Source organism: Lampetra planeri, chromosome 14 (genome assembly GCF_965212315.1).
Source record: "Lampetra planeri chromosome 14, kcLamPlan1.2.h2, whole genome shotgun sequence".
NCBI classification, from domain to species: domain Eukaryota; kingdom Metazoa; phylum Chordata; class Hyperoartia; order Petromyzontiformes; family Petromyzontidae; genus Lampetra; species Lampetra planeri.
Genome location: NC_136120.1, coordinates 5160042 through 5387672, shown reverse-complemented (window position 1 = coordinate 5387672; position 227631 = coordinate 5160042). Strand labels below are relative to the sequence as shown.

At 45.3% G+C, this 227631-nt stretch overlaps 2 protein-coding genes across 2 annotated transcripts; one reads left to right on the top strand and one right to left on the bottom strand.

Moving 5' to 3' along the window:
• The first annotated feature begins 52905 nt into the window (after positions 1–52905).
• On the top strand, positions 52906–202959 carry LOC144722329 (stromal membrane-associated protein 1-like). The gene is made up of 10 exons (XM_078600498.1): positions 52906–53225; positions 95553–95686; positions 101058–101143; positions 112732–112810; positions 115447–115533; positions 140288–140366; positions 174272–174381; positions 194446–194575; positions 195594–195781; positions 199363–202959. The coding sequence occupies exons 1-10, from the start codon at positions 53108–53110 to the stop codon at positions 199510–199512; spliced, it is 1161 nt and encodes a 386-aa protein (XP_078456624.1). The 5' UTR covers positions 52906–53107; the 3' UTR covers positions 199513–202959.
• Positions 202960–204401: 1442 nt separating this feature from the next.
• Positions 204402–221132, bottom strand: LOC144722328 (galactosylgalactosylxylosylprotein 3-beta-glucuronosyltransferase 2-like). Its single transcript, XM_078600497.1, has 4 exons — positions 220403–221132; positions 216067–216211; positions 214093–214241; positions 204402–205514 (listed from the first exon to the last, which is right to left on the bottom strand). Exons 1-4 carry the CDS (start codon positions 220931–220933, stop codon positions 205428–205430), a joined length of 912 nt encoding a protein of 303 aa, XP_078456623.1. The 5' UTR covers positions 220934–221132; the 3' UTR covers positions 204402–205427.
• Positions 221133–227631: the final 6499 nt, after the last annotated feature.

Genomic DNA, 227631 nt, shown 5'->3' with positions numbered 1-227631 from the left:
ACCCGTTAGAATCACGCATGCAATGACAGTCACCCGTTAGCACCCCCCCGCCTTTCCGACGTGGCGTCACAACTAGTAGCACGCGTCGGCCATATCGGGGGGGGAATTTCCATGTTACCACCCCACCGCCTTTCCGACGCGGCGTCACAACCAGTAGCACGCATCGGCCATATCGGGGGGGGAATTTCCATGTTACCACCCCACCGCCTTTCCGACGCGGCGTCACAACCAGTAGCACACGTCGGCCATATCGGTGGGATTTTAACCCAGTCTCTCTCCAAGACTCGCATCGCAGCATATAGCTGTACCGACCGAGCTGAGACGACCCAGTCTCTCTCCAAGACTCGCATCGCAGCATATAGCTGTACCGACCAAGCTGAGACGAGCCAGTCTCTCTCGAAGACTCGCATCGCAGCATATAACTGTACCGACCGAGCTGAGACGACCCATCGTTCACTCATTGCACAACATGCACCCTAACAACTGAGGGATACAGTCCCAACGTAACAGGACAACTCCACCTGAACCTTACGAATCTCCAGCCCACTGTTTCAACGCACCTCCGAGTGTCTCACTCTCCGGGCCGTCAGGTCAAGCCATCAGACACAGCATGATGGGACCACACTCTCTGAGCCATGTGAGCGCACAGCCCACTTGGCTAGACAAGCCACGGAGTGTCTCGATCTCCGGGCTGTCAGGTCAAGCTGTCAGACAGCATGACGGGACCACACTCTCTGAGCCATGTGAGCGCAAAGCCCACTAGGCTAGACAAGCCACGGAGTGTCTCGATCTCCGGGCTGTCAGGTCAAGCCGTCAGACACAGCATGACGGGACCACACTCTGAGCCATGTGAGCGCACAGCCCACTAGGCTAGACATACCACGGAGTGTTTCAATCTCCGGGCTGTCAGGTCAAGCCGTCAGCCATAGCATGACGGGACCACAATGTTCGTGTTAGACACACAACTCTCACTGGGCCATCCTGACCAGGATCTGCGCCCCAAGATAAGTGACAGCCAGCACCACAATTCCAAATCCCTGGCAGCATGTCACCATCGCAATTTAACACCATCACAACACATACGATTTGAATTATGATCCCCCACAGAACTGATCCAATGCCGAACAGGTACGCCCAATTTGTGACGATCCCGAATATTCAATGGTCACAACAATACACCTCACATCCCGTATCCGTACACATCATCTCCAAGACTCGCATTGCAGCCTGCAGCTGTACCAACCGAGTGGAGAGAGCAACGCAATTTGACGGCAATTAACGGAAACGCACCCCCGATCCATGTAGAACACAAGGAGCATTCCCGCACAAAACACATCATCTGTGCAACAACGGACAGGAACCAACCAGTGAGTTTGAAACAAACCGAACCTGTCATTTCAAAATCCCCTTCAACATTAACCATGGGACTCAGGGCATTCGAATTTTGAGAGCAAAAAAACTATACACAAACCCCAAGAATCGCCGAATTGATTAATACAGTATATGCAGTATACGAAATTCGTACAGTAAATCGTTTGGCGCAATGCTCCATCCAGTCCCCACATGGCAACACACACAATCACTACTCCAGACAATCCGTACATAGTAAACAATCACAAGCAAGTACCCAACATTCCATACACTGTTAACAATTCCAAGCAAAGCTCCATACGGTCTGTACCTTGGCAACAATGACGATCAAAGTTTCTTACAGTTACACGTGGCAATCACGAGCGAAACTCCATACAGTATACACAATAACAACGGCGATTTCGCAACAAAACGATGTAACAACACGAGTCATTAACACGGCAACATACAGGATATCAACGGAGCTCGGGACACCAACACGAATTAATCATTAACTACACCCAGAAGATACCGATCTCGACGCCGTATTTAACAACAACACTTGTTACAAGCAGAAACCCGCATGGTCGCCGCGTCACTTTATCACGCACACAACCGGACGAACACGCTCCGCAAACCAGCGAGTTAAAAAAAAACACCCGCGATCGCAACCCGGCACACGCAAGATGGGTGAAGTTATTATTATTTTTCTTGAGGCCGGGTGCTTGTCATGTCACGACTCGCCTGGCAAACTGTGAATAGTGGAGGGCGGCAAGGTGGAGCAACTGGGACGCCCCGAAGAATCTTGCATGGTGAACACAGCCTGCTCTTGCGAACCCATCCACCTCTCGCGCTCGAGCAGAAGGCTGGAACTCCCCCTCTGCAGGCGTTGATGTCGGCGGGAGCGGCATTTCGGCAGCAGGAGCGGCGTTTTGGCGGGAACCGCGCCCCGACCAGCCCTCGAGTTGGCGGGAACCGCGCCCCGACCAGCCCTCGAGTTGGCGGGAACCGCGCCCCGACCAGCCCTCGAGTTGGCGGGAACCGCGCCCCGACCAGCCCTCGAGTTGGCGGGAACCGCGCCCCGACCAGCCCTCGAGTTGGCGGGAGCAGCGTTTTGGCGGGAACCGCGCCCCGACCAGCCGCCGAAATGGCGGGAGCGGCGCTTTGGCGGGAACCGCGCCCCGACCAGCCGCCGAAATGGCGGGAACCCCGTGGCCCGCATGGCCGGGCCTCCCCTGCCAGCCCCCGCAGCGACGATGGTGTCCTCTCCCCGCGGCTCCGTCGCTCCATTTTACTTCCCTAGGATAACACCTAGCAATATTTATTTTTCCAACTTCTGACGCCAAATGTAGTAGGTTCAAATTAGGTGCACACACACGCAACTTGGAGGCAACACTATTTATTAAACGGTAAATAATATAACACTCTACATGAGGTGGTGACCACCTTCCTCAACTCACTAACACTCTGGAACACGACACAGACTGGACCAGGCAGGCAACGGCCTGCCTGGCCCAGGACGACGACTCGGGACTTGACGACCGAAGATGTCTTCACCTTGGAGTACAGTACAACAGCAGCCTCGCTCTGTGTTCACACCACGCTTATATTTGGTTTGGCGTGGCTGGCTCCGCCCCGGCGTGGCTGGCTCTCTTCAGGCCACGCCTCCCTTCCCAGGACACGCCTCACTTCCCCCACCTCTGGGAGGGTCCGGATCCCTCCACCACGTGACCCCCCAGGCACCCCCTTGGGGCCCCCAGCCTTCGTACGGGCCGACACAGTAGTGACCTTTCTCTGTCACTACACTATGATAATGTGTGTGCCACACATAAAGAACATTGCTGTGGCATCCTCCCGAGAAAAGATTGTGGGACATCACACAACCAAACCGTTTTAACGTGAATGGTATTTAAAATCACTTCCACACGCAATTAAAGCAAAGCTTAAGATGGAGCCAAACCTCATTATGCCTTAAACGTTTAAGAAGCCATTGCCTCATTAGAGCATTAGCGTTTCATTGCAGCACGAAAAAAATGCAAAGAAATGTAAATGACCAATAATTGAAGACAAGGGGCTTTAATGAAGCTCGCTTTTTAATTCACGTTCTACCTATCTTCTCTTTTTTTTACCATAGCTTAGTTTATATATATATATTTTTATAAACCTAGCCCTGAATTGGCCATGTCCATATCACTGTTAGAGCGATCACTGTACATGTATTCTAATATAGAATGCTTCTTGCACAAAGGCACAATATTTGAATCCCACACCGTACACCAAGTGAGTCTCAGCACCCCATTTGAACGCTCTTACCCTTTGGCGATTGCTTGTTGTGACTGCTGGTTAATTAGGCCCTGATGGACAAGGCCAGATAACCAGGTCTTTGTCTGGCCCTGATCATCATCGCAAGAAGTAAAGTGAATGCTCCCGTGCAGAGTCAGCGTGCTCTCCTTACCCTTCCCAGAAATATGGGTAAATCGTTACGATGAAGCGTTCACCATCATGTAAAACAAAACAACTAAGACTTCCTCATGAGACCTCCTTTGCCAGTACCAAAATATACTAATAGGGTTTTTCCCCTTTTTTCTGGCAACAAAAGGGGAAAAACCCTATTAGTATATTTTGGTACTGGCAAAGGAGGTCCCATGATGTAGCTGCTCACCCGAGCTCTCATTACTCTGATAGTGCGTTGTCTTTGAACTGTGCGCCTTTTGGCGTCATCTGGTCGAACACCATATGAGACTAGGCTCTAAAGAAAGCTGTCTCTGGTGTGGACCAATCAGTTTCAAGGACAAAGCATAAATTATCAGAGTATTGTTTTTTGTTTGCATTTGACTGCAAGTATTGTGGTTAATGTAAACATGATTCCTTGCAAAAAGGTGTCAGTTTTGTTGCCAGAAAAAAGGGGAAAAACACTATTAGCAACTAAGACTTCCGTTAACGTAAAATTAATTTAAGACTGAAAGATAGAGTGTAAGACGACACCTGCTTAATGTCACAATAAGTCATTCCCACATTCTCGTTGGAGGTAATACCTGATCACGTCGTCACCACAGCTGAGCTGGTTCATGCTTTCTTCGTCAATATTCATGCCTTTGTTCTCCAATTTCTTTTCCGGAGAGAAAACATCTTCCATTGTCGCTGTGAAAAACTTTGCCCCAAGCGTGTCACCGCATCTGACTCCTGTTTTAAGTCTCTCGGGGCCTTTTTAATGCTATCAGTGTGGCTGTCACATTTGTGTAAATGATTTTTTTTTATTATTTAACCATATAATTATTCAGGCCTTGGTTTGTGAGAGTTGAGATAACTGCATCATTTTTTTCTGGATGGTTTTTCAAAATCTACAAGGGCTAGGTACAATGGTGCATTTGGAATTCATGGTCTTTTACAGAATCGGACAATTCCTATGAATGTGGTCAGTGGAAGATAATCATTTTTGGTCTAGTTATTGGTTGTCTGATTATTTCATTATTCAGTTCCTAATGATCTTCATGAACAAATTATATAGTTTAACACGTAGGATTTATACATAAGACGTTTTGGAGTTAGATCGCGTAAACATAAATGTGTCGTTAAATCCACCACCACCCGACACAGCCAAATAATAAGGTTTGTCACGTAAACAAAACATGCCAACTAGTTACGAGTTCAGCACACCGGTATTATGGATAACAAATAATATGCATGCGATACGAGACTAATTGGTTAGCAGTTCAAGTGAGTTATATCTCCCACGGAATACAGAAACAATTGATTTATCCCAGTATTGTGGTATTGCATTTCTTTGCAATTTTTTTGTGAAGAAACCTGTTAATATTGTTTCAATGATTGGTCCCGCCTCTTTGATGATGCCCACATTTATAATGAAACGTCTTGAAAAGGCCTTCATCCAGCAGTGGTTTGAATATGGCTGCTGATGATGATGAGTCATGTTTTCGAGATACTGCTTGAGTATGTCCTGTAATTAAATAATTATGCTGTGTGTGTATATATAGCTAAGGCGATACAAATTGTGCTTACCTGGCAGTGTTCCATGTTCACTCGTGTCTTTAATTAAGTACCCGTTACTCAGGTGAGGAGTTAAATAATGCGGGTATATGCATTACCAATTTCTCTACACCGACTTAAGCTGGCACAGGCAAAGGATTTTCTCTCTGAGATTCCGTTGCTAGAGCGAAGCTATTGTTGACAGACATATCCCTGTGATAAATATTTAATCGAAGTATACCGTAATACGATTTTCGCTCATGCCCATGGTTTCTGCTTATGCTCGTGTCTGTTCCCATTACCTCTGGGCATGAAAAGCAAATGACCTGGAAATCCAAACATGTACAAGAACAACTTGCAATCATCTGCTAAAAGTTTTCGCATGTATAATTTATTGCTGTGCTGTCTCTATATGTAATACGCTGTGTTATTCCAACTATATCCTTAGGAATAAAGTGATGGAGTGTAGACTTCTGGGCTTGCGCCATCATCTGTTACTATTACGCATGACAGATTTATTATTGCTGCTGGTGATAATAAATTAGAGTGGTGTTGGCAGAACCGTTTGTTATATCAATCACTGACTTGGTCGCAAGTGCTTGATTGTGCAAATCATATCACCAATTAGCACTGTGACAAATTGCGTACTGCCGTGTTCGTACAGCATTCAGATTGCGCGTTTGTAACCCAGCCGCTCTGCGAGTGGAAGAAGAATAGGGTGGGATAAAACAATTAAAAAGCCCAATTTTCTAAGTTTGCGTTGAATTACCTTCAGAAATTAAATAAAGCGATAGTAGATTTAATTCCACGTGCGAACGTGCAGTCTATGACAAACAGAATGATGCGGGCACCACGCTGGCTGTGTGAAGGATGTTTCGCTGTGTTACAGACACAATGTAAACAAGAAAGCGCATTTCCATCACTGCACAGCTGGCGGGCATATTAATTCATGGTGCCCATTAAGCATCGTTCAGTGAATTTTAATTACCGTGAAATATTTATTATATATTCTAGCATTTTTATTCTCAATTATCTTTATACCCGACTGCACGGATTGTATTGGAAGGCGCATTGCTAATGTGCGTGTAAAACATTCTTAAACTATGACAACAAAAGTGCATAGGACGCAGTGTAATTTGTCAACGCTAACCGATGTATTAAAACTATATTTGTATAGCGTTATTAAGGCATCATTGTCAGAATAAAGCAGGATAAAAATTGGGTCTTCTTAATTAAATGCACGGCTGTCAATAATTCTTAATTATTTTGTTGCCTGGCTGGCTGTGTTTCATGTACGATTTTTTTCTGGAAATGAACGTGTTCTAGGAAAGAAGAGCAGGCATCACGCGAATCAGACTCTGGAGATATCACGGTGGGGGAGCCGGCTAAACCACCGCATCACGAGCTTTCAAATTACGGCCGGAATAATCCATCAATTCCACGATTATTTGCCATTGTTAAGCTCACGATACATCAATAGAATCTTGCATATAGGCATCGTTGTTGTTCATTCGTGCGAGTTGTAATAGTTCGTGTCACCCCTGCAGCCACTGGAGGCACTGACATTGAACACAATGTAAAAACATATTCTAGAGCTAAATTGCAACTTTCAGTCACGACAATTCATTGCATTTCCAGAGGCGAGTGGCGAATTATTCCACCAGCATTTAAAATGTGGTATCCCAGCATTCTCTTACTTGCAAAAATACTAAGCAAAGAATCGGCCAAACATTCCCATAAACCCAACTTAAAAAATATGTTTGAGTTTCCATGAGGTTTTTCTGGATAGCAATAATTATACACACCAGTGTACTGAATCAGTAATAAATTGGCACGTTTGTTACACATGACCCGAAACATGTTACACATGTGTCTGACACGGGTGTACGGCACACATTTAACTTATGCAATCTCACTCAAAATTCAAATATTAATCACATTGGTCGCAAAAACGTACGTGTTACATTTAAGACAGGTGCAGATACCATTTATCCCCTGACCAAGGCTTGAACCCATTAAGTGGTGATATGTCACCACGGCACTTATGCCAGGCAAGGTGGACTTTGAAACCACGTGAAGTGTCGAAGGGTTGACCGACTGAGATGACTAGCAGATGCACCACCCGTGCTGCATCCTGTGCCAGCTTGCTGAGGTTTAGCTGCCTACTCGTTGTTATGAGCGTTGCTCAATAGCGTCCTGCACGAGCCTCCTCAATAGAGGCAAACATAATCTGCTTGGGCATGCAGTGGCTGGGCATGCGGGCTACATGTTTTACATTACACACGCACACGTGATCATTGTTGTTATTGAATTGTTGCTAGCCCTTAATGCAGTTGCACTTTGCTCCGAAAGTATTCATATGATGGGATAGAGAGGCGAGCTGGAAATTGCTTGTCAGCAGAGCTTAGGGGTACAATTTGGGATGTTTACTGATTGGATATTGGAAAGAAAAAATATAATTCAATTCAAATCTGTTCCCAGCGCTGAGACATATGGTTGCTTCCACGACAGTGGAATAATAGAACATGTTTTCTTTTGCTTTGGCAAATGGTATCTTAGCTATACTGCTATTGGTAAAAACTACATTATATACTGCATTAATTCAGCATATCTCAAGCACCAGTCTTTGCAACCCCTTTCGAAGGTTAGCTTCTCATGTTTACCAATAAACAGACGTGTGCATCCCACAGCATATAATTTACAGTGGAGCGGATAAGATTTGAAAACATGAAATACTGTAGGATAGATCCTGGAAGACTACGGTAGAGACATGAGCACTGCATTATGAGAACATGCAGATGTTTACATTTGTGCAATTGCATGTACAAATTAAAATAGCTCTATGAATGTATGTTTTGTAAACACATCTTTCATGCAATAACTTGCTCCGTCCATGATGGGGTTGGCAGCTAATCAAAGCTGACTGTTAGTCAAGCACGGAGATTGTTTCTCACGAAAAAATGTCGTATCCCAGTATCACGTTGTCATGAGGATGAATAAATTTCAATGTATAATTCTCACAGCTGGCAGTGCATAACCTCTGGCCACAGAATGATCCTTGGAAGTCGATATCACAAAACTACGTCTGAAGTCCCTTCAATCGACATACCGAGTGGCACACCTTTTTATTTTAATATTTATATGCCTTGGATGTCATCGCATTCTGATGCAACAAAAATGCATTTTATCCGCAGAACTAGAATAATGCACAAGAAGTGACAGACCGCATTACATTTAATATCTGCCTTACCGCATGGATTAAAGAGCGCGACGAAGTAGTTCAAAAATAAGTTGTTGACATTCGAGAATAGGATTCTTGGAATGTTGTGGTAAGACAACCGCGACAAAGAGCTACATAGCTCATCGGATTTCTCCAGGATAACATACAGATTCTCATTCTGGAGACAGGATACAGTATATGGGGTGTGGAAAATCTGGAAAAGAACAATGGGACGCGTGTGCGGGATGGGGAGGACCGGTCACTGAGACAGACATTGGAGCAGTCACCAAGAGACCGCAAACCACGAGAGAAGATGTGAGGCCAGATGGTGGGATATTGGGAGGGCAGATCTTGGGAGGTCACGTGTCTTCTGAGCAACGGCTGCAGGGAACCCGCGGAGGGTTGCCAGCGTTGACGAGGTGTGGTCGCATCAACGGCTTTGGCCACGGTGATATGTTGGTCTTTTTTTTTTGGACATTAATTGATGAATGGGCTGCTTGTGATTCCAATGTATGTGTAATACCGTCGAATACAGGTCGACACCCGGGGTTGAGGCACACTGAGGTTTATTACACCAAACGTTGTGACATACACACTTGAGGGGGTATTGGCCCCCTCACCCGTCTATCTGAGGACACACCTCCTAGCTAACCCTAGCCTGCCTCAGAGTCCTCCTCTCGTGGACTAGGGGAGGCTATCTTGGCCCGACACTGGTCAGTCGGGCCCGGTACTCAGAGTCCAGACCAGCACTGGCTCTGGCTCTGGCACCACGCCACTGGCTCGAGCCTGCGCGGTCCTGACAAGGACGGCGTACCAGGGGGAGACCAGGGCTCTATCTAGGACGTCTTCCGTCTTCTCTTCTTAGCTAACCCAACACTCCCGAGCCCCCCGATACATTCCCCTTTTATACCTCCCCCTCCCTGAGGGGTGGGGCCCCGGGGGATCGTAACGTCCGAAGCGCGGACGTCGTAGAGGCCACCTGCCCGTGCACTGACGTAGCCCCGCCCACTGTGCTAGTTTCCCGTAGGATCCCATACATATCAGCTCTACACATATTTCCTCCGTAAGACCCCTACATCACCCCCCCCTGTACAGCTCGCAGCCGTCCCGGCTGCAACATTGACAATAAAAGTTTATTCAGCCCTCGATCCCCCAGCGTGTGCCTCATTTTTTTTCAACAATAACGCAACGAGAAGAACAACAGGAAGGAAAAATAACCCGACGAACCCCCCGCGAATAAATACGAAAACCGTAGGACGAGCGTATATACACGTGTTTCTTTTCCTGGAGTCCCCCCCCAGTACCCACAGAACACACAGAACACACAGAACACACACAACACACACAACACACACAACACACAGCACGCCCAATAATCGTACAACGCAACGTGGCACGTGCCGGGAACACAGCACGGACGCCCCACACCGTGAGCACAACATGCGAATGTACACCGGAAAGAGAACCCACAAAAGATGCAAAAAAAAATAAAAATAAATATTTTTTTTTTCTTCTTTTTTTTTCACAAGAGTTTGCGCATTTTTGCGCGCGTCCTCGCCGCAGGCCCGTCACACGGGACAGGCCCGGCCGGCAGGCCGTCGGCCGGCAGGTCGTCGGCCGGCAGGTGTTCATCACAGAGCGAGTCTGTTGCCGACGTCGCAAGACCCTCAGCATCACCTGCGGGGGTCGTCGGGCGTGAGCCCGTCACTCCCGGTGCACCTGGGGGTGGGACAGCCGGCAGCACGTTAGGCGGGAGCAACGGAGAAGACCCCTCTGAGTCGGACGCCCCCCCACATGTTTGGCCACGCGCGTGTGTAGTGGGATCTCGCACCGCAACGAAGGGTTTTAGCCTGGAGGGGTGTACAAACCACCGGCGCCTCCCCCATTGAATGCGCACGCACTGAGGTCTCAGGACCTCAACCACCTCGACGGGACCCCGCCACGGTCGCAGCAGTTTAGAGGAGGACGCGAGCGGTACCTGGGGACAGTGCAACCATGCCCTGTCCCCCGGCTTCCACTGTATCACATGCGCGCGACCCATTCTGAGGCGCTCATTAGCCCTCTGCCGCCTGGCAGAATTCTGCATGGCAGCATCCCGTGCCTCCGTTAATTTTTCCAGGTTGAATTTAACATGTTCGGCCAATTGAGTTTTTCCCTGCGGCGCCGGGATCTGCAGTTGGGCCTGAACAGGTGGCTCCGGTTCGCGGCCATACATAAGGAAAAAGGGGGAAAATCCCGTCGCAGCATGGGGGGCCAACCGGTATGCTGACAGGACCCCCTGAATTTTCAAATCCCAATCCGTCTGTGAGTCAGAAACGTGCTGCGACAACATCGACGTGATGGTACGATGCAACCGCTCGACCATCCCGTCGGTTTGTGGGTGATATGGAGAGGTGCGAATCTTTTTAGTGCCAAGGATCTCACAGACCTGTTTGAGCAATTTGCTTGAAAAATTTTTACCCTGGTCGGTCAGCAGCCACTCGGGAGCACCTTTGTCAAGGACGTATCCCTGGACAAAGGCCTCCACGATGGCTGCCGCCGACTGGTTGGCCAGGGGCCAGGCCATAGGCCAGCGCGTGAAATATTCAACCCCGGTTAGCAAATACCTATTTCCCCTGGGGGTGGCGGGGAACGGTCCTAGAATGTCCAGCGTGACGAGTTCGTTCACCCGGGAAACCCTGATAGATTGCAGGGGCGGGTTCGACTCCTTCGCTGGTGGTTTGCGCTGCGCACATCTAGGGCACGATCCTAATAGATCCCCGACATCCCTTGTCATGCCCGGCCAAAAGAAATCAAGTTGGAGCAAGGCCAGGGTCTTTTGGGTACCCAGGTGGAGGAGGCGCTCGTGAGCGGCCCACACCACCCTACCCCGTAACCCCGAAGGGACCACCAGCCGGTGGCGATGGGATTTCCCGTCCCAATGCATTAACAACCCACCGAGCATTTCCCATGCGTCGGCATCACCCCTCCCCCGCCCCCGGTCCCTGACGCGGCGGCGCAACGCAAGGAGGGAAGTATCTTCCATTTGCAACCGGCCCCATTCCGTAGCAGGCAACCCCAACAGGGAATCAGAACCCTGTTGTGCGATAGAATTAGTCATTGATGCTGCGTCATCAGCAGCCGCCAAGACCGGGACAGGAAATTCAGCAGGATGCCTGCACCGACCCGACCCCAGGAGGCATGCGCATTCGGGGGTGGTCGGCATGCGTAACAGGGCGTCCGCGTTGGTGTGGCGAACGCCCTTACGGTACGTGGTCTGAAAATCAAAATCCTGGAGAACCTCCAGCCATCGAGACAATTGTCCCGATGGTTGTTGGACTCGCAGGGCGTACTGTAGCGCTGCATGGTCTGTACGGACGGATGAAACACTGTCCGTACAGATACGGCCGGTACTGCTGGATGAAGTAGACAATTGCCAGCAGTTCCCGACACGTGACACAATATCGTTGCTCCGCTGGAGACAACACTCGGCTACCGTACGCGACCACCCGTTCGACGCCCTCGACCACCTGGGACAGCACGCCCCCAATACCTGTGTTGCTCGCGTCAGTATCGAGCACAAAGGGTTTTGAAAAATCGGGATAAACCAGGGGAGGGGCATTAACCAGAGCGTCCCGAAGTGAGCGGAACGCAGCCTCCTCCTCCTGTCCCCAATGGAAACGGACCCCCTTTGACGTCAAAGCGTGCAGGGGCTTAGCAATGGTGGCAAAGTCCACGACAAAGCGTCGGTAGTATGACGCGAAACCAACAAAGCTCCTGACCTCTCCCACCGAGGTGGGAGTCGGCCAGGAGCTGACGCACTGCGTTTTGGCGGGATCGGTAGCAATACCCGAGCGCCCTACGATGTGCCCCAAATAACGTACCGATTCGCGCAACAAATGACACTTTTGGGGTTTAAATTTCAAATTAGCAGCCCGCATTTTGAGGAAAACGGCCCGCAACCTCTGGAGATGCTCGTCAAATGTTCTGCTAAAGACGATAACGTCGTCCAAATAGATTAAACACGAATCCCACTGCAATCCAGCCAAAACCAATTCCATCAATTGCTGGAAAGTCGCCAGCGCCGAGTGTAATCCCATCGGCAACCGGTTAAATTGGAAGAGACCATGTGGCGTACGGAATGCGGTTTTAGGCTTAGATTCATCGTCCAGAGGAAGCTGCCAGAATCCCGAAAGCAAATCCAATGTGGAGAAGAATCGCGCCCCCGCCAAGGCGTCGAGCGATTCATCAATACGGGGAAGCGGGTATGCGTCAGCAACGGAAATTTTGTTGAGGCGGCGAAAATCGACGCAAAACCGCAACGATCCATCCTGTTTCTTTACCAGAACGATCGGTGCTCCCCACGGGCTGGTAGAGGGAGAAATGATATCGGCGGCTAACATGTCATCAACAGCCGATTTGACATGGTCCTTCTCGGCGGGACTCAGCCGGAAGGGATTTTGGCGTATGGGCGCGCTGTCACCAGTATCAATATGGTGACGCAGCAAATGGGTGCAGCCCAGATCGAATTTGTTTTGACTAAACACATCGGCGAATTCGCGCAATAGTGTCCTAAGTTTTTGACGCTCTACATCCGACAGGTCCGTCGATCCCGCACAAAGCGCCTCAAGCCACCCTTCATCGGTGTCCGAATGTGGAGTCGGCAGAGTGGCAGCGTGCACGTGATTTGCGACAGACTCCTCACAGGGCACCGGCGTTGCGTGAGCAAGCACGGTCCCTTGGGGAATTACCACGGCCTGCGACCCCACATTGAGGACCGCGATGAAGGGGTCCCCGTCCCCCCTTACAATGGTCTGAGCGGGAATCAAATGCGGCCCGCTAACCCCAGCCCTAGATGGCCCCAGCAGGACACCCTGGTCCCCAACACCCTTAGCGAAGGGCCTACGAAGCTTTAGGGGCACCAACATTTGTGCCCCCGGCGGCACGCGAACCGTCTGAACTACAAACGCGGGTACCGTCGCGAACGCCGAGCGATCCGTAGTAGGGGAAGGCAAAAACGCCATCCGCCGTCCCGACGGGAGTTCAATGCAACCCTGATTAATCATAATCCGAATCGGCATTTTGCCCAAGAAATCCGTCCCCAGCAGGCACGGAACCGCCAGCGAGGAGGACACAAAAATAGGGCCGGACAATTTAATATCACCGATCGAAATTTGCGCGCGAATCTGACCCATGATACCCAGTGAGCCCCCGTTAGCAGCGTAGAATGGGACATTAACCGGTAGCAAGGGACGACTTTGGACAGGGAGAATGTTGTATATTAGTTCCGAAATGATGGTTGCCGACGCACCTGTATCGACGAGGATACGCACTTCGACCCCGTCAATATACCCTACTACGGCCGACGACCCCGACGGCGCAGCTAGAACGCGATGGGCCAACACGGACCACTGGGCGGGTTCGAATTCGGTCCCCATAGTGGTTCGTGTTGGCCCCACGGTGTGCAATGTTGGCCCCCCGTTCGTTGCGGTGTGTACATGTGTAATGGGTGTGTGCTTCGGCCAAACATGTGGGGTGCCGCGACTCGCCGGGTCATGTTGGTGGAGCTTGGGAGGAGGAGGAGGAGGGCCAGCGTTCCGGCGAGGCGTCGTCCCCCGCTGTCGAGGGGAGCGGCACCCCGAGGCGACGTGGCCCCGGATGCCGCAGTTATAGCAGCGCGGGAGCGCAGGTGGTGAAGACGGGCGGTCGGAGCGGGCCGACCCATCCCGGTCCGCACGTGCTCCCATCCGTTGCTGCTGTCGGAAGTCGGCGGCGTAGACCTCCTCCGTCGGAGGGGTGATGGCAGCCACCGTACGGCCGGCAGCTGCCCTGCTGGCCTTCCTTCGCTGCGACAGGAGGTTGGCGTGGAGGAGCCGCGCCGCTTGGAGGGAACCCATCTCTGCGTCCTCCTGCGCGACGATAGCGACGTCCAGGTCGTCCGCCAGCAGAAGGATCTTCTCGGTGACCATGGCGTCGACGCCTTGGTCATCCATACGAGGGAAGGCCGTCTTTGCGAGCGCCAGAAGGCTCGTACGGTAGGCGAGGGGCGACTCCTTCGCACCCCGCTGGCGATCGTAGAATCGCTGCCTACACTCCGCCGAGGGTCCGTAAACCCCAGCCAGCAATTGCAGCGCCATCTGAAGAGTAGAGCGCTTGTCCCTCAATGCGGACGTAAGAGCGGCGAGGGCGTCGCCATCAAGGAGCGCCGGTAGTGCGCAGAGGGCTTCGTCGTCTGACCACCCCGCCATCTCTTGATGCGCGAGGAAGCGCCGCTGAAATCCCCCCCAGTCGCCCTCCTCAGCCACAAACTCCTTCAGCGGGGGCAGCCTTTGGTGTAGCGCAGCGACCGCCGTGGAGGCCCGCACTTTGATGTCCCCGCAACTCGGCCGAGCGTCAGCACGAACGGCAGCTGTAATCGCCTGTCGCGCAGATAGTGACGCTCCGTCCGAAGGCGGTGACGCGGCAGCCCCAGTGGAGCCGATGTCGGACCCCAAGTTGAGGTTGGCCACGCCCTCGGCAGCTGCTGCGGCGATGGCGGGACTTTCAAAAGTGCCGTCGGTAGAAATGGCGGGAAGGTGCAACGGCCGTCGGCCGTCCTCGCCCCGCGGTGGTCCAGCAGCCCCCAGCCGAGTGATGGTCTCGAGTGTGGCGGCAGCAGCGTATAGCAGCTCCGCCAACCTCGCGTGCGCCAGCCGAAGTCCGTCGGACAGCGACTCCCCTTCCTCCCGATGCCCCGGTAAAGATGCATTCGGTCCCGGCTGCTCGTTGCCCCCATCAGCCGTCTCTGGTACCGCACTTCCCGCGGTGTCCTCCGCCTCCTGCACCCCGGCCCGAGCTGTTCGGCGCGTGTCCATGTTCGTTGTTGTTTACTTCTGACGCCAGATGTAATACCGTCGAATACAGGTCGACACCCGGGGTTGAGGCACACTGAGGTTTATTACACCAAACGTTGTGACATACACACTTGAGGGGGTATTGGCCCCCTCACCCGTCTATCTGAGGACACACCTCCTAGCTAGCCCTAGCCTGCCTCAGAGTCCTCCTCTCGTGGACTAGGGGAGGCTATCTTGGCCCGACACTGGTCAGTCGGGCCCGGTACTCAGAGTCCAGACCAGCACTGGCTCAGGCTCTGGCACCACGCCACTGGCTCGAGCCTGCGCGGTCCTGACAAGGACGGCGTACCAGGGGGAGACCAGGGCTCTATCTAGGACGTCTTCCGTCTTCTCTTCTTAGCTAACCCAACACTCCCGAGCCCCCCGATACATTCCCCTTTTATACCTCCCCCTCCCTGAGGGGTGGGGCCCCGGGGGATCGTAACGTCCGAAGCGCGGACGTCGTAGAGGGCACCTGCCCGTGCACTGACGTAGCCCCGCCCACTGTGCTAGTTTCCCGTAGGATCCCATACATATCAGCTCTACACATATTTCCTCCGTAAGACCCCTACATATGCATAACACAAATCAATAATTTGCATCATTGTGGCGAATATAACTTACAAAATAAATAAGCAGACGACATGCCTTTTTTCTGGATTTGTCTCCCCACGAAAACAACAAAAGTATTTATTTACACGTCTCATCGGCTACACAGCCTTTTTTGGAGTTACAAGTAAATACGTACCTCTGCTGATGAGACATTGAATGTCGAAACCAAACCAGAGTTTGCGTGTATCAAGCGACGTTGCTAAAAACAAATCCCACTGAGCAGGCCGTGTCGCCAATAGGTGGTGAGTTGTTAACTCCCTCGCCCGGTATGCAGGAGGTCGTGGGTTCAATCCCAACCCTGACGCCTGCTGTATATTTGAAGTTTGCATGTTCTCCCTGTGGTCGGGTGGTTTTTTTCTCCCGGTCCTCCAGTTTTTCGCTAAACATTCAGAATCAACATGCGGTTAGGGTATTTGGCTCCTATACATTTCCACGTGATAAGCCACTTCGTTGAGCTATCAATTGTGGCCAGGTAGCTTCTGAAAAAGAACTATATAGCTCAGTGGACTTTACATGGTAAAATAAAAAAAAAGTGTTCGGTGTAAATAGCTTATATGATGGGAAGGAGGCGTATTGACTGCTTGCTTATGCATATGAACCACAAACCCAGTGTCACAGGGAAGTCGTCTCGGCGCTCTTGACACGCCATTAGCTTCCAGTCACACGGCCACCTCACGGTATTCTAATTCAGTGTCATTTCCCATTAATTCTAAAGAGTGTTTTGCATCTTTCATTTATATGAGAAAAAAAGTATCTCTCTTGCGAAATCAGTATTTGCAGTGCACACACTTTCCTGCGAAGTTGGCACTTAATTTTATCTGCTGAAACGATTTTCGGTGGTAATTGTTTAAACCAATTTGGTTAGCTGTTTAGCCATTGATTAAAATTTTAAATCTACCCTTTTTATTAGTGAGATTCAGGGTTGGGTCATTCGCAGTTATTGCCGCAGCGGATGTGCAATAATTATTAGGTGGAATTTTCAAGTGAGGCAATGCGATTGAACAGCACGGCCTTTCTGCTACCGCCATGCAAATGGGAAAAGCGCAAGAGCACTGTATAAAGGGGCACTTGGCGAGTACCAGCGGGAGTTGTCTGGCCGATTTAGAGGAGTGGTTTTCAAATCCAGCCTTGCCCCAGATTCACAAGTTCACACACAATTCATAAGAAGAGGAGAGAACCAAAACATCATAAGCATGACCTTCAGAATAAAGCCTCGAGTCTCAATAGGTAAAGGACTAACTGTTAGTAAGAAAAAACTGTAATCTTTAATGAGTTCTGTCATCATCAGCCATGATACATCCACTGCTGGATGAAGGCTTTCCCAAGCTGTCACCATTTCCCATGGTGGTGCAATGTAATAATACACATAGCACTTAGGCACGAGTTGAGTTCATCGCTACGTCGCCTTGGTGGACATCCTATTGGATGCGCTCCATTCCTTGTCTGCCACACCATCATTATTCTTGACCATCGGCCATGACATGTAAGTTAAACGGAATTATGCTTTTGTTGGCTTGTCAACTTCTTTAAAAAAAATTCTACAATTTTTTCCAATCAGTGGATCTATTTGTAATTAATACTGAAAATGACAAACGAAGTGCATATGCTACATAGTTCCATGTAAGTGATGCTTTATTTTGTCTAATGTTTGCTTATACTGTACCTAATATTTGAAGATCAAATCGCTATCTGTATGCACTTAAACCACAGGAACGATGAAGATATTTTATTCGCTGAACCTGGCATACAGGGAGGCCACATAATACAGGGTTCACTCTGCAAGACTTCCGATTCTCGGGGATTAAAGATGATGTTGGCAGACAGCCTTCTGGGAGAACTTTATAGATTCACCACCATCTGACCTCCATACAGATCCATGCACTCCCCAACAATGATGACATGTGTCACATCGTGTCATCTCAAAATGTAAAAATTGATTTCCAAAGTTTGGGTTGTGGATGTACTGTCTCAATTTATATATGTCACCTCGAGTATAATAATGTATTTTAGTCATAGTCACTCGCCTTATTTTCAAGAGGATTATGCACCGGTATATTTTGCCAGTTTTTAATGTAATTTGCATTTGAGAGAAAACCAGAGTAACTGGAGATATCCCATGCATGTGAGGAGATAACATTAATATGTCTACACCAATATGTGAGCAATTGGACTTATTTTCTCACCATATTCTGTTGAAGTCATGGCCCTGCAGGATGATGACATTGGCGTGCCCACCTACCAGGTCGCCAACATGCTGGAGCATACAGTACATGGGCCAGTCAGAAATTGGAACCACCTATGGTAGAAAACTTTGGTTGTACCTATGTATAAATATTTTAAATGGTTCACAATTTACTGTTATTGGCCACATCAAGCCATTGGAATCACTAAAGTTTTGCCACCTCCAGTGGTACCGACAAATTATGTATCTGGTCTGGGCTTGAATTAATAGGCATGCACCAACCACACTGATACTTCTAGATTTGAAGCTTTCGTGACTGCATTGATTCCTATTCTAAGGTTTTTGGTAAAGTCACATAGGTAAAAATTTTAAATTAAAATGAATAAAAGTAAAATAAAAATAAAATAAAAATCACGACGTTTCGGAGGCAACACAAGCTTCCGTCTTCAGGTGGAACCGTCACAACACGATAGCTGTATCGAGTAAGATAAATTCCAAGAAAACAAACTCATTCCTGGCAGCGGTTTCAGCCACACCACCTCTACATAACAAAAGGCTCGGTCCCATTTACACGCACCTTTACATCATCCGCACCTAGTTTACACAACAAAGGCTCATTCCTAACAGCGTGTTTCAGCCGCACCGAACCTCACAAAAATAATATTCAGGGCCTGCCTTGGCTCCTCCCACCCTCAACCAGTATATATAGAAGGACTGTTATCTTGGAATTTCTCTCACTTGATACAGCTATCGTGCTGTGACGGTTCCACACTGCTACTTACTTATATGTTTATAGGCATTGGGTGACATGGGAGGCTGGATGAGTTGGAAGGACTTCATCTTACATACACACCAGTGCATCGAGCCAGCAGCTTCATATTTTTGGTTTGACAAATGGCAAATGGACAATGGAGGATAACCTGCTTCATGTTAAAAATGTTCATAACTGCAGACAATTTGATGGCTTTGGCATTATTACCAAGAAATATGGTCTTCCGAAATAATGCGAGCATCTCATTCGGTTATACTTATCTCTGAGATAGAGACAGATGGCTGATGTTACTTGTGTAGTGTACTAATTCAGAGACACTAGCAGGAGGTGTTATCCCTCTTGTTTATTCCGGCTCTCACAGCCATAGAGGATATCTCCATACTGAGTTGGGACAGCCAACATGCTTCCAGACCCACAGCTTGAAGAGGCGAAGACCATGATGACAGCATGACGAGTTCCATTCCCGATGGCAGCAGCCCCGACTAAGTCAGAGCTCGCCTTTTATTCTCCCCAGCATGGCCAGGCTCCGCCCTTGGCCATGAACCCTTCTGGATCCCCCAGAAGGCTCCGGGCTTGGCCCACGGGTCCAACTGGTAGACAGGGCTGCTACCCTTAATCCCATTGTCGACCAATCTCCCAGCACAACGCTCTACAGTGACTTATTCAATGTCACTACATCACCCCCCCCCCCCCCCCCCGTGAAAAAAAACAGCCATCCCAGCTGACCTTTATACGTCAAGTATCGGGACGACAAACACAATATCCATGCAACATTGTCAATGCATGCCAACAATCCAGCCCCCAAAATAACAGTAACCAAACGACGAGTAGGGGCGGTCATCTGAACCGAACCGTTTTGGAACACATCCTTGTCGCCAGCCCCTCGTATGGCCCCAGCACGGGTCCTCCGGGGACCCCGGGGGTAACCCGAGGATGGCCCAATGAGCGCGGTCCCTCCAGGATGAAGATGGAGGAAGAGAAGAACCGGGTGGTGCCGTCGGCGGTTCCATGGGCGTTAGGCCCTGGGATCCTGCAGATGGAGGAACAGAACCTCGCTGAGGTGCATCATCCATAACCGTATGTCCAGCTCCGTCGGACACATCAAACACCCGGCCATCAGATGATGGAGATGACACGCCATTATAAGGTGGAAAATAGGGCTTCAGTTATGACGGGTGCACATACCAACGCCTGCGACCAACCTGGATCCGCACAAAATGCGGCCTCCTTACCTCAATTACCTCCACCGGGCCCTGCCATGGCCTATGTAATTTAAGAGATGTGCCTAGAGGTACCTCTGTATCCCAGTGCATTAGTAGCCAATCTCGGAGGACCACAGGAGACATACCCCCCAGACCCTTCCTATTGCTTGGCGCACCAAAGCAGCGCCGTATTATCAGTAAGGAGGCATCCTCCGCCTGGAGGCGCCCCCATTCTTCATGCGCAAGACCAATGGTGTTATTGTGTGCCACCTCTGCTATGGGGGGCGGAGCATCCACTGACGCTACAACGGCGCCCGGCTCCCCCACCTGCTTACAACGGCCGGCACCCATAAAACACGCGCGCACAGGCTCTTCGGCGATAAACGTGACAGAGCGTCCTCATTGCAGTGACGCAACCCTTTCCTATAGGTGACTTCAAACAAATAATCTTGCAAAATTTCCAACCATCGTAAGAGTTGCACAGACGGCTGGTGAATGCATAGCGCATATTGCAAAGCCACGTGGTCCGAGCATACCACGAACTGCCTGCCATAGAGGTATGGGTGGTACTGCTGTACAAAGTGCACGATAGCCAACAAATCGCGGCGCGTGACACAATAGCACTGCTCTGCGGGGGACAGCACTTGGCTACCATAAGCGACCACACTCTCCACCCCGTTCTCCACCCTTGAACAATACGGCAATGATCCCGGTATCGCTGGCATCCATATCCAACACTGACAGCAAGGTGAAATCAGGGTACCGAAGGGGGGTGCGTTCATGAAGCCATCGCGCAGCGTAACAAATGCGGCCTCCTTCTCCTTCCCCCACCGAAACCTCTGGCCTTTTGCCGTGAGAGCATGGAGTGGCTTTGCGATTGTTGCAAACCTGGGCACGAAGCGGTGGTAATACAACACGAACCCCACAAAAATACGGACCTCACCAACCGACGTGGGGGTCGGCCACTCACGCACGCAGTCTTTGCAGGATCTGTGGCTATCCTGGACTCGCTAACAACGTGACCCAGGTAGTGAACCAACTTTGCAGGAGGTAACATTTCTGCATCTTGAATTTCAAATTAGCCGCTCGAATTTTAACAAATACTGCACGCAACCACTGCAGATGTTCCGGGATCATGTGACCAAAAACAATCACGTCATCTAAATAGATCAGACATAACTCAGATTAGAGCCCCTCCATTAGTCGCTGGAACATAGCCGGAGCGGAGTGAAGCCCCATCGGAAGCACGTTAAATTGAAAGAGTCCTTGCGGTGTCCGGAACGCGGTTTTAGGTTTTGAACTTTCATCCAGGGGCAACTGCCAAAACCCCGACAATAGATCCAGGGTGGAGAAAAACCACGCCCCCGACAGGGCATCCAACGAATCGTCCATCCATGGGAGCGGATATGCGTCCGCCATGGAGACTTTATTTAATTTCTGAAAATTCACACACAAATGCAAACTCCTGTCCTTTTTAACCAGGACAATGGGAGCACCCCACGGACTGGTTGACGGGGAGATTATATCGGCGGCCAACATCTCATCGATCGCCTGATGAATGTAGTCCTCCTCCTTTGGGCTAAACCGAAATTAGTTCTGATGAATGGGAGCGATGCCACCCGTATCAATATGGTGATGCATCAGAGACGTGCGGCCCACATCGAATTTACCTTGCTAAATACATCAGAGAATTCCCGAAGCAATGCCCGCAACTCGCCCCTCTGCTCCCATGACAAATCCGGATTACCCGCACACAAAAGATCCATCCACGAGTCATCTGACACCGCTTCCTATTCAACCGCGGCCACGACCCGAGTGGTTATTTCATCCGTTTCACCACAACACGCCACTATCGCGTGGGCCAACATTTTACCCGCCTGTATGACCACGGTAAGTAGCCCAGCATTTCATACTTGCAGGAAGGGCTCCTGATCCCCCCTCACTATCGTTTGGGCACCTTTCAAAGTGAGACCACAAACTGCTCTATTTGAAGGGGTTAAAAAACCCCACCCCCAGTGATTTCCTGGTCGAGCCGCTTCTGCAGCCTCAAGGGTATGAGCATCTGTGCACCTGGGGGAACCCTAACAGTTTCACGCACCAGAGCCCGAACCACAGCATTAGCCATACACAACCCAGTAGGGGACTCCAAAAATCTCAACCGAAGCCCCGACGGTAACTCAACACAACCCTAGTCAATCTAAATCTGGAGGGGCATTCTCTTCACAAAATCGGTCCCCAATAAACACGGCACCGCCAATGAACTTAATACTGGGCCCGTGCATTCAATATCTCCAATCCGTATCGACGCCACAATTTGGCCCACAATACCTAAGCTCCCGCCATTAGCGGAACACAGGGACTACACACAGGACCAAGGCAATCCACCGTCGACGGCAACGTCCTGTAAACAATGGTGGCGGACGCTCCCGTATCTATGAGCACCCGCACCTCAGCACCCTGCACAAATCCACTGACTGTGGATGATCCTGCTCTCACCGCCATAACACAATGTGCAAATGCAGTCCATTGCCCGGACCCCCGTGGCCAACATTCACACACCGAAGCACCATCTTCGCACCCCGTATCTCTATGGGGGCGATGGCGTGTGCACCCGACACCAACTGCAATGGAGATGCATGAATGGCTGTGTCAACCGGGTGAATGATGTATCGCGACCTGCCTTTGGGTCTAGAGGAGTGGAGGCCAGTGAAGCCGGGAAAAACTGCCCCCAAATCAGCATTGCAGCCCCTGGAGATGTGCACCGGTAGGCCACATCGTCATCCCGCACCGATTCTCCCACGCGGGTTCCAGCTCCCCGATGCGCAGACCTGAGAAGACTCTCGGTGCTCCTGGTCGCCCTCTTCTCACAGGAATCAAGCCCAGGCCGCTACCCCGGCACGCCATTGCAGGTTACAATGGGCCTGGATGCATCGGGCGACATGAATCGAGGACAGGTCGTCTTCCTCCGTGGCCGACAAAAAACACTAATTTCTTGAGTGGCGCCAACATTTTCTCCAACACCAGAGAATCTAGTCCCGCCTGCTCCATCTTTGGGTACACAGCCTAGGCCAGCGACAATAGTGCGCTGCGGAAGGCGAGGGGCGTCTCGGTCTCCCCCCCGACTCCGCATCACGAATTTCCGCCATGCGTTGGACGGCGGGTCAAAAATCCCCGCCAACTGTGTGAATGCTTGCTGCAACGTCGGCCAGTCCACCTGGGGAATGGCAAAAAACGCCGCCAAGGCATTGTCATCTAGCGCGGTGGGAAGAACACGTAGTGCCTCTGCGTCGGACCACCCTGTGCGCTCGCAAGTGGTGGCGAAATGTCGCTGGAAGGCAAAAAATTCCGGTGCCCCTGCTGCGCAAGGGAAAGCATCCCCAGACTAGCTGTCAGCGGCAGGTTAAATTCGGCAGGACTCAATTCCCACCCTTGGTCGGCAGTGACAGCGGAGTCGCCCGTTTGCTGCCACCGAGTCGCAGCCCTCTCCACCGGCTCTTCCTTACCCAGCTGCCCCATCAGCACCGTCACCGCGTAGAGCAGCTCCATGATGCACGTGCTGAGTTCACGCAGCCTCTCTCCATCCATCGGCGGTGTGGGATCGTCATCCTTCGCCCGCTGCCCCACCAGGACCGCCTCTCCGGGTCCCCTCACTGGGGTCCTGGCTGCCGGGGCTGCCCGGGAACCCTTATCGCTCAAGGATGTGCCGATGCGGGCCCTCCTCTTTGTGGATTTCAGAGCCTATTTCTCCCACAAGGATTTAAAAAGGAAAAAACAATTCTTAAGAACCCTCAAATACATTTTTCGTTAACACTTCTGACACCAAATGTAGTGTACTAATTTAGAGACACTCGTAGGAGGCATTATCCCTCTTGTTTATTTATCCCATAGGGGATAACTCCATACTGGGTCAGGACAGCCAACATGCTTCCAGACCCACAGCTTGAAGAGGCAAAGACCACAATGACAGCAGCATGACGAGTTCCATTCCCGATGGCAGCAGCCCCGACTGTGAGTCAGAGCTCACCTTTTATTCTCCCCAGCATGGCCAGGCTCCGCCCTCGGCCACGTACCCTTCTGGATCCCCCAGAAGGCTCCGGGCTTGGCCCCCGGGTCCAACTGGTAGACCGGGCTGTTACCCCTAATTCCATTGTCTACCAATCTCCCAGCACCACGCGCTACAGTGACTCAATGTCACTATACTTGTGTAGATAGGTAGAACCTTCTGTAAAACATCTGGTGACATGAGCCGCAGTACAGTAAATACCAGTTTATGCCCTGGAGTATCTCAGTCAAGTGCTGTTACCTGCCAGGTGGTTATGCACTGCTGTAACGCTGGGGCTACAATTGTAGTGTTGTACAGACGGACTCTTCAACGTCTTTTGTAGCACAGACTTTTATTCGTCTTATGAACACAGTCCCTATGCACTGAGGGGTATACGGTCCCCTCACCCGTTACACTCAGAACGTACAAGCCTCCACGCCCTACAGGCTACTTAATATCCCGCTCTTTCAATGTCCTCTGTCTGGACCTAGGGGAGGTCTCCCCGACCACTGGTTACTCTGAACCCAGCCCTTATAAGGGCTGGAGGGCTTGGTCCAGGGTCCTAGGCTTCTTCCGCCGTCTTGGGTCTTCGTGTAGTCGAACCCCCCCAGAGCTCTGAGCGCTCTGGCTTTATACTTGTTCGTGGCCGGGTTGTCCAATCCCCGGCCACCTTGTGGAACCCTGTGATTGGTCGTTCCCAATCTGCTTTTTGATCCCAATTCACCCTATCTGACCCTGACCGTTTGGTCGCGCGGGAAAACCTTGTTTACGGTCAGCTCTCACAGCTTGTGAGACCCTGACCGTTAGTTTGAGCGGGAAAACCTTGTTAATGATTTGCTCTCCCAGTTTGTGAACATCGAGTAGTTAACTCTACTACATCACCCTCCCCTTCGGAAGCCTCAGCCGTCCCGGCTGTTACAAGCAGAAAATCCCCATCAATGAATCAATGTGTGTGTGCCATAACCAACAAGAACAGGAACACCCAACAAGAACAGGAACACCCACTATAAATACCCCCCCCCATCAACAACGCAACATATGTACATGTGTAGGGGTGTTAGAGAGAGAGCCGTTATGCATGGAAGCTTATGGGAAACAAACACAGTGGGCGGGGCTACGTGAGTGCACGGGGGGGGTGCTCTCAACGACGTCCGCACCAGGCAGCCCGGGGCCCCACCCCTCAGCGGGGGTTGAGTATAAAGGGGGATGTGTCAGAGGGCTCGGGGCAGAATGTTAAAGCTAAACCAGTGAAGACTGAAGATCGTCTAGCTAGAGCCCTGGACTCCCCTGGGACGCCGCCCTTGTCAGGGCCGCGCAGGACCGAGCCAGCGGCGTGGTCCCGAGAACCAGAGCTAGTGCTCTGGGACTCCGGGTACCGTAGCCCGACTTACCAGTGTCGGGCCAGACAGCCTCCCCTAGCCCGTTAGTGGAGGACTAGGAGGTAGGTCAGAGATAGCTAGCAGTGTATTCCCAGCTAGCCGGGTGAGGGGGCCGATACCCCCTCCAGTATTGTATGTCCGCGGTTGTGACAACTGTTGCGGAATAAATACATGTGCCTCAACCCCGGGTGTCCAAGAGTCCTCAACGGTATTACATCTGGTGTCAGAAGTAAAAATCTACAAACATGGACACGCGCCGGTCAGCTCGGGTCAGGATACCGGGGGCGGAGGACACCGCTGCAGTCGGAGAGCCCGGGACGGGTGAAGAGAGCACGGAGCAGTCGGGGCCAGATACGGCTACGCCGCAGCAACAGGAGGGTGGAGAGGTGTCGGCAGAGGGGCTGAGGCAGGCGCACGCCAAGCTGATGGAGCTGCTGCACGCCGCTGCCAGCATGCTGGACCACATCACTCAGCTGGGGGCTGCTGGACCGCCACGGGGCGATGAAAGCCGACGACCACAGCGCCTTCCCGCCATTTCGGCGGAACACCAATTTGAAAATCCCGCCATCACCGCAGCTGCAGTTGAGGGCGTGGCCGGCCTGAGCATCGCGTCCAACGGCGGGCATACAGTACCTGCCGCGTCATCGCCAACGGACGGGACGTCACCACGGATGCGACCGGCGATGCCATCGGTCGTGCGCGCCGAAGCAGAGCCGGGTGAGGGGGACGAGGGAGGGCGACCTTCTGCGGCAGCCGCTGCGCTACATCAGCGACTGCCTCCACTCAAATAATTTGTGGGCGAGGAAGGCGACTGGGGCGGCTTCCAGCGGCGCTTCCTCGCTCACCAGGAGATGGCGAAGTGGACGGACGCCGAGGCTCTCCGCGCGCTGCCAGCACTCCTCGACAGCGACGCCCTCACCACTTTAACATCAGCACCGAAGGAGAGGCGCTCTACGCTGCAGACGGCCATGCAGGTGCTGGCTGCAGTTTACGGTCCGCCGTCAGACTGTCGCCAACTCTACTACGATCGCCAGCGGGGGGCAAAGGAGTCGCCTCTGGCGTACCGCACAAGCCTCCTGGCACTGGCAAAGGCGGCCTTTCCACGGATGGACAACGAAGGTGTCGACGCCATGGTTACGGAGAAGATACTCCTGCTGGCGGACGACTTGGGGATCGTCATCGTCGCACAGGAGGACGCGGAGATGTGCTCCCTCCAAGCAGCACGACTCCTCCACGCAAACCTGCTCGCGCAACGACGCAAGGCCAGCAAGGCGGCGAGCGGGCGTACCGTGGCCGCAGCCACCCTCCCGGCGGAGGAGATCTGCGCCATCGACCATCAACGGCGGCAGGGAGCGGGAGTACGGGCGGACCGGGGCGGCTCGAGCCATCCCGATCATCCGTCGTCGTCACCAGCGCTCCCGCGCTGCTACAACTGCGGCATCCGGGGCCATGTCGCCTCGGGGTGCCGCTCTCCTCGGCAGCGCGGGACGACACCTCGACGGGACGCCGGCCCTCTTCCCAAGCTCCATCATCATAACCCGGCGAGTCGCGGCACCTCACATGTTTGGCCCACGCACACACCCGCCACACACTCATACACCGCACCGATTGGGGGGCCAATATCGCGCACCATCACACCAACACGCACCGCTCTGGGTACTCAGATTGAACCCAGCCAGTGGTCCGTGTTGGCCCATCGTGTTGTAGCCGCGTCGTCGGGGTCGTCGGCCGTTGTGGGGCACATCGACGGGGTCGAGGTGCGCATTCTGGTCGATACGGGAGCATCGGCGACCATTATTTCGGAGTTAATTTACAATATTCTCCCTGCCCAGAGCCGTCCTTTGATGCCTGTTAACGTGCCATTCTTTGCTGCTAACGGGGGCTCACTTGGCATCATCGGACAGATTCGAGCCCTAATTTGTATCGGGGATATTAAATTGTCTGGGACGATTTTTGTTTCCTCCTCGCTGGCGGTTCCGTGCCTGCTGGGGACGGACTTCCTGGCCAAAATGCCGATTAGGATATTAATCGACCAGGGATGCATTGAGCTCCCGTCGGGCCGACGCATGGCGTTTCTGCCATCCCCCGGTACGAGTCGGACGGCGTTCGCAACGGTGCCGGCGTTTGTAGATAGAACGGTGCGCGTTCCTCCGGGGGCACAAATGTTGGTTCCTTTGAAACTTCGGCGGCCCTTCACTAAGGGCATTGGGGCCCAAGGGGTTCTGCTGGGGCCATCTAGGGCCGGGGTTAGTGGACCTCATTTACTTCCGGCCCAGACCATAGTAAGAGGGGACGGAGACCCCTTCATCGCGGTCCTCAATGTGGGCTCGCAGACGGTGGTGGTCCCGCAGGGGACCGTGCTTGCTCACGCGACGCCGGTGCCCTGTGAGGAACCCGTCGCGAATCACGTGAGTGCTGTCCATGCGCCGCGACCACATTCGGACAGCGATGAAGGGTGGCTCGAGGCGCTTTGTGCGGGATCGACGGACCTGTCAAATTCAGAGCGTCAACAGCTTAAAACGCTACTGCGGGAATTTTCCGACGTTTTCAGTCGGGACAAATACGATTTGGGTTGCACTCATCTGCTGCGTCACCATATTGATACGGGTGACACCAATACGCCAGAATCCGTTTCGGTTAAGTCCCGCCGAAAAAGACCATGTCAAATCGGCTATTGATGACATGTTAGCCGCCGACATCATTTCTCCTTCCACCAGCCCTTGGGGAGCGCCGATCGTCCTGGTTAAAAAGCCGGACGGCTCGTTGCGGTTTTGCGTTGATTTTCGGCGCCTTAACAAAATTTCGGTTGCCGACGCATACCCGCTCCCACGGATGGACGAATCGCTGGACGCCTTGGCGGGAGCGCGATTCTTCTCCACATTGGATTTACTTTCGGGATTCTGGCAGCTTCCTCTGGACGATGATTCAAAGCCTAAAACTGCTTTCCGTACACCGCACGGCCTGTTCCAATTCAACCGGTTGCCGATGGGACTCCACTCAGCGCCGGCAACTTTCCAGCGTTTGATGGAATTGGTTTTGGCTGGATTGCAATGGGATTCGTGCCTGATTTATTTGGATGACGTTATCGTCTTTAGTAAAACTTTTGACGAACATCTCCAGAGGTTGCGGGCGGTTTTCCTAAAGATGCGGGCTGCTAATTTGAAATTCAAACCCCAAAAATGTCATCTGTTACGCGATTCGGTGCGTTATTTGGGACACATTGTGGGGCGCTCAGGTATTGCTACGGATCCCGCCAAAACGCAGTGCGTCAGCTCCTGGCCGACTCCCACCTCGGTGGGAGAGGTCAGGAGTTTTATTGGCTTCGCGTCATATATCCGACGTTTCGTCGCAGATTTTGCGACGATTGCGAAACCCCTACACGCTTTAACATCAAAAGGGGTTCGGTTCCACTGGGGTCAGGAGGAGGAGGCTGCTTTCTGCTCCCTTCGGGACGCCCTGGTAAAAGCTCCTCCCTTGAGTTACCCCGATTTTTCTAAGCCTTTTTTGCTCGACACCGATGCGAGCAACACAGGTATTGGGGGCGTGCTTTCCCAGGTGGTTGACGGCGTGGAACGGGTGGTTGCGTACGGCAGTCGGGTGTTGTCTCCGGCGGAGCAAAGATATTGTGTCACCCGTCGGGAACTGTTGGCAATTGTCTATTTCATCCAACAGTATCGCCCATATCTGTACGGTCGGCATTTCACCGTCCGCACAGATCATGCGGCACTGCAGTACGCCCTGCGAGTTCAACAGCCATCGGGACAATTGTCCCGATGGTTGGAGATCCTCCAGGATTTTGATTTTGAAACCACCTACCGTAAGGGCGTTCGCCACACAAATGCTGACGCTCTGTCGCGCATGCCAACCACCTCCGAATGTGCATGCCTCCTGGGGTCGGGACGTTGCAGGCCAGCAGGGGACATACCGGTTCCGGTCCTGGCGGCCGCCAGCCACGATGAAACATTGGTTCCAAATTCAATCGCACAACAAAGAAAAGATTCCCTGTTGGGGATGCCCGTCAATGAATGGGGGCGCCTCCAGATGGAGGATACCTCTCTCCTCGGGTTGCGTCGTCGCGTCGGCTGTGCTGGGCAGGGCAGGGGTGATGCCAACGCATGGGAATTGGTGCATGGTCTGCTGATGCACTGGGACGGAAAATCCCATCGACATCGGCTGGTGGTCCCGTCGGGGTTGCGGGGTAAGGCGGTGTGGGCCGCACATGAGCGCCTCCTACACCTGGGGACCCAAAAGACCCTCACCTTACTCCAACTCGATTATTTTTGGCCAGGCATGACGAAGGATGTCGGGGATTTACTGGGGTCATGCCCTCGGTGCGCGCAACGAAAACCGCCAGCACGTGTGTCTAACCCACCCTTGCAGTCAATCAAAGTGTCCAGAGTTAACGAACTCGTCGCGCTGGATATTTTGGGCCCATTCCCCGCCACACCCAGGGGCAATAGATATTTGTTAACTGGTGTGGAGTATTTTACACGCTGGCCTATGGCCTGGCCCCTTGCCAACCAGTCGGCAGCAGCCATCGTGGAGGCCTTTGTTCAGGGTTATGTCCTGGACAAAGGTGCTCCGGAGCGGCTGCTGACCGACCAGGGCAAAAAAATTTCCGGTAAATTGCTCAAAGAAGTCTGTGAGCTCCTGGGCACGAAAAAAATTCGTACCTCCCCGTATCACCCGCAGACTGACGGGATGGTCGAGCGTCTGCATCGGACCATCGCGTCAATGTTGTCACAGCAGGTGTCGGACTCACAGACCGATTGGGACTTTCAAATTCAAGCGGTATTGGCGGCGTACCGGATGGCCCCCCACGCAGCTACGGGATTTTCACCCTTCTACCTCATGTACGGCCGCGAACCTGACCCGCCTGTTCGTGCCCAGCTGCAGATCCCCGCGCCTCAGGGAAAAACTAAATTGGCTGACCATGTAAAATTTGATTTGGCCAAATTGACAGAGGCACGGGATGCTGCCATGCAAAACTCTGACCTCCGTCAGAAAGCAAATGAGCGGCTCAGACTGGGTCGGGCGCACATGCTGCAGTGTAAGCCGGGGGACAAGGCATGGCTGCACTGTCCCCAGGTGCCACTCGCAACCTCCTCTAAGCTGGTGCGGCCGTGGCGGGGCCCTGTGGAGGTGGTCGAGGTTTTGCGACCGCAGTGCGTGCGCATCAAATGGGGGAAGCGGCGGTGGTTCGTCCACCCCTCTAGATTAAAACCCTTCGTTGCGGTACACATCCCCACTTCACACACGCGTGGCCAAACATGTGGGGGGTCGACCGACTCACTGGGCCCGTCTCCGTCGCGCTCACCTAATGCCTTGCCGGCTGTGCCACCTCCAGGTGCATCAGGAATGACGGGCTCACGCCCGATCACCCCTCCTGGGGATGCCAAGGGTCACGCGGCATCGGATGAGGACTCACTCCGAGACGGACAGTTGCCACCTGACGGTCCACCACCCGGGGTTACCCCGTGTGAGGGGCCCGCTGCACGGACACGCGCTAAAATGCGCAGACTGTTGTGAGGCCGGAAGATGTGTACATAGGCTGTGTTCATTGCATGTTGTGTGTGTGGTGGGTTCCCTGCAAATTGTGTATAGACTGTTTTTACGGAATTCGTATTTAATCGGGGGGGTGCGTCGGGTTGTTTTCTCTTCTTGCTGTTGCGTTCTTGTTGTGTTGTTCTTGTTATTGTTGAAAAATAGTGAGGCACACGCGCGGTCAGGGGGTAAATGCGCTTTTATTGTCGTTTTTTTTGTATGTTGGCAGCCGGGACGGCTGCAAGCTATGCGGGGGGGGGGGTGATGTAGGGGTGTTAGAGAGAGAGCCGTTATGCATGGCAGCTTATGGGAAACAAACACAGTGGGCGGGGCTACGTGAGTGCACGGGGGGGGTGCTCTCAACGACGTCCGCACCAGGCAGCCCGGGGCCCCACCCCTCAGCGGGGGTTGAGTATAAAGGGGGATGTGTCAGAGGGCTCGGGGCAGAATGTTAAAGCTAAACCAGTGAAGACCGAAGATCGTCTAGCTAGAGCCCTGGACTCCCCTGGGATGCCGCCCTTGTCAGGGCCGCGCAGGACCGAGCCAGCGGCGTGGTCCCGAGAACCAGAGCTAGTGCTCTGAGACTCCGGGTACCGTAGCCCGACTTACCAGTGTCGGGCCAGACAGCCTCCCCTAGCCCGTTAGTGGAGGACTAGGAGGTAGGTCAGAGATAGCTAGCAGTGTATTCCCAGCTAGCCGGGTGAGGGGGCCGATACCCCCTCCAGTATTGTATGTCCGCGGTTGTGACAACTGTTGCGGAATAAATACGTGTGCCTCAACCCCGGGTGTCCAAGAGTCCTCAACGGTATTACACATGGTCAGAACCAATCACAAATAACGACATTCGCGATGCACAACGCATGCAGCATTCAGCTGCCGCAAAAAGAAAAATGGGCAATCAAGAAAACCAACGCGATCTAGCCCGTGTGTATTTCGCGGGCCCGTCGTAAAGGATGGGTGCCCTTTTCCGGGCTGCAGGCTGACCAGGCATCCTGGCAAAAATGTCAGCAGGGGCAGGAGGCCTCTCTGCGGAGACCCTCGGAGCAGACGGGTCGGGCAGCCTGGCAAACATGTTGGGCGGGTCAGGCATCCTGGCAAACATGTTGGGTGGGTCAGAAGGTCTCTTTGCAGAGACTCTTGGTGTAGACGGGTCAGGCATCCTGGCAAACATGTTAGGTGGGTCGGGCATCCCGGCAAACATGTTGGGTGGGCCCAGAGGCCTTTTTGCAGAGACTCGTGGCTCGCCCGGCTCCCTCAGTCCCGCATCATCTGCGGGAGGAATGACACGTCTGCGCTGTGGGTTAGGTACTAACGGGGCGACATCCTGCTCGTCGGGCATATCACACGCTCGGCCCTCGTGTTTTGAGTGTAACGCAGAGCCGCGCGGAGCAACAAATGGCTTCAGACGAGAGGGGTGCACGAACCAGCGATGTCGTCCCCAACGGATTTTAACACATTGTGGGCGCATTATCTCGACCACCTCAACCGGACCCCGCCATGGTTTACGGAGTTTAGCCGATGTGGACACCGGCACCTGGGGGCAATGAAGCCACGCCATATCACCTGGAGCCCACTGATGCACGGACGTGCGAGGGGCTTGCAACCTTGAATTAGCCCGCTGGCGGGAGGCGGAATTTTCGATCGCCGCATCACGAGCCTCAGACAGCTTTTGTAGGTTGAACCGCAAATGGTCAGTGAGCTTCGATGACTGTGGAAGCTGCTCTATCCCAAGCCGCACATCAGCTGGGGGAATGGCCTCCCTGCCATACATTAGGAAAAATGGGGAGAACCCTGTCGCTGCATGTGGCGCCATGCGGTAAGCAGCGACGACCCCTGGGATCTGTAGGTCCCAGTCTACGTGGGATTCATCAACCTGATGGCATAGCATAGAGGTGAGGGTTCTATGCAGCCGCTCCACCATGCAATCTGTTTGGGGGTGATAGGGCGAAGTGCGCACCTTCTTAGTGCCCAACAGGCGGCATACCTCACTCAACAGGGTACTTGAAAAATGTCTTCCCTGATCAGTCAGCAACCGTTCTGGAGCGCCCTTGTCCAGCACATAGCCTTGAACAAAGGCGTCCACCACGGCTGCTGCCGACTGGTTGGGGAGGGCCCAGGCCATAGGCCACCGTGTAAAATACTCCACCCCAACCAGCAGGTACTTGTTACCACAAGGCGTTGTAGGGAAAGGCCCCAAAATGTCGAGAGCAACCAGCTCGTTCACACGGGATACCGTGATGGGCTGCAGCGGTGGGCATGCCGGCTTCGCTGGAGGTTTACGCTGCGCACATTGGGTGCAGCCCGTTAAAATATCAGTTACGTCGCGAAGCATGCCCGGCCAGTAAAATTGTAATCTTAGCAACCCAATGGTTTTATGCACACCCAGGTGCGACAATCGCTCGTGTGCCGCGCACACAGCCGAACACCGCAAAGCCGATGGCACTACAATTTTGTACTGGCAAGAATCAGCATCCCAATGCATGAGCAGACCGCGGCGCATGGCGAAAGAGTTCGATTTACTTGAACGTGAGGACGAATCACATGCGCGACGACGCAGAGGCAACAATGACGCATCGTTCATTTGGTGCCGACCCCATTCGTCCAACGTTATCCCCAGCAAGTCGTCACTTGCTGGCGGATTTTCGTGGTCCGCACCCGGCGCAGGATCGGAAGGAAGGGCAGCAGAAACCGTTTCAGGAGGTGCAACCGGGCGTACTATTTGCGGTTTGCACCGGCCAGAACCCGTGAAACAGGCGCATTGTTCTGACGGGAGGCGAGATAGCGCGTCTGCATTACTGTGCTGTGTATCCTTACGGTAAATCACCATAAAATTGTAGTCCTGGAGGACTTCAAGCCATCGGGAGAGCTGGCCAGACGGTTGGTCAATGCGCAAAGCGTATTGTAACGCAGAGTGATCGGAGCGCACGGTAAACCGTTGACTGTACAGGTATGGCCTGTATTGTTGTATAAAGTAAACAATGGCCAGCAGCTCGCGTCGGGTTACGCAATAACGTTGCTCTGCAGGGGACAAAACCCTGCTTCCATAGGCAACCACCCTCTCAACGCCATCAACGATTTGGGACAGCACCCCGCCGATCCCGGTGTTACTGGCATCGGTGTCCAGAATAAACGGCTTTGCGAAATCGGGGTAAGCCAGGGGCGGTGCTGCTACAAGAGCGTTCCGTAAGGAGTCAAATGCGGCCTGTTCCGCGTCTCCCCAATGAAATTTCAGCCCTTTTGCTGTAAGAGCGTGTAGTGGCTTAGCGATTGTAGCGAAACCAGCCACAAAGCGCCGGTAGTACGACGCGAACCCGATAAAACTGCGAACATCCCCAGCAGAGGTGGGGGTAGGCCATTGGCTGACACATTTAGTCTTTTCAGGGTCTGTGGAAATACCCGAGCGGCTGACAATGTGGCCTAGATAGCACACAGACTCACGCAGAAGGTGGCACTTCTGCGGTTTGAATTTGAGGTCCGCAGCTCGCATCTTTTCGAAAACAGCGCGCAACCATTCAATGTGTTCGTTGAACGTGCGACCAAAGTCCCACTGGAGCCCAGCGAGGACCAGCTCCATGAGCCTCTGAAACGTCGCTGGAGCCGAGTGGAGCCCCATGGGCAATTTATTAAACTCGAAAAGGCCCTGTGGTGTCCGAAAAGCAGTCTTTGGCTTTGACGCTTCGTCGAGGGGGAGTTGCCAAAACCCTGACAGAAGGTCCAAAGTGGAAAAATAACGCCATGTTTTATAATTATACTAAGACTGAACGAAAAACATCTGGAAATTGAATAAAATAACATGAATAATGACATTAATCAGCAATCAAGAACAGATTGTAGTGCTTTTTGGAGAAAAAAAATGAATTTGGTAATGAAAAGGAACATCATAGAGTGCCTAAAGATGTGTTTGGCAATCAGCGTATATTGTCAACGGTGGTGAATGGATAAAAAAAATACACACTGACAAAGAAAATGGAACAAAAGCTGAAGAATAATTTGCAATTAAGTATATGCACTGAGATACATAAGTAGGAATGCATCGATCGGGTAGCAAATACAGATCAGAGATGTAATATTGGCTGTTAAGAAAATGTAGTGGGTTTGGCAGGACACATTGCTAGGACGGCTTATGAATGATACTTGTGTAATGCGAGCGTATGCTGGGTTTCGCCGCCCCAGCCCCTAAGCCAACCAGGCGCCATTAACCATCAGGGGCAGGGGTTAAGGGTGGAGCCCGCGGGCGTTAGGGGGTGGTATTATCTGGAAAGTTCTTAAGGGGTGTGGCGAAAGGCGGAGTCTGGGTGACGTGGGAAGAGGATATAAGGGGGAGCCGGAAGGGGCTCGTGGTTAGTTGGTGGAAGCTGGAAGCTGGGCCACGTCGGGGGTCTCCGCGAGCCATCGGCTATGTGGCGACGCGGAGACAGCTCCCAGCGCACCGTCTGCCAGCGGTGCGCGAGACCGGGGGAAGCGAGAGAGCGGCGCGAGAGTGGGACGTCAGCTCCCGCGACGTGCCGCGGAACGACCGGGAAAGCGGAACGTGAGCTGTCCAAATAACGGAGAAATAAAGAGATGGAGACACAGTCGCTTGTCGTGAACCTGTTTTAATACACTTGTGTAGTGAATTCAACTGAGTCGCAGATGTAGTCTTGGAGGCAACACATTTATTTAACACCAACACATGGGGTTACTGCGCCTTAACATAATAACAACCTATGGTGGTGACCACCAGGCTAACTACACTAATTACAACATAACTAGCTACAACAGACCCGACCACAGCTCGGGTCCAGGTCCACGTGTTGGAGACTTGGTAGAACGTAGCATGTAGACAAAAGCTTCTTCAAGATGAACAACAACCCCAGTCCCTCTGGGGACCCGGCTTATATTCTCTGCAGCATGGTTGGCTCTGCCCTTGGCCACGACCACCTTCCAGAATCCTAGAGCAGGATCTGGACCCAGACCACGTGACCACCCCTAGCCCCCATTTGGGGCCCCTTTGTAGACTTAACTGGCCACGTGTCCTCTCGGATCAACCGGAGTGCCATGGCCTTTAGTAACCCCAGCACACCCACACCCTATCCTGTAGGGCTTGGACTGCACACCAAGTGTGGTGCCACCTAGCGCTATCAACCAGTGCTCACCAAGCCCCTCTAGGGCCGGTACTACACCAACATCATAGTGGTGTCCGCGATGTCGTTACATTGCACGCCGTGCTTCTCTAGGGCCGGCACAGCATAATTACATCCCGCGATGTCACTACACTGGTAACAGAATGGCAGCCAAAGGAGATAATGGACTCAAGAGGACGACCACCACAGGGGGTGGCGATGGTGTGGGCAGGCCTTCATCCAGAAGTGGATAGACTGAGACTCGTGGTGATGTTTAATGCAGATCTTCGTTCACATGTCCCCATTTATTATATCGAATTATAATATTTTAAGGCATGAACAAATACACGAAGGGGAGAGATCATGCTCTGACTGCAAGGCTCTTTCTACTACACCTGTGCGTTAAATATATTCTTAGAGCTGAGGACATCTTTCATTAATTTTACAACAACATTTTTGGGATTGAAAATGTTTGTGCAGTCATCAGTGACTGGGGTGAAACCATCAAACGCTCTGCATGTTATGTTCTTTGCAGCCGTCACTGTATATTTCTATTTTACTTGTCTGCCACAGGACCAGAACCCAAGTTCTGAAAGGTGCTGGTTCAGTAGCTTGACATGGGAATTAGTCCCGAGTCATTCGGCCGCTTCAATGAATCTGATTATAGCTAAAATGGGAATTTGAAAAGGCTATGAAACAAATTGGGTCGGAAAGTTTCGGAGAAAATAAATGATCCCTTGAAAAACACTAATAGACGAAAGGCTCTGGTCTGTGCATTGCATACTGACAATGCCTATGCCAGGAACTCAGAATACAAAGAGAAGTGAATGTGTCTCAAAATGAAAGAGCTGTTGACATTGGTTGCCACCTGCCCTCGTTTTTTCAGGATCATCCTCTTTTTGAAGTAGCTGCCCCTGGAAAATAATTCACCACTCAATACAATGCACATTTATATATATAGTTCTTGACTCTTCTCATCTTGCGATATATTCTTCCCATACATCTCGTTTTTTTTACATCAGATATGGCAACCCTTGTGTGAGGGAGTCCAACTCTGGTTGGCGACCTTGATAGAATGTCCAGTCGTGGAAATTCCACTTTCATACAGGATTAGTTTATAAACAGAGCACGATATACTTTCCACTGTGGTACCTGCTTCTCAACTTCAAAGTGAAAATGGGTTGAGTCAACCACTGCCTGTGATTTGAGCTCCAACCAAGGATCCACTTGGCCAAATTGTCCATGCGTACTGGTATAAAGTGGTATGCACACTGCTTTACTAAACTTTAATTTAACTTGATGGGAATGCTGCACATAACTTGCAAGAGATGCAGCACTTATAATATGGGAACATCACAGCGATACATTCCACTAGTCCTAATGCAGCCATTTAGCTCAACCACCTCAATGTAAAATTTCAGTTGTTGTTTTGTACCGCGGACCATTCAGCCCACCCCTGGTGATAAAAACCCAATCACATCTCTCTCTAAATGCCAGAAATACAAAATGATTCGTATCACCAGAACATAAAAACATTTTATTTTAAACACAGCTTTTTTTTGTTATGAGGGGGGGCCTTTAGATATTTGGGTAGTTTAATCCAGATAGTTTAACTAACTTGATTATGAAACTAAACATCACGAGTAAAACATGAATTAATGCTTGAAACAAAAGGTAGAATAAACATTGTCATTATTTCCGGATCAACCTGCATTTGCATCACAGCTACGCGGACCACATGGAGGACCGTCGCAGATCGCCGGTGGTACAGGGGACCTGGGGACCAGAACCACTGCTCTACATCGACATCAGCCATACCAAGAAGACTGTGTGTGTCCTATTGAAGTGCATGACCAAGGGTTACTAACGAACACATTCATGCGTGCGTGATGTCATCATCAATCTTCAGGTCCACAGCTACGTGGCATCATTCAGGCAGTATGTGGTGTCTTGCGTGTCATAACCAGTTGCAGACATTATCGTTATTTTATAATCTCGTGTGACGTCATTTGGAAAGTAATTTGCACAAAGGCCTCATATTAATCACATAAAAAACAAGGGTTTTTATACAGAAACAAACTTTTTTTCTCCAGTTAATTGCATCCATAAATTGTTGAAGACATAATTCAACCACTATTTGATGACTGTGGCCCTCTTTGATTTACACTGGATGTACCATACAGGAACCACCATTGTGACATCTACTTAAAATGCAATCTCACATCACTTGATGCAAGAAGAACTCTACATTGTGCCCTGTTCATCTGAAAAATCTTTATTGGCACATTTTTATATACTTAGCTAAATCAGTAACCCCACTGTCAAACCCACGAAACCTAATACATCCATCTAATTTCCTTTTGAATATCCCAAGGACAAGAATAGGTGACAAAGCCTTTTCCGTTTGAGCACCAATGTTTTGTAACAACCTTGTTTCCTCCTTTAGCATAGTAAATCTTCCTTCAAAAAGTATCCTGAAGCAGAATATTAGTGCTGGATATAACTGCATTTGCACATGTGATTTGTAACGTTCATCCTTACCCATGTGTAGTGTACTAATTCAGAGACACTAGTAAGAGGCGTTATCCCTCTTGTTTATTCCGGCTCTCACAGCCATAGCGGATAACTCCATACCGGGTCGGGACAGCCAACATGCTTGCAGACCCACAGCTTGAAGAGGCGAAGACCACGACGACAGCAGCATGACGAGTTCCATTCTCGATGACAGCCAGCCCCGACTGTGAGTTAGAGCTCACCTTTTATTCTCCCCAGCATGGCCAGGCTCCGCCCTCGGCCACGCACCCTTCTGGATCCGCCAGAACGGTCCGGGCTTGGCCCATGGGTCCAACTGGTAGACCGGGCTGCTACCCCTAATTCCATTGTCTACCAATCTCCCAGCGCCATGCGCTACAGTGACTCATTAAATGTCACTATACATGTATCCATAGCTCAATTTTAATGTGCAATTGTATTGAGGGACTGTGTTGTCTTGGTGTGGTCTGGGACTCTTCTTGCTATTGTTTTTATGCCTTGCCTAAGCCTGGGAATTGATGTACTTATACAATTTAAACGAATATACTTGCTTTATTTCATGGATTTATTTTTAGTGATTCTTTTTTTCCTTTTCTATACTTTGCACTCCGATCGTTTTTTCCCATATTGTTTGTTGTTGTAACTTCTGACCCGCCCCTATTGGACATCTGTAAAAAAAGAGATTCATAGCTCATCGAGTTTCTCCAGGCTAAATATTCCGATTTTATTGTATATAAATATACATCTGACGTCATTTACTTGTAAACCCATAGCTATTATGTAATACTCTTAGGTTTTTTCGGTAAAGTCACGTAGGTAAAACAATAAAATTAATAAAAGTAAAATAAAATAAAAATTCACGACGTTTCGGAGGCAACACAAGCTTCCGTCTTCAGGTGGAACCGTCACAGCCACGACAGCTGTATCAAGTAAATGAGAGATTGCAGGAGCTACCACTCCGTTTAAATAATGGTTGGAGAGGGGGGGGGGACTGGGAAAGTACAGCACACTTTTTATTCATATGGTAAGGTGAGGCTTAAGAGGGTGAGCCTTTGTTATGGAGAGGTACGGTTTGTGACTCAACCTGTGAAAACAACTGAACATGGTAAACCTGTAATAGTTGTCTGTCAAATAAGATTGGCCAAATAAGTGTAATTAAATCTTTTTTGCATGGTTAATCACATCTTTCCAATGATTACTCAGTTTGTAACCATCATCACGGTTGAAATTATGTCTGTGTTTGTATATTTGTATGGCTTCGTGTACAAACCTTTGATGGTAGCCAGGAGGTTTGCAGAGAACCTTGGTCTCGGAAAAGACAATTTCATGAGAGCCCACCGAGTTGTAGCAATGATCGGCAACGGCCGAAGAATCAGTTCTGCCGTGTTTTAGATCTGACTTGTGCTCGCGGACATGATCAGAAACATGACGTGTCGTTTCTCCAATGTAGCAATCACCACAAATGCAACTCAATTTGTAGACTCCAGGATACTGTAAGTCAGGAACGACATCCTTCACAGATGGAATCAGATCACGGATTTTATGCACTGTACTGAATCGGACTTGGATCTTATGTTTGTTTAGAATTTTGGAGATCTTTTTGGTCACGCCTGCTATGTATGGTAACGTGATAGTTTTGGTCGGAGTTTCATGTGGCTGTTTCTGTCTGGTGGGAGAAACAGCTAGCTTTAAATAAGATCTGTTTAGAGTTCGGTGAGGACACAGCAGCGGATGTGAGTGTGAAAGCGATGGGTATTACCTTGTTATTTCGGCATCTCTTGAGGAAGGCCAGCATCTCGAGAAGCTGTGACTTCTTGTTTAAAGCTAGCCTATCACTAATCTCGGAGAGAATAAGGTTACTCCGATCTGAACTCGATAATTTAGACAAGACTCTCTTACAAACACATTTATTGTTAACACAAAAAATGTCACCTTCCGATTGGAACCACGTTGATAACATGACTTCTGCTTCTGCTGACTCAATGTCAGCCAAATGCAAAGCTAACCTGATTTCTAAATTCAACCTCCTATCTAAGAAGAAACCAGAGCAACACATCACAAAGCTGGATGTTAACAAGACCTTGATTAATCAGAGTAACATCCCAATTTCTGACAATCTAAAAACGGTACTGGCCAAAGGACTAAATTTCGCCGTCACCCCTAAATATATACCAGTAGAGGATATGATTTCTCAGATTGATGTAGCCCTCAGAGGCATAGGACACATCCATGCGGATGTAGCAAGAGCTGAAATAGCTACTATTTCTAAGAAGGCTAAGAAACCCACCAGTAACATCAGTAAAAACGAACGCTCTGAACTCGCGGACCTAAAAAAGAGAGATGATATAGTCATCCTCTCGGCAGACAAGGGCAATGCCACGGTCATCATGGATAAAGATTCATACAACAACAAAATCCTGGACCTTCTTAATGATGGGAGTTACTCCAAAATTAAAAACGATCCCACTAAAAGCCTAACGACAAAAACCAACAGTAGCATCACGAGTTCGACTTCCCTAATCGAACCAAGCAAACGTCCCTCTCTAAAACCATCGGCGGCTAGACCTCCCAGACTCTATGGTCTTCCAAAAATCCATAAAGAAGGCACCCCGCTATGACCCATCGTGTCGACGATAAACTCTCCTACGTACAAACTAGCCCGTTTTCTATCAGATACTCTGCTCCCCTTCACAGGCAAGACCTCTTCGGCAGTACTCAACTCAACCCAATTGGTCTCTATGGTTAAGGACATGGTACTATCTCCTGATGACATCCTCGTCAGCTTTGATGTAGTATCTTTGTTTACCAAACTCCCAGTACCGGACACCCTAACAATAATTGAGGACTTAGTCCAACATGGATTGAATTCTGATGTACCTGCGCTGGTTAGGCATTGCCTCACCAACACCTATTTTACCTGGAATGGCACCTTCTACAAACAGAATGAGGGTAACCCTATGGGCTACCCCTTGTCACCAGTTATAGCCAACATTTTCATGGAAAAGTTTGAATCAGACGCCATCCAGACATCCACCCTGCGTCCTTCCCTGTGGAAGAGGTATGTGGATGCCACTTTCGTCATCTGGCCACATGGCCTCCCAGCATTGAACCACTTCTTGAACCACATCAATTCTAGACACCCATCCATCAGATTCACCATGGAAGTGGAGAAAGACGGTAAACTACCATTCTTGGATATTCTGTTTGAGAGGAGGCCTGACGGATCCTTGGGACATTCTGTCTACAGGAAAGCCACCCACACAGATTCCAACTTGAAACCGGATTCCCACCACCACCCATCTCAAAATAATTATCTCATCAAAACGCTTTACCACAGAGCCCATGGCATTTCTGACCAACACCACCCGGCCGGTGAATTAAGACATGTACATCGGGCCCTCAGGATGAACGGATACTCTGACCGCACTATCCGCCAAGCTGTTTCTCCCACCACACAGACACAGCCACATGAAACTCCGACCAAAACTATCACGTTACCATACATAGCAGGCGTGACCAAAAAGATCTCCAAAATTCTAAACAAACATAAGATCCAAGTCCGATTCAGTACAGTGCATAAAATCCGTGATCTGATTCCATCTGTGAAGGATGTCGTTCCTGACTTACAGTATCCTGGAGTCTACAAATTGAGTTGCATTTGTGGTGATTGCTACATTGGAGAAACGAAACGTCATGTTTCTGATCGTGTCCGCGAGCACAAGTCAGATCTAAAACACGGCAGAACTGATTCTTCGGCCGTTGCCGATCATTGCTACAACTCGGTGGGCTCTCATGAAATTGTCTTTTCCGAGACCAAGGTTCTCTGCAAACCTCCTGGCTACCATCAAAGGTTTGTACACGAAGCCATACAAATATACAAACACAGACATAATTTCAACCGTGATGATGGTTACAAACTGAGTAATCATTGGAAAGATGTGATTAACCATGCAAAAAAGATTTAACTACACTTATTTGGCCAATCTTATTTGACAGACAACTATTACAGGTTTACCATGTTCAGTTGTTTTCACAGGTTGAGTCACAAACCGTACCTCACCATAACAAAGGCTCACCCTCTTAAGCCTCACCTTACCATATGAATAAAAAGTGTGCTGTATTTGCCCAGTCCCCCCCCTCTCCAATCATTATATAAACGGAGTGGTAGCTCCTGCAATCTCTCATTTACTTGATACAGCTGTCGTGGCTGTGACGGTTCCACCTGAAGACGGAAGCTTGTGTTGCCTCCGAAACGTAGTGAATTTTTATTTTATTTTACTTTTATTAATTTTAATGTTTTACCTACGTGACTTTACCGAAAAAACCCAAAAGTATGAATCCTTGCAGTCACGAAAGCTTCAAATCTAGAACTATTATGTAATTTCGACGTATTATTTACTTATACAATACGTCATCGCAATAGATAGCACTGAACAAAGTGCTGTAACGATAGAATTATGTAATTTGTGTAAACAGCAACTTTACGTTTAAAACAAATGCATGCTGCACTTTTGAGGTCATTCACAGTGAAAATAAAAAGTTAAACGTAGCATTACATCACGTGTTTCATATCACATAGGACGTCATGAAAACCACGTTAATTGTCCCCCAATTGCAAACGCATGAACTAAACAAGTCCACTATTTAAACAATGGTGCAATTCCATTGCGAAAATATTAACGTGTTCTCCGGATTAAAATATGCTCCATATCAACAACAACAAAAAACATGCCCACCCCCATATTTGGGAAGTTATACAAATCTTGTCTCTCATGCTTACTCACAACAACCGCCATTCGCCAGGCAGTGACGCCACTATGGCGCTTGTGCCAGGCTATGTGCACGTTAAGGCCACGTAAAGTGTCGAATGTCCGCTGGCAGGAGGTCACGAGACAGAGCCAGCGGGTGCCATGGGTCGACTGACTGAGATGACTGGACGATGCACCACCTGTGCCCCCTACTGTGGCCAACACTGTTTTATCCGCCTGGCGCTCCACTCGTTGCTGGAGGGCAACTGCCTCTAAATGGCCAGTAGCAACAGCAATGGTGCCACGGCCTCGAGGCCACTCTGTAGGTGCTGCGACCCTCCCTTGACCCCCACACTGAACACACATGCCTCACACACACATAGTGTCCTCTCATCGGAGCGGCCCTGAATTGGTTATTAGCATAACAATGTAAACCTCCCAGGTTACCTGCGATGAATTGACATTCGGCGGGGTAAAAAGGGCGGGGCAAGGAACGGTAGGCACCAGAGGTGTCAGAGGGAGGGGCGACTTAAGCCCCTGGGGAGCATGCGATTGGCTGACAGTGATCACGTGACCCGGACCTTGGAGTAAGATAAAATATGGTCCTGGGGGTAGAAAAGGAAGAACTCATCCTCGAGGGCGCCCGGGAGAAGTCGCGAGCCTCGTCTCTCCTCGACTGACAGCGTCTGTGAGACGCTAACTCAACAATCGTCCAGCAGTGGAGAAGCCTGGAGCTGCCACCAAGAGAGAGAGAGACAGCTGTGTGTATGAGACGCCCACACACACACGACTCATCACCCAGCAGGGAACCGAGGTTGCGGTACAAGGAAAGCACCACCTCGGCACCCGCGTCACGTATTTTATTATCACGATTGTAAATACCCCTGGACAACGAAGCAGAGCCCAATTAGCATAAATGCAGTATTTGCATTATTACATAAATTAGCATAATTTAGGTACTTACTAATTTCCACTTTTCATAAAAAAAATTATTATTTTTCTCATTTTTTAAGACCTAATATATACAACAATTTGCTCGGAACCTCATGTATGCGAGAGAGATGAATGGCTGGACAGACGCACAAGCGCTGCACAATTAAACATGCATTTGGATGGGCTGGCAGCCGACTTTGTGGAGGCACTATGCACAAGTGCCTAAGCGCATTGGGGTGAGTTAATGCACTGCTTCAGCCAATGCTCCGGTGCGTACAACTGTGAAGAGGCGAAAGCAGCGTTAAATGCACGCCACCGCCAGCCCGGCAAGGACCGCAGTTAAGCTGAGGACGCTAATGCAGAGCGTGCACCCAGGGTACAATGCCGAGATCATCGACGATCTCACCGTCGAGCGGGCACGTGAGAGATTCGCTCATGAGCACACACAGTTCTGAGGGTTGGAAAGGGAGCGGGCCATCGCAAACATCCTTCCAGAGGAGGAGGTAGAGGAGGAGCTCACCAGCACCATAAGGATTGGGACAAGGGAGCCTCCGGGTACCAGCGAGGCCACCCCGGGATGGGTGGCGGTTTTACAGACCAGGATAGGAGATGTTGCAGGCAATGTGACCCAATTACACTGGAATGTGACCAAGCTGCAGTCCACAGTGGATGTAGTCCAGTCTGAGGTGGAAAGATTAGGCTCCATGATTTGGGGGCTAACCGGGTGAGTGTCTTGACTGGAGACAGAGTTCGAACAGATGTGCATTGGGACGGGAAGGGGGAGTGGGCAAGAGGCCTCCTATGGAGCTACCACCCTTCTCCGTGCGTGCTACCTGTGTGACCGATGGGGGCATCTCATGCAAGACTGTCCATAGATTGCCTGCGCTAGGTAAAGCGCCAGGGTTAAACCCCAATACCCCTAGAGAGTGGACCACCTAGGGGTGCAATTGATGTGGTCCCAACACAAGTAGATGATAATAACAATACCGAGCGAGTGACCCCCATGCAGATGCCTACAACAACACCCGAGAACGTGGTGCCTAAGGGCTACTCGCTGCGGTCGTTAGTGGCAGGAATCACGGGGGCCACGTAGTTGGTGGAAGAGCAGGTGAACGGGCGGTGTACCAGGATTCTACTGGACACGGGAGCGGTAGCCTCGCTCGTGAGCGCAACACATTGCACGATGGTCAGGGTCGACTTCGGCCGCCTACAAGCCCCAGACCGCGCATTGTACATTGCGAGTGGAGCTGGAATGGGCCTAATGGGGAGAATCGTGCTTGAGTTCCGCCTCAGACACCACGTGTGTAACCAGGAATTATATGTGTCGAGCGTGTTATGCCACAAGTGCATTGCAGGTACTGGCCTCCTGGAAAAGTTGGGGCTCAATGTGCAGCCCCACCAGCGATGCGTCACCGTAGAGGGCAGCGGGCAGAGGATCCCGTTTTTGGGACAGAAGCCGGATCACCTCCACTTCGAGCCCGTGGCCGCCACCCTGATGTTAGCCATTACCATTGGCCCTCTTGCTGAGACGTTGTTGCCGGTGGTGACGGCCCCCACTGACCCCTCTCACCGACCATCAGGTGAAGTAATGTTGACCCCTCACCTAGAGTTGGCGGTATGGTACGGGATCGTGGGGTCGGCCATGTTGGTGAATGCTGACGGGGGCCAGCTGTTTCTATGAGTCTTTGACCCCCATAGCACCCCAGCAGAGTTGCAACGGCGCACCCCAGTGGCAACAGTGCACCATCTTACACGCAACTCAGTGTTCGCCCTCTGGGCAGATAAACCTGGCCGCCCCAAGGACAACCAGGACCTGGCATGGCGGGTCGGCCCGACCCCCCAGAGCTGAGGTCGTTCCCCTGCTTGACGCACTCCAGGTACCATGGCCAAAATTAACCAACGTGGAGGCCAATCAGCTGTGGGGGTTGCTGTGGGAAGACGCATACGTATTTAGTGAGCACGATTCGGATGTTGGCCGGACGGACCTCGTCAAGCACCAAATTGATACAGGTACAGCTATAGCCACTAAGCTCCCTGCTTACTGAGTGGGATATGCTTCACAATAACATAATCCAGCCTTTATCCAGCCCCTGGTCCGCCCCAGTTGTGCTAGTGACAAAAAGGATGGGTCGAAACGGTTCTATGTCGATTATCGGAAACTGAACGGAGTTACCCTCGGCGATGCCTTCCTCATTCCCCACATCGATGACAATTTTGACAGCCTCGCGGGGGCATGGTATTTCTCCACCCTAGATCTGGCATCCGGGTAATGTCAGGTGGAGATGGCGGAGGAGGTTTGGTTGAAGACTGCATTCACCACCCCGATGGGACTGTTCGAGTTCCGCATGCTCACTAATGCACTGCTAACATTCCAGTGGTTGATGTAGTTGGTTATGAGAGGCTTGCAGTGTGAACAGTGTTTGATTTATCTGGATGACATGATAGTGTTCAGTAGATTCCTGCCCGAACACTGGTCCAGGTTGTGGGAGGTGTTCTAATGACTGCGAGTGGCCCATCTCAATCTAAATTCAAGTAAGTGCTATATTGCGCAGCGCGAGGTGGTGTACCTTGGATACCACATCAGCGAGGCAGGGGTGCGCACCGACCTGGAAAAGGTATGCTCTGTGGTGGAATGGCCGCGGCCAATGAAACTGACAGAGATCAGGTCATTCCTGGGGCTGGCCACTTATTATCATCGGTTTGTGAAGGGATTCAGCGAGATTGCATGCCCACTAACCCAACTCACTTCCCCTTCACCACCCTCAAGGCCCACCTCACCCATACCCTCACCCTGGCTTTCCCTGGCTATTCCGCAGATTTCATCCTGGACACCGACGCCTGCAGCAGCGGTTTGGTAGCCGTGCTGTCATAGGTGCAGGATTGGGTGGAGTGGGTCATCACATACGCCAGCCAGACCCCAAACGGGGAATTACTGTGTGACCTGGCAGGAACTGTATGCCGTGGTCTTCGCGTGCAAACATTTCCAGCTGTACTTATATGGCCGGAGGTGTCATGTACGGACTGACCATTATGCCTTGCAATTCCTCCTCACCTTCAAGGAGCCATGGGGGAAGATGGCCCGGTGGCTGACACAGCTGCAGGAGTATAACCTGCAGATCGAGGACAGGGCTGGACGGATGCACGCAAATGCTGATGCGCTGTCAAGGTGACCTGTGGTGTGCCCCAAGATGCAGGCCGCAGAGGCCTGCCCGTGTTTAATGGGTTGGCGGGGGGAGGGTGCTGCCGAAAGGTGGCGGCCCCTTTATCAAGTGAGAGTGTGTCACTGAGGTCCCTGCCGGGGAGACCGGAGTCCCGGGGGGCCGCCCTGTCCATACCCATGGGCCCGGTGGGACACTCTGGCCAACCTGGCAGGATCCAAGAGGACATCGGCTGTGCATTCCCTGGCTTGGACAATGAGCAACCGTGGTGTGTGCTGATCCAAGGTGGGGAGAGGGGTCGACAAACGGTGGTAAACATCCGCCGATTGAAAACCTAGAAGGCGATCCCTGCCAGGGAGGCGCCCGCCTCTCGGGTGCCCCAAAACCCCGAACCCCCCATGCCCTTCATACCTGACGGCTTCACTCAATACATGGGCCCCGCTAGGCCCAAGCCCCCAGCGGGCCTAGGCCCAGCAAAGAGGTGGGCACGGCGGCACCTAAACCCCTCCATACCTGAGTTTGTTCCCCAGACAGGTGACATTGGAGGGTAGGAGGAGTCTCTGGAATGGAGGCAGAGACCACCGCCGGGGCCTCATGAAGCTGAGCTGCCACCCGCTAGACCAGCAACAAGAACTGGGCAGATCTCGCAGACTCTGTGACGCTACCTGATTGGAGCGACCCAGGGGAGGTGCTACAGTCAGCCTGGGATGGGGACGGGCACCTCAGGGGGCTATGTGGTGCCGCAGCCTCGAGGCCACTCTACAGACACCGCGACCCCCTCCCCCCCCAACCCCCATACTGAATACACACACCTCACACACATATAGTGTCCTTACATCGCAGCACCCCTGAATTAGTTTTTGGCATAACAATGTAAACCCTCCCAGGTTAGCTGCGATAAATTAACATTCGGTGGGGTAAAGAAGGCAGGGCAAGGGGGCAGGCACTAGTAGCATCAGAGGGAGGGGCGACTTAAGCCCCTGGGGAGCGTGCGATTGGCCGCGCGCAATCACGTGACCCGGTCCTCGGGGTCGAATATAGAGAGGGCCCTGGGGGCGGTAAAGGGAGAACTCATCCTCGAGGGTGCCCGGGAGAAGTCGCGAGCCCCTTCTTTCCTCGACTGACAGTGTCCTTGAGATGCCAACGGTTGCAGTTGTGAGATATGTAGAGAGCACTGGGTATGTTGATTCGGTTGGCAGAGTTAGAGCATAGACCCACTGCTTTACACTGCCGAGTAACACCAGTGAGATTACTGGTTTTTATAGCCCTGTGTTAGCACGGATTGCATGTGGCGTGGTGTTTGCGCTTTCCGTGTGGAGCAACTACGTGTAAGTCCTTTGTGGCGGTGGGTGACCGTGCAGGGAGGGTGAACGCGTGGTGGTGATCGCCTGGTAGCTACCATGTGTACGTGAGGGAGTTAATTGTGTGGGTGGTTGAGCGTCAGGTGGACATTTTGCATCGGCAGCCATTTTGCATCGGCTGCCACGCAGACTTGCTAAGTCGCCGTATGAGTGACCATGTGCTTGCCCGCCATTTTTAACCAGCTGCGGTGGGTGCGTGGACAGTCATTGTGCAGGTGGCAGCGCGTTTCACGCCCTTTTGCTAGCGGCAGCTGCTGTGTGCGCGGGCGTGTGTTTAAACTCCATGCGGCCCCGGCCAACAATAGAGCATGTCCCTTAGGGACGGCGCTAACAAAGGGGACCGAGTTACTTTATGGGCGGGTGACAGGCAAGAGCAGCCCGACGTGGTGGAGGAGGGGGAGGAACGGGCGGATGTTGCGCCCCACGATGGGCTGGATGTCGGGCCCCACACAGCATCCTTCATGAGCCTCCTCCTCCACAGAGGCCGATCTTGATGTTGCGCACTCGAAATTAAGGACGTGGGCAGGTGCTCCAAATCGAGGGCAAACACATTTATTGTGGTAATCTGTAAAGTGCAACAGCATGCTTATATCACACAGCAGTTTCCAACCGAGTCACAATTAACCACGTGACTGGTGTACAGATCAGGTTACTCAATAACAGTTTCCCTTAATCCCATTCTACTGCTGAAAAACCATCTTTGTCTTTAATCATAAACTTTACATTTCACTATTCGAATATTACTTTAATCCGAAGCTGTATGTATATCTATACCATGCACTTAAATTAATATCTTACACCGATTATTGTACTGTATATGTATTGCACTTGTCACCATTGTATAACTTCTGTACATGTGTTCTATTATTAAAAGCATTGCAAGTAGTCATACTCTGTGTGCATGGGCATGGTTATAGAATAAACAGTATTAGGGTTAGAGAATTACCAGTATTAACTACAGTATGTTATCCTTTATCGTGTAGAGTGCTAAACCCCCTCCTATTGAACATATCACAAACTACCAATTCAAAGCCAAGCTTGAAGACTATAACTATCAAAAACAATATTTGGGTCCTTTACCTGTGTAGTGACATAGAATCGGTCACTTCGCAGCATAGCGCTTGTTGCTGGCAGGGAAGGGGACCTGCAGTTACAGCAGCCCTGACTGACAGCAGGTCACGTGATAAACCAGAGAGAGGGATGTAGGGGAAAGGTTACAGAAGGGGCACGTGGGAGAAGCCCGGGAACCCGTGAGTAGGTTCTAGAGAGGGGGCGTGGCCGGGGCGGAGCAAGGCTACGCTGAGACGATAAAAGGGGGCCTTGAGCGAGCGTTCAGGGCTGTCATTTGGAGTGGGATCCCGTCGTGCTGCTGGAGGCTTCGTCATCGTCACCGTCTTCACCATCTCGGCGTCGTCAGTCAGGCAGTCTGCCAGCTGCCCTGACTGGCAACCGTAGTTACTAAATTGTGAACTGTTAAGGCTGTTAATAAACAGAGTGCTTCTACTCTTAGTGTCTCTGAGTCAGTCACTACACCTGTAAAATGCAACAGCACGTCTATCACACACAGTTTCCAACCGAGTTCCTATTAACCACGTGACTGGTGTACAGGTGAGGTTACTCAATATCCCTGCCAGTCACCTACAGGCCCAACTCAGTATCGCATGCTGGTGTACACATGCGCATTGATGCCCTGCACAGCACATATGGACCTTCACAAAACCGCACTTTACTCCATTGCTGCACGAGGAAATAATTAAAAGAGTGGTCCATTCCTAATGTTCCACATTGACACCGCTAGTACTCACAAAAGCACACACAGCGACTACAGGATTATAAAACGCTACCTCCAAACTTGTTTTCTTTAAAATCAGAGAGGGATCACCTTCACCAGAAAAGTCCCTGTTGAGGTTGAAACCTTGAGACCTTTGCAGGGATGCAAATACATTATTCCAAATGTTCAATGTTATGGCAAAGCTCTTGAGCATCTTAAGTGCAGAACTAAGAGGCAGGGAGGAAGCTTTCCATCAAACATGCAACCGCTTCACTAACTCTCCTCCAGTGTGCATTGATTCTTAAGAGCTTTCATAAGGGCATTTAGGCACTCCTGCCCTCTCCTTTTTCTTCTTGTTCTTCATGGGTATCAGAGCTTAGGAAGACAACAGAGTTGTAGAATTTATTCAACAGATCATTTAAACATGCGATTTGGACAGGTTTCCATTGCACTAAAAATCCGCAAGGTGTGTCGTGCTGATGTCAACCTCACTTTCATATCCCTGTGTTGTGTACTTGCATTATTTTGTTCATAAAAAATAATTTTGAGAGCTGCGGCTATATTCAGGAATGCAGGTAATGAGTTTGAAGTTGGACCCCAGAGTGAGGTACGGAGAAGAAAAAGGGTTGCGCATCGAAGAAGACGACGCTGATGATGCTTGCAGGCAGTGATGCATAGCTGGCAACCCATAGGGTTTACCCCGTATTCTTGTACATGGAAATTGAGTTTTAAGGTCCATACAGCGTACAGCCGTTTCAATATGGGTAAAACATGTCTATTTGTTTGTATTTCTTTTTTGTGATGGGACTTTGTATGATGAACGTTGAGATTTTTTCGAGGCACGGGGTGACCAATAAGGTATGAATTAGTCTAATAAGGTAGGCACTGATAAGGGGTTGACAGGTATGGTGATGAGAAGGAAACTTTCAACTATTTTAACACATGTAGGCTGGACTACAATGGGAAAATTAAAAGTGTATTATTGTTCGGAAAAAAAACACCGAAAGGAACTGGAAATGGCGAATGACCTAACAGAGAATAGCTTGACGACAACATAAGAATTAGAATATGTATTTATACTGGAGGAATCCGATGAACTATGGGGCTGTCCATAAATGACGTCACGCGATTTTGGACGATTTTTGACCCTCCCCCCTTCGTCACACGACGTCACAAAAAGTCAGACCCCCCCTCAAATATGACGTCACAAAGCTCTGCCCCCCCCAAATAAAACATGCTTCAAATCGCTTTAAACTATTGTCAATGTAGTGCGTATTTAATGTGGCGCTACACTCTGATGTTGTAGGAGAAAACATTTATTAAAAAGTCTATTTAATTAAGTAGAACGTGTTGTCTATATTTACTTAAAGTTGCGCATTTTGATGTGACGTCACATTTCTCAACCCACCCCCCTCGTTACACATCGTCACAAATGTCTGACCCCCCCCTCCTAGATGCGTGACGTCATTTATGGACGGCCCCTATAAAGGTTTTTTTCACATGTTCAATATGGCGTGGGTAAGAACGTAACAACCACGAACAAAAAAACACGACAGTAGTGCAAAGTTACAGGGAACATGTGCAGCCAGCTATGGCTGCAGAGTTTGGTAGTACATGTTGTTGACGTCGTTTATTGTGAAAATTCGGTCACAGTTCCTATGATCACTGTTTCATTGCTTTTATGGCTTTATTTTGTTGATTTTCGAAAAGTGTTTTGGTTTGGCCATGTTTGTTTGTTGTAGTACAGAGTTAGACTGATGGCCTTAACCTAAGTTGTCTTGTGGTTGTTGTTGTTTGACTTGCATCCCACTGGGATTTTTGCATAGCGTTGGTGTACGGTGTTTTTTCTGCAATATTTTGCTGCCTTTTCTTGGATTTTCCGTTTGCACTTAGTCACTTTAAGATGTTTTCTTGTTCATGTTTTTGTTTGTTGCGGTTGCACCCGATTCAAGAGCCGAATGGCTCACAGGGCTATACCTAATAAATGTACTTGAACTTGATGTGGCACTACTTGAGCTTATTGGCACTCCAAACAAGACAGCGAGGAAAGCGGACAAACATCACGGGCGAAGTGCCCTCGTGCGGGATCGTGACGACGATCATGACGTCACAACCCCGAACACAAATCCTTTGCGATGACGTCATTTCTCGATAGCGTTCGTCGTGCGTTTGGAGGCGTGACGTTACTTTCTAATTTCCGGCGGCCGTCTCGGTCACTTGCGTCTCTATCGCCCTGTGTGCGAGGGGTAGGTGGTTGTTGTGGGCTTCCCATTCATTTAAACGACAATTATCGTACGCGGTCTCTGTCAATAGACAACGTTGCAGCAAACTTGCAACGTTTGTGCGGTGGACACGGCGGCGATGACGACTCGCTCGGAGAGGGAGAAGGCTCAGAAGCTGAACGAGCAGCACCAGGCCATCCTGGCGGCCCTGCTGCGGGAGGAGGACAACAAGTACTGTGCCGACTGCGAGGCCAAAGGCGAGGCCGACACGCACCACACACACAGCACACACACAGCATACACACCATATACACACACCACACACACACTGTCCATATACGTCACACAAACACAAACCATACATACACCACACACACAGCATACACCCTACACGCACACCACACACACACCATACACACCATACAAACCACACACACCATACACACCACATACACCACACGCACACCATCATACACACACCATCATACACACACCACACGCACAACATACACACACCACACGCACGCCATACACACCACACACACCACACGCACACTGTCCATATACGCAACACAAACACAAACCATACACACAGCATACACACCACTCATGAGGCCCCTGTCAAAGGTGTGCAGGCTAGATTAGAGGCACCACTTACGTTCGTTTTGCGCCGGTGGGTTCATTGACATTAACAACCGGCTTGGATTAAATTACTATGGGTTCATGTGTCATGGCTTTACGTGCCATTGCTTGATGTGGCTTTGGGTTAATGTACTATGGGTTCATGTGTCATGAGTTTGTGGTTTGGGTTCATTTACCATGGGCTAGTTGATCATGTATGGGTTCACGTGTGACGGGTTCATGTGGCATTGGTTAGTTGATCATGGGGTCAATGTGTCAGTTTAATTTACTATGGGTTTGTCATGTTTTAATCTATCACGTGTTCATAAGTCATTGGTTAATTTACATTAAGTTAGTGTGACATGTGTTCGTGTGTCATGCATTAATTCACCATGGGTTCATGCATCGTGTTTGTGTCATGGAATAATTTGTCATGGGCTCATTATTGGTTCATGTGTTAATGGGTTCATCTGTAATGGGTTTTTTTAATCACCATTGTTTCATTTACGATTGATTATTGTGCTTTAGCTTCATGCGTGATCAGTTGATATACCGTGTTTAATTTACCCCAAGTTTATTTGCCATGGTTAATGTTATGGGTTCATGTGTCGTTGGCTCATGTGTTGACTGGGTTATTTGCAATGAGTCATCTGTCAGGGTCTAAATTATCGCGGTTTATTTTCCATTAGTTGATTTGTTTTGGGTTCACGTGTCTTGATCCGAGTTCGTGGCACTGATTAGAGTGCTGAACTTGAAATTGTAACGCATGAGTTCAAATCCCAGTCAAGGTCAACTCATACCATTCATCATTCATTCCACTCTGGCTGGCAATGAGTGTCATGTATTGTTTTCTATTTATTTACAGAATATATGTGACATCTTCTCAAGATAATGTAAAGTGGAGATACAGTTTCTTGTTCATAGGATGAAGTTGGGAGCATATGGTACGGCAGACTGGCTCCTGTAGGGACTGAATTTCCACCACTGGCTCATGGCTTTCAACAGAGATGAGCACTGCCCATTGTGTGTTGTGTTCTTTGTATGCCAAGATTGTTGAGGGCCATATATGATGGTTTGTGAGTTCAAAGTCCAGTTATAATCCACATCATACGTTTTTTAATGTTTTAATTACATGTTACTTCAAAGGAATGCGTGACCAGATAATGCAAATATAATTAGTACTAAAATATCCAAGTTAAGATATTGACGGTCTAGCCACTTAGGAATTGATCATGAATTTGTAAGTAAAACCTCATACAGTTGAACTTAAGTTTAAATAAAAAAATGTTAATCAATCATAATCACAATCTTTATTTATACTGGAGGAATCTAATGAGTGATAAAGCTCTTTTTTACACCTGTCCAGCAGGGGTGGGTCAGAAAGTTACAACAAGAGTTAACTTGCCCCCCATAAAGTGTACACAAGCATGTACAATTTAAATATGCTGTATATTAAAACCCCAGATAGCTGGACTAATAGAGAGGAGACCTGGTCCAAATAGCTTACATTCTCAGCTACCTGCGAATGAAACAAAAATAAAACCTGCAATTCTTATTTTACATGTAAACATGCTACAAGTGAAACTAAAGCCCTCGAAACAAAGTAAAATTAATACAAATGTATGTTTAATCAATTTACTCTCCGGTAAGGACGAAAAACTTCAGCAGATAAAATACAGACTAGAAACCGAAAAGTAATGCACTCTTATGTAGTATCTGTTCTCTTTGGTTCTTTTGGTAAAGTCACGTAGGTAGTTAAGTACCGTACTTACCACTGAGGCGATGCAGTTGCGGTGATCAGGCACAAAACTGAGTGGACAATGTGCGCTTAACTACTCTACACGGACATTGCACATTGGCCATATATTTTTTTATTGGTCAGCCCAAGTCCAGATAAATGTGAATTCCAGGTCCCCAAGTTTCAGATAGACTGGTAGTTTGCTGTATTGGATTTTAGTGAATTCAGAGGAGACAACTTTTTTGCTTTAGCTTGTACTCTGAGCATATACATTTTCATACAAAATCACATTCTGACCTGGTAAAGACCAGATATTCAAGGGCAACTGCACTGTTTTTTTTAAAGATCGATTTGCATGAAGAGAAATGCAGTATTACAGTACATTTCGTGACAGTGTATGTTGGTGTTTGATGAAGAGGGTTGGAATGTGCACTACGTCGCCATGATTTTGTGGCACTTGCCTGCAATTCAGCACTTTACAGGCAAGGCTGGTGGATCACGCAGGTTTGCGAAACTTCCAAATCTGCTGGGCTGCAAGGTAGCCAGGAGATGGCAGCAAGTTCTCCTTCAACACACAAAGTGCTCCTTAAAACTGTATTAGTCAAATACTCCAATGCAGTAAAGATGTAAAAATCTTGACACTCATTGGCTAAATAACATTCATATTACCCAAGAGGCGTGATTCAGTGATATATCTCTGTAATAGAGCATTGTTTTCCAAATGCTCATGCTCATTGGTCAGTTCTATGCACTGAGATCTCGTTGTCACATTCCTGTTTCTTGCATTTTTCTGTCTCGTCTTATCTTTTTACATCTGAAAACATATTGACAGTGTTATTTATTTTTCCATTACAAACACCTCCCTAAGATATTCCCGCATTTATTGTGAATAAAATTATATTCATACCATACCATACCTTTCCTGTACGTTTTCTGCTGCTTTATTGCATTTGTGGGTTTTCCAAACCACAATGTTTGTTCCATTGTGACGGCTTGTGTTGCACATGAGTTGAGCATCGGTGAAACATAGCAATGTGCCGTGTCCCCACTTATAGCTACGCATTTCCAGTGTTGCGTCTCCACCTCTTCCACTGCAGATATCCCTGCACTTGTGTCTTTCTCCTCTTGAATCGACTTGGTCCCTGCGGTCTATAACGATACTTCCTTGGTGACGTGGTTACTATGATGCCCCGGTAACGAGCGCTGAGACACGTGAAGATAGTTCAAGACCGCCACAGAATGAGAGATGTATGGAGTGAGAGAAGCAAAGAGTGATGGTATGGAGACAAGGAGTGAGAGAAGCAGACACTTTATTGGAGATGTATGGAGTAAGAGATGCAGATACTGCACAAAATATATATTAGGCAAATAGAACATAATAGAGAAGCTTTGCAGAGCGTGACAAACTATATGAGAGCTAGTGAGAGACAAAGGGAATCAAAGTATGTATCACAGGCAATATGACATTTGCTTTTTGTCGCAGGAAATAACTTTCTCGAACGGCAAGATGTTGTATTTCCATTGCCCCTAAGAACAAAATCATGATTTTTACTGCATACAGATTCATTTACAATTGTCAAAATATGAAAGATGTTTTTACGTAACCAATGTAATGATGCCCACAAATTAGTTTCTCAGTGAAACAATGTCAAAGTGTCTGTTCTAACTTATCTTGAACTGTCCTTTTACATTCGAAAATGTCTATGGCTGTTCACTGTGATGTAAACGTTTCCTGGCCCTGTGTACTGTTTATCATTGTCACATAGTACTTCTCTCATGGAGAGAAAGAAAATGAAAGCTACATTGTTTTTTTAGGTGGTAGTCGTGCCTGCAGTCATTCTTGCATGCCTGTTGGCAATGAAGTCACTGTTCACGAAAGCAAGCCAGTATGCACCTGAGACTGCAGACATGTCAAAGCTCAAGAAAAAAAAGTGCTACCATTTAATTAGTTTCACTTGGTAACTACACAAACGCCCATTCAGCTCATAGGAAATTAGTTATTTGGGGATTAAACTACATTTTTGGCACATCAAGCCTGGTTTCCTGAAGTTGCCGTCGACAAGTTCCTAATCTCTTGCTTGCCACCACAAGTCCTGCAACGAAATACACACTCGCGCGCACTGGGGGCATTGCACACTTACACAACAGATGCCCCACGTCGCGTCCACCCACGTGGACATCAGTAATGAAACAAGGCCTAAGCAGAAAATAAGCTTGACGTGATCTATTCCGGCACACACAATCCCACACTTGGTCCAACAGCACAAGGAGCAACAACCAACATCAGCATGAACCCTCTTCCCTCGACCCTGAACGCGAAGGGGGTGGGTAGGATTGGGACTCTTCACGACCACTGCAGGAATCCAGGGTTAATGCAAAGCCTTGTTTACCTTTCAGTTACCATTGGAATCTTGCTTTGCTCTTGAACCCATGTCAGAACATTAAACAGGAAGAGGGAGAAGAAACCAAACGCAGCCCCATCCCTGAACTCCCAAGCATGGCCCCGTCCAAAGCCAGCTTCCCTGCACGCCACCATCCACAGCCTGTTCTACTTCACACACATCATAGGGGAGCTCCAAGCTGCTGCCCTGACACCCCGACTCTGCTGGCCCAGGAAGCCACCATTGTTTTTGTTGATGAGCCTCGCATGCCTCCAGCACAGGAACCCTTCTTGTATGCCTCCACATTGCACTCCTTGACCCAGGTCAAATAGGACAATGAATTGGAGAGGGAGAGGATGAAGAAGTACGAACCAGACTAACGTCACTTCTCTATCCTCTTGTGAGCCTTCTTTGCTCTGCCCCTCTTCATCGGCTACTTATTTTCTGTACACCTCTTCAACCCCCACCCTGCCCCCACGAGAGGCCTAAGAGCCCTCCAGCCCCTCTCCTCTGCAGCAAAGCCCACAATTGTTGCTCCAAATCTAACACCAGGACACTAATGATGCTCTTTGTCAGGTGATTATAAAGTCGCGTACCCCTCCTCTCGCTGCAACAGCTCATTCTCCCAGCCATCGTCCATCGAGAGAGACTCACCCGTCCACCCTAACTCTAGGAGAGAAGCTTCTCCCTCTCTCGAAGGCCCCACCTGCTCTGCTGATCCTCCTCTCCTTACCCTGCTGATGCTGAAGCTGCCCGGTCCCACTTCGGCATGGGCCTCGGCACTGACTGCCCCCCCCCTCACATGGGAACCCATAAGGAGTGCAGGGATGGTGTGGATTGCTTGAGGGCTATCCCCTTGAGAGGATGAAGTGGACTGATCATTGCATGCCGTCGACTAGTCGCAATACGAATGTTACATGATCTGTGTGTGTATATATGAGACACTTTTTGCTCTCCAAGTTGAAAAAGATCTAGAGTTCAACTTTATTTCCACTGCGATTTACAAAAAACTGAACACTGGCAGTCAAAATATGATGTAAGTGCCCTATAAATTATATAATGCAATAATGAGCTTGTGTCCTTAAAGTTATCTATCGCATGGTCATATAATTAAACAGGTATTATTTTGTCAACCATATAATTTGACAGTTTCATAAAAAAAAACTTTACTCTTAACATTACAACTCATGGTTAATCGGATGAAGCTAAACAGACATACATTCTAAAACAGTAGCATGCCAGAAATAAAGATGTTACAGTGACTTGTGGGTAATTGTAAGCTGTTATAAGGCATAGAAGTGGGAACGGAATTTTAATTTGAAATTTAATGAGTCTTGCATAATTTTTATTTTTATAATGAAGAAAATAATTGTGCAGAGATTAAAATCTATCTTGAGTTGAGACAGGTTCTTTTGGAAAATGTAAGATGGCAAAACTGTAAAATACATTTTAAACATGTTAACATTAAACACGCTGACAGAATTGAGCCCCTCGCTGACACACATTGTTTGATTTTAATCTCTGCAGATGGCACTAAATATATTAAGCTGCATTCATCTTGGGAAGGTCGAATCAAGTTCCTTGCTCTGTCTGAATAGGTAATAGCAATTTCCGGGCAATAAATGAGCCTGCCAGATTGTGTAAAGCGCAAAACAGGTGTTGTTTTTGCTGCTAGCAGAGGAATCTTAATTGGATTCTGTGTGAGCCAGACACAATGATTGTAATAAGCTATTTAGCGGTCTCAGAATTTGTATGAATGGTGCATTCTCTTGCGAATTAAAAGATGCTCTTGACCTGCAACAACATTCATCTGGTGCTGGGCCCATCGCTCAGTGGAAATAGGAATGGAATTACCTGTTTATGTAACGCTCAGTCATTGGTTTTAAATTGCACACAGTCTCCTGCATGACATTGAGATGGCGTCCTGGGTGCACTGCTGGCAAGTGGAGGATTGGGGGCAGCGGTGTATTTGCGTCTGCTTGTGCGTGCGCAAGTGCATGTGTGTATATCACCCTGTGTTTCAACGGAAAAAGGGAGGCGGCGTTGACTGGATAACCAGTGCCGCCCGAATCGCTGTGAGCACGCTCGTGACGTCCCGTTGCATTGGTGAGCCGCGTTGACGTTCTGTGCCCGTTTTGTCACCTGTCAGCGTGCGGTGTATGATGCGCCATTCCCAGGAGGTGGCTCACAACTCGTAAGGCGCTTCCACAGCCAGCAGCACATCGATGCCGATCGTGATACGAATGTGGGCAACAGCTTATCCTCAATTTACTGATGTTGGCAGCGAATATACAAGAGCTGTCACGCAAAATGAATTGCACAGGCATACGTAAGGCTGGTCTAAAACACCCCAAAAAGGTTAGAGTATTATAATAATGTGCACCCACACTCCCTAGGTTTTTTAAATAGTCACCCTTAACATGTTTATATTAATTATCTTCCTAACACGTAGGCTTTCGCGATCAATATATCTATATAAAAGGGAAATTTGTGAATATGTGTGTCTGTTTGAAATGTTTAGCATACTTCCCGAAATGCAACAAACTTGAAATTTGGCATGTAGGTAGCTTCCAGACTATACACAATGCAAAACGTATAAAAATAGACTTTTGTATTTGGGGGGGGGGGGGGGCGCAATAATGGATATATTTTGCACGGCAAGTGAGCAGTGACGTCACCCGCATGCGGCAGCGTCACACAGTGTGCCTGCTGACGTCACGCACCCCCCCCACCCTCCGTAGGCCGTGTAATAATCCAAGACAACAATCCAAGTCCCGGGCGAAGCCGGGTAGTAAAGCTAGTTCATAATAAAGGTTTTTGGGTTAGATCGGGTTATTTATAAATGTATCGCAACCCTCCACCACCCAACACTGCCAATCAGTAAAAAAGTGTCACGTTGACAAAAGACACTACTTTAGCCCACCGGTGTGTTGAAGAGTGAATCCACAACACGTGACACATTTTTTACTGATTGGCCGTGTCGGGTGGTTCTCTTCCTGTGCAGTCTTGTCGTTGTTGAAGTATATTCCTGCTCAAATGAGCAATACCATGAAGTTCACTCATTTCCATTCTGCAGTGGGATAGGTTTTCAGGCGAGACAAGGGAAAGTGGTGTCAATGTTGTCCGTAAATGTGTCCTGTGTTGACAATACTCAAACCAGAGGCACCTTTTGAGGATCTTCAGGTAAACCAGCGTATCCAGAACAACAACATAACCACCTTGTGTTTTTTGTAGGGTTGCACCGAGTGAGCGCTGACCAATACCGTACAGTTAAGAGGGTCTGTCTCACCAGGGAATGTTACTCCTGTACTGTCCATTTGTCATACGGGTGACACCTTCACTTTATTCCCCAGCAAGTGTTGCTCGCTTCACGCTGTTAGCACGCACTCCTGCTGATGCGCTCAATCGAGATTTACGGTTATTTCATTTATTCATCACGAGTCTATGACCTCAGCTGATGATTATTGCTTCGTAGTACATGGCAAGACCAAGCAAGTTTCCACCTCTCATGTTGATTGTGAATCTATTGTCTGAATGAATCCCCCCCACACCAACCCCCCCCTCCTACCCCAATACATCCAGAAAATGCCATATCCTAGAATAGCCATTGCTTCATAGCTAACAGAATGGAATGTACATTTGAAAATTGTTCCTAAATGTGTTTCAAATGAGGCCATTAAAATTGAGCAAGCGGGGCTTTATCATAGCTGGATGGTCGTGAGTAAAAAAACTGGCCTCAGGTCAACCCAGCCAATCATCCCTTTATCTACAGTAAAATGGCTAATACCTTGGTGGAGTATCAACAGTTATCATCTACAGATATACTGGCCCTTTCAATAGGAACGTGCAATTTCCATGATTGGCTCCAGGCACCCAGTGTAGATGAGCAACATTCTATGCCCTTAAGAGTCCATAGATAACTATTACTTTTTATGTTCATAAAAAATAAATATCTCGCGACACTTTTTTTCTTAATAATTTATTGAGCACCAGAGAGCGTTGCACCGTCATCCACATGGCCTTCCACGGGACTGGAGGCAACTTCGGAGCAGAGCTAGTTTGACATGGAAGCGCACTGCTGAGGCTGAAGTCAAACACCACGGCCTTGGATTGTGCTCAGCGTGGCAGCCAGCTCAGGGATAGGGTCACCTGGAGGCATCCCACGGGGGACCGCTATGATCCAGCCAGACGCAAGTTACTACTGATTGATGATGACGCAAGTTGTATATGCTGCATTTATTTTATCTTAGGTCATCTTTTACGTAACATCTTTATCAAACTCTGTTCACGGTGTTATACATTTGTAGTTTAAATGTTGGTAACATCTGAAACATTTTAGATTTGGCATTATGGTTAAAACATCCAATATATTCAGACAAGGTCATAAAGAAGGCTTCTCAGGTGTAGGCCAATCAGTTTCAAAGACAAAGAATATATTATCAGAGCATGTTTGTTTGCATGTTTTGCCACAAGTACGTGTGGTTAATGCAGACTTGATTTCGTGCAAACGGTATCTTTGGCGGTTGAACATCTTAACACCCGTTTTATTGCCAGAAAGGTTAAAACCCCATTGTTATTTTTAATCATATTCAGCCTCCAGCGCCACCTCGAGCGTGTGTCTTGCAGTGCATGCTTCCACACAGCCAATGGTCGTGTGCGTTTTGTAGCCCCCTGTCTCTGCTCAATACCGTATGTACGGATGTTGAACTTCTTTCGCACCGTACGAAGCCAACCGTGCTAATCGGATGCACGGGGAAGGACAACAAACTAAACACAAAAAGCAGTTCTAAAGAAATGAGTTTTCAATCTCGATGATTTAACAGTGCACAGCTCCAGTGGCTTCCAGTGTTTGTCTCTTCTGCTTTCTTTCATGCAGGATTTTCTTGCATAAACACACCTACATTCTGAGTACATTACAGCGCAACACTACATACATACAATGTTCCATTTTTGTTTATTATTATTATTATTATTTCATAATGTTTAAACAATTTAACTGTTTTTAGGTTTAAACATTTGTATCTAGCACCCCTGCTCGAAACTGTATCAATTAAGACTCACTGCAGGATACACGTGAAATAGAACCTCGCAGCTCATTGGGCCCTTCCTGCTGAATGATATAATCTAAAAATATATTTTATTCAGGATTTGTTTTAACTGCTGACAAAAATATATGACAATTCAACTTAGCAGCATCGTATAAAACATCAGCCAGCTCTGTTTTTTTATCATTAGTCATTGTTACGATGAAAACGATGTTTTTTTAAATATAACTTGTCCTTGGACACCAACTGACAATGCCGTTCTTTATTATTCACAACTAATTGACGGTGATTGTAAAACGTATACATCGCAAAAATAAAACATTTGTACTTTTCATTGTACCATTGTTTAGCCACGAAAGCCTCATTAACTCTCGACTTTTTCATTAAAGTCCTGCCAAGTTATCACCAGTATGGGGGCAGTGTTGCTATGTATAGTCCCAAATGAGTAATTATTAGGTTTCTTTTGCACTGGGATGTTTTTGCCAATACAGTTTAAGCTGTTGAAGGAAATTGAACTCCTCGGTGAACCCATGCAGAACAGGGGAAGAGCATACTCCACATCATACGGGGGCCTGAAGCACAGATCTCATTTATACTGTAAATCACAAGTGCCATCACTGCGCTACCCTGCCGCCCCAAACGTAACTCGGGGTTCACCAAGTGCAGACGTGTGGACACTTGAATACAGACCACCCATTTCTAGATGGATTCTCTGCTATTAATGCTAGCCCCCCACAGTCCATGCTCTCATTCCCAGAATCATTTTCCTTTGGCAAGAACCAATCTACAAATCCTGTGTGATGGAGCCACTTCGTACGTTATTATTGGGGTTCCGCCTCAATTTCTTGCCGAGATGCAGTTGGATTTACGGGAGCTTTATATAAAGCGTGAGGCTGTGTGACCTTGGGCAGTGTGCTGGTATACACATTTTTTATATATATGGCAGATGCACGGAGGTTTTGGGAATGTTTAACTTGGGTTCTGTTTTCCACCAGCCACACCTGACACAACTGTGACCTTGCGATATGAAGATCCTGTGCCATGATGGGTATGGAAAGGCCATGCAATGCAGAAAAATGAGTTGCACAAATTGGTGTGCTTATGAGGCTGATGTCATGGGGTCATTTGGTATGCCGTACATCTATTTCCCAGCACACAGCACACTTTAGGAATGCCACAGAAATGCAAAGTGGCTCAGTAGCAAGTGCTAACCACCAGACTATCCAAGTACATTTATTCAATTTTTTTACTCTTTTTTTTATTGTCACATTATGCATTGGTCCTACGTTGCATGCACTTTGAAAGCGTGTCTCCCATTTACCATTCTTAAATCACGGTAAATCTGAAAACAATAGCCTTCATGACAAGAATATTGTTTTGCTCATTTTAAACTTATTAGTTCACAGTATGCCTTGTAGCACCATTTTTCATTTGCATTTGCCGCCTTCATACCCTTTGTGACATTAGCTGTTTGCAACTTGCTTTTGCACTTGGCATATTATTACGATTAAGAATGTGTAATATCATTATCTTAATATTTTCACATGATAACAAAAGCAAAGCATACATTACCATCAATAGTATAAAGTTTACAACTCTAAATTTTCCTGAATTTCACTATGAATCACACTTTCTGTGCATGGCATTTATTGTTCCTTGGCCCAGCTACTTTATCTAGTTCACTCAGGGCATACACACATTTTTTTATCGATGCTCTGGATCAGAAATGTGGTCGTTCACAAAGAAAATGGAACAAAGTTGAAGAGTACACACAGCAGCACAGGGAGGTGCATGCTATAGATTCACCCTTTCCCGTTCCGATGACGTATATTTTTTGTAAATGTCATCAGTTTTTCTACCCCGATTCCGTTCCGGTAACGTACGTGCGTTTGTGTCATCAGAACGGAACCAGAAGAAAAATAAAACAACTATCGGTAGACCGAGGCTCCCACAAGGCCATGCAGGAGGGCGTGTGGCACACTTTAGTACCAGTATGGTTCTCTGCGGTGAGATCAATGTCTTTAAAAACAACGGCGCTATGCCTCTCTAAATAATATTAATGCTGAACCGCTTGTGCATTTTGAGATTCATCGGTGAACGGGACCCACCCTGCAACTTGCAGTTGTCTCGAAACAGAAAAAGGATTATACTGAGAGACATGAGAGACAGAGAAACGCATGAATTACATAATGTGCGTAAGTTGGAGACACTATATTTTAACTAATCAGATAGGTGGGGGAGCTGAAGCAAGACACATCGCTAGGAGGGCAGATGGCCAATAGTCTAGACTAAATTAAACTAACCAGATAAGGCCCACTGAGCTATATAGCCACAAATAATTGATCCACGAAGTGGCTTATCACGTGAAAATTAATAGCAGCCAAATACTCTTACAATGCATGTTGATTCTAAATGTGGAGGGAAACACCGGAGGACCTGACAAAAAATCCACACGACCATGGAGAGAGAGACATTCATACTCCAAATATACAGGTGTCAGGGTCAAGATCGAAGCCAATGACCTCCTGCATACTACGCAAGGGAGTTAACACTCACCCCAATGATAAAGTGACTAATGACGGAGTGGCAGCCAGAGAAATGCACGCATCCGAGAGGGAGACCACCGTGCAGATGGATCGATACAATTGGCTCGTGTGTGGGTACTAAATGATGCGTCGAGAAACTGAGATATGGCAATGGCTTAGGGAGGGAGGCCTTGATCCAGTAGTGAATCGATTGTGGTTGCTGATGATGCTTAATGCTGAATAAGCATAGCCGCTAAGTGCTTGCACATTTTCCCCAAAAGGGACACGTACTACATTATTTCTAATGCATTGAATTTCTCTTTCATAAAAAAAACCTTTGATATGATGGCATTAAACTAAAGGAGAAATTTGAGAAAAAAAATATTTTCCTCGAGTGTTGAAAATGCTTAATTTATATGCAGTACTTTAGAACTGTTGCATTATGTACTGTCCACCTGTGCATTAGTAAACAGACATTAATTCTAGATTTGAAGCTTTCGTGACTGCAATGATTCATACTCTTTGGTTTTTCGGTAAAGTCACGTAGGTAAAAAATAAATAAATGAAAACTAAATTAAATCACGACGTTTCGGGCGCAACCCAGAGGGACACTTGTGTTGTGCCCGAAACGTGATTTAATTTAGTTTTCATTTATTTTATTTTTTATACAAACGTCCCTCTGTGTTGCGCCCGAAACGTCGTGATTTAATTTAGTTGTTTTCATTTATTTAATTAAATGTTTTACCTACGTGACTTTACCGAAAAACCAAAGAGTATAAAAGGACATTCCCTAATCAAATCTTAAAAAGGTTAATGTAAGCAGTAATTAAATGTGAACTTCCTTTGGTAGTGGATAGCTCTTTGCAAATCACAGTTGGCACATTTTGCATACGGCCAACTTTACTACCAATGAAACATTTAGCTGGCTAAGTTACTTCCTCTTATCCATCATGACCAGTTAGTCACACACTAACCATGGCTGGCGAAATTTATTTTTTGCTGCAACTTTAAGAACCCATGAAGGTAAAGATAAACTGGAATTTCAGTGCAATTTATGGGTTGCAATCCTAACGGGCTGCCATTTGCATCACTCTTGATTTAATAATTATTACAGCGTGCAGTCGGCGGCTACGTGAATGCACACTTTTGCGACTGATTGAGATGGCTTCCAGTTTTTTGTAGTTAGGTGTGATCGCATTTCAACGTGCATCCATTCAGTGGAACGAGTTATAATCCCGTGGCCATGTGTGTGTGAGCGTGAGTGTGTATGTAGTGGAGTGGTTAGAGCAATGCGCTACAGACCCGGCGACCCAAGTTCGATTTCCGCTCACGGCCAATACCAGTGATGGTTATCTGAATCGGTCCTGGGCCTCCCCTAGGTCGACTCCACTTCAAATGAGTACCTGGTGGTGTGTGTAAACATTGGCACTGGGGAGACAAAGGCGGCCGGGCTTTGTGCTGGCCACTCAACCCCTTCGTGTGCTGTGCTGGCTTTCATAGGTGCTCGATAACAGCACTTGCCCCAACAGTCTGCTCAGGCTATATGGGGTATCTTTTTTTGTGTACGTGTATGTATGCACATGTGTGTGTGCAAGTTAATGTGTGTTTATGACAGGCATGTGTGTACTCTTAGGTTTTTTCGGTAAAGTCACGTAGGTAAAAAAAATAGAAATAAAATAATAATAATAAATGAAATTAAATCAATTAAATCACTATTTTTTTTTTACCTACGTGGCTTTAGCGAAAAAACCTAAGAGTATGGATCCTTGCAGTCACGAAAGCTTCAAATCTAGAATGAGGCGTGTGTGTATGTGCCTTTGTGTGACTTCTTTATAGGAACACCTGTGCCGGCCTGAAACATTCAGGCTGGTGGTGCCTAAGATCCATGCTGGGTATAACCAGGCTGGATTGTGTGACGAGCTCACAGATCATTGAACGTTTCTCCTCCAGTCAGCCAGATTGCATTAGCTGGGTCATGCAGCCCACAATTCCCGGGCACCATATGCCCAAAAACAGCTTTATTTTGGTTGCATAGAGGAGTCTAAATGGGCACAGCATGGGCTGGAGAGGACATGGATTGATGTTGTATAGGAGAATTTGGAACTGATTGGACTTGCCTATTACTGGTACCAGCAGTTTCAAGATTGCCCTCTCTGGAGGAAGCTCGTGATAGATGTCACTGGGCAATTGGAGGAAGTCGCCCTCCGGCAAAAACGCAGGGCGGTGGAGAAATGCTCACAATATCAAGCAGAATGCCAGACGGCTAATACACAGAGTTGGCACACTGGGGAGCACAGGTGGTATATCTTGCCAGTCATCTCAGTCAGTTGCATGATAACTCCCGAGTCTGTAATACTTTGAATGCCAATGTTTTATTCCTCTGATAATTTTTTTTCAAATGTCGTGTATGGATTGTAATATGACAAGAATAATTGTTAATCATTGCAAGCAATTTAAAACAATGGAACTAAAACAGTGGTTTGATAGCACACTCGAAACGTAATAGTGAATGCATCACTAGATACAGACGAATGGAGAGATGGAATGACATAAAACCAAGTGCACGGAAACCCAACCTTAAAATTCTTCCTAAATTATTATATAAAAGTGAAATTATGCTCATACCGAGGCCAAAATGGAATGCAGCACGTTTGTGAATATAAATGCCAAAGCAAGAGGTCATGTCACTCAATTGCTGGCATAGTGCTGTTGAGTAAGCGGCACATGGGGCCTGACAGCTGAGGTAAGGCAGGGTGGCTCATAGATGTTGTAGCCATAGCTTGTCACAATTGGAGACTGAATAATATCTTATCGCTCATTCTTCCCACCATCTGGCATCATAGAAGTCATTTCTACCCACAGCCTCCAATGTATTTACTTCTTTTGCAGATAGAAATTCGACACCGGTTCCACTTTCACAGTCATGACTATTAAAATAGTCTCGATTGCAAAAGTAGAGCCGTATGTGCATCCCCTGTAAACACGGTGGAGTTTGGCAGCCATTAGGCCTCATCGTCACAGTATAGTCACCAATGCTCGCAGCTGCCAAGTCTGCCTCTGGGAACAATGCGCATGAAGTCTTTTTTTGAAATCTAGATTTGATTTTCGCTAGCATTAGCAAAGTTAATGGGCCCCAAAGTGTGGATGTTGGGACTCCACATTTATTGATCCCAGAGGCAGATTTGGCAGCAGTGATTGTAGGTGACTGTACAGTACTGACACACCCTAATGAGGATGACACTAGTCCATAGTTGTCTATGACTGCATCAATGCTGCTCTGAGTTGGTCACATGTGCTCAACATTTTTTTGATGATCTTAGACAGGAAATGCTGATGGTTATTTTGCATATGCACACAAGGCTGTGTGCTTTTTATGCATTTTTGAGTCCTGTTTGAAAAGTATGGCTTTCCAAACTGCAGTTATTCTCTTTTCAGATTTGATTGGTCATTAATTTCCACCTCGACATAAGGAAGTTTGTCATAATTTCGTTTCCTAGAACATTAATGTGTGTTATTAAATACTTGTGGAAAGCCTGTGTATTATGGCACCTTGACTCCCATGGGAAGGGAGTGTTTCCAAATATGTGCAATCCACCAACCCTCACGACCTCCATCGTGCTGGATTACAGGCCACGTTCGTAGCCTCTACAGCCCGACATAGGGACCTTGTCAACAATTGAGTTCACTCAAGAGAGTTTTAAATCATTTAATCAGAATTCTCCTTGTAGAACGAATACATTCTATCAATAATCGTGGAATGACCTGAATTATCCTTTTGTGTTAACCCACGTTTTCAAGTGTGCATTTTCGACAGTGTAGATAATTGAATTACTGTATAGATTTTTTTTCCCACCTATATAAGTTATTAGCTTTCCTGATGAGCTCATTACTGGTTGGTCCTTGAAAATTGCACAGGGCAGGAATTGGATTTGAACGATGAATATGACATATTCCTTAGAATAATTTTAAAAGGCCGCATGTCAAGCCCGCATGTTTGACATTATTTATGGCAAATGTTTATCTATATTCAGTTGTACAAAGTGGTGCATTTTAGAAAGGTAAGCGTTAATCATAGCTTCATTATAGGGGGTGGGGGGGAATTGGGGGGGCATCACTGCAGTCAATTGCATTTAAAGAGCATAAGGGTGTCACTTGATTGCTAAATAAAATTGTTGGGGCCGTGTAAGGTAGCACTTAAACATGGCATATCGGATTGTTTGTAGCAGGAAGCTGAGATTTCAATTCAGTGAAAGTGATACAAGCCATGTATAATGCATTCAATAAGGGCATATCTCGAAGAGGCCTATTGATTTAGGTTTTGCAATTTAAGAAAGACGGATGGTTTGGGACAAAAAGTACGTGGAAAATAGCAATGAAAATGATCTCCGGATTGAGGCCGACGAGCTGCAATGTATAACCTCGAGAGGCATTCAAAGACCCAGGAATATTTCCATTCCAGCAGATGAGACAGCTGAGTAAGATTGATGGTGACATAAAACTATGAGAGGCTTCAGTGGTCGTGACACAGTTAAGGTGTCGTAGCTGTACACAACTTCTAACACTTGAAAGCCTTGCCTAAAACACCGCTTAAAGCGCAAGCATGGATATGAGTTGGAGACGCAACATGTTCACTGTGATCTTTGGAAATAGGCTGTCTGCACAATGTTCTAAATCTTGTGCCCCTTTATAATAACGTGTTGTGACGTATACCGAGCTTTGAACACACATGCATTTTGGAATTTGTATGGATCTAGCGGAGCACAATTATAGGTAAAGCGCTTTTATCATAAACTAGCGGGAAGTACCCGGCATTGCCTGGGCGCATCCCTGAGATGAGCATACTGTTCTACACGCAGGCGTTTTTGATGAAGTTGAATGCAAAAAAGGAGCTCACTCTCAATTTTGGCATACTCATCGACAACATACTGGTGAAATAGGTTGGCACACCGTAATATAGGGTTGCCTCCTTTTGTCCATGAACATGAAGGAATAGAAGTCTTTAGAGGAGACAGTTTTGTGAGGCTATCTTTGTCCTGTAGCTTTGATAATTTGAGGAATCTGGATGTGGTACCCATCTTGGACTTGCCACAGTATAATGGGGTATTGTAGGGCATCCTATGCTCTGTTTGTCTCAGGAATTTGTTTGATGGTGTTGTCTTGGTATCGAAGCACAATGTCTCTTTTACCATGTTCCTCACCCACCGTAAGAACAGGAACTTCAACAGAAGTTGTGGCATTGAACCTCCCTGCGTGCTCCCCGCTTGGGTGGAAATAAAAGGTGCAGTACGCCAAATTGAAAATGGTTGCTTTTCCCAACAATGTAACAAAATGATCGACGAAATGTAATCAGCTGTCGCAAAGAAAGTCCAACGTAATTAACAGTATAACATCTAAATCAGCATCGCAGTACTACATATCAGTAAATAGCGTGACGTGAGCAAACAAAACAATAGAAATGCATTGAAGAAGCTAGAATAAGTCTACATTATAGAGCAGCAGTCCACACACTTAAGTTAAGAAGCAGGCTACAGTCTAGATTATAGACTGCCAGTACGCTGACTCAATTACATAAGCATTGCTGCAGTCGACATAATAAGCTGGCAATTCGGTCAACAGCTTATAAAGCAGGCTACAGTCTACATGAAAGAGTGGCAGTACACTGACCGAGGTAAAGAACCGGGCAACAGTGCACATTATCGACTGGCATACACTCACCCTGCCTCATAGCAATATTAACAGTGTAGAGAATAGACTGCCAGTGCAGCGACTTTAATTAATAAGGGGCCGTCCATAAATGATGTCACACACCTAGGGGGGGGGGGGGGGGTCAGACATTTGTGACGATGTGTGACGAGGGGGGGGGGGGGGGATAAATGTGACGTCACATCTAAATGCGCAACTTTTAATTATTACAGTATAAACACGTTCAACTTAATTAAATAGATGTTTTAATAAATGTTTTCTCCTACATCAGAGTGCAGCGCCACATTAAATACGCACTACAATGACAATAGTTTAAAGCGATTTGAAGCATGTTTTATTTTTGTGGGGGGTGGCAGAGCTTTGTGACGTCATATTTGAGGGGGGGTCTGACTTTTTGTGACGCTGTGTGACGAGGGGGGGGGGGTCAAAATCGTCCAAAATGGCGTGACGTCATTTATGGACGGCCCCTAAGCAAGCAACAGGCCACATCAGACTGCCAGTACACAGAGTGCGATCAAGAAGGAGGCTGCAGTGTAGAGAAGTGGAAGTGTTTTATAATTGTAATAGTATTTGTATTTATTTATTTAGTAGTCACATTAAAAATGTAATGGCAATTGGTGTATGTCGGTGACAGTAATGAAAGAAGCAACGTACGTGACGTTAGGGAAAGTTGGAAATAAGTTAAATTAATGTGTTAAAAAAGTGAATTAATAAAGTACGTTGACAATGTTGTTGCTGCATGTTGGTTTGCAATTTGTCCAGCGAAGGCGAAATGGAGATAGTTATTTAATTAATGCTGAAGCATTGCAATATAATTTCCAGAAGCGTTACTGCACATTGCAGCGCACACACACATCGAACCTATAATGAAACATCTTGTGTAAAAAATTAGCAGCGAGCGAAAGTGAAAAATACATGTAAAAAAGTCATAATAGGAAAGTTTGTGGGCAAAAAGACACATTCGCTGAACTTTGTTGTCTTAAGGAAATTAAATATAACAGCTAGTACCCAGGGGAAAAAGCGTGTTACATCGTGTATACTGTCATAAAACACTGGTTAATGTGTACACTGTATTATTAAAAACAGAAATAGAAATGAGAGAAATAAGTTAGATGTATCTTCTTGGTTCTTTCGGTAAAGTCACGAAAGAACCAATAAGATGAATCCCTGCAGTCATGAAAGCTTAAAATCGAAAGTTAGATGTATGTTTGAAGGGAGCTGTGAATTCATGTGCGTTACCTCGCGCAGTGTCGACACGAAAGTGAAATGGCCCCTCACCCCCACCGAACGCGTGTGACTTGGTAGGGGCCGCCCCCCCCACCGAACGCGTGTGACTTGGTAGGGGCCGCCCCCCCCACCGAACGCGTGTGAGTTGGTAGGGGCCGTCCCCCCCACCGAACGCGTGTGACTTGGTAGGGGCCGTCCCCCCCACCGAATGCGTGTGAGTTGATATAGTCAAAAGCGCGCTATTATATTGAACTAGGTTAGGCGTCCCCCAACAACATAGTATGTGGTTGTACCTGTGGCACCCCCGAACAACCACAGGCTGCGGCGCCGCCGAACAGCAGTGGACAGAGCACGCCTCTCCCTCAGGGCAGCCGTGGAGAGAGCGCGGCTCTCCCTCAGGGCAGCAGTGGACCGAGCACGGCTCTGCCTCAGGGCAGCAGTGGAGAGAGTGCGTTTGGCTCCCTCATGGCAGCAGTGGAGAGAGCACGGCTCTCCCTCAAGCCAGCAGTGGAGAGCACGGGGGTCCCTCAGGACAGCAGCGGAGAGAGCGCGGCTCTCCCTCAGGGCAGCCGTGGAGAGAGCGCGGCTCTCAGGGTAGCAGCGGACGGAGCACGGCTCTCCCTCAGGGCAGCCGTGGACAGAGCACGGCTCTACCTCAGGGCAGCAGTGGAGAGACAGCGGCTCTCCCTCAGGGCAGCAGTGGAGAGAGCGCGGCTCTCCCTCAGGGCAGCCGTGGACAGAGCACGGCTCTCCCTCAGGGCAGCAGTGGAGAGACAGCGGCTTTCCCTCAGGGAAGCAGTGGACGTAGTACGGCTCTCTCTCAGGGCAGCAGCGGAGCGGGCATGGCTCTGCCTCAGGGCAGCAGTGGAGAGAGTGCATCTGGCTCCCTCAGGGCAGCAGTGGAGATAACGCGGCTCTCCCTGAAGCCAGCAGTGGAGAGCACAGGGGTCCCTCATGGCAACAGTGGACAGAGCACGGCTCGCCCTCAGGGCAGCAGTGGAGAGAGCGCGGCTCTCCCTCAGGGCAGCAGTGGAGAGAGCGTGGCTCTCCCTCACTCTCACTCACCCGTCTCCTCTGAGCTGCATGCGATTGTGTGTGAGTGAGTGTGAGTGAGCTGTGTGTATGAGTGAGCCGTGTGTGAGTGGATCGACCGTCAGCTTTCCGTGACTGCGTCTCCGGTGCTGTGGCCGTGATGTTTCTGCTTCTCGGGGCTCCGAGGTGCGGGGCGCACCACAACAACACGAAGTGGGCAGCTCGCGGTCACGTGACGCACTTCAACCAATCCTGGAGCATACATGTTTGGGAGGGGCGCGCCTCTGGTTGGCTGCTTGATCGCGGTCACGTGACGCACTTCAACCAATCCGTGCCATGTTAATCACAGTCACGGAGTGACAGAATGAGAGAGCTGGGTGTTTATATATATGTGTTACTAGCTTTACTACCCGGCTTCACCCGGGACTTGGATTTACCACGCCCGGCCGCCTTTGTCTCTGCCAAATGGATGACTGGGGGAACGCGCATGGATGGGGAAGCCAAGAATTCTCCATTGGCCTCATTGCTGCTAATGTATCTTCCTTGGACAACATGTTTAACCACATCCACACTTTGCCCCTCTGTTTTGTAAGGCAAACACAGCCATGTCAGAGCCTTTGTTGATGTATTGGCAAACATATTTAATGGCTTTCACAGAATTGCAGAATTCCACATTAAAGACCATTCTGGCCAGATGGCCAGATGGCCAGAATGGTCTTTGTATGCAAACATCTTAGGGTCTTATGTTCTTCTAAAAGAATTGCATGAAATGCATATTAATTTGATGTGACCATGGCTGGTCTGGACATTGGAAGAATATGTTGCTCATGCATTTGGAAATTCGGGTTGGGGTTAATGTTAATAATATAATAATTTTATCAAGACATACAAGTGAAACGTGCACTTTCTCAGTTAATACATTTATATATATGTTCAGTTCATTTAAAACACTCAACAATTATATGTTGATGAAGTATTGTGAATGTCTGATACTATTTATAGATGTCTTGTGCCCATTATGGCTGCATCGTGTCCCCAGGTCACTTGTTCCTTTATTACAAGCATGTGTTACCATGCCTTGCATTAAATTACAATTAATAAAAAAACAGTATGGTGCAGTGTCTGGATATTATCTTGTAAATTATTAATGTCCATAATTTGCTTTAGTGAACTAATTAATTTTAGACATTGATGAATATATAATAATTAAAATGTCTCAGGCTGCTGTGGTATGCATGACTTGAAGGTAAGCTTCTGTTTATTGGTCGGGAGGTTGATAAAGTTGCTTTCTCGTGGATGAAGCAGTCAACATGTAGAGAAGCACAAATTTATCAATTAATATTGATTGTAACGTCCAAGAGCCATGCATTGATTCATGCTTGTAAGAATCGATTATGTAAGATTATTCTAAATTGTATGATAATGCTCAACTGAGGCTTTTGTGGTGAAGAAAGCGGTACAAACGAGTTGGATTTTTTTTAGAAACAGTCCAAACGAGAGAGGAAAAAATACCTGACGCAATACATTTGTTTGTGACCCTGATTCCTGACAGGAGAATTGTCTTGGGGTAGGGCTTCGAGGAGGCGTTTGAGTTGGTATATGTCTACGCGCCTTTGAAGGCATGACTCCTGTTAGCAGAAGCGTTTCTACCGATAAGGATGAGTGCAATCGAAGTTTTGGGAAATCACTCTTATTTATCTGCAGATTTCTGTTTGACATCATTGAGAAACACAGATAATAGACTTCGCAATTGAAACCCACCATGGTTTAGAGGAATTTGGTTTATGTGTTTAATGTTATGAATGTTGTTCAAACAGTGGTGCCATGATGGAATGCTGCTGTTAACGGTTTTTGTTCAGGATATTTTATTATTGTTTTAGAGTAATTATTATTTCAAATAGAATATGTGAAATAAACTGTTTCACAATGCTCAGGTTACTACAAGGACACTGAGAATTTATGATAAACTGAAAGTGCATTAATATAGTATTTAGAGTGAATAATACACGAGAAGCTTTCCTAAGAGCGATTAAAGATAATCTCAATAATTCTGCAGATGTAGGCCCGTTCATTCTTATGGAAATAGCATGGTGCTTTTTTGCAGTAGATAATCGGGATTAAAACGTGCTTTACAATGGCTGCTCCCTTTTCTGAAGAAACGTTTGAAATGAAAAGTGTTGTGATTGTCACAGTTATTAAATTGGCGTTGCTTGCTGCCTAATGCCTAATATTTTTTTTTTCTAAACTCAAATTCCACAAAGCAAATATATGTATGTGCCTACCATTTTGTTGATTAAGTCACCAGATTAAGTGACTTTCAATATCTGTGTAAAGCAAACATCAGTATTAGAGGTGTGGATAAAACAGTGACATATGCTTTCAAAAGTAATGACTACTTGGAACCAGGCAGTAGCTTATAAGGTAGAGCAGGAAATTGGATGCTATCTGCTCCATATAATTTTGAGCACGTACGTTGAGATATGTGCGTCTTAGAGATCTCTTTGGTGATAAGCAATTATGGTCTTTGCTTTAAAATGGTTTTTCACCAATATTGCTTTTTGTGGTAATTTAACATAACCTTTTTTAAATTATAAAACTTCTAGTGACAAAGTATCACAAATCCTCACATGTGACATCCTTGGAACATGGTGTCACATAACTGTCTCATGTTCCTCATTTGACCAACTTAGCTGCCCGAAACAGAGCTTTCATTGCAGTCGCATGTATTCAATTTCGTATACCTTTAAAACTGTTTCCATTGCAAAGGGCAATTTAACATTTTTTTCCTAATTTATTTTAACTTGTCTGAAACCATCAAACTGACCAGAAATGAATTGCATTTGTCTGCAGTGGTTATTTTGGTCCTTCAATACAGGTACTGCATGGTGCACCTTGAGATGCAGTGGCATTTAGATATTACATGAATGCAAATTGTTTGTTTTAATCATATTGTATAATTAGTAACTTAACATACCTGTTAGCCCCTTGAGCCAAACAGTCACCAATCTTACGATTACAACTGTAGATGAATAAGCATGATTTATGCTGACCATGTTTGCTGCTCCAAAATGAGGAGAATAGTGGCTTCCAAGGACATATAAAGCATTTCCTGTGCCAAATGAGTCACTTAAAAGCATTGTTTTCCAACATTGTACCGTTTTATTGATGTTGACAAGAAGCTGCCGTTTTGATGAAAATGGAGCTGTTGAGGCACTTTGCTAATTCCTCTGCATTTGAATAGACACATTTCGATTTAAAGCTTTCGTGACTGCAGGGATTCATCTTCTTGGTTATTTCGGTAAAGTCACATAGAAGGAAAATTATAAAATAATAAAAATAAAACATAATAAAATAATTCTCACGACGTTTCGGCCACAACGCAAGCAGCCGTCTTCAGGTGGAGAACAGGTCTGTCGAGAAGGCAGAGTCTGAATGGCATGCCCCAGGCTTGGAGCGACTATTTATGCTGGGATTGAGGGGCGAAGAGCGTCTTGACAAAATAATTCGCATATCAAGAGGAATTTAGCATATTTATGGGAAATGCAGATATGCGATTAGTACTACTTGTGAAATGCGTAGGAGGTTTGGCGAGGGGTTTAAAGTCATTATGCCCATGCATTATGCAGGATTAGCAGTATCAAAGGGAGGGAGTAAGGTTAGAATTAATAAAGGGAAGGAATGTTAATAATATGGCGCCACAGCAACTAATATGCTTAGAGACTATACATTGTAATATTACACTATGTATTATTCTACCCAACTAACTGTATACCACACTGCTATATATTCACTATAAAATTACGATACTATATATTATCTTATACATTGTATTAAACATTACACTTTAATACTATTTATTATTATACAATATGCTATACACTATACCATTGACCGTCGCGTGAAAGTACTAAGAGGAAGGAACGAAATATGTCAATGGGAGAGTGGTGGTAGGAAGCTTGCAGCGGAGCAAAGAATCCATTCCCTACTTGTGAAATACGCATTTCACAAGTAGTACTAATCGCATATCTGCATTTCCCATAAATATTCTAAATTCCTCTTGATATGCACTCCACAGGGAATGGATTCTTTGCTCCGCTGCAAGCTTCCTATCACCACTCTCCCATTGACATATTTCATTGCTTCCTCTTAGTACTTTCACGCGACGGTCAATGGTATAGTGTATAGCATATTGTATAATAATAAATAGTATTAAAGTGTAATGTTTAATACAATGTATAAGATAATATATAGTATCGTAATTTATAGTGAATATATAGCAGTGTGGTATACAGTTGGTTGGGTAGAATAATACATAGTGTAATATTACAATGTATAGTCTATAAGCATATTAGTTGCTGCGGTGCCATATTATTAACATTCCTTCCCTTTATTAATTCTAACCTTACTCCCTCCCTTTGATACTGCTAATCCTGCATAATGCATGGGCATAATGACTTTAAACCCCTCGCCAAACCTCCTACGCATTTCACAAGTAGTACTAATCGCATATCTGCATTTCCCATAAATATGCAAAATTCATCTTGATATGCAAATTATTTTGTCAAGACGCTCTTCGCCCCTCCATCCCAGCGTAAATAGTCGCTCCAAGCCTGGGGCGTGCCATTCAGACTCTGCCTTCTCGACAGACCTGTTCTCCACCTGAAGACGGCTGCTTGCGTTGTGGCCGAAACGTCGTGAGAATTATTTTATTATGTTTTTATTTATTATTTTATTATTTTCCTTCTACGTGACTTTACCGAAAGAACCAAGAAGATAAATAGACACACCTTATCTTCCTGCCACTGCTGTTGGAATGAAGCCCTTTTTAAATCCTTTATATTAAGTTCGCGTGCTTGCTTGCTTGCTTAGGACCGTGCAAATCTTTCGGTCGTTTTTTAACCCACTTCCCGTGATCCAATCGAGCTGACATTTTCCACACAGACTCGTTGTGCCAGACAATTATTGTTCGTGAAAAAAAAATCCCAAAATGTTACACTTTTTAGGCAAAAAAACATTATTTTACATATATTCAAATAGAACGCATTCATGGCTTTGGCTGAACGTCAGAGTGTAAGAGCCCAGAGCGTAACCCCTCCACAGGCCGTGGCGGAGTAGCGCAGTTGGTAGCGCCCTCGCTTCCCATGCCAAAGGTCGCGGGATCGATCCCCGCGTCCTCCACAGGCGAATATATTTTAAAATCCTTTATATTAAGTTCGCTTGCTTGCTTAGGACCGTGCAAATCTTTCGCTCGTTTTTTAACCCACTTCCCGTGATCCAATCGAGCTGACATTTTCCACACAGACTCGTTGTGTGTGACAATTAATTTTCGTGAAAAAAAATCCAAAATTTTACACTGTTTAGGGAAAACAAATTAAATATTTAATTACCAATTGCTTAATGGTGGCAGACAATCATCTGACCCATAAGTGGCAGCCATCTCAAGCCAGAGGACGAGAGGACTCTAGCCGCCACGCATATAAAGGATTTATAGTGAAAAACTTTGTTTTTACGGGTTTACTTGTTTGGCATTCTGACACCAACTCTCACACTCGGTCTTTATAGCAACATGATGTGCCTGCTCATTTGTAGAGGCCCCTCTTGACATTAGCATATCCCCAGATTCCCATCAGAAGTGTGACTTATAAAGTTCCCCAGCCTAGTTCCTTATCAAAGCACTTTTCTTTTAATAAAGTCGGTGCCACGTACAAAATGATGTGCTTTAACTTTGCAAACCGATATCACAAAGGTCATGTCTAACAAGTAGTGTGTTGCAGACCTAGTTTAAGCTATGTAGTCTCAATGCAGCATTATACCCCGACACACAATTATTTCATATTCTTCTAAGGAGATGGTCAGTTGTCTATATTTGCCATAGCTGCCACAGAAAAATAGTACAAAGGGGCCTTTGACAATGTTTCGCTTTTATATCTCTGTTGCATGCATCCCTGTTACACTACCATGTGTATTCAGTCTGATGTGTTTGACTGTTTTAACGTTTCATTCTTCTTAGCATTACTTGGGTCTCCATGTGATGGTGCCCTTTATATTAACAGTACCTCGTGTCACTGGCCTTGCATTTCCGTTCAGTATAAAGTAGCCAAAACCACGTGTAAGACTCTGTAAAGGTCCTCTTTCTCAGGCTGCTTGGAGTTTTAATTACTCATGCCTGTTATTGATCTGCACTGCAAGTTGCTCGGATTCTTACACTGCCCAATAATCATTTAAAAAGTGTGTTTTTTGTACTTTTTATATATATTTTTTTAAAATGTGTGTATATCTATTTGAATATCATTCATTCACCAACATTAGATCATGGAATGTTCCCACACTCTCACTGTGTGTTCTGGGGTGCAGAGGAGGAACAATTGTCCTTTATGATACATTGCATCATATATAAAATGTTCAATGGCTTTCACAAAGCTAGCAATTAGATTTTTCGGGATAAGCAACCAGATATCATTAGCTGTTGTTTGATGTCACCTGTGTACAGTATGTATATATATATTCCTTGTGGTTAAGGAACCTTTTATACATATTCCTCAACGTAAGCAAAAGTAAGTCCATCGTGCTTGGAATACGATGAAAAATATTACGCTTTTTACCCTACATAACGGTCGTTACAAAGGACTCTCTTTCATTTCCGATTGAATATCTGCAAGCTCTCACCACCTTAAACAAATGGCATTCCTCTGAGTAGCATGCCTTAGCCTTGTTAAATCTCAACATTTGTGTGGCCTTCACCACTGGAATACTACATCCCAAACCAACAGGAGAGCGAAAAGAAAAGGGCGATAAACCACTGTGAATGGAATAGTCAAGGGCATGACCTGGGAATTGCCTGGAATATAGCTGCAGAGTAAAAAAAAATAGAGCTTTTTAACTCTTTCCCCATCTCGATCACATTAAAGTCTTTGAAATGTTACAAAGCCAATGTATGTATAGCTCATGAGTAGAGGATTAGATGGATAGATAGTAACAATAATACTCTTATGGTTAATACCACTGCGTTGCTGGTATGGGGTAATAGAGCAGCACAAAATAAGCTATTACTGACAAACAGATTAGTGCTTTATTTCCATATTTTATGTTGTACATTCAGCCATTTTCTGTTCACTGATGGATGAAGGACTTCTAAGTTGGCACCATTATCTCTGTTCCTATGCAACTATAATTACTGCATTATGTTGAAAGTTATTACGTGCAGTGAATTGGAGACGTTTTCCATCATTTATCAGTTGTGCTGTTATGCATATGTAATGCGGGCGTAAGCGACCTTCCGGAGGTGACGTCACGGGGGGTGGAGTCATGTGACGTGGGGGGAAGGTTCGGGGCTTTAAGCGGGTAAACCGGAAGAGGAAGGCAGTCCGGTGGTGAATGGAAAAGGGTGAGGCCACGAGGGCGAACGAGAGGAGGGAGGCACCGCCGGCGAGCGGGGGCCGACCCCAGAGGACAGCCAGGAAGGCTGTGTGTTAGAGGCAGCGGTGGGGCTGCAGAGAGTCGCAGGAGCGACGAAGAGAGAGGAGAGTACAGCCAGGAAGGCTGTGTGTTAGAGGCAGCGGTGTGGCTGCCAGGAGGAGCTGCGGAGAGAGAGAGAGAGAGCAAGAAGCTGTGAGAGCTGCGGAGGGAGAAGAGCAGCAGCGAGTACAGCCAAAGGGGGCTGTGTGAGAGAAACAGCAGCGGAGCTGCTGTTGTGGATCGGGCTGACATTGGAGTCAGCACCGTGGAGAAGCTACCGAGTCAAGACAGCTGTGTGGGTGTACAGCACGAACCGAATAATAAAGGACACTGAGCCAGACATCGTGCCCCAGTCGTTTATTACACTGGTGTCAGAAGTGAAACGGCTTGTCAAGACGGCTCGGAAGAAAGAATATTCCTGTGCCATCATCTGCTACATCATCCGACTTACGATTGAGACAGATGGCGCAGCTGGAGACCTGGAAAATCGTGCTGGCGAAACCGTGTGAGCTCACCACGCCGACGACGGCAGTGGGGGAAGCCGATGGTGGTCTGCAGGCCGACGCCTTGCCTGCGCTGCCAGCGCCATCTGCCACGTGGCACGAAGACGCCATCTTGGGCGTGGCAGGGGAGAAACGGCGGGAAGCCGCCATCTTGTCTTCACCGCGGCGGGGAGACGCCGCCATCTTCAACATCGCGGCGGAGAGGCAGCCTTGCGCTGCCATCTGGAGGTGCCGCGGGGAGAGCAGCCTGCTGTGAGCTGCTGTTTTGCGAGGGGAAGCTGCGAGGAGAGGACGACGACGCTACAGCTGCTGGGGCGGGAGCTCTCCCGTCCTGGCTCGGGTGCGTGACAACGGAGCAGTCAAGTCGCCGAACGAGTTCTGCGAGACGACTCAAGTTGCCGCCCTGCCATCCTCTTCTTGCTGCAGCCCCGGGCGGGTCGTAACGATACGCAACCGGCCTTTACACACACCTCACCCATCTTTCGAGGGCCGGGTGGGGGCGATTTTGTTCTCTCATGACTCGATTGTGCGGAGCGCGGTTCGGAAAGTGTGTATGTGTGTGTAATAACGATGAACGCGCTATCTGCTTGTTGCTCGGTGTCAATTAAAGTGTGTACGTGTGTTGAGAATGGACGGAGAGTATGCTGTGCTTGCTGAGTGTTAAATTGTGTGTGTGCGCTGCGGTGTGGAGTTGTTATATTGATGGCGAAGTTAATTATTAACTCGGGAGCGTCGGGTATCTTGCGCTGTATCATCTCGTGGGTTACCTTGTGCGATGGGCTTAATTGGAAAATGTATATCATTTTTTTGGTGTATTGTGCTGCGAGGTGCTATGTGCGATGTGGTTGTTGCAAGAGAGAGAATATTTGTGTTGTTGCTGCAATGTTACGACTGGATTAATGGTGTGTTGGTTACCTGCAGATCGGGTTGCTATTGTGCTTAAATGTGCGCGTGTGATCGCGATATGCTGACTGTATGTGCTGTTACACCGTTCTGTACGGTTATGGGGTGCGATGCATTGATTGACTATTGGGGTTGGGATGTTATTAATTGTGCGTACCTGTTTGGAAATTGGTAACAAATTCGAGGGGGACCCTATTATTTGGTCGTATGGATGTTATGTACACGCGATTTTGTGTATATTATGGGTAACGGCGCTTTGTGAGAGAGAGAGCGCGCTTTGGGGGTGCGTGATGACGCCGTTGTGGGTGTCTCAAAGGTTAATGCTAAGGGGACCGTAAATTGGCGCCAAGTTGCGGCGCGTATTCGGTTGGTCGCATGCAGCCACGAGTTGCTTTGCGAGTTGGGTTGTGTAACCAATGTGGTTGGTAAAATATTGGTTAAAAATTCCCCGATATGACTGCTGCGCGCAGCAAGCTGGGGCTGTGCGTCTATTGTTGTTGGGATTGTTACAATAAGACGGGGGAAGCAATTTGTGACCCCCAGCAAAAGGGAAGCTGGGGTGCACGAATGGAGAAAACTGGCCACGTGTTCGCACGTTGGGCCGCCATTTTGCGCACACGCGGGGTATGGCGTCGATGCGCTTTGCGGAAAGGGCCGCCATTTTGAGTGCGCGCGAGATATTGCGCGAACGCGCTGGGCGAAGGGGGCCGCCATTTTGAGCGCGCGGGAAAAACCTCGGTGGGGCAAATATTCCATCTGTTATGCCTGCCATTGTTGATTGGGTGATGCACGAGTGGTGGTCACGTCGGCCTAGGGCTGATGGCTGACCTGACAGCCCGGAGGCGAGACCTCCGTGGTATGTCTTAAACTAATGGGCCGTGTGCTCATATGGCTCGGGGAGTCATGGTTCAGTTGTGCGGTGGCAGACTGAACCTGGTGTACCGGGGGCTCACGGGATTTGGGTTAGGGCGTTATTGTCTCTATAAGAGAACATTACCCCATGGGGGGGGTCGTTGATATCTGGCCTTGCCGAGGGATTGATCTTCCCTTGGCTATAAAGCGTCAGACTATAAGAGGCTGGTGTGTGTCCATCGCTGATGGGATAGTAAGGGAGGAGCATGGCCGAGTGCTGCTCATCCCCGAAATGGCACTAGCCGAGAGTATGCTAAATGGATGTTGCCGTGGGTTGACGACCACGGTGAGGGTTACGGCGAGTTAAACGTTACCGCTGGGGAGCGTGGCTCTCCACGCGAGGGTGTGCGATTAGGGGTTGTTGGTTGTTGAGAGTGACTGTGGGTACATGCTGTGTACGACTGAGGTCTGTGCTGGTCCTCAAGGGAAGACTGCTGGTGGGTAAGAGCAGAAATTTTTTTGTTGTTGTTGTTTTCACGTGTAAATAATATTGCTGTTCAAATGTAAATACTGGGGCGTCCATCGCGGTTATTTGGGTAATTATTGGGGGTTTCTTAAGCGGCCCGGAAATACATCATCTCTATCCTGGGGCCGGGGGGCTGTCGTGTACGACATGCGGATGTGCGTTGTTGTGCTTTGCGTTGTTGTTGTTCTTGTTGTTACATTAAATGCTTAGTGTCCTTTAGGGGGGGAAGCTCGGTTCGCCGCATTACGATTTGCTATTGGTCAGCCGAGGTCGGCTGGGATTTTTCTACGGGGGAGGGTGGTGTAATGCGGGCGTAAGCGACCTTCCGGAGGTGACGTCACGGGGGGTGGAGTCATGTGACGTGGGGGGAAGGTTCGGGGCTTTAAGCGGGTAAACCGGAAGAGGAAGGCAGTCCGGTGGTGAATGGAAAAGGGTGAGGCCACGAGGGCGAACGAGAGGAGGGAGGCACCGCCGGCGAGCGGGGGCCGACCCCAGAGGACAGCCAGGAAGGCTGTGTGTTAGAGGCAGCGGTGGGGCTGCAGAGAGTCGCAGGAGCGACGAAGAGAGAGGAGAGTACAGCCAGGAAGGCTGTGTGTTAGAGGCAGCGGTGTGGCTGCCAGGAGGAGCTGCGGAGAGAGAGAGAGAGAGCAAGAAGCTGTGAGAGCTGCGGAGGGAGAAGAGCAGCAGCGAGTACAGCCAAAGGGGGCTGTGTGAGAGAAACAGCAGCGGAGCTGCTGTTGTGGATCGGGCTGACATTGGAGTCAGCACCGTGGAGAAGCTACCGAGTCAAGACAGCTGTGTGGGTGTACAGCACGAACCGAATAATAAAGGACACTGAGCCAGACATCGTGGTCCAGAGTCGTTTATTACACATATATGAAAACCTGCACACATTGGTATGAACAAATTTTTCCTTAAATGGTAGATAGGGGAAGGCAGGACATATAAGCTGCCACGGTTATAAAAGATAGAAGGGATTGCTAAGATAGATTGGATAGAGAGGATAGATTGGCTCGGATGGAGGGAGAAGATGGAGCTGACAGATAGGACACACACAGGCACACACCCAGCCAGCGATAATGCAGTTACTTAGCTCACATCCACATTATAAATATATCTAATATCACATGCTTTAATTATGTATGTTGAACTTCTTTCACGCCATATGTGCTAATCGAAGGTGTGGATTTTGCCAGCACAATCCAATAATACTCTAACAATATACTGATTCATGTCTATTCAATGCGATTTGTACATAAATAATAAATTAAATGTTTGTGTACACTTGCTGGAAACATATTTTGGGATTTCTTTTAGACTTGGACATGAAGTGTAATAAAATGCACATATATCTATATTTTAACATAGACCTATATGGCAGGTTTGCACTTTGGGTTTTAGAAAAGTAGTAAACTCATAATCTGTGAATTTATTTAAGATGATATGTACGTTGAACTTCTTTGGCAATATATGGAGCCAACTGTGCTAACCAGAGGTGCGGGCTATAACATATAGCCAACAGTCGTGTGCCTTGTAATCTGCACATTTTTTGCGGATCAATGGCATTGCGTGGTTAATTCCTCTAGTAATCCGCAGCCCACCGCTTTGGCGTGATTTTTTTCCCCCAGTAGATTATAGTGTAACCTCCCCGGTGGCCCGCCGCAGATTACAGGATTCGCTGTACGGTCCCCCATATCAACGGCGACTGTTGGATTCCCACTCTTATAAGCCGTATGCAGCACGTGAGATACAGATGTATTTTATACTCAATATGATTCAGAAGTGAGACATACCCAGCTGCAAATGTCAGTGAGTGGCCAGAGTTTTATAGGCGAGGACACCACAGGTTAGCCATGGGTTCAATGAAATCTGCAGCAACAGAATAGTAATATGTTATTTTAATGCCACCCCTGATGGATATATATCTCAGAAATATGTGTTTACATACAAATTAATTTTTATGAACAAGTTTAAAATTCTGCCATAGAAATGCCAATTTGGCTTACATTGGTCCACACACTATGAATTTAATGTCTATATTGCAGCAGACAGCCCTGCCTTATGGTAATTCCTAGGTGGTTATGGCAGGATGGTGCTGTGGTATAATGCTTAGCACATTGGCAATCCAGTTGAAGCAGTGGTGCTCATTTATAAAATCCCATGATCTCTGTCTACCCAGCAGTATTAATGGGTTAACCACAGATAGCCGATCGGGAGGTCACGTGTGTGTGGTGAGGTAATGTGTGGGTACCCCTTCCCCCCCTCTTCTAAGGCTCCTGGCAAGCATGGGAGAGTCGGCCAAATACCCTCTAGAGGGGCTCTGCAGAGCTACTTCTAGTGGAGGCCATTCTTCCAGCAGTGATGTGAGGATGTAATTGCAGGGCTGCACCTTTACCTTTCATGGGGAAGTGAACCATCAATGCTGTACATTTTCCTATCTTTTGAAAAATCGGAGTAAAAGGGGTTACACCTCAGTCGGATAAAAGATCTCTCCTTTTTCGAGTTTGCAGTGAAGCCCTGGGTTTAGGTTGTGTATAAATTGTTGTCTGCTGACCCTAGGGGATTCGTATAGGATTTGGACTCCGGTTACCCCCCCCCCCCCCATAGCATAGTGTTTGCTGTATTTGAGATTTACATCAGTCCAGGGGTGTTTGTATTTGTATTCTATGCTGCGGCCGCTTTTGTTTTTAACTGATAATTTTTAAGTTCTAGAAAAAACTTAAAACTCCAAACTTTCATCATATCTGTAAACTGTACACTGCTCACTTTAGACTGATAAAAAATATTTCAGGAATATATTAGACCGTGGTAGCGATCGCATTTCATTCTAAACGATTGTATGCAGTAGTTATTGCCCGGCTGTTTTCACATGGAATTGTGCAAGAAGTGGTGAAAACATTTAATGAGGTGAAAATGTACATTGAAAACATTTAATACACTCATAACTTCGGTACACATTCTTACATGTAATTTTTACATACGGACTGAATTTCAAAATTCCGTTTTCATCTTTATGCCTTTTTGACTGCTTACCTCTGCTGCCAACTCCCAAAGTGTTTAGATTTTAAAACATGTCATGCAAAAACGCGTGGCATTTTTTTGCTCGCGTTCCGGTGTTATAATATTAAACGCAACATCGGAATGTTGTAAAAATGTCAGGCTTTTAGCATCTACATTAATGCCAAAGGTAATGTTCATTTTAAGTAACATCTAGCGTTAATAATTAATAAAATAAGAGATTTACAAATGTATTTGTATTTTAATTGGACTACATTTACAATGCCCCCCTCATAATCATCTATGGTCAGCATGTAACAATAATTTTTTCACTTAAAATAGTTTTTAATATTCCCCATTATTGTATAGAACATCGTGTGTATGAACGTATCACATTAAGTTGCTGAAAATTATTTGCTCGGGGTAGACACAAGTAATACAAACAAGACATTTTAGTTACAAAAGAAATCATAAAGTGTATCATTCTTGAATCAAATGTTTACCTGAATCGTAATACGATACTTAATTAAAGTGTCAATGGGGAGGGGGTAAATGGATGCATCAATTCTAAATATGTGATATGTTTTTTTACATTCATATGAATGTAACATTCATAAACTATGAGCAAAACATTCGCGCTTTGATAATGTAGCTCATCTGTCACATGCATTTGCTTGGTATATAGTGCAAGTGTAGTTACCATTTTACTCAGAATGCATCTGGAACAACACTAAAAGGAAAATGTAGTGGACTTTGCAAATAAATAGCGTGAATATTACGCCACTCAGGATGTCAAAGAATTCATGTTATTTTTTAGTCACCTCTAAACTTTGGTTTCAAATGTGCTAATACATGTAGACAGTAAATGTTGTAAGTGGTATGATCTGAATCGGGGAAAGAATATAAATGAAATGCACACTTTTGGCAAATTGTCCTTTTACAGGTAGGAACAACAGGTTAAATAGACGCTCCAAGCCTAGGACGTGTCATTCAGACTCTGTCTTATCGACAGACCTGTTCTTCACCTGAGGACGGCTGCTTGCGTTGTGGCTGAAACGTCGTGAGAATTATTTTATTATGTTTTATTTTTATTAATTTATTATTTCCATTCTACGTGACTTTACCGAAAGAACCAAGAAGAAGGTTCCACACTGCCCACCAGGGATTATTTGTCTGTCGTGCGTAGCCACGCCCTCGATTTGTATTTCATAGAGCGTCCCGGGCGGGCTCAGCACCACGTGATGTGCCGCCCCACGCAGCTTGCGCCGCGTGACACGGATCGCACGAATGCGCTGTCCAACCAAGTTCCTACCTGCCCACTGACATGCAATATCCCGGCGTCGACAAACTAAGCTGTATCTGCGGCAGCAGTTACATTGGGGAAACCAAATAACATGTCTCAGACCGTGTTCGTGAACATAAGGCAGATCTGAAACACAGCAGGACCAATTCTTCTGTTGTGGCTGATCATTACTTTAATGCGGCTGGCTCACATGAAATTGATTTCTCTAAGACGATGGTACTTTGCAAGCCGACTGGCTATCAACAAAGATTTGTTCATGAAGCCATCCATATATACAGACACAGACACAATTTCAACCGAGATGACGGTTTTAAACTCAGCAATCATTGGAAAGATGTCATCAAACACTTTGGGTCAAGACTTGATTTGTGTTTTATTTCGTGACTGCAGGGATTCATCTTCTTGGTTCTTTCGATAAAGTCACGTAGAAGGGAAATAATGTGGCCGAAACGTCGTGAGAGTTGTATTTTATTATGTTTTATTTTTATTATTTTATTGTATTTTCTTGTCCACCTCCACGGTCAGCAGTGTAGGTGTGTGGAGGGAGGTGCAATGCTTTGATTGGTGTAGACCTACTGCCGGTGTCAGAGCCTTCTCCTACATTAACATTAGCTGCCCTGCCCATCTCTAAACCTTTATAAACAGCTCTTTCATTGGTGTAGACCAGGGGTCGGCAACCTATGGCTCCGGAGCCGCATGCGGCTCTTTACGGGCTGCTTCTTGACGATATGTACGTATGTACAGTATGTACTCAGATGCATTGCGGCTCTTGAAATACTGAATTTTGTACCGAATTGGAAAGAAATGGCTCTTCTTGTTATTTTGGTTGCCGACCCCTGGTGTAGACCTACTGCCGGTGTCGGGGCCCTCTCCTACATTAACATTAGCTGCCCCACCCATCTCTAAACCTTGATAAACAGCTTGCCCTCAGAGGCTGACCTCCCTGTTCCTGATGACGACCTCTTATTTTGCGATCGAAACGTCGTGATATTTTTTATTTTTTATTCACTTAATTTCATTTTATTATTTGATTGTTATTATTTTTCTATCTACGTGACTTTACCGAAATAACCATAGAATATGAATTCCTGCAGTCACTAAAGTTTTAAGTTGGTATATTAATCGTTTTAATTACTTAGGCAGTTTCCATGCTCATGTTATTTGATTGGGTTTTGGCATTCAATGCCCTGTTGATTGGAGCATTATTGTAACCATTCAATTGCAGCGCTTCTTTAACATGTTTAATCTCACTTCTCAGACTATAACCATCTGACACTTTCTTAGCCCGATGAATGAGCGTCTTGATGAGAGTGGATTTTTGTGTGGGGTGACGATGTTCCTGCATTCAGATAGGCGTCGGTGTGCGCTTTCTTTCGGTAAACGCTGTGTGTTATTTTACCATTTTGACCCCGTCCGAGCAGAATATTCAGAAATGGTAGAGTTCTGTCAGCTTCCACTTCCATGGTGAACTGGATGGATGGGTTTTGCGAGTTGAGATGATTTCGAAATTCGTTAAGTGTATTATTGCTGCGTGGCCAGACCACCAATGTGTCATATCTAAACCAATCAGAGGGTTTTAGTGGGCTTGAAGCTATTGCTTTTGTTTCAAAATCTTCCATGCACAAATTCGCTATCACAGGAGACAAAGGAGAGCCAATTGCTGCTCCTTCCTTTTGTTTATATAATTCACCTTTCCACAATAAATAGCTGTTCTTTAGACAGTGTTCAGCTAGTCGTGGCATATCTTTGGCTAGACCTGTGTTCGTTTCTAGAGTGTCGAGTAATTTAATTGACTCGTTGACCAGAACCCTCGTGAACAGAAAAGTCACATCAAAACTTTTGAGAATATCATTAGGGTTAAGCTTAATATACAGGGTGTTTAAAGACATCGACCTGATTTGAAATCGCTATATGTCTGCAACCACGAACCGCCCATGAATGAAACTCTTACCACTTGAAAGGGCGGGGCGTAGAGTTTCAAATGATTACCGCTAGATGCCTCTCCCAGCGCACAAACAGCCCCTAGCCTCAGTCTTTCACAAGACACACTGCCTGAACGTTGGATAGGTCGCAAGGGACCCCAAGAATTGGCGCTATACTCTTGGCCCCCAAGATACCCAGACATCACACCCTGCGACTTTTTCTTGTGGGGATATGTCAAAGACCGTGTTTTTGTGCCACCATTAGCGACTAATCTGGATGACCTCAAAAACAGAATTCACGATGGCAACATGTTACCATAGAGGTTAGTTAGATTAACACGTAGACTTTCGCGACCAGCCAGATGTTTGGAAAAACAAAGCATCCGAGTCAGATTTGGCAGGTACATAAAAGACAGAAATGAATATCTGGTACAAAAGATGTATTACCGAAGGTATCAACAGAAGGTGTGTACCGGATAAATTGCATTTGTGGCAAATGCTATGTTGGGCAAACAGGACGGATGATCAGCAGGAGACTACAATAACACTAAAGAAATATTAAATTCTCCCAAATAAAACTGTCAGCAGTAGCAGAACACACGTGCCAACAAGGACACTCAATTGATTTGATAATGTTGAAACTCTGTGCAAAACTAGCTACTACTGACCAAGACTAATTAAACAATATATCGCAATTGAGATAAAAAAAAATTATTTGTACCGTTCGGATAGCTACAGATATAGTGCTGCTTGGTAGTGAATAATCAAATAATACATTGTTTATTTACAGGTCACCATACTTCAATCGGGATAACCATGGGTACGGCTATTTTAGTACACACAATGGACAAGAAGTACAAGATCAATGGGCTCCATAATGCGCATGCATAATGTACGTTGATTCAATACTTCCTCCCCACTTTACGCAAGAAGAGTGCACAAGTGTTGTCATCACATCTACGCCTCTATTTAAGGAACGAAACAGGTGAACTCCACAAATCTGGCTGTAGCCTGATGAAGCTAGTTGTTATTACTGGTGAAACATCGTACTCAGATGGTAAATGTTGTGGCTTGGCTCTCCAACCCACCGGTGTGTTGTTCTGGTAACGAATTGGCACGTTCTGTTTACGTGACAAAGCTTACTAATTGGCTGTGTCGGGTGGTGGCGGGTTTAAAGACACATTTATATATTTACGCAATCTAACCCAAAAAAACTGTATTATGGATGATATTGGTCGTGAAAGCCTACATGTTAAACCAATGTTATACAATTTCCACGGATATATACGTGCATGATATGTCATCCCTGATTGCTTTGACAAATGAAAACATTTGAAGATGTTTTAATATATGTGTAGTGCCAAACATTGTGTTGGATCTTCACTTCGGTTGCTGTCTAGAGAGATTGGCTCATGCCATAGGAACGTGGCATTTACACCATTGGTTTAGGGTCATGAACAAATATAAGAACCATTCATGCACTTGTCAGATGAGAGTTTAGACTTTGATTGTCAAATTATCTTACTGCAGGGCAGTCGAACATCACCATTTGTACACAGAGCTAATCAATTAAATCTGATTCAAAGTTATGTATTCCTGGGGCATTTACTGAAGGTTAACTGAGATAAAAGATGATGATAATTAAATAAATAGGCGAATGAGAGCAATACTCTTTGGTTCTTTCGGTACGTAGGTAGAAAAAAACAAGTAATAAATTACGACGTTTCGATCGCAACACAAGCAATCGTCATCGGGTACGAAGATACAGCCATAGAACTGCTGAACAAGAAAGGGCTGTTGCAACAAGAGGCTATACATAGGTTTGAGGTGGGTGTCACCCAAGGGTAAGTAGGCGGGGTCAGAGATGCGCTAAAGGCGATCGGCATGTTGATGCAAACGAGTACAATGGGAAATGAGTCCCGTAGTCGCATACGAGCACCGTCGCCGTACGCACAGCAGCCACGAGAGCAAGTTGGAGCCTTTTTGGAAAGCTCAAAGCTTTTGGAAAGCTCAAATTGATAATGTGAAGCAGTGTGCCAATGTGACTAAATAAGATAATTTTACATCAATGCATGTTACCCACTATGCCATGGATCAAAAACATGGGCACCGATTAATAAGATTGAAAATGTCATCAGTAGCCTAAGAGGCATGGAGAAATGAATGCTTGGAATTACACTGAGAGACAAAACGAGGAACACGCGGATTCGTGAATAAAGTACTGATAATAACTTACTGTTAATACTAGTAATAATATCAATGGTTAAGAAAAGTGGCCTTGGGCAGGACACATTTCTGAAAGGGACAATGGTTGGATAGTGAGAATAACGACAGTGGCATCCGCAGGAGATAATGTGTCCGATGGCTATGTCATCTGCGGAGATGGAGCAATGAAATCCACTCGTTGGCAGATGCTGGGTGAATTGTTGTATTGTAGGACTGTGAGAGATGGTGTCGGCTTGGGGAGGCTTTCATTCAACAGGGGGTTGATTATGGCTGATGATGATGATGGATTAGTTGTGCAGATGCTTATCCTGCTCATGCATATCTGCATGCTGTGCACATGCATTGAGAAGAAATGTCATGCTTGTAGCGCGGTTCTAGTGACATGCCAGTGCAGGGTGACACCCATTAGAGCTGTGAGAGACACTGCATGCTCATTACGAGGCCACTGGAGGAGCGATATAATATATTCAGTGTGCTGTTGCTTTACTTTTAACTGCATTTTATTTTGTCAGAGACATTGCATCTCATTTATGAACCGTGGCAAATATTTGACGTCCCGACAGGCACATCGTTGAAGTGAAGGATGAATGATGGAATGGGAAATGTTAATGTATGTGGGTACATTGTACATGTATCTAGTGTCATATGACATTAATATTTTCATGTATTTATCGTGTGATAAAAAGCACACACATATCCAACAATTTAAGATGTTTTACAATCTCTTCCATAAGATATTATGTTCAATCCAAGTCACACGGTTGCAGCAAATTCAACAGTCTAGCTGTGAACAGTGATTACAAGTGATTTAAGTCTTTTTTACAGAGGGATGGCCGTGGATGTTGGACTTGATCTTCTATCCCTCTCAGAAAAAAATGGCAGCTGCTGTCATTGGCAAAAAAGGCCAAACATTGTCTTAGGCTCATAACTGTTACTTAATGCCATGCATTTAAACAGCTAAGATTCTGTTAAACAAGGAACTTTTTCAAATGCCAAGGAAGTTGGAGGATGGCCTTCCTCACAGGCCTTCTTTTCATATCTTTTGATCCAAGGCCTGGGCAATGCACCCATGAAACTTAAAATTGGCTTCTCAGGGTTGCCCTATTACAGCACTCAACAAGACCTGCAGACAGTGACCTTCAACAAATACTGTATATCTCAAGCATTCTCAAGAAAGCAGTAGCCATCGCCAACCCTCATAGTAAATTGGCCTCCTCTTCATTTGCTTTGTTCCATTTTGGGGAGGTACCTCTCACATTTCTACCACAGATGGAGCTCAACTACCATGAGCAGATGAGCATTATATATCATCAAGGAGCGATACAGACTCCATCTCTTTTTTGATCAATGCCCCCCCCCCCCCCCGATCACTTGCCCCAGTCGACAATACTTTCTCGCGACCCAGCTCTTTAAACCACCCTGGAGACAGAAATTCACCTCATGCTGCAGCTAACAGCCGTCTCTCTATTCACCTGTAATCCTGAGGAGGAAGCCTTTTACATATGCTTCATTGTCCCCAAGAAGAGTGATGGATTCTGAGCTGGGCTGGACCTGAGAATGTCCAACTCATTTCTGAAGGCAGAGCACAAGAATTGGGTCCTTGCAGACTATTCACCTACTATACTAGCACAAGGACTTGGTGATATATGTTACCCTGTAGGATGCCGCTTGCCCTATCCTGTTTAAGCTCTACACTGATGCTTCTTCAAATTCATAATGGAGCATCAGGCATTTGAGTAAAGCATCCTTCCCTTCGGCCTGGCCACGGTTTATATACAAAAGTCCTAATCTTGCTCATGTAAGCACTGAACGAAGCAGGTCTACAGTTACATTCCTACCTGGGCGACCTGCACATCTCAGGTGATTGTGCCAGAAGCACATGGACATGCGCCTACAATTTCTAGAAGCACACGACCGGTTTGTTCAGCCGGCAGACAATTCAATATTTATCCCACTCAGCAGCGGCACTGCTTTCGGTGCATGGAGCCCTGCTGATTCTGGCTTCCTTCTCCTTGTGGGGGAATAAACGGCCCAGATTCATTGCACCATTCAGTACCTGACAAAGCCATCGACGGTTCCTGCTGAATCGATCGTGCCCCTGCCGGGGTCACTCACTGCCACAATGGGAGCTGTTCCCTGTGCCACTATGGACAAGTTCCCCACCGGCAATGGCTCCTGTTGGTGCACTGGTGCCCGCTGACAGGGTACAATGGCCCTGCAGGTGGAGACTATTGGGAAGGCAGCAGCGACATGGGAATGGGATGCATTGAACACGTTTGCGATGCACTGCCAATTGGTCTTGATTGCATCTTGGGGGGCGGGGGGGTGGCAGAGAAATTCAGCAGATCTGTCCCTATCAACAACCTCACCCTCATCAGGGTGTCTTGCTTGGGTATGAGATGCTACGTGTTTGGAATGTCATCTGCATGGATACTGATGAATACAAATTCATATTGTCTATATTCGTAAAAGCAGTTTTTTGTTGTTGGTGTCAGTACCAGTGTGGGACACAGCCTCCCTGAAAGTGACGGGTCCAAGCTCTCTGCTGACCCATTGGTAGTTGTGCACACACTTGCTCTCACACACACTTTAAATAACATGGATCTCCTTAGCCCCATCGTTCCTGTGCTACTGTGTCAGAATTTCATGAATATAAATGTCAAGTTGTGCATTGTTATGGCTACATTCTTAAAGGTTATATTTGAAATTATGTGAGGTGTCCATTTATGCTAGTATTTGTGTTATAGCTGGGTATGCTTGTTAACTGATTGTTGCTGTACTATGCATGAATGATAGCGTTACAAGGTCACATGTCATAATGCCTCTACGGGTAGAGCATCCGTGTTTTTGTGGTGTTCTGTCTGCAGACGGTGGCTATTGCTGCAGGAAGATACTGCCTTTTAAAATGTTTACACTTATGTGGCTGTTGACACGCACTCAGCTTTTGTCTCAGGCAGGAGTTTTTTTTAGTGTAGTCCTTTTGTGACCAGACCAACTACACTCCAGAAGCCACTTTAATAACGTTTGACCATCTTAATTCAACTTCAGCGTCTTGGCAGTGCTGGCTCGTCGCTCTGACATGGCTGCTATGAGCTATGTGAGACGAGGCCTTTCCTCGCGGTGGCTTTGTATGTATATTTTTTTTATCCAGGGGCATACACTGTTGTAATTGAAACGATAATTAGATGAATTCGAAAATATAATACTTGGGGCCCACACATTAAATTATTGTTGCGCGATATTTTTTTTATTGAATGAGCTAATTGACCACAGGATTTATGGAGAAAAGTCAAAATCTCTCTCTGGCCAAGAAATGCACTGCTCATCTCCATTGGTGGTCTTGAGCTTGTGGTAGGAATTCAAAATTCTTATGGCAGTTGCCAATCTCTCCAAAGTGGTTACAGCTCATTCTCACAAAATAGCATTTTCTGAAACCTGGAAACATGTTTTAGTCGACTCCCAACTGGGTGACCTTCAATTTGCACCTTGAGTACAGCGCCAAAGCATTCCTCGTATGGATTGTATTCCTCCGCGGGATCTGTGGCATGTTACCCTCCAAACCTCTGCATCGCTATTCATTATTACGTGCGGTAGAATAACGTTGAATGTTCTTTTCGTCTGGTAGGGCCCAGGTGGGCGTCATGGAACCTGGGGGTGTTTATCTGCATCCGCTGTGCGGGAATCCACCGCAACCTGGGAGTTCACATTGCACGCGTCAAGTCGGTCAACCTCGACCAGTGGACATCTGAACAGATACAGGTGGGACCTCATCTGTCAAGACAGTTACCTGCTTAGGCAGTTGTGGAACATTCCACATACCCTCCAGTCTTTCCATCGGACGATCACTGTGATGACCGAGCCAACTTACGTGACAGTGAATATATTATATAACAATGATTTATGTTTGTTCAATATTTTCGATTTTCTCGTGTGACACAGTTGTTTTTTTCCTCCGATTTCTATTTGCTTCATTGCTGGACTTTGTGTTATTTGTTTTTCTTTTATAATTTTTGTGACAAGTTACGCTTGTAATTGAGACTATCCTGGTCTCTTGTGTTACTCACCTGGTTCAACAACATGAACTTTAATCGATATTCATTTTCTAGACCTATGTGGCGTTATTGGATTTGTAATCCTCTCAGAGAATTGAACTCCAAATTTTGTAATTGAGTCGGGCATCCAAAGTTCAGTGCCACCTTGGCTGGATCCACTAGGCCCAAGCTCATCCATGTGTATGTCAACTCAAGCATGCGAGTGATTATTGAAACTGTGATGGAACATTAATATATTTCATATATTACACTTCACTTAACATTTGTATTTCATCAAAGTGTATGGCATTAAGTTGAAAAGGAAAACATGTTTAGGCTAAAGTAAAATCCAATAAGCTTAATTTTTTTACGTGTATGCTACTCAAGGTTATTTTCAATGCCATACATTGGAATGCAGTGTATATCATATTTGCCAAATGTTTTAGTTGTTTAATCAGGCACACACTTTAAGTGAGCTTCATACATATGTGTATAACTATATTTTAAAACAGGTCCATCGCCATCCCCTTTGCATGACCCCACTATAACTCCCTACTCCCAGTCAGCCTCGAGGAACCGATGCCATAATTAATTCTCAAAGTGTCTTTAATCCCGTAAAGATTCAGGATGCCTCAAGAAAGGTATAGTCCTTCCTCTCAAGACCTCCCCGGTGGAGTGTATGTCCGATTTTATTTTTTAATTTAACAATTGCACTAGGGATTATAATGTTATCTTCGTTGTGAATTATTGGCTTTCCTCCAGGCTCACCCTTGAGAGTTGTAGCCTTTCTGCAAACGGCCTAGGGATTTGTGCTCTAGTGCTGGTTTTGAGATGAGGCATTGGCACCAGATCAGCCGGCAAAACCTCCTTGCCGTGCCATACCGTGGCGTTGCAGTACAGCCTTTTACCAAGAGAAGACAACAAATGCGGTGTTAGTAACGCGCTATCGGGATGGCTCTGTGAGACGACAGCTGTAATCTTATAGCCATGGATGATAGGATGGAAAGCGTTAAGCCCTGCGTTCAGATGCAGGATTTTTTTTAGCGGCAACTGCTGTAGTGGAATACATTTCGGTGGGTGTCAATGGGATGTACTCAAAGCTTAGTGGTTCGGCGGAAGGGGAGCCTTGCGGTCAGTATATTTGTTGCCACCCTTCATGCACTCAGTGCATGTATACACTCGGTATAATATGGCAGTGTTATGTGGGTTTATGGATGGGTATGTCTGGGTGTGCTTGTACCAGTGTGCTTATTACCAGCTCCGTTTTTGGCAGCCGAGGTCTCACTCCGTATCAGTCGAGTGGCATAATTTTGTAATTAGCTGCGTAACACTCTGTGGACGCTTCCTGGCTTGTCGCTCCAAACAAAGCCCTGGGTCTGCTCGGCCACAGTTATGGCCTCTCCTCTCTATGCTTGTAAGACGTGGGGCCCTCTAAATGAAGATCTGCGTTGGTTTGGAACATTCTGGCGAGCTTGCATGTGATCCATCCTTTGGGGTTAACCAGACTGGATCGTGTTAGGAGCTCACAAATCCTTGAAAGGTCTGGACACAGTCCCATCAGTGAGCTCCTCCAGAAAGCAAGGTTGCGTTGGCTGCACCACGTAGCCCACCAGCCCAGTCACTGCATGCCCAAGCAGCTTCTGTTTGGCCAGATAGAGGGTGCTAAATAGGTGTGGCACAGGTTCGAGAAAACTTGGACTGATTGTGAAACAGAAGGATTTAGAGTTGTTTGGACTTCAAATGACTGATACCACCAGTGTCAAGATCGTCCTCTGTGGAGGAGGTTTGTGAAGGGCACTGCTGGGGAGTTGGAGACAGTCGCCCTCCAGCAACAACTGAGGGCAGAGTAGTGATGCTTTCAACAATGAGCAGAGCGCCGGGTGTCTTAAATGCAGAAAATTGGCACAGTGGGGAGCACAGTTGGTGCATCTGCCAGTCATCTCAGTTAACTCATGGCACCTGGGTTTCTTCCGTGATTTCCTGCTCACGGGCCTTTGACACTTCACGTGGCCTCAAAGTGCACCTAGCATGGCACAAGCACCGTGATGACTTCACAGCCACTTAGTGGTGAATGGTAGTTGTTGTTGTACCCGTGTGTATGGATAGTGGAAGTGTAGTGGTACTGGAAATTCAAGTTCGATTCCTGCTCACGATATATAACAGTGTCGAATATTTGAACTGGGCCTCCCGTAGGTAGACTCAGTCTCAAATGAGTACTTGGTGTGATGTGTTAACATCAACATTTCGGAGACAAAGGTGGTTGGGTGTGGTATTAGCTACCCCCCCCCCGTATCCCGTGCTGGCCTTCATGGGTGCTAGCTATCAGTACTTGCCTCAACAATCCATTAAAGGCTACATTGGGGGTCTTGGCCTTTGTACTCATGTGTAGCTGCATGTGTGTGGTGACAGTGTCTCATGAGACGACTTCAGAGACACAACTGTAGGGGGTTTCTTATTTATTTTTTAATACTTTAACGACAGGGTCACAGAGTAGCATTAGCGCTGACTGACTTATAGCCTAGCCAACCATACAGCAACAGCGGCGACATACAACTCTATAGCTGGCTGACTATATAGTGATGACGGCGATGAAAGAGATGGCAGCGATGACAGCGACGACAGCCAGGACCCCGAACCCACACACATGACAGCCCCAAACCCCCATTTGCCTCTCACTTATATTCACTCAGCATGGCCAAGCCCCGCCCTTGGCCACGCCCCTCTTCTCGAACTCTCCCGCGGGTTCCAGGAGCTTCCAGTTCGATCCCCTTTTTGACCCTTGGCCCAGTTATGCCCCCCCTGTTGGTCGCTCGCGTATGTGTCATCTTATGCTGCACCCACACTCGTAGTTAACACCCATGGCCACTAGATGGTATGTTGTCATTACATATGCATGGGTTTGTGCGTTCTGTGTGCATGCATGTGTCTGCTTGTAGCCGCACATTTGTGTGCTTGTCCGAGAGTGTGTGAGTGTTTTCTTGTGTTTGTTTGCATGCATATGTATGTAAACTTGTACGTGTGTGTGTACGTGTGCGTCTCTGTGCTTCGAGTCTTCTAAACAATGGATGTTGAGCACACCCAGAGGCCTAAACCACAAAGCCAGCAACAAACAGCCCTCTTAAAGGTATTATAGATATAAGAGTGAATACGTTTCTTAAATTGAGTAAGGTTATACGAACTTTGGGAAAGAGGTGATGGGATGGAATTCCAAAGTCGAGCAACGCATCCTTGTTTATGTGTGGGTGTGTACATATGTGTGTGGGGAATGGTACTGTAGCGGTTAGCACGCTGTACTACGAGCCCAGCGACCCGAGTTCGATTTCCGCTCACGGCCAACACCAGTGACTATTATCTGAACCGGTCGTGGGCTTCGCCTAGGTTGACTGATTAACCTAGTGCAATGTATAAAAACATTGCCACGAGGGAGACAAAGGCGGCCGGTTGTGGTACTAGCAACCCAGCCCCTCATGTGCCGTACCAGCCTCCATAGATGCTCGTTTTACAGCACTTGCCCCAACAGTTTGTTAAGGCTATACGGGGGAATCTTTGTGCGTGTGTGCGTGTGTGAAATTGGCATGTGTTATCTGCAATCTGGGGAAGCAAGACTGACCCCACAGGTGGTGTTTTTCTGGCTGTCTCTTCAGTGTTTGGACGAATCTCAGCCCGCAGCGCACGTCCATGTGCATGCCGCCAGGCTTTCTTTGTGAGAGACGTTAAGCCAAATTTTGCCAGCCACTCTGCCTTTGAAGGTCATCGAACAAGCAGGGGCCATTGTGTTGCATTGTCATGGCCTTTAAAAAGTACTTCTGGCATTAAGTGCAACGAGTTTGATCTCAAACCAGCCTCTGGTGACTTCACACCAGGATAACAAGTTCATATGCATTTGTTTTCATCCTTGCAGTGGCTTTTGGCTAGCCATCGAACAAAGACGATTACCACATCGCGTGCTTTCAGATGCGCTTCTGCGGCCGTCTGGAATGCCCTTCCTTCTGATATTAGGAAGCCCCTGGAGCTGTGCACTTTTCAATCTAGATCAAAAACTAATTTTATTTACAACCGCTTTTTTTACATTTAGTTTGCTATCCTTCCCCGCACCTCCGATTAGCACGGTTGGCTATGTATGGTGTGAAAGAAGTTAAACATACATACGTTGTTGTGCTTGCTTTTATGTGCCAGATGATAATTTAGTTATCTCTACATAAGGTAGATGCTTGTCTGCTTAATTTGAGGAGCATAACGTTGTGATATGCAGTATTATGATTATTGGAAGTAGTTGTGTTGTAGGGAAACATGAAGTTATAATGTCTAGGCGGGTTCTGTAATTGATGACAGTGTGATCGGTACATCATTTATTGGCGATAAATCAAATAGGGAAAAAAACTACCTTCAGGAAAATTAACCATTTCCAGTTTATGTGTTATTACTGTACATGCAGTGTACAGTCTTGTTACTCGCATATATTGATGTGAATGGGCACGTTTTATAACTTGTGGGTGTAATTTTGACGTAAGAAAATGCAAATGATGACAGCTAATATATTACAGCACGGTATGTTCAATTGTAATGTTCTTTTTGGCAATAAAAAGCAATACATTCTATTTCCTTGGCCTTGAAATGTGACTGCTCGTACATAAAACCAGTGTGTGTGCTACACAAAGAGACTTGTGCCGTGAGGTAGATTTTTTTCGACTAAAACCTTTGCATGCACGTTTTCTTTTGGCAGGCATTGTAACGGTGTTTTTTTTTTATTAAGAGATACCTTGCGGTGCAAATGTCATTTCTCATGAAATATTTAACTCGACCAAAAAGAAACACAAACTAAAATCAGCCTACGTAGCTCGTGCAATGTTCCTTTCACTTCTGTCATGTTTGTCTTCTTTTTCACATTCGAAACAATGGTTCTCTGAATTGTCCTCGGAAGTGTTTTTTCCCCCCTTCTTCATCGTTTCCGAAGGCACGGAATGCAAAGAGCAATTCCTGCAACCACGTTATCATTTCGAGTGAAATCGCCAAATTTGATGGCTTAAAATATATATTTTGTTCGAGTTATCGTTGAATTGTTTCAATTGATTTGTTTCTTATGTCTCCTTCCACAACAGCACATGCAGGACATGGGGAACGGAAAAGCCAAGAAGCTCTATGAAGGATTTCTCCCCAAGGATTTCCGAAGGCCTGTTTCTGACCAGTATCCTTTAAGCAGAGCTTATGTCTCTGAGCCTTGTGGTGCATTATAATTGTTTCCTTCCCTTGCGCAGTGGGATGTATCAGTTGAAACCATTCATTATGCTAACATGACATCTGCTAGCCCCTGTAATCTTCATGAGTTGTGAAACAGTCCAGCGCATTAGACATCACTTATGTACACTACACGCGCATACCTATGCTCCGTAATGGCGGAGACAGTGGCGTTGCAAAATTACAGCATTAGAATCTCTCACTCAAAACTGTCCATATTACAGATTTATTTGGGTTAGTAAATATATGAATGTGTCGTTAAACCCGCCACCACCCGACACAGCCAATTAGTAAGGTTTGTCACGTAAACAGAACATGCCTATTCGTTACTAGTACAGTACACTGGTGTGTTGGAGAGTAAAGCCACAATATTTATAATCTGAGTACGACGTTTCGCCGGTAATTACAACTAGCTTCATCAGGCGATATCCAGATTTGTGGCAGCCAGATTTGTGGCAGTCGCCTGATGAAGCTCGTTGTAATTACTGGCGAAACATTGTACTCAGATTATAAATGTTGTGGCTTTGCTCTCCAACACCGGTGTGCTGTATTAGTAACGAATTGGAACGTTCTGTTTACGTGACAAGCCTTACTATTGGCTGTGTCGGGTGGTAGTGAATTTAACGACACATATTTATGCGATCTAACCCAAAAAACCTACGTGTTAAACTGACCCAAAACTGTGTTTGTATTAAAAGTTGCAAAGCAAAGCATGTGAATGTGAATAAGGTATATCCGAACTTATTACCTACCTTTAACGCCGATTGCTATGCATTTACACAATCAATATGTATTTACATTGCAAGTATAGCAAGAGTAGAATCGTCTTCATTCTATAGAGACCACAATTTCAATTGTTCTTTTTCACTTGCTCGCTACACAGGCCTCATTATCTGTGCTTTGTTCCATTGCTGTCACTGATTTGTGTATTGTGCTGAACTGGGCATGGTCAAATTAAGTGCTGCTAGGTAATAGATTGTGCGATTGGGATGATAACATTAAGCATACTTAATGTGGAAGTCCCTTTTCCATGTCTTGAATGCAGGCTCTTGGAAGTGTTGGCTCAGTGTTTTCCCATGTGCTCAGTAACGTGCAGTATTTTACACAGCCATATATTAAATTAATGTTATTTAAAGCCAGCGGAGAAACCATTGCATTGAAATATGTGTTTGCAAATTAGATGTGCGAATATCCATTTTTTTATCTCTGTAAAATTCTTTTATGCCCTAACCATCACAAGGTACTGTAACCAAATGACATCGCATTTTATATTGGTTTTCTACTCTGCCTTGTGGCTCATATTTTATGTGTCCCCAATAAAGCTTAATTAGGTTATAAATAATGTCTAATTTGATCACTTTCAATTTCGTACATTTCCTGCAAAGTAAAAAAATGGCTGCCAAATGAAATTGCACAGAAATTGAATATACATTATCCACATGTCAATAAATGTAATTCTTTGAGTCATGTTCTAAAATTCATTTTGGTGCCTTGCCTTTACAGATTTGTTTTTTTTCTCTTCTGTAAATGGTTAGTCTTTCAACCTTTTTAATTTTCTAATAAAAAATTAATAGTTTATGGATACGAGTTTTTTGCAGCACTATTAAGGGCATTAATTCCTTTTGAAGGTCAGCTGTAACCTTCCCACGACATAAGGCTTTTGCCTCGAGGATGAACTTCGTGTGTTTGCCTTGCTTTGAAGGTCACCCGTGGATACAGGGAGGTTAATAACTACAACACGAACGACTCCACTGCCTTTAACATATCCATGTTTGTTTCTGAACGTCTGACAAGAAATGCACACGGTCGTTTGCCCTCTGCTGTGTGACGTCACGCGAATGTCAAATTGCGTATGTGTGCGCCGTGTGGCAGTGGCATGCTGATCCTTGCTCTGCCCTATAATCTCAGTGACCCATATTCCATCCCGGCCTGCTGCACATGAATAAACCTGCTCTCTGTGCTGGGCTCGGGCCTTCCCTAGTTTGACTTGGCATACAATTCTACAATACACTTAAGTGGAGGAGACAGGTTTGGGGTCTCAAGCACAGATGAATTTTGAGAGAGCTAGCCACAGGGCAGTGATGTTTTGTCGGAGGCAGTCCACCAAGGAGGCTTATAACCTCTATCATCTGTGCAGAGTTTTGAGCGTTTTGCCCACACACAAAAGTGCAAAACTTTACTAAGAAAATTGCCAAAGCAGTGCTTTCCTGAAATGTGCATTGAGACTGAGGTTATGTAATTACAATATACTTAAAAAGGGTGTTTATTATAAATGTACAGACAAGCCAGCCAACCTATTCAGTGTTAACCTCACTAACCTTTGCTGCAAATTTCAGTAAATATAATACAATTTTAACAGCTTAATCTAAAATGCACTGTCTAATAACCATACATTGCTTAGCCAGGGCTCTGATGCAAGATATAATTTTAATCTTGCTTGGCCATGCTGGTGAGCCATTGAAAAAAAAACCAGTGTTCATTTACTGTGCATTTTTAATGAGATCTTCTTGGCTGCTGTTTTTTTTTGCATTTGTTCTACATGGCAATGCACATGAGTACTGCCCGTTCAAAGTGTATGCTAACAAGTGCAACCGTGGCAAGCTCTTTGTTGTAGAGAGAGTTGCACTTGGGATTTTTATTGTTAGGAAAATGCACTTTAATTATTGCCCTCAACTTTATGTATATATGAAGGTTGCACCATCACATCATGTATGCAGCTTTGCCTGTCCAAGCTCATTATATTATCTTCATTATTATCTAACCTATATAATTCATTTTTTGTCTATCTGTCTGTCTATCTGTCTGTCTGTCCGTCCGTCTGCGTACGCTCCCTTGCGGGGGATGTAACTCTAGGACCGTGGGGTTCGGCGAGATGAAATTTTGCAGGTGGGCACGCCGGTAAACTTAGGCATTTCCGATTTTTCGTCTTTAAACTTTAAATGGAACCGATTATCGATTTAGTGCGATTTCTCATTATTTATTTATTTGACGCTTTATTTATTTATTTACTATTGCCGACCAGCGCGGACCACGGCGGTTGCCCCTGGCAACGGGTAGCGACGCATTCGCTGCGGGGTGGACGCCATTTTTAATTCCCGTTATAAATATGCGCACGCATTAACACGCGACTCTGAGGTAAATTCATCAAAGTTTCACGTCCTCTTCACTCCCCCCCCCACCCCAATGTGTGCAGTTACTATTATAGGGTCGGTAGATAATAAAATTATAGCGATTAGACAGTATTATTGTAGCGCGGGGGGGGGGGGTTAACGGCCCCAGCACCCAGCCTCAGCCGGGTGGGCAATCTAGGCGAGGCCGGAGGCTCTGCACGGTACTAGGCCTCGACACGCAACTCTGTCAGGCGACGACTTTGTGGTATAAACTCAATATACCCAGCGTTGCCCGGGGGAAAAATACATTTAAAATCTTCTGAAAACTTTAAAACATAACATACCAATGAAAATACAACTGTGTAATTAAAATTCTAAACCCGACCGCGCCAAGAATCGATTCTCTGAATCGCGAAAAGGAATCGACGGTTGTAGATTAATTTAGAATCGCCTTATTTCCGTTTAATATAAGTTGGTTATAGAGTTGATATAAACTGCTACGAATGGGAAATATCCGGCGTTGACCGGGGCAAAAATATTATTAAAAACTCCTGCAAACTTTAAAACATAACATACGAATGAAAATAAAACTCTGTAATTAAAAATGGAAACCTCCTATGCGCCAGGAATCGATTCTTTGAATCGCGCAAAGGAATCATCGAAGGTTGTAGATTCCTTTAGGATCGCCCTTAACATGTGGTGAGGGAGAGAGTGGTGAGGGGGAGAGTGGTGAGGGGGAGAGTGGTGAGGGGGAGAGTGGTGAGGGGGAGAGTGGTGAGGGGGAGAGTGGTGAGGGGGAGAGTGGTGAGGGGGAGAGTGGTGAGGGGGAGAGTGGTGAGGGGGAGAGTGGTGGTGGTGTGGGTGAGTGGTGGTGGTGTGGGTGAGTGGTGAGGGTGAGGTTGAGTGGTGAGGGTGAGTGGGGAGGGTGAGTGGCGGTTGTTAGTGGTGATTAGTGAGGGGTGAGTGGTGAGGGTTAGTGGTGAGCATGAGTGGTGAGGGTGAGTGTTGAGCGTGAGTGGTGAGGGTGAGTGGTGAGTGGTGAGGGTGAGTGGCGGTTGTGAGTGGTGATTAGTGAGGGGTGAGTGGTGAGGGTGAGCGTGAGTGGTTAGGGTGAGTGGTGAGGGTGAGCAGTGAGGGTGAGCAGTGAGGGTGAGTGGTGATTGGTGAGGGTGTGATTGGTGAGGATGAGTGGTGAGTGGTCAGGGTGAGTGGTGAGGGTGAGCGGTGAGGGTGAGTGTTGAGGGTGAGTGGTGAGTGGTTAGGGTGAGTAGTGAGGGTGAGTGGTGAGCGTGAGTGGTGAGTGGTGAGCGTGACTGGTGAGGGAGACTGGTGATGGAGAGTGGTGAGGGAGAGTGGTGAGGGAGAGTGGTGAGGGAGAGTGGTGAGGATGAGTAGTGAGTGGTGAGTGTGAGTGGTGATTGGTGAAGGTGAGTGGTGAGGGTGAGTGGGGAGGGTGAGTGGCGGTTGTTAGTGGTGATTAGTGAGGGGTGAGTGGTGAGGGTGAGCGTGAGTGGTGAGGTTGAGTGGTGAGCAGTGAGGGTGAGTGGTGATTGGTGAGGGTGTGATTGGTGAGGATGAGTGGTGAGGGTGAGTAGTGAGGGTGAGTGGTTGTTGTGAGGGTGAGTGGTTGTTGTGAGGGTGCGTGGTGAGGGTGAGTGGTAAGAGTGAGTGGTGAGGGTGAGTGACGGTTGCGAGAGGTGATTAGTGAGTGGTGAGGGTGAGTGGTGAGGGTTAGTGGTGAGGGTGAGTGGCGGTTGTGAGTGGTGATTAGTGAGTGGTGAGGGTGAGCGTGAGTGGTGAGGGTGAGTGGTGAGGGTGAGCGGTGAGGGTGAGCAGTGAGGGTGAGTGGTGATTGGTGAGGATGTGATTGGTGAGGATGAGTGGTGAGTGGTCAGGGTGAGTGGTGAGCGGTGAGGGTGAGTGTTGAGGGTGAGTGCTGAGCGGTGAGGGTGAGTGTTGAGGGTGAGTGGTGAGTAGTGAGGGTGAGTGGTGAGCGTGACTGGTGAGTGGTGAGGGTGAGTGGTGAGGGAAAGTGGTGAGGGTGAATGGTGAGGGTGAGTGGTGAGGGTGAATGGTGAGGGTGAGTGGTGAGGGTGATTGGTGAGTGGTGATTGGTGAGGGTGAGTGGTGAGGGTGAGTGGGGAGGGTGAGTGGCAGTTGTGAGTGGTGATTAGTGAGAGGTGAGTGGTGAGGGTGAGCGTGAGTGGTGAGGGTGAGGTTGAGTGGTGAGCGGTGAGGGTGAGCAGTGAGGGTGAGTGGTGATTGGTGAGGGTGCGATTGGTGAGGATGAGTAGTGAGGGTGAGTGGTTGTTGTGAGGGTGAGTGGTGAGGGTGTGTGATGAGGGTGAGTGGTAAGAGTGAGTGGTGAGGGTGAGTGACGGTTGTGAGAGGTGATTAATGAGTGGTGAGGGTGAGTGGTGAGGGTTAGTGGTGAGCATGAGTGGTGAGGGTGAGTGTTGAGCGTGAGTGGTGAGGGTGAGTGGTGATTGTTGAGGGTGTGATTGGTGAGGATGAGTGGTGAGTGGTCAGGGTGAGTGGTGAGGGTGAGTGGTGAGAGGTGAGGGTGAGTGGTGAGTAGTGAGGGTGAGTGGTGAGCGTGACTGGTGAGTGGTGAGGGAGAGTGGTGAGGGAGAGTGGTGAGGGTGAATGGTGAGGGTGAGTGGTGAGGGTGAGTGGCAAGTGGTGAGGGTGAGTGGTGATTGGTGAGGGTGTGATTGGTGAGGATTAGTGGTGAGTGGTGAGGGTGAGTAGTGAGGGTGAGTGCTGAGCGGTGAGGGTGAGTGGTTGTTGTGAGGGTGAGTGGTGAGGGTGAGTGGTGATTGTTGAGGGTGTGATTGGTGAGGATGAGTGGTGAGTAGTGAGGGTGAGTGGTGACGGTGAGTGGTGAGGGTGAGTGTTGAGGGTGAGTGGTGAGGGTGAGTGGCGGTTATGAGTGGTGATTAGTGAGGGGTGAGTGGTGAGGGTGAGTGGTGAGGGTGAGCAGTGCGGGTGAGTGGTGAGTGGTCAGGGTGAGTGGTGAGGGTGAGTGGTTGTTGTGAGTGGTGATGGGTGAGTGGTGAGCGGTGAGGGGTGAGTGGTGAGGGTGAGTGGTGAGGGTGAGTGGTTAGGGTGAGTGCTGAGTTGTGAGGGTGAGTGGTGAGAGAGTGGTTAGTTTTGAGGGTGAGTGGTGAGGTTGAGTGGTGAAGGTTAGTGGAGAGTGGTGAGTGGTGATTGGTCAGTGGTAATTGGTGAGGATGAATGGTAAGTAGTGAGGGTGAAGTTGAGTGGTGAGGGTGAGTGGTGGTTGTGATGGTGAGTGGTGAGGGTGAGTGGTGAGGGTGAGTGGTGAGGGTGAGTGGCAAGTGGTGAGGGTGAGTGGTGATTGGTGAGGGTGTGATTGGTGAGGATTAGTGGTGAGTGGTGAGGGTGAGTAGTGAGGGTGAGTGCTGAGCGGTGAGGGTGAGTGGTTGTTGTGAGGGTGAGTGGTGAGGGTGAGTGGTGATTGTTGAGGGTGTGATTGGTGAGGATGAGTGGTGAGTAGTGAGGGTGAGTGGTGACGGTGAGTGGTGAGGGTGAGTGTTGAGGGTGAGTGGTGAGTGGTGAGGGTGAGTGGCGGTTATGAGTGGTGATTAGTGAGGGGTGAGTGGTGAGGGTGAGTGGTGAGGGTGAGCAGTGCGGGTGAGTGGTGAGTGGTCAGGGTGAGTGGTGAGGGTGAGTGGTTGTTGTGAGTGGTGATGGGTGAGTGGTGAGCGGTGAGGGGTGAGTGGTGAGGGTGAGTGGTGAGGGTGAGTGGTTAGGGTGAGTGCTGAGTTGTGAGGGTGAGTGGTGAGAGAGTGGTTAGTTTTGAGGGTGAGTGGTGAGGTTGAGTGGTGAAGGTTAGTGGAGAGTGGTGAGTGGTGATTGGTCAGTGGTAATTGGTGAGGATGAATGGTGAGTAGTGAGGGTGAAGTTGAGTGGTGAGGGTGAGTGGTGGTTGTGATGGTGAGTGGTGAGGGTGAGTGGTGAGGGTGAGTGGTGAGGCTGAATGGTGAGGGTGAATGGTGAGAGTGAGTGGTGAGTGGTGAGGGAGAGTGGTGAGTGAGAGTGGTGAGGGTTAGTGGTGAGGGTTAGTGGTGAGAGTGAGTGGTGAGGGTGAGTGGTGATCGGTGAGTGGTGAGCGTAAGTGGTGAGGGTGAGTGGTGAGGGAGATTTGTGAGGGAGGTTGGTGAGTGGTGAGTTGTGAGGGTGAATGGTGAATAGTGAGTGGGAGTGGTGAGTGGTGAGGGTGAATGATGAGTACAGTCAATATGCACTGCTGTTATCATACCAGGTACCACCACCACAATATGTACTCCTCTCATCATAGCAGATACCACCACAGCAGTATGCACTGCTGTAATCATAGCAGGTACCAACACAGCAGTATGCACTGCTGTAATCATAGCAGGTACCAACACAGCAGTATGCACTGCTGTAGTGATAGCAGGTACAACCTCAGTCGGTATACACTGCTGTAGTGATAGTAGATACTGCTATCGAGTTGGTAGATACCGCTATAGTAAATACTACAACAGTCAGTATATACCACTACAGTCAGTCAATACTGCTACAGTCAGTATATACTACTATACAGTCAGTACATACTACCACGGTGAGTAGCTACTAGAGTCAGTAGATACTATTATAGGGTGAGTAGATACTGCTATAGATTTTGTAGTTACTACTATAGTCAGTGGATACTACTATAGAGTCAGCAGATACTATACAGTTAGTCGTTACGAGTATATAGTCGGTAGATACTACTGTAGGCCCAGTAAATACTACTATGGTCAGTAGTTATTACAGTCACTAAATACTACTACACAGTCAGTAGCTACTACTGGCTCAGTAGATACTACGGTACAGTCAGTAGATACTACTACAGAGTCAATAGATACCACTTCCTCTGTTGTATGTAAGGTGTTGTTAGTATATATACCTACGAGGGGTAAAGATATTTTTTGAGGGGGGGGGAGACCACAATTTTCGGAAACATTTTGACATCAACTATTTACCCTACACTTTCTACAACTTTTTGGACTTGTGAAAGCCTCTTATATATTTGTTGGTGGAGAAATATACAAACAGCCCACCAGGCTTTGACAATACCTTAGTATCTGTGTATATATATGTAAGGTTTTTAAGAAATATATTTTTCACCCGGGCAAAGCCGGGTACTTCCGCTAGTATTTAATGAAATGGATTGAGAACTTTCATTTGTTTAACGTTATGAAGTTCACTTGTTTCAAAATATATTTCGTAATTAAGTTCGACTCCAAAAAGCTAGTCATATTTGAGTTTTGTTTGGAACGAGTGTCGTTACTTTATAACTGTCTCATTTGAAAGCGTATAGTTTGCTCTTTAAAGGGCTGCAATGTAAAGCTTAGTTTTCATTGTTTTTGTTTCAAATATACAAAATTAACATCATTATCAGCCATGGTCTATCCACTGATGCAATGATTTAGCATAGGATGACAACATTTTATTTACAAACAATATAGACAGCCGCTAAGCAAAAGAAAACACTGCTACCATTCGTTTAACTTATTTCACACTGCACATAGCCAACAGAAAAACAAACACAACACAAAAAACGTTTCAAAACTGAATCATACCATATATTTAATGAATAAAATAAAACTAAGAGGAAACAAATTACTCACCAAGTATGCGCAGTTTCCACGTGGGTTACACAAAAGGTTGTGGTTTCTGTGAGAATAGGTCTCCTTTGTGTAGCCTTCTGTACGAGGCGAATTTATTGCATAGTGAAGCACGGACAAATACCGGCTACCCAGTCAAGAGTAACAGCGCACGAGCCTGTGACGCAACTGAAATATATATACGTGCGCAGGACACGCACCCATTGACCGCGACATAACCAATAAAATAGAGTAATTGTCCTGCTCAAATGGGCATTGAGAGATTGGTGCTCATCTGCTGTTTACAGCCCTAAGCCAGCGGTGGAATTTTCTCGTTCCCTTAGTGGTAGTTTATCCATAGAACAACCACTCTTGACATCCCCATAAAGTGGAACTTATTTTGATTGATCCGGCCACCTCGCCGGATTCAACAAAGTCGGGAACAAATAGTCAGCTCCCAATATAGTGCACGAACAATATTTTTTGCTCATTTCTATTTGAATTAAATAATGTATGTATCTACACTATGGAATAATTACACATAGCAATGAAAACTACGAAACATTTTTTTTTTATCATACCAGGTCTGCCCCACTGAGCAAGATAGGTCTTTTTCATAAGCGACCTGGCCACAAATGACAGCTTCACAAAGTGACTTATCACGTAGCAATTTATAACAGCCAAATACTCCCAACGCATGTTTCTAATTGTGGAGGGAAAAATCGGAGGACTCGGATAAACATCGACGAGGCCACGAGGAGAACGTGCAAACTCCAAATATACAGGCATCAGTGTTGGGTTCGAACCTACGACCTCCTGTATACCATGCAAGAGAGATAACATCTTGCCACAGCGGCAGATTAAACAAATTCGGAAATAAATTAAGTCAGAGTTCCCATTGCGATGATATCAGCTTTTCAATATATAGTGCATTGACGATACATTTTGCTCATTATTTGAATGAAGTAGTGTATGTAGGTATGTATGTATGCATACTGTGGAGTCATTCCGCACAACATTAAGGAAGTTTGCATCGTATAGTGTAGTTATGCTTTGCTGTTCTGGCCAAATGGTGCTGAAGTCTGCTTGCTTGACCGCAGTTGGAAAGTTTGGAGTTGAAATCCCGTTCAGGTGTTGACTCACCCCATCATCCGCCCACCCACGTCACCTTTCCAGCTATGGGAGATGCCTGGCATGCTTCAAATAATTAATGTGTGCATAATTACGAAAGATAAATAACATTTGCAAGTCATTAACGTGCAATACACATGTTTTAACTCTCAACAACCAAACTTAATATTCGAATTTAATAATACTTTAAAATATAATGTACTTTTTAAAACTCTGAGCCCCTTGCCATCACTATAAAGCAGAGGTAGAAGGTCTGAAGAGATGTCGTGATGGAGTTTAAGAGTTTGTTGTAAAATGAATGTAAAATTGACGTGAGAGAGAGGGCCAAGCAGAGAGCATGTCGACAACTGAGGCGTCCAAGTGCACGTGTTAACCAAATTCCATCCAACAAATAAGTATACACCTTTAGATTTGCGAGTGCTAATGTCACGTACCTTTGTAATTCAAATGGCAGTGCGTAGTACGTGACATGTCCGAGGGTAGATGTGCGCATCTTGAATTCCCTATGAATGATTAGTGTGGAGCTTTCCGATAGACCCATACAGTTGGATTGACTGCAGAATGCCAATTCCCACCGCGTGCAGCTCCATTAGCGTACACACTCGCATTGTTCCGGTTCGGAAGGTTTTTTTTTGTACATTTAGTTTTCTTGATTTAGTTTGCCCTTTTCTAGCTCGCTGAATATTCCCGCTTACTTGGATTCAGCTTTGAGAGACTTTACTTAACCACTTTGAGAGAGACTGGTTTCTGCGATGGCAATGTGGAATTTACTCCCATTCAGACGCTGTCTTTCCGACAGACCTGTTCTTCACCTGAGGACGGCTGCTTGCGTTGTGGCCGAAACGTCGTGAGAATTATTTTATTATGTTTTATTTTTATTAATTTATTATTTCCCTTCTACGTGACTTTACCGAAAGAACCAAGAAGATTACTCCACAGGCTCAGTTACTGCCATCCAACGAACGGCGCTCAATGCTTGTCTGAGCCTATCATTTTGACCCCATATGTTATTTCAGTATTCCCATAATAAAATAGAAAATTGCTTATATTCCGCTTGCATCGTGAGGATTATGTGGGCCGACGTTGCCAGTTAAAAGGAGGCTGCTTCTTTGTCAAGCATTCAAAAGAAATTGTTATCAGAAAGCTGCATGCAATGACACTGAGGCTGAGCCAAATGGGCAGACCCTGCTTGCTTGGCATGCCTTGCCATCTATATGTAGTTTTGTCCCATCAAAAGCTATTTCCAATAGCAAAGTGTTGGATAACTGCTGTTCAGCTCTCACTGGGCTCTGTGTGATTTTGAGATCCCTGCTTTGCAAAAGCAAAGTTTGCCCTTCTCTTGCAGTGCGTTTGAATTGTCCGTTCCCTGGGAAATATTTCTCCCCCCACTTTGACAATGAATTGAATCTACTGAAGAGCTGTTCCCACTGATATATGTATTGCCCAAGTCACACCACCACTGTTGTTATTGTGAACTATAATCACAGTGTGTGTTAGCAGCTGCGAGGTTGTATTTTTTAATGACGGAATATGGTGTTTGGTGTTTCGGATATCTATGTAAATAATCCACTTTTGAACAAATACAACGACGATTATTTTATGGTTTTATGTTAGCACATTGTGTTGCGACATTGCATTCCTTAGTGACAGCATCTCTGCAGGGCTGCTGAGGCTTTTATAAGGGACAAGTATGACAAGAAGAGGTACATGGACAGAAATGCTGACATGAGCTCACCCAAGGTCAGTTCCTGCACCAATGAACTTCCCACGTGTGAAATGTAGTTGTAAGGACATTACCGCAGCCGATTAAATGTTACATTATAATTTGAAAATATTCAACACGTTTTGCTTGACTATTAATTCTCGCAATGTCAGCCGAATAGGCTAGCAGTCGGCATGCTCGCCAAGTATATGTATGCTCAGGTTTTTTTTTTGGCGCCTAGGGAATAGAAAACGATGTCGTCTGCTACAAAGTGATATTGTTTGTGCAAGTAGGCCACTCACAAAATTGGGTATTTGGTAAATGCCAAAATTCTGCATGGCTTTCTTCATACTAACTGCGTATGATCACAATGAAAAAAATAAATACCTAATAGGGTTGTCAACCGAATTAAGGACATTTTGAGTACGCATGTAGTTAATTCTATATGATCTCAGCACTCATGTATCGCAAATATTTTTTTTTATCTTTGTGGAAAAAAAATAGTTTTCATGTTTTTGCAAATAGTTTGCACGATCTCAAGGGTGACACTTTTTATTTTTTGTGCGCTATTGTATTTGTGCCAAAATACATAATTAGCACGCTTATACGGCTGCCGTGCTTGCATTTTGATATTCAGTTGTTTAAGTTAAGACTGCCCCATTGAAGGTTAATGTTCTAAATATATACGTATAATGCTATTTCCAATGATTGTGATGCTGTTGTGGAATAGTCTACAAATATTTATCACAGCCAAATACTCACAATGCATGTTTCTAAATGTGGAGGGAAAAACCGGAGAACCCGGATAAAAATCTACGAGGCCACGAGGAGCACCTGCAAACTCCAAATATACAGACATCAGGGTTGGGATCGAACCTGCGACCTCCTGTCATTGTAGTTTAACACAATTGAGCAAGGCAATTCATTAATTCGCCCTTCGGTTTATTTGCTGAGGCTGTTTACCAATAACTCTTTGCTTTGTTTAACTTTTAATGAGTAAATATTGTTGTGAATAGCTGTGTAGCTTTCTTGCGAACAATGAGTGTTGCATGAAGAGATTGGTCCCCACCAAGCCAAGAGCTTTCAGTGAAGTTGATGACAACCACACTCTTATATTAACAGGAAGACATTATGGACTTAATTCACATTTACTTTCCCGGAAGTACATTTTGGTCACATAGTACCAACATTTCATGGTAAATTAGTCAATGACTCAAATTCGTATCTCAAGCTCTTGCTGCATTAATCAGGTCCATTTTTTTTACTTTGAATATATGTGTATTTTTACACGTGTGTGCTAACATCTAAGCGTATGTGCGTTGGTAATATTTTACACCGGAGTGTGAAAGTTGCATTCGTTTATAAGTTGGCTTGGACCTCTATCACTTGAATTTGCCTTGTTTGGCATGATGTCGTCTTCCTCGCCTGGTATGCAGGAGGTTGAGGGTTTGATTGCGACCCCAACGCCTGCTGTATATTTGAAGTTTGCGTGTTCTATCCATTGGTCGCGTGGATTTTTTCTCCGGGTCCCCCATTTTTTCCCTCCACATTTAGAAACATGTGTTGAGATCATTTTGATTGCTTACATTATTTGGTTGCTGTAAATTTCCACGTGATAAAAAAAAAGTGAATGCTTCATTGGGCTTTACCTGGTAAAATATTTTTATTTTTATTTTTTTTATCTTTGTTACTGATTTGCTTACCTTTCCTGTTAGTTGCACTCACTATCGTGTTTGTGTATTGTTTGTTGTAACGTTCTGACCCACCCCTACTGGACATCTTTGAAAAAGCATTGTAGCTTATCGGATTCCTCCGGTGCAAATAAATATTTTGATTTTGATGCATTCTGCCACGAATGAAACGTACATAAATAATGCCGCTCTCCTTTTGTTTTCTGTAGCTGTACTAACACCACCGGTTGACTCGGTCTTAACAAATGAGCACATGTAGCGCCATGTGTCAGCGCAGGGGAACAGAGTTGAAGGCAGGCGTGAGCCACCCACCACCACCTTGCTGTGCCGTCCTTCGCCCCAAACTAAATGTGTGCTCTCATTAACCACGCCGATACTCACGGTCCCTGGGACACGCTGAAGATAGTCTTTGTTTTTCTACATGTGTACCCAATGCATCATTTTGGCATTTTATATCATTTTTGGCACAACAATTGGATTGCATGCAGTTGAGGCTATAACAGGCATTAGCATAATTTAGCTTTTGAACTCGGTCTAGGTTTGGCCCATTGTGATCCGATTATGAATTTTTCTTGATTACATTATGCACTTATTTTTCAAGTGTTTATTGTATTCCTGTTTATTTATTTGATGTTCTTAAACATCACTGCACATTACAAGCTGTGCTTGCGATCAGGTTATGAGCATGGTGTAAGAGAAGATACTCCTAGCATGTAAATTAAACATAAAATTTAAGTTTCTTAGGCTCATTTGAATTTCCATCTCTGTGAACTCGTGTAATGTTGTTTTTCAACATTTGTAAACACGTAAAAATATATTATTTGGTCTTTTTATATTGCAGTTAATGCTTGATAATACATAAAAATACGTTACGCTGCTGACTATTAAAATGCATATTGTGCATCTGCTGTTTCAGGAGAATCTGTTTACGATGGCTGGTTTTTTTCTTCATATAAATAATGGCAGTTACATTTTCTTTGCAGAGAAATGTTGAAAAGGACAAAGAAAAAGACAAAAAGGACAAAAAGAAAAAGGAAAATAAAAGCCCTGCTCCAGAGAAATCTCAGCCGGTGAGCATTGAAAAGCTCTTTCCCTTACATTGGAGTGACGACACATGCGAACACGGGTCAGAGTCTTAGATGTATAACCAATGTGGTTCTATCGCGATTGATGAGGCAAGATCAGATTGCACTGCATTGTATCGCAAGAAGTTGCAATACATTGTCCGAGTTGAAATATTACGCGGCAGAATGCAATGCGATCGAGTGCAATACTGCTGCAAAGTGTGTTGTTAGTAGTCATAAAAATAAAAGTCATACATAAAATAAAGATCCCCCATATAGCCTTACAGACTTGGGGCAAGTGCTGTTAGTGAGGACATATGAAGGCCGTAACGTCACGCAAAGGTAATGGAGGCCAGGACCACGTCCGGCCACCTTTCTCTCCTGAGAGGTGATGTTTACGCATTGCACCAGGTACTCATTTAAGGCTGAGTCGGCCTAGGGGAGGCCTAGGACCGTTTCAGATAATAATCACTGGTGAAGGTGGCCATGAGCAGGACTCAAACTCTGGTCACCGGATTCATAGCGCAGCGCACTAGCCGCAACACCGTTCCCCCCACACACACACGCCGACATGTACACATGTATACACGTGCACTTATCCATCAACAAAGCATATATGCACATTTACACCAGGTCCAGCTCCTCTTGGATGGGAGGGCCGGCAGAGCAGAGCTGTTAAACAGTAAACTTTCGCACCTCCGATCAACACGGTTGGCTCCATACGGCGCAAAATAAATTCAACATCCTTACATACAACTTGGGTGAGGGGGGGGCAATATGCCATTGTGTGGTGCAGGGCCCGCCATTGTGTGGTGCAGGGCCCGCCCCAGCAAACTCCTACGTGTATGATTCGCATGCACATAAACGAGCATACACAAAAACCTATAAAGCAAACATGCACACATTGACCAACGTGCACGTACATGGAGCACACTCAGAAAGAAATCTGCACGCATACTGTCTCTCAACAACAACAGCCATTCACCACTAAGTGGCGGTGACGTTACCACGGCGCTTGTGCACTTTAAGGCCACGTGAAGTGGCCTTAAAGTGGTGGATGTGCCATGGGGGGAAGGCCAGTTCAATCAGCCTTTCCACTCATAGTGCTCGTAGCCACCACAGCAGCCAATGGGGGCTCTGGACGGGTATGAGGGGCTAGCAACTCATCCACCTTCAACTTACCACTGAACCACGTAAAAAATATCACCATACAGTCTCTCACACACGCACACGTACACATACACCCTTTGTGTGCACACACTTATACAACACTTATGCATATTCTCACAGTAATACAACTATACTCATACCTACACACATACTCCTATTGATAATAAGTGGTCACGTTATTCCAACTTGCTCCCTGGTTTTGGGGAATGTTTTATTGCGATCTCACCTGATGGCAAATATTCGACCCTGGCACAATCGTTTGGGTGCAGAGTGGGCAACTGTATCGAGACCTATTTCACGTTGAAATAATTACGCCAGTCGTATGTCTATACTGATGCAACCAACAGCCTTAAATATAAGTAACAACTATTGTTTTCATCCATCAACTGATTGGTTCTCGAGACCAATATTATCAAGCAGCATCTTTTTTTTTCAGCAAGCAAACTCTGGACTGGTCTCATCAGTGGAGCATCATTAGTTTGAAGTAAATATAAGCACGTCTCTATTTTGTATCTCCCATCAACCCATTGACTTTCCAGGTCGATATTAAAGTGGAGATATTATCAGGCACCAATAGTATCTTGTTAACAGTGTACATTGACCGGAAGAAAAGTCTCATTCAGGATGTTCTACGAGAACACTTTGATTTACAAAGTTTGATCCTATGAAATGGTCGAAGCCATTGTGTATGTTTTGCATAATTCCGTATGCATACTGTAGATGAATGCAACATTTTCTACCCATTGTTATACAAGTGTAATAAAAGACTCGGACGCTTCTCTCTGACTCCGTGTCCTTTATTTGGGTTCTCAGCTTTTCCCTCACGGCACTCCCTCACGGCACTCCCCTAGAGACCCTCTGCTTGCAGCCCCGGGCTGCTGTCACTATTGTAGCCTCCTTCCTCTCCTTGCAGACCCGCTGCTGAACTCTGTGTGCAGACTCCCGCTGCCGAACTCCCCTTGCAGACCCGCTGCTCCCTGCAGCCTCCTCGCTGCTCCTGCTGCTTCGGGGTCGGTCACCGTTGGCCGACGGTGCTGAACCTCGTTCTCCGTGTATGTGGCGATCTCGCCACTCATTCACTCTCCGCCCTGCGTGGCCTCACTCTTTCCCAGTCTCCAATCACTCCCCCTCCTCTTCCGGTTTCTCCCCTTATAGACCTGAACCCTCTCCCCCACGTGACGTAACTCCTCCCCTCATGATGTCACATCCGGAAGGTCGTTTACGCCCGCATTACACCACCCTCCCCCGTAGATAAAATCCAGCCGACCTCGGCTGAACAACAACTCCAACAAGTAATGCGAGTGAAAAAGACCGAATACGTTCAAGGACACGAAGCATACAACAACAATACAGAACAAGAACACAACACAAAAGTTAACGAAATGTGAGGGATTTCGAGCGAGTGCGGGTCGCCGGGCCGTCCCGGACGGTCGGCGGCCCTCCCGCCGAGCGGGAACGTGGCAGGGTTTTGAGAGCGACAGCATAAAGTTCGTCTGTCGCTATTGGAGGCCTGCCACCGTCCCGGTCCCGTATTCCTGACGGCCCAGCGTCAGAGGTGTCCCGCAATCGCGTCCGCGGCGGGGTAGGAATGGCTGCAGGTCTCGGAGATTCCGCAGCCGTGGTAGGCACCCCCCGAGCGGAGCCTCCTCCCTCCTGCGGCGTCACGGCTGGCTTGTCTGTAAAGGGTACGACAGGTGCTCTTGCAAGGTCAGCAGGCACAGGCAAGGGCGAGTCGGCAGCAACAGACCCCGGCAAGGCAACCTCAGGAGATGACGCATCAGGTCGAGGGGCCACGTATGGTTTCAACCGAGATGTGTGTACGAACCAACGCCGAGATCCAACCCGAACACGCGCCGACTGTGGGTTGGGAACCTCGATGAGGCGAACCGGCCCTTGCCATGGTTTATGTAATTTAGGAGAGGTACCTGGCCGCACCTGTGGGCAATGGAGCCAGGCCAGGTCCCCCGTTTTCTAGGGGCACTCCCCCTTTGAACGTCGAGCACACCGCTCGTTCCGGGCCTGGGCTTTGGCCGTAGCCATGCGGGCCCCTTCCCGCGCCTCAGTGACACGGCGAACGTTGTCCTGAATATAATCAGGAAGAGGTTTAGCAGGTCCCCTCGCTCCGGTTCCCAACTGCACATTAATTGGCGGCACGTTTTCACGACCGTACATAAGAAAAAACGGCGAATATCCAGTAGCCGCGTGCGGCGTCATCCGATACGCCGAAAGCACCCCAGGGATATGCAAATCCCAATCTGATTGTTTTTCACTGACCGTGTGACACAGCATGGCGGACAGGGTCCGATTTAGCCGTTCAACCATACCATCCGTTTGTGGGTGGTAGGGGGATGTCCGTATCTTCTTAGTTCCGAGAGCCGCACACACTTCCCCCAGCAATTTCGAAGAGAAATTTCGGCCCTGATCCGTGAGAAGCCTCTCCGGCGCCCCCTTGTCCATAACGTACCCAAATAGAAAGGCGTCTGTAATGGACGCCGCTGACTGGTCGGGCAAGGGCCACGCCATCGGCCAGCGGGAGAGGTACTCCACGCCTACTAGCAAATACTTATTTCCCCTAGCGGATGGCGGAAAGGGTCCCAAAATATCTAACGCCACCAATTAATTAACTCGAGATACCTGAATAGATTGTATCGGTGGCACATATGGATGTTTAGGTGGCTTCCGGCGGGCACAATCGGGACACGCGTGAACGTGACCGACGACATCTGTCGTCATGCCGTGCCAATAGTAATCTCGCTGCAGCGTCAATAGGGTCTTCTGCACCCCCAGATGTAAAAGTGTGTCGCAATGCAGAGTCCTAATCAATTCGTACCGCAATGATGCCGGTACAACAAGACGCCAGCGTTCCTGTATCCCTTCCCTCCACATCAGCAATCCATCTCGGAGAGCGGTTTCCGGCACACCCCCCGCTCCGAGTCCCCCACTTGCCTTCACAGGTCGCTTACGTAACGTCACCAAGGAATCGTCCAACATTTGTTCCCGAATCCACACAGACCTCGGGAGACGCAAAATCCCATCAGCCGGTCCCCCATCAATCGGTCCCGGCTCAAGCGGAGCTTCAGGCACTTCAACTGCCAGCGCGACAGGCTGAGGGGGGTGCTGAATCGGTCCACACCTATGCGTCCCCGACGCACACGCGCAAGGGGATCGCTGCGGCAACCTGGAAAGTGCGTCCGCATTAGCGTGACGCACACCCTTCGATGGTGAATTTGGAAGGAAAATTCTTGCAGCGTGTCCAACCACCGCGCCAACTGGCCGGATGGTTGGTCCATCTTAAGAGCATACTGCAAGGCCGCATGATCCGTGCGAACAATAAACGACCGACCGTACAAATACGGTCGAAATTGGCGGAGGAAAAAAACAATAGCCAAAAGTTCCCTGCGAGTGACGCAGTAGCGGGTTTCAGCGGGAGACAAAACCCGACTACCATACGCCACCACGCGTTCCACACCACCTTCTGACTGAGACAACACCCCCCCAATGCCAGTGTCACTCGCATCCGTATCCAGAATGAAGGGATGTTCAAAATCCGGATAATCCAACGTCGGTGCAGTAGCCAATAGATCGCGCAGGCTTCGAAACGCCGCCTCCTCTGGCGGTCCCCAAGCAAATTTATGTCCCTTTCCCGTAAGGAGATGCAAAGGCCTCGCGATCGTAGCAAATTTGGAACAAACCTCCGATAATATGAGGCGAACCCCAAAAACCGACGCACATCCCCCACCGTGGCTGGGGTTGGCCAGTCACGGACGCACGCTGTTTTTTCCGGATCCGTGGCCACCCCGTCCACACTAACAATGTGCCCCAAGTATCGTACGGAGTGTTGTAGTAGGTGACATTTTTTTGGCTTGAATTTCAAATTAGCAGAACGCATCCTGGTGAATACAGCCTCCAACCGCAGTAATTGCTCGTCAAATGTGCGGCTGAAGACGATAATATCGTCTAAATATATCAGACATGTCTCCCACTGCAACCCCGTTAATACCAACTCCATCAACCTCTGAAAAGTGGCAGGGGCCGCATTCAACCCCACTTCTGACACCAATGTAATAAAAGACTCGGACGCTTCTCTCTGACTCCGTGTCCTTTATTTGGGTTCTCAGCTTTTCCCTCACGGCACTCCCTCACGGCACTCCCCTAGAGACCCTCTGCTTGCAGCCCCGGGCTGCTGTCACTATTGTAGCCTCCTTCCTCTCCTTGCAGACCCGCTGCTGAACTCTGTGTGCAGACTCCCGCTGCCGAACTCCCCTTGCAGACCCGCTGCTCCCTGCAGCCTCCTCGCTGCTCCCGCTGCTCCGGGGTCGGTCACCGTTGGCCGACGGTGCCGAACCTCGTTCTCCGTGTATGTGGCGATCTCGCCACTCACTCACTCTCCGCCCTGCGTGGCCTCACTCTTTCCCAGTCTCCAATCACTCCCCCTCCTCTTCCAGTTTCTCCCCTTATAGACCTGAACCCTCTCCCCCACGTGACGTAACTCCTCCCCTCATGACGTCACATCCGGAAGGTCGTTTACGCCCGCATTACACAAGGAAAATGAGCGCTGTATGAAGTAGCTGACCGCATCGTGGTCTTGTGTGGCCTGGCTGTTGATACGCGAGATAGTTGACAAATCTGTGGCCTAAGGTAGGAGTGGTGCTGCAAAATGTGGTACTCGTGCAGTTAAAAGTAGATCATTTGAAGAAGGAGCACTCAATTGCACAGGCATTAATTAACTTTGTTATTTCTATAAGCGCATTTGAAATCATACAGTTTGTTGACTCTAAAAATGTATGCATCAATATATATAAGAGCTGAGAGCAGTTATCCCATGTGTTCTATGTATGACATCACCTTGCATGGAATAAATATATGGGAAGCAGGGAAGCATGGTAGGAGAATGTGCCCGTTAAATCCCTTGGTGAAGGAGGAGTGTGCAGAGTTTAAATGTGTAAGAGAGTCTCATAAAATTGAAATATGATCTGGGCATCCTTCAACTTCCAAAATTCAAGAAAATGTCAATGATATTCGCGATTTTGCCATCTGACTATGAGACAGATTTCTAATGGTACAACATACGCCACTGATGAGCAAGGTGTCAGCAAAATGGGTCTCCAAAAATATTGACCATTGGCTTGAAGTGAACTATCATCAGGTACAGTTGGGCATCGTCATGAGGCACCATTGCACAATATCTTCCACATGCATAAGGCTGTAAGTGAGTGATGTGAAGACCAAGTCAAAGGGGTTATTTTGGGTAGGGGTTACAATTTTGGAACATTGATGGACCAAGCACATTGCATTTGAAGGGGTTATGTATAAAAGTAACGGTTTCGTCAGAGGCAGTTATTACTTTCGATGTCAAGCCATGGGCATTTTGATTCTCTCACCCTGTCCACCCCCAACCCTTGTACATCTTCTGAAATAATCTGGCATTTGTGGCATAGCATAGCTTTCTGCAAGCATTAGTCTCAACAAGGCAACTAGTTGAAGCATGAGACTGTTACTATATAAGTGTTCGTGTTATTCCTGTAAAAAAGGTTACTTTTATCCCATAGCGTTTGTTCAGCAATAGGATGTTTTAAATTAAATAACAGGTTATAATGATTTGATACGTAAGTTGAAGCAAGTTATTGATGTGAGCAAGGTTGGTTGGGGACATTTGGCCACCGCAAATCAATTACTCTGAAGTCATTCCTTTATTTTGTTCTTGACTTTTTTTTCCTTTTAAATATAAGAATCATTGTTCCATGCAATTGGGATCAGGTGGGGTCATTTTAGCTCACCGTACCCCTTCATGATGGCCTTTCATCCTAAAATGCTTAGCTAAGCCCTCTCCTGGACCCAAAGCGCTGCACCCATAAAGGCAGTGTGACATGCATTCTATCTTAATTTACCAGGCTCCAAGCACAGGCCTGAACTATGATGCCATTGGGTTGCTTATTAAATTGCGAATGTCACCGAGAATGATTGCTCTGTCTCTAAAGCGCCAGCGTTCTTGCTGAAGCAAAAGCATCAAACATGGTTAAGGCGTTATCATTTGTCTGTACATGTCACTGATTAATACTTTCAGATACATTCACCTTGCTGAATATCCATAAGTGGTATGACAACAAATGCAAAGGAAGCATTTACGACTTTGCTTGCTTTTCATTTCAAAGCATGTTTTTGATAAATAGAATTTGATTTTTGAACCTTATGGCGGGACCCCGGGGTCCCATAAGCACCCGGCTCTCATATAAACATTATATTATATTCTTTGGGTCTTTCGGTAAAGCCACGTCGATAGCAAAAAATAATAAAATTATCACGACGTTCCGAGCGCAACAAGAGGCAATCGTCACCAGGTGAAAAATATAGGGAGAGAGCTGCCAAGGCAGGAGAAAATACAGCAGGAGAGCTGCTGAAACACGAAGTTATATAGGCTTGAGATGGGCTCAGCCCAAGGATACGTGGGCGGGGCTAGAGGTGGAATTTGCATGTCAATGTAAGATCGGTGATGACCCTCCACGATGACGACGCAGCTGTGGAGGTGGCCATTGTATTGTGAGAGATTAGCATGTCATTGTAAACGAACCAACGCAACGGTGGCTATGCTAGTGAGACATCCAGCTCGTTAAAAAACGAGAGACAACACCACATCGAGGAAAAGGAGCAACGGTGGCTGTGTTAGTGAGACATGTATGTAACTCAGAGAGATGGAAATAACTGATAGCATCGGCAAGTAGGATTGAAACATCACAGCAAGTTATGATTTAAACTGGTTAATAACGTCCTTCCAATGATTGCTCAGTTTGTATCCATCTTCTCGGTTGAAATTGTGTCTGTGTTTATATATCTGGATGGCTTCATGAACGAATCTTTGTTGATAGCCAGTGGGCTTGCAGAGTACTTTCGTCTTCAAAAAATAATTTTTGTGTGTGCCCACAGCGTTAAAACAATGATCAGCCACGGCTGAGGTATTGGTCCTACCGTATTTCAGATCTGCCTTATGTTCACAAACACGGTCCGAGACATGTCGCTTAGTTTCCCCAATGTAACTACTGCCGCAGCCACAGCTTAGTTTGTAGACACCGGGGTATTGCATGTCAGGGATCACATCCTTCACAGATGGGATCAGATCACGAATTTATGTACTGTTTTGAATCGAACCTCGATCTTGTGTTTGCTCATGATTTTGGAAATATTTTTGGTAACACCTGCTATGTATGGCAAGGTGATGGTTTTGATTGGGTCCTCAGATGTTTTTTTCCCAACGGTTGAGGTGATGACTTTACGGATTGTGTAGTCAGAATATCGATTCCTCTTGAGGGCTTGGTGTATGTGCTCCAGTTCACTGGCTAGGTGGTGATGGTCGGAAATACAACACGCTCTAAGGTGTAGAGTTTTGATGAGGGAATTCTTCTGGGATGGATGGTGGTGGGAGTCAGGTTTTAGGTAGGCATCTGTATGGGTGGCATTCCTGTAGACAGAGTGTTCCATTGAGCCATCTGGTCTTTTTTCGATTAACACATCCAAGAATGGTAACTTGCCATCCTTTTCCACCTCCATGGTGAATTTGATGGCTGGATGTAGTGGGTCGCCGCTGCTATTATCCGCATGGCTTAACCGCAAAAAAAACCTATCTGCACAGATGCATACGGACAAGATACATATTATCAAACAGGAGGAATTAACAGTGCAACGTATCTAGCTGCTAAATATCTGCAGGTATTAGGATTGTCATCGATTGGATAAGACTTTATCATCATGAGGCCTCCCTTGCCAGTACCAATCAGTTTCAAGGACAATGCATACATTATCAGAGTGTTGTTTTTTGTTTGCATTTGACTGCAAGTATTGTGGTTAATGTTAACATGATTCCTTGCAAAAGGTGTCAGTTTTGTTGCCAACAAAAGGGGAAAAACCCTATTCGTGGATAAGACTTATGATCCTGCCCATACCCGAGCATGGAGTGCATTCGCTTGTTCAGCTCTTCTGCGCATTCGTCCTCGCTGCTCTTGGATGACATGACAACAGAATGATCCGCGCCAGGTGGGTCGCGGCATTCATGTGCGCAGTGGAACGGAGTCGCCAAAAATAAGTAAATTAATCATGATTTTGACTTCCGTTTATTCGGGACCCCGGGGTCCCGCCATAATGTTCATTTAATTGGTTTGCACTGACCTCGTAGAATTCTGTTTAGCTTGTGTCATTACATTGTGTAGTAAATTGCATTTGAGGGATGATGGCAACATTTTTATGGTGGAAAAACAAAGCTCTTCAGGCATACAAAACATAATATATCTTAAAGAAACAGCGAAAAGTTACATAAAAACGATCAACACTTTACTGAGACATATTTAGAAGAAAGGTCCAGCCTGCTCATAGTGTTCACATCACTGAATGTGAGTAGCATTGCTCAGTTGAACAGACATTCTTTTTACTTGAGATGTGTGTGGATGTTGATGGTAATAATGGTTTTATGTGTGTGTCTATGCTGCTGGTGGTTGTGTGGAAAGTTTGTTCTGATGCCAGCAGCCAAGGGTTCAATTCCTGGCCATAGATCAGAATATTTATTTATGCTGTCGGAATCCGATGAGCTATGAAGCTCTTTTTCACATATTTCCAGTATTATTACCAGTGATAATATGCTCAGGCTGTGTGCAGATCAGGAGATTGAATGACAGCACGAGGATTTAATAATTTGTATGGGGCTTTTTAGTATTAGCCTCATAAAGGAGTTGTGTTTTCCACATATTTCACTTTCCTCCCACATGTCAAACATCCATTCATGGAATTCGCCAAACAGGACAATCCTGAAAAAGAGTGATGAGACTCAGTGATATTTTCTTGGATAAACAAAAATTATGATCTGCCCCCCCTCCTCTCCTAGGTTAGCTCAGCCTAAAAGGAATACCTGGTGCACTTTGTAAAGAGGAATTGCTCTGGACCCAGCACCCCTTGTATACTGTGCCTTGTTATATATATATCCTCACTAAGCAGTGTTTTATTCCAGGAGCTGCATGGTAAAAAAAAATAAAAACGAGTTATCATCCTTGTGTATTTCTATAAAAGTGTGCGCATGTACATATTTAATGCAAATGATAATTAGCATTTCCAAATGGTTAAAAATCCCCACAAAATCTGATGGTATTTATGTTGTTTCCAGAATACTTTTTTAATTAAATTGGCTTCTGATGATGAAAAAGCTTGGTCGTTTTGCACACATGAATAGCTGTTGAATATAGCAGCAATCTCCAGCTGCCATTCATTGCTCTCTGTGGAGAAATATCTTATTATTGAGTCACTCTGGCATATAAGCGCATCACTCATTCTGCATCTGTTCTTAAATGTGTAAAATGTGCATTCTATTGGAAGATATACGCAGAAACACACTTGCCCTTACACTCTAAATGTGAATCCAATCCATCACACTCAATTAAGAAATGCAGAGGTAATTAGAATAATGATGCAAGTAGTGTGCAATTACTTAATTACAAAACATGAAAAATATTTAGGAGGAGGTTTCTGCTTAGGACATCTGGAAAATCCAATATTGAGTATAAGTATGAAAGAAAACCCGAGTACCCGGAGAAAACCCTTGCGTACAAGCAGAGACGCTCAAAGTTTTCACAGATTGGGAAACATCCCACTTCCTCTGCTACGTTACTGCCATACCTCTGTAGGGTAAGCCATCGTGTGTCACACACGTAATTGATCATTCTTCTTCGTAATTGATCATTGCATTATCCACGAACTCCACCTCTGAAGTGCAAGAATTCTAGCCATGGTCTGCTCACCTAGCTTCATGGAAATGTCAACTGAAATCACAGTGGCTAAGGAAGAGAACTGCAGGGATATGTTCTGGAAATGTACTTGAATCGCAAATTTCACGAATAATGATATTGGCTGACGTAAAACCTATCTCTTGATCGAATTACCTTAAATAACGACAAAAATAAGCTATAAAATACATTAAAATTATCATAATAACACAAAAAATGTGCTTAGAATAAAGAAAGTAAGTAAAAAATAAAATGAAAGTATTCAATAGTAAATCTTGACTTAAAGCTTTTGTGACTGCAGGAATTCATATTCTTTGGGTCTTTCGGTAAAGTCACGTAGATAGGTTCAAATAAAATAACCTGTCTACCTTAAATGATTACCATGCTGCACAATAGTATCATCAATTTACCTCATAACTCTATGTCTCATCACTTGATGTCTCTCTCGATGCAGTCGTGTAGAATTCCAGAAGCAATTCGCGGATAGCCAAAATCGTGGATAGGAAGTTCGTGAATAAGGAGGGAATACTGCACTATATTTCACATGAACTGCACTATATTTAACATGAACAACCAAGAGAAAACGGGCTAACAGTCTGGTATATTTGTAAGTGTAAGTTGTTTTGCTATTCAACACAACCAGGAGGCAATTATGGCATTCACTGAGCAGTAGATACACAATGCTATTGCGTTTTTTTGTAGAATGACATGTTCAGAAATTATGAATGCTAGAAAAGAGAGTAATTTTATTGTCCATTTAATCGTAGCATAAATATTGATGAATTTTCTTATTTATTGTTGTTTAGAAGTGGTTTTCATATAGTTCAGTGCATCCCCTTTCTATGAGGTTTTCTTTCTTAAGCTGAACAAAGTGCTATGCAATTATAAGCGCTGCCACTGGCTCATCCTTTCTGTAGAAGCCAGATAACCTTCCACTTAGTCATGTTGTCGAAAATTAATGTGAGAGTACTGTAAGCCAGCTTTGACCTGACCTCAATGCGGGTGAAGGCTGTGAAGAAGGGTGGCTGCATCATTAAAAAGAATAAAACCATTGGAATGGCCAAGTTTTCTCTTCTTTCAAGCGATCGTAAGAGAACCACATTTCTAAAACACAACTCCGCCAGAGAGCGCGTTTAACACGACAAAAAGTGAATACATAATCGTGAAACTTGTGTAAAAAAACACCTTAATTTAGCTTGTTTTCATTAAATAATACTCCCTGCATACCCTTCCTGCATTCAGCCTCAATGCATTATGTTTTATATTGCTTGTGTGGCATTTAACATTGTTGCACGTTGTTTAAAGGCTTTATATATATGTCATGTAAAAGTCAAGAATGTATCAGACTAGCACGGCGTAGTGCTCAACTCCATGTCAGTCCTTAGCCAGTGCTGGGCATTGCACATTTCCACAATAGGAGCAGGCAATGACAACCATTGTTGACCTTTCACAACGTAAGTGTTTATTTTATTGGCCTGGGCTTAAAGAAAGTCTCAGTTGGCCCCATCTGGGATTTAAATCTGTCACCCTTTGCCTGGATGTATCTAAGCGGGACCAGACCCACGTCATGCACGTGGCCTAGAATCACTGAGCTTCATCTTCCAAAATGGAATTGCTCTCTAACACCAGAGAGTTAAAAAAGGGGAGAAAAAATGCCACGCAGTACGTTGGTAAGGGAAGTATTGGATATCTGTGGCATACACTCGGCTATGGTGCTGTTTTGTGTAGCGTTTCTCCAAATTAGGTTTATTCGCTTTATTCGAAAATATGGAGCTATATCTATTGCCCTATAAAAAATAAGTTGCACATGTCTGTCTCTCCACGTAAAAAATGCAAATATGTCTTGCACAACCGATCAACCCCACAACCTACTGAGAGTGCACATTTTTCAGCAGCATTGTTTCCAGTTGTTTGCAAACAATGGTCCGCTTATTTATTTTATTTTTTATATTCTCCACAATGACACCGATCATTTTGAGTTATGTTTTATTGAGTCAAACGAAAACCCCATAGGCTGTAAGAGCAGCAGTTCAGCACCATTGATTCAAGCAATTCTGACTGCTGATGAAACACTATATGTCGAAACTGGTCTTGAGTTTGTTTGTCTTTAAACGATGCTGTTGGATGCTGTAAGAAATATTTTCTTTCTTTTTGTGGGCAGACGAATATTTGAAGGGGACATTTATTGTCTGCTTACTTATGTTGTTATTTATATTCTCCCCACTGACGCTAATTATTATTTTGAGTTATGCTCTATAGCGTAAGTGTGTATTTTAGAGTGTAATTCAAGTGGAAACGCAGTATATTGTTTACTTGGAGCTCACAGGATGTTGTGAGCCATTGAGATGACATTTGTAGGGAAAATAACGTCTTCGTAACACATTGGATTTGACTTGCAATATTCAAAATATCTGACAATTAATGAATATTATTTGTGTCTGATAAGTAATGAATATTATTTTTGTTTTCACACAAAGGGATGGTATACTTTACACCTATGATTGTTCAAACAGATACATACATATATGATTCATAATATGATTTTGTGTTAGGTTAAATATGTGTTGTAAGACCATTCACCACCACCCAATTTGGCCAAACAAATGAAATCATCACATGGTGTACAAGAGTTAAACGCACCAATTGTTATTGTTGAAGCTCACAAGTAGTGAATGTGATGAATGGCCCGTTAAATGCTTGTACACCACGTGACAATTGTATTTGTTTAGCGATGTTGGGTGGTGGGGGGGCTCTTACAACACATATATGTCCAGATCATTATTTGGCCTAACCCAAACATAAATTACGAAGGATCATTTTGGCTGTGGTAGCCTTGTGTCTAAAGTCAATATGTAAGATATTTAACACAAAAACTCAACACATTTGTGAAATGCCGACATAGCATCACCAAATAATGTGTTTAATATATGGTATACTCTTAGCTTCTCCCTGCTTCTCTCTGGCATCTCAACTTTAAATTACCCAGCCCTGAAGCCCATGTAGGAAGTGTCCTTTGTGTGGAACAGAAACAGTGAGTATATGGACTGCAACAATGTTCATATGAAGTAGGTGGTCCTCATTAAGATATCAGTCAGAGGGAAGAGGCTGGCTAGCACCTGGATTTCTTCCATGTGAATCGCCACTTGTCTTTTTAGAAACGTCAAAAAGCATCCCACACTCCACTTTCAACTTTAGTACGCACAACTTCGAATTATATTCTGTGCAGCCCTTTGTCAATCCGCCGCTGTATGGCACCGTGTCAGTCGTGGTTGTTCTTTGACCATACTTCAACACGTTTTGGTGAAGGGGGCCCCAAGACTTGTTCATAAATAATTCCCCACTGATTTTAATCTCGGCGGGGAATCAAACTGCTGGACAACAGTCCAGTCCCTGGTCATGGCGGTATGTAAGTATAGTATGTATGTGGAACATGTATGTATGTTGAACTTCATATTCTTGGGTCTTTCGGTAAAGTCACGTAGATAGGTTCAAAGAAAATAACAAAAAACTACGACATTTCGATGGCAACACAAGCAATCGTCATCAGGAGAAAAAGAGTGGGAAAGCTGTTGAGGCAGGCTGTTTTAAAGGTTTTAAATGGGTGTAGCCCAAGGGTCATAAACGAAGTGGGCGGGTTTAGTGATGTTAAAGTGAGAAATTTGCAGGTAAATGTAAGGTCGGAGAGCTACCTCCACGACGACGAAGGCGCGGAGGTGGCCATTGTATTGTGAGAGATTAGCATGTCAATGTAAGGTGGCAGAACCACCGCCACATCGAGGACATGAGCGACAGTGACTGTGTTAGTGTGAGACATTTAACCTGTTAATGTAAAACCAGAGAGCCAAAAATAACTACTAACATTGGAAGGTAGGATGGAAACATCACAGCCAGTTATGACTTAAACTGGTTAATAACGTCCTTCCTTTTTTATTTTCTTTGAACCTATCTACGTGAAATTTCGATTTAAAGCTTTCGTGACTGCAGGGATTCATCTTCTTGGTTCTTTATGTAAAGTCACGTAAAAGGAAAATAAAAAATAATACAAGTAAAACATAATAAAATAAAATTCTCACGACGTTTCGGCCACAACGCAAGCAGCCTTCCTCAGGTGAAGAACAGGGCTGTCGGAAAGACAGCATCATTCGGACGCTGTCTTTCCGACAGCCTTGTTCATTCTAACATCAGTGGCAAGTGATATCTGAACCAGTCCTTCCGCCGGCCTCCCCACCCCCACCAATGTGCCAACTCACACTGACCAATGTGGTGAAGTATGGTGAAACATAGAGAAGCCTTCATCCACCAGTGAATTGAGGGCTGTAGATTATCATTACATGTCATATCCACACGTTGCATCGCTGTATTTTGCAACACCAAAATGAAGACAGAAAGCACAAACCAGTGCACGGATGACAGACCGTTATTTGTGCTATAACGCAATGATATTGGGTTTACATGCCTCGTTATGCTCCAAGTTGCCTTCTGATACCGAGTACAAATCTATTTGTGAGCCAGAACACACGGTGAATGATCTGAACAATGTGAAACTTCTCTCGCGTTCGCTAAAACTGAGCACCCCCTTCATCCAGTAGGGAACGTTCAGACACCTTTGCCATGAACCTGTAGCCATGGAAGTGCTCTGTGAGCCGAGTGTAACCGAGTCAAGTGTAGGCACACTTTTTTCCCGTGAGCGTTTTTTGTGCAGTCATCAGTGACCGCAGTTGATGCCATCGGTGACCATCGATATCACGAGAAGCGTTTTCAAATTGAAGAGAGAATGGTTTTTGAATGTTCACCCTGAGGGTTAAAGTAGAAATCTTAAGAACTGGACTCGATGTGCTGATATAGGCATTACCCTCCAAAATCACCGATCCATCGTATTTTTATGTTACTTTTTGAATAATGTCAGCAATATGAGCTGCGTATGTAAGTGTTCGTGCGTGCGTGTGTTTGCGCAACCGATACTTTATGTGGCCATACAGAGGTTCTTTGGCTTTGTGTAATAACGGGTATTTTCGTAAGTGTACATATTCCTACAATTAGCTGCTGCATTGTCAAAAACGTATTGCGTGTATTTACATGATTGCCAGAACTGTTCCAATACTCCGAAGGGCGAAGGTGCAGGTGTTCCTGTGCCCCAAGCTTATGAAGATAATTGAAATATTGTGGTTTTGAATTTCAATTAATTGCTTCGTTTCGCGATATCACAGGTAATGATATTGGCCTTTGGATACCTTTTTTATGAATTACCTTCAACAAATAAATGAATTAGCTATTACCTTATTTTCCCGCATATAGCCCGCATATGCATATAACCCACAGACGCATACACCTTGCAAAAATAGCGTTTTGTGTAAAAAAATGTCAGATAGCCCGCACCTCCATATACCCCGCATGCATTCATATCTTTAATGTCGTTACCGCAGCTTAATTCCATGATATTAATACAAAGTTTACATTTGTAATACATTACAATATCAATTGTTAACATTACAATCATAACGTGCACAAAAAACCAAACTAACCGGAAACGAGTGAACTTAAAACATTAAATAAGTAACAAAAGTAAATATCCAATAATTAAGCAACGCATAACTGGTAGATAAGTAAGTAAGCGTACTGTTAGGCTTACCAGCATTCTATCTCATCATATTACAGCTACTGGACCGGTAGTTACCCCTATACAGTTTAGCACTGGTAGATTGCACATTGCGCAGACAATAGCGGCACTACGGTAACGCCATTGCCTCCTGGCAACAAAGTCAATGGAAGTTTGAAAGAAAGCTCATGGTCGCGACTGTATAGTGCTCAGCCAATAGCAGCGGCCTAAGCGACTCGGCAATTATGATTCCACGTTCGGTAGACGCTTGTTAAGGCCCTTCCCATTGTGCAATCTATAGCCTCAGCTGAAACTTTCGCACCCCCCTACAGCCACTGAAAGTATTACTGTAAACAAAGTGCGCCCACTTCAAACATTGTCGTTTCATTGTACAAACAATTCGAATCATTAAAAACGTGTTAACATGTGCAATTTTAATGTGAGTGTTTTTTTCAGCAGTGCTTTAGTCAAAGGTAAGTGTTGCATAGTGGATAGTCCTACCATGAAAAATTAAACGAGTTATGACATGTCACACGTGTAAAATATTTTTGGGATAGCCCGCACCTCCATATACCCCGCTGGGTCTTGTTTTGTTTATAAAAAGTGGTATACCCCGCGGGTTAAATGCGGGAAAATACGGTAAATACATTACAATTATGTGTCTGTCATATTTTAATCTCATCACTTTATTTAATCACTTTATCTCATCACTTTCTCACATCACATTCTCTCTCATCACTTTATCTCTCATCACTCTTTCTCAATGCAAACATGTAGCGTTCCAGATGCGATTTGCGAATAGCCAAAATTGCGGATAGCCAAAATTGAGGATAGCAAGTTCGTGAATAATGAGGGAATACTCTATTCAGGTCCAAAGGTTCAGAGCTAGGATTTTTATTTAGATAGAGGTGTTTGTTAAAAAAATTTAAGTTATGACATTAGAACATGGAAGCCTGAGGATGGCTCTCAAGGCTCTGTAAATTTTTCATATTGTGTGCAGTATTGCAGTAGTTTACTTCATGTGTGACATGAACCAAGAGGTTCACCTTCGATTCCTGGCCATGGGCCCTCTGGGCGTTCCCTAGGTTGACTCGCCCTGAAACCAGTATCTGGTTTGGTGAGTAAAAAGGTGGCCATGCATGGTGTTGTTCACACTGCTCGTAAAAACCTAGGTAATAAGAGTTGCACATGTATTCATGTGCTTAATACCCCCTTGTTCTCCACACTGGCCTTAATAGCTGATCACTAATAACAATTCCCTCAACAATCTATTTAGGCTACACGGGGGATCGTTTATCTTTTGTCTATAGGAGTGGGGACGCAATGCTGTGTTATTTCACACAATGCACTTCCCTGTGACCTGGGTTTATTCTTGGTCAAGTACAATACAATTGCCGATGAATACTGTATCTGAGACTGGCTTGATCAGATCTTTCAACCCAGATGCGTGTGTAACATCTGCAGTGGGAAGTCGAAGAAGGCTGGGCATGGTATTGGCCATACCACCCTGCGTTGTGCCCTGGTAGCCACAGTGATTATTAAGAGCTCTGTGATTGCTTTGTGTGTGAAAATCAAGTAAACACTCGTTGGACCCACTTGCAAGATAATTTGTCGTTTTTAATTAATTGAACCTCATGGCAGGACCCCGGGGTCCTGAATAAAAAAAAATTTTGGAGACTTCGTCCCCCCGCGCACATAAACGCCACGACCCACCTGGCGCGGATCATTCTGTTGTCATGTCGTCCAAGTGCAGCGAGGACAATTGCGCAGAAAAGCTGAACAAGCGAATGCACTCCATGCTCGGGTATGGGCAGGATCATAAGTCTTATCCAAAGCTGCTCAAACTGCCTACACGACTTAAGTCCTTTATTTGTCACAACGGTATGCATAATACAGTGACATTGCTCTCTTATCTTCATTGTTAGTTGTGACCTACCAATGTCTGCATCCAGGATCAATCGATGACAATCCTATTACCTGCAGATATTTAACAGATGAGATGCGTTGCACTATTAATTCCTCCTGTTTGATAATACTTCTCTTGTCCGTATGCATCTGTGCAGATAGTTTTTTTGCGGTTAAGCCATATACCGTTCGTATCAATGCAGATAAGAGGAGCGGAGACCACACTACTCTGTAGAATAACATTGATATAAACGCTTGTTACAATATGAACAGCGCAATGAAAACGCGTACTATTTTATTTACTGTTTACAAAGTGTGTTCACAAATCCACACTGAGAAACACGATGATTGACAGAAGGGTGTAAATATTTTTTTCGATAGTGTATTTAAATAGAGGTACTGCAGGTAAGTAGGTATATAGGTAAGTATCTTCTTGGTTCTTTCGGTAAAGTCACGTAGAAGGGAAGTAATAAAATAATAAAAATAAAACATAATAAAATGAAATAATTCTCACGACGTTTCGGCTACAACGCAAGCAGCCGTCTTCAGGTGATTGTATATAAACTGGGTTGGAGGTGGAAGAGCGCCTTAACAAAAAGGAATGTGCATATGAATAGGAATTTAGCATATTCATGGAAAATGCGTAGGAGGTGGGCGGGGGGGGGGGTTTCAAAGGCATATTATGCCCATGCATTATGCAGGATCAACAGCACCAAGGGGGGGTGCAGGGAGTAGCATTAACAAAGGAAAGGAATGTTATTGATATGTAGCTGCAGTTACTAAACAACCAAGTAGAAAACTAAAGTATAAACTACATAAAAAACTAAAATATAAACTGCATAGCACCATCAGTATACTTACTATACTCTACAATAAGCTGAGTTACTAACAGCAAGTAATACATTACAATTCTACGTCGTAAAAATTATATAATATGCTTCCATCTAAACTTTATTCTCTTACATCACACGAGCATATATCATACTATATACTGCCATAGATAAACCCAACATTAAATTATATACTGTATTACTATAAACCACCCTATACCTTATACATTTCAACATAACACTATGTATTATTCTACCCACCCTAATGTGTATCGAAATGGTTTATTACGTCCTTCCAATGATTGCTAAGCCAGAATCCATCTTCTCGGTTAAAATTGTCTCTGTGTTTGTATATGTGGATCGCCTCATGAACGAATCTCTCATGATAGCCAGATGGCTTGCAGAGAACCTCTGTCTTGGAGAAGTCAATGTCATGTGAGCCCACTGAGTTGTAACAGTGATCTGCCACGGCTGAGGTGTTTGTCCTACCGTGTTTCAGGTCAGCTTTATGTTCACGGATGCGGTCCGAGACATGTCGTTTGGTTTCCCCAATGTAACTGCTACCACAGAGGCAACTTAGTTTGTAGACACCAGGGTACTGTATGTCTGGAACCACATCTTTTACAGACGGTACCAGATCACGGATTTTATGTACTGTATTGAATCGGACCTGGATCTTGTGTTTAATCAGGATTTTGGAGATCTTTTTTGTGACCCCAGCAATGTAGGGTAAGGTGATGGTCTTGAAAGGCTCCTCAACAGGATCCTTCTTGATGGTTGGAGTGATGGCTTTGCGGATTGTGTAGTCGGAGTAACCATTAGCCTTAAGAGCTTGGCGTACGTGTTTGAGTTCACTGGAAATGTGTTCATGGTCGGAGATGCATTGGGCTCTATGATATAGAGTCTTGATGAGAGAATTCTTCTGGGATGGATGGTGGTGGGAATCCGGTTTTAGATAAGCATCCGTATGGGTGGTTTTCCTGTAGACAGAGTGGCTCATTGAACCATCAGGTCTCCTTTTGATTAGGACATCCAAAAAGGGTAGCTTGCCATCATTTTCGACTTCCATGGGGAATCTGATGGCTGGGTGTATGGAATTGATGTGGTCGAGAAATTGGTCTAGAGCAGGCCGGCCATGTGGCCAGATGACAAAAGTGTCGTCTACGTACCTCTTCCATAAGGTCGGACGTAGAGTGGCAGTCTGGATGGCGTCCGTCTCAAATTTCTCCATGAAGATGTTGGCTACAACCGGAGATAGGGGGGAGCCCATTGGGGTATTACTTGCTGTTAGTAACTCAGCTTATTGTAGAGTATAGTAAGTATACTGATGGTGCTATGCAGTTTATATTTTAGTTTTTTATGTAGTTTATACTTTAGTTTTCTACGTGGTTGTTTAGTAACTGCAGCTACATATAAATAACATTCCTTTCCTTTGTTAATGCTACTCCCTGCACCCCCCCTTGGTGCTGTTGATCCTGCATAATGCATGGGCATAATATGCCTTTGAAACCCCCCCCCCCGCCCACCTCCTACGCATTTTCCATGAATATGCTAAATTCCTCTTCATATGCACATTCCTTTTTGTTAAGGCGCTCTTCCACCTCCAACCCAGTTTATATATAAGCTCCTAGCTTGGTAGTGTCTCATTCTTCACCTGAAGACGGCTGCTTGCGTTGTAGCCGAAACGTCGTGAGAATTATTTCATTTTATTATGTTTTATTTTTATTATTTTATTACTTCCCTTCTACGTGACTTTACCGAAAGAACCAAGAAGATGAATCCCTGCAGTCACGAAAGCTTTAAATCGAAATATAGGTAAGTAGTTTTCAGTTTTAAAGGCATAGTTTAACAAGATAACAGTTTCAGTTTTCAGTTTCATTTATTTGGTATAGCCCTGTGAGCCATTCGGCTCTTGAATCGGGTGCAACCGCAACAAACAAAACAAAAACATAATAAGAAAACATCTTAAAGTGACTATGCGCAAACAGAAAAATCCAGGAAAAAACTGTCTTCCAGAAAAAAAGCACCGTACACCAACGCTGTGCAAAATCCCAGTGGGATGCAAGTCAAACAACAACCACAAGACAACTTAGATTAAAGCCATCATTCTAACTCCGTACTACAACAAGCAAACATCACCAAACCAAAACACTTTTCGAAATCACCAAAATAAAGCCATAAGCAATGTAACAGTGATCATAGGAACTGTGACCGAAATTTAACAATAAACGACATAAACAACATGTACCACCACACCCTGTAGCCATAGCTGGCTGCATGATTCACTCCACAACAGCAGGAGCCACCATCCTTCAAACCCATTGGTGAAAAAGAGCAAAGTTTTTGTTTGCATTATAATTTAATGTTTATGTGAGAGCCGGGGGCCTATTGGGCCCCGGGATTCCGCCATGAGTTTCAATTGTCAAAACGCTAATTTTGTTGAGCTGACCTTGTCTTTCACTTTTTTTTATATCTGCTTTCAATGGTTCATTAATTGTTTACTAATTGAATTATCGTCCATGCCACAGAGTAGCTATTTAAAGTTGTGTGTATGTTCTAGGTCGTATGCCCTCTGCACAGCAGAAGTTAACTGTTGCAAGTTATATTTAAGCAAATGTGCTTACAATCTTAACACACAGTGACCTAATTATTCAAATACCATCGCAATATATTTTCCATCAGTTGGAAAGTTTACATTTTGTAGATGTTGTTAATAATGTCCTATAACATTTGGGGGGAGGGGAGTGGGTGGGGTAATAAAGGTTAAAACACATGGGTATCTAAGTCTCTTTTCCACGAAAAGCACTTTTTTTTTCTTCTAGAAAACCAAAGTGTGGATTATATGAATCGGCACTGCCCAGGACCCTCAGAAATTACCCACGTTGTGTTCATACTTTTCAAGAGCTTTCATGTTCGATTAATGGCATCTTAGCATCCTATTTCTGCACATCTTTCAATACTGTGGATGCAACACACATGATCACGTCAGCATGCTGCCATCGTGTAATGGGTAGCATTCTGCACTTGCAGTCCAGAGATCGCAGGTTTGATTCCACCTCCTGGCACGACAGTTCAAACAAAGGGGGCAAAGTTTTTAAAATCCTCCTGCCTACAGGTAGTACATTTATAGAATAGGCCAAATATCCTCTAGATGGGCACTCGTGAGCTTCCTCTAGTGGAGGTCATTCTGCCAGCATTGGTCTGAGCAAGTACATACATTGTGTGAATGTGTAATATCCACCACTGGTGCAGAATTGCCAACAGAGGTGAGAATTTTTTACTCCATGATTATTTGAGCGTGGAAACACAAAACAGATTGATTTTAGTTTTGGTTCGACCACCTGAATATTATGCCATCATTTACAAATCAGGTCAAATATATTGTTTTTTTAAATATTTTTCTTGTTTTTCAACAAAAGCCTGATACACAGCATGAACCGCAACATACACGGACGGGCACAGAAACTCGGCGGGTAGATAATTACAAAATCTATGCTCCTGCAAAAGTAACATATTGTTAAATGTTGTTGATTGCGCTGCATGGAAACACACGTCACCTTTTTGACAAGATAAATACACTTACGTTACAAAATCATCTTCGCTTCAAACACAACCACTTGTACTTGTGTATGTTGAACTTCTTTCGCACTGTACGTAGCCCAACAGTGTGCATTGTGGGTTGAGAGTAGGTGCAAGTGTCAGGGCACGAATGCACACTTCTCATTGGGAATGGATCCATGAATTAAATATTGCAACGCAATATCTCATTCATTCTTACAATAAATACAGTGTAACAACTTGGCAGACTGTATTTTAAATGTGTCTTTGGCTGGTCTCATTGCTAGAGTTGATAGGTATGTCTCTACTGTTGGATACAATAAATGGGTTTGTTTACATTCAGCAGTGAACTGAGAATGCACATTTATGATTCATCCATATTAGAGGTTTTTGGGTTAGATCGCGTAAATATAAATGTGTTATACTAGTAGGAACCTCCTGGTTACACCAGCCCACAGGGGATTATTGTGATTATTGTGTCCGTCCGTTGTGCATCCACAAATGGGAGGGGTGGGGCTGGGTGGAGAGCGGAGTGTGGGGAGGGGCTAGGTGGGGAGGGTGGGGAGGGGCTGGGTGGGGAGGTTTGTACACGAAGCCATCCAAATATACAAACACAGACATAATTTCAACCGTGATGATGGGTACAAACTTAGTAATCATTGGAAAGATGTTATTAACCATGCAAACAAGATTTAACTACACATATTTGGACCATCTTATTTGACAGGCACTATTCTTTAGTTACCGTACAGTTTACTGATAGACAGCAAGTTTTGTTTTACCATGTTTAGCTTCTTTTTTCACACGCTGGTTTCCTGCTTTAAGTTTTACCCACCCAGCAAAATAGCAAGGGGCTGTTTCTTCCTGACCTCCTTTTCTGTTTCTACCATCTACATAACAAAGGCTCAGTCCCATTAGCAGCAGCCGCACTTTAACAACTCTGGCACCTCCCAGCTCAACCAGTCTACACAACAAAGGCTCATTCTTAGCAGCAACCTCAGCCGCACCAACCTTACCATAATTTAAAAACTCCGATCCAGGGGCCTACCTTGGCTCCTCCCCCCTTAACCAGTATATATACAAGGTCGGGTCTCTTAGCTTGATACAGCAATCGTGATGTGACGGTTCCACATGAAGACGGAAGCTTGTGTTGCCTCCGAAACGTCGTCATTTTTTATTTTACTTTTATTAATTGTTATTTTATTTTTTACCTACGTGACTTTACCAGAAAAAAACCTAAGAGTATAGGGTGGGGAGGGGCTGGGTGGGGAGGGTGGGGCTGGGTGGGGAGGGGCTGGTCACCCGGTGGTGCCCTTATAAAACTCAACGTTTAACCTACTCACGCCGGCTTGTGCCCGCCCTCAGTCGGCCATATTTGCGGAATACACCACGCCGCCATTGACCGAGCAACCCAACGTTCCTACCAGCTCCCTCCGCAGGAATGTGTTTAAACCCGCCACCATCCAACACAGCCAATTAGTCAGTTTTGTCACGTAAACAAACATGCCAATTAGATACTAGTTCAGCACACCGGTGTGTTGGAGAGTAAAACCCACAACATTTACAATTGAAGTACGACGTTTCGCCAGAAATTACAACGAGTCTCATCAGGCGAAAGCCAGAATTGGGTGGTGGCGGATTTAACGACACATATTTCCGCGATCCAACCCCAAAAAATCTCTATTATGTATATTGGTCGCGAAAGCCTACGTATTTATGATTCATGATGGTAACTTTTAAATATGCCATACATTAAACAATTGAATTGGAATGAAACAAAACAGAGCTACGTATAACAATATAAAAATGTACGTGGAGTGTTGCTCATCCAGCATCAGCAAGAGAAATGTTGATGATAATGATGATTATGATGATGATGGAAGGGAAATTACCCCCCCTGATGGGGGTTAACAAAGAATGTTCCTCCTCCTTCTTTTGCACAGAAGCCGCAAGAGCAACAAAGCATGGGGACACCAGCTGTACAAACGGCGGCCGAACCCGCCATTGATTTATTAGGACTGGGTGAGTAATGTGCACATTACATCCCGTGCATCTGCCAGAGCATAATAATTTCAGCGATCGCACTCAGCCAAGCATGTTTGATTCTGCTCGCTTTGTGTGCCCACTTCCGTTAATTGAATGGAAGCAGAATAATACGGCAAACCGCTTTCGATCGTATCCAGATAAAACGCCCCTGGTTGCGTAACAGGCGCTGCAAATTGGAAATGCATCAAGCAAAAACAATAACGCAAAGAAAAAATATACAGGTTTGGAGGAATTAATTGTTTTGATAAACAATGGAGCATAAAAAGGGAGGCATATACTCGAGATTGTTATCAAAGCTTTTGTCACAGTTATGGAATGGTCACGATTTGCTTGTTTGTTGTTTATCTTTGATATATCCCGTATTATAAAGCATGAGGTGTGGACCATCTGTACTTTGGTTGAGCTAAACCCTCCTTCCCAAGCTGCTTCATTTCATCTTTCCACATGAGCTGTCTTTCTTATCACCTGTCAGTTGGATAACAAGCATTGTGCACATCTGCCAGTTGTTTGACAATCACTGAGCAGGATCACGATAGTTGCCCATTCCCTACTTGCTTATTGCTATGCAGTGAGACAATACAGAAAGGCAATTCACCTGAATTATTTCCCGCAATGTGCTGTTTGTACACATCCTTTATACATTACAGAGTTGCTATTTTGTGTTTGCATTGACTGGGTTATTGGAGCCTTATGTTGGCTAGGCATACTTGATAAACAAAAACATTCAAACAATGTTTTGTTCTCAAGGTCACTTGAACTTTTCAGCTTTTTGAGTAAAATCCTTCGTTTTATTTGTGAAACCCCATCTTGGGGTATAGATCCAGGCAGTGAACATCACTCAGCATCACATATCACCTGGCCCTTGGTCTGCCTCAGCAAAATAAAGACTCTATTAGGCACAAATATCTGGGCTTGAAAGCCGTTGAATCATGTTTATTTTGGCTTTATTTGGCACTGGTGAAACCGATTGGGCAACAAATGCTCTTTTTCATTGGGGTCCTGGGTACTCCGTATAAACCTGGTGACAACAAAAACGAAAGATCAACAAAAACAATCCAAAAACAGCTGTGTACATGGTCAAGTTCCAAACGGCAAGGTCATGCATAATTGTCATGACAACGAGCAAAAAATGTATAACCTCTCAATTAAAGAAAAGACAATAGGTCATTTGTACATTCTGTCTTTAAATGACCCCCCCCCCCTCGCCGCATACATCTGCTCCCACTTTGAAACCTGCAGAGTTGGTGCAGGCAATCACACGCACTCGCGTTGAACACACTTGGGATTTATGAAGTCTTTCTCCGTGGGCATTGACCCTTCAATGCCCGGAGTGTTGGATATCACCGGAGCATTTACGCATCCTCGTGTTTGGCTGGCCTTGCCGTGACAGCTGTATGCTCCCGCAAACAACAGGACATCAAACATGAGTGCTCCTGCCTATTTTCCCTGCTCTTTTATCTCCTTTTCTCTCTCTCTCTGTGCCTTCTGTCGTATCCGAGTATTGTAACTCCAAGAGCAATAGCTGGTCACTCTATTCACATGATCGGGCTTCCGCAGTGTTGAATGAGTGTTGGTACAAAAAAACAAAAACTCTTGAGTATGCTGCAGTACTCTGGATACTGCCACATTGCACTGCCACAAATATGGCAGTATATTGGACACTAATACATGTCAAAACTCAACACATAATATGTTTTAGTATAGTTTTTTATTGAACAAGAGCCCGGTACAAAGCACGAGCGACGGGGGGGAAGGGGTACTGGTGTTCCGCGGACGACAAGCCAGAGGTCCACGGGCCAGGGGAGAGGGGACACACAAAACAATTCAAAACAGCAAATACACTTTGGGATTAAGTGACCTAAAATTAAGCTTAATCGAGGAAAGCATGGACTGAGGCACCTGTGAAGGCTGCGAGCTTTTGCTTCGTCTCCCTCCATTACGAAGCATACGTAACAAGGACCGGCTTGTAATGTGCTGACAGTGCCACGCTGCCATAAGAACTCGTTTGCGTCATCACCCAGCCAGTTTTTCTCTGTCACGAACGCGAGCAGGAAAGCGTTTTGTGTGCTCCAATTGTTTTCCGCCCGCCCCCCCCCCCTTATTTATCAGCCATTGATACGAGGCTGAAGGCACTTCGATTTTTCCATACCGTAGGGGACACTACGTTAGGCAAATGTATCTATTCTCAGAGGCAAGAGTGCTGTGCTCTAGTACCGGTCAATGATCACAGGGATTACAAGGCACTTTTTTGGCAAATTTTCCGCTGAATGCTGAGGGTCACTGAACCACGTGAGCACCATCACTCGTGCCTCGGAAGGGCGACCACAACGTTTGCAGGTGCATTGTGTTAAGAGGCCCCGCTCATAAAACCTGGCAGGCACAACCATGCTCTCACACCCCACTTTGTTGAGATGTTAACTACTTCGCCTGGTATACAGGAGGTCGTAGGTTCCTATCCCGACCCTGACGCCTGCTGCGTATTTGGAGTTTGCATGTTCTCCCCGTGCTTGCGTGGAATTTATTTTTCCGGGTCCTCTGGTTTTCCCCTCACTATTAGAAACATGTGTTTAGAGTAATTGGCTGTGATACATTCTGACATTGAGCAATCATTTTTGGCCAGGTCGCTTCTGATAATGAGCTATAAAGCTCAATGGGTCTTCCCTGGTAAAATAAAAAAAGTTTACTTGACCCAAGGCCACAACGTCGCATCAGAGTCAGGTGGTGATACCCCCTGGCTCGCTTCCCTCAGCCCGGGTAGGAGGTTCTTTGATGAACGCCGCAACAACAATTTACTGGATGCTCGCAAGGCGCTTCTGGCCCTCCTTGGGCCTTAAGCACCTTGTGGACATCCAGAGGTCGCCGTTTAAGTCTTCTGGCACTACTGTTTCTTAAATGCCCTCACCTCTTGTCCACACAGCAGTCTAAATGTGTACACCAGTTAGTCGATTGGCAGGCTGCATGTGGTGGGGTAAAGTGTGGCTACTCCCGTCTCTGGCCAGTTTCAAGTTTCAAGTTTCATTTATTAGGTATAGCAAAATACCCTCAACAGAGGATCTCTAGATCGTCTTCTCGTATGGGGCTCTTCCGCCGGCAGAGATAAGTTAATTAAAGGGCTGTATCTTTATTGAGATGCTTGCTTATCCAAATAACAATCTATGTCATGGACTGTATTTGGACAGCATGATGGCACAGTGCCTCATAGTGCAAAGGGTCTTGGTTCAATTCTCGACTGGGCTTTTTGTGGAGTTTGTAGGCTCTCTCCCCCTGATCTGTGTGGGTTTGGCCATGTTCTCTAGTTTGCTCCCATAGCTAAAAACAAACATACACTGTTTCTAGTGTGGGCCAAAGATCTCAATGCTGATAAAATACCTGAAAATTACTCAATCGGGATTACACATGGCAACATCACCCACTACGGCGAAAACTAAACTATTTTATTTTACCATGTAAGGCCCACTGAGCTACGTAGATCTTTTTAAGAAGCGACCTGACCACAAATAATGTCTCAACCAAGTGACTTGTCACATGGAAAATTATATCAGCCAAATATTCTTAATACATGTTTCAAAATGTGGAGGAAAAAAACGGAGGACCCGGATAAAAATCCACACGACTGCGTGAAAGACATTCAAACTCCAAATATACAGACATCAGGGTCGGGATCAAACCCACGACCTCATGTATACCGGGCAAAGTCGTTAACATCTCATCACCGTAGCACCCAGTTTGCAGGACCGCCCCTAAATAGAGGTGTTTAGACTCTGTGAGGCGTTCCTGGGTAAACTTGCATGATCATGATAATAACTATATCCTGGCTATATTTAAATGTTCATAAAAAATCTGCTTCATTTAAACTGGTGACCTAATTAAAGTAAGCTGATAATGAGTATTACAGTCTACATTTTTTTATGCCAGTATTTTTATAATTAGTGATACCATATTTAATTATCGGTACATTTCATCCCCTGAAACCGTGTGTATTTTTATTTTGTTTCCGTTTCGCCAATTCAGGTGTCTGTTAATGACTAATTTTCTAACACTCATTTTAAATATGACTTACTGTTGTCTGGATTGTGTCTGTCATGAAAGCAGTCCCAGTTAATTAGCCAAGTAGCAACCTTCTCAGATGTGTTGACTTCATTAAGAGGTGCATTCTGTCATCAGTGTACTGGCATTGGGGTTCAAGCATTGCACAAAAAAAACAGGGACTACATTTTAATGGCAAGACAGCGTTGTGTTGGGCTCTGCGCTTCCATGCTGACAGACTTAAGGCAGATATGGAAATTCCACGTGATTATGGCATAAACCAGTCTTTCCATGGGGTAACCACTGTTGATGTTCAAGAGGTGGTAAAGCTCACCAGCCGGTGGCCATTTAGCTAAATTGATCCGAGACATAATTTGACTTCTTGTTTTCACATGATTGTTACTATTTTTTGGCCATGCCTTTTGCTACAGCTTGAATGGCTTGCATAAATGTCACAGTCTAACAGCGCTATGCATAATGGTATTTGTTCTTCATATCCATCTGCCTTCATATATCTACTGCATTAAAGGGTGTAGCTGTGGTGCAGTGCTATGAACCCAGCCCTCTTGGGTTTGATTCTTGGCCATAGTTAGTGTCAGTGTCAAGTGTTATCCGACTCGGTTCTGGGTCCGCCCTCAACCAGTCCACACTGTTCAGCTTTGTGAGTGACGGACGGTGACGTAAAGTTAAACAACCCCCATGATCAACACAGTGTCAGGAGGCCTTCGTCCAGCAGAGGATTAGCAAACGATTGAGGTTCACCTTTGTTAAGTTGGACGATTTTTACATCATGTGACTGCTTCTCCAATGAGAGTATGGAGTAATGAACTGAATGGTGCAGGATGAGATGATATAGCTGCATCTTTGAATACTTTCAAGTATTTGACTAAGAGTAGCTCTAATGAGGAAAGACGAGACCAGGAGAGATGAAGGGTAGCCTGTGCAGAGGTGGTCTCCCACTGTTTAAATGATATCGGGATTGCACCCAGGATATGTATGATACATTGTGCTGCTTTGGCATGGTGACAAGTGTTAGTTCTGTATAATTTCATGGGTGAAAGGATATAGAAATGTACAACCATTTTTTCTTGCACCTTTGTACTGGATATACATAATGCCTAAATTAAGAATGGGCAATTATGATTCAGTTGATCACTTTTAATTAGTTGATTGGAGTTTGGGAAGTTGATTTTTTTTTGTAAGAGCTCCTGCTGGGAATAAACCTTGAGCAGTTTGTGGCTCCCATTTATAATTACGTATTTTTATTTTAGTAATTAAGTGTAAGTGGAGTGATTAGGGAATCATAATCATGCGTAGTAGTGGAGTACTTCTCTATACAAACCCATAAATAAAACTTAGATGGTCTCACGCATAAGGTAACTGGATGCATAGTATTGTTTTCTTAATGCCAAATTGGTGATATATTTAAGAGCATTCAGTCGATAAAGTCAGGATTTTGAGAGCGACACTCTCGTACTGCCAGAGTGACCTCAGCCAGTGACCTGACCCAGGTCACTCTTGCAAATGAGCAAATCCTGCCCGTTTTGAGTTTTCATCCGGTTAAACAAAATAAACTTGGACCTTGCACTTGGTATAAATGCGTCCTGTTGAATTTCTGTTTGAAATGGGAAATTTGCACTTGATAGATTCAGGTGGGTTTGTTTTTAAATAAACAAATCAAAATGCATGAAAATAAGCGGGGCACCTATTCATCTCCACTTCAGGGATTTAGGCGAGAGACAATTTTCGGGCCAAAAGGATTTCAATAAAAAGTAGCTGCATCCAGTTGCCTCATTTTGCAAACCACAAACTACGCCTTTGTCGAGGGATTGAACCCCTAATGCATAATTTAGCATAGCAGTTGGCTGGGAAACATCGCGTTCCCAAGTAGGGATGCTTTCCTCGCTAAAAAGAAAACCTGCAAATTTCAATTGGTGTCTAGAGAATGCCCCTGGCGCAATAATAGGCTTTTAAAGCACGGGGTATATACACTTGCTATTCCCTTGGCTTTCTCCATGTTATTTCAACTCAAGGAACCTTATTTCAAAGTACATTTTTGTGGACGAAGGTCAGACATCCTATATAATAATGAGGCGCTCATTTATTTTAACAGATCAAACCCGCTTCAGTTGCTATTCTCTGAAGGGCCCCGAGATTCTACAATTATTTAACTTAACTGATCCGAATGGAATGTTGGTTTTCTGTTTTAAAAAGGCATCTAACATTCAATATAAATTCTCAAGTGTAAGTGACATTAGGTTTCAAAGGTATGTCCAAGGTTTTGTTATCATAAAAAAAAATCTCATTCCTTGTTGACAAGTATTGCTCAATTGTTTGGCCAACAGGACTCTAAGGCATTAGGCAATCCACAGGATGGCAAGCAGAGATGCCCATCAGTCCCGTAAAGATTCGTCACTGTGCCAGATCAGTTACGTTGTGGTTGTTGTCAGTAAGAAACTTCCTACTTCAGGGCAAAGGCCTCCCCCACTTCAATTGCTTCTTTTCCATCGTTGCTCGCTGTTTGGCATGGGCCTCTCAGCTCCACAATGTCGTCTCGCTGCTGCCATCTCTCCCGCCGTCTTCCTCCGTTGTCTCCACCTCGTCGTTAGTTTTGTGTCTTGTCTCTCGTCTCTCCTCAGTAGTTCTCATGCCATGTCCTGCTCTTTTCACTTGATGTCTGTTGGGCTTTAACAACGGCATCGGTGACTCCTATCGTGCTCCTTATTACTTAATTCCTTAAGTTGGCTGTTCGATTTAATCCTAACACATTTATTTACATCGCTCTGTATTAAACTTGTGGCTTTTTATATCATTGGTTCTTTCGGTAATGTCACTTAGAAGAGAAATAATAAAATTAAAACATAATACAAATTTTCACGACGTTTCGGCCACAACGCAACGGCTGCGTTCAGCCACAACGCAACGGCTGCAACGGCTGCGTTGCGTTGTGGCTGAAACGTCGTGAGAATTTTTATTGTTTTATTTTTATTATTTTATTATTTCCCTTCTACATGACTTTACCAAAAGAACCAAGAATAAGAATCCCTGCAGTCACGAAAGCTTTAAATCGAAATTTGTGGCTTTTTGTTACATATTTCTCGGTTTACGGCTATGTCTGCAAGCTGAACATTAATTCTCGCAAAATGCACATGATCCAGATTTTAATTAAAGGCATTCATTCAAATTTACATTCTATCTATCTTTCGTAGAATGAGATAGTTTTGACCCAAGCAATTGACCTCACGAACGTAATCAATTTCACTGCCATTTATATTCACCGTTTGTTTTTTACTTCTTGTCATTATTTTAGTCGTCGTTGAATTAATTCTAAGTCCAGCTGCTTCTCTCTGCTCCGTATGTATGTTTGTTGAACTTCTTTCGCACGCTACGTAGCAACCGTGCTAATAGGAGGTGCGGGGTCTGCAATCATAGTTTCATTAGAATGAAGTGTCTGTTACTCAGTAAAACATAGTGGGCCCCATTCCTGAAGGGGTGTATTCCGATTTTTGCAGTGAATATACAGAAAACCTGTTCCTCTTGGAATACTCTTGCCATGCATTTTCGGTGGGGGTGAAAATACGTACAGCGAATGACAGCCAATTCCAAACTAAGAGTTGATACACGAGGTTTCTGCCACTGCTTTGTAATTCCCCGCCCACAGATGGAACCGACATATCACTGCTAGATCCGCCTGCATGCAATACTGGCTCTGCTAACAGCGCATAAATTTTGCAACAGCAAATTCGTCGCGCAACACACCGCATAGTCTCACGATTTGCCGAACACACCCTGCAACTTGCGAACGGGGGTTGCACAAGTTGGCAGCGGTAAAGTGCAATTGTTTTCATATCCTATGTACATATACACGTGTCCTATATATGTGATTTAAGTCAAGTCAAGTGTATTTGTTTAACCAGATGAGATTTCAAGATATCGGGATAGTGTCATTTGTAAGTTAACTGTTTCACAAATATTGAATGTCAAGATGTTTCGTGTCCGAGAGGTCAACACTGCAAATGCAACCACACCTTGCCATTGATTCCTTCCTTCTGCTTAATCTGAAATCAATAACTGACCTCCAATTACAGTTCTTATAATATCACCCCCGTGGTCTTCGATCGATGGGTTCTGCTCCAATGACTGTTTCCATAATTTCACGATCACTGGAAACATCATAGATTTTGGGGACATGCATCTGGGCTCTGGTGCTAATCCTGGGCCAGAACCGAACTAGAACTGGGCCATTTCTGGGCCAACAGAACCCTCTTCCAGTGATTGTGTAAACAAGGAATCTTTCATGAACAAGGAATATATCACCAATATGCAGGTGTTCTCTACCCATCAAAACTCCTTAGATATTGCAATCAGTGTTGGCCTCGGCAAAAGTTATTGTATAAGTCTCTTAGGTTTTTTCGGTAAAGTCACGTAGGTAAAAAATTTAATTAAAATTAATAAAAGTAATAATAGAAATAAAATAATAAATCACGACGTTTCGGAGGCAACACAAGTCTCCATCATCAAGATACAGTAATTGATACAGTAAATCTAGCTGTGACAGTCCTACCTGATGACGGAGACTTGTGTTGCCTCCGAAACGTCGTGATTTATTATTTTATTTCTATTACTATTTTTATTAATTTTAATTTAATTTTTTACCTACGTGACTTTACAGAAAAAAACCCAAGAGTAGGAATCCTTGCAGTCACGAAAGCTTCAAATCTAGAATTGTATAAGTCATTGATTAATTTCTTGATTTAAAGCTTTCGTGACTGCAGGGATTCATCTTTTTGGTTATTTCGGTAAAGTCACGTAGAAGGGAAGTAATAAAATAATAAAAATAAAACATAATAAAATTATTCTCACGACGTTTCGGACGGCTGCTTGCGTTGTGGCCGAAACGTCGTGAGAATAATTTTATTATGTTTTATTTTTATGATTTCATTGATTAATGATTATGATTTAATAACACAACATCAGACTGGTATCTCGATTCATTATGGTAGTCACTAAGCATTATTTTTCTTTCTCAATTGTATTACATTTTTGTTGTGGACATCATGTCACGATATGACGGAACTTTCCATTCGGAACTCCGACACAGCAGGGCATCATCTCATGCTAGGAAATGGCCCAGGGAAGGTGATATCACAAACCTACTTCTGAGATCTTGTAAAGTGATCTTATTTCCACTGGGATTGCATAAGTTATCTGCATGCCTTTCTGTAGACAGATGTTAACTGCATGACAGTCTACCAAACGAAATACAATTTCCGGAGTTTTGCCAAATTACATTTTATGTTATGGTTCTAATTGTGTAATCCTTGGCGATGAGAGTTAGACCATCAACTTTGCACACTTGAGAACTATTTAGCCATGGGTGGCCACCTTGATTAGAACCCAGATTTCAGAGCTTTCCGCTTAATGCTCTGACCTCTGACCCACTCCACCCTGTCATCCCACCTGATCTGCTGATCAAATACTATAACTATTTGAGCGCTATAACCACAACACCATCTGTTTAGAATGGGCAATGTTTTGTCATGACGGATTCCTTTGCAGGAGTTACGAGACGCCCGCTCGTATTTTGTGAACATGCACGTTTTTGAACGGTGAATGAATTGTGGAGAATGGATTACCACATCCATCCCGCATGCCTTTGAGCAGTGCCCAAGTCCGAAATGCTGTGATCCTGCCACCAGAAATTGCTGTTCATATGAATTGTGTTCAGTGGCTCTGGTTTACTTGTTTTTCATTTCCCATATCTATGCCTACTTCGACTCATTACACGCTGAGGCACAGTTGAATCTCATCTACAGTCGAACCTGAGGGCCCTCCGTGATTTTTTAATTCCAGAAACGGGCCAAATCAACAAAAGACATGGCCATCGTTCTGCCAAAAGAGGATTGAATGATGGCCAAAAACCTTGTTAAATTAGTATTGGCAAAGAGTTCTAAGGCTTATTTTTGAAGCATTCAAAGAGTGGGGCTAATGCTCGTAAGGGGAATATTTTGTTGCTAAACATTACATAGCTGTCAAATTGTTGTATTTGCATTGTGCAGTTAAGTTATTTTTTTTAGTGGATGCAAAATAACAATTATTTAAAGCAATTAATTTTCATAACAGCTCTGTGTCTCCTACTATTCTGCTTCATGTTTTTTCTCATAAAAGCAGCCAAACTACAAGAAAAGAAATAAAATTTACATTTTTTATTCTTACAAGATCTCTGATCCTTTGCCAGAAAGTCTCTTGAGAGTTTAAAATAAGCGGCTCATTAAAAAACCCTGCACTTTTTGAAGGAATGAAAAAAACATTTAAAATATATATCAGCATCATTTTTTCGTAGTATTTGTGTGTCATGACGCACATGTTACTTCGATTAAGCACATCTTCCCAGTATTTCATCTGCATCTAATAGACGATCAAGTTCAACTTAAGAATCATGAACATGCATGCGTAGAAATGTATTTGTGTACGTCGTGTGTATGGATTTGTTGACCGGTAAAGGTGCCCTTTCTTAACATGTACAGTATGTTCTTTCCAATTATAGATGTCTATACAGTATATGCAAATAATAAAAAATCATAATTACTAAAGTTACATTATATTTACATGTAATTAACCTCTAAAACATGTTTTTAGGGCTTAATAACTTAACTATTAATTTAGTGGTTGTAGCTACGGCAATTATATAGTTATTATGTATTTATACATCTTCAAATTGTAAGTTGGTGTGTATATTTACATCACAAGACTGTTGGGATGTTCATGGAATTTAAGTAGAATGTTTATGATGCCTACTCTTCTGTTACTATCATTGTGACAATGAATACACTAAAACAATCCTCAAACAAGAAAGTAATTCTCATTAACTCTTCCACAATGCAAAATTAAAACCAAAAACAGAAAATCTACCCATTATTGCCATTTTGTAGTAACTCAAAACAGACAATTCTACTCGTCTCACAAAACTCCTGCTGTTATAAATATGCAAACAAATGCGATTATATTCTAATACGAGCTTTACTAACCGGCTTCGCCCGAGACTTGGATTTTTGTCTTAGATCAATACACGGCCTACGCGGAGGGTGGTTGGGGGATGCGTGACGTCAGCAGGCACACTGCGTGACGCTGCCGCATGCGGGTGACATCACAGATGTGACGTCACCGCTCACTTGCCGTGCAATATATATCCATTATTGCACTCCCCCCGCCCCCCAAAATACAAACGTCTATTTTTATACTTTTTGCATTGTGTACAGTCTGAAAGCTACACACATGCCAAATTTCAAGTTTGTTGCATGTCGGGAAGTATGATAAACATTTCGAACAGACACACATATTCACACATTTCCCTTTTATATATATAGATAAAAATAAAAACGGTCAACAACATCCCCAGACAATATTTAAAGAATGGATTTGGGCTCATCCTAAGCCATGCTCCTGAAACATTGATGAAACTGCCATATTCTTGTGGCAGCAATCAGTATCCCCTTGCTGTTTTCCAACCAAATGGTTCTCCTTTTACTGAATCCACAGGGATGATTTTGTTGGGCTAAGTAAACATAACCAGAATTTGAACTTATTATCATGAAGCCCCTGATAAAAGCGAAGTGAGACTAAAATCAGAAAATCGTGCTGAGTTTTGGCTTCCAAAATGCTATTCTTATATCCTAGTGTGTTACATGACATAAAAGGGCACCACCGCATTTGCTTATGGAATTGGTGTCTAATATATTTGTCATTCAGCACTTATGGGTTTAACTGAATCTGGCAAAAAAATAAAGACGAGCAGATGCACATTTTTCAGCATAGGCATTTTCTTTTCTCACGCGCATGCCGTATTATTAACCCATAGCTAAGTGAGGTAACGATGCCTATTAGTATTTAACATGATTACCAATTGCTGCCAAAATTATTTTCAACGTCGCCCATAATATAGGCGTGCAGAGTTGTTGCTCGATATGTGCGAGACGGACATGGTTTTACATTAAGAAAGCTTAAGCCAGGTCTGGAAAGCTAAATATGCCAGTGTCACTCAACATTATTAGTTCTTAGCACTGCGATATGAAAGCAGCTGCTGCAAAAATGACACTGGACAGCAGCACGAAACCCCCGTGTGCATTTTTCAAAGGTCGAGCAAACACGTTGCGTATCGCAAATCCATCCAGCATGTGGCACGGTGTTAGGGGCTCGTGTTATTTGGGCGAACACGGAGCCACGCGCAAAGCACTCGCCGATGCTGCCCTGCGTAACAACAACAAAATCCAGAGGAACATGCGTTCCTCTGGATTTTGTTGTTGTTATTCTGTGTCTCACTGTTCAAATAACCCTACCATTAAAATTATAGACTGATCATTTCTTTGTCAGTGGGCAAACGTACAAAATCAGCAGGGGATCAAATACGTTTTTCACTCACTGTAGGTGCTGGCTAACAGTACTATTAAGGCTATACGGGGGATCTTTGTCTTTGTCAGAGGTATATTCTTAATGCACCAAACGTGCGAGCACGTTTGCGTGAGGAGACGGTGTGTAACTCATGCAGCCACACGAGTGTTTTGGTTTTTCCTTCCGGTATTTCGTATCAAAGTGCAGCAAACAAGAATGCGCAGTGTATATAAATGTGTTTTTAATGGTTACGTGTGTATTCCCGCGTTGACATGCACATGTAACCAGCTGTCTTTGAAATACACTTGCCTTTATGCTTTTCCTTTCATCATTGCTCCAATCTTCCTCTAATCAAGACTGCAGAAGCCGTGCCTGCGATAAAGTCAAATCTTATTTCTCCGCTTTTGTTTTAGAAACAAGAATAGCAAGGCGCTTACCCCGAGGATGGAAAAAATCAGCCACAATAGAAATTAAGGGTTCAGTAAGTTTGTACACATACACTTTTCACTAAATATGAATTAATGTTACGCAGGTATGTGTGTAGTTGAGGCAGTTATTGTCACGAGAAAGCTACACAATATGTATGAATATTTGTCTCTGTTGTTTCTCTCTTTTCGTTCTTCCATCCTTCCACGAATGAACGAATTCATAATGTAGACGAGCCACATATTCAAGCTGACATATTCAAGCTGAGAATAAGAATGGCCGGCAGGGTACTTCATGCTGTGCAGGCGTGATAACGAACTGTCGCATCATATTTAAACGCACGTACACTGCAAACGCAATGTACGTCAAGCACAACAACAGAGTCCCTCTGACTAAAAATACCTGCAGCTCTTGTAATATATCAATCCGTCAAGTCATTTATGCCACGGGAGAAGCTGTTTTTTTTTTTACAAGGGGGAGGTGGTTATGGGGAATGAAGAAAACTGTTCAAGTTTAAAGGGGAAGATATTATATCTTGCTGATCTCGTCAAGGAACAAAAGCCATCACATAAACTCTGGTCATCCTTGCAGCAGCTTTTGGATAGCCATTGCACAAAGACGGTCACTGCATCGGGTGCTTTCAGATGCCCTTCTGCGGCCGTCTGGAACGCTCTTCGTTCTGATATTAGCAAGCTGCTGGAGTTAACCACTTTGAAATTTAGATTGAAAACTCATTTCATTAAAACTACTTTTTGCCTTAACTTTGTTGCCCTTTCCCGACACCTCTGATCAGCATGGTTGACTACGTACCGTGTGAAAGAAGTTCAACATATAGATGTATAAAGGTTCAAACCTTTGTTGTTAACTATCTGTTTTGCAGCTTAAAAACGTGTATATATAATAGTTGTATGTCTGTGCGTGTATGTGTGTCATCAGCAGCTCTTTTGAATGCGCTCGTTAATGCCCTCCCAGTGCCTACACTACGCGGCCGCGTCGTGTATGCGCACATATATTATGTACGTGCACATATATACAGAAGTAGTAGTTTCCCGACCAGCGGGTTTGTCAGCGGATCCCATTAGGGAATCCGTGAAAGACAAGAAGACCCACAGGTGGTCTGCAAAGTGCCAAGGGGTCATCGGTCTATATTTTGTGAGCAACCGTTGGTGTGACTTACACATACGCAGCATGAAACGGCAAGCACTAAGTACAACAAGTTTCAGGAGACGCCCATTAGCACGTACAGGGAGGGCTGCCCTCTGTGTGCATTGGCTGCTGTGGCACTGCAGAAGCATGTTGGAGCTTAACAGAAGTAAGCACCCTTTTCCCCTTAGCCTCCTTCCTGGGACCCCTGGGAGCTCGCAAGGGTGCCTTGGATATGTATTATGAATACGCAGACATGAGCACATGGTACATTATGCATGGACGGTACGCTTGTCACTGTGTAGTGTACATTCTGGATGCAGGTGTTTGGTTTATTTTTGGCGCAGGTGAAACCCATTGAGCAGTAGATGCTCATTGTCGACGAGGGCTTGGTTACAACATAGAAACCTGGTTACAGAAAGAAATCGTGAAGAAAACAATCCCGTAACAATGGTACGTGGTCAGGTACATGGTATTAATGGGCGTGTGTATTGAATGTTACTCCTATCTGTACGCTTTTTTATTCAAGATTGTAAATGCGTGTAAATTGATTCTCGTTCAGTCATGCATTTATTTAGCAGCGGGGTTGAATGACGTGTGGATTCGGCGATTAACATTGATTCTTGAGCACGCTATAAAATGCATCAAATTTAGTTTATGAATGGAACGTGTTTCTATTCCTATGTTGGTATATATTCGGTTCCTGTAAATTCTGCAGCCACTTGAAGTGCTACCATTCGCCGTTGTTGAATCAAAGTGCGTTCACCCAATCGTGACAGTTCATCAAATGGCCAGGGCGGTGAATCGTTCCACCGCTCATTTTTGTATTTACTTTAACGCAAACAGTGCACTTTTACAGTACCCATAGCGCCACCACTGCAGCAAGCGCCACGTAATTATGAAAAGTGCATTACAAAAATGATGACGGCAAAGACGAGGAATTTAAGTTGCCGAGCCGGTACAAACCGCTCCCCCAGTGGCAAGCAACCACCACCAGCCTCTCCAGCGGTCCCGTTGTTGGGGCGGAGGGAGGGAGGGAAATAAATAATTATATATTCTGCCACTGTTCTTTCATCCATGATGCACGTGCTGGTTGTAAAGGAACAAGCTCAGTCGGGTGGAAAATTACACGGGCAGCTTTCAGTGCGCTTGCTGTGCCCGTGTGGATCAGCTTTCCGGGGAAATCAGAACGGGATGGCACGTTTACGGAGGTGGGAGATTGGAGGAGCGTCTGGCAAAACAGAGATTGTCAGGCAGCTTGAATGACACCTGACCTGGCTTTTTCAAGTTTACTATTCTTATTTTGTTGAGGTTGTTTCCCAAGAGTGAATGTCCTTATATTTCTTATCATTTGGTATTTTCACGTGTTTAGTTTGCCTTCACAATTCCCTGTTATATGAACTTCATCCAACAAGTCTTGCCACGAGCGCCTAGGGCACTGACAACTGCGGGATTTGTTACTGATTTAAAATTGTATTCTGTTTTTTTTCCGTGGCTTTAGAATGCAGCAGCTTGTATATTACTCCCCTCATAAACATGCGTACAAACATGAATGCACAGAAGCAATGTACAAAAGACTTTAAAAATGCAGCCATAAAATTTTATGACAGGTGTTAGACTTTATGTGCCCATTCACATTGGTTGAACTCCGTTAGTTCTGTGTAGACTATATCTGGCAGTGTGGCACCATTAATTACGTTGTGGGTTATGCCCCCTTGATGTGAAATCAGAATATAATGAATTAAAATCAGTTTAACACGTAGGTTTTCGCGATTAGATGACTGCTTTTCCCACCATTTCAAATCTGACAATGTGGAATATCCATCACTGCTTAAACAATAGAGTCGAGATGAGTACCACCCAATGCACGATTGAATGTGAGGACACCGATTTAGATATCATAGAAAAAGAGCTGGAATGACATTAGTATATATTTACAAAATCTATTTATAGTTTGTAGATGTACTTAATTGTGAGCTAAACAGTGCTAATTATCTGCAATTGAGCAGTTGTGATGATGATAATAATGGTTGCTTTGAGAGAAACATTGTTTTTGCTCGATAAACCATAATAATTGATTTACAGTGCGTATAACTAAAGTGTGCCGTATTTAATGAGAATGACGGCATTGTGTTTTTTTTGTTGCTGACAAGACTTGGTAATGTGGGCTTTATATGTAGTTACAGTGTTCACATTCTTCCAAATTTCACAAAACTGGCATAAAACGTAACAAATAAATTAATCGTCGGTAATGACAATCTCGTTTAAACAGTTTCAGTTAAAGAGACGGTAGTCATCTACAAACTCTTAATTACAATACGTTAATGTATTTTTAAAACATACGTAATCACATGATGTAAGAGTGAATTGTGCCGAGCTGAAAGTTTAGGTACCACAGAGCGATCAACTGTTTACGCAAGGCGTGAAAGCAGATATAAAGAAAATGTCATGTTCACACTTCTGCTTCTGCATAGGAAACGATCTGCTTCGTCGTTATAAGTGGCTTTGCACCAGGATTGTGATGAGAAGTGTATGCATAGAGGCATTCCATTATCTCTCCATAGGAACGTCTTTAAGGGCGTTAATAATAAACATAACAGTAACACTGTGGGTGAAAGTACATCCACATTCACGACGCAGGCAGCGAATTGAAGAGAAGAATAATAATAAGCAAAAAAACACACTTAGTGTCACATTTCATATTTGCTGTTATAGGCGAACGGTGGCAAGGGGCGTGGGAGTGCAATTGCATGTATTTATATAACCATAACCTCAGAGCAGTACACGGATCACACGCGTGTACTGGGACCTCCGGGGCCCACTCTCAATTCCTGCGAGTGCACGGTAGTATTTGGGGTACAGTTCATTGCGCCCGCTTTCATGTACGGACGGTCGATACTGTTCGGTGATGAAAGGCCCCGCTGCGACTTTCGGAATAGAAACACGCCGGGGATGAGAGAGCCGACGAGCATCGCGAGCTCAAAAAATGGGGGGCCACGCATCTTCTTCAGAGGGCGCGAACACTCCCTGGGAGCCCGTGCCTTCCTGATTAGAACAAAGGGAGACTTAATCGCTGTCTTCACACGGGGACGTTAACCCTTTCCCCGTTGCGAGGACGTCTGCAAGTTGCAGGGCGGGTCCTGTTCACTAGCGTTGTTGTGTTTTTTATTCGAGAGCACCGTTGTTAAGGCATACGTGCCGCAGAGAACCGTAGTGACATTACCGCACTCTACGATAGCTGGCGCCAAACTGCGCCACACGCCCCCCCCCCCCCCTCGTAGACTTGATGGAGCCTCGGTACCAATGAAGTAATCCAGATTGAAGTAATTTTATTGGGCTTTTCTTTCACTTCTATTCCGATGACATACGCACGTATGCACGCGTACGTCATCGGAATGGGAAAGGGTTAAGCCGATGTGGCCAGAGTTATGATGATATTAAGAAGCCATAAGTATCATGATCTCTCCCCCTCATCTCCTCAATCATATAAAAACGATTCTGGCTTCCTTTGTTTAGTTTGTTAATAGTTTGTATGCATGCAGAGCACTTCAGCACAAGATGGAGCGTCTTTGCTGTGCATGGGACTTCATTGGGTTTGCTTCGTACGCTCGGCAGTGGTGCAAGATCACCACTTCTACCCAGTTCCCGGCCCTCTGTTTTATTCTAAGGGAATTTAACCGGAGCAATGTTTCACCGAGTTGAGAACGGCCTCGAAGTTCTCCATTATGCATCGTAAGGCAAACGGAGCACTCTGGCACAATTATTTATTAATAAACCATTGATATTTATTTCACCGAATCAGCATTTGTTTGTGTAATTGCTTACCATATATTGCTGAAACATTTGCAGTGATCGATGCTGTTTATGGATGCTTGTAATGCACGTGAATCTCTTTGTATTCTGTGGTGGTAATAAACCTGCTGGCTGTGGTGTGCTGATAATCTCGAGTGAAAGTGAATCCGGTATTCTTGTCATTCACTGTCCCCTTTACTTGTAATTAAAGCAAGGACGTATTGATCGGAATGTTTTATGTTAGATTGCTTTTTTTCAAGAAAAAAAAATCCTCACTTTGATTTATACATAAGCACTACATTAAACGTATGATTAATTCAGCGTGTTAGACCACAATTCATAATTAAAATTATGTCCAGGCCATTTCCAGTCAGCTGTTGTATGTATATTAAACTTCTTTCGCTCTCTACTTAGCTGACCACGCTAATCGGAGGTGCTGGGGAAGGACAACAAAGTAAACACAAAAATCAGTTTTAAAAAATGAGTTTGCAGTCTAGATTTCAGAGTGCATAGCTCCAGTGCCTTCCTAATATCGGAAGGAAGAGTGTTCCAGATGGCCACAGAGGCGCATCCAAAAGCATGCGATGCAGTGACCGTCTTTGTTTGATGGCCAGCCACAAGCCACTGCGAGGATGACTGGAGTTCGTGCGGTGCTTTATGCTCCTGTTGGGTGCCGTGTTGGTCGTCGCGGTTGTTTGACCCCCCGTTGGTTTACTTTACCGCGCCCGATCAGTGCCGCTCAGCGAAGGGGGAACCCAGTGCCCATTCAGATATAACCCACCACTGAAGTTAGCTATCGCCTGGGAATCGAACTCAGGTCAACAGGTTCATAGCCTTTTGCCCTAAACACTGAACCACCACCCCACCCCCATCACCATTTTAATATTTGTTTGATTAAACGTTAGTCTGGGATAAAGGAGTGGTGGTGCAGTGGTTAACATACTTGTTTTGAACCCAGATACCTGGGTTTGATTCTCGGCAATGACTAACACCCATAGTAAGTGAAACCTGAACTGGCCCTGACTCCCCACTCCTCCTCTACCTCCCACTTCTCCAACCTGCGTGGACCATTATGGTGAGGTATATAAAAAAAAAGCATGACTCACGTGGCATGGAAAGGTCTTCCAGAAATGTTTATACACAGGCTGCAGATTAATTTACCTGGATATACCTTTGCACAGTTTACATGGTATACTGCTGTAATTTTTGGTTTAGAAATGTGCTTACATTTAGCATTGTCATTTTTATTGTAGTAATGTGTTTCCACATATATGTGTGAGATATACATTGTATTAAGCAACGCTCTGTAAGCTAAAATCAGGTAAGTGACCATTAAGATGAAATTCGGTTTTGCAAGGCCTGGGATAATATGAAATAAAACATTGATTTTTTTATGGGCTTTTTCAATTAGCTGTTTTGCACAAATTAATTATTTTCAACAATGCATTGCCTCTTTTTTATTTGGTTCTAAATATCCAATGTGATTTGTCTTGTGTTTGATTCATGGATTTTTCACATCCAGTTTTCGGACACGTGCCCAAAGCATGTGCTAACAGTGAGTGAAACATGATGGAAAAAAACAAAGTTGAAAACAGACTGCCAAACATAAGCATAATTGTTTTCGCGGTCAAGCATGCAAATCTACCATTTGGCTATGGGAGTTGAAGCTCAGGGAACGTGATATGGAATATTAATGTCTGCTTTCTTTCATGGGTTCAACCCTGCCGATGGCTTAAAAAGGGAAGGGAAAAAAAAGTGTGAGCTGTTTGATCGCTATTTATGAAGATGCTTTCAGTGAAGGAATGCGCTGCATACCAGATATGTGGTCACGGTGAGAAATGAAAAGTCAACGTTGAATTATTTGTTACTTCTAAAGTCGTTTTTATTGGCCTAGGCAATAGATTTGTACTTACTTTAAGTGTAATTTAAGTTCCTAGTTATACAATATCTTTGAAAAATACAACTATCCTCACGGTAGGCATGGTGTGGAGTACATGTTTTTTGTTTGTATTAAGTAAAACGCACCGGCGTTTCTGCAACTACATACATCGCATATAAACGTACCACGCCTTTTTCTTCCATTAATTATCACGTGTCTTAGCACGTGCTGAAAACACCACAGGTCCATCCTCATTGACTCTTGCCTTAGAACAAAAGATAGTAAGCCACGATTTTTGTGCAGTGTCCCTTTCTGAGTGCAACAGGGAGAGGGCAATGAGACTATTTTGAATGTGGCATACTTTGAGACAGCAATTGTAAGAAAACGTTGAGACGGATGATTTGTTGTTGTTTTTGTTGTTGTCAGTTAGATAATGTTTAGTTAGAGCATGTGAAAAGTTTTGCATTATTGAACAAGACGACTTAAACTTTGCAGTTGCCCATGAAGTTTTTTATCTTGTTTTTTTCTGATAATTATAATCGTGGCATGTACGATGATAGCATATTTACCGACCTTAATACTTACCCCATTGTAAAACAATACATTGTATTTTTTGTTGTCTAATTACTTTTTTTTCTAATTCACTGACTTTTGAAAAGTAATTTGCATGTCAAGAAATAATAGCCGCAAAAAAAACTGCCTGTACGTACATTTCAACAAAATCACGTGAATGTAAACCACACAGCGAGAGCACGGGGTACTGTTTCCATCACATACCGAGTAATTACTTTTTATTGTCGTGCCGTTTTGCAAAGTAAAAATTAGGAGAAAACAAAAACATCGTTTCCGATTTTAATTGGAGGGAGCGGGATGTTCAATGTATCTGTGTATATGCTGTCCTACTCACAAGTACACAAAGACAAGAGCAAATAAATGCACGTACCTGTGGGAGCTCAAAACTAAATGAATGTTTGTGTGTACGTAGACGATTCACATTGCATGAACACACTCATCCACACAAGCACTGGCCAAGGCGAGAAGACAAAGACAGCCTCAACAGACTTTTGGGGGCAAGTGGTTTTAGTGAGCACCTATAAAGGCTGACACGGCACACAAGGGGGTGAGTGGCTATCACTTCGCACGCGATGCTGGCTAGTGAATACAGGCAGGAGCACACCCGTGTTAATAAGCATCAAAGAGTGTCCATATGAGTGTTGCGCAATTCTGAATAGAGTCAGCTGATGCTGCAGGAATAATCTTCGATTCCCATAATGTTACCCTTGATGATTCCTCGAGGAATAGTGATTCTCTTGTTATTCCCATCTTAAAATATCCATTCGTTGGAATGGGATTTTGAAACATTCTGCCATGTGTAATGCGGGCGTAAGCGACCTTCCGGATGTGACGTCACGGGGGGTGGAGTCATGTGACGTGGGGGGAAGGTTCGGGGCCTTAAGCGGGTAAACCGGAAGGGGAAGGCAGTCGGGGTGTGAGCGGAAAAGAGTGAGGCCACGCGGGCGAGTGTGGAGAGGGGGGGGGCGCCGACGGCCATCGGGAGCCAACCCCGAAGATAAGAGGAAGCTGCGGAGTGGTGTGCAGCTGCAGAGGAGACAGCCAGGAGGGCTGCGTGTTAGAGGCAGCGGTGTGGCTGCCAAGAGGAGCTGCGGAGAGAGAGAGAGAGAGGGCTGCTTGTTAGAGGCAGCGGTGTGGCTGCCAGGAGGAGCTGCGGAGAGAGAGAGAGAGAGCAAGAAGCTGTCAGAGCTGCGGAGGGAGAAGAGCAGCAGCGAGTACAGCCAAGGGGGGCTGTGTGAGAGAAACAGCAGCGGAGCTGCTGTTGTGGATCGGGCCGACATTGGAGTCAGCACCGTGGAAAAGCTACAGAGTAAAGACAGCCGTGTGGGTGTACAGCACGAACCGAATAATAAAGGACACTGAGCCAGACAGCGTGGTCCAGTCGTTTATTACACTGGTGTCGGAAGTGCAACGGCATGTCGAAACAAGTGAGGAAGAAAGTTAATCCGGCGCCTGCATCGGCTTCTTCGTCCGACGACGACGAACTCCCTCCAACCACGGATCCTGTTGGGGTGGTGGAGGAGAGCCCGGCTGAGGCGACCACGGGAACGGGAGTGGAGGATGTTGGCGCGGTGGCGGGTCCGTCGACATCATCAGACGCGGATCCACGATGGCAAGCGATGGCGGTACAACTGGAGGCACTTAAGGACGTCCTGGCGCATCTATGCCATCTCGTCGCGCCAGGGACGATGGATGATGCAAGTGGTGCTCCGCGGGCCGCCACGTTGCCTGTCCTGCCGCCGCCATTGCCCACGCGGCAAGAGGCCGCCATTTTGCGCGCTCCGTGGCGCCAAACCGCCATCTTGGCCACGCCGCGGGCCGACGCCATTTTGAATTTGCCATCACAACCACCACCATTGGAAGACGGCGGGAAGAGGAGTCGGAGTCGCCACCTTACAACGGTTAAAGAATTTTCCGTCGGTGGGGACTGGAGCGCGTTCGCCTGCCGCTTCTTGGCGGCGGTACGCACAGCAAGATGGACCGATGCGGAGGCTTTGGAGGTGTTGCCGACTCTCCTGGACGACGAATCTGTCCGATTCTTCCGTTCCATAACGACCGATAAGAAGGCAACTTTACGTGGTGTTTTTCAAGAAATGGCCGATGCTTATGAGCCACCAGATGATGCGCATCGGCGATTCGCCCAACGACAACGAGCACCAGAGGAGTCGCCCGTGGCGTTCAGGGGTGCGGTGCTGGAGCTGGCCATGGCAGCTTATCCTGAGACGCCACAGGACCTGCTCGAGCCTCTCATATTAGGGAAAATGTTGGAGCTGTCTCGGGATCTAGGGATCCCCATGCCTGTGTGTGGGCATGAGAAGCTAACTTCCCGGACGGCTGCTAAGTGTCTCGATGCGCAATTCAACCTCCGTCGCTGGAAACAAGTGACGGCGGGGACGGGGGGGCCCGTCAAAGAAGGGGATGCGCTGGGGTGGAACCCTGCGCAGGCCGTCTATGTTCCGGATGACCGGGGCCCTCAACAACTGACGGCCGCCTCCGCTCCATGGACGGGACGCGGCGGGCCGAGACCGCGCGCGGTGCTACCAGAACGGGGCCGTCAGGAGGCGAGGCCTGCGCTTCGGCGCAACGAGGCCGAATGTTTCCGCTGCGGGCGTAGGGGCCACTACGCCAGAGACTGCTGGGCCCGCTTCCCGGCTCCGCCGCAGCAGGAGGCCTCGGCACCGGTCAAGTCGGCTAAAGATCCTCCGAAACAGACAGGCCGGCCGTGACATTGCGGGGGACGAGGGGCCCTGCTCGGAGGACGCCTGCCAGGTCTGCGGGACCTTCGAGCCCTGCAGCCCTTCCGACCCAGCTGCGGGCACGGTCACAGGACAAGCCCAAGACTAACTCTTTAGAGACACGGGACGGCGGTGGACTTCCAGCTGCGACAGGGGGATTACCCCCTGTCGTTCCTCGACTTTCATCGCGTTCCCGTTCTGCGAGTGGGCCGCCGACCGTCCGGGACGGGCCGGCGACCCGCACACGTTCCAAATCGCTTACGTTTCGTTGATTGTTGTTGTCTTGTTATTTTCTTCTTACAGTTGTATTTATTGCATGCTTTTTGTACGTTCGTTGATGTTAATTGCGTGTTGTTGTTGTTCTTGTTGTTACATTGTATGCTTAGTGTCCTTTGGGGGGGAAGCTCGGTTCGCCGCATTACGATTTGCTATTGGTCAGCCGAGGTCGGCTGGGATTTTTCTACGGGGGAGGGTGGTGTAATGCGGGCGTAAGCGACCTTCCGGATGTGACGTCACGGGGGGTGGAGTCATGTGACGTGGGGGGAAGGTTCGGGGCCTTAAGCGGGTAAACCGGAAGGGGAAGGCAGTCGGGGTGTGAGCGGAAAAGAGTGAGGCCACGCGGGCGAGTGTGGAGAGGGGGGGGGGCGCCGACGGCCATCGGGAGCCAACCCCGAAGATAAGAGGAAGCTGCGGAGTGGTGTGCAGCTGCAGAGGAGACAGCCAGGAGGGCTGCGTGTTAGAGGCAGCGGTGTGGCTGCCAAGAGGAGCTGCGGAGAGAGAGAGAGGGCTGCTTGTTAGAGGCAGCGGTGTGGCTGCCAGGAGGAGCTGCGGAGAGAGAGAGAGAGAGCAAGAAGCTGTCAGAGCTGCGGAGGGAGAAGAGCAGCAGCGAGTACAGCCAAGGGGGGCTGTGTGAGAGAAACAGCAGCGGAGCTGCTGTTGTGGATCGGGCCGACATTGGAGTCAGCACCGTGGAAAAGCTACAGAGTAAAGACAGCCGTGTGGGTGTACAGCACGAACCGAATAATAAAGGACACTGAGCCAGACAGCGTGGTCCAGTCGTTTATTACACATGTAAGGGAATTTCATTATCTCGTGATTATAGCTTAGCTGAAAATACAAATGTGATTCTAGGCTAGGCTCAGGTTAAAATTACACCCAGAACCTCCGTGACATTAGGTTTGAATCCATGTTTCAGCCACCATTGATTCAACCAATAACTGCACAACAACCAATCTATTACATTTGAGTTCTAAAGCAAGTTCGCTGAATTCCAGCTCGGGTAATTAATATTGTTTTGACTACCAAGCATCCTGCGTTTCATTGCAGCAGGGCATGTGAGAAATTGTACCTCCTAGTATCTGAATAAAAAGTAAGGGGACTTTAAGGGATCTCAGAAGTAGCTCTACGAAATCTACTTGTATGGCCCATTTTCTTCGATTGGTTATGCAATTGCTGTGAGATTTTTGAATTGATGCTTTACCTGATAACGTGATGAAAAAAAAACAAGTTGGTAATTTTTCGATCAATGCATAGTGCATTCAGTCAGTATAATTCACTACAAACTGTGAACAATAAGTATCTAAGTTCGTAATTGAGCTCATGGACTTGTTAATTGCTGTGTTGATGTTTCAGTGTGCAGGTGCATAGACATACGTTTTAACGCACATAGAGGAACACTTGTGATTTGTGTCCTAAAGTTTTCCTCCCTCGACATCGGAATTGTGCTCCCACTGCAAATGTGCTCATCTATTTTACAGATTGTGTGTGTGTGTAAAGTACTGACAATAGCGGCTCCATGCAGTCATTCCGCTTTTGTAGCAAAGCTCGGGCATTTCATTTTGATTTTTTCCAACAGAAAGCCAGAGAAATGCCATTTGTTAATGTCAAGGCTTGGTTTAAACGTGAGTAGGCAGAATGGCGTATGCAGCATTACATTCATTTCGGTTATTTTCAGGTTCCTTTATTTAACCAGCATTTAAACCAGAATAATGAAATTCATCAGTTAGCTTTGACAGCTGTTATCACGGAGTAACATGCTGTTTATATATTGTTTACATTGGAAACCTCCTTTGTGTTGAATGATTGCTGTCAGTGAATGGCAATTCATCATGTGTTATGCACACTCAATATAACATTTCTTGTCAGGAATTCAGTGCAGTAATTGTCGTGACATTGAAGCAGTGAAATATAACATTTATGGTCACCATTCTACCTCAATTCAGCTGCTCAAGTTTAGTTCTACTTGCAGTAAATAGAGACTAGTAGAAGCTTCTAAAACCTTATATCTAAGCATGTGTAGTAATTACTCAGGAGGCTTGACGACGGGATCGGAGGCACACTTATTTATTAACACAACTTGTATACAGTTAGCGAGTATACACAGGACCTAAGGGGTAACGTCCCCTTACTCGGCTAACAGGGAGACACAACATCTAAGCCCCGCTAACCTAAGCCCAAGTCCTCCACTAGGGAGCTAGGGGAGGCTACCTGTCCCAGCCCTGGTCAAGCTGGGATCCGACCCCCTGAGTTCCCAGACCTGCTCGTCAGTCTGGGCTCTCGGGGCCACGCCACCGGCTTGCCCTGGTCGGCCCTGATAAGGACAGCGAGCCAGGGGAGCTCCGGGGCCTATTCTAGCTGGTCTTCCGTCTTCGCTGGTTAAAGCTGATACCTCGACCTCGAGCCCTCCGGCTCACCCCCTCTTATAGTCCGCGGCCCCCCCGGGAGGGGCCCGTGGGGGATGCAGGTGCGGACGTCGGTGTGGCCACCTCCTATGTGTACGGCCCTAACCACGCCCCTTGTGTTTGTTTGCCATCCGCTCCCATACACAATTACACCTCTACATCACCCCCCCCTGTACAGCTCGCAGCCGTCCCCGGCTGCAACAAAATCAGAATAAAGGTGCATGCCTCCCCAAAACCGTGTGTGCCTCGCGTAAATTTAACAAGAACAATAACAGTCATAACAACAACAACAACAACAGGAAACAGGTAGGAGAAGAAAGAGAAAAAAATAACCCGGCGCACCCTCCCGAATAAATACCCCATTCCGCAAACCCAACATATATACACGCGCTCCGGATGCCCCTCCCCCACTGTCCGCAAGGGCCCCCCAACGGCCGACCTCACAATAGTCTGCGCGTTTTGGCGCGCGTTCTCGCGGCGGGCCCGTCACAAGGGCTCGACCCGGCACGCTCAGTGGTGGTTGGTGACGGTCCGGGTGCAAGAGAGTCTGGCGTCGCTGCCGAGTGACCCCCGACCCCTCCGGGAGGGGTTGGCGGGCGTGGACCCGTCACTCCTGTTGCACCTGGAGATGGAACAGTTGATGTCATGTTAGGCGAGAGCAGCGACGTCGGGGAGTCGGCGGACCCCTCACACGTTTGGCCATGCGTGTGTGTGTGTGAACCACGGGCCGGCGCAATGAACGGTTTCAACCTTGAGGGGTGCACGTACCACCGACGCCTCCCCCATTTGACGCGAACACATTGCGGCCGTAAGACCTGTACGACCTCCACTGGCCCCCGCCACGGCCGTACCAACTTTGACGAGGTTGCCAGTGGCACCTGGGGACAGTGCAACCATGCCCTGTCCCCTGGTTTCCATTTGAACACATGTACCCGCCCCAGCCGAAGCCTCTCGTTCGCCTTCTGGCGGAGTTCAGAATTTTGCACGGCCGCTTCCCGCGCCTCAGACAATTTGCTGATGTTAAATTTAACGTGTTCGGACAAGGTAGACTTCGCCTGAGGCGCCGAGAGCTTCAGCTGGGTCGTCACAGGAGGGTTAGCCTCGCGGCCATACATTAAAAAGAAAGGGGAAAATCCGGTGGCCGCATGGGGAGCCATCCTGTAGGCCTGCAACACACCGGCTATGCGAAGGTCCCAATCTGTCTGGGATTCGGACACCTGTTGGGACAGCATAGACGTGATGGTCCGATGCAGCCGTTCCACCATCCCGTCAGTTTGAGGGTGATACGGGGAGGTCCGAATTTTCTCTGTACCCAAGAGGTCGCACACCTCGCGGAGGAGTTTTCCCGAAAAATTCTTACCCTGGTCAGTAAGCAGCCGTTCCGGAGCACCTTTGTCGAGGACATAGCCCTGGACAAAGGCCTCCGCGATGGCTGCTGCCGACTGGTTGGCCAGGGGCCAGGCCATAGGCCATCTCGTGAAGTATTCGACCCCTGTCAATAAATACCTATTCCCCCTGGGTGTAGCGGGAAATGGGCCGAGTATGTCTAGCGCAACGAGCTCGTTAACCCGGGAAACCTTTATGGACTGCAGCGGAGGGTTGGACGCCCTAGCTGGTGGCTTTCGCTGCGCGCATTGCGTGCACGACCCCAGGAGATCCCCCACGTCCTTTGCCATGCCCGGCCAGAAGAAATCGAGCTGGAGCGTGGCAAAGGTCTTGTGAACCCCCAAGTGCAGAAGCCGCTCATGAACAGCCCATACCACCTTATCCCTCAATGCTGCTGGCGGCGTGTTTTTCCGTCCCAGTGCATTAAAAGACCCTGGAACAACCCCCACGAGTCAATGTTCGCCACCCCCTGCCCAACCCCCCCTGCGCGACGGCGCAGAGCGAGGAGGGAGGTGTCCTCCATTTGGAGGCGTCCCCATTCCGCGACCGACAACCCCAGCAACGAATCCCTCCCTTCTTGCTCGATAGGACCCGAAGCCGAAGGCGCATCGGCGGCGGCCACGAGGACCGAATCGGTGGTGACGTTCGGGGGCCTACAACGCCCCGAACCCAGGAGGCAAGCGCACTCCGAAGTGGGTGGCAACCGTGACAGGGCGTCAGCGTTCGTGTGGCGGACGCCCTTACGATATGTGGTGACAAAGTCGTAGTCCTGGAGAATCTCTAACCATCGAGACAACTGGCCCGATGGTTGTTGAACCCGCAGAGCGTACTGTAGGGCCGCATGATCTGTACGGACGGTGAAACGCCGACCGTACAGATATGGGCGGTACTGCTGAATGAAATAAACAATTGCCAATAATTCCCGACGGGTAACGCAGTACCGTTGTTCCGCTGGAGACAGTACCCGACTACCGTAAGCCACCACATGCTCTACGCCCCCAATGAGTTGGGACAGCACGCCCCCGATGCCCGTGTTACTTGCATCTGTATCGAGCAAGAAGGGTTGTGAGAAGTCGGGGTAATTCAACGGCGGAGCCCCCACCAGGGCATTCCGGAGGGCGTGAAAAGCAGCCTCCTCCTCCAGCCCCCAATGAAACCTGACTCCCTTGGACGTCAAGGCATGCAATGGTTTCGCGATCGTAGCGAAGTCAGCCACAAACCGTCGATAGTACGACGCGAACCCAATGAAACTCCTGACCTCTCCCACCGAGGTGGGAGTCGGCCAGGAGCTGACGCATTCCGTTTTGGCGGGATCAGTGGATATCCCCGAGCGCCCAACAATGTGACCCAAATACCGCACCGATTCGCGGAGCAAATGGCACTTCTGCGGTTTAAATTTTAAATTGGCAGCCCGCATTTTGAGAAAAACAGCACGCAGCCTCTGGAGGTGTTCCTCGAAGGATTTGCTAAAGACGATGACATCGTCCAAGTAAATTAAACACGAATCCCATTGCAAGCCTGCCAAGACCAGTTCCATTAACCGCTGAAAAGTTGCCGGCGCAGAATGTAAGCCCATCGGCAAGCGGTTAAATTGGAAGAGACCTTGCGGTGTCCGAAAAGCAGTTTTAGGTTTTGATTCGTCATCCAGAGGAAGCTGCCAGAATCCAGATAGTAAATCGAGGGTGGAAAAGAATCGCGCCCCCGCCAAGGCATCGAGCGACTCATCCATTCGAGGAAGCGGGTACGCATCTGCCACAGAAATTTTGTTCAATCGCCGAAAGTCGACACAAAACCGCAGTGAGCCGTCGTGTTTTTTCACCAAAACGATCGGTGCGCCCCACGGGCTGTTGGAAGGGGAAATGATATCGGCGGCTAGCATGTCATCAACAGCCGATTTGACATGATCCTTTTCGGCGGGACTGAGCCGAAAGGGATTTTGGCGGATTGGCGCGCTGTCACCCGTGTCAATATGGTGTCGCAGCAATTTAGTACAACCAATATCAAATTTGTGTTTACTAAAAACGTCGGCAAATTCTTTCAGGAGAACTCGCAGCTGCGCACGCTGCGTGTCGGACAGATCCACAGATCCCGCGCAAAGTGCATCCAGCCATCCGTCATCACAGTCCGAATGCGGTCGCGACGGAGGATCGGTGGTTACCTGACCCACGAGTGGTTCCTCATAGGGCGCCGGCGTTGCGTGTGCAAGCACGGTCCCTTGAGGAACCACGGCCGTTCGCGATCCTACATTAAGGACTGCAATGAAGGGGTCCCCATCCCCTTTCACCATGGTCTGAGCCGCTAGCAAATCGGGTCCATTGACCCCGGCTCGAGATGGTCCCAACAAGACCCCCCGATCCGCAACCCCTTCAGCAAACGGCCGACGCAACCTAAGAGGGACGAGCATCTGAGCCCCCGGGGGTACGCGCACAGTTTTTGTCACGAGCGCCTGCACGGTGGCAAACACCCGACGCTCCGTGGTGGGGGAAGACAAAAATGTAACACGTCGGCCCGATGGGAGCTCGATGCACCCCTGGTCAATCAAGATACGGATGGGCATTTTGGCCAAGAAATCCGTCCCCAACAGGCACGGAACCGCGAGTGAGGAGGAAACCAAAACAGGCCCGGATAATTTAATGTCTCCAATGCAAATTTTGGCGCGGATTTGCCCAATAATGCCCAGCGAGCCCCCGTTAGCAGCATAGCATGGCACGTCAACAGGGAGCAAGGGACGACTTTGAACGGGAAGGATGTTATAAATCAAATCAGATATAATGGTCGCCGATGCCCCTGTGTCAATTAAAATCCGCACCTCTACCCCATCAATATGACCGACCACAACCGATGATCCCGCCGACGCAGCAACGACACGATGGGCGAGCTCCGACCACTGACCCGGTTGGAGCGCTCGCCGCATTTCAGAACAATCGCGCGCGATGGGCGGCGATTTTCGAACCCTGTTCAGTTGAGCGCGTGAGTGTGTGTCGGATGTGTGCATGGGCCAAACGTGTGAGGTGCCACGACTCGCCGTATTTCTCTGCTGGAGCTTGGGTGGAGACGGCGTGGCGTCCTGACGAGGTGTCGCTCCGCGCTGACGGGGAGCCCGGCATCCTGACGCAACGTGGCCTTGCAGGCCACAGTTGTAGCAGCGTGTGAGCGCCCCAGATGGCCTGGGCTGCTCCTGGCGGCTCGGTCCATTCCGAGCCTGCGGTGCCGCCGATCTCCATTCCCCCCGCCGCTCCACCCCGCAGACCTCCTCTGATGGGAGGGCGGTGGCCGCCATGGCATGGCCGGCCACCCCCTTGGCAGCCTTGCGACGCAGGGACCGCAAGCCCCCGTGGATGTGGCGCGCGACCAGCAGGGACGACATCTCTCCGTCGTCTTGAGCCAAGACGGCGATGTCCAGCTCATCGGCGAGTAGCAGCAGCTTTTCAGCCACCATGGCGTCCACTCCCTCCTCGTCCATCCGCGGGAAAGCTGCCTTTGCCAGGGCCAGGAGAGCCGTTCGGAAGGCCAGGGGCGATTCGTTGGCGCCCCGATGCCGATCGTGGAACAGCTGCCTGCAGTCCGAAGGCGGCCCATAGACGGCTGACAGCAGCTGCAGCGCCAGGTGCAGCGTGGCGCGCTTTTCCTTAGGCGCCGAGGTGAGGGTAGCCAGGGCGTCGTCGTCCAGCATCGCCGGCAGCGCGCATAGTGCCTCGGCGTCCGTCCAGTTCGCCATCTCTTGATGAGCGATGAACCGCCTTTTGAAGCCGCCCCAATCTCCATCCGCTCCCACGAACTCCTTGAGAGGCGGCAGTCGCTGTTGTAAGGCGACGTCCGTGGCTGCGGATCTCGCTCCCTCGTTCCCAGCCGACGTTACAGTGTGGGCGGGCTGTGAGCATGGCATCGCCGGTCGCTCCGTTGTTGACGCGCTGGCCGGCGTTGATGATGTCACGGCTCGTGCTTGGCCCTCAGCAGTCACCTGACGCAGGCCGGCCCCGCCCTCTGCTCGCACTGTAGTGATGGCGGGAAATTTAACCGCGAGCCGCGTCGGGGTGGCGGGAAATGCCGGCGTGCGTCGGCTGCTGCCGTCTTCCCGCGCAGCCCCTCCAGCTCCCAGCCGCGTGATCTCCTCCAACACGGCGGCCGCGGCGTAGAGCAGCTCCGCCAGGCGGGAGTGAGCCAGCCGAAGTCCCTCGGCCGACGCATCCCCCCCCTCCTGTCGTAGCGGCGCGGGTGTACTCGGCCCCGGCTGCTCCGATCCGACCTCGGCCATCTCTGGTGGTGATTCGGCCGCGGTGTCCTCCCTCTCCGACTCCCTGGTACGTGTCGTCCCTCGTGTGTCCATCTTTGGACGTTTTACTTCTGACACCAGATGTAGTAATTACTCAGGAGGCTTGACGACGGGATCGGAGGCACACTTATTTATTAACACAACTTGTATACAGTTAGCGAGTATACACAGGACCTAAGGGGTAACGTCCCCTTACTCGGCTAACAGGGAGACACAACATCTAAGCCCCGCTAACCTAAGCCCAAGTCCTCCACTAGGGAGCTAGGGGAGGCTACCTGTCCCAGCCCTGGTCAAGCTGGGATCCGACCCCCTGAGTTCCCAGACCTGCTCGTCAGTCTGGGCTCTCGGGGCCACGCCACCGGCTTGCCCTGGTCGGCCCTGATAAGGACAGCGAGCCAGGGGAGCTCCGGGGCCTATTCTAGCTGGTCTTCCGTCTTCGCTGGTTAAAGCTGATACCTCGACCTCGAGCCCTCCGGCTCACCCCCTCTTATAGTCCGCGGCCCCCCCGGGAGGGGCCCGTGGGGGATGCAGGTGCGGACGTCGGTGTGGCCACCTCCTATGTGTACGGCCCTAACCACGCCCCTTGTGTTTGTTTGCCATCCGCTCCCATACACAATTACACCTCTACACATGTAGATGCGATTTTAAGAGACATTATGCCTGGTCCAAAAATATGCCATCTTCTATGTTTAAACAATTGTCACATATTACTCACAAATTATGTATTTTGTGGTTACAATGTGCATTTCTTTGAGATATAATAGTAAGTGTTGGTACTGGTTACGTATACACAAGCGATTATTTTAAAGGTAGGGACACAATGCATTGGTATGCATGGAATTACAATCATGCCATTGTCCTCATGGTAACTTTGCCCGATAGATTTTAATAAAAGTTATACAGATCCCCTGTATATATGGCTCACTCCAATTGGGCATCAGGGCCATTCTCTCTGCAAATTTGCATATGGTACCCAAAATGTAACCCCCCATTGTGATCTTCTATTCAACATACATCAATACACTCACATCACTGCTCACTATTAGCTGGAAATAATATTAAGTCGTTATGTTTGCACAAGCGTTTACATTAATGTTTAGCAAGAATTAAATTCAGTTTGTCTCTACTCTGAGTTAAGTATGCTTTGCTCAACACTGCAGCCACTCGACAGCAAGTCATAATGATCAGTATTGACAGTAGGGCATCAATTCTGGCTGAAATAAAAGTGCTTCTCTACTTAATTTGGGGTTAACATGTGCTCTGAAGGGCTAAGGTAAAGCTCTTAATCTTTTGGTCATCTAGGGACCATTCTTGACAGCAAAGCCTCTGAATTCATCAAGGAAGAGAGATTCCAACTTCCTGACTCCTACTGTGTAAAGCTCTCTGTCAATACCTTGGTATTCCTGAATCACCTAGTGCATTTAATGAAAATGCTATTTTGGTCGTATATTTTAAGTGATTGATCTATTTGATATTGTCTGTGAATAAATATAAAACGCTGCACCAAGCATTTTTTTCTTCAGTTAATCTCGACCGAATTAAATTTAAGTTTGCTTAAAATGTCAGGCAGTTGGGATACACGTTTTTTGTACTAATCAAGATTGTCACTGCATTTAATATATTTAGCAGCGTGTTCAGTCCAATGGCGGAGCTAGGGTTTTCAGGTAGGGGGGGCAACCCCTCCAGCAATGAAAAATGATAGGAGTTGTTACTAAGTAAGGACTTGTCCCTTGCTTTTTATTCGACGCGTGTGCGGCGATGGCGCAGCCATCGATCGAGGGTCGAATTCGAACCGTGTTTGATCGGCATCGCGCTCGCTGAAGGTGAATTGCCTTCAGGGAAGTCGTGTACTGTATACGCAACTGTGCACAATTCTGTGAGTCACTTATAACTGCTTTGCCGTTAGTTATTGCCAATTATGGACTCAGTCTATTGTCCTATCATCTCATAGAGTCCCTGGCACGTAATAATATGCTACACAGTGGCAGTGGGGGTTGCAAAATGCTGATTTATTACTAATAAACCCCAATGATCCGATCGAAATGAGGGATTTTGATCTCATCATTGGGGGGGGGGGGGGCACGTCTGCTGAAAAAAACAATGATTGTGTATGTTTAAATGTAACTGGTAGATATGTACAGTGATCCAACTGTGTTTATTGTCTGATGAATACGTAGTGTGCCTCATCTCGACGCTCTAAAATTAAACAACCATCAAGTTCATTACATTTATTTTAAATAGGCCTTCACCACTGCCATAATTTAAGAACATTGCAGAGAGTGTATTGAAACAAAGAGGCCTTTACATTAACATGTCCTAGAAAATTGGATTACTAATTAGACATGGAAAAAATAGCCGTGAGTTGTGTGCGTAATTTCTGAAAATTATGATCATTATGGTAAGCTCTTAAGTGCACCAGAAATTACAACTTTTTTGTATTGTTTTCGTGGGGGAGGCCATGTTATGTATTTCTCAAAAATCCAACACAGGCAGGAAAATGTGGCGCAGATGGGCTCGTGAGAAACATTTAAAATGTTCTATGGTGGCTCTGTCTGGCTGAAAATATTATGTTGTTTCAGAGTCGCCAACCGCTGCCAGCAATGGCGATGCTCAGTCTGCAGCGCCTGCCAGTGAAGATCAGGACATTTTTGGACCAATGGTTTCAAATCCCCTGCCGCAATCCACACAGGTATGGAGGTCACACATGGCACTGTGTTGTGAATGTGTTATGCAAGTGTGATGAATCGGCAGGTGTAACTTCATGCAATCATATATATTTTTTTATACTCTTTGGTTCTTTCGGTAAAGTCACGTAGGTAGAAAAAATAATTGATCGCGACGTTTCTATCGCAAAAACAAGCGACCGTCTTCAGGTCGCTTGTTGAAGACGGTCGCTTGTTGTTGCCATCGAAACGTCGTGATCTATTATTGTTTCTACCTACGTGACTTTACCGAAAGAACCAAAGAGTATGGATTCCTGCAGTCACGAAAGCTTCAAATCAAGATATATATTTTTGTATGACCATACTCTCGGGGTTGTGATAACCCAATCATGATGATAGTTGATCTTCTACGCTTCCAGAACATGAATTGGATACAGATTTTGTTTTTAGATTGTTAACGCTATTGCTTATGGATTTTGGGTTATGACATAACCGTGATATTGCATATCTGTTTTATCTCCATGTGTATTGTTTAAATAAGTCTAAGTGGCTGCAGGCTATTGCTAAAAGTAGGTATAGTTGGTTAATGATAACAGCAAGCTTATGGTAAATTCGATAAGTTATGAGTTCATGGTAATATCAAGCATCATGGTTTAACACTTTGAGTTAGGTTTGTAGGGTTTTGCATTGTCATTAAAATATGCCATGTTTTTAAATGCACTCACAAAATTCTCGATTGGGGTTAGGCACGTCGCCCCCAAACTGTGAAACCACTCCAGACTATATGAAACATAGCGCCTCCATGATAGTTTTGCGTAGTAATAATAATAATAATGGCACGAATACCAAATGTACTAACGACATAGCTTGTTGAAAGTTGTGGGTTCGTATTTGGAGACATGGATTTTGTCTCAACATACATGTATACATTTAAGACTTAACTAAATGTATACCTTGTTTCCATGGGACATTGGCTCTTGTTGTCTTTAGTTAGTTCTATAACTCCGAAAACTCGAGTTAAATTAGAACTAAAGTTGGTTGAGGACGTGGTATTTCCTTGATTTGTGTCACTCGTGCTATCACATGAGCTTATCAGATCTTTCCCAGAAATACTTTGACTAAGACTTTCTGAGAAATGCTTGTGAGCATTGCTAACACAATTAAATGCTAATTGTTCAATATTAAATTAAATCTAGATTTGAAGTTTTCGTGACTGCAGGGATCCATACCCTTCGGTTCTTTCAGTGAAGTCATTTTATACGCACGTGACTCTACCGAAAGCACCAAAGAGTATTAAATTGAATGTTAAATTATGTTCCCTCCACCGACAACATTTTTGATTATTTCAGGTTCCATTAAGTCTTTCTTCTCCACCTGAATTCTGACGTTGGGAATGTCGGTCTGCCCATGAAGTGAAGTCTGCCCAGAGAATTTGAACTCCAGGCCAAATTAGTGGCCAGCTTGAGTTGCCCAAACATATAAAAGCGTCCTCCCAAAACAGCCACTCAGGTTGTGAAGCTCATGAAAATGCAGATTTATTGCTACATGTATGATTTATTATTCGTAACTTTCCTTATATAGGCACATAGATATACACAAATCAAGGACAAACAATATAGAATACAATTGCATGAGTATCTTTGATTGTACTTTTAAGTAAATAATAATGTATATCGGCATGACCTTGTTCTGAATTGACCTTGATGCCAGTGGCCAGCGAACCACTGTGAATCTATTCTAGATTTGAAGTTTTTTCGGTAAAGTCACGTAGGTAAAAAAAAAGGAAAATAAATTAAATCACGACGTTTCGGAGGCAACACAAGCTTCCGTCTTCAGGTGGAACCGTCACAGCAAAATTGCTGTATCAAGTGAATCTATCTGTCATAAGACATGAGGGACATTGTCATTGACTATTTACCGGCTGGTTTTAAAGCACAGTCTTGGAAGTGGGAGGGGAATTGGAGGGAAATGCGAACAGAATTGTAGACGACTGTACAAGGGGAAACTGAAATAGTTCACGGTCAACGCCCTTACTGTTGGGCTGATTTGCATGAAGTCAGCAATTTACCTTTTCACAGATGCCTGTAGCCTTTGTGTGACATTTACAAGCATGCCACCGACTGTAAAATTTCCATTTAGACCTTGCGACGTGAACGTTTCCTTTCAGTAGGACAATTTGTACACTCTTGCCGTAGCGCGATATCCGATTCTGAAAATTATTGGTAAAAACTCATTGTAACAAATGTATAACACCTGTCCCTACTTAACTAAGGTTTCATGTTTATTTTTTTAAAGAGAACTGATATCATATATCACGTTAATAAAGTGAATAATTCAATAAAGAAGTCATAATTACATTTCCCTCGCAAAAATATATATTTATTTACGCACGTTTATCTGATTAGGAAAATTACTGAAGGTTTTTGTAAATTCACACGGAATGCCTCTCAGAACTGTGTGCTCCAATGCTGCATGTGTTGCCATTGAATTTGTTTAGTTCCATGCACTGAATTCTAAGCTGCTGATAAACAGGCCCGTCAACACAGCAAGAGCCACTGCCTTGCTGATCTGACATTATGCTCGGCTTGTCACACAGGTCGCCATGGTGGCAATATGTTAACTACCTCGCCTGGTATGCAGGAGGTCGTGGGTTCAGTCCCGGCCCTGCGACAGTGCCTGTATATTTGGGGTTTGCATGTCTCTCTCTCAGTGGTGGTGTGGATTTTCCTCCGGGTCCCCCCGGTTTTTCCCTCCACATGTAGAATCAACATGCGTTTCGAGTATCAAGTTGCTGTACATTGCCGCATGATAAGCCACCTCGTTGAGCTGTCATTTGTGGCCAGGTCGCTTCTGAAAAAGAGCTGCATAGTTCAGTGGGCCTTACTTGCTAAAATACTGGTAGGAACCACCTGGTTCCACCAGCCCACAGGGGCTATTGTGTCCGTCCGTCCATCGTGCAGGGAGGGGCTGGGTGGGGAGGGAGGGAGGGGCTGGGTTGGGAGGGTGGGGAGGGGCTGGGTTGGGAGGGTGGGGAGGGGCTGGGTGGGGAGGGTGGGGCTGGGTGGGGGGTGGGAGGGGTGGGGCTGGGTGGGGAGGGGCTGATCACCCCGTGGTGCCCTGATAAAACTCAACGTTTAACCTACTCACGCCGGCTTGTGCCCGCCCTCACAGTCGGCCATATTTGCGGAATACACCACGCCGCCGTTGACCCTGGCCATTGACCGAGCAACCCAACGTTCCTACTAGCTCCCTCCGCAGGAATGTGTTAAATAGTTTAGTTTCAATTTAAAAAAATGCTTAAACGAGACGCACAATGTAACAAGTCGCACATGTGCTCAAAGGGCTCGCCATGCCCCCCTGTTGCCGTGTATTTCTTTACGCAGCAGATTGTTACTTAGCACAGCTGCTTTGAAATTGCTTGGGTCATACAAATTGGCTTAGATGCATGTTCGTGCCAGCGCTGTTTGGGGAGCCAAAATTGCTTACCTTGTGTTGTTCGGTCGTTTAAACAAAAGGGGCACAGCAGGTATGATTGCATTTTATGCACTCTTAACAGTGTGTTGCATTTTATTTCTTTAGTAACGCGGTTTAATTCTTTTTGGATGGAAATATGTATTAATGCATATGCGGTGTGATATGTGTGCGCATGATGTAGTTTTGTTTTGTGTTAAGTGGCCAGATGGACTGTTTTTAGTACGCTTGCCACGAAGCCTGTTTGTATGTGTAGCGGGTTCCACAGAGGCGCACACTCGAACTTGGAGGCAACACGTTTATTCTTAATACAACGGGGTAAACCATATAACCACTGAACGGGATAACGATATAGAGTGGTAATAACCACGCATAACTACATCACAACTCGACGGGATAATGACTTAGGGTGGTGACCACCACGGTTAGCTACGTCACCACTGAACGGGATAACTATATACTCGGACCAGGTTGGCTAACTCCCTGCCTGGTCCACGATGCCGTGCGTGAATCCCGAAGACCGAAGACGTAGCCGGCGGATTCCATTCCCAGAGACGAACAGCCAAAATCGCTCTCGGGACTCGGCCTTTATGGGCTGCGGCGTGGCTAGGCACCGCCCTTGGCCACGCCCCCTTCCAGATCCTTCTCGGAGACTGGGCCCACATCACGTGTCTCTCTCACCTCCTCTTTGGCCCTCGTTACTACCTCATCCGGTCACGTGCTATCTCGGGTTCACCCAGACTACCATGTCCTCACCCGACCTCTCTCTCGCTGTCACCCGAACCATGCCCCCTAGGGGCCCTTCCGTTCCGTACTCATCCCAGTGCTAGAGACTCCACATCTACGATACTGGCGCTACACCACAGACACTATTCACGCCACTCCATATGGAATCCGTGATTTCTAATTCCATATCCACAAATTAATTTCCTTTTGGAATTAGTGAGCATGCTGATGACTATTGAAACAATGAAGAACCTGTGGAAGCATTCACAAGAGCAGGGCCTTGGTTTTTTCTGATCTAATTTCCCAAATTATAAATATTTAATCACCCAAAACCACAGTCATGAATTACAAATGTCACTTTATCCGCATGATTACTCTTTTCTTTCTTGCAAAAAAATCGATTAAAACCCCCTAACCTGGCTAAACGCTGCTGTAGTGCAATGGTGAGCAAACTGAACCTGTAATCCAGATATTCCTTGTTTGATCTTCCGACTTTACATTTCAAACAATGGAGAAAGTTTCTTAAACTCACCCCCCCACACCCTCCTCCTCTGTCCACCTGTCAGTATTCATGGATTGACCACATTCGATCAGCTCGTCGCATGTGGTGGTTGTAAAGTGTGGATACTCCCATCATCTTCCAAGACGTCTGGCCAGGGTGGAAAATTAGACCAAAATACTCTCGATGGACTCTTGGGCTTTCCAAGTGGACACTCTTCTACCAGCAGTGGTGTGAGGAAGCAATTGCAGGACCGGACCCTTGCCCATTATGTGGTTAAGTAATAGACATCTGATGAAACAAATGGCTCTTTTCATTGGTACATAATGGACATACATGTTATGCCACTGTTTGTACAAATACGTTATTTACAACATTGGTGTTGATGGTTATCCTCTGAGACATTGTCTTTATCCCAGTGAGTTTCTGCAGGTAAGCGTCTCCACAAATAAACAAGTACAAAGGTAGCAGGCCTGCTCCCAATCTTTCTACCCCTGCTTTTCATAACCGGTTTAGCTTATATTGATGGTTCATGCACACGTCGAAACTTGCTGTAACGGACTCACGTGTTGCCTTAATAATAAAAACAGATAGATAAGTACGAAGATGCACTTTAAACTTATGCAGACCTCTGTTGGTGAGACCTGCACTTGAAAGGACACTTAACAGTTTGTGCTCGACTTTGTGTTTTAGGTGACCCAAGACTTTTTTTCTGTACGTTTTTTTACTCAAAATTTGCCAATCTTGAACATGAACTGGGGCATGAAATCTGCCATTGGATAAATGGGAGGCTGCAGGCAGGTGTTTTTTTCCCTTTCCCTTGTTAAGGGTGCGTTCTAAATCTCATCTCGAGAACCGTCGGATGTTGCCACTCATCACATCGGGTGGCCCGTGAAAAATAGCCATGGTTGAGTCAGTAGCACAGGGCAAGGGCAAGCCATCCCTCAATGTCACGCCTTCGCTGGATATAGGTAGGGCAGCAACTCAGCACAGTTCTTCTTTGGCTATGGTGATAATTAATTAAAATGTATCCTATCTATATACTGGCCCCTGTCATAGGAGTGTGCAATTTTCACCATTGGACGAGGTCTACCAATGAATACCAACACCATCCAGTACTCGTGTGGAGATAATATACACTTTTGGCCTTTTTCACAGAACATTTGTTTTACTGACAAAATCATGTAAATTAATATGTTTACTTGCAACAGAGAGCTCATTGAGATGCAGCATTCGCCATTTCAAGGGAGGTCAGGTAATTGTCATAGTCGAGGAATTGTATATAATAATGGTTGCACGGTGGTGAGATGTTAACTACCTCGCCGGTTTCGATCCCAATCCTGACGCCTGCATTTTTGGAGTTTACATGTCTCTCTCCCTGTGATCGCGTGGATTTTTCTCTGGGTCCTCCGGGTTTTCCCTCTACATTTGGAAACATACTTTTAGAGTATTTGGTTGCTATACATTTCCACATGATAACCCACTTCGTTGAGCTATCATTTTGTGGCCAGGTCGCTTCAGAAAAAGAGCTATATAGCTCAACGGGCCTTACCTGGTAATATACAATTGTAAAAAAGTTACAGTAAAAATATTAATACACAATTCATTTGATAAGCAATTACAGTATGAATAAAGTCTGAACACAAAGGAATAACATCACATGAGGAAAGTAAAGAATACAAACACTGCATTTTAATAAACATTGCCTAAAAATAAAAGAAATCACGATGCAAGGCACCCGTTGGATTGCACGCATGCCTTTGGATTGCACCACTCTTCGATTTTACATTAACATGCTAATCTCTCACATTAACATAACCACTTCTGTGCCCTCGTCTAGGAGGCCGCTTTGGATTGCACCACTCTTCGATTTCACATTAACATGCTAATCTCTCACATTAACATAGCCACTTCCGTGCCCTCGTCGAGGAGGGCACTCTCCTATCTTACAGTTACATGCTAATTTCTCACATTAACATCACTAGCCCTGGCCACTTCTTTAAAAGGTTTGAAATGGGCTACACCCATTTCAAACCTTTTAAAACAGTCTGCCTCAGCAGCAGACCATGCTTTCCCACCTGATGACGAATGCTTGTGTTGCGCCCGAAACGTCGTGATTTATTTTATTTTTATATCTTCGTGACTTTACCGAAAGAACCAAAGAGTATGGATTCCTGCAGTCACGAAAGCTTCAAATCAAGATTGCCTACAAAAAAAGCAATTAAACCATTTTGAGAATTTTCTTTGAAAAGAAAATCACAAAATATTTTTAAAAAATATTCTTGCATGAATTATTGAGGTAAAATTCGATGATCGAGGTATTTTATTTCTGTGTAAACATTTTCTTAAATAGTTATCTCACCGTTGATGATGTTCACGCTTGTACCATGTGGTCCAGGAGCTTCCATATTTTATTTCCGCCATTCACAGATGGCGATAAAACTGACCTGAAGGATTGCAGACCAATTATTTCCTTATCGCACGTATGTACGCTGTTCACAAAGATCACTGGGAACAGAATAATGGGAAAACGTAGATGCCATACAACCACCTAAGCTTACTATCGACCACATGCATACCATGAAGCTGATTCTGGAAAAGAAGAATGAATATCAAATACCATTATGCCTGTCCTTTGTAGACTGCAAAGAAGCATTTAACTCAGTGTGAATTAATGCAGTTATACGATCTCTCACAAACCAAAGCCTAAATAAAATATCTTTAGAAATTATTAAAAAGAGCAGTAAACAACGGGTTTCATTCATAAAGTAACAAAGTACATATTAGCATTGGAGTCAGAAAAGCAGACATTCCTAAACCAATTTTATTCACGGCGACAGAAGATTTTTTTGCGAAATGTGAAGTACAGAAATACAGGCGTAAACATGCATGAAGTAAAATCTTAACCATTTAAGATTTGCTGATGACATAGACGGTATAACAACCAACTGGAAATAACCATATGGAATGGTTAATGTCTCGGCCTCGCTGTGCGCTGTGTTGCACCACTATCCGAGTAGTTAACCTCGCATTCAATGAACCTTCAGAGCCAGGGTATTTAATGAATAGAATGAGGTAAAACTGTGGGAAAACACAGCACAAAATACAGCATCTGGTAATACTTGCAACATCAATACAATTAATGAACACTGCAGCATCATAACATTGTCTTAGATAACATGAATCTCAATAATAGGTCCTGGATGGACCAGGCACATACATTAGCACTGAATAGCTATACAACAAGAGAATAAGCTACTGTGTTAAATAAGGTCACTTTGTGTAATCAACATACTGCAGCCCAAATGTACAGTGCTGCATATAACACTGAACTGTGGATGAGATACTTCTTCATCCTTGCTCTCAAGATTGCATTAAAGTTACATGGGCACAAGTCTGGCTTGACTTATCCAACTACAAATAACATTCAAAGTCATGCAAGTGGCAGGCTTCGTTGTTAACTCGGCCTCATATTTATCATACCAATTTAACAGCATTATAAAGGCATTTACAGCATTATAACGGGAATCCTAACATAACAGCATTCCCAGTAGTATAAGAACATAAACGAAATAGAATAATAGGGTTGTTTCCCTTTCTTTCTGGCAACAAAACTGAAACCTTTTTACAAGGATTCATGTCTGCATTAACCACAATACTTGCAGTCAAAATGCAAAAAAACCACTGACAATATATGCATTGTCTTTGAAACTGACTTTAAACTGAAACTGAACTTACAGACAATGCTTCTTAAAGTCACAATGAACAGATGCACCTGTCTTTACTGAGACGCTAATTATGCCTAAATTTTGTACTCTGTGTAATGGCTGATACCCCTTCCTCGTGGCTTAGAGAACCTTAAATCATAACTTCCTGGTCACGTGACCAACTCAACACCATATGAGGAAGTCCCTGTGTAAGCGCACCCCCATAGCTGCCGTGGGGCAGAACAGTTAAATAACCTAAAAATTAAGGCTGCAAAGTTGGTTCAAGATAATTGTGAGCGATCCCTCCCACTCAAAACCATCCAATTTAAATGTATGCACAGAACATGCCTCACCAACCAGAGGAGGGCAAAATTCTCCACCACCATTTCCCCAGACTGCCCCAGGTGCTCTAAAGATACCACCCAGACATACCTCCACGCCATTTGGTCATGCCCGGAGATCATTTAATTTTACTTACACACCACGAGGCATTTCAACAGAATATGTTCCACAAATATCTCACCCTCAATCTATTTCTCCCTCTGGGGCTTAAAACCCCCCCAGCATATCGAAGCCGCAGCATACCCTACTCCAGGCCATCAATATATTATTTAAACTGGAGGAATCCAATGAGCTATGAAACTCGTTTTCACAGATGTCCAGTACGTTCAGCGGGTCAGCAAGTAATATCACGGCAAGGGAATATCTACTAAGTAATTGGAAAGACCACGAACCCCCATCTCTGACACATTGATACTACTCGCTGTAAATACTATCAGCGATGGGAACACCTCAGCAATAAATTAAAAGGAAATGAGACAGAATTCGAGGCAATATGGGATCCTTTCCTCAACAGCCCCATCCACCTAGTCCCCCTCCCTGGAAGCCTCCCTAAGAGGATAGAACGAGACTGGAAATAGGAGAGGAAAAGTGAACTGCTCCTGAAAAGACAGACTAGCATCGAAGGGAGAGAACAGGTGTAAAGAGATTGAGAATAATGACCCCCCCCACCATCCCCGCACTTAGTTCTGGATTTTCTATTTTTTTTTCTCAACTCCTCCACCACCAATACCAGAAAATGCCCCCCTCTCACGTGACTACATATTCTACAGGGAGAATCACAATCCCAGAGGACACAATGCGCAGATCCACCCCGAGGTGTTTTCCAGCCTGTAATCTGGCGGACATGCAATGGGTTCAATAATAATTACATAAATTAATGTCACTGAAATATTGAAGATATTTGTTTGAGGATATGACAGGAAAACACATCGCACTATTTATCCCTTTTTGCAAATATTTAATGCAGGTGGTTCATGAGAGCAGGTTGGAGTGCTTTAGAAACACTGAAGTTGATCATGCAAATCAACAAACCAATCTGCCAACAAAGGATGTTATAATTATGGCTTAACATGTAGGCTTTCGCGACAGATATTATTCATAATAAAGGTTTTTTTTGTTACATCGCGATGTAACCCAAAAACCTTTATTTTGAATAATTATGGCTAATTACCTGATATGACATCACAAACAAGGACATTGACAAAGAAAATATGAAATCTCAAAAGGGCTCAAAAAGGCATGGGGAATTAAATGCTTTAAATTGCACTGAGATACAGCAAGAGGAACACGTGGTACGGAGAACATACGCATGCTGGAGACATCGTACTGACTGTTAATATATTTAAACTTTTTTCGCACCGTACATAACTAACTGTGCTATTCGGAGGTGCGAGGGAAGGACGACAAAAGTAAAGCGTGTTCTTGGGCAGAGCACATTGCGAGTCGGGGTGATGGCCAGTGGTCGACACTAAGAAAGGAGTGGCAGCCCCAGAGAGGCACATGTCCGTTGATACATCCACTGTGGAGAGCCACCGTCGACACCGAGTGATGAAATCAGCACCTGTGGTGTAGGAGCTAGATTGTTGCATTGGGGCAGGACTTCCTTCAGGCATGAATTGATACTGGTAGGAATCCACTGGTTCCACTAGCCCACAGGGGATTATTGTGTCCGTCCGTTCTGAAGGGAGGGGCTGGATGGGGAGGGAGGGGCTGGGTGGGGAGGGGAGGGGATGGAGGGGCTGGTCGGGGAGGGTGGGGAGGAGCTTGGTGGGGAGGGTGGGGCTGGGCTGGGTGGAGAGGGTGGGGCTGGGTGGGGGGTCGGAGGGGTGTGGTGGGGCTGTGTGGGGAGGGGCTGGTCACCCCGTGGTGCCCTTATAAAACTCAACGTTTAACCTACTCACGCCGGCTTGTGCCCGCCCTCACAGTCGGGCAATATTTGTGGAATACACAACGCCGCCGTTGACCCTAGCCATTGACCGAGCAACCCAACGTTCCTACCAGCTCCCTCCGCAGGAATGTGTTTATTACGGTTGATGACTCAACTAAGTAATATAATGTATTGGGAGGTTGTGTAATAAACACGTTTGAGTATTCGTGTTAAGCCACTTTTGAAAATGTGATGAGAGTCGTCAGGGATATAAAGACATTGAAGTGGCAAAGAGGGTAATTCCATCATTGTATTGAGTTCATAAGTTATATGTTGATAAGGAGCAGTAGCTATCACCTATACTTCTCACTGTCTTCTGTGCACTGATTGCAGCAATTGTGTTAAGCTGCCCTAGATGTTTTACATGCAGACATGTACCGTTAAACATTGATAATGTTCACCCATAGTGTATCCATCTCAGATGTTAGGGAGCTGGTCTCTTTGTCATGTAACTTAACTTCGACCTCCATCAGACACCAAGTTCAAGCTAAGCCTCAGGGCACATGACCCAAAATAAAATAAGAACATGAACTTTGTCTTTTTATTACAAACCGTTAAGCGAAGTGACCATTATGGTGTCTGTGGGATTTGCCTTGACAATTACATTTGGATTATGTTTTCACATCTGATTATGTTCTCTCCATGTATAAGCTATCAAAACAGTTACGCAACACGTATGAAATGAGGATTTCTACAGAGAGTGTGCTGTGCATATGGTTGCTGGGGGTGGGGGGTGCCATGTATAAGGGCTGTGAAAGTCGTGCCACCTTCCTGTGCGTTTAACACGTACAGTGAGGGAAAAAAGTATTTGATCCCCTGCTGATTTTGCACGTTTGCCCACTGACAAAGAAATGATCAGTCTATAATTTTAATGGTAGGTTTATTTGAAAAGTGAGAGACAGAATAACAACAACACAAAATCCAGAAAAACGCATGTCAAAAATGTTATAAATAGATTTGAATTTTAATGAGGGAAATAAATATTTGAGCCCTCTGCAAAACATGACTTAGTACTTGGTGGCAAAACCCTAGTTGGCAATCACAGAGGTCAGACATTTCTTGTAGTTGGCCACCAGGTTTGCACACATCTCAGGAGGGATTTTGTCCCACTCCTTTTTGCAGATCTTCTCCAAGTCATTAAGGTTTCGAGGCTGACGTTTGGCAACTCGAACCTTCAGCTCCCTCCACAGATTTTCTAGGGGATTAAGGTCTGGAGACTGGCTAGGCCACTTCAGGACCTTAATGTGCTTCTTCTTGAGCCACTCCTTTGTTGCCTTGGCCGTGTGTTTTGGGTCATTGTCATACCCATCCACGACCAATTTTCAATGCCCTGGCTGAGGGAAGGATGTTCTCACCCAAGATTTGACGGTACATGGCCCCGTCCATCGTCTCTTTTATGCGGTGAAGTTGTCCTGTCCCCTTAGCAGAAAAACACCCCCAAAGCATAATGTTTCCACCTCCATGTTTGACGGTGGGGATGGTGTTCTTGGGGTCATAGGCAGCATTCCTCCTCCTCCAAAAACAGCGAGTTTAGTTGATGCCAAAGAGCTCTATTTTGGTCTCATCTGGCCACAACACTTTCACTCAGTTGTCCTCTGAATCATTCAGATGTTCATTGGCAAACTTCAGACGGGCATGTATATCTGCTTTCTTGAGCAGGTGGACCTTGCGGGCGCTGCAGGATTTCAGTCCTTCACGGCGTAGTGTGTTACCAACTGTTTTCTTGGTGACTATGGTCCCAGCTGCCTTGATATCATTGACAAGATCCTCCCGTGTAGTTCTGGGCTGATTCCTCACCGTTCTCATGATCATTGCAACTCCACGAGGTGAGATCTTGTATGGAGCCCCAGGCCGAGGGAGATTGACAGTTCTTTTGTGTTTCTTCCATTTGCGAATAATCGCACCAACTGTTGTCACCTTCTCACCAAGCTGCTTGGCGATGGTCTTGTAGCCCATTCCAGCCTTGTGTAGTTCTACAATCTTGTCCCTGACATCCTTGGAGAGCTCTTTGGTCTTGGCCATGGTGGAGAGTTTGGAATCTGATTGATTGATTGCTTCTGTGAACAGGAGTCTTTTATACAGGTAACAAGCTGAGATTAGGAGCACTCCCTTTAAGAGTGTGCTCCTAATCTCAGCTCGTTACCTGTATAAAAGACACATGGGAGCCAGAAATCTTTCTGATTGAGAGAGGGTCAAATACTTATTTCCCTCATTAAAATGCAAATCAATTTATAACATTTTTGACATGCGTTTTTCTGGATTTTGTTGTTATTTTGTCTCTCACTGTTCAAATAAACCTACCATTAAAATTATAGATTGATCATTTCTTTGTCAGTGGGCAAAAGTACAAAATCAGCAGGGGATCAAATACTTTTTCCCTCACTGTATGACTTACCTGGCCTCATCACACCTTCCTGTGTGATGAGGCTCGGTAATGCCGTTGCATTGACACATGCTGCTCTGCACCTGTGACTCACAGTGTCGCCAAATGATGAGTAATGAGGATAAATAAACGTGACCATGAATAACTGTCAAATATTTACAACTTTCTGAGGGTCTCAACTCAGAAACACACTCGTTGCATATTCAAAAAAATCTTACATCACAATATGAGCCTTGCTTCCGGTGGTTACTACAATCTAAAATACTCAATTAGGAATTGACAAAGCATCTCAAACAGGGCCATCTTTAAAAAAAAACCAATGTTGAGCCTCATTGAGACTTGTATTATTATATATCCCATATAGATCCTCAATCCTATCCCTGACCACCAATCCTATCCCTGACCACCAATCTCTTAAATGTAAGGTACATGTGTATATGTGTTTCTGTTTTTATTGCAACACAACGCGAGCCCGGTAGAATCCGCCCATCGCAAACTGAGGGGAACAAAAACTCCACGAACAGAAAATCCTGACCTTACCCGCACCCCCTCCGTAGGACGAGGGACCACCTGGTCCCAAACTCCCGTTCCCGCCCCCCATGTGTGTACGTGTGTTTAATTAAGTCCGTCATCTGGTTGACAGACTCAAGAAAGCTGGGTGGAATTTGAGGCTCTTGGGATTCAAAGTTGAGGAACTGCAGGTGGAAGATTGAGTGCTCTGGCAATTGACTTGACATTTCTCAGAATCACAACCCTGGAGTTGATGCCTCCTTTATTTTTTTATGATGGTAAATTAACAGTTATCACTCCAGGTGGCGCTATAAGTGGGGAAATAAAAACAATTCCCACCTTGAAATATGGCATGACGGAAATTGAAAATCTTTCCTTTTTTATAATATCGTGGGGATTTCGTTCATTAGCATGGCTAACTTGCAGACATGTGGTATCAATTGTGATTTTTTTTTTATCCTTAAAACATTTATGCTTACGAGTAGGTTTTTAACGACTTTTGTTTTTGAGACGTAAAATGGTGATTGAGATAAAAATAACTACACATTTGGGGTGTATACATTTTTATTCAAAGTGCTCATTGAAACATATATTATTGTGCATCATGTTCTGCCATTAACTTCAAACGTTATCAGTCTATGGATGATATGTATTTAGCAAATGTTATATTCAAGTCTTAAGTTTAATTTGTTTAACTGGTGAGGACTCGAGAGACCTAAACAGTCAAATTTTTTAAATCACAAAAAAACAAAGCAAACTAAAAACAAAACACCATCACATGAGCAATCAAAAATATTGCAAACATGAATTAATGTAAAATCAAAAGCTGAATGTTAAATTCTCTGCATTGCAATTGACTTGGGCAGATTACCTCCAGGCTGATGATAGCACAAATTCTAAAACGTAGCTGCATAAACATTAAGCACATGTTGGTTGATCATATGACTAATATGTAAGCAAACCAGGAAATATGTAAAACGAAATTGCAAGTGAAATTAGAACGAATTGACAGTTGATCATCAAGTTGTGATTTCGGTGGTAGAGTAACCAAGAGCATTTTTGAAGCAAAAGAATACCTGCTGTTTGGGGCATGAAAAGCGAATGATTGAGACCGACGTGAGTGGTTTTCTCCGTGGTAAAATGCACTTTGTGCTGTGGAATATTTAAAACGTTGAGGACTCTTACTTTACCCCCTCCGGGTGGCACCCTGGCTTTTTTGGGGCAGCGGGCCTGCTGCTCCCCATCTTACTACCACCTGCATTATAGAACCCGGTTGAGCTCACGTTGTTCGAGCACGTGACACGACGTGATGTAACGCCCCCCCCCCCCCCCCCGCGTTGCTTTATTAAAAAAGAAAAACAGTTAAGGATTATATTCTTGGTTCTTTCGATAAAGTCACGTAGAAGGAAAATTATAAAAGAATAAAATATGAAACAATAAAAATTCTAACGACGTTTCGACTGCAAAACAAGCCATCATCATCCGGTGTGAAATCCACAGCAGGAAAAAATTGTGCATTTCACACCTGATGATGATTGCTTGTTTTGCAGTCGAAACGTCGTGAGAATTTTTATTGTTTTATATTTTTATTATTTTATTATTTCCCTTCTACGTGACTTTACCGAAAGAACCAATAATATGAATCCCTGCAGTCACGAAAGCTTTAAATCAAAAGTTAAGGATTATTTAACGATTTTTTTTCATTGAGGTAAGCACACAAGCCAGGTACAAAGCACCCAGTGGTTTCTGGGGAAGAGGGGCGGACAGAAAAACCACGAAGGAGGAGGGGAACTTTCTGGTGCTCGGTGCTCACCCTGAGGGGGGTTATTCCGAGGGGTCGTGAGGATTCTGATTCTGAACAAACTTTGGATAGTGAAGGGACTGAGTCAAACATTATATATTACCATACATTTGAACTCACCTTTATTTACTTGTTCGCACGGCATCAGGTAATATTCAAGATGCACCCTCCGTGTTTAATCCTTGCTTAATATTATGCATTCTCTTGAAATATTCTCTTGTTTTTTTTACAGTGAAAACGCTTATTTATAAAATACAGCTTTTTGTTGAATATTGTACTTTAATGTTCAGAAAAAACAAATCCCCATTATTTAAAATGTAAACGTAATTAATCGCGTGTAAAAGGTTTAAATCCATGTCAATACTCGGGTTCGATGTTTCCACGATCCAGTGTTCTCCACTGCATGATGAGTCTTTCCATTTCAAAATCCCCTGCTGAGCTCCTGACCCTATCCCACGTGGGCTCCGCACACTTTTCTCCGTCATTGTAAAAGATATTGGCCATCTGTCTTTGACACAGATCTCGGTGCTTTGAGCAAGAAAGATGGATGTCTGCTTGCATCCAAATTGCTTTGATGATATTGCTCGTCTGCCCGGGCAATTCTGGCATTTGAATTCATCTTTGGTACCTGTTATGCCAAATCCCGCAGGGCTGAGTTGCTAATGAAAGCTCAAAACTTTCGATGGAGTTATACTTCCTAGCCTGAACTGAAGGCAATGCAGTCCATATCCAGGATAATGCACTTGCATATTTTTTTTATTGCCGTACCTATTCCAAAAGCACTCTCATGTCTGTCTGTGTATTTAATTTATGAATGATGAATTTTCACTTACTGAATGGGGTTTTATTGTTTAACCCGGGTGTGCCAGGAATTCAGCTGCATAAGGTGTACTATGGCTGGGGAATTCCTGAAGGAATCATATCCAATTCCGAGGATTCCACTAGGTTTTTTCACAATACAATCCTCGTCCTCCACGGCATGATATTAATTTTCACAATATGACGATGATCACGTAATCAGTTTCTCATAACAATAATTTTATTTCACAATTTTATGTTCTAATTTTTGCGCTCTGTTGTACTTCCAGTACAAATAAAGATTATTGAAAGGTTTTTCTACTTTAGTTCGCTCAAAGAAAGCTTACCCTGAGTATTTAAATTACTGCAACTTTACAAACTATAGAGCGTTCAACACACAAGCTGTGAGTTATGCTGGAATTAATCAAATAATTACCTGCACTGTGGATATGATGAGGTCATTTAACCACCATTTCCATCAATTACTCTGGAAAACATTTTGCAAAGCACTAACTTTGTTGTGCTTTCGTGAGTTAAAAAATAATTAATGAATTAACCAATTACTGGGGAAAAATATATGAGCTTCCATAATGAATTCATCATGATATTTTTCAAAATATGTGATTATCATACACCGTATACGATGCATTGAATTATTGCCATACGACAGTAACCTTATAAAATGACTGGAGACATTGTGATTCTTCTTCGGGTGGTTCCCACCTTGAAATCTACATGAATTTGAATATGATTCTAGCAGGGATTCTGCCATGAAAAGTGTGTAAATTGATTTAATTCTTTATCACTTACATTTGCAAATCTAGCTCGGCTAAGCTTCGGCTATGTACAGCTTAGCTTGGCTCAGCTTCGCCACGTCCAGCCAGCCATAATGGAAATTCAGGCTGAATCGTGCAGCTATATTCGCAGTAGAAATGCATTGCGTATTCATAGCGTGTGGACTTGGCCCGATTCCACCCCAATTCCAGCAAGGCATTCAGGCAAGAAGGGGTTGGCCCATGGGGCCTCGACTGTCTATTGTAGGCTGGCCCGGGCACAGTCCTTACCAATACCCATTCTCGGCCAGGGATCCATGGAACAGCTAGAGCGAAGGCTTGATATACTTGTAGCTGTTCCATCCATATACTCGGTTAGATAGTTGGTTGTTCGCTTTTTAGCCTAGGTCATCCTGATTGAATATCACTGCATTATTGGCCGAATCGGGCCAATTCTGCATGCTTGTCATTGGCAGGTGGGCCGAGTGGTCGTAGCAGTGGTCTCAGTTGTAAGTCCGAGTAGTTCCACTGGTAGTCTTGATGACCCCAGTGGTAGTCTCCTGATCCCAGTGTTCTTAGTGGTCGTCAGGATGGTGCCGGTTGACTGGGTGGTCATCCTGAGATGACTGTGTAATACGCTTCAATGTCGGTTCTGGTCAGTACTGGGTTGCTACAATGCTGGGCAATACCAGCCCAGCCGTATCAAACAGATACGCCATTGAATCCAATAGCCGATGCTTTATATTTACATTGCAAATTCCACTTTGGATGGCCAGACCCCACAGTCATTGACCTCTTGCCTGACCCCACAGTCCCTGCCCTCTTGCCTAGGCTCCATGCAGAATGCCATGCCAGGCCCAAACCGTAATTCTACAATTATGTCAATCACATAGTCCTGCTCAGAAATGTATTAGATTCTAAAAATAGAGTTGTAATTTCAGGCTATAAATTGTGAAAATCTCCCAGTTGTAATGCACGCAAGCTCACACACACTTCCATTGTGTTTGCTGTTAATTAAAAACGATCGTCAGTTCAGAACGTAATGGTGGTCGCACACATCTTATTGACATTTTCACTTAATTGTCTCTGCGAGGGGAGTGTGCACGTTTTTAGTTGCTGTGCAGCAGCAAATCCAGGAAAGTCTCCTCTACGTGACCATGACATAGATATACGGCCCTACTCACTATGCCGTGCGGTTAGCTTAACTCCCGCTGCCAGAGCAAATGCGTGCAACTTGTAAGACGAACACGCGCACGCCTGTTCATGCTGCCGTATGTATGGTGATGCAATCTATAGTGACCCTGAAACAGACGCTACATTCTCCCCAAACCGTGGCCCATCACCACCACTCGCCATGCGTCCACGAAGGAGACACTCATAAGCAACCGAGTTCAAGTGTATTCTGCCTGGTGGAGGCTTTCAGCGGTCGCCCACTGCAATCTCCGTTTGTCCTGCAATCTTGTACTAAGTTTCGGCTGCGTTGGGTAAGTAAATTGAGGTGACCAGGGGGAAGGCATCAATCAGGTTTTCCTATCAAGCTGAGTTAGATTTAGATTGTATCTATTTCAGCAGGAAGGGCCCAATGCACTGTTAGGCTCATGGGCGTCCTGCGACGACAGTACATATGTTTGGCAGTACAGATCTTAGTTGACGTTGTTAAGGTTTTCACTAGACACGAGGGTAATGTAACCCAGTGCCAACACGTATTGAATTAAATGTACGGTGCTTGTTTATTTATTTACCTCTTTACTTTGCACGTTTTCTTCGCAAACCCTGGAGGGGAGGGGGGGAGCACGCTGCATTGAAATTTTCCCAAAATTCAAAGCTGGCGTGTGCTACTTACTATGCTCCTGGCACGTGAAAGGATAAAACGCACACACACGTGTGGTTCTTCGTGCAAAGATAATCGTCACATTTTCTCCGAGCGCTTCTTTAGATTAGCTTTCCAAGAAGGCAGTGATGCATGTCACCCAAACGATTGCAAGCACACACATGCACACAAATGTATAGAGCTCATTAAATCCATATTCATGATTATATATGCATAACCCAAAATGAGCAACAGCTCATGGTTGAGGAGTTCAGGCGTTTATAATTATACGTTTGCTCGTGTGATTTTCTCCATAGCATGTTAAGTAGTTTTTTGCTGGGGTTTATTTTTAAATATTTATGTATGGTTGATGGTGATGATTGTAGATTGATGGGGGGGGGGGGGACTGGTTACAGGGTAGGAGATGACAAACATAGTAGTGGTAAATGTGCTTATAGTGATGATCTTATTGTAACACAAAAATTATAATGTTAAATGAAATAATAGATCCACTTGTACAGTGCTGCACAGCCTAGTATTCATGAATGACTATCATGCTAGTGGGGAAAGTGGTGGCACAGTGGTTAGCGCACTTCCACTGTGAACCTGGTGTCAGTGGCGAATGAAATCTGAACCTATCCTGGGAGCACCCCCTACCATCCGCCCCCACCCCCTACCATCCGTCCCCACCCCCGACCATCTGCACCCCCATCACATCAACCCATACTGACCAGCCTGGTGAAGTAGGGGCACACTACCTCCACAACAAACATGGTGTGGGGGAGGGTCTCTATTGAGTGAATTGACAAAGGAAAGCAAAACCAAAAATACCAATTTTCATAACATAATTCAAAAATACAGTAATGTATTTCGTATTAGAGTTGACTGATTATTTTTCAATTAAACCAGATAAGAGCCCTTTGAGATCCATGATACCTGTTACAAAGGAGATCCTGGTGACTTCAGATATATTTTTTGTAATTGATTTAAAGATTTTATTTTCATGGTATACAATGCCTATTACTGAGATCCCCACGCAAGTGTCTCATTAATTAGCTGAAAACACCTTTATATATACAGGCCCGCAGAACTTTGGCAGTTGTTGGTGGCGGCTGATTGAATGGCTGCCTTCCTGCTCGTATGTGATTCCCTGTGTCCCTGAGTCGTTCTTTCTCTACGAGAGTGAACGAGTAATGCTCGCGTCACAGGTTGAAGTTATTACTTAACATCCACTCCACACCAGACGAGTGCAATTTTATAATTTTCCTTGAAATTTCATGCACATTACTCCATGCGAGAACTGGCTCTATGAGAAGCTCGCCGAAATACCCTTCCGTGTGCAGGCAGAAGCAGACGCTAGCCCAGCATCAAGTGCCGACGATGCAGTGAAGCGCCAGCTGAGCAAAGACTCCATCCTGTCGCTGTACGCGTCCCAGCCTCCGCCGCCCGCCACAGCTGCTGTCAACTCTCAGGGTGAATGGTTGAATGCACATGCATGACTGGGTGGTTTCTACAAGTAATTATTTTTACCACCTAAAAATCAGTCGGTTGATTATAATGGCTTTGACTCACGTTTGGGGGTCATACGTTCAAATTCCACTCGGTGGTCAACTCCGATTTTCACTTATCGAGGAATGAAAAAAAATGAGGTACGGTAATACCTGCTGTTGGTGTTGGGTGTGCAGTGGGAAGCGGCAGTGGCCTGCGGAGGTCTTGATCCAACAGTTGATTGATGTTGGCTGATAATGATGAAAATGTCTCGAAGTCAAACGAAATAAGGGCAAGGGATTCATGACGCTTCGGATAGTCCAATATACAATTATTTTTTAACCATTGACATGCTACATTTAATTCATCCTAAACTTAGATTTAAATTCTATGGAATAACTATTACCAAAACACTAAACTGCGATTTACAATTCACAGTAAAAACATTGCACATGTTCCTACAGTTTATTCTGACTCACTTACCATCATCACCTTTTCAATTGTGGAAGGCTTATAAATTAGCTACATTTGAAAGTAAATTTGATCAATCTCGCAGTGAATTCAAGCCCAATGTCACGGACTTACTGATTGCACCCATCTACCATGCACTCTGCAAGTCACAACATTGCGGCCTCTCATCTTCATGATATAATAATTCGTATTAATGAGTAAAAAGTGGATATTTAATGATTTTTTTTACGAACCTTTCCGGCATATCACAATATCAGGATTTGAGAGGATTCATTGTACCATGTTTCTGGGAAATTTCACAGTGGTTATCCTATGGAGATATTGGTTCTTGGCATAGGATCATGGATTTTCCACAACCAATTTAGGGGCTGCTAATGGAAATGAAGAACCATGCAAAACTCACTTGAACATGGGGGCACGTACGTAAAATAATTATTATTCTCACACGCCTTATTTGGACAGCATAAAAAAAACAATGGGCTGGAGCTCATGGCATTATTATCTGTGACAATTTAATTTTTATTTTTTGCAGGTGTTTTTGGTTACGGCCAGCCAGGCATGGCATTCCCGGGACCTGCTGGAGTGTACTCTGCCCAAGCAATTTCTGGTGTCGGTGTTGGGGGTGGAGGTGTGGGGATGCCACCAGGAGTGCCTCCGCCGGGCTGCACAAGCGCAGTGGGAAATCCGAACCCAAATCCCATGCAATGGGGCCTTGGTCAGGTGAGTAGAGTGACATTACTGTTCGTGACTCCATACTACCTCCCTTATCCCTTCATATTTTACTTATTTTTCTTCTTAACAACATCATATAAAACTTCCCCTGTAATTGTGTTTGTACACGGAATACATCTTATCAGTATTAGCATCACCGTGCACCCTTGGAACACTGCGTGTTATCTATTGTTTGAGACGAGATTAGAACACAAGATAGGCAGTGCTGATCTGGCCCCAAGATTGGTGCTGCAATAAAATTGTTCTTCGGAGAGTGGCCAGCCAAGCATTTGGTGTTAATTCCTCGTCAGATCCACCCACAGTTCAGTAGCCCAGTTAATGCCTCTTGCCAAATAAATCAGCGTGCAAGGGTAGGAGCTCTGGATGTGATACGTTTAAGGCATCTCATCATTTTTATAGGACGGGGCAGGCAAATGAGCCTCCCATGCACTCATCCTGCATTTCACAATTCACATTTGTAATATTTAACACATTTAAGTTGCGGAAATTTGCATGTCTTTGAGTAACTCAACGTTTTTTTTCATATTTTAATTTTGTTAAATTAAGTGATATGTTATCATGGTTAAATGCCATATGCTGGCTTTGTATAAAAATAACTACGTCGGCATTTTCGTTACAAATGAGCATTATTTTAGGTTGAATTAACAATATCCCATTGGAAGAATAAAGGGATGAATCTTGAGTGGCTACTGTTAAATGTGAATACATTTTTCTTGATTAACAGCCGGCGGTTATGTCACCTGCATCAATTGGTGGGATTATTCATTGGAATGACTCGTATGATGCAAATTGGCCACAACAAAATTGATACAAAAGGAAAATTCCATGTCAGCTTGACCAATAATCCAGAAGTGGAACACCTGAGCGATCAGAATTTCTTGAAATAAAAAGCAAGAGATCCCTACTTATTTCTTCAAACACAACCACATTGTCAGTTCTCTGTGACACTTCAAATTGTGGATTTCAAAAAATAACTCTCGACTGGTTTTTAAATATCCATTACATTTCTTTAAACTAGAGCCTTGAAATGTTCCGCTATTTTTTATCTAATCGTATTATAAATCTATTCAGAATTATGATGGCTGTTATACTGACTCAAATTTTAAATTACAAAGTTCATTTCTTTTATTTTACATGCCTATAATTTTAAATGCATGGGACCCAAGTTCAAAAAGTACATTTTATCAGCATGGGTCACTTTGCCCAAATTAATGTATTACAGATGGTTTTGAGGATAACATTTAAAAAATGTGCCTATCTTCTTGAACATGTTGTGTGTGGGACTTAATTGGTGATATAGAGAGTGAATGAAAATGACCAAATTTCACCCGAAATGTCTTTAATATGGTATTAAACTGTTACGTGTTTAAGGGTGTTACTCAACTCCGTCATAGAATATATATTTATAAATGCTCATTTTAGTTTATTGAAACGAGTTTATATATGTTCAATTTTATCAGATGAGCAACCCCGTGTGCTTTTCTAGACATTAGTGAAAGTCCTAATGGATTACTTTACTTGCATAAAGAGACACAACTTTAGATTCACCAAGATATGCTGTTGACCTTCTTATCCTGTAAGTTCTGGTGCGTTGGTGCAGGACACTATGTTCACAGGGAAACTAGCTTATATCCCTTCTTGTTGGCTATTTACATCTGTTTTTTTCTTCAGAGAATCTACATGAACAGCATGCTGTTATTCTAAACTTTAAATAATATTGCCATCTGCTATTTATCTTAAAGCTATGTACCTTCCATTTCGGTGTTTTTTGACCATCGGAGTGTAAAGAACCCTTCAATGTGAGGAAAACTTTAGAGTGCAACGAATCTGAATTAATCTGCATTTATTCTAATCTGGAATGAAACAATAATGTGAATCCTAAATTGTAAAACGTTGTGGCGCAGCCAATTATGATTCATTCAGTGGCATGGGATATTAAGGGCCAGTTATGTACATAAATTGGATAGTAAAACCCGTTAAAATCCACAAGTTCATCATTAATGAATAATAAACATCAATGTGGCATTGATAAAGTAGGCTTGGTTTCATATGGGGGTGTAATTAAAAAAATACATGATCTTCATAAAATCAAAGTGCATCATTAAAAAAAATATATTGCATAGTTGATTAACACCTTTGAAACATTTCCAGTTAGTTAATAACCTATTAAAGACACTCCAGGAGGAATGTGGTAATTTTTGTTAATTCTCTACATCACCAAGGTCAGCTCATGAAGATTGGTGCATTCATGCAATTGTCTTCAAATGACAGTTTTTTGTTACAACTATTGTCGTGAGTATGACATTTAGTAGATCATGCTTTTCAGAAACCCATTCAAAAGTGACCCATTTTCTCTACAAAAGATGCATGTTTTATCATGGGCCTCATACTTTTTCAATTACGAGCATGCAAATTATTGCAAACATAGTCATAATATTCTAGACATTTAACATTTGTATTTTTAACTGCTAGATCCTTTTATACTTTATGCATAAAGATCCGGTAAAAATTAGTCAATATACAAAATACTCAGAATTTAGTTTGATTACAAAGCACTTATATGGTGATATAAAGACACGCCTTTTAAGGACCATATTTTGGTCTAAAGATTATCGAAGAGGTCTAATTTTGCCAATGTTAATATTTCATAAGTATGTTAATGAAAATCTTAAGATTGCCAGATATGGACCTCTGCTGCCTTTGACATCCAATAGCCCATAATGAGTTTGTGCAACACCAAGTAAGTCACAATCAACTCCTGATCAACTCAATGTAAATTGGGCTATATAAAATGTATTGTTTATCTACTTAGAATGGGGTTTAAGATTCAGAATGAGGTCATCATTATTACTTGGAACGAAAAAGAGAATACGTGACATACAGTCAATTGTTACACCAAGGGAAAATTCAACAATTACATTTGCTTGCGGGCGTTCGTTGTCTTGTGGCCACTGAGTCATTGGCCCTGGACAAGCGAGGAACAGCTACTAATAGAACCAGGGTGCTTGTAAATATATTTTTCTCTTTTTTACAAGCATAATTTATTCACAACCCGGCAGTCTGCCTACAGGGTAATCGAGAGTTACATGTAGATGCATGTTTTAGATTGAAAAAGAATACAATCTAATGTTGAACTATTTTCATAGGAATTTCTCAATCGACTCTCAACACATTTCAGAAGTGTCCCGATTTGGATGTTTGCCTTGTATATTTTTGAGTGTTTTAGTATTTTTATGACATGTAAAAAACTATTCTATTGTATCACAATTTTAACAATGTGCATGAAATGGCAACTTTTACTTAAACTATTTGTCTTGTCATTTTGTATTCAAGTGCTAATTGCGGTGTGGGGTGGGTGGAGAGATAGGGTGGGTGGGGGGCGGATCCCTTCTGCCCTGTTCTCCCAGCACACACACGAGAGAGAGAGATATGCCTCTTAAACTCACAAGCTTCACATTTCAAGTTATTCTCAAAAGACAGACACGACACAAACGCTGCTCAGACATCGTAACGGAGCTCTTGCTCGCCGGAATGCCCACGTCCGCTGCTGCCCTCTCTCCCGCCCGCAGATGACGGAGCAGATGAGTGGGCTGGGCCTCGTTCCAGCCGGTGTCATGGTTGGGGACGTTCTCGCCTGGCCCCCGGGTGCCAGTGGAGGCCCAGGCTGCCCCGCGCCTCCCGCAGCTGGCCGCACGCTGAGCACCCAGCTCTGGAAGTGACGGCGCCTTCCTATTACCCTTCCCCCCCTCACTCTTAGCCGCCTTCTCTACCTGTTATCTCTCCCGCCCACCTTTGAGCGGTGCAGCACAAAATGTTCATGCAATAAGCGCCACGTCTGCGGTCCATAACACGAAATAAGCTTGAGTGCAAAAAGCAAGTGGGGGGAGGGCGCGGGGAGGGGACATCTGGAAACTAAAGTATTAAATGTGTTCAGCTGAAAGTGATACCGTTTCCCGAAGTATAGTTGCATTGTTGGTGATAGCAGCTAGTAGTTTGAGTCATTTCCCTCACTACCGAGCAAGTTTACACAAGGTTAAATGGTTGGATTCATGCAGGCCTATGATATTTTCTGTCGGGAGTTAGCTGTCAGTCAGATCGCATACGATATCATGAGCAAGAACACTTAATTTTTTACGGGTCTTGTAGGCAAGAATTACCCCATCAGATAGTGTCTAACGACCCCTTTGAAATAAAGCAAAAATGTATTTCAAAGGAATCCCACTTGCAATAAAATCTATAAATACATCCGATTTTATTAATTTGTGCAATTAAACAATGGTGATGGCAGTGATGATGAGAATAAAAATAAGCTACATTACTGCCACTGCACTGAAACGCAATGAAAAGATAAACTGAGAAAATAAGCACATCATAAGCTGCTATTCACGTCTGAGCTCACGATCAGAATTTTTCAAAGTCTTTTTCTCCCATTCTCCTAAATTCAAGCTTTTTGCGTATTGTACAATGTAAGTTCAGGTGTCAATTGGTGTTTAAAAAGCTTAATTGTTTTCGTTTGAGAACTGGTGCTCTATGGGTTGTGTGCTCAAGGTGCTATCTCCCATCTGTCATCACTGATGACGTTTAGCCATACATACCTTAACACTGAGCCACCCGCTGGGCAGACTGGAAGGTGTAGTGTTGTGTTGCTGTATGGTAAACTCTTCGCTTGCACGTCCTTCCCAAACACTACAGACCAGGTTTGTGTGTGTTTTTTTGTCCACCGGTGACGTGAATCCAAGCTGACATTAACCTCTTGCGATAACGTTTGCATAAAGCAAATCCCGTAAACTGATGGGCGACTCGTAAACTCGAAAAGCTGTTATTTGGAATTGTATTCGTGAACTATTGGATTGCTGCGATTGAACATTTTTACCCATAATTCTTCTTTGTGCCATTGCTTAAATAGAAGCAGAATGTGTGTCGTAGCAGAACAAAAAACACCGCTTAAACACAATCGGTTAAATTATTACTACGATGTATTGTACAGTGGTGTTTTTTCGGTGTCGTACAAGATCACTGTGGAATAACGCATAATGCATTTCAAGGTTCTGGTTAACACGATGTATCATACGTTGCATATCATTGAAAATAAAACCCAAGTGTGGCAATGATCAAAGGTAAAAGTATAAACAGAATTTGAGAGTGAACCACAGAAGGGGAGAGTATCACCAAAGCTTCTGGTCAGCCTTCCAGTCAGCGAACACACTCCCAGAATGAATGCATTTAACGAGGTCCATCATGTTACCATCCTCTGAATCAAAGCTAATGTATATTTTATGTTTGTTTTTTGCATCGTGTAAAGTTGAAGTGGTCTCTTAATTCTACTAATTTCGTCTTGGTTTTGGTGCATACATGGAGTATTGCAGCATACATGGAGTATTGCATATATATATAGCACCTACTGATTTTACTGCCAAATCAGAGTAGTTTGTGTAGATGTGTGTAAGCTATAACAGGGTAGAAACGCATACGGATAAAAACACTAGCAGTTAGTACAATGTCAATGCTCATTGGTTGCTTACGTCTATAGATTTGCATTCCCGTTGTTAAGGGCCAATAGAACAATAAACAGTCACTTAATTGATAGAATAAACCAGTTTGTCATTATAACGTCTGTTTTTGTTGTGTTACTATTATATGAGCTACCTATTATCTGTGTGCTGTACATATAGGCCTACATGAGCTGTCGCCTATATTTAATTATTCCAGAAATCGTCACTTTTATCTCTCAAGTTTTTGGTGCTGCCACTGCAACCTGGTTTCTACGCTGCCGACGTCTTGGGCCATAGAAGTGCTCAGCTTGTCAGCCGATGATGAATAATAATCACCCCAGCCGATTTCCACTCCCCCGCTGGAATGGGGTCAGTTGAGTTGAGGTAGGCGGCAGTGCGGTGCACCTCTTCAATTCCTGTTAATATCAAGCAATGCAGATGTAGAGTGAGGCAGAACATTCTGTCAGCGTTTCTCGCCTTTCACTTACACCTTTTGCTTGATAACATAACATTGCTTTTACATGCTAAAATGTTAAACAGATTGGTTTGTTCGCCTCTTTCCAATGTCATCCCGTCTTCCCAAGATTGTTTTTCTTCCGTCCTCTTACCTCGTATCCCTCATCTTTCTCCCCACCTTAGCCCGTTTCCATGTAGACACTGTGCGTGGCCCCAGGTTGCTCTTGGCGTATTGCACTCATGTAACTCAATTAACTTACTCGGCTTTCGAAAGCACAATTTTTTTGCAAATCTTTTATTTGCATTTGTGTTGCGAGTTTGCACTGACATTAAAGAAGGGCACTGCATTGTGTATCTATGTAATATCTGTGTTTTACGTAGTTTTTTTTTATTGGCCTTGTTAATGGTGAAGAATTCAGCCTTTGTTTCCTTGAACATCAAGATGGGAGTATTGCATGAGATTTGTCTCGGCTGTACCGAACCATAGGGGTGAGATACGTACGAGTGGCTAACGTACTGCAAAGATTCCAGTGTAACTGCGTTCAATGTTGGCCACAACGCCAACGTTTCAAGTCAAGTTTGTGCTGAAGTGAGTTCCTCAGAGGGATTCTCCCATTTGAAACCCAAACAGGTATCACGAGTAACAACAAACATGATGTCTTGTTGTGGTGCTGCCCTGCCAACGTCCTGTGTGCTAATTCAGAAACAAATGTGAAGAGTGTTCACCCCTATGGACGCGCACCATGTATAAACACTCTTGCGTTGAATATACTGTGATTTATGTTTTGTTTCATATTGACCATTCTTCCTTTAACAGCCATTCGGCTGTACACCTTGTGACATGTGCTTCAGATATATATTCCATGTGGTATTCTTGGTTTGATTCGTTATTCACTTATATAAGTAATCGTCATACTCAGGAAGGCTGATGTGCAACCATTATTAAATGTTAGAAATTGTATTATCTTCAGTTTTATCAATACAATGGTTAACGGTCCAATATTGAGACCCTCTGTTAGATTGGAAAACATAGCCATTTGCACTTAGCATCATTCAGCACATGGCAAGAATGTCCCATTCCATCAGTATAACTCAGCCCAAAGTATGCCGCATTGCAATAGTGAGTTGGTGTGTGCATATCACAGCTGCTTGTGCATTATATCAGTGAAACATTGTCCAGAAAAAAACGTGTCAAATAAAGTGTGGTGTTCTCTCGGCTCTGCGCATGCCTTTGTGCATATTTGTGTACGTGTGGAGAGCGGTGGCGCAGCGGTTAGGGTGCTGCGGTACAAGCCCAGCGACCAGAGTTCGATTTCTGCTCGCGGTCAACACCAGTGACGATTATTTGAACCGGTCCTAGGCCTCCCCCATGTGTACCTGGTGGGGTGTGTAAACATCGCCGCTGGGGAGGTGGCTAGGCGTGGTGCTGGCCACCCACCACCTCGTATACCATACCGCTATTCATAGGTGCTTGCTAACCACTTGCCCCAAAGGTCAGTTAAGGCTATACGAGGGGGTCTTTGTTGTGAGTACTTGACTGTGTGTGTGGCTAGAACTGCACTTGCCCCAAAAATCAGTTAAGACTTTTCAGGGGGTCATTGTCTTTGTTGTGAGTACATGTGTACATGGCTAACATCAGTGGCAAGTAGTATCAACACTTTTTCTGGGCCTCCCCTATGCCTACTCAGCCTCGAGTGCGTAGAGTTCCTGGTGCAATTTTTTTTGCCAAATCGCAGCGGAATCAAAAAGCCGTTCAGCAAGGCCATTTCCTCAAATTACAGACCTATTTCTCCATGCCTCGGTCACGTGAAAGGAAAAGTACAGCCTCTGCATGTGTGGCGTGTAACGATTCTTCAGTGTGTCTCTTAAAATTGATTCTTATGCTCACATTGAATTGTGTAAAAAAACTATTTTAAATGTATACATTGCACGCAAATCATATATGTATGTTAATTGAGGGCTGATGGAGAGAATTACGCTCGAAAAAGGACTGAACAATAGGATAAATTATGCAAATGAGGTCGTACTAAATATTAAAGTGCAGCCCTGAAAGTACGTACTCATGCCACGTTTGCCAGAAGGCTTGAAGAACCCTTCAAGAGAGCCTTTCATGAGGCCAAACTGCGGCGACCTGCCAATCGACTAACTGCGGTTCATCCATTTACAATTTTGAGTGTAAGAGATTTAATACACTTTTACCATTGTTTCATCTTCTGACGTACCTTGGATTGTAAGCCCAGTGTGCAAACAATTGCACCGTGACAGCGTCCCGTCAATAATACTAATGAGACATTGAAAACGACGTGATACTGACACGCGGGGGATGAATCCGCTCAATGCCAAGATGGCCATCAAAATATTAACCTCAGGCTGAAACCAACAGGGAAAATCTTCCTGGGGCACCGTGGGGAAAAAAAGCGTTTGATGGTAGTGGCTAGGCAAGCTTTTTCGCAAAAATTGGACGTGCAACTTTCCATTTAAGCCAGCTTGAGTTGGAGTAAGGTGAGGCACAACACTTGAGCAGACGGGCAGCAAAATACGGAGAGCGCTTTTACTGTAGTCATATGGACCTTTCAGTGGAGGCCACTGGTCAACTAACAGTTATGGTTCAGACCTTGCATTGTTCACGCTCCTCCAAAAGCCACACGCACAATTAAGACGTTTGTTCTGCTGTGCGTCCGCCATCGTAGTCTCAGCAGTGGTCTTTATTTAAAAGGATCGTAGCAATGATGCATTGCTGTGGTGGGTGCGCTGAGCGTGACGTTGAGCTGACAAGGTCTCCAGTCATTCAGTCATTCTTCCCGTGCCTTTTTTTGTTTTCCACCCCCCGCTGCATGAGCCGATCACAAGACTTTGTAAGATTAGCTATTCGAAACACGTTTATAAGCCACAGAAGATGCATTTCACACGTTCCTTTCTCAACCCTGTAACTTTCCATAAAAATCATTTGCAATTACAATTTGTGTAATGTATTTAAAAAAATTCAAAGCTGGAAAGGAAGCAGAAAGCCAATATATGACAACAATCCATTATCACAGACTACCAGTTGTATCAAAAGACTTCCTTTAGCCGTGGGTTCTAATGTAAACTGTGCAAAATTTACATATAAATAGGATCATTTTCCATCTTACATGCAATATTAACTCTCTAAACTGTGCCACATAGGAACCAACATACGGTATGTACAATTATGTAATGACAATCAATGACACTCGTATTTCATCCTCCAGTGACAGATTTCATTAATATGTAGAGAATAATGGGACTCCAAACGTATTTTAATTAGGCTGAATTGTGCACATTCTAACATAGCCCTGAAGGGAATTGAGAAGGGGAAAAGGTGATCCATTTATCCCTTGTGAGGTTTACTTTGCATTTGTTGCCTTTTTCATTTTTCTTTCTTCCATTCAGTGTTTCAGCGTGAAGTCGTCAAGCGTCGCTTTCACATTAGTCCCGGCGATTTCTCAAGACAAAACTGGGAAGGGGCTTGAAACAATACGAGGTGGAGAGAGGGAAGGTGTGGCAAGTGGATTGGCATTCCAGTTGTTTTGGGAATTGGGGGAATTGCGCTTCAGCTTTATTAGGTCGTCCCAGCAGTGCAATAAGCATTATTTTTCTTCTTAAAAGTGAAACGTCGTCCATAAGGCAAAGGGGAAGAGTTTGCAGCTCGCCTGAGGTGCCCTCCGTCACACCTCGATATAAATCTTTTCCTGTTTATCTCGCGATTCATTGATAAGGTTTGCCTTCTCTGTCCGCGTGTGCCACACGAGAACCTGGAAAAGAGCAACGCTTCGAGTTAAACGGAGTCACAATTCGGGATGAATCGGGCAATGCAAACGTGTAAGTGTGGTGAGGGAGCGAGTTGGTCTATTGAGGGGGGAAATATGAGCTTACGTATACCTGAGAGCCAGAACATTTACTCTCAGAATGTGTAAACAACAAATGTATTTTTATTGGCTTTTAGCATGCATATTAACCATTAAGGTGGGGAATAGAAGAGCAATAATTTGACTAAAATGATCATGCATGTATATTCTTTGTGTCTTTCGGTAAAGCCACGTAGATAGAAAAATTAATCAAAATAATAATATCACGACGTTTCGATCGCAACGCAAGCAATCGTCTTCAGATGAAAAAAATGAACCAGTAAAAACAAAGTTTTTCACTATAAATCCTTTATATGCGTGGCATCGGATTTATTTTATTATTCATTTCTGTTTTTCTTGAGTAAGAGTTTCATTTTTATCACATTGGTATTTTACATGAAATATGAATTTTTTTTTTCCTAAAAAGTAAAACATTTTGGAAAATTTTTTCACGAAAATATATTGTCACGCACAACGAGTCTGTGTGCAAAATGTCAGCTCGATTGGATCACGGGAAGTGGGTTAAAAACGACCGAAAGATTTAAAAAGAGGGGGAAATCTGCCGAGGCAGGCTGTTTATAAAGGTTTAGAGATGGGCGGGGCAGCTAATGTTAATGTAGGAGAGGTCTGTGTAACCTGCAGTAGGTCTCCACCAATCAAAGAGCTGTTTACATATGGTTTAGAGATGGGCGGGCAACTAATGCCAGTGTGGGAGAGATACCACGGAGCTGTTGGGGGGTGGCCATTGTATTGTGAGCGATTAGCATGTCAATGGAAGAAATTTGAAGCTCGGCGAGAGCTCGAATAGCTGTCTTTTTAAAACGCTGTTAGGTATATGCACTGTAATTAATCTCAACGCAATTTTAATTTTCACCAAAATAACTTAAGTAAATGATGTCTTTCTCAAGGTATACATTTTCCTGAATATATTGTTTAATTTTTTTTTATTTTAATATACAGTAAGTACATGATTCACATCTCACCAGTAATATTATGGCCATTATGACAAGAAATAGTAGCCAATAGCCATTTTTGTTGCGTTTCTATGAAAATCAAATCTTCTAATTCTCACAGGACCGACAGTTATTAGCCATATAGGACATGAAATATTCTCCGGTATGCGACTGTGATCACCCAAACCGGACAATGAGTCTTACACGCGAATGAGGCATCACAGCGATAAGACTCTACGACTCCCGACGCAATTGTTTGACTCGAACCAACTCAATCCAAAATTATTCTTGTTGATCTACATCAACATCAGCCATACGAATAAGATGACCACGATAGTGGGCGTGGGTGTACGGATAAGAGTTTGCGCGCCCAACAGATTCCCATTGCAGCTCCGAGCTGGTGGCAATTTTACTAAAGGGGTTGGCGGCAAGGTGCAGGTAGTGTGGCGCGTGCAATGAGCGTCGCGCTTCTGTCTCAGTCACCCTTTGAGCCCCCACTCAACCAGCGGTCACCGTGCTCCCTTGCCCCATGCACCTTCCCGTGGAGTGCCGTTGTCGTACTCGCTAGGGTCGCCGCGATGTAATATTTCACGAGATGATGACAATTTTCACGTGATGAGGGATTGATGGATTTTCATGGTATCAGTTTTCCAATACATTTGTAATAGGATTTAGCATTTTTATAGTCTCGTTTTTTAAATCCTTTATATTAAGTTCGCGTGCTTGCTTGCTTGCTTAGGACCGTGCAAATCTTTCGGTCGTTTTTTAACCCACTTCCCGTGATCCAATCGAGCTGACATTTTCCACACAGACTCGTTGTGCCAGACAATTATTGTTCGTGAAAAAAAATTCCCAAAATGTTACACTTTTTAGGCAAAATTTTTTTATTTTACATATATTCAGATAGAACGCATTCATGGCTTTGGCTGAACGTCTGAGTGTAAGAGCCCAGAGCGTAACCCCTCCACAGGCCGTGGCGGAGTAGCGCAGTTGGTAGCGCCCTAGCTTCCCATGCCAAAGGTTGCGGGATCGATCCCCGCGTCCTCCACAGGCGAATATATTTTTAAATCCTTTATATTAAGTTCGCTGCCACGCATATAAAGGATTTATAGTGAAAAACTTTGTTTTTACGGGTTTACTTATTTTGCTTTGCTGTACTTCCAATATGAATTTAGGCCTGCCACTTGACAACCTATAACGCACTTGCTGTTAGTGACACAAGGAGTAATTAAACAATCAACCCAACTACAAAATTATAACCACTGAGCTGTCAATTTGATCCAGAATACATTGTTCTCAGCACTCAATTATTTAGCAAAAGCTATATATTTAGAAGTGTCAGTATTGTGCTTTTGTCGTTTCATAACTATTTGGTTAGGGAATAAAATAAAGAATAAACGAGCAATGGCAAATACAATATAACGACATTTTACAAAACATTATAATTATCACGCAGAAGGGAAATAATAAAATAATATAAATATAAAACAATAAAAATATTTATATTATTTTATTATTTCCCTTCTACGTCACTTTACCGAAAGAACCAAGAATATGAATCCCTGCAGTCACGAAAGCTTTAAATCAAAATTAAAATTATCGTGGACCTTATAGATATGTGATGTCTCCATATCACGAACCAAACTGCTCAATGTGGCGTTGCAAGGTGGCAATGCTGCGCTGTCTATGGTACCACCAGCAGCGATGCTTGAGATCAAGAGCAGTGCCTTCCTCGTAATCCATGGGCGAGCAGGGAAATTGGTGCTGCCTCAGGTAGTAAAAGGTGAGCCAGCGCCATTCTATTTATACGGCTATTCGCTTCAAATTGTTATCACATAATTCACTGTTATTGGCCGCATTGAGCATTTGGAATAGCTAAAGTTATGCCACTTCAGGTGGTTGTGACAAGTGAAACATCCAGTCTGGGCTCGCAGACTAATGGTGCTAAACATTTCTGAAATTCATTTCCATTGTACGCGCGTAGTATTTCGCACCAACACCCCCGGACAGCCAGCGCATGTGTCGGCTCTATCCATTGTTTTTTATTATGAGGGTCGTCGCCGTAAGGCAATACTACAATTGACCATACAGGACAAGGTCCACGATAATCGTATCGTCCGTTTTGCTAATTATCGTGACCGTTTTTTCGACATCCTTTATTCTGGCAAAATAAATGTCAAATAATAAAAACAACAATTAGATATATGCACGAAACATGCTTGTTTTCCCGCACCACAGCTTACAGTGAGCCTGAACTATTGCAGTAGTTGATGTAATTAGTTATTTCTCGCATCGGTGACAGCGTGTGCGTATTAAGCATTATAGGTTGCGAAGTTGCAAAAGCAGTTCACTCAACATAATAAACCTTTGAGTCATCTTTATTTGTAATGGAAAGACAGCAATACACAAAAAACAATACAACAAAACTGCTAAATGCTAATACAAAGTTCTAGGAACCGGATATCATGGTACTGTAATTGTTATATTGTGAAAATTTATATCATATTGTGGAAAATGAAATCGTCACAACCGTAGTGATTGTGTGGTGGGCATAGCATGGAAGGGGGCAAGGCGTTACCGGCTAGGCCATTATGAGGATCTGAATGTGGTACTTGGAAGCAGCTAGCAAGGGCGCAGACATGACACCTCATTTGGCATTGGCAGAGAAGTGAATGTTGACAAATAATAGTCTTTTTTTACATACATTTTCTGGATGAGGAAAACCACGGGTATGTTATTTTTGTTGGGTAAAAAAAGTGTTACAAAGATTCTTAACACGTAATATTTAATTAAGCAAGTATACGTGATCAGCTGCTTTGTTGTTTTCAGTGAAATATGAGGGAAAACAAATGGAGTCCCTTTGGACCCTGATAATTTTCACGTTTTATTTGAAATTGAGCCAATTTAAGATACAGAAACTGTACATATTGTTATTCATTAAAAAAAAACTCACATTAGTATGCTGTGAAAATGTAATACTATGATGTCACATTCGATTGCGGGTAATATATTTAAATAACAAACAGACAAGGAATGTCATAAAATGAAACTACAACATTTTAGTCCATCAACCTAACGCCCTTGTAGACTAATTGTTACTGGCATAATTTAAGGCCTGTATCCTGACTCAAATGATATTCCAGAAGCGAACATGCTATTTCCATTGCTAGGAAATATGTCCATGCATCCATTCGTCAATCTGTTCGTCCAACTTCACATGCGTTTAACGAGTTGATTAACAAAACCCCTAAACCATTTGTAATGCAGTTTATCTGACAATATACAAATATCAATGGCCAAAATAGACAGGGTAAAACAAAGGTTTTTTTAGTTATTAAAGGTCCCATTTTGCATGCAAGCAATAAAACTTGTGTCCCTTGATGTACGCATGTGCACCTAATGCATGCTTCATGAGACATTGGTATTTGCCTCTATCTGTGCACAACTCTCTTTGAAGAGTCAATATCCTCATTTGAAATGGCTTCCAGCTTATTTAATTTGTATGTAGTGAAACATGTTTGGTTTGTTATTTTACTAGCATGTTGTTTTTAGGTAATATTATTGGATTTAATTCACAATAATATTACGCATGCACCACAGCATTGGTTTAGTTTTCAGTTAATAATACAAAGAAAACAGCAGGAAATTTTCAGTCTGTTTTTTTCCAAAGATAAATACGAATTATATTTTTCATTGCCAATGAAAAAAGGTACATGGGTTGGGCGTGTAATTGTTCACGTATTTTTCTCATTTTAGTCACGATACGATATTTCACGTATATAGCAATTGTCATCACAACAATGAAGGGCTAAGGCCATTTTAGCAAATAACAATTACAGAGCTTATATAATGTAATGGTCCAACGATTTTTCTTAAAGTTTTTATTTTATTTAAAATAAAGCGCAAGAGAGGATTTTTTTGTCAGCATTTGTAAAAAAAAACTGTTACACTAAAAAAAACAATTATGCATTTTTTCTGAGTAAACGTGACATCATTTTGCAACATTAATAATGTTACATATGTCATAAAGGACCTATTTATTTATATAAAAAATAGAGGACAATGTGGCTGTTTTTTTGTGAAAATAAATAGCAGTATTTAACATTATTGGGTTTTAACGTAGTTTTTTTTCAATATAGGTATATTAACCATAAAGACTAATTTATTGTGAATATTCACTTAAATATAATGAGCATAAAATTAGGTCGTTTGTCATAAGGTCGCTTGTGGCCAATGAAACAGGTTAGTATTTAATCACCAAAATTAGATAACAAAATTTTTTTGGCGATAAGTATATATTTTATATCATAACATAACTTCTTTGTTATTCTGAAGCTGGCTGAAGGCTTCCTCCACACCATACTGGTCAATGTGGGTTCGTGAAAGAGAGGCTAAGGACTGCATTAGTTGACACTTAGCATTTAGATGTCACTCAGTGTAATGGGCCACGGTGCCATTTTTCTGAGATTGTCACAACCATGTAGATAGTAATTATTATTTTATATACATATTGAAACAGTTTTCGTATGATAACTAGACAATTATTTACAGCAAAAACACAATTTATGGAAATGTTATTGGCCATTTTTTTTATGAAACATAAATCACAGACCTTTTGTAGATGTTTAAGATTTAGTTTTTTTAACGTTTTTTTCAGAAAAATATTTTTAGTGATAGTTTGGCAAAAGCCATTGGCCATCCCTCACTACCATGCAACAATACACCTAGACCTTGCAACAGGATCTGATTAATCACTCTTCATTCGACATCCTCTTGGGTGTGTTCACTCCTTTAGCTGCCACTCCATCATCAGTCTTGACCACCGGTGATGATTTCCTCTTCCAGCAATGTTCTACCCACGCTAACTTACTTCTCTTAACAGTCATTTGAATGCCTCTAACTTGACTCTAACTCGCACGTATTTTCAAATTCATGTGATCCGCTTAGGAAGATATTGGAGCGATGCACTCTTAAATCTAAATCGAAAACTAATTTCTTTACAAATGATCTTTGAGTTTAGTTTGTTGTCCTTCCCCCACACCTCTGATTAGCATGGTTGGCGACGTATGGTGCGAAAGAAGTTCAACATACATACCTCGCCATACTTCTTGGTGCACTTTTTAGAAATATTTCCTTTTTTCTTTGTCAATGTCTATCCAGGTAATTGACACTGATTCAAACACGTTATTCTTCAGGAACATTGCTATGTTTATGTTCATTGCTAAGTTTAGTTTTCCAACCGACCTCGTCAGCCTCTTGATTTAATGTTTTATCCAAGTCTACTTTCTATAACTACATTGGATGTGTACTTTAATGCTCACATGCATTCCAAGTCCCACTTTACAGCGTTCTTCAATAATTTCACATCGTTCATAACTCACCATCCACTCAGAAATGGCTCATATCTTATCCAATTATGTTCATGCCACTATTACTGCAATGTAATTTTCAGGACATACATTGTGATGTCGCCATGGATAACTTTGGCAAAATCTATCTCCTTGTCTTACTCCCTTATAATACATACGTGTATTTTCATGAAATCTCAGTGTTGCTGTTGTATTTTTGTAAATGGTTCAAAAGTATATTTTATTTGAGGCCTCGGTTTGTGATATCTTGGATGATTATGTCAGTTTTCACGAATACAAATGCCATTTAATTGTCTACTAAGGCCATGAATAATGGAATTTGATATTCATTTGTATTTCTCATAATCTCGGTACATATATATATGTGTGTGTGGTCACTGGTAAACCTGGCTTTCTCGTGATTAGTTTGCCTTTCCATTTTTGGTTATGATTTTACAATAATATCAGTGGACAATGAATACATTTTGAGTAAGAACCCAACCGGTATTGATTTTTTTTAAATCAGTGAATAATGTAATAATTGAGTCCTTGTCCTGTGATTGGGGCATTTCATTTCTCTGTATATATGTAGGTCGTTAATTCTGTGTGAACAACACAGTTTAAATGTAACGAAAATAAGAAAAACGTGTGGTTTGTCTGGGTGTATCATCAGTGTGGGTTGTAATTGGAAACTGCACAATTCCTGACCAATCCCATCTACTTATTTGAGAGAGCGGCTTCATATTTCTACAATTGAATACGATCAAAATGAAAATCAGATTGTAACAAAATTATTACATTGGGTTACGTCCAATCTACTATTTTTTATAAGGTTGACATTCATTGATTTTTACATTAAAGGAAACACTAATAATAACGCACTATAAAATACATTCACCATCTGTCCATAACACATAAACTAAGATTTAATAAAACTAATTGTTTTTTACGTGTCTAAATATTAATATTGTGATTCAATTGTGGCAGAGAAAAACTAAATGGTAACCATAATTAAACAGTCGATATAAAATAGCAATCAGTACTTTACCTTATCCTTGCTTGCAAGCATTGCAATTATGTCCATGCTTACAATGTCTGCGAACATGTGACTACCAATCAGCCAGCTATGAATATTCCATTGCCAAGATTCGACATCACAAATTAATGCCCAGATATCGACTGTTGCTGTCTCACTCGTTCGTTTTTTGGCGTCTTTCTCCTTCTCATTAGCCTTAATGTAACATTTGCACATAATTAACATCGATTACAGAGACTGCAATCGTTTCTCACACACTCAATTCCACGCATGCATAATCCGATTAATCGATTCCGGTTCAAGAATTGATCACAGCCCCATTGTTGAGTGGGCCACGTGATTGTATTAAAAATCCACTGACCTTACACCCCATAGTGGTTGTTATATTGCTTTTTAACAATTTCTTTTTTATTTTACTACAATTTGTAACTAAATAAATGGCAGAGCTTAGCATATTGGCTTTTGTCTTTAAAATATTGCCTCATGACTGTGTTTCTACCAATCAGCCAGCTATGACTCATTCTAAAAAAGGTGTCGGTTTTGTTGCCAAATAAAAGGGTAAAAAAAAACAATTATCATATTTTGCTACTGGCAAAGGAGGTTCCAATGGAATATTGCCTCACTTTTTATTCAATGTTTCCGTTTTTAAAATATGGCCAAACATCAGCCATGTTTTGAGAAGAAACAAAACTGCCATGGTGTCAGTAAGGATTCTATTTCCCTTGTTTCATATTTTAATTTATAATAGCATGTTGTTTAATTTTATCTCAATATTTTTATGAAATTGACAGCGTATGCGAGTTAATTTAATTTCGGGGAATGTTTTTTAATATGTTTGTTTTGGGTTAGTATGTGATTTTTTGAAGTAAAACATTCTCATCCACTTTTTAACTAGCATTTATATTTCTAATTTACTTCTACTATCATATATTTAGCAAGTATAACTTGATTCATCAAAATTGTATCACTAAAAAATAGAATTAATTATTATATCCATGCAAAAAAATACATTATAGTGGCTCAAAAGTAATTGTAAACATGAATAATTTTGCATAAATTTACTGAATATTCAGCATGCATCTTTCACGCTTTTTTGATATGTAATTACATTAAAAAATGTTTTTTTGTTTAAGTAGCGAGCGTCTCACCTTGGTGCAGTTATCTGCCTTGGGCTCCAGCTCCTCCATGGTGGTGATCTGCTTGAGGAAGTCGGACTCCTGCATGCCGGGCTGCGAGCCTCTCCTCTTGAACACGGCTTTCGGGTTTAAGAGAAGGACCTCCAGATTGACTGCAAATCCTGGTGGGCAAAGACTACCACTTTGTTGGATGTTTGACTGTGGACCATGATAGTAATTATTGTGATGATGAGTATTATTATTATTTCTCTACATCTCAATGTTGTTGTTACATCACCATCAGTGGTGTCCTCAGGTCCAATCTTTAACAAGTTGATAATACGTTAACAAGGTTTACAACAATAGTTCCGCCTGCAGCTTGACCAGCAGGGGGCGAGGTTCTGAGAGAGCAATTTCGTGAAGCGGTCACACACGGTTATACGGCATTGTCCATCAGGTTATGACTTCATAGTTATATTCACCATTGCCATATGTAATATCGAGTGCAGCACAATGCATTAAAATAAATCTATACACGTGGATATTACCTGCTATGGCGTGCGGATCACAAACAGTGACTTTGACGCAGATAACGAATTAAAAGCTGAAAGATGTGTAAGGAAGTAAGTGTAGGGAGAATCATGCTTGGAATAACACAGAGAGACAGAAATCGGAACACGTGGATCACAGAGCGTACACAAGAGAAATGGCCTTGGGCAGGACGAGTCGCAAGAAGGGATCATGGCCGGTGGTCGAGATAAATGATGGAGTAGCAGCCAAAGAAAGGAGGACACCCGAGAAGACGTCCACCGTGAAGATGGAGCGAAAAAATTAGCTCGTGTGCCGAAGCTCGATAAAGATTGTTGCGTAGCGTGATCATGAGAGATGGTGATGGCTTTGGGGAGGCCTTCATTGAGCGGATGATAATTATTCAAAATGAATTGTATTCGTTAACTCGGACGAGATTGGCGTTGTGGGTTTAGCACGTAAACATTGGTTATCCCTCAACCCAGCTCAGATTAAACAAATATGTCCATCATCGTCATCAGCCATAGTCTATCCTCTGCAGGATGAAAGGCACCCCCATGCCGTCACTATTCATTGAGGTTCAGAAGCAATGCTCCGATCTAACTCACTCCCGCACACAAACGAATGGATTAGCAGCTGTGGAGAATACCAGTCCGTTACTATACATCGTCTTCAACTAAGCGCTAGAGCAAGAACATAAATATCCTATTTAATATCATTAGTCAACATAACTGTTCAAACCCGCTGAATGTGAACGTGTCTAGAGGATTGTTACATTTACATGTTTTATTCCAGGATCAAATATACTTGGTGATTTTTACAGTTGCACTGAGGATAACATCGCCATGGAAAAAATGCACCTTTCCCGCTGAAAAACAAGGTCAAGAAGGGGTGAGCACGAAAGGGGGGCCTGAGGTTGAAAGGAAAAGGCAAGGGATGCAAGGGTGATACGGGCTGGCTGATGAGTGATCAATATTTGCAAGGATAAAGAGGGCAGGGTAGGGCCTAAGCCAAGCATAGCGGCTTTGTCGCTATTCAACACTGCAGACAAAGCAATGCTGCACGACACATATACAAAGATTAATGCAGTAACGTGCAGAGAGATAGACTAAGGCACCTTTATTGGTATTGGGATTCTTTTGTAATTGTGCCAGGCTCAACGACTAAAGACACACCTCTAAGATGATTAAGGTGCAATGTTAATGAATGGTATCAAGAGCGGAATGGCCATGGGAAATCAAGAACAGCGCATTGCGGCTTTATACAATTCATATGAGAATGTAGCTGTGTTGCCTTACAGCACGTTGTTGCTCTATACGACGCGCTTAGGATAATGTAAATGCACTGATGAATTTCAGAACCATGGACAGCGCACTGACGGACAACATGAGCCTGACAAGCGTTCCTCCCTCCCTCCCCCCCATACGTTTCCACATTAAGGCAACCCGAGCGAGTGAAGGAGCACGAACTTCGACGAACCTGCCATATCGGTGGCGAAGGGCCGGTCGGGCCGCCAGCCCGTGTACCACCCCACGACGCGGCCTCTCTCCACCAGGGGCCGCTCGTAGCGCCGTCCGCCCACGAGCCCCACTGGCCACACGCCCACCTGGTGGACGCTGCGAATCTGCGGGACAGAGAGAGAGAGGATGAAGAGGCGGAGAAGGAGGCTCAAGTTGAGTACCGGGAGCAGCGGAGAAAGCGGATACGAGCCACACCTTCTGCTCACGTACTGTCGTCTAGTGTCGTGCCCAGCTCGTGGGCAGCGAGAGGAGCTTCAGCACTGATCCTGCCCTAAATCATATTCCCGTGTAGAGTTTACTCTATACAGGGTGCCCCAAGAGTTAGGACATATTGGGTTGTTATATGTCTTTTAACCAATCACATAGGACGTTTTCATTTATATGAAAATAATTGAAATTGACTTCCATTGACATGAATGCACGCATGGGTTCTGTTTTGAAATGAATTTAGGACTGTTTTAAAGATTACCGGTGTAATCCTTGAACATCCATCAATTGCGTTTTGTCTCAATTCGTTCAGAGTTCTTGGTCGAGTTTTATAAACAACTGCTTCGAGGTGACCCCACAGGGAGAAGAAACTGTGATGTCAATAATGATCATAGATAAAATATCAACTCAACTTAAGGGATAATCGATTAAACATTTTAACGGCAGTGTTAAACTAAATTAAATAATCCTACCTTTCGTGACTTTTGGGCCATTGTGGATCTCTCGTTCCCATTCAGCCTTACACTCCAGTGTAAGTTTACATGTTGATAAGTATTATCTGGGATTTTGCCATCGGGTAATATCATTCTGGACTTCCGAACCGAAAAGTGCGCTAAACGTCCCTGCCTCTGTTCAAGCAGCAGTAGAAATGGCGACACCACATTAAGTCTAACGACAGGTCGCGTGACGGGAGGTGAAATGTGTGTACTCCGAAGCCGTCTCGCCAGCGTGGAAGAGTAGGCCAAACACACTGAGCTCCATCTAGTGGAGATCTTTTTGCCAACAGTGGCATGAGCAAGGAATTGCGGCGTTGCACCTTTACATAAATATAAGCGTGACATGTTACTTGATCAACCGCGAAGAGCTGCATGTGACTGATATAACCAAAGTCACGCTTTTGAGCAATTTCTGTCTTATTAACGCATTGTTTAAGATATGACATTTGACGCTATGCAACTGCACTCGTCGCGAGAAGGGATAGTGACCGATGGTCAATAATAATTACGAAGTTTCAACCAATGAAGAGAACAACGCGTCCGAGAGAGAGGACGCCCATTGAGGAGATGAAGCGATTAATTCATTCATTTAATGTGCAGGATTTGGATGGTTTATTTCATCGCGGGATCACGAGTGGTGGTGGTGGTGGTGGCGGCGGCTTGGGAAGTCATTCATCCAGCAGTGGACTGACCATACCATGGCTAATGCTATGAAAACTGTGGACTTCGCGGTACAGTATATAGCTATCAAGAGCAATAGATAGTACGGATGTTGTAACCCTGTGATGATATACCGCCCGCTAAGCCTCGCTGGTTTCAGAGCGCGGTTGCAGAAATTGGTTCTTTTTTTTGTCTACAGCGGTTGTTCATTAAAAAAAAAGTCGATGAGCGTGGCTACGACGCGATTGCGTAATAAACAACCTTACCGGGATGCTTCAGAATGGGCCAAATTAAGCATGTAGGCGCAATTCAAACGCTCCGTGAGATTAGCGTACATTTGCAGCATGTTCCACTCCACATGAGCATTGCATTTTTTTGATGCACATTGTAAAAAAAAAGCTGTTGCAGATTGTGTTTTGAATGTTCTTTTATGTGCGTGTCTCTTGATCCATACACTGAGCGGTGACGCAGTGGCGAGCGCACTGTGCTACAACCCCCACCAATAAACAGTGGCGACAATTCGAACGGGCCCTGGTCTTCCCGAAGGTCGACTCAGCCTGAAATGAGGTTGCGGTGTGTAAACATCAGCATTGGAAGACAAAGGCGGCCGGGTGTGGTGTCGTGTGTAGTGTGCCGTGCCAGCCTTCATGGGTTGTTCGCTAACAGTACGTTAATAGCTATATGGGGGATCTCTGTCTGTACACTGAGCTGTAAGTATTACAATGCGCATGACTAAGTTCTCGAGAGGATTGCAGTGTGAACGTGCGTGGATACGTTGTGGTATGCATGCAGCAAGCAACACATTCACACTCAGTGACAATGCGATGAGTACATTCGTTCACACTAAAATTTGACCCATCGTGGATTTTCACATGCATTGTGTGTATATATAGTGCGTGTAAAACACGCTCCGTTGTTAGAGACTGCTATCCGCGTGCAGTTTGTGTTGAAATGAAAGCGTATATATTCGTGTCTCTGATTTCCTGGCTGGCGTCGTTCAGGGTCTGTTTATTAGTCTGCGTGCATACTTAAATGACCTGGGTCCGATTGCCGCTCACGGCCAACACCAGTGACGATTATCGCAACCGGCCCTGGGCCTCCCCGAGGTCGACTCAACCTCAAATGAGTACCTGGTGCGGTGTGAAAACATCGCCACGAGGGAGACAAAGGCGGCCTTCATCAGTGTTCACTAACGGCACTTGTCCCAGCAGTCTGTTAAGGCTATACGGGAGGTCTTTGCCTCTTGTTATACTTAAACGAATGCCTGACTTTACATAGGCAAATGTCGCATGATGTAGCTGCTCACCCCGAGCTATAAATGTCCTGATCGTGGCATTGTCTTTGTGCCGTTCGCCTTTTGGCGTCCTCTGGTCTAACACTGTTTGAGACGAGGCTCAAAAGAAAACTGTCTCTGGTGTGGACCAAACAGTTTCAAAGACAATGCCATATATTGTATCAGAGCATGTTTTTTTTTGTTTGCATGTTCATCACAAGTACGTGTGATTAATGCAGACAAGGTTCTGTGAAAAATTATTCTTTTTGGTGTTTTAACATCTTAACACCTGCTTTATTGCTAGAAATGGTACAAGCTTTTGTAATAGACATAGGCACTGGGGAGACAAAGGCGACCGGCCGTGGTGGTGGACACCCACCCCCTCGTGTGCCGTGCTGGCCTTAATCGGAACTCACGAACAGCACTTGACCCAGCAGTCTGCGTTAAAGGTTATTCGGGATGGGGGGGTCTTTGTCTTTGTGTACACTTGAGCAGTCTTGCTTGAGCCTGGACTCTTTGTGCGAAGTGCACATCGCGTGTATCTACGCCCCCGAACGCGTCCGAGAGGACTTCAACCTGCTCGGTTGTTAGATTTTCCTCGCAAGATCGAGAGAGATGTGGCGACATCTCGGAGAGGAGGTCTTCGTCCAGCAGTGGAGTGATCATTTCTAGATATGAAGCTTTCGTAACTGCAAGGATTCATAGTTTTTTTTCCGGTAAAATCACGTAGGTAAAAATAAATAATAAAATAGATATAATAATAGAAATAAAATAAATCATGGAGTGATCATGGCTGACAATGCAATGGATGTCCCCCACTTTTAGCCCAGGTTTTATTGTGTGAAATATCATATAATAGGTATGTCTATTGGTTTACGCGTGTATTAGGGAGCCAATGGAGAAATGCACTTTTAAATCTAGATTGAAAACTCTTTTTTTTAGAACCCCTGATTGCGTTTAGTTTGTTGTCCTTCCCCGCACCTCCGATTAGCACGGTTGGCTACGTACGGTGCCAAAGAAGTTCACACATACATATAAACATGCGAAGTACGTATGTCGGTAAGAGTGTGTGTGTGGAAATACGTCTGTTAGATAACTTAGCGTGGCTCTAGCTGCAGACTATACGTGATCCAGCTGTATTTATCAGTATGTAAGGTCTATAGGGGTTACGTGCATTCTCTTCTGTCCCATGGCCTCGTGCAAGAGCCTCAGGCTGTGCGTGTGTGCGGCGCATGAAATAAACGGCGTGTGTGTTATGAATTACAGGAGTACTACAATAACAATGCACAGTTGTTTGCTAATCGATAGATCAAGGACGTCCCCCAACTTGTCGATCGTGGGAGTTGTTTTGACCATACTTCACCACGCAGGTTAGTGCGGGGTGGTTGGTCAAGGGGTGCAGAAGACCGGTTTAGATAATCACTCTGCATTGACCGTCAGCCGGGGTCTACAGCAAAATTCATAGTGTGCGGTGCGGTGCGCTAACCGCTGCACCACCGCTCAACGTCACGTAGCGTATGTGGATGCATTGCGTGAGTGGCGCATGCCCGTTATGTCGAATATCTGCACGCTGCACATGCATGGCAGTCTATACATCACGCGTATTCTAGACTGTGTGTGTAGCATGTTGCATGTTGTATGTGTGTCAGTGCTCTCGCCTCGTGGAAGAGCTCCAGGCTGTAGGTGTTGTCGTCGTCCGCGAAGAACACGACCCCCCGGTCGCGGGACGCGGCTCTGTTCCTCCGCAGCCACTTGAGGCCCTCGTTGCGCTGCTCCGTGGCCCTGGGCTGCCCTGCTCGCTTGAACCTCCTCGGCGTGGCCACGTTGAGGTGCGTGTGCGCCACGCCGCAGCCGGCCAGCAGGGCGCCCACCAGGGCCGTTTTCTGGCCAGAGTCCTCCACCACGAGCCAGTGGAAGCGCGGCACCTGGCGGAACGTGTTGGCCAGCCGCGTGAGCTCGGCCTTCTGCACGGCGCGGCTGTACGTGGGAGTGATGCAGTACACCACGGGGACGAGCGGTCTGCTGCTGCTGCTGCTGGCGTTGCAACACTCGTTCCTCGGGGGGCCCCGCGCGTGGTGGAAGTAGCCGTGGCGCAGCCGGCTCTTGCTCAAGTCCAAGTCGCTGACCAGGATCACGACCAGGACCCAGGGGAAGACCACCAGCAGGCGGCTGTAGACGTACGATTTCATCGTCCCGACGGCGGCTTGGTGCGCGGCGGCTGGCGGCGGTGCGCGCTGCTGCTCATCGTAGGCGCGTGGCGATGCTCATGCGTAAAAGGCGCCTCCTTCATGCTCTTCTTCCACGGCGGTTGTTGGGAGACGGAGCTCTGCTTCTGGTTGATGGTGTCTTCTCGAGAATCTCGTCTTGTTTGTGTGTGTGTGTGCGTGTGTACATATATACACACGCACACACAAACACAAACGCGCAAACAAAACCACAAGGTTCCCCCCCCCCCTCCCAAAAAAATAATTCTCCACGCCTCGTCCCCCAATTTCCCTCCGACCGCTCAGTTCAGCCGCGTATCCCGAAGAGCTGTGCACACGCACGGCTGATGTTGGATTTGTTCCGTCGCACTGTTGATATGATGTGCAGCAACAACAGCAGCAGCCGTAGCAGCAAGAGCCCAAATAGCCACCGAAAAGCTGATCTCCTCTTGAAACGTGCCTCTGTCGTTGGTAGCAGCTGGCATCCCCAACCCCACTTCACAAAAAAAAAGATATAACAAAACAGCCGAACAAAATACACACACAAAAACTGCGCCCGCTGATCGACTCGGTGCCGTAGATCTCCGCGCGTCTCTTCCACCGTGCGTGCATGCGTTGTGGGGGAGGGGAGGAGCGCCGCTCGTACGAGCTCGCGGGGTGCGTGAACGACCTTACAATGCACGAGTGGGAGCGCCTTTTATACACGAGACGCGCGGCGGTGCTGGGGCCGAGCACCCCCCCCCCCCCCCCGATATGCGCGCCGCTGCCGACGCTAGCTGGCGCGCAGAGCCCACGAGCGACGCAGGCAGGAGGGGCAACAGCCTCCTCGCACCCGCTCCATCTACGCAGCTCATCCACAAATTGCACCACCCCCCAACACCAGCACCACTTCCTCGCTCGCTCGCAATGCACGCACGCTCGCCACCCCTGACAACTAGCGTTCTCTCACGATCATCCCCAACATTACCATTCCACCACTGACATTCCAGCGCTGCTATCCTTATTCCACTGCCATTCTACTATAGCTATACATCCAACCGCAACCACGAATACAACTATCATTCCATCACTACCATCCCATCACTATCATTCTACTGTTACCATCCGATTACTGTCATCCTATCACGACCACCCTACCACTGCCAATCTACTCCTGCCATCCTACCAATATCATCATACCACTCATCCCATCGCCATAATTCCTACCACTACCATATTACCACGACGACCCATATGATCACCATCCTGCCATTACCACCCTACCACTACCATCCTATCACTACCGTCCTTCCACTCTCATTCTACGGCTGCCATCCTACCACTACCATCCTTCAACTGCCATTCTACAATTACACTTTGTAACACAATTTTTGTTCCTGGATAGTAAGCATTATTTCGTAATTTCTCATGCCTAAAAAGTATAGAAAATGGCTATTATTCCCCACACACTTTGCTTTTATGACCAGGACAGTTATATTTTGAAATATACCTATTTTCAATGAGAAAACGGGCGAATTTGTGTCTTTTCGTTCACATAAAGTCAGAAAAAAACAACACATTAATCATTGCCTAAAGTAATACAAAAATGACTACTTAAGATTTAGAAGTAAGTAGTTTTTCGAGATTTACGATTATACTGTAAATCATTTTCACGAATCAACCCCCAAATTTAGTCTCCCATCATGTTCTCGTTATACTGTCCTTGGTAGTGGCGTTCACAGCCCAGTATGTCCTGGTGGAAGCGCTCGCCTTGCTCCTCCGAGTACGCTCCCATGTTCTCCTTGAATTTATCAAGATGAGCATCAAGGATATGGACTTTGAGGGACATCCTACAGCCCATTGTGCCGGAGTTTTTCACCAGTCTCAACCAACTCCACATAGTTTTCGACCCTGCCTGTGATAGTGCGCCTTGGTGTCCCTGCTGTCCCAAAGGCAAAGGTAGCAGGGAAACTTGGTTAAACCGCCTTGGAGACCCATCAGGAATGCCACCATTTTGAAGTCTCCGATGACCTCCCAGCCGGACTGATCACACTTAAAGGCGTCCAGCAAGGTCTTGATGTTGTTGTAATCCTCTTTGAGGTGCACCGAGTGAGCCAGGGGAAGAGACGGGTACTTGTTACCATTATGGAGCAGCACGGCTTTGAGACTCCTGGATGAGCTGTCAATGAAGAGGCGCCTCTCATTCTGGTTACCGGCGATTCCGATTACCTCGAACAGACTGGTCACATTGTGGCAGAAGCAGAGCCAATCTTGACGGGTGAAGAAGCTGTAAAAAGGTTGGTGACGCTTCCTCTGATCTGCGACTTGCACACTTTCATCCAACAAGTTCCACTGCTTGAGCATTTACGGCAAAAGCTCTGCATTGGACTTGGTGAGACCAAGATCTCTGATCAAGTCGTTGAGGTATTTTGTCATCTGGCTCTAGAACATCTTCCTCGCTCTCTGACTTACTGCTCTCTTCTAAAGACGGCTACTCTCTCTCCGGAGGAGTGGGTGCTGGAAGCTAATGGCAGTGTGGCACCGGGACAATGGATACGTGATAGCAGGTGCATTCTTGCCAGTCCGACGTTTGGAAAAACAATTGTTTCTCTTTAACAGCTACCGCTTGCTCCGTATACCGATTATATATTAAAGCAGTGTTTTACAATTGCATCCTGGCTATAACTATAGCTGGATTAAATGTATTATGTATAGCCTATATTGATCTAAACTCATCATCGCATCCTAAATGGGTTTCCAGTAGAAAAAAACAGTTTACAAAAATTGCTGTCTCGATCGGGAGTAGGATTCGTTTTTGCAAACGTGTATATTTGTAGTCTTCACCATGATTTTACAAATTTCAGAAAAGCGGTGCTCGTATTAGTGACACAGAAAGGATGATGAGATGCGGTTGTATTTATTTAGACGCTACATGAATCTAAATTGTGTTGTAATGTACCGAGTTATTCCATGTCCAAGCTACGAACTCTCGTATCCTGATTGTGGTCTAGAGTGCTGAGAGCCTACTTGCTCATACCTCATCAACCATCCGCGCCACAGTAAACATGCGAGGAAGGATTGATCATCTATCTGTGCGGAGTTCGAGAGTTCTACTCTCACGGGCGGACAGTTTCTCTGGGTACTCTGGGTATCCTTGTGAAGCGAAACAAAAATGATGCCTCAACATCCAAACAACATCTCCTATCTGGATGAATATAATTTTTTGAAAGCTGTAAATATTTCACGTTTTGAATTTACAGGTGGCGCAATAGATGTATATTGTTTTACATCAAAATATATTGTTATGCAGCTATAGGTTGTGTTTGCTACATGCTGATATTAAAATAACAGTCAATTGTACACTTTTTTAATGATGACAACGGTCCGTTACCACTGTCTGCACTGATAATGCCACAGTTAAAAGTTTACTTTGTCCAGTATTGAAATTAGTTTGACATTGTATCCAATATAATGTGTCCATGATCAGATTTACCAGATCTATACTATTATTATACAATATTACTGCATTTTAATATCACCTTCATTAAAAAATAAAACATTACTTTTTAAATACTTTTTCTTTAATTATCAATGTTATATTACACAGTACATACATAGTATATATGTGCGACTTGAATAATCGTTTGAATTAAATGCGCGGCACGCATGTTGAGCAAATTATTTTATGATGTTAGTATTTGCATGGTTGGCCAGTAATCGTGTTCCCCATAACGACCTCCCCAAACACCACGGCTCTCTGTTAGTCTATTCTAATATAGAGCATAATGCCGGGTCACTTAGCATTTGGTGCAAATACACGACACTCGGCTCGGAGACCTAATGCAGCCATTACACGAAACACGTTTTGGAAACGCACGAGCGCGATCTGTCTACCTACAGGGTGGGTGGTTCACACTGGGCGACCACTTAACGAATGTAACTTGACGTAACGCCCCCCCCCCCCACCTTATATTTCCTATATTGAGCCGTATATTGTTATTGTTAAACGGTAAATTGAACAAACAGCCAAATAAGGGAGTGGGGGGGGTCAGAGAGCTCATGGCTCTGAATATTTTCCAGTAAAAATCACAAACCACGTGACCTAAGCAACAAGAGCACCCTGGGTGGTGTGACGAGGTTTTTCGCATAATGTACTACGGGGCATGCGATGCGAGGGGCATAACATTAGCACCCACTGTGTATGGGCACACAGGTGTAATGATTGTGCTTGCACTCGTGGCAAACTATTGTGGTAAGTGCACGTAATTACTGCCTTGCAGTGTTAAGTTGTGGTGGAGCAGTGCTTACAGGCTGTCATCACCCCAGCCGTAATAATTCATCTTTGCCACACCGATATTGCGTGTAGTAAAATGTCTTTACCCAAGATAATAGCCTCTCCAGGTCTTGTGACTCGTTTGAAAAGGATCATGTATATGGTCTGTGGTCAGTGGGTGAGTTTGCGCGTAGAAAAGAACCAAGGTTGTTGGAGAAACACATGCACAGTAAAAGGGCATACACTCAAACTCCACTGCACGAGTCGGTAACCAAACCGACTTGCTATGCTGCCTCTTACATGTACCTCATTGTCTTCCAGGTGGGTGTTTCGTGCGAATGATCAGCCACCCTGATTCATAGGCTTAATCACAGGGTTGCTTCATCATTACCACCACCAGACAAAAAATAATTTGTAACTAAAACAGCAATAGCATCTACAGTGAGGGAAAAAAGTATTTGATCCCCTGCTCATTTGGTACGTTTACCCACTGACAAAGAAATTATCAGTCTATAATTTTAATGGTAGGTTTATTTGAACAGTGAGAGACAAAATAACAACAACAAAATCCAGAAAAACGCATGTCAAAAATGTTATAAATTGATTTGCATTTTAATGAGGGAAATAAGTATTTTAATCCTCTGCAAAACATGACTTAGTACTTGGTGGCAAAACCCTTGTTGGCAATCATAGAGGTCAGACGTTTCTTGTAGTTGGCCACCAGGTATGCACACATCTCAGGAGGGATTTTGTCCCACTCCTCTTTGCAAATCTTCTCCAAGTCATTAAGGTTTCGAGGCTGACTTTTGGCAACCCGAACCTTCAGCTCCCTCCACAGATTTTCTATAGATTAAGGTCTGGAGACTGGCTAGGCTACTCCAGGACCTTAATGTGCTTCTTCTTGAGCCACTCCTTTGTTGCCTTTGCCGTGTGTTTTGAGTCATTGTCATGCTGGAATACCCATCCACGACCCATTTTCAATGCCCTGGCTGAGGGAAGGAGGTTCTCACCCAAGATTTGATGGTACATGGCCCGTCCATCGTCCCTTTGATGCGGTGAAGTTGTCCTGTCCCCTTAGCAGAAAAACACCCCCAAAGCATAATGTTTCCACCTCCATGTTTGACGGTGGAGAAGGTGTTCTTGGGATCATAGGCAGAATTCCTCCTCTTCCAAACACGGCGAGTTGAGTTGATGCCAAAGAGCTCCATTTTGGTCTCATCTGACCACAACACTTTCACCCAGTTGTCCTCTGAATCATTCAGATGTTCATTGGCAAACTTCAGACGGGCATGTATATGCGTTTTCTTGAGCAGGGGGACCTTGCGGGCGCTGCAGGATTTCAGTCCTTCACGGCGTAGTGTGTTACCAACCGTTTTCTTGGTGACTATGGTCTCAGCTGCCTTGATATCGTTTACAAGATCCTCCCGTGTAGTTCTGGGCTGATTTCTCACCGTTCTCATGATCATTGCAACTCCACGAGGTGAGATCTTACATGGAGCCCCAGGCCGAAGGAGATTGACAGCTCTTTTGTGTTTTTTCCATTTGCGAATAATCACACTAACTGTTGTCACCTTCTCACCAAGCTGCTTGGTGATGGTCTTGTAGCCCATTCCAGCCTTGTGTAGGTCTACAATTTTGTCCCTGACATCCTTGGAGAGCTCTTTGGTCTTGGCCATGGTGGAGAATTTGGAATCTGATTGATTGATTGCTTTTGTGAACAGGTGTCTTTTATATAGGTAACAAGCTTAGATTAGGAGCACTCCCTTTAAGAGTGTGCTCCTAATCTTAGCTCGTTACCTGTATAAAAGACACCTGGGAGTCAGAAATCTTTCTGATTGAGAGGGGGTCAAATACTTATTTCCCTCATTGAAATGCAAATCAATTTATAAAAATTTTGACATGCGTTTTTCTAGATTTTTGTGTTGTTATTCTGTCTCTCACTGTTCAAATAAACCTACCATTAAAATTATAGACCGATCATTTCTTTGTCAGTGGGCAAATGTACAAAATCAGCAGGGGATCAAATACTTTTTTCCCTCACTCTATATCTGAATCGGCTCAGGCCTCCCGTAAATTGCGTGACTTATTTGTGGCCACGCCTTCTGGATCTGTCTCCTCTTCCCCCCACCCCCCGTGAAAACAGACGCGTCTCCATGGGGCTCACTTCTAATCTCTGCTTCCTTCTCCCTTCCCTCTCTTCCTTCTCCCCTCATCATCACCCTGTCATCCCCGGCATCTTGGCCGAGGCATTCCTTCTCCCTCTGCTGTTCATCACCTTCCCGTTCCTCTCGCTTCTGTCCATGCACCATAACCCTGACTCTACTCCGCTTCCAGTGGTGTGCCACTCGTAATAAAACGGTTTTCATGAGGAAAACATAAAAAAATGATAGAGACAATTGTAATTTGGTTGGCAATGTAATATATATTTGAC

Coding starts and splice junctions, on each gene's coding strand:
- LOC144722329 (XM_078600498.1), top strand. CDS start 53,108: ATGACGACTCGCTCGGAGAGGGAGAAGGCTCAGAAGCTGAACGAGCAG. Junction 112,811..115,446: donor CTGACATGAGCTCACCCAAG/GTCAGTTCCTGC, acceptor TTTTCTTTGCAG/AGAAATGTTGAAAAGGACAA. Junction 194,576..195,593: donor AGCTGCTGTCAACTCTCAGG/GTGAATGGTTGA, acceptor TATTTTTTGCAG/GTGTTTTTGGTTACGGCCAG.
- LOC144722328 (XM_078600497.1), bottom strand. CDS start 220,933: ATGAAATCGTACGTCTACAGCCGCCTGCTGGTGGTCTTCCCCTGGGTC. Junction 216,212..220,402: donor GCCTGGAGCTCTTCCACGAG/GCGAGAGCACTG, acceptor TCTGTCCCGCAG/ATTCGCAGCGTCCACCAGGT. Junction 214,242..216,066: donor CTTCGCCACCGATATGGCAG/GTTCGTCGAAGT, acceptor TTTGCCCACCAG/GATTTGCAGTCAATCTGGAG.